Source organism: Micrasema longulum, unplaced genomic scaffold, assembly GCF_059751315.1.
Source record: "Micrasema longulum isolate JH-2025_06_02 unplaced genomic scaffold, ASM5975131v1 h1tg000180l, whole genome shotgun sequence".
NCBI lineage: Eukaryota > Metazoa > Arthropoda > Insecta > Trichoptera > Brachycentridae > Micrasema > Micrasema longulum.
The window spans coordinates 402,174-690,531 of NW_028277385.1; the positions used below are offsets into that span (position 1 = coordinate 402,174).

Sequence of the window (288,358 nt, forward strand, 5' to 3'; positions counted from 1 at the left end):
TAAAAGTCACAATGTGTTTTTTTAAAAGGAACAAAATATAAGCGTATTAAATGTACAGAGCGAGAAAAAAAAGCATCATAAAAGTTAAATTACATTAAATTACCATCTAATAAAGTGTACACGAAAATACACAATAATATATGTTACAAAAAGGTATACAAAAGTAAAAACATAGAAAGCACAATAATCTAACTAATGAAAATTACCATTCATCATCTTTTAAATGTTGAAATATAGTTGATTTATAGTTATTGGGGTATATAACTAGAGTAAGCATGAGCGTATGAAATACGTTTGAAATTGGCATATCTTTGATAGAACGGACTTTAGTCTGTCGCGAACGTTCACCGACTCCTTCTCTCCTCGCAATTACTAAAATACCTATATGTACGCCAAGATACTGCACAAATCGATCTGGTAAAGCGATTAATCAATACTTGTTTAAAATAGTTATTTTAATGTTAAAAAACGTTTTATTTATATATTACCAGTCGGAAGCTATCTCCTGTCTCTGTCCTGTTCAGTTAAGCGGGCGTATAGTGAAACGATAAACAAAGATGACGCGTATGCGGAAGGGAGTGACATACTCAATAGAAATTAGAGTAGACCGATATAAACAGTCCGTGCTTTTTACTGTGTTACTTGTTTCGCTTGTCAAAGTAGACGTGAAATGAAGTGATAATACTTGCTCCCTGCGCTGGTCAGTCCTTTCCTTTGGGGACGACTTTTTAGCTCCGATTTGTATGGAGTGTTATCTCATATATAATATCTCAATGTTTATAGTACATAAACTAGAACTTTAGAATTCCCGAATACATGAAGTCGATTCAGAATTGCAATATAAGAGAGTACTGTTCGCGAATTGTTGCAACTAAACGGAGGTACTTGACGAGTCATTCGTCAAAGCACCTTGAAGTTAACGAGTGTTAACAGTTTTATAGAATTTTTACGAATTATCATTAGTATCGAATAGTCTCGAAGTCTCGAAAAGTCTAGAAATATCGAGACTTGGTCTTCAAGTCTCGTCTCATTCTTGAAACTCCAACTTGTGTCGAAACTGGAAGCCCTAATTAAAACCTAATGAATAACCATTAGTAATTAGAAAACTTAACCAAATTCACCTGAAGTTACTTTTTCCGAATTAGCTAATGTGGGAATCTGAAATAAATTCAAGTTAATATACATAGTTAGTTAAGATTAAGCTCTTATCGACTCCGAGTGGGTTATTGAACTTCGGACAAAGCGATAAAATTATGCAGTTTGTGCAATAATTGTTTACTATCACACGACAGCTGGTGTAAATGACCACGTTTTCATAGAATACTACGCATGGTAATTAATGATGCCAACGAACTCAGACATTACAAACTTCACAACCGAGAAGGACACCATGATTCGGGTAAGCGTTTCGAAATTGACAGGCATCTCATCAGTGATGGAGAACTACTGGTTATTAATTATTATTGAACCGACAACCTGTCATCGGACAGTTTAAGTTTAATGGTTATTGCCAGATATCTTTAAGCAGGGATCGTTTGGCGCCAGTTGTGTCAGGTCTTTTAGGATAATCCAGGGATATCATCGAGGATTGCCCAGCAAGACGCTACCATGGTGATCCAGCGGACTTCCTGTCTGCGGTTCTTGAATCGATCGAATATCTGACTGGTCTGGATATGGACCTCAAAATTGGGGTTTGTTTTTTTCTCATTTTCATGTTTTTATTTCCTCAAAATTGTTTCCTGTTATAGCTAAATAAATAATGTGTAAACAATTCAGGTAGTTGTAAAAAATAATCATTTTAACAACAAGTGATCCTTTAACGTCTACTTATTTTACACAATAATGATTTCCTAAAATCATTTGTTGTTAATTTAGGCTCTTTTTGGTGACACTCTACTTACCTTTAAGGATTATTGTTTTCAACAAAAACCATCGCAAGTGAACTTAATTGAGTAATATTTTGAGTATTTATAAAGTATTAAAATTATATTAAGTTTAAATGTGCAAGCATTATCTTCCTATTAGAAAACCGCTGTTATTTTTAATTTATTAGTTTTTTTCACATATCGCTAGCCCAAAGCAAAATTGAGATAAACCCGAAATTTCTAATATTGAGATACGCATGCAGATATGTTAATAAATTAATGTTTTTAAATAATAAAATATTGAAGTTAAATAGTGAACCTATGTGACAGGAAGTATTCATAATCGACTTCACATAATTTAATTCAGTCAGACCCCTTGCACACCTCAAAGTCCGATTATCTCATGACATGTTTTTCAGAGATATCTCATTGTTGCTTTGGGCTAGCGATATGTATCTTTTGAGACAGATTATGTTTTTTTTTAGTAAAAACTTTTGACTAACTCTCCTTTTGACCAGTCTGTTTTTTGGTTGGCCGAAAGATATTGCTTTTAGCAATAAGTCCGCCAAGAACTTTTTTGAAAAAAATTGTTAACAAAACAAGTACAAAATTACAAATGTTTTGTGCATACGTAATTGATAATTACGTTTCTATCACTCTACTTTTTTACTCTCTTAAACAGATTCCTTAAAATTAGATAAGATACACAATTTTCTTCTGTATGGAGTTCAGGATAGCCTGAGTATCATGTGTTTTTTACTTAGATTTCATGTGTAAAGGGTTTCACCGAAATTTTCATACCCACTTCTCTATCGACCGACCAAAACATGCGAATACCTACAACCTACACGTGTGGATGCCAGACGCACCATAAGCGTCAGAGGCAGTGATTAGGTTTTTGTGTCTTTCCCTTTGATTTCACAAAATATTTATTTTTTTCATTATTATTATGATTACCGAATGGAGCTTCTCGCTACTATCCGTGGCCCTGTTATAGGTCCGGTCAGATATACAGATCTGGTGGCTTCTAAAAAGAATGTCAAGGCTTTTAAAAAGTTTTGTAATCATTTCGGCGAATTGATCATGTCCAATCAATTTAATCCCAGTCAGTGAAGAATTCACTTCCCTCTCTTCTCAATCCAATGAAGTACATATTATGTACTTCTGGATTACTTTCTTCTAAGGCTACCAGATTTCAGAGAGCTCCTTCGGGCAGCTTTTCTCGTTTGACAACGAGCAAATTTTCCGTGTATGTGGGCACCGCCAAGGAGACTTATGTCCTCAGATGCGGTGTGCGGTATGTGGTGGGTAAGCTATTATTATTTAGAAATTAAATATTTTTTCTCCACATTATCACTCTTTTACCAAACGGCAATATTAATCGTAATTTTTCGTTTTTACGATATTTTTAAATTCAATTCAAGTAGGTTTTTTCTGTGAATACATTTGTTATTTCTTGCTCCTTATATGGGATATCTGGGCGACTCATATGTGTAATACAGACTAAAATTACGAATATTGTTTCTCATGTAGAAATCTAGTAAAACTATATTAATTTATATTTTCTTGGTTGTATCAAGGTTCCAGACTTCTTTTATAACAGAACTTAAAGGTTTGCAAAAGAAAATGGACATTTTGAAAAAAGGGCACAAAATCAAAGGCAAGGAGTGAGTCCACTATAAAGCTTGCCGTCTTTGGTGCTATATTGTGTATTATCCCTAATAATAATAATAATAACCGATAATATCGATTTCGTACGTGATTATTAAACAAAAAAAAATTAAATCCCAGTATGTCATATTAAGAGCATTTTTTTTAAGGTACGTTTTTCCGATTATTTCATTTAACGATAAGTTTAAATTGATGACATTCTCATGTTTTTTTCTATATTTCGAATACATTAGTAACATAACTATGTTTCCAAAGATTGTGCAAATAAGATTTTTTCTCCAAGTTATTCCATATTCGGTACATTTCCACTATGTTCAGCATTTATTGCGTTACCAGAAATCAAAATTTACTATTTATCAAATATTCTAAATGGAACTTAAGTGTTAATGCCCTAATGTCCAGAATGTGTTCAACATCGAGTATTTATTTATTTAAAAAAAAAAGAAATATTTGAGTTCTTATGATTTACCCAAATATTAAATTTTTCGAGGGCCATTTTCAATAAGTTGTAAATAACTTACTATCAGAAAATGGGAATCGAGTTGGGGTAGAGTGGGATTCGAGCCACGGATCTTCGGTCCGTGAGTCGGAGACACTAGCCACAGGACCACAACCCGACTTATAATAATTTTAGTTCTTTGGGACAGATCTTCCTGCTTTTCGTAGATCTCTTCGCCACTAAGACAGTATGGGATGAAGAAGGATTGGCATGGCTCAGCTCGAAGTTTTATATGTAGATCGTGTTTTTTTACTGTATGCCTTTTTTATTGACCTTGTTTATCTCTGCCACACGTATTTTCTATTCTTTTTTTGTATACGTGTTTTTTAACTTAAGTGTTATGATTGGCTTATGCCATAAATGTAATAAAAAAATCAATGGGAATGAGTTTTCATTACCCGGTCAAGGTGATAACTTTACATACTGCGTAAAATTTACCGATCCGCCTGTGTTTCAACATTCACTTTTTCTCCATATGTTTATTTTTGTGAACTGACAAATGCATTTCAGTGGTGCATAGGACACTACTTTTGTTCACCAACCGCAGCTTATCTTGATATTTTATTTTGTTTCATAAAGGTAAGATAATCAGTCTTACACTTCAGGAGCCAGTCCTGAGACTATGAAATATTCTAGTGTGAAAACATCAATTGAAATAAATATTTCATGTCAACCATGTCAGGAATCGAACCTGAGACCTCTTGCACGGTAGGCAAACGCGCTGACCGCGGCATCACGAGGCCGACAAACGAAAAACTTATGCAGCAGCCAAATCAGTATAATTACTGATCTCCTTTATTAAAGTTAAATATCTGTAATGGACTGAATAAAAATATTTTTATTCGTAAGCACAGCGTTAGCTCTGTGACGACCTTCTGACGCGAGAAGTAATAACTAAATAAAAGTTGTTGTAATATTTTCAGTATGTCCAAATGTTTAAAGACAAGTACTGGATTTTCCCCCGAGAGTTTTTTCTTACTTTCTTTTAATACAACAAATACGGAGAACATTTTTGTAAAGATAATTTATTGTATTTGACGAGATAATATTTCAGCCCTTCTTGAAAAAAATCAATGGTAGAATTAAAGCAAAATGCATAGGTAAAATGATCACTAAAACCAGCCAATAACAGATCATATGCTTTGTAAATGCATAGGCGTCTATAGACCCTCCTCAGAAATATTCTCCATCCCTGTTGTAATAATATGAAATATTCCATCATGACTCGGTTAATCAATCCTCGGGTATCGAATTTCCGATTCCATAGCACAACTATTAACAGTGCTATATTTTTTTCATTTTAATCTGAATACTTTAAAATATGGAACAGGTGGGAATATAAATGTAAAAACAGTTTTTTCCAAAATTTTATGATTTATTTTACCATATTATATAATAATATTTGTAATATTTTATAAACAAACTACAATACAAAATGTACACGTTATCGTATAATAATACCTAATAGTTATTTTTTTAATATTTTTTCATATTTATATTTATAAACCATAATAATAATAACAAAAGATAATGGATAATTTTTACAAAGGGCAGCGGATGATTTACAAAAAAAAACAGTTTATTATACAATAACCAGTAATCTTACAATATAATTGTAGTGAAAACTCTTTATACATGTCTTCTCTTTCAACCGATTTTTTTTTCACGTTAATAGGTTTCATATATGCAAAAATATTGCTAATCTTTCGAATACAATAGTAGGTAATTTAATAACATATTTCTATCGACCTAGCTTACTCCTACTTAACGTACGCCCGTATATATATTTCTATAATGTAACGCAATATCGACATTCACATTTTACTGAAAACGGGGAGAAATGTGACAATTGTTTTGATCGTTTGAAATGCATTTTGCGTAATTCTGTAGGTAAATAATTGTAACAGTAAACGACCGCATGTTTTGTTTCTCCATTTTCGTGACTAAAGGAGCCAGTTGGTAAACTGCTAATTATTATACAATTGTGAGCAATCAAAATATCAGTTCTTGTAATCGACATAGTACAAGTGATAAATGTTCTTCGAGTAAACTTAATGTGTTTTAAAAATTACTGAGAATTATGTTTTTCCATTAATTGTTATATTTTATGAGATGACACTTTTTACTGTGTGGTTTTCTCTTCAGAATCTATGACACGACGCCCGTCTTTAATCAGAAATAATATCTGAAAACTACGAAAGTACCACGGGTCTTGCTTGATAATACAGCGGGTAATCTGACCACAGTCAACCATCGAAAAATCGACAATAACATTAAAAAATATCATTTGATCACATGTGAAATGGGTCCTTTTTTCTCGTTTGATTAACAATAAAATGGTTTGATTTTCCACTCATTCCGTTGACTGGCCATTTTGAGTAAATACTGCTAGACGTAGGTAATCCGATGACACTGCGTCAGGTTTCAGAAGATAAGTTTATTACGACGGTTAGCTAATTATTATGTTACACGAGTATAATGTTTATTCATTAAAGGATACGTATTTAACTTAAAAATGATACAGTTTTCCATCCACACATGTAGTCACGCACACTTACATATAATTGGATAAAACATGAATATTTTGTATGCTTATAACCTTATTGCGTATCATTTGAAAACACGTAGATCAACCTCGTTACAAGTAAGTACCTATAATGGATAATTATGTTTTGAATACAAAAATATGCATTATTTTCACTAAATTACGATTTGTGCTGAGTTTCACAATTGCGACAATTGTGTTATTTCGACTATGGCAATTTTTTTATAAAATGATCCGATTGTTAATCAAAAATCCTACTCAAATACCTGTAGTAAATGTCTTTTCAACAAAATCTCAATATAAATTGAAAATTGAAAGCTCCCAGAAGGAGCGTCATCCTAAACTACGTAACCCAATAACAAGATACGACATAAAAACAATATGTATTACTTTGTCCATTAAAATATTCATCAATAAAGAAATATACAAAACATTTAATATACAAATTCCATTCTCGATGAAATGAAAACAATCGTATGTACAAATTTATTAAATAATACAAAAACAAGATTGATTAAAGAAATTCGGAGCGACTACATTTAAGATCGAGGAAACTAAACATTACCACGAATTCTCGATATATATAACAAATGCCACCTTAGTCAATAAAAATTGGTATGTAAGTATATTAAATTTGTTTTGATTGCTGTTGATTGTGCGACTTAGTGATTAAAACATCCATAATACAATATTATACACGGATAGTAGTTCTATGATATATAAGTAACATTGTATTCCAAATCTACAGACGACCATAATAACGAGGGGGGAGTTCGGAGGGCGAACCGAACATCCGACTTCCGCGTCCGGTCCAGTGGCCACCGGTATTGTAAGAATACGTGTACACATCTTTACGAACAACAATTGAACTTTGCAGACTCTCGTACGGTAGTATTATCAAAATATAAATATAGACACCCCTGTTTTACTCGTCCAGCCGTTAGCGCCTGGACACCTATAATATCGAAACAACTTTTCCTTGTAAACATTCCTCGAGAGGATCGTTGTACGGTATGCGAGATCTCGCCCAGCGCCCAGCGGAGCCCGAGGTACTGGAGGATTTACAGCCGAGCCCTAAACGACCACTACCGACGCCGACGCCGACGCCCGCCTACGCTTGCGGAGAGAGATCGCGAGGAAAGCGATGCCGACGGGTTAACATTATGAAAAAACCGAAAATGTTTCATCTTCGTAACAAAAAGCTAAAATTTTTACATCAGTCCCGTGAATATAATTTCACATAACATTTTCTCGATAATAATTTCAAATAGAGTTCTCATATTTCACAATAATGCGTTAAAACAGTGCTACGTCTAACAACATGCGAACCTTTAATATCCCATGTCGCCATTATTTTAGTACTCGTGCAATCTAATTCCAATGGGTGAATCAAATTTATATTACATATTCACGACAACGTTCAAATTTATTAGAATCGAAGTAAGCTAAAGGCAAAAGCGTTCAACACTGGACGCGTTCTATAATTCGGAATAAAGTATCTGCAAATATTAAGTCCAGCACGCGTTATTGGCATACGGACGTTCCTGGTAGTATTTATCGTAACAGCTAAATAGACACATACAAATTCTTTCAAATTTGAAACTAATACACAAATTCCATATTTATACTCGTTAAATTAAATAGACACTACTCGAATATCGAATCAGCATCAGAAGATTTTTGGTCGGTATTTTGATTAAAGGATATATAAGCGAATAATATAATGAGATCAACAATATCCCCGCCGTCTTAAAAAATAAGATAAATCTTCAAAATTCTGATTTTAAATTGCTATTTCCATCCAAATACTGACCGGAAACCTAGTCACATGACAATCGAACGTAACCATTATTCGATGATCTATCTTACTCTTTAGTCTGCAATAATCATAATAAATTACTGCGTTGGAAACGGATAGTCCTACTTTGAAGGATTTAGTTTATTAGTAGTAATTATAAAATATTTCCAACTCTTAACTAACTGGGAAGGTTCAGAAGGCTTACACATTGGGCACACAAAAGCACATTTACGTGAACTAACACTACTGCAATGTTATGATTTGCAATATAAATATAGAGTATATAGATATATATATATTATAATCTTCTAATGGTTTTTTTATTGGAACAACAACTTTACAAACTTTCAGATATAAATAATTAAGGAAAATGCAACCATTTTTGTTTCTCTGACACGTAGATATTCAAAATATGAAGAAGTTTTTATAAGACAATCGACGCTCTGCTAAATAATAATTTTAGTGTTCGATTAACACCACATTACGCTTTGGCAGAAACGACCATCAATATTATCAATGAAATAAGTATGTCAGTTATGAAACAAAAATGGCCATCATTATCTAGGAATAAACAGTGCAAAATATACATTTCCTCACATTGATTAAAAATTTGTTCGCTTTATTTATTTTTTTGTTCAAGAGCATCGGGTTCACAATATTATAACATAAGATTTACTAGTAAGGAATCTGTAATAGAGGAAAACGGAAAAAGCTAACATTCAAATTATTTATATAGGTAGATAAGGCCGTTATTTTGCACACAAATCCACTATTCCAACTCCACGTCAAGCCGATAAAAATATATACTTTGCCATAAATATAATGTTCACACACACTACATTGGTTGCAATCCTTAAAAGTATACATTTAAAAAAGATATTTAGACACATATGATTAATTAGTATTTTCACATGATACGCTAAATCTAATGCTATTGAGAAATGTTCTCGTTACAGTTGTTATTAGTACTTTATAATTTAAATCCCTTGTTATCAGATAATTTATTACAAAACTTCAATGTTCTTTACATTGTTATATTAAATAATCAATACAATACAAAACAAACAATAACTGAAAACCCAGCAAATCACTATTGCAGGATTGTATTAATCAAATTAAGGAGAAATTGCTAATTACTGCTGAATGAAAAATTGAAGTTTTAGATTAATCATGAGCAAAATAGTTTTGAGGATAATTTCAACAGTTGACATATTACAGTAAACGCTTGAAGTAAAAGTTAGTTCGACTAATTTTAAATAAAACACTGTAAAAAAACTAGATGTATATTATTTTAAATAAAGCATGAAGTTTCATATCGTATAGAACGTAAAAAAAGTAATTACAGTACGTAGGTAGTAAGTAAAAAATCTTATGAGATTGAACGTAAATGGTATTTTGAGTGAACAAGAAAAGGGCACTCGTAATGTGGTGGCTGGACTATTAGGGCTAGGGTTCAGTCGGAATCCAGTAGGCCCCGACCACGTGAGATCGGAACACCCGCTCTACTAGTGCAGCCCTCACATTCGCCGCTCCAGTGATATGTCGCATACTTACTTCACTTTCTCAATACCACTTTAAATAGCGCTCTGTACTTGTGTACACATAATATTATTGTAATTCTCAAAAGGTACAGATATATGAATTCTAGTAAAGCGACGCTGCGAACCGCGACATCTACAGCCGCAGCCGGTCGGAGCCGGTCGGAGCCGGTCGGAGCAGTTCCCAGGTGGGCGGACGAAGCCGAGGTATCGTGAGGTAGCCCGAGCCCTGGCCGCGAACCCAACACGACTAACTCAGAGTTAGCCCGAATCTAAGACTACGTTTTCTTTGTACATAACATCCAAATGTTTCGAAATCGAAATGGATCTAGGCACTCTAATGTGGCAAAAAATATATAAACGCGTCTCGCAACAATTGGCGGTGGCGTGGCCATCCGCAGTACAAGAGCGAGATCGTCCTTTTTAAAAATATAGATGCGGACTCACGAAGATCCGGGTAAAGAAACGGCACAATCCACTACGATAGCTCAGGGTAAGGTGAAGCCGACATTGCGGGTCCAGTAGATACAGTCTTCCTGTTCTATTTCTGATAGTATTACGGACACTTCAGGAGGACTGAAAAATTGCAGATGAGATCCAGATCTGGAGTCTACAGATTCCAATCCGTCGATTTCATAGTCCATCTGCTCGAATTCCAAGACATCCGAAAATGTGGCTTCCAATTGGAATTCATCGATGGACTGAGCACCGCTCGCGCTAGAAGTGCCGAGGGATACGTCTCCGATGAGGGTGTTATCCTCGTAAAACGACGCCGACTCGGGTGAATCAGGTGTTTTGCACGAAGGAGAACACGGCACCTTGGCTGCAGCACTCGTGGGATGTGGTATGAATGGTTCGATTGGTGGTAACGGAGTTTCCGTCGTGAAACCCCTATTATTATTAGAATCGTTTCTCTCGCGGATCGGCTTGGGTCGCACAGCTCTTTTAGTTGGAGACACTGTTTTCGTGGCGGGTTTGGCCGTCTTCTTCCTCGGGCGATACTTGTAGTCTGGGTATTCACGCATATGTAGTTGACGCAATCTCTCCGCCTCGTCAATAAAGGGTTGCCTTTCGGAATCATCGAGGGTCCTCCAACGTTTGCCAAGCTGTTTGGAAATTTCCGCATTGTGCATCTCTGGAGTGTGTTCGCAAATTTTCCTGCGTTCGATCTGAGACCAAACCATAAACGCGTTCATCGGCCTCTTGATATGGTTGGGGTTATTCTTCTTCGTCTGTAAAAAAAGAAATAAGAAAATTAATTAAACTGGTAGCTAAAAATCATACTGATTAGATTTTCTTGGAATTTTTATTTCAAGGTTTTTGGAAAAGCAAAAGAATGAAAACTCTAGGAACATTGAACATTTAATCACCCTTTTAAAAGTCTATTTAATCAATTAATAAAAATAAAATAAATAAAAATTAATATTTTCCATATGTTGGTATGATAGATAGTGTTTGTATATTCAAAGTTTTCATCAGAAAATGATGAGTATTTTTTAAAGGGGATTCGCATTGCACTCTTATCTAAATTCAGTAATGTGGTATATAGTTAAAGCAGTTAAATACTACCTACATTAAAATGAGGGAAAAGGTTTTTTCAAACAGTATTATTGGCGTCATACAAAGGAATCTTCTAGTGTAAATATTGTCAGATTGACGTTTAAGGATAAAAAATGTCACACGCTTTTAGAATTAAAAAAAGTTTATAACTTGTGTCTTGTTTACTTAAAGGCAAATTTATGTCATTTTTATACAAAATACAAGCAGAGCAAGTATGGTAAGAAAATTAACTAAGCATGAGTATTATGCGTCACGTTGTGGCGGCTTTATGACTTGTATAATATAGTTTTTCTGTTGCATACTGCTTTATATCTGCCAAGTTTTATCTTGATCATAAAATAAATGGAGGTTAGATTATGAGCCGTGCACTTCAGTCAAGTGCAGGGAACGTAAGATATTGTAATGAGAAGTGATAATTATTACGCGACCTACCAGGAAATCTTGGAATAATAGGTATAATCTGGGCAAATTTGTGCTCCTGCAAAAAATTCCCCAAACCACAATGATATTCTATGCATAAATATTGTCTCTAAAGAATTGAATATATATATACTCGTGTATACGAACATCAAAGCAAAGTAGAACTCAAACGGATCATGTTTTGCGATATCTAGCCTAAGCATGCGGAACTGAAAAGTAGAAAATAATCAACAATAATTATTACACCGCTAGTCCTTCTGTGTGGTGGTTTCTCACCCATCGAACACATCCTTCGCGTGTTAACAGTCCGTAAGGTGGGAGAGATTGATGAACACAAAATACGAAGGTATTAGGCTGGAATAACATGTCAGGAATTCATCGGGCATGTGAGATCAGTGATCACAACCACTGAATACTTTCTTAAATTATTCTTTCAAATGCCACAGAACATTCGAAAAGAAACCCCGAAGTATTTATGACTAAATACCACGTTTTTATAGAATCAACACCGCAAAGCGCGCATCTGACTTAGATTATAAAATAAATTATTCGCGGGGATCCGCCACACCTTCGAACGAGCCGATTGCGAAAGAGAGATCACAAACATTGTTGGACGCTTTTTAAATGACAAACTTGTGCTTGCGACGTTATGGTTGCATTTGAAACAGTATAAATGGAAAACTGCCATTTGAAATAAGGAAGTAAATATCATATTAAAGTAGTACATAAAAGGAGACTATAGCGAAGAATCGCAGGGTATCACCGAAGGATTAAATGTTAAATGGAGTACAAACGCGGCAGAGCATATCGTGATATGTCAAGGACAAATATATGCCACGAGGTGAGAAGGTTATTGGGGAGGCATAGCGCCCCAAAACATCTCGTATACGAATATAATATATTACAGAAAATGTTACAGCAAGATGTCATATTTGATACATTTGAAAGAGCAGGTGACATTTCAAAACCCCTCGGCGAATTGGATATTCGATGATATTTTGTAATATCAACGAAACAGAGCAACTTATCTATCAATAGCGCAAATCTCGAATAATTTTCTTGGCTAAATTTGGATGGGTTTGGATAAAATACAAAATAAAAAATGTATTATTTTTGTTTAAATCCAACAGTTTATATTCTGCCAAAGCCAGCGGTTGCACGCGAAGAGTTACGATAGAACCGAGTCAGGAAATAAAACCAGTTGCCCTTGCTGAATCGCTAATGGCAATTTGTATTATTCTGCGTACGATCTCTGCGTACAAGGCGGGACAAGTATAATGATAAGTGACTATGATGTGTTTTACCGCCGCGCCGTTGTTGCTTCGAAACGAATCCGAGACATGAACTGGTAATCAGTAATCCGTCAATCTATTTTAAATTTCGCAGTCACAGGACCGAAACAAGGCGTAAAAATAATAATACAAGCCTCATTGTTAAGAACCCGGTAGGTACTAGGTACTTATAACGTAATCGGTATAAAAAATGGTTATCGTTAATTATTGCGTCGAGATTTTTTGCTGTAATAATCGAGTTACGTATAAAAAGTAAAAGGATAGATATCAGAACTGAACTACGTTTGAATGTCATTATATTATAGTAGTGCAAAACACAGTCCCGAGTCATGATAATCATTCCACTTATAGCGGGTATAGGCTATGGTACATTAGCAATTCACCGCGGAACTCAAACGTCGCCGATATAAATATTGACAATTTATTTCGCCGTTCCGGATAATTTATTCCCGATACAACTTTCAGGGACGTGGACCTTTTTGGAATTCAATAAAGACTTTAACGCACATAATAATAACGTTCAGTTCTGTTATCAAAATAATGTTACACACAATACATTCATTACGGTTTCATTCTGCATCGTGCGGTCGTGCGTGAATTTTTTATGGAGTCCTCGAGAGAGCACAGCTCGGACGCCATCGGTAATCGGTATCAATATCAATATCAACATTCTGTCCGTATGCAATATGAAGGTGCTGTAGGGAAATACACAGCGCCGAGACGCGAGTTCGCGACGCATGGTACATATCTACTGCAGATGCTTAATTCACTACTTATTAGGGAAAAAATCTTGAAAACCAAGTGCAATATGGCAATAAAGCGATGGCCAACACATGTTTTAATTTAAATTATTATTTATATTTTTTGTTTTTTACTGATTAAATTTTTAAGATCCTCATGACTTTTAAATTTGTTTTAACTATGTATTTTTATTTTTTTATAACATCTTTTACTTTATTTTTTAATATTTTTTCTTCACTTTCTACTCGGTATTTTGCTATGTTTTTTGCTACACATACATTCATTTTTTTCTATGACTTTAAATAAGTTTCCTACAATGTATTCTGTTTTTATTTCGCATTTTACTGAGTTTCAAAATATTTTTATAAACATATTTTTATATTTTAATGGTTTTTACTATGTTTTCACTACATTTATTACTTTTTTTTCATTATGTTTTTGCTACGTTTTTTTTACTACATGTTTACTATGTTTTTACTACATTTTTATTATGATTTTATTACATTTTTACTATGTTTTTACTAAAATTTTACTATGTTTTTACTACATTTTTACCATGTTTTTACTCCATTTTTACTTTGTCTTGTATTTTTATAACTGTTTCCATATATCGATTGCTGTTTTTTATATTTTTTTGACTGTCTTAGAACGGGGTAAATAACCCTAGTCAGGCAGTCAAAGCAACTTTGCATAAATTATAATTTTGTGTATGTAAAAAAAAAAATTTGAAAAAAATACCATTTACCGAACAACCCTATTGTTTGTCCGATGTTCGAGTTCAAACGAAATATAAACACGTAGTTGTGTTTTTAACTTTTTTCAATGCCGAAGTTGAAATTCGTTTTGAAAACATTGAAATTGCGATTGTTTACGAGTTGACGACACGAGGACATGAACTCATTTAAAATAGTTCAACGTATAACAATAGTACTCGATGAATCATTTACTAAGTTTACGAAATCATTTGTCACAGTGAGGGCTAAAAGTTAAATACAGATGGATAGTAAAATGGTGTTTTTCGTGTACTTTAAGTACCCGGGAGAGTGTTCCCGGAAAAAAATGCTATATCGCGTTTTTCGTTGTTGTTCGTTCGTATTTGGGCAGGATGGTCCAGTGAGGATTTATGTGAAATTCCGACATCTCGGGACGCGGGGGTGAGGTACAGTAGGGTTCCACGGGGCTGTGATTTGTAGAACAGGAAACGAAGGACGCGGTCGGAATAATTACGGAGCAGTATAATGCGGGGTGCTATAAGCTAAGAAAATCTCTCGAGATTAAGGGGAGACAATATTCGATTAATGATGCACACACCGCATTTAATCCAAAATGGAGAAGAAGAGGCATAGTTAAAATAACCCGCGTTATCTTTATTGGGAAATCAACCGCGTCTTATTGCAGGCGCGCAGTAAAGCTATCGTATATCACAGAAAAAACATCAATAAATATTATAATAACTGCGCTAGATAGCAGTACTTGTAAAAAATGCCAGTATCGCATGAAAAGATCTCAGGTTTAGGTGGTGCTACGGAGGCGGAAACTCGGTGGTTTTGAAAATTGGTGTAAAGCCAAGTTTTCTCCAGATTCTTATCACTTCCTTCGGTACTCTCAGATCTGAGAAGATTAAGCAATAGAAAGTGAAGAGCTCTATCTAGTACCGAGATGCTCGGCATTTATTACAGTTTCCACCTTTAGCGCATTTTTATTGAGCGGAACAAGTAGCGGATAACTTGACCGAAAATAAGTATCGTTCCATGTGGACTTCGGAGAACAGTCGCATGATGACTGCGTGCACGCACTCAAATGCTTTTCTCAAATTCAAATACACCATTTGATTCAAATGTATTCCTTCGCAACTATAAAGATACTCGGGTGAACATTTACATCGCATATGTTAATGTAGATGTGAATAATTTTTCCATTTAAATACGGAAAAATACTACAGCGTAATCTAGCAAATTTCCATCTTCTAAGAAGAATAATCTTTTAAAGCGATATAATTAATTTATTATGCCTTAAATGACAAGAAAGAACGTTACTTTTTATAAAAAATATTATAAATTATATCGCCTACCATGGGAGTGGTGAATAAAAAAGCGATTATAGTCCGTCCGCCGAGTGATTAGAATATGTGGTTCGCGGCGGTTTCAATGCACTTCCTCTGTACACGTGGAAATGTGCAACAGAGTTGCAACAGCGGCGGCGCAGTGTGTTTACTGTTCTATAGTACTAGATCCAATGTGCGCTAGTCTAGCACTTGGCAAGACCCCCAGCTCGAGCGTTGATGGATCGTACCGATGTCTTCCAAGTTTGATACGCCATCGCCAGTATTATATTATTTACGTGCTACTCGTGCAAGGTTACAAGTGCGAGCAGTTTATGGACCGAGATGTTTATGCCGGCGTTGATTCCGCGATACGTATTCAACGCACCACGCTGCGTCTGATTTCCGCACACCGTATTTTCTTTGAGCGATCATTTGTAATACGCGAGTACACACGCTCATTGTTATAAAAGTACTCGCGAATGGGAAGACTTTGAGAAAAGCTGCATTTTCATGCAAATGCCGTGTTTTACATACTTCCTGGACATGCCGCGTATCTTATTGGATGTGAAAAATATCGCTTATTTGTGTAAAGGAATCGTCCATAGAGAACGATGAAATAACCTTCATTCGCCGGTAGGTAGACGCTGTATCAATCCACGCTGTAACTGGAACTCGGATTCACGTTTAAAACTGTGATTTCCCAATAGGCGTTCATTAATAGAGAGGGATTGATAAAGGGCAAGAAAGTTATAATTTACGTAGAGTACTTTGGGCCACCGGAGATGCAAAGGTTTTGGAATTATTATGTTGGATTATACGGCTTCTCATATCTTTGCTCGGAATACGAATATCGCAACGTGTTCTGTGTTTATTATTCCTTCCACAATCGGCCGATTGCGGAGTTTGTTCGTTCCTTAATTCGATTCAGAAGGTTAACGCTTATGGAGGCGCTGGCTGGCTCTAGGTCTGGCCGTCTGTAGCCGCTGTATGCGGGCGCTGGGTGCAGTAAGAGATAAGGCCCGTGATTTAGGGCGCCATTATGGGGCCCCCCGGCGTCTAGCTGCTCTGGAACTATCCCCCCGACTTCATAATACACACAGCCGCGTCGACTTAATTCAATGAAACTATTTACTCAAAATAGACAAACAGCAAAGCACAGGTACCATCGAGAACATTTTCTACCCCCCTTTTCTATTAATGACACCCGGTCGATGCAGAGAGCGCTGCAATTAAATGCAATAATAACTTATATTTTGAACTCCATCGAACTCCGTCGAGGACCCAGTCGGATAAGAATATTTTTACGCTTTCAATGATATATTATATTCTGCCAATTTTTATAAAAGTAAAATATAAACGTAGACATTATTTACTGTTTAACGATCTAGTAAAAATGCGTGTTTTCTATATTTAGTTTTTATAAATGACTCGAAAACTGCAATTGCAGGAAATAAAGTGCCAAAAGTAATGTTGCTTTAACATTGTGCTACCATTAATCAAATTCTTTCAGTCACAATCAACTAACATGTGGCGTTAATCCATTTCAAAGATCGCTAAAGTAAAGCAATCTATCATCTATTGCCCCCGGCATTATTCTATGACTGTTATGCATTCATTATTGCCGTCCTAATGATATAACGAAATCGCTGATTATATACTTGACCTTTAATGCCGATCGATTATTATTCATCAATTCCTGACCTTCATCTGATTGTAATTTACCTTTCCCTATTCGAGATGAAATCTACAACACAATTGATGATTAATTTATCCAGTAATTAAAATTACAATAATGATTGTTAAATTGATTTAATCGGATGTCATCATACTCGAGGAGTACATATTTCAAAAATATTAACTAACTGTCTATCACGTTTACTTAAGAGCCATCAGAAACGAGAGATCATCGAATGTCGCGCCGACGCCGATAAAAAATAACAAGAAAGCTATTTCTTCAATAGCGATTAAAATTTAATGAAATTATTTTTTAGATACCTGATCCGTATTATGTGTTAGAACACCTTCAAAGTAGAAAAATGGAATATATTAGGTACGTTTGAGTAATTTGAGCGATTCACACTTTTTTTCCAAAATCGCGAATCCAGTTCAAGTACCTATACGTTGTATAAGTTTCACGCTACATAAAATCAGATTGCATTAGAATTTACAAAAGTCGCAAATCCAGTATTTTTATAGCTTTTTTTATTGAATATGCACCAAAGCATTTAAATGCGCATATCTACAGATAGCACATTTGTTAAGCAATTCATAATTACAGAAGCATATAAAAGCTTTATTTACGAGCGCAGAATTACAAAACTATTTTATGTGCGGAATGAGTACTCATTACCGATGTATTTAAAAATGATATTTTTTCGTATGTAATTCAGTTGTTTTACGACTCCCATCAACGCAACATTAATTGCATTCATTATATTAAAGAAGTAAATGAACATCGTAATATTTTAAATAAAATAATCAGAAATGCATGACCCGCACATTAAATTTTATCACACTCGGAGTCTTCCGCTCGAGTTTGGATAATACTTTACCTACATATGTGTTTCGGTGACTACACAGCTTGCATTTCAATCGAAAGACTCGATCTTGTACTTAATCTTTGTCAAAGTATCAACGTACGTGGAATGTGCAGAAAGCGATAATTCCTCTGGCCCGTGGCTGAGAGGGAAGACTACGGCGAGTGTGGTGTTCTGTGCGAAGTGCCACTCCACGGGAGACGGCAGCCATAGCCGACTCAGCACCGAGGCACATATGCTCGGAGTCGGCAGGGCGACCAGCACCCGCAGGAGCGGACCTGAGACAGCGGCTTCCTAATAAACCGCCCGAAGTGAGAGACGAAATCGGAAAGCTTCGCGGGTTATCCATTATAAAGTTTCCTCGCCTTAATGGCGGAGCTTCCTCTGTGTGGGACTTAAGCTAAATTTTCAACTTTGCTTTTCACTTCACGACTTAGCCCACTCGCCTTGACGCTTGTCATTTTTCTCTGGCCGCAAATATTATGACAGATACGGACGGAAAAACTTTTACGGGCTTTAGTGGGGCACTTAGTTAAAAAATGTTTGTTTTCCGACTAATAAATCATCAGTCGCGACTATATATTCTTTGATCTATCTGGACTTGTTACTTCTCGTATTATTGCCGACGGTATATCACCTAAATGGTTTTTAGACGTAAAGTTAAGGCAGCCAAATCGATGTAATATATTTAAAACCGATATAAACAGACCAGTAAAAACCTCGAGATCCTTTATTTCTCTTTACGCATTCTCCATTAAACATAGAAAAAATTGTACAACGATATCAGTCCCCCAATAAACGTCCTTCGGTTTATTGTTCCGCGGTACATGTTTCACAAATATAGCTCCGGCTGACATAAATAAATACAACGAAAGTGTGTCGTATATCAAATGTGTACGAATACCGGTGACATCGAACTAACATTTGAAACGGAAAGTTGATCGACGAATTTTATTTTCATACTAATATGTATGTATAATAAACGCAAGCGAAATTTAATATCGCGACACGCAACAATAGACAAGTTTTAGCTAAATTATAAATAAAGGAACGAAGAATCTCCGGGGTGCCGAGTTCGGTGCAGTGTTTTATGTAATTCGCTATCCCGGAGCTATATATTATCTTCGGTTAAGCTTCGTGTTATCTCTCGCCGAGGCCACGAAGTGACTCGTTATGATAGCGCGGTCTGGCTCGCAGATTGCGACGCGGAAAAGTTCCGCCCGAAGTTTTCGGTTCCCGCGAACCGCCACATTATCATTGCGGATAAACACGGAGAAGGAAAACTACACACTGCAGGAGGCCTTATTGTTTCGGATACCGACGAAACACTTCGCCGTTTAGTTCTCGGTTTGATTTGACACGAGATTAAAGCCGTCGCTAATAAGTCAAAAGTGTTGTAAAAGTACAGCGCTACAATGTTTATTTATTTCTACATTTCCTTTTGCAGCGAGCTTAACGTTCGAGGTAAAACATTGATTTATAAGGGCTATACAAATTCCTCGTTCTACTTTCGACAGAGTGTTAAGCCACGGCGCAAAGTAGACATTCGAATCGCTTCGGAGCGAAGTAATAAAAAAATAAATCAAAGGGCGTGGTATTCGAGATACATCAGTTTCACAGTTCGGAGAATGAACTAATGGGATTCGGAGATTATTCAAATACACGAGAGAACAGCGCTGCACCGAATTGGATATTCTTTTAGATCCGATCGAACCGTCTTTCCAGCGAATCGGTCTATCGCCTGCGCCATTTTAGTTTTCCCGTCGGTGGCCGTGCGGTTATTTATGACAGGTTTTCGGAAGTGAACTGTACCGGCGCGCGGCGCGGTCAGTACCGGTACTAGCACGGGCGGGTACTCCGCGAGGATTACAGCCCGCGGCCATATCGGCCCTGGCCCCGCAGATGGCAAGAGGCGCGGAGCAGCCGAGGGTAGCCCGGACATTAATAAAGCTCAGCCGGCACAGCTCTGCCATATTGACAATATCGTCGAACTCGAGCCATTAAAGTAAGTGGCGAGTGCTTAATACTTCTTATCTGCCCAAATCGCAACATCACGCTATCACGAACCTGGCGCTTTTTAAATTCTCCTCTTTGACCTAGGATACAAACCCGAATGTAAGATAAGTAACTCTATTTGACCCGACATGGGATTAAATGCGAGTGGGCGGTGGTGACTTAGCACCTTTTGCCTAGTCGAGATAGCTTGGGCAATTCGGTAAAATAACGTACTGTACGCTTACACTTAGTTACAACGATAACCTAATGATATATGTTTTTTTTTAAAAAAACGATGCGTCTTTTTTGTGAAGCCGTTTTAAAATAAATATGGTATGTAACATTGTAAGTTATCAGTGATATTAACTGTTCCGCGAAAGGTTTTTCTAATTAAGCTCGCGATTCTTTCCATAGAAAAGCTTCTTATTGTTACAGAAGCGAAACTTTGTTCGGTTTCATAGAAGTCGAGTTCGGTAGGTATTATCGTCGTGACAATGAGAATTCCCTCCCAAATTTGTATCTCTCGTATCACTTTCAATTACCCCACAACACCGCACAGCGAGTCTTTTCGCATTTTCAAATTTTCGTCCCTAATTCAAATTAACGCCAAGTTTCAAAGCGCTTCATTCCTTTCGGCATTTTAAAAAAAAAAGTACAACGGAGCCCTCTCGGGAAGAATTTGAATTTAGAATAGCCAGAGGCATCAGTAGATGAAGGAGAAGCTCGGGGTGACTTATACGAAGGAAAAATATCGCGTCAAAGTTGATGAACCCTACAAGCTACAAGATACTTGCTTAAGGCGAGGAATTGCATTTCTGCTCCTTCACTTTGGAAAAAGCGCTCCTTGAAAATATGCGCTTAATCCGAGATGCCTTGTATTCAATTTTCGAAATACGATGCACTTTACGTTTTCAAAATATGTACACTGAAATCATTAGTTTAAAAACAATTTTCAAAGCTTGTTTCCTCTTAGATAAATTTTAAACTGAAATTTGTCTATCTTTGCATTGACCGTCGTGTTTAAGTGAACTCGGTATGCCTAGAACTTCAGTGAGAAAATAGTCGGCCGATGGTTTAAAAGTTAACAAAACTTTAGTAGAAAAATATTGCTTTGAAGTGGCGCAGTCGGGAAAAGATTCTCGTTAGAATACGTCGTAATTTGAAGTAACGCCAGAGGTTCGTGTCTTTTTGCACTTGAAAAAATGTTTTAACAAGCAACTGACATCCGAATGACCGAGTTGGTTTGGTTCAGCTGGTCTCAGGTAAAGTTCTGAGGTAGTTAAAACTTGGAGCGGTAAACTCCCGAAGACCCGAACGGGTTGTCTCGCATTTATTTCATAACTTTACAGCGTCACTTTGCGAGCAGCCGCATTTAACGGTTTAAGCGTGTGGAAATTATCTAAAGACGGAACTCCGATGCACTAAATCATTTTTTACTTTAACCAGTACTTAAGTTTAAGTGAACCCTATAAATTCCCTTAATTAAGTTTGCGAACAGTAATTAACTTTGGTGAATCAAAAATACCTTATTCTTCTTTAATTCCGAGTTCATTGCTTTTTAACGCGGAAAAAAGAAGATTTCAGAAATTGATTGCTTGTTAAGTTTTATTTAGATTTGTTTGAGTTATAATAAATTTTCCAACACTTTAACATTTTTAAACCAAAAGTATGAGAAATCTAATACAAAATAGCGATACAATTATAAGCCGAAATCGAAATAATTGTTTTTATTAACGTTAATAAATTAGCGTTTGTAACCACAATATTGATTAAGATTTTGTAATGAGTAATACAAAAAAATCTTTTCCAGAAAAATTTCTTTTCCAGATTTTTCCAACGCTGCAGAAAGATACATTTACAAAATAAGGCCCTCAATACGAAGTGATTCCATTACATAAATAAGGAGATTGATCTCCCCAGCACACAATCATCCCTCATCCCCCCAAAACGACGACTAGACGAAGAAGAGGACGATGAGTAGGGGAACTCTGAACAAGTGGCAGAGGGGTAAAGAAACAACATTTAGGTCAATATATTATTCTCTCTAATGTAATATTCTCTCAGAGCGTGTCCAGTATTACCCGACTACCGACATTTGTATACCGAATACTGTAAACTACAGAAAATATTTTGAGCTGAGGTCGAGTTCCAGCTATAGGAGCTCGCATATCATAAATGTGTCTATTACCTTAAACATATTTTTTTTAATGCATGTAATATGTATAAAAATATCATCCTGCAAATATATCACCTTAACTCTTAAAGCCCGCTGGCTCAAAAAAATACGTGCGTGGCGGTGTTGGGTCAAATTAGACCCAGTTCTAAAGATCGCCTTTGAGGCGTTTTTGTGGGTTTTTAAAAATTATTTTTTCATCACAATATGCAAAAACATGTGATAAAATATGTGTACAATTTTTCATGATTTGGTTGAGGAAAATGATGCATAAAGAATACTTTCCACATTATCGATCATTTAAAATCGGTCTAATACATTTCCGGTAGGTATAAGTTAAGGGTCAGTAGCATCGAAAAAAATAAATTATTCGTTGCGTTTTCGTCAAAATGACTAAAACAGATTTTTATGGTTGAAATATCACAATAGATAACATTAACCATCTCGGTTCAAACATTAACCACTATTGATGAAATCCGTAAAATCCAGTAGGTACTTAAACATATAGATTTGGACATATATTTTTTCTTTTTTTTATCAATATTCCTACAGAGATGAGGTAGAATTTTTTCAAATTCAGGATTATCGATATTCGATATATATTTTTTCAATTATTTTTATAATGTTGATTCCAGCGCGTTGCATTTGTAGCTGGATTTTATATGAACGAACGTGTATTTGACTTGGAAAAATTATAAACAGAAAAATACTAACGATAAACTTATAAAGTTATATTAAACATCTTTTCTAAATTATTTTAACAGTAACTGAATAGGAAGATCGGCATATGACATGCGACCATCACATGTCACCCCATAAATATTGTAAATAACGGGGTTCCTACTATATACTTAAGCATTCCACGGGGATATACTACTGTTGATAGGGTGGAGGAACTATTTTCCCTTTCAGCAAAGTCGGTTAATATTTTTAAGTAATAATAAAATTTACCGTTTGCCAAACAGACGAAAACGCATTATGATTTGAATATAAGGGAATGGTGTATAATGCTTCCATTAGCATAAAAAAGTAAAAAAAATTCAATCAAGAATACAAAATAAAACAATGTTATTGTAATTGCATTTTATAGCGTGGTAAAGGAAAAGTGTTATTTATCATACGTAATGCGAAACTGATCTATAAAAACGCGTTTGTTCGTTCCGACTGCTAAATTGAAAACATTTTTTTTAATATTATCTCTGAATACAATTTCCGCAATCTTTTTTCAATAGTCATATCCTGTTTCACTCGCAAAACCAGGAAATAAAACAAGGAGTAATTGAAATTTGTTTTACTCCATATTTATTTTACATAACGGGGCGACTTGCTAAAATTTCTATTCAGTTTTTATCTGGCAAATTTATGGACGCTTCACACACGAGTGCCATATTAATACGGTCGATGGGTAGGGGAGGTGTATTATTTTTGTGATGGGAATGTCTATAATTTTTTACAACCCTTAGCTCGACGGTTACGAAATAATTTATTTTTAAACGATAATTGATAAGTCACGACTGATACGATCGCTGTATTATCGAGTTTCCGTTGCGCTAAAGCTTGAAGGTTTAACTGTGGGTACACTACAAAGTAGATCGAACGTCGATTCTTCTACGAAGTCTGCTTCTAACATTATTCTATATACATTTTCACACTTCGGAATGTGCTAAAATATGCTTTTCGCCCTCGAATATGTTAAAATATGATAATTAACCCGTGTTACACAAAAGTAGAACTTTACGTATCTGTTTCTCGGGAAACACAAAACCTACACTCGAGAGTGGGTCGGAAATTCACCTTTGCAGTGTTCGCGAAAATCAATAAGCTGATATTTTTTCGACTCCTGAGCCGATTTGACGAGTTCAGTAACCAGAGTGGATGCGTCTTTGAAATGTGACCTCTCGCAGTATATCCGTGAACTCGACAGTAAAAACAAAGTGATTCCGTACCGGGAACACAAATAGAATAATATTCTCAATTTTAAATGCCAACGATAGCCGAACGTAATTTTTTATTAATACAATTTAGAGGTTGTCGACCGACAGCCGTTACGGACGACCTCCGATAACAAAATACAGATTTGAATACAAAAAGGATTTGGGCCTAATAAGGTAAATGGAAATAAAACCGGAACAACACCGTGACAAGATACGATCTTCTCCCTTAGCGCGACGCTTGTTGCACTAAACAAACAGCCGAACAACATATTCCGGTCAGACGAACGAATCTAATCCGGAAAATCAACAGGACGAAATATTTCCTCGATAAATAACTCAAGGCGCAAACCCCCCGAAAATAAATATGTTTGCTTTCGAGTGGAAATATCGGGGAGCTATGTAACAATTCAACAAAACATGCCATTCGCGAGCGATGCCTTTGAAGCGCGGACATTTATTAAATTTTAGGAGCTTCTCTAAGAAAACTGCCACTACACAGAAGAGGCATTTTTAGAAACAGAGATATTTAAAATAACTTTAAAAGAAACTTTTTGAAAAGTTAATAAAAAAATAACAACGGTTAGTTAAGAATGTACTCGTAGACCAAGAAGTTAAAACCCCAGTCACATTGGTTTGTGCGAAATGAATTTTAATAAAATATAATTCTAAGCTGGTATTGATGTTACTTATGGGTATTTATGTGCAGGTACACTTAATTTAGTTTAATATTAGGTAGGAAAAAAGTCCAATTTCAATATTTTTAATATTACATGTGTATATTAACTTATATTTACAATTATTTTACTTACTACGAGTGTATACTATTTTTTACAATATTTTATTATAACAGTAAACTATTCTGGAATAAGCTATTTAAAAAGAGAGAATTATTGCATAAAATAAGATAAATCTTTTCGTTCCCATCGTAAAGGGTCGCTCCTGAAGCCAAAAGGATACAGTTTTTTTTATTTATCCCCGACATTTTTTCACCCCTCAGCTGGGTCTAGAGACCGGCTACGACACAGAACATCGTTTTTCACCCAGAAGTTGATAAATATGCGCGTGTTTGATATTATTGTCGGCTGTGCAAATGTTTTATTTTTTATTTAGACCGTAAATCTTCGCCGACATAATCGATGAGCTTCGTTAAGTTGTTTCGTATCACGCTACACCCACCGACAAGCGGGAAATGCGGACTTGGGACTATTTCACGTAGTTATTAATCAGCCAGATCCGAATATGATGCTTTAAACTTAACCATTTACTCAATCAAAGCAATGACATATCAATTAATTTTCGAGTATTCTACGTCTAAAACTCTACTTCCTGTATTCCAGTGATAGCTAGAGCGAAGATAAATAAACCCACCGAGCGGTCAAACACGAGATAAAGAGAATTTTCAAGGTGTTGATGTAACACAAAACGACAAAGCGGGAAAATAGTTTGGGGTGCTCGACTTAGGGTGGCAAACCACTCATTCATTTTCCAAAGATAACGAACACCGGAAAGGACCGACTGGCACGAACCTACCGAGACCATCCAATAAAAAACACAAAGGTCCTACCATTTATCTATTTCATATTCAGATGCTTAAGTTTTTGAGCGAAAGAACTATCATAATATGTTTGTAGTAAGAAAATAAGGGGTTGATTTACAGGGAGATAAACATTTTATATCAATTTTAAGTTTGGGTGCCAAAACCAAGTCGATAGTGTGTATCGAGCGTCCTCAAACATGGTATTCTACTTTAAGAAAAATCTCGAAATAATATTACGTTATTTTCGAGACGTTCGGTGTCAAAATAAAACGTGAGTATCGTTTTTCGGATATCGAAAAGTGCTAATATTTATAAGTATTTTAGATTAAAGATAATTAAATGCATTAAGTCTCATCGTTCCGGCAGTACAGTACTAGGGCGTATTTTATGAGGACATTTCTAAATTCGTGAGGCGTGAAAATTAGGCGCTGGGCGTTTTCCCGCTCGACCGTACAAACCGACCCTTATGCTCTCTAGGTGGCCAGCAGGGGTCGGTGGGGGAGAGTGGGAGAGGGGGCTTGCCTGACGCGGGGTAATTTGTCTTGTAGCCGCCGCGAAACCGCTCCTGTTAATTCACAATTAATATATACACTTAGAACGCCGAAATACACGAATGTTCACGAAGCGAGAGAATTACGAGTGGCCGAACGAGGCACACGTGTTTATACCTTGTGAAACGGCGCTGCATTTTCTTGCATGTGGGAAAAATACCCTTATGGGTAAATTTAGAAGCTTAATTTCGCTTGAGCACCAGTTTTCACGACTCTTTAACAATCGAGAGATATTTTGTTAAAATTTACACCAAATTTTGTGAGTGAACGTCGCGTCGACTAGATTTTAAAGTAATCATAGACTCGATAGATAGTTAGATCTAGTATTTATACACAAACAATTATGCAATATCAAAATATTGTTTATCATTATAAAAATCTTTAAAAACCATAATATATACAATGTGATAAATACAAAAATAAATCAATATATATTATTAAATAAAAAAACAAAGGTATACACAGTTAAATAGCAAACTTATTGCCACTAGCAATTTATTACAGTCTGACCAAAAAAACAAACAAAAGAATACAGTTATGAAAAAAAAGTAGAAAAAAAAAGAATTAAAAAAAAAACAAAAATGAAAGTGAATAAGTAAGAAGTTGAGAAAACACAGTAAAAAAAAATGTATTTCAGTAACGGTGTCTATTGCCTTCGTTATTTACATTTTGTAAATTTTAATTCATTCAATTACATCTAACAAAAATTCATTTATACTGTAGAACCATTTATTTATTAGAAACACTTGTAACACTTAAAAAAAAAAAAACAATAAGACTAAGTTCCATTGTATAAATACCAGTCACTGTTAATAAATTTAATCTAATTAAAATTGGTCTCCATGTTGCCAGGTAATCGGCATTTACCATTTTTCTAACACGTCGTTTTTTCATTAAAAAAACATCCTGTACATTAGTAGAGTTACCCCAAAATATAATACCATATTTCATTACAAATATATATGCATATTTAACATATAAGCTAAAAATGCTTAACTGATTTCAACTTATAGGGAATCACAGAGCTGAAATGAGTTCGGAATACATACTCGTTGATTCGAGACGTAAAAAGGAAACATTTTTTCCATTATGACTTGTGACGCCACGCCACATCTTGAAAAGAGTTTGTTTTTTGCACATACATGAACATACAGACTGAGTGATTTAGTAAACTTTTTCGTTAAGTGCAGATTTCTTGACGGAGCCATGTACCTGTTGGAATGGGAGTGTATAATGTTGGGGGATTTTAGTTTTTAAACTGAAAGTTTGTTGCTTCGCGAATCGCTGCCATAGTTTGTAATCCGAAGGGATTTGAACTCGAATCGGAAATAGCAGCAGGCGAATTCAAAAAGCTAATTTAAAAAATAAATTTAACAGTTTAAAAGTTTCGCGATTCTTTCCACGGCGTAAATAATATTGTAGGCTCGAACAAAATTGAATTTAGATAAAGTAAATGAAATAAAAAAAACAATACAACGTAAACTAATTTTACAGAAATAATGAGAAAGATACTTTATGAAGCAAAACATTAGACCGACCATTTCCTGCTTTTACACCAACGTATCATAAATTGTTTTTAAAAATAATTACATATTTGAATAATAGAAAGAATGAAATTTAAATGATATGTTTATTTTTGCAAAAGCTACCTATTATTTTTCGAGAATCTTTTTTTCAGGAAATGGATGCAAAACGATGATTTATTATAAGCTCTGGCTCAATATGAGTAAGTGCTTTAACTTGGCTCCAGTTTTATGATGAGAGTTTCAGTCTTTTATTTGCAAAAAATATTGCCTACGTACCACATCTGGTTCACCAAAGGCAGGCTAAAACGCAATGGAATATACAGGTTAACAAAAATAACCCTTCAACATATTAAGTTTATCGATACTTTGATTACAACCTACAAAGATCTCGAGGTCATGATACATAACTGCTTAACTGCAGTGTTTTTTTAAAGCGAAATAACATATTTATGATATAATCAGTAAGCAAATAATATGTAAATGAGGTGATTTAGGTTATTTATTGTCTCGGAGGTAAATATATTAAGAAAAAAGTATGCCATGAACACTTCGAGAGTATTTAAAAGGCGTCGCTGACAGTTCAAATAAAAATGTTTGAGTTATATGCATGCGTTTTCAAAAACGAGGGCATTGCATGACGTCGCATAAAATATGCATAATTGACTTAAATAAATAATTCTCAAGCTGCAAATGAGAAATGTATTAAAATACCGCGTCTGTCCAATGCTTTCTCGCCTGCGTAACTTATAAATCGCATGACTTTTTTCGGGTCTCGATTGTTTTCCGTTCATCTGTTTTTCGGGCAGACGTTACTAGGGTCAAAGAACCGGCAAAGGTCGCGTTTCGTGCTAGTAGATGTCGCGGTCGCTGCGAGGAATCATTGAACCGATCTGGATTATGTAAAAATGTCCGATTTCCTTTCATGCCTTATGCATGAGCGGGAAGCGCAGGTTAGGCGGAAGACTCGTGATATTGACCGCAGCGGGGTGTAATCGGTAATCGGCGATTGTTGTACCTACTCGGCGCGGCGCTCGAAATACGCCCCGAAAATTATGTCTCGCTTGCAGCGGCTTCGAGGGAATCGCCTAAATGAACTTTTAATAAAGTTCTAATCATTATCGCTGCTTAACTTCAACGGCATTTTAATTTCATGTAAAACGGTTTTAAATAGCACTTAGTTGATTTGTTTACATCAATCAATGGGTTTATTCATGTTTTATATTTTTATTTATTTATATTTGGATAATTTATACAGCGCCGTTTTTGTGAAAATCACCTCAAGGGCGCTGTACAATAAATAAATATCCCACTACGTCTTGCAGCTACAGAGCACATGAACGGTTGGGATTCTTGTTCCTCGTCTCCAATTATGATATACAGGAGCTAGATTACAGCACGTCTTGAAGCTACAGAGCGCATAGACAATAAGAAATCCAGCCCCTTTTAACATTTTTTATTTGACAATGAAATTTAGAGATTTAGTGATATTTAAAAAAAATAAATAATAAAAAACCAATTTATAAAAATAGAAGTTAAATTACAAGTCTTGCAGCTACTGAGCGCATGAACGGTTGGAATTCTAGACCTCATTTACTAAATTAGAATATTTGATAGTTGATAACATTTACCTATTGAAGCTAGATTACTAATCGTCTTGCAGCTACAAAGTGCATGGACGAGTGAAATTCTGGCCACTTAAAATTATCAATAAATTTACAAAAACAAACATTGAGCATAATAGTAAATTTGTCAAGTGTTCGTGTTAAAAAGTAAACAATAAAAAACTAAACAGATAAAGCACTTCAACACTATGGATAAAATAACAGATAAAAATATCCGAAGGGTAACTTTCGTAAATTTCGTAAATTTCGTAAAATTTTGGGTAGTCACTAGTCACTGTCGCACAAGTGCAAACACGTGTTGTTTGTTTAATTCCTAGAGGATGGTCCGGTCCACGTGTAGTTGCGGTTTTAACAGGCATCGTCGGAAAAGTTAAAATTACACGGTAAAGATATGCATTTCCATGTAAGTATTGTAAATAATACGTAAAATATTGTATCAATCAGAACGTCATTTATTTTTTTAAATTTTGGTTTAGAATCAAGTAAAAATCTCATCATGACAGTTCTCTTATTCAAAATAAGTTTAATAGAAATAGACAATACAAGGTTTCGCACCAATGATTCGCTTATAAAGCATCTATCTACTGATTCATTCGATTGTGTAATTTACATGAAAAAAATATATGTCAATTTAGGCAGTAGGAAGGGTATTAAATGGTCAACGACATCAGTAACTGAATAAATGTGTATTTACTGTGAATGTGAATTAAGTTCCGTTAAGGACCAAGAAGTTTACAATCGTTTTTAAAGCGGGTTATTTATTCACCGATTCGACAATGTAGCGGAAATTTATTGTATGCAATTATTCATTTATAAATTATGTAAATTTCCGTCATTTTTCTTTGACACCTGTTGTTTAAAACTGGTATTTTCGGGCAGAAAAAAGTCGCTGAAGAGTTTAAAAACCTTAACGAAAAAGACAGCTAATAAGCTTACAAATTTTGTAGTATCTTTTGCCAAAGTAGTCTATAAAAATACGATCAAATAACAATTTCGCTGCAAATTTCGTAATAAAATATCGATAAACTCCGTTGATTGGGGTTGGAATGAATACAAATTCATTCTCAATATTGAAGCGGTGTCTTCGGTTTTCGGTATGACCCAAAAACGTGAAATTCAACGAACGTTTTGGCGAATTTGGTAAGGGTTTAAATAAATTACTTTAATGAAAAGAGTTTCGTAAATGTGAATTTTACAAAACCTATTCAAATAATCAAAATGATCTCTGTCTTTTTTCTGTTTGAAATTTATTGTTGAAATTTAAGTACATATTTACAAAATTCTACTTGTTGCAATATTTCTAGGAGTATGGTATATTCTTTCAATTTATTTCACATAAAAAATGCTTTTCTTTATATAATAGGCAGTACAATTTACAAACTGTAATGTTATGTAATTATTTTAGATAGTTGCACAAATAAAGTTTGAATACCTGGTTATACCTTAACTATTAAACAATATATACACAAAAAGAATTTCAAAAACAAAACATTGTTATAAAATCCAGACGTTTTCCGATGACACTCTATCTACCTATATGGATGTTTGTTTTTAATCACACGAAACGATGCGATAGACCCAGCATCCCTAATCTCTTTGCGATAGAATAAGCAATGTTACGGAAAATTGGATATAAAGTATTTTTCCTACACGCGTTAAAAATCAGAGCATTTAATTGTACGGCGAAGTTCCTCGAAAATGTATGAAAAAAAATAATAAAAATGAACTGTTTAGAACTACGTCACAAGTTCTTGCTAGTCAACCAACCTACTACAGCGTTGGACAGATTTCCGGTTTCCGAGAAGCCAACTCACCAGCCAGGACAACTCACCGACGATAACTAGTCGCGTCACGGGCGGAGAAATTACAAAACGTTACAAAATCAAAGCGATGATAATACGATACATAAAAATATAGTTAGTTTGATGGCAAAAAAGCACCGAACTTCCTCATTGGACACTTATGCCAAGACCTCTTCACTACAATAAAGAAATATAAATTACAAAATCAGCAATTGGGTCAAGGATATTTGGCGAAACTAAATTGATGAAAAGGTTACTGAATTCATTATTGAAATCAGAACTTGCGAATCAATCGATGGAAACAAATTTTAAAATTATGTAAATTGGACGACAATGCTACAGAATTGGTAACATGATCCGTTTGTTATGAAACGGTAACTCAACAGTGCACTCATCAGAGAATTTGTTTATAGAAAACACGAAAACAAAATTACCGATTTGTAAAAAAAAGCAATTTTTTTACTCGCTTAATATTTTATCGATAATTTAATTCGCAATTAAAACCATACAGAGTAATAAAATAATAATGATCGTATCTTCTGGCGCCATATTTGTATCGACTTGTGAAATAAAAATAAGATGTTGTCAAATTAAAATAATAAATTTAAAAGCAGAGGGTTTTTAATGATCCATCGCTGAGCATTTGCGTTCAATGCTGTTCGTGTCAACGTTATAGGAATGCAGCGTGTTCAATGAACCATAAAATTACTGAAAATCGATGTGCGGTGATGGTTACATTTGTTTACCACTCTATAAAACACCTCTTACCCGAAATCTTCACGTAATTAATAATTATATATGTAAAATATATAGGCTCTTATAAATTCGAAAAACGGGTAATTTTCAGGGCCGACCGGTGGCGCTACGAGTTAGCCCGTCGCTCGGATACGTCGTATACGATAAGTCCGTACCCCGGGGCTACATTGAAGACTGCTGAATGTACAACGAGCAGAAAGCAAAGCATTCGATAAGTTTATTTCCAAACTGACACGATTTTCCGTTCTCTCACTATTCTATACTGACATATCCTTCTGATACGCACGTACCTACTTTGATTAATCGTGTCACCAGTTTGATTTAAGATCCTGCTTATTCAATGGATTAAGAATAATTAGATTCCGTTTGTCGAAATGGCGGAATGGATTGTTCACATGTATATTGATCATGGTGTACCGTGGGTGAGTATAATACGCAATCAACAATAAATTTGATCAAAGTCTCGAAGGCTTCGTACACCATCATCTGTAATTCATCCGAGTTAATCAAATATATACATAAATATAATCATTACTCAGCCTACATTAGGTATCTGAATACGCTTTCGATCGCCGTCAAATAATTCTGATAAAGTGAATTCGTCTTCTAATATGCAAAGCGAAACCCGATTAGAATAAATAAGCAATTTCAAACTAAAATTTAGCTTTAAATTTACATACACGAATCTGGAAAACAAAATACAGCTTTACTCAGACAAATCAGCACGAAATGATTCATTGTTGTTATAAATATTAATAATTGTGTTTCGTCGTTTCCAACATTAATATGTATTTTACGGCCTAACCAATATTGGAGAACATTAATCTCACTTTCGGCTTACTTAAACTTTGCAACTCGGCAATGCATCACAAATGTAGGAGTGGATTTCGAGCAGACAAATATTAATGGAACGTCAAATTTGAGGATGCATCAATCACCTTAACTTACAAAAATATTTGGATGTACCTAGTCAAAAGAGAAAAATTAATGTGTACGTACACGTGTATATTGTAGGATGGCTGTAGGTATAATTAATGGCCGGTATCTATTGGTCAGTATCAAAAGCATTGAAATATATTAATCTACATTTTATAAAGGTAACGAATGGAGTTATTCACATAAACAAATGTGATGTAATTTCAGTACTAACAGCACAATGGCTCTATCAGATGTGAATCAGATATTTATCGTGGTTTCATTGTAATACTAGGTAGGTACTAAGCGAGTATAAAAAAGCGGTATTGTCGTTTAAACTACATACTTTTTCAATGCCATTTAATCCAACGCCAACGTGGTGATTCGTAACTAACTCGCGCTCTTTGGTAAAGAACATAAAGATTTTGGCAACATATTGCGCGAGGAACATTAAGAAATTACAAGCAGAAGCGATTAACTCCCTTCTTCGCAACGCAACGTCTGATAAAGTTTCCTAATAAATGAAGTTATCTCGGATCAAAGTTTTTGCGAGTGAATTCTCAAATCTTAAATTCAGATCGAGAAGTAACTTGAATTTCAATTAAAATAAAATGAATAAACACCGTGAAGTCGATTAATTGGTTTGTAGTTCGCTTATTTTAACTAAAACAGGGAACGTTTTAGGATGGAATAAACAATTGAAAGCAATTAAAGCTAAGGGCCTTTAGCATAAGTACTCGGATTGGCCAACGCTTTATCCATCTTCCGATAGTATGTATCCCACTATTCCTCGTTTTCCTTCCCAGATGAGATAGAAAATATTATATTTAGATCGTAATGTGTGTCTACCAGCTAAGAAAGAAGGATAATCAATGAGTATTACGCATTTCACAAGTCCTTGTCTCGGGTCGTTTAATTCGGGAGTCGCTAGGCCCTCTTTCAGTACCGAACACGTGGGCTACTAACGAACCATTGTATGCAGAACAGTGTAATAAAATACGGAGAGAATTTCATTGTTATTTGCCTTCAACGACTAATTGAATTTCGATAAGAGTTTATCAAATGCATCTGTCTACAGCTACTTACATTATACTTCCATGTAGAATTGCCCGAGTACATAACTACCGAGTACTGAGCCCCGTCGAATTATGCAAACGGGTCAAGTTCAAACCCAGTGAAATGAAAAGGGGATATAATATTTTCGATTTAACGTATTAGAATATTCACATTCGTGATGTAATCTTACAATTAAAATCGCAAGTAGTTAGGTACGTTTCGTATTTACTCAATATATTATTTTGTTCTTGAATACATGACCTACTGGCGACTGTTTGCTAACATGTCAAGATATACTCGAGTGCTTATAAGTGTGTATTAGATTATGCGTAGGAAGAAATCTGGTGTTGTAACAAGGAGTGATCACTATGTAAATTTATAAACGAACTACGCTACAAATACTGTTTTCATTATAAATCATAAGCATTATATAACCACGTAAGTAAGTATAAATCGCCAAATAAATAACTTAAAATGTTGAAGGATTAGCTGTTATTTAATTACTCAAACGTTTTAATGAAATGAAATTAAATTACTTTAATAATAAATATATGAGCATTTTAGCATTACTATTAGGTATTAATCATCTTTATTTTGCAAAAAATATATATACAGAGGTAAAAACATAGGTAACCAGTACCTACTGTACCAAGTCACATACTCGTATGCAATAAAATTTCATCAAATGTAAACAGACTCGGCATGTCGGCCTCGGAGTGTAGTGGTCAGCGCGTTTGCCTACCATGCAAGAGGTCTCGGGTTTGATTCCCGAGAGGGTTGAAATAAAATATTTATTTAAAAATATGTTTTTACACTAGAATATTTCATAGTACCTGGACTGGTACCTGAAGCGTAAGACCGATCATCTTACCTTCATGTAAAAATAAAAAAATATATATTTGAAAAATAAAATAAATAATAAAGATACACTGCGATTGGTGTACCAATGCGGTGCCCTATGCACCATAAGGCGCGGAAAGAGAATAATGATGATGTGAACAGAACTCAAATCTAGGAACTATGTATCGATTTGTTCATCTAAAATAATTTGAAAACAAAATGATAGTGCTTTTTTTGTTGATTAATAAAGAATGAATTCATAAAAAAAACAATACAAAAAAAAAAAAAAAAGTCGTAACTGCTCTAACGGAACAAAAACTCATATTTAGAAAGGGGCATGTTATGAGAATGTACCTTATAGTACCAGGTAAGTTGCTGTAATTGCCTTTTTTTAACATAAAACAGTTGAATTCCACTTCATAATGAAGATAAAGTACCTACCTTTGATGTGATATAATAAAGCTGTATCTGTATGCATGGCTCTAAGCGCTTGATCTCATCGTGCGTATTGCCCAACAGCCTAACCTTATAGCGTGGCGCCTAAAAGTTAATTTATATGACCTATCCGTACGCAACGCGGCGGGGTCGACACCTAGCCGCACGCATACTCCGCACACTCGCACATCGCACATCGCACATACCACTGCTCGCACTCGTGCTAAGTGAGGTAATTAACCCAGCCACCGAAAACCAACAGTCTCGCATATAAAGGTGCTAATCCAATACTTGCGTAAGTCCTATAGACTACAGACGCTCTACGTTTGTTCGCGAGTCGCGAGACGATATCATGGCTGGTATTCCGAACGCGTTTACAGCGCGCTATAATGCGTATTTAGTACGTAAAAACGCGCTATAATTTCGTTTGGAATACCAGCCCAGACAGTCAAACACATACTAAAGAAAACTTTAAATAATTTCACCCCTACGAGAAATTGGATATAAAAAATGTATTCTTTCGCGCGGTGAAAATTAGAGCATTCAATTGTACGGCGAAGTTTCTTGAGTGAAAAAAATTTTTTTTTAATAAAAACGAAATACTTTGCATGACGTCACTAGTTTTTACGAATCAATAAATGATACATTTCCGGTTTACGGAAAGCCGACTGACGAAAAATTAAACAAAGCCAATTTGAAATTAAAAACAATTACAATATTTGAGTTTGTCCAAATGTTTGTAGACAAAAGACTGTCTTAAAATCAAACAAACTAAAATCAAACTAAAATCAACAAATCGAAGAAATATGGATGTTCAAACATAGGCAAAATGGTGAATGTTACACAGTGTGTAAAGCGGCCACTTAAACCAGCCATAGACAGGTCAAAAGCCCTGTAAATGCCTAGACTTCCATATTTCCTTCTTTAAGGTATTCTCATTCCCTGTTGTAATTTGTTGAAAACAATTGTTTAGTTTAATAGCATATTCATCATCATTCCCTTTCCGTACCTAATGGTGCATAGGGCACTGCATTGGTCCACCAATCACAGCGTACCTTGATCATTTTTGTTACAAGAAGGTAAGGTGATCAGTCTTACGCTTCAGGTACCAGTCCAGGGACTATGAAATATTCTAGTGTAAAAACACCTTTTTAAATAATATTTCATATCAACCATGTCGGGAATCGAGCCCGAGACTTTTTGCATGGTGGGCAAATGCGCTGACCACCGCGAGGCCGACGCATAATAGCATATTAACAATTTATTTTCAACAAAATACGCGATTGGACTTTACTTCATTCAAACGGATTCTCGTATTTTCTCCCTGAATTATGGCACTAGAGTGGTGATTTTCTTACCATCTTCTTCTTAACATCTACCATCCAAAAACCCTTAAAAGTGCCTAGTTGAATCTGCCCGGATGTACGATATACAAATATGATAAAAAAATTCTTAAAAAGGCAAAATGTGCTGACATTCGAATTTTATTTCTGATATTCTTTCTTTAAAAAAATCAAAATCGATTTAGTTTTGGGGTGCGAAAAACGGAACAAAGTCAAAGTCATTAAGATCTATGGCGTAACAACAAATAAATAGGTAAGCAACATTTGCTTCTAGGATTTTAAAGATAAAAAATTGAATAGTAAAATAAGTAATCTTACTTTTTGGGGATTTTGCATGCTCGTCTTGTTATATAAAACAAGGTACAAAAGAACAATTAAAAAAAGTAAGACCAATTACAGATTTCACACTAATTTATTTTGAATGCAGGAGAGGGGAAAAATAATTGAATTCTAAAAAAGGAAAAATAAAAATATTACATGAAAAGTACATAAAAAGGAGAAGACATTGTATAGTTCTCTACTTTCCTCCCTCTCTCTCTGCTTCCATGAACATTTAAATTTATTTGTAAAAAATCACAACCAACAATAAATTATTAGATGCAGGTAGTAGATGTAAGTAAGTATAAATTAAGAGTTGAAATCAAAAGTTAAAATTAAAATCAAAAGTAAAAGTTAAAATTAAAATCAAAAGTTTAAATTTAAACTAAGTTAAAAGTTAAAATTAAGAATCAAAATTAAATCCCGCTTTTAACACAAAAATCGCTTCCAACTAAACGAAAAAAAAACATTAGCACTAATGTTTGACAGAAGAACTTAAATAACATTGAAAATTAGCGGATTATGTTTTTAAAACGAAAATTCTCGGAAATACAAAAACTGACGTTCACGAAAATTATATTTTATTCGACAAACTTTTACGTCCCTTGGAATGAAAATACCATAGCGAGATAAATATCTGATCCCGATTCTATCAATCGTATTACCTACACACGAGAAACAATAAAGGTCGGAACTAATATGACCGTCGAATAAGAAAGTTTACGAGGTTTCCTCCTTTTTGGAAAGTGTTTTGGAAATTCGCAGGTGAGGGATCCTTATTTGAGAACATTCACCCCAACAACAATGGACTCGCGAGATATTAATTTGAATTTCGCAAAGCGCGTTACCCGCAAAAAGCGATATTACTGTTTGGGTCTGTTTTTTTGAGTTGGACAATTTTATTTTAGACCATATATTATTCGAAATATCTTATTTTTATACCACAGAGAAACACAGGGCAAGAAACATTGTAAATCATTTTTAGACAACGCTATTTCGTTTATTATCTTTGGTGAATATACCTTTAATGATAAAAGAGCAAAAGGAAACTGATTTGTTGTAATGCGTTGAAAATTTATATTTCGTAAAAGAACATATAAAATTGGAGAGAAACAGTTGAATTTTGAAATAAAACATGGGTTTATAATGTGGTACAAACGCAAAACAGAAAAGTAACGTATATTTACGTATCTTATTTTAATTTAATTTTCTGGCATATCGATATAAAATAAATAATACGTTTACAGTATAAGTTAAGTCTAACATGTTTGCCAGTACAGAAAAGTGACCTTTAACATTTACCAGATCGACATATTACCCGACTAGAGGCGATAACGGTATTAGAATCTGTTTTCCATTCAACAGGAGGTCTTCTAAGCTAAGTCAGTGCTTTAGGGCATCTAGGCCTAACATTTAAATACACTTATTTCCATACAACTGTGTCAGGGGTCAACAGAGTCAGGTCGCGGAGCAGTTCTGGTAAAAAAAATACGGATATACGAAATTGTCGATCATTATATTCTAGATATGTAATTTGCTTTAGAACCTGTACAAAACACACTACAACGGGAACATAACGATACAAATTGATGTTTGTTTGATCTAAAACAAATCTATGTTGATGTTCATCTAATATGATAGCTGTATTTTTATCACGAGGGTTTTTTATAAATATTGTTACAATAACTACTTTTTTCTCTTTGCATTTTAACGTTTCGTACTCAGTGCGGGCGCTCGTTTTACTAAAAGGTTGACCAAACAAGTCCAATACGATTGTAACTTTCTATCCATTAATAACTGCCACGAAGTATGCTGTGATACGATTGCATTAAAGGGGCCTTCTACTGTTTCAGACAGATAATGCAAGGGCCCATAAGTACACATTAACGAATGAGGCTAAACTGGATTACTGGGTCTTGGATATTATAAAATAATATCGACTGAAATTTTACGACAACGTCGAAAGAGTATGCTAGACACCGAGACCCTTGACTTTATTACCTTTAATAAATTACTATAGCTTCACACTATTGCACATATAAAAAAGTTTACAGCGCTTAATTAGGTATAAAACTTCGTGAGAGTTCTCAGACAAGATACAAGGGATATATTTTAACACCGATTTTGGGAGAAAAAAAACTTTTGACAACTTGAACAATATTTTAGACCGAACAAAAACATATCGAAACAAATTATGACGAATTGTTTTTTATTAAATTTGGCTACCAGAAATAAATATCGTGATTTAGCCATTTAAAAAAAACGGTTGTTCCATCTAGCGCTGTGAATAAATTACACAATAAGAAATTTATTACAATGACCTGCGATTCGATTGAAAAAAGGTAGTTGTGATAAATGATCCATAGCAAGTATGGTTACGGATCTTAGCTTATCGCTCTGTAATTAGAATACGAAATATATAGTATGGGTTTGCTTAACTTTAGTAATATAATGATTATTAGTTTTAAAAACCAACGAATAGGTCAAGCATTGGGATAATATGCAATTAACAATAATGATTTGAGAACAAACCATTATTAAAAAGGTCACCTACTCAAATGAGGAATGAATAATTAGAAAACAATATTCTTAATTGTTTAAAATTGATTAGGTTGTCATCTTAAAATATTGTTTTCGGAAAACAAATTCCAACCACGAACTGAAAGTACATCGATACCCTGCATATTAGGAAGATTTTTGGTCGAGTGATAAAGAGACGTGAATAATTAGATTATTTTGAACCCACATCACGCATTAAGAATACTGAAGACTGGCATTATAAAAGGATAGAATAATTTAGCAAAACACCACCATATAAAAGTGCGGAGTTAGGTAGCGTGATAAGCGCAGATTAAGTCAACGTATAAAGAGAAATGTCTTCATAATTTTGGCGAACTAAACGTTTTGCCCAAATTTGCAAAAACACTAAAATGTAATTGGCAAGATTCCATTTCAGATATTTTTCTCACTCCACGGAGCAGTATTATTACTGTGGCCGGACTAATGTTTTAATATTACACTTATATACTGAATCCATTTGCTTTCAGCGTTATTGCCTCTTAAAAGCGATGTTATTTTTAGTAAATATGTGATTTTCATTCGGAACACATTGACGCGAAAATAAATTTGATATTATTATAGCGGTATATTATTTTACATTCGGATATTTCACTGACATATAATCGATACGAATGCTGGTAAGAACGAGTCTATGATTCAACGTAATATAAATCACGTCGAATGATTGCGTAGCTTTGAAATATATCATAATAATTAAGATTTTTACAAGGTAGTATAAATACCGTATAAATATCTCACAGTTGCGACAGAATTAAGCTTTTGAAATTAGACATGCGAGCTTCTGCTACTCAGGAATTCCATTACAAAATATAGGTACAAAGAAAGAGAAACTTAAGAAAAAACCAGAGAAACAAAGGAAATATTTTCACCAGATGGATATGCCAGGGTGGAGAAAAATTATCGCAGCGTCATTCAACCGTCCCAGGAGGCAGCCGAGAAAGTACTCTAAAAGGAAGAAAAGAGTCTCGAAAAACTCGGAATCCTTTTCCACGGCAAATACCAGGGGGTCTACTGAATGAATGCACTACCATTTTTCACCCCTTAAATAAAATATAAATAGGCATTCCACTGGCCACGATAAGACCCATAATCTCCGACATTAAACCCCGTTCATGTTTTACGGGGAAATATATGCGCAAATAATTAAAGCCATTTGTTTAAACGCGTTTTATGTATCTATTTTGTAGCCGTGAAATTACTTAACAACCTCAAATGGCGAAACTAAATCAATAATAGTGAGTTGTCTAAAAAATGTTTGTCACTAACATTTGTGTATTAATAAACCAAGATATTTTTCACCGCTGACTGATATTCATTTGGACTTGACGCGATAAAGCGTTCGGCGTAAATATAATGAGAATTTATTATCTTACTGCAAATAGATATATTCCGTGTAGTTACAATTAGATATAATATAACAAGGTGTTTTGATAAACTTTCTCGGTAGTTGAAAAGAAAGGTCTACTGTAAGCGTCACTTGGGCACCCCGAGTCATCTTTTAACCGCGGCTAGATTGAATATAGTCATCTTTTCAAATACTAATAAAGTGCGTTCAATAAAAAGGACTGCTATAAATATTTTATGAGAATAAATAATACAAGCTGTCCGATACACTGGTAAAATTTTCATATCTGGCGTCCGATGCGAGGCTCCTTTATATGGGAGTCCGTATTACACGAGCAAAAGATAAGAAATAACGGTTTATTGATTTACTCGTATCTACGTCATGTTTCACTGTCATCGCGAAACGGTAGATTTCCCTTTTTAATATATGGACCTGGAAAACGTTGTATCATCGCACTTCTGGATAAGATATTGGGGCTATATGTAAACGTATCCAGATAATCCACGCCGGATATTGATTTGATCAGTAAGTTTATCGCACATTTATTATGTGCTATTTTTAACCGCTTTCAAATAAATGGTTATGAATTCACGACACTATCACGGGACCACGAACCGGTCTGCTTTGATTTTACTCGAGCCTTTGTCCTCGTACTGTGATTCACTATTATAAGTGTTTTTGAGTGGTTGTGCTCTCAAAATATTAATTTTCAAAACCATAAAACAAAACGGAAAGTTGAGGATAAAGTTATTATAAGGCAGTATAAAGTTTTCATAACTGTTAGGTATTTCTGTCGGTTTTCAAATATATCTCGCTGCATTAACCTGACAAATGTGTCAGAAATTAACAATGACCGTAAAAAAGACCCCCACTTCCTGTCACGTTTAAATTTTCCCGCTTTGCGAAAACTGATTTTAATTTTATTCCATATTAGAAAAAATAGCGTTTGTTTTCATTCGCTCGAATAATTACAGTCAGCGTGATACTTTCGCCACCACTAAAAGGGAAATCGTGTAAGCCATTAAAAGTTTCTGATTTTCCTACTGTCGTAATTGGAATTGGGTGGAATCATAAAAGAGAGCCCTGTTTAGCGAGAACCTACTTCCTACCCACACACCATCCTCGGCTAAGCAAACAAGTTATGCCCTTATCCAATGTCTTAAAAAGAACAAAAATTGACAGGGAAACGTCGAAATTCCAAGGTACATGAACTATTCCCAAAGCTGAAATTGACGAATGTATTCCTTTTAAAAAATAAAACGAAGAGCGTATTGTAAAGATCACATCCAATGAACTTATTGCAAGGGCACTGAAAATAATGACTTTTTCTCAATTATCCATAATGACTGTTGGATAATTTGCCACTCCTCGTATTGTACGTTTGTACATAGCGCATTTATAATGCTCGCCTTTGATGCCGCGACGAGTGAAGTTGGAAGTGCTATAGCTTCAATTATGTGTTTTATAAAATAAAATAATAATATGCTTCTTATATCGCGGAAGACGTCATTGCAGACATAGCTTCCATTACTTTGTCGTACGCGTCAAAACCCTGCACTGCGCTAGAGCTATCGCGATTCGTTTGCGACATAATTAGGGAATTTGTCGGATTAATTATACCACATTACCAGGGAACGCTTAAAGCAGAACTGCATTGCTGATCATCACCTACCTGAAACAAAGAAAATAATCACAATTAGTTTTCCGCTAAGCAAAATTATAAGGTATAAATACAAAATCAGTCATTTAAATTATAAACAAGGCATATATTAAAAAGTACATGTGAAGCTAATATGTTCCGGGATCTGATTCGCCATATTACATCCTAGGTCCGGTTAAACCATTTGCCTATTCCCAAAGCGCCTCTTAAACTATAGTTAAGCCCGTTATCCATCGACGGTAATTACACATTATTCCCGGACCCTAAATTAAACACACTTTTTTACAGGCTTGCTTACCTCTGTAATACGGGCCCGGCGCAATTTAGTTGCTGCAGAATCTTTCCCGATTACTTTATAGCTATTTATTATCGCAAATATTGACGTGAGATTACGAAGAACGAACAAATATTTACGAAGGATTACGATCCACTGAAGTGCTCAGTCAATTTCCTCGGCAGAAGTAGAGATGGAGAGATGGAGGATGGAGCATGAATGAAATCAGCAAATAATATTGTACCTACGTAAACTCGTATAGGAATAACCGAGACTAATTTTATCGAGAATCCATAATAAGAAAATACTCGTATAAGGTAACATACAGCTGAAATGAAAAAAACTTTTCCAATAACTTTACTTATGACAACTCTCAACTTCATTCAAACACGAGTACCTTATAAATTCGGAACAGTTAATAGAAGCATCTTATTCCGAATTCGAGGCAAAGAAAAATTCACGCAGACCTTTCGTTTACGGTTTCTCAGATATGGTTGGACGACATTCAATTAAAACAAATTACCTCCGTAGAAACTAAATATGAAATTTGTCATAAATTTGATTATATTTTAATCTAGCTGATTAGTCTCCATCTTGTCGAAATACTCAGATATTAATGGTGTCGTTAAATGGAGAAACATTTTTATCGATATAACAGTTCCCTATCCGACAACGCCATAAAGTTTGATGTGCCTTTTTTATGATAAGATACAATTTTACACAAAACAATAATAAACGGGTTTAAAAACAAATTCGCCGTAACATATGAAAAAAATTCGTTGATCACGCAGCATAGTTCATTAGCACAATGGAGGCTATTCGTAATAATCATTAATAAAATCTAGATTTTGTTCCCTCCCACATGAAGAGGACCCGCAATCGATAGATCTCTCCAGGTAGAATCTCAGGCTGGTATGAATTTATCAGCCGAATGTTAGATTTAAGGTGGACCACTTCAGGTACCAGAAAGTTCAATAACTCTCAGCGAGCGTAGCCAAATATGAACATATGCACACATATAGGTAACTAGCCATAGATGAATTAGTCATAGAAACTGGTTTAGAAGTGTCGTGGATACATATGTAAATTACAACAGCCATGTGTTCTGATAAAGAAAATTAATGTCCATTCTGAATCTTACATTAGTCTTTACGAATTTGAGAGAGAGACACCAATAAATCACACAAAACACATTAATTTATTACGTAATGTCAATATTAATATCGGTTCAATACGCTTTATTGTATCAATAGCAGTAAATTAAAATCGAACCTCCTATGTGTGTTCGCATTTGAATATTCCAACAGTTAGTTTAATAAATTACATATAAATAATTAATTTACCCTAGGATTAAAACTTTTATTCCAATTGGTTAGAAGATTCTTAATTCCTAATCACGGAAGGTTCACGTGCGAGAAGGTACTCGTATATAAATAATATTTAATACTGAATTAAATCAGAAAAAAATATTAAAATATTGTGGATATTTGTTCGATAACTTCTTGAATTATATACACGTTTGATTACAAATCAAAAGTCAGTATTTTATTTTTAAAAAGGCATAAACTTAAAAGCAGTGAGCAGCTTTACAAACGGGTTTAAACAATACCCGACTTATTGACGTAGAACGTAATGTTAGTCACTGTCCTCACACCAGGTTACTTGTTACCGGTTACCGGTTACCGGCTGTTAGTTACCGGTTAGTGTGTCGCTAATCTAAGTAAGATTTGAACCAAGATAATACAGAGTTAGGAGTCGACTTAGCAAAGCTTAGCGCAGTGAGAAAGGCGGACACGCACGGAAAACAAGGCGAAGAAACGATTTCACACCAATTTACTAGACTATCAGAGAAATATGCACCTTGCGTATAATATTTGGTACGGCATTTAACTTGGAGATTTTGAGCAGAATGAGAATCTTTTACGCGTTACCAGGTGGTGCTTCAAATACTGTTGTATCCTGCGATAAATTTGGCACAGATTGGAGCACTAAGTATAGGTTCACACGCTGCATATTATAAATATTCGATGCAGTGCGACGATAATAATAGTGCAAGTTCACACGAATCAACGACCGGTTTATTTCGGCCGACCCTGAGGAGAAACCACGAAAGCATGCCGAACATCGTAATTAACGCGAGCGGCGGATATGTCCCGAGACTTGTAGCGCGATTACCGCGTACGGTTTTGATTCTGGTTTAGAAATTCGACCGGAGAGTCAACAAGATCACGGGGAGACACGAAATAGCCCGAGGATATTTTGTATGGAGAACGCTTCCTGCACAGAGCAGAGAGCAGAGAGCGGAGTGGCTACACTATGACTCATGCAGGTAAGCGAGTGTACATATTAGCTAGACGGCGATGTGTTGGGACGTGAAAACAAGTAGGTGATGGTATCTACGTGCATTAATATTGATTAAAAAACGTTACGTTTTTAATAACGCCATGACTAAGTTGGAGCAGTTGAACTTAAACTGAGTTTTACGGTCGCGAAGCTCAGCCGACGCGATGACATTCGAATAAAATAATACTAATAAATAACGCATATTTATTCTCGCTGTGTGGTCATTTTCCTACACGCCAAATTATTGACATTGAAATAACTAGTGATTACCACAAAAATCCACACTTATTTGTACTTTGTACGACACACCGTAAATGTATTAAAAATCGAGTTAATTCGTTGATTAAATAAACGACTGAGAAGAGATTTCCTATGTAAACGGGAATGGCGTTTTTGTTGTTGGCACTGTATGCTATCGAATTGATATAAATAGAGAACAAATACAAATACGACACGTGTATGTAGACGTATTCAGTTTTGATTGATCGATAAATGGTGATAATATTACATGTATTGGGAAACTCTCTTACAAATTGTGTGGAACTTCATTAATATCGTGATTCAATATTGTACTCGTATTTGATTTCTCAAAAGACACGGAATAAAAGTAAATTCTTTGTTTATATCGATATAAATCAATTGCTGCGTAATGGGGAATCAAAGATTATTCGATCGATAAAATGTTAATATTGCCAGTTTAATTTGTCATTAAATGGAAAATTAGATTCATGACGACAAACCACCTAGGATTTGAGATCGTCGATGATACTAGATGGTTTTTGTACAAATGACATGTGTACTAAATGCAAAAAATGCTTACAATGAAATTAATTAAGTTCCTAATTCAATAAAATAGGCACAAAAAAATTACGCAATGTTTATAAACCGGTAAGAAATACATCCAGTTTAAGGATCAAATTCAATCTATACCCAAATGTAATGTTACCTCAGATACTTTTTACACCAGTAAGACAATGAGTGCTATTGGTTTGCGTAAATCAAGGAAATACGGCAGTTTCATTGAAGATCAGTAATCTGTACATGTCACTTTGTATGGCCTTACTACTTATTACTTATTACACTTAACTGAACCTCATTACATACGTCTGCACACCAAACTCCTCGCGTATTGAAGAACGCCTAAAGACTCGAAGTCAACTTAAGCGAAGTTTGTATAGACCCGAAGCCGATTGACAGGCATCAAAGCGGCACAAAGGCGCGTATTCAAATTATTATTTTCCGTTCAATGGATAAGCGCAACATCGCATTTTAGGTGTGTAGGAACATGAAACACTTTCGTATTATTTTGTGTTCACAAAAAACGGGCACGTAAAGTTCATTATGAAACGCTCATAAAATATGTACACAAAGAATGAATTAAGGTATACAAGCCGGAGATTAAATTTTACCTTTCAAGTCAGGATACACGCGTGTGATATAACTCGATTCAATACAGACGTGATTTGACTAAAATTGCACGCGCGTACATAACGAAGGCGTGTTTCCGAGTATAAGAACCACAGACAAGATTCTAATTAAACGTTAATCTAAATGTAGTCTAATAAGGGCACTAAAGGTAATATATTACGGTTATAGTTCCCATTTGTCGCGGTAGATGGCCGAGAAATGATGTATCGTGCACTTGCTCGGGGAAGATTTGCCGACAGATTCCTCGGGCCGAGGCAGGTGGAACACGCTGCTATAATAATTAACTTTTATTGAGGATACGACGCACTGTTAAGTTTAGGAATTCGGACTTTTCGTGGTGCGTTCATAAAATCTCGGACGTTTTAACGAATACTTCATGCAGCGGGTACCTTGTATTAACAACGATTTAATCATCGTGTCGGCCATCACGCCTGGGTCGCGTTCTGTTGTTGTAAGTCTTCCATTTGTCACAATAATGTTGCGTCTCTATTAGTTTACTACAGAAGCGTTTAATATTAATTGAAATATTCGAATCAGCGACCGACTCGACGCGGCTATAGTGCGTGAAAAATGTATGAAGTGTCGGATTGCGAGCGGGAAATGCTGACAACGACAAACATTCGTTCCACATTATTAAATGGGCGATCGTTTGGATCGCTACTTCTGCCGTGCGTTAAATTTGAGTTGCAACGTCGCTCCGGGCTCGAGGCTCTGAGCTCTAGGATCGGAATCGCATGCATCGCCACCTTCGGATCCGTTTGTTTATATTTCGTATTCCATCAGTCGGTGAATTTCCACTTTAATTATTATTTTCAAGGTGCGATTGCCTTACAAGGAAGTCGTTCATATAAAGCAAATACGATAATCGCGACTCTTGGCACCATTTACATATCTATCGCCCGAGTCAAGGAGATATGGAAGGATAACGAGTGCGTGGGTCGCTGTTATGGAGACTTTATTTTTCTCGGTGAGTTTTTGCGAATAATATCCAAATAAGATTTTTTGTGGATCTGAAATGAAATATGCATTCACACCCCGCGCGGTGAATTCTTCGCTGCGGATATCGCGTGGGTGAGCACAGTATTAGGAGTAGCCGATATATACCTAGATTATAGGCCACCGTGTGTTCAGAAGCGATAAAATATTCAGGCTAGGAGCATTAAAGCGTAAAGTCTATCGCTGGATGGGTCCCACTAGCGTTAATCTGCCTATATTATCGCGAAACTTTTCCCTTGTTATATATTTTAAACCTAAAATGCCCGAGGAACGAGCGGCCCAAATCAGACCTTCATTATAAAGTTTGAATCGATTTTGGTAAATGTATTCAGCGAACGACGCATTTTTCCACGGCGATAAAATGTCAATCAAAAACTTTGCGAGTTATGATGGAATTTACTTTTCAATTAGACAATTTCTTGCGGCGAAGCCGTTAAATCTCGCGCATATTACAATCAATGACTTAATCGTTTACAATTGAGATTTTTATTTCAGAGATTATTAGACAAACCTTATATCAATCACGAGAGAGATCAATACTAATCAATACAATAATGTATGTTTATATATAGTTTGGCAAACGAGTATAAATGCCAAATAGGAAACACAATTGAATAAAATAATCAAGGGTGAGCGAGCTACGCACATTCTTCGTTATTTTCCCATAATTGTTTATGGCGAGACGAGACTATAAAGAATTGTGAGACTGATAATAATTAGATTATTTGCAATCCAATTGATACATTTCCCCTTTATAAAATAATTAACGGCAATTCCGCTTGCCATTGAGAATTCATTTTTTCTACAAAACTGACACTGTAAGATCGTTAGTTAAAACATAATCGCTTTTGTAAACGAAGTATGTAGATACCTACTTTTGACTTAATGATTGTGTAAATGAGTCGCTCACACTTTACTACCTAGTAATTAGAGTAAGATGTAATCCAACTCATAGAAATAAGAAAACGATCAAACGACTTCGCTAAATAATGATTTATCGCCATAAAATAATTTCTTCGTTTCTTATTGGAATAATAAAACAAAAAAAAGGAAATGAATCACTCGAAACCTTAAATCAAAACGAGAAAGTAGGTGCAATATGAATATATCACTTAAGTCGAGATAAAATAAAGAGGGGTGTTTTATCAAATAATAAATTATCGAATTTCTTTTCGAAAGCTTTTAAGCGCCTGCTTCTCAATGACAAAATTATAAGCGTATAGGAAATTGTAATTAAAACTGACTTAAATTTATCTTCCATTCTCCATAAATCATTTCCACTCTGCCATCTTACGAAATGTCAAATCGTTATAAAGTGTTCGCCATTTTGTTTCGTCACGCTAAAAGGTCTATAGATGTATCCGTAATACTGAAAATCATAATACCATTGGGTTATTTACGGTCGGTAGGTACTCGGAAAGTTCATTTTAAAAAGTACAGAGGTACCTAACTCGAATCTGGGTTCGAAGTTTTTTTTAATTTTATTATTTATATTGCACTCCTAACTTACAATATACTTTCCAATGTAGAACGCTAGAAGAGAATTAAAAATGACAAGTCATTACATGTTGCTCAGCCGGTATTACAGGTTTCATCAGTAGATACTACTAGTGTGCAACTAGGAAGAGATCACATCGGTACAAAATAGATATAAATACATACAGAAGTAACTATATGGCTACTACATGAGTTACTCGATGTGAATATAGAGCACAGAAGAATCAACAAGAAGCACAATCGAACACTATGAGATGCAAGAAGGACATTGAACAATATAACCAGAACATTACATCTGCTCGTTTTTCCACAATAAAACCTCATTTTGATTTCATTTGCATACCAATAAACTACATACGACGAGTCAAAATTCTAAATAAAGCTGCGATAAAGTATCTAGGTTCTCCTTTCAAACAAAGTGGTTATATTTTAGTACCTATAAGATTTATAGTTACCAACGTGTAAATGTCAGAATTGTACTTAAGGAAAAGTTACCATGTTACCAAAGTAGAATCAAATTGAATATAGATTGAGAAATATTTCAATAATATTTTGTGAGCTGATTAATATCGATATTGATTTAATAAAGTACCCGTAGAAGTTTTATCTGCGATCTAAATTGTAACAATTCTGACAGTTTTATTTGATACCGAGAGTAGAGAATAGGCGCCTCGATTAATTAAAAATAAATGACATTGGATTTTATGGTTCTGTGGTATAAAAGTGATCTATGCTAATTGCCAAAAAAATACAACTCGAATGAACCTTGCTGTTGGTTTTTACGAATTTTCATAATAATATAATAAATTATGAGATTTGTCAGGAAACGTATGACCTAATCACCCAGTTGTCATTGATACCTCGCGAGGTAGATCCGAGAGATTTTATCAATATGGCACTAATTAATGATATTCAAAACGCAATCTTACATGTTTTACGAAGGTTTTTACAGGTATATAAATGTACATTTAAATATGTCCGTAATAAAGCGTCACCTCAACACAACTATACAACTAGGTTAAGTACTAGATACCTATTTATTTATTTTTATTTTAATACTTGAAATAGCGCACTCATAAACATATTCTTGTGTGTGCTCTAATAATAATAATTTATTTTATTTTTTTGCACCACAACAGGCCAGGAGGCCCGGCCCAATTACAGAAGTGAATTACATCACAGAACACCTAGGCTGAAGAAAAATTTAATTTTTAATTTTTGTGTTCTCACCGGGAATCGAGCCAGGAACCTTCCGTGCGTGAGTCAAGCGTCTTGACCACTACACCACGGAGGCCGCCAATGTACATATATTTCATTTAAAAGCTATTTAAAACATTTTTCTTAACCTTCTGCTTGAACTGAGATATTGTAAAAGAGATTTGCCAACTGCAAAATAATGTATCCATTTTAAAAATACTTTATTTGGTGTATGGGAAACAAAAGATTTAACACGAAAACTAAAAAGGTATAAATGGTAACAAAAAAAAAATCAAATGAACAATATTTCCTATGGTCGACACTTGCCCAGTTTAAGAAATAAAAATATAAATCATCGAATTTCAACCTCCTTTATCCCTCACCTCAGACCTTCACAAAAACAAAATACTATGTGACAAGACTTGACTTATTATCTCAATATGAATAGAATTAAAATAGTCCAGAAACCGTGTACGGACATGAAACTGAAGCCGACAAAACTACTCATAAATGAATAGTTTTACATTTTTGCCATAAGTTACTCGGTAGACGTCGCTTAGTACGCAACTGCCGATTTAAATTCAACTACGTGGTGTTGTGTCGTTTTTCAGTGACAACATACTGCGATGAATAGGGTGGAATCACATTTCATGTGTGAGTAGCGAATTCACAAATAGTATTATTTAACAATTCGATTATTTTACCGTCTGTCAGATTGTTAAGTAAAACAAGGCGGACATTTGTTAGTATTGCCGGGGTAAAATAATTTTTTATCCGGCTTTCTATTTATAAGTCTTAGTTTTATGTTAAACTGTATTAATTTTACTTTATTACTAAACAATTATTACATGTTTTTTACGTTTGCCTAGTAAAAGTACCAACCTGTTTCTTTTTATAACCCAGTCAGTAAAATATTTTTTGTGGTAAAACATAACGTAATATAATACAAAATCATCTTATATTTGTTGTTGTTGGTATATTGTTCCCGGTTTGGCAACATTACGCGGCCGATTCACGCATGCGCGCAGGTGTCGTGCAGGGGGGGAGGCGGCATTTAGAAAAATTTCTGACACAGTGCGTTGTATTCAAAATTTGATTATACGAGCCTTTTGGTATTTTATAATTCTATGTCAATATGATTAAACTTAATATTTAGTATGCATTTTTAAAATTCAAATATAGAATAATATTAATTACCTTATATTACCTTGTTGTAATTAAAAACTATGAAGATTTATTTAATGTATATTTATTAAATTGGCTTAAAAGCGTAAGGCTAATCATCTTACCTCCACGTAACAAAAATGGTCATGATACGCTTCAATTGGAGTACCAATGCAGTGCCCTATGCAGCATTAGGTGCGGAAAGGGAATTATGATGATGATGATGAGTTTAAAACAGTTGTTTAATTTTAATTATAATTAAAATTTCAGGGACAATGAAATTTGTTTAGCGCAAATTTGTACAGGACAATGAAATTACTTGAGCGCAAAACCACCTTTGAAAACATGATTTCCCGGGCCAACCACTAGTATACTACAAGGCGGACGTTTCTCCACTCGGTGTCCGGTCGAATAAAGAATACAGTTCAGTGTGTTGAATTTAATCCTGGACGAGTGTTTTTGACTCGATGCCTGCTCTCAGGTAAACATGTTATTGTAACCTATCAGATGAATCCTTCCGCAATCGTAGACTATTCCATTAACGACTATAATGTGATCACAGTTCGAAATTCGGTAAAAACACGCCAACCCGCATGAAAGCAAAGATATCGTAACTAAATTACCAATTCAAGGCTAGCACACTATGCGTGCGACTTAAAACTATAAAACTAAATGAAAAAACCGCGTTTTGGTAACGAATAATGCAAAATAATATTTTTGTTTTATTACTTTAGTATAAAAACACTGCAAGGCTTAAGTACTTTAAAAAAAATTCTACAAATAATTTTATACTACCACTCACCGACTTTTCTATGTCTACCGGTTTCGAGATGTGCCCGTCTCTTTGTCAGACACTAATTACACCAACATAAACATTATTAATTAATTAATTAATTACACCCAGTATATACCTGCACCATAGTGGTAGTTTTACAAAAATATAAAACCAACGTGCTGATAGGATACATGTTGTGGCTACTATGATAAAGGTGTATGCTGGGATTTTCATGTTAGTATAATTAATGTCCCGATGAAGACACGGGTACATCCCGAAACTAGTAGACATAGAAAAGTCGGTAAGTGGTTACACACAGTTGAAGAGATGAATGGAAAAAGGCGTTACGTCACAAATTTTCAAAAAAATATTTTTTTACATAGATGACGATTTTATGCACAGCCTTTTCATATAAAACCATCTACACCATAAAAAAGTAGCAGAAAACTAATATTGTGAGCGAATGAAGGTGTTATATTATCAATAATTGAATCTGTGTTTAAAACTTTAACCCCAGATTTGTCTGCTTTTTGTTTTTGTCACATAACACATTTATCCACTCGTGTCTTCAATTCGAGATCCGTGAACTGTGTAAGGCTGAGACAAGCATTATCGACAGAATCAAGAAAGGGGTGCTGCGTTGGTTTGGACCTGTAGCGCGAATGGACTGCGAAAAAACGGCTAAAAAGATCTACGATGCGAATGTTGATGGATGCAGAAAACGAGGAAGACCGAGAAAGACATGGCACGATCAAGTCAGTCAAATACTTGAATATGGACATGTCAAAAGTAGGAATAATCGGCGTGCGTGCATGAAAAGATGTATGAATGTATAGGAAGCGAGGTCTGTTTGCAAAGACAGAGTGATGTAAGAAATCCTCTCTGCTTACCCGGAAACGGCGTGATGGTTTGTTTGTTTGTCTTCGATTATTTACTAACATCTGGAAGTTTTACCACAATGTTAATACTTCAAATATTTTTATTAAATTTTTTTTATTTTTTATATTAGCGTTCTTATAATTTTGTTTACCCAAATATTTCAGGGTGTGTGAGGTGGCCAGTTTCAACGATTTGTAAATAACTCACTATTAGTAAATGGAAATCAAGTTGGGGTACAGTGGGGTTCGAACCTCGGACTTCTGATCCGTGAGTCCGCAACACTAGCCACGGGACCACTTATTAATAATATGTGATTTTTTATCGCGGTTAATTGCGGTTGAGATCACCATTCAAGTTGAGGCCGGTAGTGGCCAAAACACACAAATTATTAACTTATAAAAGATTAAAGCCATTAACGAAAGCCGAAAAAATATCGAGAGGCGAGCCTTGAATATGAAAAAACATTTTTATAGTAACATATAAACTCGTGTCCAAGGCGATTAACATACTACGCAACTTTTTGTAGGCATGAAAGTTTAAATAAGAATCATAATATAAAGGGACGATTTCCTCGGGTCGAGTATTTTTTCCATACATTGTTTATTGAAGTACCTACGAGTAATGTAAACGTTCGTATTTTTTGAGCCAAGGCTAGGCAATAATTCAACGAATTCGGGAAACACGTGTAAGTAAATTGTTAATTACGCGGTACTCGGAGGTTATGATAATCTCTTTACGTACGGAATACTTATCATGGGGGTTTGTAGGCGAAATGTACCCTCATTTGCGAGTTACAACATTTGCACGTGCTCTTTTTTCATGCACAGCATCAGATTTCCGTTAATTCAAACTTAAGGGGCAGATGTGTTTAATTGTTTTTAATCCGGAGAATCCGCAGGATAAATAGATAGGGAAATAAAAAAATATGGGTAAAAGCACAAAATTAAAATTTCAAAAAAATATGCATAATATGATGAATATGTGATTTCAATACAAATAAACCCTTGTACAAGCATTACAACTACCCATTCTGATGTCTCCATGACTGATTTGAGCTATGAGCAACTAGATAAACTTGAACGACTTCAGAATACATGCATAAGGTATATTTTTGGTCTTAGAAAATATGATCACATTTCTGATTATCGTAAGCAACTGAAATGGCTGAAAATTAGACAGCGGAGAAACTATCACTCCCTCTGACTTCTGTTCAATGTACTTAATAGTCCTAACGCTCCTAAACCTGCGTGAAAATTTTCAACGCTTATCAGTTCATAGTTTACCTATTCGTTCTAATTCTCAAGGCACTCTCTTAATACCCATCCACAATTCCTCTTTCTTCTCAAACTCATATATTGTCCATGCGGCTCGACTGTGGAATCATCTCCCATCCACCATCAAAGATGTTACTACATAATCTCTGTTGAAATCACGTCTGAAGAAACATCTCCTTTCTCTTCCCTAATCTCTCCTCCTTTCCTTTTTCCTCTTTTTTTATTTTTCCCATTGAGTAATAGTTTTGATTTAAGGTAATTTATAAACAAATACGTTTATTTCTATTTTTATATATCTTTAGCTTTTTAATCGTTTTTTCTATTGAATATGTTCTGTAACTTAAATTATAAAAATAGAACATTTATTTAATTGGTTGGTTGGAAGAAATTGCCATTTGGCATTAAGCCCGCCAATGTAAAAATAACATTATGTACAAAAAGTTAAATAAACACAAAATTTCTGCTCTATCGGATAAATGAACTATTAAAAAAGTCAACTTTTAGACGTTGATCCTTTACGTGAAAATTCTAAAATATTTATATTTTACTACTACATAAACTAATCTAATCTAAGTACTCCTTGCAATCTTTTTTCTATTTCCATTTTACATTCTTCCCTTTTCTCATCAAAACTATAGGTAGAAAAGAATCCGAGGGTTCTTATGTGTAATAAGGTATCCAAAATAAAATACTTTTATTTGATTTAATTCTACTTTTACGAGAAAGATGTTAGTTTTAGTTTTAGTAGTAGTTAGTTTGATAATGTCCTAACAAGATGAAACGCGTCACATTATACACTATTGTTTATTTTAAAAATAAAAGTAGAATTAAATCCAATAAAAAAAATATTTTGGATACCTAAACAAATTTTAAAATGGAATTCTACCAATTATCTGCATACACAACAAATAGGTTCTTATGTTTACTTAATTCAATAAATATAGTGTTAACTGCACTCGATTTGCTTTCGAAGGATCACTAGTTCAATGTCTCGCAAAGCAATCCATCCCGCGTCTGGCAGCCGATAGTAAAAATCATCAACGACAAACCACGAACATATTCCAAGCTCGCTCCGAGATTGTCAGTCATTAAAAATAAGCGCAATGAATCAAGACACTTGAACCGTCTCAGACACTTCGACACTTATTTTTATCAATATTTCAGGTTTATGGACTTTTCTAAGTCTATTACCATTAAGCTCCCTAATTATGGAAAGAGTAATAGAAATCCTGCTTCATGGTGAAGTAGTCTGGATACCATGAAAGGTATTAAATTTGATTCCAATTAGATACCGACATTTATGTAATTTACAATAAAACATCTCTTTATAGTACCAGCTCAGTTTTTAAAGGGTCTGAAAGTCAAAATGCATTTAAATTTTGAATCGGGTTATGATCCAGTGGCGGAGTGTTGCGGACTCAGAGGTCAGAGTCACGGATCAGAGGTCCGAGGTTCGAACCTCACTCTACCCCAACTTGATGCCCATTTTCAAATGGTGATAAACAGATACAAAATATTATTATTATTAGTGATTAATAAATTAAAAAAATATTGTAAATTTACAACTGTTTGAAAATGGCCCTAAAATAAAAATGTTTGGGTTAATCATAAGAACGAAAATATTTTATTTTTTATTTATTTTAAAGAAACAAACAGTCGACAATGATATAAAAACATTTTTTTTAAATACAGTTCAAAGACAGACCAGCAAAGTTTCTAAATAAAAATGATACATATTATTAAATTCGGTAGTCAGATGGCAGAAGGGACCATCTGTATTTTTTTCTGTGTTTTAGTTTTCAAAAGTTTTAATAAATATTTCGGAAAATACACATAGAAAAAAAAAAAAAAAAACACTATTATTTATAATAGTAATTTTTTTTAATAAAAATAACACTAAAACATTTTAGTTTGTGGATTGTCTTGAAATTTAGTCTTATTTCAGCTCTCCTGAACATTTTTGAAAATTACAGATGGTCCCTTCTGCCATCTGACTACCGAATTGTGTTACAACAAAAGGATGTGTTTATGTGTATTTGTATGAGAGTAAATGTAGATGTGTGTTTATGTGTATTAGTGTGAGAGTAAGTGTTCAGGAGTGTGCATCATTAAATAGTAAGTGGGATCGTATCGCTGCCAGAAATAATAAGTCATAATTTATTTTAAATAAATTAAGGGGTATGTAAAATATATCAATAGATAAAAAAAAAAACATTATAGTAAGAGCAAGAACGATAGAGGAAAGAGGGTTGTGCATAGTTAGTGCTACAGACTGGCAGATGGAATAAATACTTATTTTTTGTCACGCGAAAGGGGACATTGAGATTAATTTTGGAGAGTAGGTTAAAAGAGTCTATTTTGTTATTTAATAATTTATGTAAATAGCATAATTCAGATACAGTGCGTCTATTTTCAAGGGTAAAAAAACCAGATGTTAGGCAGATTGGCTGTAAGTACCATTCGTTTTAATGTTTTTATAATCTAGGTATTTAAAAATTTTTCGTTGAACATTTTCAATCCTTTCTATGTTTGTTATGTATTGTGGGCTCCACACAACGAATGCAAATTCCAAATAACTGCGTACAAAAGTGTTGTATAAAGTTTTTTATGTATTTGGTTTTTTAAAAGGTTTGGAAATTCTAATGAAGCCCAGCATTTGGTAAGCTTTTTCAACAATAGAATTTATACGAGACCCGAACAGCAATATTTTATCAAAAATAACTTCTAAGTCTCTAATCTAATTTCTGAAAATAATATATGACTGAATGCCACTCACGTGCTCTATGTACTTACTACTCGTAAGGCAAGTGAGATAAATGATTGAATAATACAAAATCTCTATTTTGAGGCCATTTTTAAATGTTGATGTAGAATGAAGGATGTTCCACAAGTTTTACGAAAATATCTTCATAACATGAATATTTTGTTAAGAGTTGAGATTTATGTTTTATTTACGTCGATCAAAAACACAACGGATCAAAAAATCGCAGTTAGATACAGCTAAAGCCAAACTCTTAAGACATTCAAGAAGCATTATATCGAAAGGTCGGTATAAGATGGTACATTTTCGAAAATATTCATAGTTATCGTATAATTTATCACCATTCAAGTTAATTGTATTTTTATCTCGGTGTGAGATCATTAACGGTTGTTCTAACGAGGTTTCCTGTTAACTCAATAATAAATAAAATAAATACAATAATAATAAATCAGCAGAGAAAACGAAATGTGAGGAACACAAAAATAGTAGCGATAACTGCTGAAGCGTTTCAGCGTAGTGTATGAATTACGATAAATATTAACACGTACTATAAATCAACGTTGTCTTATAGAAGCATTACGTACGGAGCTTTAAATCTTCATTTGTTTTCAAGTTCAAATCATAAATTTCTCGAGATTTATTCTCCCCTTCGTGGGATACCTTAACGATGAGTAAGGGTTACAAACTTCAAAAGAATTCAGTCTAAAGTGAAAAGTTTAATTTCCCCATAAAAAATAAATACCTCGATGTAAGTATTCCGCCCCCCTTTTAATTACAGTTTACTGAAGGAAGCGTAGTTAAAGGGTTCAAATGTCCTCACAGGGATAACCCATTAACGGGGATTAATTTTATTAAAATTCGGATAGGACATTCGCAAAAATGTTTGAATAATATATGAGAGATTAAGGAGGCCTTCGTTAATTTGAATGCCTCACAAACAACATTAATCGTGCTAATATTATGTTTTCACGCAATAGCAATGAGGAAAACAACAGAATGGGTTTTGTTACCGACTCGGCAAGTAGGTGCTTTTATTATCTAACCGTGATTTTGAGGTTGAGTTTTTTTTATAGTTGTGCCTCGTGGATTAGTTTAAGTAATGATCAAACATTAAATTGTTATGATGCTATGTAATAGTAATAAACGTTCGAAGCTTATATCTACATCTACATATTATTTACCAGGAAATAGATAAAGGATAACGCTGGTATTGACGATTCGAGAATAACACGTTATGCGTTCTCTTGTTTCGTTAAAATTTTAGAGATGTGTACAAAAATAGGCAGGAATATAGAGGAAACTTTAAGAGATTAAAGAGTTTATTGGAGCTTTTCGCTTTGTACGGCGCTAAGGGACGTCCCAAAAGGTTGAATATTGCCGGTACAATGGTGGAATTAAAAATAAAAGCACTAAGCGGGAAAACAATGCCAGGCGCCGTGAAAGTTCCATAGTCATAAAAGGGGGCGTGAAAGGGTTATTAGAGGAAAATAATTGCCAGGGGCTAAAGGGTTTCGGCTTATAGGTCGTTGCTCATTTTGATTTATACGCGTTATTTATTCCAAAGTCGGTTTAGTTGCTAAACCACCTTCTTGCCTATTATGTTATGCTCGGAACAATTATCTTACAATTTGATTCGGTAAGCACCCTTAAATGAATACATCGAACTTAATGAAAGGGTCGGTCGAGTAATAACTAAATCAAATATACATTTTTTAGGCACAATAATTTAGAGTTTGAGTTCAGACCGCCCTAAACCGACCATAATGGGCAGTTCAGAAATGTATGTAGGAACGCATGACCACATTACAAGGCTGGACTCGCATACGCGAATGTAAAGGCATTTCGTAAACAGCGTTAAATGTTATTTCCATAACTTACATTGTATCATTTCACATAGATACGAAGATTTCTATAGTTTTATAAATAACTAAATTACCACAAAACTCGCTAAGTTGCTATCTCAAATGTTTTACAGTCTGAAATTTTATGTGTGTGTACGTGTGTAGGATATATAAGGTGTGGCGATGTAATACACTAGCATAAAACAAATTTAAATAAAATACTGGTCTTATGCTGTTGCCTAATTTCATCTTTAAACAATGGATTTAAATGTTTACGTAATAGCGCTAAGATTTGCTAGAATTTTCCGAAAATCAATAGCGGAACGACCTTCGTCTCTAACTAACATCGCCTTTCGGAAGTCACTCAGCTATCTTGCTAAATCCTAGCCTGAGTATATGCATATAAGGCGATGCGATATCTCAAGTTACACAAGAAACCGCGGTAAGTTAGGCTACTCAATTTAAAAGAAATAATATCCAATAAAAGAATCCGGAGCGAAGCGTCCGGGAAGCAAAAAAATGAGATTAACAAGAAAATTTAGTGTCAAAGTTTTTCAGGTCCTCCCTGAAAGATATCGTTTCGGCCGAATTTCTCCGCGTTGGGAATCCAGTTGTCTCGAATACCCGAATGAAGATTTCTGACGCCTTTCAATGCCAAAATGGTCATTCGGACGCATTTATTGCACGGCCATTGGCGCGGCATCTTTTCTTGGCGTTCAAATAGGCGATTTTGTTTTTTGTCACGTATTCATCGCGTTGTTTGATTTCTAATTGAAGACGAAGAATAAAACCTAACTCTAATTGAACGACATTGATAACATCTTATTATTGACAGATTTTTAAATTCCTTTGTCTATTCAAAATAGTCGTTCAAGTAGGATTTTTAGTTTATTTTTTATAGTCTCAAGCGCAAGATTGAAAGTTAATTTATTGATAATAAACCACAATCATATTATTCGTTACGCTAAATTACTATTTATTCAAGTCATTATGATTAAAAAGTTTGTGGAAAAATTAAATCACTGACGACAATGCGGTGGAAAAATGAGTCCTACCATTGACTTTGTATTTTTATTTCACTAACAATGATTAATAGTTATGGTCACGCGACAATGTTTTTTGCACTATTATTTTATAGTTAGGAATGACAGGGTGATAACAACTATTTCAAAACGTAACGAAGGAGATCGAAGGATAAGGACAATGCGTAATATTTGAAAATTTCGAAGTATCACGACATATGCATATTTGACTATCAGAAGTAACAACCTTCGGAGACTTGCTAAATCGGGATTGTCGTTTGTTTTTTAGATTGAATGTTATATTAGTTCGAGTCAGTAGTTGTTCTAGTCACCGCCGGCGCCGCGTCCTCGGCTGTCCTTGCGGTCGCCAACCACAGAAGGCCATCTCACATTTTATTGGGAAACGAGACAGCGGTGACATCTGCGCAAGCGGGACGAGACTTCTCGCTTAGGGAGTAAAGGAGTTCTATCCAAATCGTGTCTGGAATTCTGAACACTGAACATTGTAGCGACAAAACAAGTAAGAACAGCGGAATGCGTAAAAAGCTGGGATCAATTTCAAAAATGGTTTTTAAATTTTTGATTGAGATTAGGGGATTTGTGATACTATCAGATTCACTAGCGATATTGACGCCAGCACCGTTCGTCATTTGATGTCGCCTGGATTCGGTGGTGCATGAATCCTGCGCGTAATTCGCCCGATTGATCAATTTCACCGTTCTGACCGCACTGAGCAGTGAGCACCGGTCAGGGTATTGCGGAGTATCGCGGTCACTGGCTGTGGAACAGCCTGCGGAAGTGATTATTTAACAATCCGACTAGAACCCGATAGAGATTCGCGACATTCGATGACATTTAGCCCAAATGACCTTATCGCTGGAATTGGAGGAAAAGTTTCTTAATACATTTCAAAACTTCAACCGTCAATCCGTACAGTGAGTTAAGAGGAAATAAAAAATGAAGAAAGCGATCGATGGAGTAATTAAAAGGAGAATAAAATGTTTGCGGGACGAAGTTTGTAATCGTAAGATGCTCTGTTTATCTGGATCTCAACAATAATAGCAGTAATGAACCGTGGAAGTATAAAGCGCCTGATTAGCTTTCGGCCATTAAATATGTACTTTACTGACGATTAATTTGGAATCGCTCTGTGCTGTTAAATGATACTTTAAACGGGAGTCAATGTTAAGTCTCATCACCGATCTAAAACATGGGAATGGAGTAATAAAGTTTGGTATTAACCTGAATAATGACGGTGCGACCATCCCGGCGGGGCACATTAAAATAATTTCTTCGTAATAATTTTGTAGGCTTAATTTTATGACGAACACGTTGGATGTGGAAGTCGATTTTATGGTATCTTCTTTTTAAACAACTTCGGAGTAAGCGTGGAACAATTCAGAGCCATAAAATTTCAAGGTATCCATCTATCTAACTCGTATACCTAATTGAAATTATGGGAATGTTTTTATCAAATGTAAGTACCACTTTTGAGAGATAGTAAAGCACGTTTTACGCTCAATATACAAACCGGAAACTGATTATGTATATATTTTAATAATCAACTATATCGCTTCATTACGTAAAAGTGAAATAGGTCTTGGTTTTCATTTAAATATTGTTTATTATATTTAATCAAACCTGTATGTTGTGAATGTGTACTGAGTTACCCAGTTAGTACCTACCTATTTTTATTAGCTTAAATAATTTATCCATAAATAAAATGTTTTTTGTGTATAGTTACCATTGTTGTAAAAGCTTTAGAATGTCACCAAAACCAACCTGTAACAAAATTATAAAAAAAGAATTAGATTAAACCTTAATTCAGTTCATATTTAAAAGAAAAGTAAACCACAAAAAAATATTTAGCCTTGAAACACCGCGCACAGCGCACCGCGCGCCGGCTGAGAACTCTAACGTAGAAATAAATAGTTCTCTCAAATGGAAATAATGTACTGTGGGTTAGGTACCCGGGAAAATAATAATTTTGTGACATAGTAACCAAGTTGTATAGCAGCTAAGTGAAATTGTAATCATGATTTCAAATTAAGATTAATCGTGACGGAGAAATATGATGTAGCTAGACAGTATTCGTTCCACGTGGAGTCACGGTTGACAGTCAAAAAAATATTTTCCATGAAAGAGATTGTACCCGCATTATAAAGAATGCTGGGTATCCAAAATGTCAAGCAGGAGAACCGTGAAAGCTGGGTGCAAAAACAGAATAATTCATTTTATGTACAAATTTTAATTGAAATTGGAGATTGGATAAGAGATCCCTTGTACGAGTACTAAAAATTATATTATGACGAAATTGATTCGCCACTTGTTTTGTGTGTTTTTAACACTGTTATTGCAGAGGTTAAACAAAACATGTATCCCGTACAAAATAAATTTAATTAACAACTGAATCACTGTCATAAAACAATGGTTTGTTTTCTGTTTAGATTTTATTAATATTCTCCGACAAGCTACCGATCTGACTCTAGCCTGCGCAGCGCCAGCACTAGCGCGGCAGGCGCGAGTGAACCGCATCTGAGCAGTGACGCGGTGTGAATTTTAACAGTGCGAACAGAATGCGTACATAACAATTAAAACAAAACAATGCGTCAATTTTGTAATCACTTTAGCAACAAGTTAAGAGTCCGTAACCTAAATGTACTCTTCACACTGAATAAACTTTTCTGTTTATGAGTTCAAATCTTCAACTCTTAACCTCGCTCACCTAATACTATCTCACTCCATTGAATTGGGAGCATTTACAGCGTTGAAAGATTTGCAATTTTAAATTCAACTAACTCAATAAGCACCGCATAAAATTGGAAAATTAAAAAGGACTATTGCGAAGCACAAGAATTTCAATACAAAAATGATTTAATTATTAAAAATATTTATTTTGTATTTAGGAAATCTTGTTGCATGTAGATAGTGGATGGCCAAAAAGTGTAAAATACAATTTTTATTACTTTTTGTCTTGATTGCGTAGATTTTCAATTTGATATCAAATGTTTTTAAACGAACGTCATTGAAAAGGCTGTAAAACAGGGTGTTTTTACTCGGGGTTCAGAACGCAGAACCCAGGGTAGGTTCCACAGTCAGGGGAGAGTGCGTGACACATGTGAAATGGTACAAACAAAATGGCGGATTCAAAAATTAAAACCGAAAGAATGGTACGTATTTCGAAGCTTCTAGAAATTTCCAGCCCGCGCGGTAGGAAGTTTTCAAAACAACATTTAAGTCGTGTGTACCCTTTAGAAATTCGTTATTCAATGGCTAAAAATTCACGGCTTAAACTATTTAAATTGGCATTAGATCAAACAAATCAATACCGCACGATTAAATGTTTTAAGATACTGTTCGTTCGTAAAATCGTTCCTTTATTTATTATTTATGCTTTATTTAGTTAGTTCATAACATCTTCAGAACTAATATGTATATTTTTTTTTAACATTACTATTTTTTTCAAAATATCTCAAGAACATATTTTATCAAATTAATTTGAAATAATTAAATTCCTTCTATTTCTTTTATCTCTCTCCTTTCATATATCCTTCAGTCCCGAAATGCAGAGCTATCGATTTTTCCTTCTAAACACAACCGATAGTTTCCCTACTTACTGAATATTTTATTATCAGATATACGCGTAACACATACATTAAAACAACACTCGGAGGACAGCGGCATGTGCGCTAAAGTGGCGAGTTTCTCATACCAAACGTTCTTACAATTGCCTTCCAGCGCCACACTATGCATGAGCTATAATAATATAGGCCTTATTTATTTTAGTAAGTGATTTCTATAATATGGACATCACATAAACACACATTTCACAAAGAACATTAAAATAGTTACGTTTCAGCCTTTTATGAAAGCAAAATGTAATTGGAAGTAAAAAATGATTGATTACAGCGTGTTCAGAATTTCCACTAGACGTTACACTACGTCAAAGCACCATTCCTCATTATACGTTTTTACTTTACAAGTTTTTGTTTAGAATAGGTGCATGTTTTATTGAAGCTTCGTCAATTAAAATATAATTTAAGCACTAGCACGACTCTTTAATTACATAAAAAATGAGTCATTATAGAAAACAGTTTCAGCCGAGCTGTTTCGGCATATCGGTGAGCACGGGTACACTTTTCACACAAGCTGTTAAAGTTATAAAAACTACAAAAGAACGCTTTGAATGGATAATATTAAGAGTTTTAATTTAAATAATTGTACGTACTCGAAGAGCGAAAAAACAGATATTGAAAATGCTCTTAGAATTATTAATACAAATATTTCAATGGTCGATTTGATCGATTATCTTACGCCGATCGAGTATATATTGTATATACCACACAAAAAACAATAGATAGCTTATTTTACTTTCTTGTATTTCCTACTTCACGTCATTTTTCTACCGCGTTTTGTTTTTTTAAGCATGATTTCTGACTCATCTGTGATATCAAATAATGTATCCCAAAACGAGTTATAAAAAGAATATCCGTATTCATGAACGATACGGATAATTCAAAAAGGCTTTTGGTGCTCCAATCGACTTGGCATCTTGCGTTTCCGTGTTCTCTTTGAAATAATATAATTTATGAAGTTCTCGAACAGGAACGACAGCCTAAAATTTCACGGTCACAATTACTCCGTTTGGTCGCCGTTTCGGTCCATGGACTCTGGAGTTGTCACTGACACCACGCTTGCGACTGCAATATGAGGACAAACATAATGAGACTAAATCACTTATTTTCGTTGATCGCTGAAAATGCACGATGATTCCGAATTATGGACCATGTTTTAAAAATGATTTTTGCAATTTAAACAGCCATTAAAAACTGCATAAACGTGTAAGCCGCAAATCCAAATTAGAATTATTTAGTGGATGAATCACATAATTATGAGATTTTACATATATCCTAGTGCTGCTTCATACGACAGTTCGTAATATAATATATTGTGCTAATGGAAGAATGTTGCATTGGAAGTTCGCATGTCAGAGCTTCGAGAGAAGTTGATATTAGTATTCGAATCCAGAAACATCCAGAACATAATTTGATCTTCGGTAGAATCCAGTAACTAATCTAATTTTCAAGATATCACGTATTAAATTTGTTAAACTATGTTATTCAGGCGTACGTCTACCTTGAGATCATACATTTAATCCATTCTCGTATGAATCAACATTGGGAACAATTTCCTCTACTGGTTATATTGACATTATTGTCAAGGAGCTGTTAAGATCTGCTACGGTGAAATTCTATTTCAAATCCAAATTACTCGCCTAATTCACCGCTCACACAAGAGTGACACATGTCTGGAAGGGAAATATTCAAATATTAAATTATAGCGTGACACGACTAGATTTGTCGAATCAGTGGACTTTTTTCCCTTACGAATTGATAAAAAATATTATTAATCGTTTGATTCAACCGAATTTAAGTGTTTCAAAAATATTTATAGAACCTTATAAACCCGCAATTATTAGAAAAGAGCATTCAATTTATTCTCGCACCGCCCTCGGCTATGATAGATATACAATGCCCGGTACATTTTTATTGTTACTCGATCGATATAGCTGAATAAACTATGGAGATCTCATTTTTCTCATGGCAACAAAAACATGCATTACTTATTCATCACACTTTTCCTCCTCCCGTATCCAACTCAGCGCAAACTAGATTATGGAGGGAAAAAACGAAGGAGCGTTATATAAAATAGCTGCCCAGTTAAGTAGGAGAGAAATACGATTCCCTCTTAATTCGTGCATATAAATATATATATTTATATGTTTACTTAATCTATTAGAAACTGCAAGCAGATAGTGACCAGTCTATTTAAAGAGTTCTCACATCCCGCGTTATATACTCGTAAATATAAGTAAATCAATGCATTTCGCTAGATCGCATCTATATATTTATCTACTACCGGTAGGCTATGGATGTGAACTCGGGTTCAATCAACAGATTGATGATCGAGATGATTGATAAGACTCAATAATTTATTTCAAACGATAAAAAGTTTAGATTGATCGTTTGAAAGGACGCGGACTCGTACAAATACAGACGGTAGACGGCAATATCGATCCCGTTCTTGGATACACGAGCAAGCAGCTAATGCGATGTGATGTTCCTCGCATGACCGAGCTATCGCCTACTTTGATGATTAAAGCCACAGAGTTAATGACTGTACTGGCCGGACACCTCCGACCCGACGTTTTATAGCAGAATAAAATATCGATATGCTATAGCCGATAGCCTCCGTACGATGATACTATAAAGGCTGTAATCAATTAGTGGGTAGTAAATAAACAAATGTTCTGAAGGGATAGAACACACAATAATCGTGCACTTGGGAAGCTGGTCAAATCGCTGTGCAAGCTTTAAACTCAAATCGTGAAATACAAAGGTTATTAATTTGTTATAATAACCATCAGTTAATTGAAGTATACCAGAAAATATTGAATCTACAATATCCAATCAACTTTCAAAAGTGTGATAGTCAGGTCATATGTAGAGGATCACCCTTTTATGTATGCAATTTTATAATTTTTTGCTCTTTCTCCTAGTGTAAGTCGTATTTACCTTTTGATCAAAATACGGTCTAACTGTCCGCAGGACTCTAAGTTGGCCAGATTCGCGTTGACCCGTGTACATAATTTAATATATTCCATTCGGTCACCGCTCCGCTGCCGCTGGGCGAATCGAAGTAGAAGCCCGCGGATCGCGAGAGTATCGTTTGATCAAATGGCATCCCGCACGACTCGTTTGTTTGTCCATTATCCGTGGTAAATGTCCGTGGATTGTTCTGGAAGCACGTAGGGGCGGCGGGGAAGAAACAATGGTGTAGGAAGTACGCATCTCCGAGCTTATTTGTCATGGAGAACCGTGGCGAGTCGGTCACTCGAGTTTCTCCCGCTACACCTCAAACTCCGTGGATAATCGTGTACCTATGTAAGTGTTACCGGACAATCCGACGTGAAAGAAATGGAGATGGAAGTTCAGCCGTGATACTCTAGTGATCGAGAGGACATTCCGGTTGTCTCGTCAGAAATCCTCTTTCCCGAGAAGCGCTCGCATCCTTCGACCGGACAATCTGTAAGTCACGACAATCTACAGTTGATATTATTAGGCTCGAATATAATGTGCACACAGACTGCGATCATCGATACTTTATAACATACTGTAGAATATTTCACTGTTTATATGTAAGTCGGTTGTTTGTTGAAACTGAAGGAATAAATTGATACCATGGGCGTCGTCGTGTACGATACACGTATATGTAATATAATTTACAATATGTAGGTACATTTATAAATGTTGGCGAGCGCTTTAAATGTGAAGTAAAGCGAACTGACACGTGTTTCTGATGGTAGTAATATCTGCAATGTAAACACATTCGGCAACTACTTACCCGTACTTCGACAGTTTCCAACAATAAACTACTGGACACTCACACTGCATATTACACTGGAACTTGACTACTAACACGAGAACCATAGGAGGAATGATATGCGGAATAAGGGTGCAGTCATCATTTTATAAGAATCATTTCATTTCATTCATTAAATTTTTTTAACAGAATACCAATTTCATAACGGTTTAATTGAATACCGATTTTTGAGCGATTACTTTTCTTCCTACAAACGTATTCGGCACTAGAGCGGGGAATTTTTATACAATATAGATATTTACCATTGGTGTGTCTCTATCGTTTTGCTTTTATGAAAAATTGTTGCTTATGGGAGCTGAGACCAACTAAAAACCAAAAAAAGCGCGCAGTTTTTTTTGCCGTCTTCAAACGTATATAAATATGATGAATAATTTTGAATAACGAAAAATTTACAACACAAAAAATTCCATTCTGATCTCTTTCTAAAAAAAATCGATTCAGTTTTGAGGTGCGGAAAATGGTACAGCGAAACCTCAATTTTGTTGATTTTAGTTAAGCAAAATCAGTCCGGAGAGAGGGATCTGCGAGAGAGTGACAGAAAACTATGTTCAACAACATTTATAAACCATATTATAATACAAAGAATAATAGCTTCATAAGAATTACATTCCTAGTAGTTACCACAACTCAATGCATGACTTAAATAACATTATTTTTTAAAAGCACATAATATCAAGAACAACAAAGAAATAAAACAAGTTTAATATCTCTTAAATGCAAAAAAATATCTGCGCGCATTGTTACGTGTACTTACGTATAATTTTTGCCAAATCTAAAAATACCACAAATAAAATATTATGATAAATTTTGCATCCGGATTTTCAGCATTGATTTAATTTTTTGTACTTTGAACTTCACGAAACACTAATAAATGGCTGGATTAAATCTAATCCAAATACAATATTATTTTAAGAGGCTTAGTTCTTAATTCTCGTATATACCAAATAATGGCATTGAATACTACTTTTGATTTCATTTAAACCACAAATTGTACATTTTTTTACCTTAGCTTAGAAAAAGCTGTTAATTATTATAGGAAACAGAAGCAAAAAGTAAATCCACGCAATCTAAATGTAAATTCAACGGCAGAGTGAGTCACTTTGAAGCAGCAAAAAACTGCATCAGATCATTGAAAGCCGGTAGAAAAATGAGAGGCTTTATATTTTCAGATGTTTTATTTTGACAGTAAAAAGATGCAGTTTGAAGCAATGATTTACAACACAGTATTTACAATTACTGGAAACTTTTATTACATCATGTCAAAAACTACGGACTAGACAAACTGTATTTTTTTTCAAATGTATAAGTAATATACACGCATATAAATGGTGGATACATTCATTTTATATTTGGATAAAAACCAGTTTACTAACAATTATTCGAAAAAAAAATCGAACTCCTAAACAGAATGATTGATGGGTCTCAATATATATGATACATGCAGATATTATGTTATGACAATAAAAGCGTGTACACATCAACTAGGCTATTTTAAAACAGTAGGTACAATAATTCACATTGTTAAAGCACCACGATCGCAGCATAAAGCATAATAAAATATATCAATTTCTTAAGTAAAGATCTTATTGTAGTAAAATAACATAAACGCGCTAACAAACTATCACTTTACGATACAATTTTCTCACGTCTATCTCAAACACCTTTGTTTATTTATTATTTTAGGTTTAATGCTGCCCATTCTGTAAACACGCGGCACCGATACTCTAAATATTTATTTCCCGAACGGGACGTTGAAAATATACGAGTGCATGTATTTATTTTGTATGCACCATATTGCATTATTTTTATGCCGAGCAATGAGAACTCGGAGGAGAATGTATTAGAATATTCTAGCAATAATTTAAACCGTTTTCGTACACACGAATTTTAGCGCGAGACGAAGTCGTATATCAGAAGGGTAATGTTCTTCAATAAATAATTAAAAATACATCAAGCTCTTGGCGAATAATAAATTAACGAGATTCTACGCTCACAGCAGATTTATAGTCGTAGTATTTCCATAATATTAACTTGAAGGATTTGGTATAGGTTCGTACAATATTACGGGCTTCTAATTTTAGATAGTCTGCTTTTTTGCATATTGTACTTAGTTGGTGTAAAATATAATTGATTGTATTAGCTCATGTTCTTGAGTTACTTTTTACTGGGCTGATATAGATTTGTAAGGCTCCGACACTTATTATTAATAAACAATTATAAGGATGAGACTAAAAAGAAGAAGGAAGTTTGACTCGATCCATCAATTAGACAGTAATTAATTAACGCCCAGGAAGGCCGCTTAGAGCAATAGAAACAACTATTGTCCGAAATTAAAACAGCGAAGCTTAGGGGATTTAGGGAAAGCTCAGATAAACACTTGTGAGATTTCTAATAATCGTAATGATCTCTGTTCCTTCTTACACGAAGATTAATTACTTTAACACATTATTCACCGAACTGTCTGGGGAGTAAAGAGGAACTTTATATGTGACTGTATTATTTAACTGAAAGTTTTTGTTAGAAAAATAAAAACGAATAATATTATTTATAAATACTATATTCAAGTGCTGTGCTGAGCGTTGTGGAGTAAGACGTACAACATAGAAGCTACATATTTTAAATCCTCGGATGCCGCAAGACTTTATATCTTAATTCCAGCCTCTTACAACTAGAGGCTCGAGGCTTCTACACAATATTACCACGTCTGGTACAGACGAGACCGACCAACCTAACCTAGGGAGTAGGGAGAATGCCTTTCCGCGACGCTATACTTTGCATCGCTTCTGTGCGAAGTAACCAGAAAGAAAACCATCGGGAGCGTCTCAGTCGTACTCAACCATAGATGAAATCTAATTAGATAACAGAAGTAACTTTAAATATTGTGTTCAAGTAGCAGTTTCAAGAAGCAGAAACATTGATATTTTAAGGCAGGCGCCGTGGCGCAGTTGGTACGACGTCCAACTTTGAAACTGGTGTCGCGGGTTCGATTCCCGCCAGTTGCAAGAGAAAAATCCAAGAAAGATTTTTTTCTCAATTGGTCTGGGTATTGTGGTGTATTTTTCATTGCCTCCTTTCATATCCCCTCTATCCCACCTGCTGACAAGCCTCTAAATAGAGGCTTAGCGGGTTATTCCTTCAAAAAAAAAAGGCAAACTACTTTGAACCACGTACGAAAACTTGTACAATAACAACTTGTTTAGTTGATTATTATGAGATCATTGTAATTGAGAATGATGCCGATGTATCACGTTTACTGTGGTAAATAATTCATTTATCATACGATAATTTACTATCTACGTACCTACTTGCTGGAAACCTGTTATCCATTAATATAAAATCAAGATATAAAACTAAGATTCGGTTCCCTCTCACGTTTTGAAATAAGTTTTATTTTAATTGGTATATTTCGTTGGATACCTCTGAATTTACAGAACGGTTGACAAAGGGTAGAACGTGGGGTGGCATAATTTATTTTATTTAGTGGGCATTTAAAAGAAGCGCTCTTTTCAAGAGAAAAGCTGTTTATTTAACAACGAAGAAAGAACTCCACTTGATGCCATTGTGGAAATACTCTATTATCGGCTGACGTGGTACTAAAATAGCTTCATTTTACAACATTTAGATCTTAAACTCAACAACAGAATCTGAACAGATGCGTTTATTTATTAAAGGTACTCGTAGAGGATTCTTAAAAATGTAATTTAATAACTACATAAATAAATTTTCGCAAACCTATAAATCGTGTGCGATTTTAATCCTATTACTATAAATCACATTTTAAAAAAAAAACTTCGTAATATTGTAATAAAATAAAAGAAGAGAAGGCGGTGGGTAAGACGATCTCTTTAATCTATTCACTGCGAGTGCTTTGAAAAAAAAACACGTTTTCTTTCGATTTGCCGAAGGATGTGATTTGAGATTTAATTTGATAAATAAGTATTCGAGTTTTCTTGAAAAAGAAGCAAAATTGAAGACGCCGCAAAACAAATATATTCCATGACAAACAGAAACTCCAGCAAACGTGAGGGAAATATTTTGTTCTGAAATATTCATAAACATATTTTGTTTCCCTTCATTCTCATAAAACAGCTTCAAAGCCAAAAAAATCAGATATAATTCAATACGTTTCTGGCATTTAATAAAACATGCATTTACTATAAAACCCCATACGTTCAATTCTTAGGGTAGGTTTGTATCTGTAGTTTGTATGATTTGGTGAGATCTTGAAAAATGAATAGTTTGTTTAGAAGATATTTTGTAAGGTATGTATATTTACAAGTGCAAATTGTTAGATATAGTATTTGTGTTAATACCGGATTTAGATAAACAAGATAATCTTCAATACTTTTCTCAAGTTGACACATTCTTAGATAAACGTTGATAACAGTATTTTCATTTCATATCTTCAAGTGCTCACTTATGTCACCGCTAAGTGTTTCTCCTTGTGTTTTTTCTCTCGTAATGTTATTCTCTCAAACATACCCATGCCGGGTCGCTTACGCCGAACTGCCATAATACTAATCATAGAAAATACTCGGATAGAATCAGAACAGATTTTAATTCAACTACGAGATATTAGAGATAAGTATGTAAGCGGTAGCTGCATACAATAGAAAATAAATTATCGCGGGTGTAAAACACGAATGTATTATCTATTCAAGAGGGAGAATATTTCTAATGTGCTCTTCTGTATATATGAGCATAGGAGAATATTTGTATGTACACCGCACAGTCGATAACGTACACAACGCGGGCCTTATGTTAGCGGCTAGATTGTGAACACAAACTGTTATCACAACCTAAATACTTAAATATATAATGTATATGCACCGTGCACAAGAAGGCAATAGCCGTTAATAACATCTCCCCGACTATTCGAACGAACAAAAAAATAATCAATTTTATAATAAACCTCACAACAATGTAGTATTTATTCATCATATCTCCAAGGTAGATACAGTAATGGAGAGACCCGTAATATAATATCTTCCGAATTCCGTCATCTCATTAGGCATTTTCCGAATGATATAAAGTTACGTCGAGGCAAGTTTGCCCTCTCCCTGGGTGTTCGTAGTTCATACCTGAGAAGTCTAGTATTAGGTTTACCTACGGTGGCAGCCTACATAATACAGGTAAATTTGAATTTGAACAATGCGGATACACTAAGTAGGAAAGTTTAATGCAAAAGCGCGGTGTAGTGATCCGGGATCGCGATCTGGATTGTCGCAAGATTAGAGTCGACATGTTCCGCGCTAAGGAGACTAGTCTAGTAAGGAAATTATCTAGCGCCTTCGGGAGATTTGGCAGAAAGCTAACTACCAGAAGGTTCGGGAAATAACGTTACGCGGATAGAGGAGCGTTCGTTTCACCCGAAGCGAAGAATTAGGCAATATCAAAATGTCGATAGTTCTACGGGCATAATACCAGGTGGTAGGTGGGATAAATCATCCATCGGCATCGAGATCGATTCGATCTGAGAAAATATTATACAACTACGTAAAAACTTCCGTCGACCCGTAGAATGCGTGGTTGCTGGTCGCCGATAGTGGAAGTTTTAGTTTTATGGCAAGTATCGTTACCTATAGCTTTAAATCAATTACGATTTTGTACGTGGAATTAGAAAGGTAGAAATAATGGGAGTGGAACATGCCGCGTGTTACGTAAGTGCCCTTCCAATTCAAAAGCTAAATAAAACGTACTAAAATAATTGTTCGGACAAAAAACGTGACAGTGAATACTAAACATACAAAACATTTTTTAGTGAGGAAAAATGTGTTAAATTAATTAATCCCGGAATTAAATTAAAGCATCGCGGGAAATAATTCAGGTGCTTGTGACAGTGCAGTGATGAATTATTAGATAGTGGGAAGTGAGCGGAGGTAGAAAGGGACTTTGTCCTGTAGGTACACTACGCACAGACAGCTGTAATACATGTCAGCTGGCCAAACGGCTAGAATAAATAACTCGGGGCACAAAAAGCCCGAAACGGTGCGGTGCTGGAATTATAAAAATGTGATTAAATTATAGCGGGAGGGGGCTGATGGCTGATACATAGACTAGAGTACAAATAGCAGAGTAGAGGCCTTGTTAATCTGCTTGTAGAATGTAGCCTCATTGTTTAACGTGAGAAATAATTTTCGGACAAGAACGAAATTCCACAGTAAAAACGATTTGATAGTATATTACGTAGAGGATAATGGAGGCGCAATTTGTTTCCGAAATGTACTCTTATTGTCTACTGGAAACGAAATAAGGCTGTCCGAGTCAGTTGGAAAATTATAAATTAACCACTCGTGGCAAATGTATTATTTTTCAAAGATATTTAATTAATGAGTATCAGTGTCCGGGCGGATGGAAAATGCTCAGAACCAGCACGTGTTAAATGGAAACAGAACTCTGAAGCTATCATAGGTAAAAATCCTGAAAAGGAAGTCGAGTAGAGGTCCTGTGTTCGATTTCTAGCAAGGTTATAATTATAGAGTGTTAAAGGTTGTTTTACTATAAAATATTTCACTCTCCCCAGACTGACGCTGCATCCGGTGCACCAATACGGTTCCCTTTATGCACCAGCGGGTGCAGATAGGGGTAAGATGATAAAGAAAATTCAATTGCTTCGAGGTGAGTATCGTATTTATTGGCTACACAACTCGTTTAGTAATCAAACCGAAGAATTATGAGACGTTGAAAAATTGAAAATGATTAAGATTGTCTATCTTCCCGTGGAAATAATCGCAGTCCTAGTCGAGCGCCTCCTTTCGCATTTCGCATTTCGCAACCAACGTTTGCGCAGTAAAACGACTCACTGCACTTTCAAGTGCAGACTGGCATACAACGTGCAAAATAATGATATGCGAATCTCTTCACAAAGCCGCAGCCATCGCGATCATGATCGATACCCGGCTATTGAATTACATAGAGTCAAGCAGTCTGTCGGGATTGTTTGTGATGAACTACAAACACACTCAATCGCGCTGAAAGATATCGCTGTAGCAACGAAACAATATCATAATACCATTGTAAGTAATAAGTGTGTATTAATCGCCATATTTCTCTTCACTTGTGTGCGTTTCCCAGTATTGCCACGATACAGACACAGGCGTCGAATTGGACAAAAACAAGCGATATTGTGATTGATAGCCTCTACATATGTGTTGGCAAATACGAAATGTGATTATGTGTTAAAGACCAGATGATCAAGAATAGAGATCTAATTACGTTAATTTGTTACGGCATTGAAATGGTAACGCTACTGCGTCGACCCGAAACATTTGTAAGCCGCTTATAGGCTTGGTGAATAGCATCAGAAAACTATATATTATCCAGAAACAGGTCTCGAAATATATCAATCCATATCACTGATATGTATCACAATTTATGTACATCACGAAATCATGATATTTACTGCTGATTTAATATTCAGTAGGTCCGTTTGTTTTTACGAGGCATTCTGCGTTTCTTCGTGTTTGACTTTACTAAGATTCCCCGGGCACCATAAAGTCGCGTTCGCTGCATGTTGTGGATCGTAATGATACCGTTCATTCTTTGGTTTGGTTCTATTCAAACACAGAAATAGGCTGGGTAATGAGGCCGCAAAAGTGGTATTCCTCTGTAAATGTTTTAACCTTTAACACCCCGAAGCCAGACATATTGATTTGAATTGGGCTCGGGAAGCCATGGTCGCAGATGCTGATGAGATTCCTCCTCGTCTGATAATATCCCGATAGTTAACTTGATAAGAGATTGGTTTATGTTTTATCGTTTGTAATTTTCCTTGCTAAATAAATATTACATATATAATTACTACTCGGTCAAACTGAATTTTTAAAGTCTATTTCCATAAAGTAGTTCATACAAAACGTAGTTTACAGGCGAGTCGGTGAATCTGATATAGTTATTATGGTAACACAAAACACACACACTTGCACCGCCATAAAATAGATAGCGAGGTAAACCCTGATTGCATATCTTCCGTTGTGTGGATTTTTCCATTATTTAATCATAAAATAAGATAACAGTTTTAGGTCGATCAATCGATAAATACGATACCTAACTATAGCGGAACAGCTGACTGTGGCATTACAAGAAAAAATATAAAAGTACGCTTATGTCAATTTACCAATAAAGTGGTGGAGAATTTCGGGTAATAACAGCCCATGGTTCTGTAATTGCGAAGGCATAATATCCGTATAAAAATTTACCGTGTCTGATTGTCCCTTAGAAAGGCTAGATTAGCGGTGCATTAACTTGAATTACACAGTTATTATACACGATTCGAGAAACGAATAAAATTTTAGTCCACGGCAAATCCGCTTCGAGTTTTGTACGCCGACTTTGTTTTATGATTCATTTTTCCTCGGCAGAAATCAGAATAAGTGGTTATTTTGTCCTCGCGGGGTTAAAGAGCACTAGTTTTGTAATATATATTTCCAGTCCATTTTGTAACGGTAAAATGGAGATGCGATTCTAGTCCGACGATTTGTATGGTGTATCGCATTCGCTTAATATAATGGGAACATTAAGGCAGTGTCACTTGCCACTGATGACACCTAATGACACATCGACTACAAAATAGCCACTTAAGATTGAAAACTGTCAAAAGGTCGTTTCGCGCTGAGCGAGGAAACGATAAATAATACACGTTACCTATCAACGGAACTTTTATTTTTTATTGTTTTAATGGCAATCATCCGCTTAAGCTGGATTCCCGGGTACTTTTTAGCTAAGTAATGACTTAAACGTACACCTTATCGATTAACTCGCAAAGAAAACAAATATAATAAAACTGCGAATAATCGTATCATAACTTTTGTAGAGTTGAGGCGAAATTTAACTCGGCCGTGTAAAACCTTGACTTTACTTTGATTGAGATTTAAACCGCAAAACAGCACTCCTAATAAACTCTGCATTGGATCGTGAAAAAGACTAGTAAAAAACGGTCGTAACGAATTGAATTTTATTTTGAAAACGGTTCTACCAGCCGCCTACGAACGGCCAATATTATACCTGCAAAAAATCTCTCTCGGCAAACGCCTATCAAAATAATAATAGACGATGTATAGCATAAAAACAGCTTAGCAACAGCCTATATACACACACAGACGAGAGATACATATACAATAAGTCAGTTATCTGCCAATACACGCATAGAGCGTTCTCGTTGAGTAATCTCTATATAAAAGGAAGGGAATGTGCACCGGTTACAGACACGTGTAATATGTTTCGAATAATTGATTTGTGGGGGCGAGTGCGGCCTCAAGATTGGATTGCCAATCAAAATTAAGTTCTCAAGCATAATATTACGATTGACGTTGAATTGTGTAAACAAACATCAACGCAACAAAGTATCCTTTTTCAACGGCGAAGGTTGACAGAAATCATATTACATTGAATAATAAATGAGTTATAAATACAAATTTATTAAGGCGTGTTATGGATTGAAAAAGTAATGTGCATTAAAATAGTCAGTTCGCTGTCAGCGAGGTGCCAAGAAATATAAAAAATATTGAAAGAGTGACGAGTTTATAAAACTGTCTTTATTTCGAGCACTCGACCTATTACGTAATCCCAGATGGAGGGCAAAAAAGATGCCACGGAAACTTAACGTTGAAATCAGTGGAATAAAAAAGTTACCACAATGCCTCGCTGTCTGACAGAACTGTCAACTGTCAACAGACCAAACAGAGATCAGCAGGCACGAAGCACAAGGCACAACTTACTGCTGATTTATAGTGGTCTTATTCACGACAAAATGAACACGTGGAAATTAATTAAAAACAAAAGGCGGATAATCATTTATTAAAATTAAACGAATTACGCACACATAACGAAATATGCACACCTATACATCATTACAGGAATACATGTGCGTGTGTGTTATTTAACGAGCGAGCGTTTCGATTTAACATAAAGCGATAATAAATTTTGATTAGGTCGATTAAAGAGTCAAAAATGTTTTTGATTTAATTTACTCTTCTTTAAACACCATATTTGTAAATTTTACGAACGCTAATCAAAAACGTAATGCTAATAATAAATTTTCCAAACTGCAAATACTATCATATTAACTAAATAGACGATAATTATATATCGTTGGTCTGTTATTTCAGTTTTACTATCGTGGCTCACATCCTTAAGCGATCGGTCGGCTGCGATTATTTTTTTTATATTTCTTGTTTTATGATACCTACGCTTATGTATAATGAATAGAGCCGGGTAAAAAAAATCCCGGCAACAAAAATGATCTTGACCCACGGCTGTCTACAGTGTCTAGTGACGGCAAGCATTGGGTTGAAACGGTCAGCCAACTTGACTACTTGACACACCATTCATTAACCATTAGATGGACCGTGTTATGCTGAAATCATCCAACCCACACATCGGGAAACTGAGATAATTGTATTTGACTGTTTTCGGAATTCAAAAAAATATTACGTTGCCGTGTTAAATGATAGAAGTTAGGTTCTTTTAAAAATTACAATAAAGAAGCCCTTTTTATAGTGAATCATATTCAACATTATTATTGTTTTGACCTAAACATTATTATATCTAGTATTTATTATGTTGGTTCTTGTCTACAAAAATGTTGACAAACTGAAAATAACGTTGATAAGCTTTATTCATTTAAACAAATATATATGTAAGTGTGAATATGTAAGTAACTATGCAAGAAAGTAATGGCAAAAGACAATTAAATACATGGAATTTTATTGATTTCTTTTCATTTCTGTTTATGTTTCATTATTATTATACGCAAGAAATATAAAAACATAATAAATTTATACAATGAATATCACCATAATATTTTTATTTGGGGTTGGATTGTTTCTGAATATTTTTAAGTACGAAAATAATTTTCTTACACTAAAAAAATGCTGAAAGCGTCAATTCACATGGATGTATCTAACAGAATTAAAAAATATTTCTATTTTGGTTGTTTGTCATAAATATTGTTAATGTATTTATTTATACAAATACACGGCACGCAGTGCCTTTTACTATACAAAAAAAAAACATAGTGTGTAGAAATAAACACTTCAAATAATATACAGTAGATAAACGAAATAAAAAATTAAAGCATAAAAAGTATACATGTAGGTACATATTATACACATGTTTTCATACAATGATCACGCTAGTGTAAAAAATAAATCATTAAAGCGTAAATATAATTAAAAACTTTAAATAAAAAAAAGGACAGGTAGGCATGTCTTAAAGTATAGGTAGGTACATTGAATAAAATGTTGATTTATTGGTTAAATGTCTTCAGCAAATTAAAAATTCAGTATTGGTGATGTAGCATTCATCAAAAAGTCAAATTTCGCAAATTGTGTGTTGAATGGTTTCTGCGTAACATGGTCCATATTATTATTATGTATCCACATGTTTTCAATCAATATAAATAGTAAATTGGATGTCAACTCGACTGAAATATATTGAATAATAGAGTCAAAATGTTAGTGCCTTAAGAGCCGGATGCATTTCGGAACCTGTAGATATTAAATAGTCGGAATTATGCGTTGAATATTATATTGATTTACTGACAACCTTTATTCGAACCATTAAACAATCTATCTACCGAAGAAAACCGTATTAATTTATCCAGTCCATTAAATTTATTATTGCATCGCCTTTTTTACATTTTACCGCGATTTAAAGAGTTTATCCATATACTGTGTACATTCGACGTCTAAGGCTGTTATAGCCGGTACTCTAACAAGGGTCAGACCATAACCTTACTACAAAATAAACATAATATAAACTATGGTGTCAGATATAAACTTTACGACTTTCTCTGACATAATAAACATGATATGATTCGTTTTCAACGTTGACTCTAGTATCATTTTATTCCGCAAGAAAAACGAGAAAAGTTAAGGAAACTTTACGCTATGACTGTACACACATTTAATTTAATATCACCGTGTGAATTTGGGATAATAGTTTCAGGTTTTTACTCGGTCTATAGTGACATTAGAGATGAAATTCTGAGAACTGCCAGCTCTTATTATGCCTTCAAATTGCCCAATTTATAACCGAGACGGTGATGACAATATGAAAAAAAATTCAGCTTTAATGGCAACAGGCAGAAACATGTCTCGGAGCGCGAGCGGAAATGATGTATCTCAGAAACAACTATTACAGGTAAATAAATTGATAGAAAACAGCTTAAATATAGCCTACAGTTCTAACAGTTATACGTTTCGTATTGATAGCAATAAAAACATAGATTTTAAACATTAATTATCCAAAAAAGTTCGAGTTGAATTCGCGTTTATTTCATTGTTCGGAACTCTAGATGCCGGAAGATTAATGGAGACTATCAAACAGTCAGTATTGGAGATAGAAATAAAACCAATTTAATGGAAAGCGCACTTCACCGGTGACGTAACCCTTTTACACGTAATAATTAATCAGACCTGTCAATCAAGCATATTAAAAACATTTTTACTCATGCGGGGTAGATAAATGCCAAGTGTTAAACGAATATTACAGTATTACTTGTGTACAATAATAATGACATTATTCACGAAGAGAATCATAACATATGGTATAATAGGGTGGGGAGGAGTCTTGGACGTGCATAGTCGCTCAATAGAAATTGCACAGAAAAATATAATTAAAATAATTTACAAAAAACATAGACTATTTCCTAGCAATAAATTATACGTAGAGAGTGGAATACTTAGTTTTAGAAAATTATATTTATTTCAGTGCCTGAAATATGTTTACTTAAATAGGGAATTGTTTAGTAATAATTTAAATCGTATTAGTAATAGATCTGATAGTGTACTGTCAGTTCCAGGATGCAGAACTAAGTTCGCACAGAGGCACTCCTTACACGTTGGTCCGAGATCCTTCAATCTTCTAACTAAGGAACTAATCACTGGTACAGTTTAAAGTAGGTTTGAGGTCTTAGATAAGGATGGAGGGAACAGATAGACACATTCTTCAAAAAAAAAAAAATAATGCACACTGCAAATAAATAATGTTTTCGTAATATCAGCATATGTTAGTTTGGTTTTTCTTTTTGTTTTGTTTTCTTTTCGTGGTCATGTCATACCATATTTATGCGCTACAAACTTTTTAATAATTAAAAAAGGAATGGCCCACGCTCAGACGCTGAAGTCTTTGTAGGCATTTTTTCCAATTTATGTTTTAGCTTAATTTTAAGGTGCATTTTTCATAAGTGTATTTTTGTTATTATATTTCTGAGTAAATAAAAAAATGTGTGTAAAAAAAAAAAAAATTTTTTTAAAAATCAACATGACTCATTTTATGTTTAGTAGCACATGTGCACACACGACAGTCCGCTTACAACACTTCATCCGAAATAACCTTTTCAGTCAAGTTCAAATAACTTCTTATTTGAAGAACGAAATAAATATTGACTTTTTGATAACAAACTATCAAAATATTTGCATGATTAATCTTGCAAGATAACCGACTCCGTGTAATGTTCGTGAAGTGACAGGGAGAGTTATTAATATCTAACCTTTCAATAGCAGAAATTATTGATATGGATAATAATGAGAACCAAATAACCACGTAGAAGTACGATTTTCAGTAGAAATCACTACACTTATTTAAATGCCAAAGATTTCCGAAATTAAGACCGAAGTAAATTAAATTTCGTTATACATACACCGCAGTGAATTTTCCGCAGCGAAATGTAAAATATTTCTGAATGCGGTTTCCTCCGAGATTGATGCATAATTTTAAATATTCAACGAAGCAGTGGTTTCTCTTGCCCCGCAATATTTTCGGTAAAAAATATCGGATTTTCCGAGGGACCATCTTGCGTATCAGCCGAATATTATTTCGAGAGAACTGCCTCGGGTGTTTGAAAATTCCGCAGACCAAGTAAAATTCTGAAACATGATTGAATTTGATTTTCGGTGAAGTCAATTACGGAGACAACATAAAAACAATTTGTCCGTAGAATATTCAAGGATTGGTTGGATGCGGTGTTACATTTTTCGGAGGCATAATTTACCGACGTAAAATGAAATAGCGAATGAACGCATGTGTTTCGAATGGAATTAACGACCCAAGGTTATGTAAGAGGCGTAGGTAAGTTGGTTGGCAACAACAACATAACTGCAATATCTGGATAGCATGCGCGGTCCGTTCATAGAACGCATGAAACCATTTCTTCCCCAAAATTTAGACAAATAATATTTATAAAATATCACGCGCCGCGCGGCACAGATGCGATTTTGGTATTTTGGCACTAATCATTATATTATAATCATTATTAGGTGATAAAGTAGAAATAAAAAATAAAACGTAGAATTTAATTCAAACATTACATTTAAATTAATGTTTGTTTGCTATTAGAAAAAAGTTTATAATCTACTATATTGATTTTTCGCGTTAAAATAATGACTTAATTCTTTTTCGTTGAATCGTCATGCTTTTTAACAATAAAATATCTATTTCGGATTCATTGCATTTTAGTCAAATAAAATATTACGCCACAAAATACTTGTCAGTTATTTATTATAGTAGGTAGTATATAGTGAAGTTGGTTGATTTGTTATTACAATTTATTACTCGATATGTAAAATTATTGTTATTATTTCTGATCATATGTATTTAGTATTTAGATGTCTTTAATTTCTTAAGGGCAGTGTATATTATTATGTACCAATTGCCTATATAATAATCGCTTCCCTAATCAAACCCTACGTGTCCTGACAAGCTCATTCCACGGCAGTCTCTCCTAGAGTCACCAGTTCACAACACAAGTATATCGAATCCGGGGTTTTCACTTCTAAGCTACGAGCATCAAAGTACCCTACCTCGCCAGGTCCCTTTCACGGGAGATAAAATTTGTAGGATCTGATTTGGACGTACCCCGGAATAGGGTCGGAGATTGTTAGAAGGTATTCCGACATAGGGTTCTTGCATCAATATTCATACAAAGCTTCAGATCCTTTTTCTCGGGAGATTGAAGGTAGAGGGTACACAGTACACAGTACATAGCACCAAGTACCGAGATACGGGATTACGAAGCGTCTTACGGAGAAACCTAATTTGTTTCAGCCCTCAAATATTAAGCGGGCTTCCATATTAACGGCCGCTTTTGTCGACTTCGCGGTGACCGCAAAATAATATTTTTACGGACGGACGAGATATATTCTGCGGATACGTTTCGTCCTCGGTGGTCCTCCGAGACTCCGGACTCATTTATTTGCATGGGTTCTGTCCTGGGACGTGTTCTTACAACTTCGTAAAATAGCGTAAATAAAATCTACGAGATTAACTCTGCCCGCAATAATTTTCATAAAATATTTAAGGTACATAAAATACACACAACAAATATGTTTCCGCGCGTAATTTTTTGCTCGTTTTCTTTTACGTTTGATCGTTTGTAGAATATTTCGTTCAAACTATTTACAGTTACAGCAATTCGGAAAAGAAAAAATATTCACACGAGTTTAAAAAAACACCGTTGTCAAAAGGTTCGAATAATTTCTCTTTCAACTTACCTACTAGTACCGTTTGTCGCTTTTTTCGTGATTTAGAAACATGACAGATGATAACCTCAATAGCGCACGAATAATAATAGATTAATATTTACACGAAAAACTTGATCGAAATTATAGTTTTAAAACATTCAACACCTCGATAGTAAACCCACACCGACTATTATCAAAGTTTATAATAAATATGTCGGAAATGGAAACATCGCATTACCGAACTGTATTCGATGAGAGGTGATCTTCGACATTCGTGCGCTGCCATAATTAATAAATAGCTAAGCTCTCGAAGAATGACATAATAATATTAATGATTTAATCACCGGTTTAAGTTTCTACGTTGATGAATGGTTCATCTTAATGCGTCAGTATAAAGTCGGCATACAAATCGGGCGCAGTTTAATCTCAATTCCCGAGACGGCAGAGTTAAGGAAACAATTTCGGTGGTTAGGTTAATGGTATACATTAGTGGCACAAGTCCGTCGAATCATTAATGAGGATAATTCATAACGCTTTACATTTTCGACTTTTTCCGTTCGGAGATTCAAAATTATCATAAAGTTGCCAAGGCGAACGCTAGCCCTGTATTCGGCCCGGAATTAAAACGCCGGATAAGTAATACGCATCGCTATAGTACAGCGCTATCTGATAGAAAAAATAAATAAATCTGAGAAAGATGGAGTACTCAAAGGAGCATTAAGCCTCGTTCAAAGTGTAATTTGTTATTTAAATCACGTGTTGCAGTTATTTCGTTTGAGAAACAGGAAACAAGCTGAAAGGCTGTGTACTCGTATCTGCGTAAACAAAAATGTCTTAGATTTTAAAGAAACCCGCGGATCAGAAATTTGTCATAATTTGAAATCAATAAATATTCCAGAAATAATAACAAGGCAAGAATTTAAATATGAATGTTGTATACATGTTAAATACCAAATATGAATTCAATCTACTAACGCGGGTAAGTCTTACCTTCCGATATTCTAAAAATATAACATTCTCACCATGATGTAATGTAGAAATGAAATATCGATTTGAGGTCAACACGGATAAACTTTGCTCGTTTTTATTGGATTTAGATTGGTAGAGATGTATTTCATTCTAATTTGATTTTAATATGACTAACGGTTTCCTAAGCCTGGCGTAAGGGGGCGTAAGCGACTCCAACGGTCCCCTCCCATTTAGCCGGATTCAACCGCTTAAAACGAAATAATATAAGAAGAAAAAATGATTTCAAAAAAGCATAAATATGCAAATTAGAAGAGTGGTGTCCATCCAAGCATGAGGGGAAACAACACGTCAAAAAAACCAACAAAACGAGATGCGGAGCCGGCCGATCCTTGGGGGAAAATTGGAAAAGAAAAAATGGAGAAATAACAACACTTTTATCAAGAAAAATTCAATTGAGTTCGAAATTTATTTCATTAGTCAGCGCGATTCTCTGTGCTAAATTAAGCTTCTTTAAATCATATGGTAAAATAGTAAAAACACAAGTGTATTATTTGTGATACGTATAATAAAAATTATATAAGTATACAGATTTAATAGATTACATAAGTACACAAGTCGTCTCAATTAGCCGATATGACACAAGCCTCTCACGGAGTAACAAAACCAAAGAAGAAAAGTTTTGGAAAGGAAATGGCGGAAGTCTTTTACAGACCAAGTAGCGATCTGGCGACAAGTTTACCAGAATGTAGTACAAGTTGTAAGGATCCCGGAGAGTTTCGAGACCGCACCAGAGTCAAATGCGCGAAACAAAAGACACAAGCGAGCGTCTATCGCGAGAAAACCGAACTTGTATCGAATGGAAACTATCCGATCAGTCGGAAACTTTTCTCGGGCTTAGATGACACGACTCCCGGGATTATATGACACGGAGGAATTTTCGTCAATGCTCCATTCCTCTCGGGTTGTCTGCTTTGAATGCTAAAAGGGAGTTCCTTCTAGAGGTGCGCGAGTACGAGAAAGCTCGTACATTATATCTTACATCCAGGGGAATGTCGGCTTCGAAAGGATCGAGGATGCAAAACGGCTTTAAATAAATCCGATACTATCAGCGACGGGAACGCCTCGAAATGTACAAAATTCTGTTTCAATACGCTCAATAGGTACTTCGCTTATGGAGTAACACTCGAATTACCTTAGCGTAAAATAAAAATAAAACATGATTATTTTAATTATTTATTTATTGTGTTAACATTGAATTGAAATCATTACTGTTAAGTAATGATTTCAATTCTATCCGAGTTAAATTGATTTCCATAAGTTGGCAACACCGTAAAACCATAAAACACGGCTTTCATTTGATAACTTGTAGAATGGAGTCAAGCGTTCATTCAGAGAGCTATCAGAAGTTCGATAGAAGTTTTCAGAATTATCGCAAAAGCCAGCACTCCGGGTCTAGCCGTGGCGACCGCTTTCTGCCGAACGTCCCACTTAGACATACTCCTCAATAATCTAGAGTTCCGCCTTTAATCCGCAGACATTCTACAAGTTCGGTGTTTGCGGAAGGAATCTCCGAGTCACGTCCCACCGAACTAGAGCCGGCTGAGCCAACTACCCGACTACAAACAGGGGTCCGGTGGCTGTAACAATTTTTCAATATTTGGAGAAGCTTAATCAAACCGAACGGCGCGGGCGTGCGAGGGGTGGACACAGACAGAATTTCGAGAGCAATTTCAAATTGGTTTCGGACATTGGACAGTGTTTTGTACATACATATTAAAAACATTATACATACATATTAAAAACATTATACATTGTAAAATAATAACATATTTTTAAAAAAGTTCGAACTCAACCATATCATACAGTACCTGTAGTTTTTCTTGACCAAAGTGATAAATTTTGCTGTCTCGCATTTAAGTGTTAAGGAGTGTCGCCTTGCAATTCTTTCTAAGAGGGGAATTTTCTCTTGTTATTCTTCTAAGTTCCTCGTTTCTTCAGGGTTGCATTTTTCTCTTTCTCTCTGGAGTGCTTCGAGCCGGATTTATAGCTGGGGTCCACTTTTATGGGAATATAGTGTGAAAAAATCCTATGTAAACATTTAAAGGTTGCGGATAAATAACGATTTGCGATTTATTTATAGAAAGTTTTTAGTTTTTAAAAAATTAATGTTTTATTTCAGAATGTTTAGTAAAGGTATATTTGAAACAAACGAGAAAAAAATCTAAAGTATGTTTTTAAGTGTTCTCGGCACATTGTTACCCCGGTAAGGATGCATTCATTTTTTTCCTTTAAACAAACAAAAACGTGAATTCTTTGGAAAATGCACTTCTATTACTTAAACTTCCAATTATTGATAAGAAAAATGTAAAGATATTGGGTATCTTTTAAGATTGTTTAGAATTTCCTGTTTTATTTTCGATAAGAATTATGCAAGTAAACTTCAAAACATATCTACTTCATCCGTTTTCTTGAACTCAACGCTTTAACTTTTTGTATCATGTAAACCAGATATTTCCTCGAAGTAAAAGATGAATTCGATTGTTGCCCAAACACTATATTCCTTTGATGCCGCGTGTCGGGAGAAGATTTAGGAAACATCATCCGACAGATGCTAAACATCACGGTTGTCCACGAGTTTCGTGGTATGCCGTTCGTTATTAATAAAGCGATCGACGGGTTAAAATGAGAAAATAAGTCGTAAAACCGAATTATAAACTAAGCCCGCTGTGGTCGTTAAATCGGAAGAACGTTAAAGCTGGAAGCAAACGGGTCGAATACCTAATTCTGACTTACCATGCCGTGAGTTGCCACTGCGCCGGCTGACGAATCCCCTTTCATCAGATTTGACATTTTGTAGGATTATCTCGAAACGGCTATTTTACATGCCTACGTTGTCTTGTCCAGTCGCATAAACGGTCCGCTTAGAGTTGTACAGCTTAAAAACATGCGAAGGGTTCACTGAAATGATGACGAATGTCCGAAATATGTCCAATTTAAACTAAGAATGCAATTCGATTGTTTTATGCACGTACTAACTTTTCACAATTTAAAGACAGCAAAATCGTAGTCAGTTTCGCGATAACTCATTTAAAAAATACGGCTACACGACTAGAATGCTTAGTGTCGCTAACATTCGCAGCAATTATTGACAGTAATGATGAATGTCCATAGACAAAAACGACCACCACTTGTATCATTTCTGCCAGTTAAGCTCTTTATTTTTTTTTTTTTTTTTTAAATTATTAATAAAAAATTTAATACAAAAATAACATATTATACTCCCAGGAGTTATTAGAAACTCATTTGGGACCGTACATAAGAAAAATCATTTTTTTGACAATACATAATATCATACAAATTAATACATCCAAAATAAAAAGAAAACATTATTGTTAACATTATTAACATTAAAGAGACATAAAAAACCATATTTAGGCCGGAGTTTCGCATCAACCGTTTGAAACTTTTAAAAGCAAATATCTCAAAACTGCATTGACACGACTTTTATCATTATTGCAGTAGACCTTTTATATGTAAAAAGCATTGATAAAATGTGTTATATTTAACATACATACTAAGCCAAACTAATTCGAAAGTAGGTTGTAGCGTTCTAACGGCGTAAAAGGTAACCCCTGTACCGGGAATCTGTATTTCTAGGCGCGCAATGAACAGCGAGGAAACCGTTAAAACTAGACGGAAAAGTCAATTAAAGGAACTATGATTCGTATCTACGAATAAAAGGAAAGGAAGTAGAACCTGCGCAGCGCCAGCGCTAAGTTTCCACGGTCATTGTTTAGGAGGAGACGGGGGCCCGTTGTACCGGGGGGTAATAAAAAAGTATTTTATGATCCGGCTTGTATTTGTTGCCCTTATTTTTCTTTCCTCCGCTTGAACTTTATCGGTTTCGTATTATTTCCCAGGCCCGCGGTTGGAAGTTGGAGGATAAGGGTGGAATAGCCATGGCGATGCCAATAAAGTGGACAGTAACTCATCTCTATTAAGGCCGGCACTGTTAGACGCCACGCCGCGCCGCGCGCCGCTGAGTGTAGGGGCATATTTTTGGAGCCTTCGTTAAATGAAAACTATAAACAACGTAAATGTGTCAACACTGAAGAGCTTTATTTTATTTGATGTGAAATGTGTCGTATTGAGATATTTAACGACGCTTTTAACACGTGCGCTCACCTTAGCGAAAATATATTTCATAAATTATAGGGTATCAAATACGACGACTACGTACACCATTATTCGAGACACTATTTATCAAATTATGCCAAATGTGTTTGCCAAGCTGTAACAGCGGGAACGATAATAAATGTCTGTCTCCAACAGCGCAGCTACCGAATGTAACCAAAAACTGCAACAAATCAATAGAAGTTGAATTCAAGAAACCACAGAACCAATTCACCAGGGGAGGTTATAAAATCTCTCGTTGCTAAAAACGTTGAAATTGCCACTTAAGACTTGGGCAGTTACGAACCCAGTCCATGAAAGTGCAGAGTCTTCTCGAACTATCCACTTTCTATTTAAAGCGCTAGTTAAGTATTACGTATTACATTGTTATAAGACATTGAATACACTGAAAGCTCTAGGCGGTAAGTTCTAGTCTAATATTGAAGTTTAAGATATAGTTGTATTCTGCAATTTCTGCATAAAGAACGCGGCAAGTATTCAATCGCAAAAGCTGGCCACTAAACGAGTACTTTTTATGTCGTGTATATCGACGTTCATATGAAACTAAAATGTATCTTAGAAACGTCACGATATTAAGCCCAAATAGATTCAAATATTATACATTTGAATGTGCCAAAAGCAGTTTCAACCGTATTTTTATATACAGGGTGTTAGAAAGAGATACAAAGATGTTTCCGTGCGGTTATGGCAGGTATCGTCTAAATATTTCTTTTGATACAGTCGTTTCAAATTTGAATATCCGCTAGATCCGCAAACGACTTTCCTCAAAGCGCTCGCTCATAAGTTCCCACACCCTCAGGTAGGGGAGGGCATTACCCGCGGGGGGCGGGACTTGCAGCCGTCACCACCCCGAAAGTTAGCGTGGAATGCCAGCGATGTAATATATGGTAGTCTTGATTCTTCCTTAAGTCTGGAGATTCAATTTATTAATAAGACTTGGCTTGGACACGCTCGTATTGTACGGGTAATGTGACTGGTGGTAGAGCGCCCTCCCCGTGCCAGCGATGATTGTCAGGAGCCAAATTCCTGTATTCAAATTTAACGACATCGTGTGGCAAATCGTAAACATAGTTACCAGTTCTCGTGTTCATCCACGCAAATTGATTTCTCTCGTGGGCGGAGTGAGAATTTACATTTGGCAATATGTAAGCGGAACAAATATCCGCGTTAATGTCAATAAATGGAAGAATCAACTTAGTTTTGCAATTGCCCATTTTACATATCACTATCACTCCGCGGTATCTACATTTGCGCAAATCACCGGTGAAATCAAACTTCAGCCGTATGCAGTTAGACAGAAATCTGGCGTTGCCTCACTTACTATAATATTGCGATACGGTGAGCGTTATGCTCGCACTTACGAGGGTATGGCTAGTAGCTAGTGGCTATACTCATACTGTGGGTACAGGCTATGGGTATATGACCGTGTGCGAATGGGTACTGGATTACATTCAACATGCTGATTGCAATTTATGCAACTATGACTTTACTTTAGACCGAATCCGCGGGATAATCGCGATAAATAATTGTACGTGCAAAAAAGTCTTGAACTTGCGTTAAATTTATTCCAACCTTCGCAGCAGTATGATAAACTGACACGGCAATATGGGGGAATGAATGTCAAACGCAATCGAGCACTTTGAAAAATTGAGGTCATTAAATGAGTTATCGTTGAAATTCCTATAAAAAAGCAAATATGTGTAACATTTACAAGCGGAGAAGGAGCACTTTCACGGCCACCAGTATCTCTTCCGGGCTAGTGCTTCCGGGACACCGCTCTACACCTGGACTGGGTCGCAGTCACATGGCTGATGTTTCGTCGAGTCGATATCCTCATCTGAAACTCCGACTAAGGCGCTTGCTTAATAATACATTCTACAGAAACAAATACGTACGTAATATCCGAAGGGAACGAATACCACCGTTTTGTATTCATGCTTTCGAGAACGTAGCACGCCGGCTTGTTTGTGTGAATGTCTTCCGATAAACTTTTCCTAGAAGACTCGCTCGTGTTCAAACTTGGATACTCAAAATATAAAGCCGATGTTTCTTACAACATCTCGGTTTAATGGGGAAAATTCGTTCGTAGCTAACTTACTTGAAAAATAGTCCGAATAATTGGTATTTACTCAAGCCGTTTGTATCTAGAATATCTTAAACTCCGCGTATTCATCATCGTAAATTGAAGAGCTATTTTACACTTTACAAATTAAAGTCAACACTTAATTTAATAAACTTTATCATTGATTTAACCGGTTCCACGCAACGTCAAACTGAAGTCAATTCAAACGCCATAACGGGTTGTCATTGAGCCACAAAAAGGTAAGTGTGCAGGTAGACAGAACATTACTTAGACTAATCAAACGTTAATGTTACATAGAAACTTGTTTCATTTGTTGCGTTTATCTAGGATCATGCGATGAATCGAACGCTTTAAGTCCATTGATGAGTTATTCTATCCAATTACTGGAGCGTTTGAACAGACGAGAAATCGATTAATACAAACGAAATAAGACTACCGACTTAATATCAACACATTAATCAACTTTCAGGCTGTTGATTTCTTTCTACTATTTCTTAGCTGCTAAATTAATTTACCGCTGTATGCAGTTAATAAAACTATTCATTAACTCCTTCAAGTGCCGCTTTAGTACGCTATACTGAGTACAACTTGGTACACATTGAATTAAGTCCTAAATAATTAGTAATTAGAGAACATCCTTCTTTAAACTTGCATTTATCTGCATACATTTATAGTCTGGCGTTTAAAAATGTAGCGTATTTGAAGAATAACTAATTAGAGACTTGAACTCGCCTGTTTGAACTTCATTATTTCTGTGCTCTATGAATACTCCTTATACCTGTATATGTATATAGGTATCTCAATTAGTACAAAATCAAACGACCTAAGCAAAGATCTATTTGGGTTTGCGTTAGTGCGCTGCGTGAATTTAAAGTTAAACTGCATATATTTTGGTTAATCTTTCTCCACATTATAATCAAAAACATTTTTTATTCATAATGAATCAATTTACCGGGCGTAAACACACGAAATTTGCCGGCGGTTCCGGGCATCAATTAGAAATGTTAATTGGCAGGTTTTAAATGTTTGAGGCTCGTTAATATTAATTAAGGAGATTTAAAAATAAATAAAAAAAATCTAAATAATTGTGATGCTAGCTTTAGGAAGTAATCAAACACCCATCTTCTTCAATATATTACAGGTCTGTAATAAAATAAATTAGTTATGGAAAAAAAATACAGTAAAAAGATACAGTTCTATACATTTTACAGGAACAGTTCCAAAGGTGGTTGAAACTAGTGTACTCAGTAATAAGGTACGTATTCGATACTGTTTTTTTGTTTTCAAAGTTTTAGTAGTTCGTGGGCTAAAGAAACTTTAGCCAGGGGAGAAGCGGAATCGATTAAAAACAATTTTATTCGTTTTAAGTTAGAATGTTTCGAAGCCCCTGCTCGTCGCGATCGGAGTGAGAATTATTTAAACAAGGGGATCCGAATATCGAAAAAAATGTATATAGTTTAATTTGTTTTTTATTGTTTTCTTTGCCATTCAGTTATATACCATCTTCGATACTTATAATTTGAGGAAACGAATAATAATGGGGTACGTTCAATTTATATGTCGAGAAAATGGCTGAATATAAAAGGGTGAAATTCATATTCCCCTCTCATGCAAAGTCGGGGACAACTGATTTCCGAGTAGCGATGTAAGCTAACAGCGCAAAAGGAGGAGAGAGGGAGATGGTGTAGGGCGTAGGGTTTAACAGAAAAAATAAAAGAAGATATATTATTGAGAAAGTGCGGGAAAGGATTTTTTGCGCCGAATTCGTACAAAGAAAGCCACCAATCCGAAGGTTATTGGACATCATTCTCTTTTTTCCTCTATAAGAAAACGTTTACTCTCGGAGATATAGAAAGCAGCATATAAACAAGATGGAGCGCGGAAAACGCGATATATTAATTCGAATAAATAAATCAACGCAATGGGGTTCGCTATTAGCATAATATATATGAATAACATACCAAACTTGGTCAAACTTAAAATTTGTCGTATATTTTGGTTCGATATGTACAGCCTTCTCCAGTCGGGGAACTCCCTCGGAGCTACGCAGACCATTAAGGCTGTGAGTTATAGTACCATTATTGTACGAAAAAAATCATAAATTTAATAGGTGTTTTTTAATGAACCCATAAAACTTGGTTATGGAGATAAGCCCGATTTTATTTTTGTATTATACTTGTAAATAGTCCTATTTTATTAAGTCTATCAACCATGTGTTTGAATTTAAGCGTGGAAATGCCTCATTTTATACGCGATGAAAGGTTACATAACGTTTTTCTAATGAATGCGATTATTTTTATAGGGAATTTTCTGATTACGCGGAATAGACAAATTAATCGAGTCCGCTCGAAGGGCCGTTTACCGAGTCGAGTAGAGAGAATAAAACGTTTCAAGGTGTGCGATAAGGTAAACCCGCGGTACTAATCTCTAATTCCTCCTCCAATCAATGCACCTTTAATTCTCCGCGGTAGTTGCTTGAATTATGAATAAAAAACTCATTTTCCGAACCGTTCATAACGCCGGGCCGATGTGAGCTGTGTGAGAGGCAAAGTGAATTAATTCGAGCACTAATGACAATTAAATTGCTTCGCGCGCCGTGTATCAAACAATGCCAAGGAATAGACTAGTCACCACCCCCGCTCTCCGCCCCGCTTGCGTCATACCCGCCCGGGGAAGGAGATGTATGATCGTTTGAACCGAGTTTACCTAGTGAAGTAATCTTAAACGGCAGCCGGTAACTTGCGTAAGCAATAATACTATTTCGTGCAATAGAACGTGAGATTGCGATCGCCATTCGCGCTCTACGAGACAAAAGGTGAGTTGCTAAATTAAGATTTTTATCAATCAATAAAACGGTTCATATATATTCAAGAACCGATGCAACAAATAATAGGACAACATAGCGCCAGCAGCGGTTCAAAACTGTTCTCCGAAGTCACTTTTATTACATTCTGAAAATGAAATTAAATGAAAAAATCGATTAAAAAAACTGTTATTTGTATTTGTTAGCAACAACTTCAGAATATCTAAAAAACAAAGTTAATTGAACGTTTTAAGCGATCATCCGAGATGACTTTATTTTGTTGAAAGTTGGGAAACTCGTGGACAATTTGCGTACTGTAACGCTCGTCAATAATGTATATTAAATGTTACGACTAAATTGGAGGACACAAGTAACGGGAACAATTGAGGAATACATTTATTAATCACTATTACCGAGAAATTGTATGGAACATCGAAACGAGGGCGGTAAGCTAAGCTAGAAATGATTATTTTAATTAATAGGTCCACTGACTGAAACGGTTCAATGTCACGACCGAAGCAAATCCAAAGTTAAACACTGTCAAACAGTTTGGAGCGAAGTAAACAATATTGAAATGGTTTCGTCACGAAAGAATTCAAAATGTCTCGGCGAAGGGCAGCCGTGGCCCGGGTGTGTGATAGGAAAATGCGCAGAAATAGCAGAAATAGCAGAAATATGGCTTCCGAGCGCAAACACCAACCCTTTATTTTTACGAAGGAGATTAATTCCCGGCGGGCGAGTCTAAGGAATGCGAGACATTCGGCAAACCAAATCCTCGCTCTAGACTTACACAGGGTTACTAATATAAATCTAGTAATATATCACTTTACGCAAGAATCCAGCACTCTGTGTCTTAATGTTTCCAAAGCCCTGACAAATGGTTAAGATGTTGAAATTGAAACACTATTCGCAGTACTGGACCCGAGTATTTGCGGACGAAGATCATTCTCTACGGGAATATAGATGGCTTATTTTAACGGCGTTCAATGTATAGATCAAGATGTGTAAACGTCACGACAAATTTTAAAACAATTTGACTTCAAGTTTAATCTACTCTGAATAACATATCAGATGGAGAATAACTTACAGAGGGAGTACCGTTGTGTTGTAACTAGGAGTTGGTAATAGTTAAAAGTGCATGCATAAATCGCCCGATAAGTGGCTTAGTACGCTGGATTAGAGACTAAAACAATGTAAACATTTACTAAGTCGACATTTAATGAAAAGGATGCCGTCTCATTCGTTTATCCGATAAGAATCGTTAATACTTAATGTGTGATATATCTCTCTAGCAGGAAACATAACGGCTGGTTTATTCGCCCATTTTTAGTGGACGGAAAAGGGAAAGTTACATGATAACGCTACCCTTGTAAACAAGCGGATTAATGTCGTAAATATTCATCAAGTAATGGAATATTCGTGTGCTTAACGTATATTAAATACAGTGGTTAATTTCGCCTCATCGCTAACAGGCAATTAACTGTGTGTGATGGATGAAATGATTAGAAATAAAACGTGTTGGCGTTATAATATGTGCGAGTAGGAACGTATTTGCAGTACAGCGCAGTATTTTACTGGGTTATATTATAATATTATACGTCTGTGACCGAGAGCCTACGAACAGTGTGCAGCGGCATCTGTAAGCTGTATCCATTGTTGATTCGAAGATACCATTCTACGCAGTACAGCAAACGGCAGCCACGCCTCAATATCAAGTCGCGCTTCTTTAAGCACACACGTGTAATAAATAATAACAGAGTAATAATGAATTTAATAAATAAATTACACGCTGTTATAACATTTCACGCCATCGAAAGACGGTCCTACCTTTTAGAGTAACCCACGGGCATAACAGGTCTACTATTAATTTGATATTAATACATATTTTACTCGCGTAGATAAATGTAGGCATGTTAAGTAATTTGGGGATTATCATTAGCTTTAAATAAATGGGTATGATTCCACAAATAAATGCATCTCGCGCGTTAGAATAATAGGTTTGATAGAGTATGAAAAATATCGCGTTATAATATCCATTAGCTCTCTGTCGGCCTCTGAAGTCGTAGATAAGAGAATGGTATATTATATGATATTTTAGTAGCTAATACGTTAGGGAATAAGCGTGTTCAGTTTACAGTTCACTACAGAATACGCGAGCGTCGTTAAACTAGCGACATCTGGCGTCTCCCTTACTACCACAGTTTACACACTGTCAAGACAAATTTGTGATGTTGCCAATTTGGCAACTATCGGAACTGAAAAAAATGGCACTTAAAATAAAATAAAACACGAATGCATACATCCGACGTTTATCTACGCAGGCTTACGGAAATGTATAGGTATTATTAAACAAACTACGTCAGACATTACACTACAGGGGGAGAGTGGAATATTTTGTATTTTAGGCGAACTGCCTCGTGTAGATTAGGCAGTGAGAGGTGACTGAGGGGATTGAAAGCAAACAATGTCTTCAGAGACGAGTCGATCGGGAATCGCGACGGCAAGCGCTCACTCCTCGATCTGGATCATCCGTCCCTGCCTCTCGCCGCTCTCGGGGAGAGGTAGTTTCGCTTTCTCCGAGAGCACCCGCGAGTAGAGAGAGCGATAGCCAGGGGCCGATGAGCAGTTCGCGGACGACCGCGAAGGGCGGGCAGCGGATAGCGGACACGTCCAGACGGGCGCGCCGTAAGACAGATGCGGGAGGCGAACGGCGACGACGGTACGTTATGAAGATTTCACGACAGATAAGCTCGTTTAGCGGGATGCGAGATGTCTCCGCTCGATTCGCGCTCGGTCGCGTGTCCGCGCACGCGTCACACGACACAGCTCGTATTCGGACGGATGATTTACAAGCTGCAGCCACTACGGGCCGCAGGTACAGCGACGAGCGACCAGAAACGAGACATACGCAGAGACAGAGAGAGACCGGTGCGATAACCAATTAAGTAAATAAATTTCCGTTCGCATGTATTGTATAGAGCGTGTCAGTCACTCCGGTACGGCCAATGACATTCGCTTCTCGAGTGTATGAAGTTTGACATTGACTAAATTCGAAACCGCGCAGCTGTGCGCTGCGCTATCCACCGCGGAGCGAAATCATCGCGCGCAGCCTTTTCCGAACAATTTTATCTTTTTGCCTACAACGGTGTCATCTTTTCAGGCGGCAGGTGTAACGACCGTGACTCCCGGGATTCATATTTTACGATGACACTTCGGTTTTTGTTTCACGGTTATAGTCGAGCTCGACGCTCCGTTCAGTATCCAGCAACTCGACCATCGGAGTCGGTTCATTCGCGACTTTTTGTCTTTTACGAGGGAAAAATACACCTAGCCATTCTACGGTTTTTTGGTAATTGACGAATCAATATTTGCAATGGTCGTTACTTCTAGTAACGTTTTAAATTAAGCAACATCTATTATACATTATTGCATGTCGTATAAACGAAATGAATCAAATTGCATCCGCGTATTGCTACTTTCTGCGATGAGATGAGATGAGGAACGTCGTGTGTCGTGTGTCGTGTGACGGTCGCCGACTGCATTTTCGGGCCGCGTCTACCGCTGCGCCGCGCTGCGTCCGCAGGTACGAATGGCTCCAGCGCCGACTCCCAGAGCGTTATCAGAACAGCTAACAGTACTACAGCCCGCAGTATGCAGTATCAACTAATTAGGAACGGTCCACAGTGGCTAATGCCCGAACACTATTAATGCGTGTTCCTTATCTTTACAAGTAATGTTTGAGTAATGGAGGGCGATACCGTAGTATATTTGGCATTTTAATACGACTATTTCGAGTGAGTGAAACAGATCAGCCGTCGCATCGCGGGTCAATGACTTCAGTTTTTATTCTCTGATCCGCGATGTATTATGTCGAGTAAAAAATATGTTTATTTCACCGGAATTATTCAGAATTCCTTATTGCGATACTGATCTCGATGGAATCGATATTTTTTGCGATGTGCGTTTTTATCATAAATATGTTTATTTGTACGAAGCAGTAAAACATTTGTAAATAAGGTCGCCATTTTACGATCTAGGCTGAGAAAGCAAATAAAAAGCGTAACATTGAAACAATGCTGAAAATCCACTATTATTTCGTGTACTTTTATTATTTTATAGGTTTCATATTTAATAACAGAAACTTGTTGACTGGATAGTAAATAACTTTTAAGCTACATATTCACCGAATGAATTTATCACTTTTAATTTCAACTGAATATTATCACTGCTATTTCCAGATTATTGTGTTCCGAAGATTGAATAAAACAACCCATAAAACGCTAGTCTACCGAGGTATAACATAAGTATACATTACGTGAAAAATTAAAATTTTATTGATCGTAAACGAGAGACGTAATATGAATTATGTATGGATAATATTTATACGTAAAAAAAGAGGATTGAGAATACCGGAGAATAAATATCTTTTAAGAGATGTGCCTTGTAAATTCAAAGAATACATGATTTTACCCAATTAAAATAAACATTTAAGAGGCGTAATAAAATATAGGCAAGTACTCCGTCTAAATTGATATACTTTTTACGAGTAATTTTGAATTTACTTCGAATCAGGGGGTTCCGTTGTTATAAATTTGCATTTTACAAATGAACTATTAAACCCATGAGAACTTCACAATCGACATTAAAAAACTATCATTAGTTTATCACAATTAATACAAGCAATGATACAATGGAGATAGAATAAAATTAAGTGCATATTTTTTATTGAAATAGTAAATAAAATATTGGTTGCTTGCATCGGATTTGAATTTCTCTGCTACAATATTAATTTATTATTTTCATAAATTCAAAAATACAAAACAATCGACGCTTTTGTGTAAATCCACGTATAATTTATCATTTACAAGCAGTTTGAATTTTACTTTGGTTTTTTGTTTGTCGCAGGAGGTAAAACTAGCAGTTCACAGTTGAGTTCTAGTGCCAACCCTAATGTATGGGACTAGAAAAATAATGATGAAATTAGGTTGAAAGCCGTCAAAATGCGATCTCTCAGGTGAATGTGTGGTAAAACGATGTATGCTATGTGCACAAATGTCGAGAGCAAGAGGTGCTGCGTTAGTTTGGACAGAGAAAGAACAGTTAGAAGGATCTGCGATGCGAATGCTGATGGATTAAAAAAAACGAGGAAGACCGAGAAAAACATGGCACGATCAAGTCTATAAAATACTTGAAGATGGACATGTCAAGAGTAGGAATAATCGGCGTGCGTGCAGAAGATGTATGAACGTAGAGTAAGTATGCAAAGACAGAGTGATGTGGCGCGCTATCCTCTCTGCCTACCCCTACGACTACGGGGAAACGGCGTGATGGTTTGTTTTGTTTTGTTTGTAATTTTGTTTTGGTCGTATTATTTTATTGTTTTTTATTACGAATACAAACAGATGTGCGGCTTACAGTTCTTGTACATAACGAGATTACATAACGAGGCCTGCATCCAGTTAGGTGTATTCGGTTAAATTTAAAAAATAAGGCAATGGTTTAAACAATATAAAAAATAAAATTACAAGAAATTAAAACAATACTCTGGGTGACAAATAAAAAGAAAAGAAATACCGACAGAACGAGGAGCAGGTGGGAGAGGAAAATAAGGAAAGTGACAAGGGGGGGATGGAAGATGGGGAAGGAAGGTGGGAGCGGAAAATTGCATTTTACCAAGGAAAATAGTGAAAATAATTTATTTATTTATTTATTTAACTTTTTGTACATAATGTTATTTGTACATTGGCGGGCTTATTGCCAAATGGCAATTTCTTCCAACCAACCAATAAAATAAAAGTTTTATTTTTATAATTCAAGTTACAGAACATATTCAATAGAAAAAAAAGATTAAAAAGTGAAAAATATATAAAAATAGAAATAAACGTATTTGTTTATATTATATAAAATAGTGAAAATAATTATGACCAGTTAAGAAATAAAGAACAAAAGAAAACAAAATGTCGATTCTGTTATACTGAATCAAGTTTGTTAGATCTTTTCTGTGCCTACTATACGGAGTGTTAAATACATCTAGACTCCAGACTATTGAAATTCTTGATAAATGTTTCGCAAATAAGAGGGACGGTATAATATTTCCGGTGATTAGTTTTAATGTTTGGAATATAGAAAAGATCAGACGGTCAGTTATTCCGGGCATTAATTAAGGAATCTTTTTTTTTAATTTGAAAATTTATTACATTCGTTTTACAAAAAATAATATAAACATTTTTCATTCATACTCTGTTGTTCAAAATAATATTTTTTACATCTTTTGAAAAGTTTGTCCGAGTCTTTTGTTTAGTTTTTTCTGGTAGTTCATGTATAATTTCAGTCCCTGGTTCATTAGTCTTGATTGTCCTTGTCTTGTTTTAGGAAGTTGTATACGGTATTTGTCTGATATTCTCGTATTATGTCCATGTTGACTACAATTTTTAGTTTTAGTTCTTCGTCTATGTACAATTACATTAGTGGCTAAATTATGCATAAATTTTAATGATTCTAGTTGAAAGAAAAATTCATTCCGGCGAATCGATCTTATTTTAATTCAAATACTAATAAAATAAATTTGCCACTTTTCTGACACCGCGTCGCATTGCTCAAATGACAGAATATAAATCAATCTTAAGAGGCGTAAGTAAAATGCACGATTATTCAACAATCTTGAAATAAATTAACTTATGACGTTTTTCCCTAAATTCGAATGACTAATCGGGCCTTAGATTTTCCGAAAGCTGTTTTTCCTAAGTTATTTTGGAATGGAAACGTGTCTGAGCACAGTGGAGTATCGGTATGGGTTTCACGTGTTGGCTAGTTCCCAGTGCACATGTGCAACTCGAACGTGCACCGCCAAATTTATGCATTCTAGGCTTGCGGCTCGGTTATTAGAATATTCGAGAGAGCTAGCGCCGCACGTTCCTATGAATTGGAATTGAACCAATTCAATCTAACTACAGCCAGTGTCTACTCGTAGTTTTACCATTATACGAATGAACAAATGAAGTAAAGTATAAATAAAGGAATACTGTGGAACTTTAGACCGGACTACACTAGACTCTCCTGATTGGATTTTTGGTGATAAAATTAAGTCACAATATTTATAAAAACAAATAAAAATATAAAAACGTATTTTGTCTTGGTACTATCACATATTTCTAAAAATAATGATAAAAAAAGCAATATCCACCGATTCTTACTTATAAGGCATTTAGGTACATTAAATATTTATTATCAGAAACAATTTCGGGCACTGATTATAATAGTAAATAATTTTATTTTTTGTTATAAATTATGGCTAAAATCATCATCAAATCACTGCCACTATTTTTGATATATTTTTTTTGTTTGAAAATACTACTAAACGAAATTTTGTAAACAATACTGAAAATATTGTTTAAAAAAAAAACAATTTTGTCAAAACATTTATTTCACTTAGAAATGTTTATTTTAAATACAAATTTTGATCGTTATATTCATTATTAATATTCTACTTGGATTCCGACCAAGTATAAAATGAACATGAAAATATTTTATCATTTAACTTTTGGTTTATGAATTATATTTCACTCAAAGAATATTTAAGTTTATAAAAAACTTGAAGACGTGATTCGGGAAAACAAATTTTAGGATAATTTTATTTTTAAACAGAAACCAATTAGAAATAGTCCGAAATTTATTTAAATTATGTTTGCTTTTGTTTTTTAAATTCTGCCATACGGTCTTGAGTGATTCTCTTTAATCAAGTTGCAACAATTTTCGCAATTCAAACACGGTTAGTGAGTTTTTATTTTAAGTGTTTTTGACCTATAAAAAAATGTAAAAGGATTATTGTAAGTGTATTATGTAAAAAAAGTAATAAATAGATTTCTACCAGAATTAAACAAAACAAAATAAAAAACGAAAAATGTGTACTATTTTACTTTTGGTTTTACGAAAACATTTTTTACAATCCTGAAATTAACGTTTTATTGGATCTATTAATTCATATTCAAGTTAAGAAAAAAAATCGTACTTTAAACACAGTTCACGAGTTTTTATTTTACATTTTTTATTAAGCTTTTTTGACTTTTAAAAAAATGTAAAAGGATTGATTTCAATGTTTTTTTTTTATTAGATTCGGAAACTTGCGTTGGAAATCGTTAGACCGTACAAAAAATTAACTCATAGATTCCTACCAGAATTTAACCAAAATTATTTAAATTATAAATCAAAAAATGTGCACGTATTTTACTTTTGGTTTTGTGGAAACATTTTTTACAATCCTGAAATGAAAGTCTTAGAAGATCCTTTTATTTTTATTTAAGGTTAAGCAAAAAAAATGCGTAGTTAAAACACAGTTCCCGTGTTTTTACTTTGCATTTTTTACTAAGGTTTTTTGACTTTTAAAACATATAAAAGGACAGTTTTCGATGGTTATATTTTATTATTTTAGATTCGGAAACTTGCGTTGGAAATTGTAAAACAGAACAAAAAAATTAACACATAGATTCCTACCAGAATTTAACCAGAATATTTAAATTATAAATCGAAAAATTTGCACGTACTTTACTTTTGGTTTTATGGAAACATTTTTTACAATCCTAAAATTAACGTGTTAGTAGATTTTTTTATTTTTATTTAAGGTTAAGCAAAAAATATCGTCGTTTAAACACAGTTCACGAGTTTTTACTTTGCATTTTTTACTAAGCTTTTTTGACTTTTAAAAAAATATGAAGGGACAGTTTTCGACGGCTATATTTTATTATTTTAGATTCGGAAATTTGCGTTGGAAATGTTTTTTTTTTTCAACAAAACATTTTTCAATAACCTGAAATTAGCTTCTTGTTGGGTTTCTTCTATTTTTATTTAAGGATTAGTAAAAAAACATCGGAATTCAAACACTATTCACAAGCTTATATTTTGCAAATTTACAAAGATTTTTAAAATTAAAAATATATAAAAAGTTTTATTTGAGATTCGGAAACTTGCATACGAAATAATAGAACAGTATGTAATAAAAAGTGATACTTAGATTCCAGATAGAATTTAATTTAAATCATTTTAGAGTTATATCGTAAGAATCTAGTTGGGGAATACACATTGAACGAGATTTTATTTTTATAGAAGTTTATAAATCGTAATGAAATCGGTTTTAATTTATTATTTTTATTAAACTTGCAAATTTAACGCTGTACCCGGGAATTTATTTTCGCTTATATTTTATTGACCCTTTACACATTTTCGAAATTTTTATTTTAAAAAAATACGCGTGATTTTTATCGATTTTTAATGCACTTTAAAACAATCGAGGAGAGCTCACCTGAGTGGCATCAGTGTAAGGCGTTGATGAGTTTTTGTCCACCATTTGTGATCCGAACACCGGCCTATTGGATGAAGATGGGCTGGCTGACATACCGTCAGCTATTTGTTGCGGAACCATTTTCACTCTGTTTATTTTTCCAAATCCGCGAAAAAGACCAGAGTCAATTTCATAAACCACCGCAATTTTTAATTACACAGTATTCTATTTTTTAAAATAGAAATATTTTAACACACACAAAAATTTAATAAGAATATATTTTTTTTGTATAAATTGTCAATTCAGTCACTTTTGGGGGCTATTCGGTTAAAAAAAATAGTGTTGTTTTTCAATTTTTAAAAATCACTTGATTCAACCGAAAACTCCTCGGGATGAGATCTAGATTTTAATTTTTTGGAAATTTTCCAAAGTCAATTTTTAGTGTTGTAAATCAAAAACGTTAAGCACCATCACTTGCGACCTCTCGCTTCAAGTTCCAGACGTTTCGGAGCGATTTTTAAAAAGTTCACTAAATATTCTAAGTCCAAGTTATTCAAAAAGTTCACTAGAAATTCTAAGTCCAAGTTATATCCTAAACATCAAAAAACGAATCGTCGGGCGCGTTTCTAAATTGTCCTCGTGATCGATCATGTTTAATCCACCTCACTCCGTAGAAATAATTCGATAGTAGCCTCATTACAGGGAAGAAAATCCCTCGGCGCGTCTTTATAATTCGGCGTTGTCGCTGGCTTAACGAAAAAAAACTTCGCGTCAGAGTTTTCAATTTCAGTTTGTCGCGCTACACTCCCTTCTTCCTTGGCTTCGGAAACCCGACTGACAGCAACGTGGGTCGCTCTGTCAATATACAAGAAGCTCTCAGCTGTTACCCCCTCCACGGGACTCGGGCCAATCAGCGCGCGTTTCTCGAGCCGCGCCGGCGCACGAGCAACTCCGCGCAACACCGCCGCTAGTAACAATCTGACACTTGGGAAGGTAAACACAACCGTCAAATACACCGTCCGTCAAATTCACACAAGTCACTTTTAAGAAAAATAATCGATTATCAAAAAGTCGAACAATTTTTTGTTGTTACCAAGATTAAATACTCGATATTTTTTTAAAAATCGAGTTTCAAATTTTTTGGTAAAATTTTACTTTTTGCGCAGATATTGTATTTTCTTAAACGCACGATTTTCAATATTTCACTGTTCGCGAATTGTTAAAACACCAAATTTTCCTTGCGTGACATCCTTCTCGCTCGGCTTCTCCGGCCGTACTAAGCGGCCAACTGGTCGCTGTACGGAAATGACGAAACTGCGGCCGTTCGCCGCGTGGTGGCAGCACCTCCCGGTAAAAGATTCAAACTTAGTATTTTTTCGGACGTTTTTCCAACTGGACTGGCGAGCGTTATTGTAACCGGTTTCCTGAAAACAAAATAATTTTCATTAAATTACTGAATTACTGATATTCGCCGAAAGCACAGGAAAAACTTAAAACCTGATTATTTTGGTCAGCGTACTGAATTAAATCATTAGAAAATAACATAGCGGACCTAAATATTATTAATAAAATTTTTAAAATGTTATGAAATGCCAATATGTATTATTAGTATAACGGATATTTTATTCATTTTCCTTATCACATTTTTTTTCTCAGAGCCACATTATAATTTTTTTAAACTCGAATAAATCATATTTTTTATTTTTAGTCCCAGAGATGGGATTTTAGACATCATTTTACTATGAGGATTTTACACTTCTGACTCACGGCAACTTAAATCCAATTTTTATATAAAAAAACAAAAAATTATGTTTCCAGCTTCAACTGATAAATATGCAATCTCTGCATACCTAAAAAATCGTTTCCTTAAAAAAAATCATCAGGAACTGAAGCGACGTAGAAGTCAAATAAATTTACACAGAACTATTGTAAGTATTCTTAAAGTATCTGTTCTATTTTAAATAACAAAAGAAATCAATAGTATAACTACAAATCATAAAAAAAAGATAAATATCGTACCGCAAGGCAGGTAATTTCTTTAAAAGTATAAGTTTATGGGTGTGTTGGTAGTTAGTAAATATATTATTATGACGAAAAAGACCGATAAATATTGTCATATATTACGTGTACTTTGTCGCGGTGTCTGTAGAGGAATAATTATTGTATGTATATTCGTGTATATATATATAGTAATAATTGCATAGCAACAAGGATTGCTCAATATGGGGCAGTGTTTCATTTTCTCCGCACGTTCTAACTTGCGTGTATGCCATACTAAAAAATAATGGTACCATAACGAAAACAATATTGTTTTTACAGTTTACTGTAATAGAACCACACGCAAAACGTCTTACAAACGAAAAAAACAGCGTGTCTATATTTGAAACTTATGATCTCCCCACAGAACTTGGAATTAAAAATAAATAATGTGCAATTTCGTTTAAAAATATGCGTATTAGGTACCTCACTTGATGACGACATTTATTTCTTAATCTATTATACATCATCATCATTCCCTTTCCTCACATTATGGTGCATAGGGCACTAAATTGGCACACCAATCGCAGCGTATCTTGATCATTTTTGTTACGTAAAGGTAAGGTGACCAGTCTTACGCTTCAGGTACCAGTCTAGGGACTAGAAAATATTCTAGCGTAAAAACACAATTTCAAATAAAATTTCATATCAACCATGTCGGGAATCGAACCCGAGACCTCTTGCGTTGTAGGCAAACGCGCTGACCATTACACCACGAGGCAGACTTCTATTTTACACGGTAGCATAAAAATGAATATCTATACAAAGTTCACCTACAAAAATTATAGTTAATAAAGTTTGCGTTTTCGTTAAAATGGGCAAAACGGTTTATTTAATCTTACTTTTTCCATGCAATTATTTTGGTCTACTTAGAAGTTATTTAACTTAAAACTTTTTAACGTAACTGCTTTTGGTGCAACTGGGCATTAATTAAAAACTACAGCAAACATGGCACTACTTAAATTCAGTAATTTTTAATTCATTTTTATATCACAGTTTAGAAGTTAAACAAGTTCTGTTTAATTAAAATCAGTATTGAGCATTGAAAAGAAAGTCTTTCTTTTTTGACGTAAATATTTTGTCCGTTTTTAATATACATAGGTAAATATTAAACTTATTTTATCTCAGACCACTTAGGTTTTTTTTTTTACTGGTTGAGGAGAGCAATAAACAATATTTGAATGTAGAAAGATACATTGTTTTGATATAAAATTTATATAAAAACGAATTTACTTTGTTATTTTTTGTTAGCGCAAAAACTTTTTTCAATTTTATTTTTATTGATTAATATAATAACAAAAAACTTGTGTACATTTTCACATTTCAATATATTTATACCACGGATTTTTTTATTTTAGTCAACCGGTTTACCGACAAATCATATAATCGTGCATGGAACAAATAGGAACTGATTTTGATTCAAAATTACATTTTTTTTATGATTACATGAATAAAACTTTGTATTTAATGATTTTAAAAAAACCTAGGGCCAGATGCAGCAGAATAAGTTAAGGGTTAAGTCTATCAATTTTTTTGTAAACAAGATCTTGATTCAACCCCCTTGATGCCTTGACTTCTATATTTCCTTCTATGTAGTGTTATTAATTTCTGTTGTTGGTAATACATTAATTAATAAGAACAAATTAAGTTGATGACATATTTGTGGGGTTTTCGTCAAATGGAGAAAAATAGTTATTTCGTCTTGTTCTTTTACTGCAACCCATTTTGAGCGTTTTCAACTTTTCTTTTTCAAGGCAACGTTGTCATTTAATTTAATTCGTTGTAATTTAATTCTTACTATTCTGATTGGCACTATTGATTTATATAAGTCAAAAACATACAAATAAAAAGTTGTGATTTCAGATTATTTTCAAATATTTTTATTTTTGTATGATTCTTTTTTTTGTTTTTATCGAAATCTGTAATCCTATATTTTTTTTAGATAAAAATTTCAACATCAGTACATAAATTGAATACAGGTTCGTTGAGTTTTAGATTAGATTGAATTCGTGTTTAAACATGTAAGATTTGCAAGCTTATTGCGTAATAATTAAAATATTTTTACGAACAATTTTTGCTTACTATTAGAATATTTAATTGATTAAATTAAAGATGAAAATAATAATCTCCGAACTGTTTTTTTACATAAAAAAACGTATATTTGCAACATAAATACAAAAAAAATATATTACGCAACATGTTGTAATATTGTAATATTTGTCGAAAAATAATATTTTATATGAATAAGTGGATCTGCTTTTGTTAGAAGCAAAAAATAAATAAATTAGAAGCAAACTTAAATATATCAATTGAAAGAGTTTATGAGATATTTGCGAAAAACTTTGAAAAAATAATTGTGAGATTTCTAACTATGCTTCATTAGCTTAATGAAGAATGCTTAGTTTGCGGTGTGAAGTAGTATAATTAAAATTTGTTGTTGCAAGATTTAGAGACGGTTTTGAATTACGCTATAATTTAGGTAGGTAGGTTTTTATGCATAGTTTATTTTGCCATAAAAAAATAATTTTGCGTTTTTGGTGGAGATTTCTAAGTTGGATTTCTAAGTTCTATTACCCTCATATTAAGTTTTCGAAAACAAAAGCTGTCTTCGGGAAGTCAAAACTAGATTTTATCTAGGGGAAGAGACTATCGGACACTGCTCGGGGATATTGCATAAATTAGTTAAATTTCAATCATATAAAATACACTAGCCCTGCTAATTGCTGTTAATGTTATAATTTTTATTTTTGTATATTTAAATACTTCCAAGTTTTTATTTGGTTGCATTCCAACTCAGCGCAAGGCTTTTGGTGTCATCGGAGTTGGGAAAATGTTATCATGGAAAATATCGTGTAGTTGAGATGAATATGAAGATTTATGAACGTAAATAAAAAAATGCGTATTTCAGTTTACATAATTTAAAATATTAATATATTTTACACATCATTACGTGAAATTATTTTGAATAGGTACTAATTTGTTATAATAAAGTAGCATAAAAAGACGATAAAATGGCAAAAAAAAAAAGATTTTTGCTTCAGCCGTTTTATGACGAAAACAATACATTCTCGTATTTGCTGTGCATAAGATAGCATATATTAGATATTACTCGCGAATTTTACTCACAAACGAAATTTTTTTTCTTTGCATTTGAAATCTGAAAATTCTTCAGTTTTTTTTAAATGTTAAAAAAATTGAAAACATAGTTTACATAATTTCATGTAATATTCCCAAGGAGTTTTTGTTTAGGGACATGCAAATAACAGTATTTATTTACAGACGTATTTATATTTTAAACTATAACATTATTTACAAAAGCAGAATATAAATTATCAAACACTTCGAATTAAAAGAGTTTGAATTTTTTTTTAAATTACAAAATGAACACAATACTAATATGGAAATTACGAGTGTCTTCACACTGAGCAAAAATATATTTATGAATGGAAGTGAAACATGGAACTGGCATAGGAAAGATAAAAGCCGAGTAAACCCGGTCGAAATGCGATCTCTTAGTCGAATGTGTGGGAAATCAATGTATGACAGGGTTACAAATGATGAAATCAGGAAAGAGTGCAAATCTGAGTCAAGTATAATTGATATGATTAAGACAGGGTATCTGAGATGGTTTGGTCATGTAGAACGAATGGATGACGAAAGAATGGTAAAACGAGCATATTTGGCGAAAATAAACGGTAACGTGAGACGAGGACGACCAAGGAAGACGCGGCATGATCAGATAAACCAAAATCTTAAACTCTCTGCCTACCCCTACGCGGAAATGGCGTGATGGTAGTAGTAGTATAACACGTTAGCCACTGAACTTTTCACTGCTAAGTATAAATGTGTGTACTTAATTATCAGGAAATAGTGTTTTCTCCAATTCATCAATATAAATCACTTAGGTACTTTTCGATAAAAGTGTTAAATGGACTTTAAGAGCCAATAATTTGCAAAAAGTAATTAACAAATCAATTATTATAACATAATTGCGAACATAAAATAAATTAATTTTACAACAAACACACGTAACGTTACAAAAATCACAATTGACGAATTTTTTTATATTAATAATTAATCCCGCAATAATAATAATAAATTTTGTAAGATTTCAAGGTGAAAAATAAAAAACACAATTAATGAAGAACTAAATAAGAATCAAATACACGGAAGGATTAATTTTTGCAGGTGGTATGTATAATAACACGACACGTTTTTAATTGCAGATGATAAATACAACCATAGAAATATTGAAACATTTTTTCAGTTGTGGCTAAGTTGACGTCGTAAATTTACACTTTAATCCTTAGATACAATAATAAAACATCCGTTTTCCAATTAAAATAATAATTGAATAAATGTATCAAGATTGAAGTCGCATACAAGTTCTCATAAACTAAAAAAACTAAATTGAACGAGCATTTTTTTAACTTGTGAATCCCACGTCTAATGTTTAACGAATCGATGGCCAGCCTCTGCCGGAAATTCACGCAGATTTAATATCTACTGATTTTTTATCAATAAAAAACGAAAGATTTATCTAAAGCTAATGAAAAAAATCCAGTCGGACATTAAGCTAAATTTACGTCTAAAAAACCGGTCTAGAACCTACAAAATGATAAATTCGATGGATTTGACGAGACGTATCATTATTTTTACTTTAGGGACGCTCGGCTACATAAAAACTAAATTAGGTACAGCAAATAACGTAGAAATATTTCACCTTCCCGTCGAATATAAATCGACATTTAATAGCGCACCTTGTAAATATTTAATATTAAAAATGTACGCAATCTAAAATTAATTCTCGATTCCGAGCAACAGAGCTCCCCGAAACGTTTTAATATTCATAAGAAGAAAATTGCTAACGAAAAGTTGGGAAAACTTTAAACGAACTTCGTTTCACTGCTATGCTATCACTTAAAAATTTGAACAATTTCCTATTTTTGTCGGCTCCGTGGATTAATTATTACTTTTCTTTCAAATCTCAATTACGGGCCATTAATTAAGACGTGAAAGCTTGAATCGACAACTCGCAGATCGAAGTAATTTCACTTTGCACTTCTCAACAATCGAGGGCTAATGCGATTATTCGCTCTCCGAAGACATTTTAACATAACACGGTGAATTAAAGATACACCGATATATACTGCTGCGTTTCATTAAAAGTTTTAATAGTTTTTTTTAACTGCCATAATTTTCCAGATAGATATTATGAAAAGATGTAGTTAGTAATAGGAAAATGTTGATAAATATTTAATAACATGTTTGATTTTAATGAGTTGTTTTGGTAAAGAAACAACGAAATATTTTTTTTTAAATCTAAAGTTGTTTTTTTGCACGGTCATAGTAAAACGGGAGGATTGAACAAGTAATAAGGTCAGCACGTGCTAAAACCCAAATCGATAAAAAACTATTGATTTGCACAAAAATTCCTACAAATAAAAAATTACAGTTTTAAATCATTCGTAAAATAAATACATAATTTAATTTGTTAAAGTCCGTTTAAAAATTAGAATTCCGATATCGATCTTAAAAATAAAATTCAGTAAGTTTGTGAAAACTAGAATCGATGCATTTTTTAAAACTATACTTTTAATAAAACAAAACATTGATTTAATTACGGCTAAAAAACTGTTTCCTTTAATAGTATTTTTTTTTCGGAATTTCCAAATATTGAAAATCGCACATTTCAAAACGTATTTTATAAGTGTAGGGATGATTTTTTTTTTTTTTTAACACTATAAACTTTTTTACGCAAACATTAGCACAGGACGTTGTAGAAAGCACAAATTTTCTATATTGAAAAACGCAACTTACAATATGTTTGTAAAATAAATGCTATGTCACTGTTTCACAGCACACAACTTGTACATCACGTCGATCATCGAAATGTCTAAGTCCACACGAAACGACGATTCCCGAAAGTTTTAAAATGCTAATCGCAGACTCGCTCGACACGGAGGGACGCGCGCGTGTGACGGTTCTACGCCGACTGACGATTGAGGATAGAGGATAGCAATTGCACGACTCGGGATCTAACCAGCGCCTAACCCCCTCTCCATTTCTCCGGCCAATGGGAGCTTTGGGGCACGCCGCGCATGCACTCGCGCGTCGTGGCGCGGCAATCTTTTTTCAAAGTTTGAAATTGTTCCAAAGTGACGAAAACAACTTTTTGGTTCAATCGGACCGTAAATACAACTTTAGAGGCGTATAAAAAACAAAGAAAAAAAAATATTCTCACCAACATCAATAAAGATTTTGGTTCATTTACTTTTAGGAGTCGAAATTGTTAAGTAGAATATTATAACAGAGACGGAGAACATTTTAGAGAAAAACATGGATGTCTAGGCATCAACAGATAGAAGAATTAGGAAGGCTAGTTGTTTATTTGTAATTTTTACTTGTTACTATCACACTAATTTAAATTATAATATATGTATCGTATTAGGAACCAGCGCCAGCGCGGTGATTTTTATGTTGCAATTATTATTCCACCTGTAACAACAAGTTCTCTACGGTGAGTTAAATATTTAAAAATCGTTAATCCATGAATTGACTTCTCGAAAACCTGAAATCTATCACAACACTCAACATTGGTTGATTCACAAGAACTTGTGTCATCATTCAAAGTAGTCCTTTTAATAAATTTTTTCACGCATTTTTGAGAAACTTCTCCAAGCTATTAAATCCTTTCATTTTTACCGAAAGTTAGAAATCATTTTTTGTATCCAATTTCCGCAGCACTGAATTTCCATACGGAAAAAATAAGATGGTCAAATAAAGGCAAACTGGTAAATGTTACACAATGTGTAAAGTGACCACAAAAACAAGCCAACAACACTTCATAAGCTCTGTAAATGCCTAGACCTACATATTTTCTTCTCTAAAATGTTCTTAATCTCTGATGTAAAATTTCAACCTTAATAACTCTCTAAGGAGTAAAATCCAGACCGCGTCTACAAACATTTGGACAAAATCAAAATTTTGTAGATTTTTAAATACTTTTAGACGTTTTCTAGTTGATAAAATAGTAGTAAGTAAAATAAATAAAATATTTGTTCGTGTCCGGGTGGATGAAGAATACCGTTCTGTGTGTATGTGTGTGAATTAGAACCAAAATTCTGGACGCGCGATTTGAGAGTTTTCAGGTTAAAATCCTGAACAAGGAATCTGAGTAAAGAAAAGTTTGTCTAGTAGTGTAGTTATTGGAGCGTACACCTACCATGCTTGAGGTCCCGGGTTCAATTCCTGGCACGATCACGGAAATTAGTTTAAAAGGTGATTTCTAACTGCAATTTTTTTGCTTAATTTGTTGCAACAGAGGGAAAACATTTTTGAGAAGTGAATATGGAAGTCTAGGCATTTACAGGGCTTATGGCCTGTAATTATCTGGTTTAAGTAGCCACTTCACACACTGTAACATTCACCATTTTTACTATGTTTAAATATCCATATTTCTTTAACTCTTCCATCTGTTGACTTTTGTGAAGTAAAAGAGCTCAGACCTTTATCATGTGAAAACAATTTTCAAATTTTCATACTTATTTTTTACTACCCAGTTGATTCAACAATGTTTGAAGTATGTCCAAATGTTTGCAGACTGGCTGGGTTTCCTCCCTAGGTAGTTATTCAATCTAAATTTAGATCTGGATAACGTCCTAGGGAGGAAACCCAGCCATAAATATTTAATTTTCCCGGACCTGGTACCTAATCTTCGTGTAAAAATATCAAAATACACTGCATTTAGTGTAGCAATGCAGTGCCCTATGCACCATTGGGTGCGAATAGAGATATGTAATAGTGAAATCGTTTTGTGATATTTCGTTTCTATTAATAAAAGATTCAGCTCTTTTATTTTACTAAATTAATAGCTAAATTGCTTTTATTTTGAAACCGATAATGTACTTAATCAATAGCTAACACCACTGTGGAAAATTTTATAGACTGTTTTCACAATTTTCGTTTATATATATTCTTATTTTCTGTATACATTATATGTAAAAACAGTTGTTTTTTTCCCAAATAAAAATAAATAAATAAATTGAACAGATTATTAAGCGGGAAAAATAAAGACACACATGCAAAATGAGCGACCCTTACTTAACCAACCAATGACAAATCATTCGTTATTATCAATATTTCCCTTCTCCCTTGCAATAGCAATAAATTGTTTGCGTTTATTGCGCAATAGTTGTATTATGTTACATATATTTTATAAACTTTCACTTTTCATTTGTATAGGTAGGTCCAAGAATGGAACGATATTTTTTTACAGATTTTCTTGATACATTAAATACATATTACACTATATCGTCACCCTACAGGCAAAAGCCACTAACTGAAAAAAAAACCATTTGGAGAAATCGCAATTTTAAAGTTTGCAGACCAAGGAAAAAACAGTTTTTTTTTTGTTATAGATGTTTTATATAGGTAAACAACACAATTCCTTCGTGTAATTTTAATAAATTCCATTAATAACCTTTTTTTCAGATACATTTTCAAATATCTGGAAGGTTTTTAATGTAGCAAAGTGGCTAAAATTGAATTAAGTGACTTTTAAATGTTTTCAATCTAACAATGTTTATGTATGTTCAAATGCTCGCAGACTGGCTGGATTTCCTCCCTAGGGAGTTATTCATATTAAAATTTATTTCAACAGAGAGGGAAAACATTTTTAAAAAGGGAATGTGGAAGTCTAGGCATTTACAGGACTTATGGCTTATATTGGTTGGTTTAAGTGCCCACTTTACACACTGTGTAACATACACCATTCTGCCCATGTTTGAACATCCACATTTCCTCAACTCTTCCATTATTTTTTTATAATTGCAAAAGTTATTGTTAAAGTAAAATTGAATGTAATTTATTTGTTAATTATTATTTAAAAAGAAGGTTGAGTAGTTTTAAAACCGGACGACAGAAAATATAAAAAAAGTGGTTAAAAACAAATTATTATTATTATTATGGATAACTTATACAGCATTTTCGTAATAAAATACCTCAAGGGCGCTTTACATGGTGATTCTATTGTTTAATTAATTTAATTGAAGCTTTTAAATTTGTAATTTAATTAAAACAATTTATTTTGTCGTCACGTGCTACGGATTTATTGAAATGATTTAGAGAACAAGTGGGTTTTAAGTTTTTTTCCGAAACATCACTTCACATTCACAGACTCGCACCGCTGGAAGAGCATTCCATGCCATAGGGCCTGCGACCGCAAATGCGCGTTCACTAAATTTAGTGCACTGTTTGCGTAGAGGTATAATAACTTTTCCTCTCGCCGTAGACGTAGCTGATCTAAGCGTAAGACGCCTGTCAGCTAGTTCATCTGGAATGCATAGTTCCCTTAGATATTACGGAGCAGAGTTGCGCAGTGACTTATACATAAGCCAACAGAGTTTGTATTCGACCCTCTGTGGAAAACGTAGCCAGTGTAGTTCCCGAAGTAGTGGAGTGATATGACTGAACTTCGAGATTCCGAAAATAAGTCTCGCTGCGGCATTCAATACAGATTGTAGGCGAGTCATTTTGTTTGCTTTGTCTCTGCTTTGTCTCTGGCGCTCTGTAGCGGCCTGACGTATTTTTACTACAAAACAAAGTTTTATATTTATTTGAAATTATAATAAAGAACTAATAAAGACCTTTGATTGTAAATTTAATTGATACTTCACCAGAATACATTGCATGTGTAATTGAATAAACAATGTAATCTTTACTGGGAAAACCGTGCCTAGGAAGATGTTTTATAATTTTTGTTTAGTTTGGATTTATTTATTTTATACACAAAGAATAGTTTTAGAATAATTCAATACCCAGATGCGGGATAACAAGGTAAAACCCCGCCAAAAATATTAATGAAGTGATGAATTTTAAAAACTAAAATATGTAGGTAATCAAATTTGAGTTAGCAAATATATTCAAAATAGTTGCGAGTCTCAGAGGAGTTTAACAATAAAGCTACAGGCAAGTTTATTAATTTTTAACTAAAAACTGCCAAGGAAACTTCATTGTTTTGAAAAAAAAAACGATTTTACTTCGGATATTTACTTGTCAAGTAAAACATTTCCATTCTTTCCTCACCCCCATTGAACTGCCGCTGAGGGTAACTAAAAAAACTTAAAGTTTCAAACTCGTCTAAGGAAGGCGCTTGTTCATTGTTTTCCCTTGGGCCATGAAATATAAACAGATTTTTTTAAGCGAACGAGTTGATGTTATCAACTTACGAAATATTTATATTTTTAATATTCTTATCGGAGTGTAATTTATAAACAAGGTGTGCTTTCATTTTGTTTAGTTTCATGTCGAGAGCTTTACGTCATGAAATGAATTTGTATTTAAGTACTTTAGATTCAAACTCTTGTCAAGTGCAAATGAGGGTACTACTCGCAAACCCGGCCAAATCCAAAATATAAAAATAGTGAGATATTAATTGAAACTCATTCTGAATTCGATTTTTAACAATAATTATAACATTGTCAATTAAACATATGGCTTTATTTGTAAGAACTTGACTTTTAAATTTTCGGGTTTGTTTCAAACATGGCAACCTCTACTTGAGTATTGTAAAGTTGGAATGTAAAAAAAATAAATTTATTATTTCAATAATGTTTCTTGACATAATCATGCGTATGTCATCACTGCGTAAACAAACAAACAAACCATTACGCCGTTTCCCCGTAAGGGTAGGCAGAGAGAATAGAACGCCACAACACTCTTTTTTTACATACAGATCTTTGCATACAAATCTCGCTTCCTCTACATTCATACATCTTCTCATGCACGCGCGCCGATTATTCCGACTTTTGACATGTCCATCTTTAAGTATTTGTTGGATTTGGTCATGCCATGTCTTTTTCGGTCTTCCTCTATTTCTGCATCCATCAACATTCGCATTGTAAATATTCTTAGCCGTTCTTTCGCTGTCCATTCGTTCTACATGTCCAAACCAGCGCCGAGCTCCTTTCTTGATTTTGTCGATAATGCTCGTCTTAGCCTTACATGATGTACGGATCTCAACATTTGTGCATCTATCGTACATAGTTTTACCACGCATTCGCCTGAGAGATCGCATTTCGACAGCATTCAGCCTACTTTCATCCCTGTTTTTCCAAGTCCATACTTCGCTCCCATACATCAGGGACGGGACCAGGACTCCGTTGTGAACTGCGAATTCTGCCTCTCGTGACAAACATTTATTTGCCAAAGTCGATTTAAGTGCATCGTTTACTCTGTTCCCGGCACTCACCCTCCTTTCAATATCTTTCTCAGTCATTCCATCCCTAGTGAACATACTTCCCAGATACACAAATTCCTCTACTTGTTTTAGGATAACTCCATTCACAGTGATTTCACATTTAGTCATACTTTCATTTCTTTCAAAAACCATCACATTTGATTTATCGACATTCATCAGCAAATCGCTTCTCTTGCATACATCGTAGACCTTTGTTATCAAGAATTGCAGTTCCTCTTTGTTGTTAGCAAGAAGTACAGCATTGTCAGCAGTCAGCATACAAAAGACAATTGACATTTAAATCACCCATTTTTGCTCCCATTCTTAAGCCTTTCAGTTCTTTCATGTCGTTATCGATATACACGTTGAACAGCCATGGTGACATCACACATTTCTGCTTCACTCCTTTATGAATGTCAAACCACTATGTGAATGATCCGTTTACCCTAACACATGCTGTGCTGTCTTTATACAGAGAAGCAATAGCACGTGTTAGATTTCCGCTCACTCCGTACTCCGATAACACCTTCCATATTTTTTCTCTGTCAACTCTATCAAACGCTTTTTGCAGATCGACAAATGCACAGAAAAGCTTTTGGTTGCACAAAATATTTACTGATTATAATAAAAAAAATAAATTTAAAAAAAAGTTGAAGTTAATTATTGTACCAGTTTTTTGTAATTTACTCAAAATAAAGAAAGATGGATGGATTTTGCCGGATTTGCAAAAAGTACCCTCAAATGAGGTTATTGGAAGGTTATAGACATTATTTTACAGAAGCCGCGCCACGCCGCAGTTTGTCAGGCGGTCAACTGTGAAACTGGCGTCGATTCCCGCCAATTGCAAGATTTTTTTTGCAAGAAAATCAAGAATGTTTTTTTCTCACATCACTGAAACTATATTTTAGAGGCAAATACTCTTGTTATTGTAGATTATTATACCTCAAGGCTTCCTGGTATGATATGTTTATAACATATAGATATACTTAAAATATTGTAGACGAAATTGTTCTTCCCCCGTTTCCTCATAATGCTATCAATATTATTATTCCTTTAATCAGAGGCCATTTTTTGTATGATTTCTTCCAGTATCTTCCAGCTTTTTTTATTCATTTGCCGATTAATGGCCATATTGTTATCTTTATAATTGAACCCCGTTATATATAACGGGGTTTTATATATAAAACAGTATATATTAATAAAACACAATAAGTGAAAAATGTGAAAGTCCATACCATTTTCTTTCGAAATGTGTTGATCCTTTTTACACGGACGTGTTAATTTGAATGTTTAGAATAAAATAATAATTTTCTCTCTATATTTGTATTGATATTTAACTCTTACTTTATTTTAAAAAAATATATATTTTAGTCGTAATGATAAGCTAATATATATAAGAAAAAAATTAAAATCAATATTTGCGTTATACCCAAATATTCTATTTTGAGAGCCATTTTCAACGAGTTGTAGATAACTCACTATAAGAAAATGAGAATCAAGTTGAGGCAGAGTGGGAGGGCTAGCAAAATCTCGATCCACACGCTGGAACTTTTGAACGTTTTTCAACGCTTGGCAAGCATATAACGCCACCAAAATCGTTGCACATTAATTTGCTTTTTTAATTGTGAAATGGTGCAAATTATTGCAACATGTCATAAAATATATTTTCTATTTATTCAGTCGCAAATACACTTTGTACCAAGTGACTGCCACGTCAAATATTATTATCGTATTATTTTCGTATCTTTATCGTGTTTGTCCTAAATAAGTTGATCAATCAGCTTTGATATGATGATAAAAGCCAATTGAATGTCCGATAAACTTGGGATCAGTTATGCAAAGCAAGGATTACCTTTGGATTTGAAATTGCAAAAGATAGTCGTAGGAGCGCATATATCTCTTATTACACATACGCATAAAAAAGATTTCATAACTAATAATTACTCATACCTTCTCATAAAGTCATTACTCATAAAATTCTATTTGATTTTGATACTGCATAATATTTCATTAAAATTAATAGTTCACAAAGGAGTCATGGAGCCGACCCAGATACATGGGAGCGAAGTATGACATTTGAAAAACAAGGAGGAAAGTAGGCTGAATGCTGTAGTAATGCGATCTCTCAGGCGAATGCGTGGTAAAACTGTGCACGACAGGTGCACCAATGTCGAGATCCGTACATTATGTAAGGCTGAGATCAGCATTATCAACAAAATCAAGAAAGGAGTTCTGCGTGGGTTTGGACGTGTAGAACGAATGGACAGCGAAAGAGCGGCTAAAGAGATTTACAACGCGAATGTTGATGGATGCAGAAATCAAAGAAGACCGATAAAGACATGGCACGACCGAATCCGACAAATACCTAAAGTTAGACAAAAAAATCGAGGTATGTATGCAAACACAGATATTGCGTTCTATCCTCTCTGCCTACCCCTACGAGGAAAAGGCGTGATGGTTTGTCTGTTTGTTCATAACCTCTCATTGGCTAGTTGAAGAGATCACTTCAAACATTGCCTAATTAAATTTATTTTACTGTTTTGGTTGTTATTATTTATAACATTAAGCTTGTGAGCGTTGTAAATGTCAAATAAACATAAACCATCACACCGTTTCCAGGGCTGCTATTCTGAATCTTCTCTAACCCCCAAAGAGTAGGTAATTTGAGGATTTTTATTTTTAGCATGTGACTACACGGTTTCTTCACATATGGCCACTACTATGATTAAACGTCAAATGATATACAAAAAAAAGGGTAATGATTAAGGTCGCAATGCAACAAATGAAAATTATCATGTTTGGTTTCACGAGTTCGAATTCATTTAACGTATAGTTATTAGAGTGACCATATATGAAGCAAAGTTTAGTCGCATGCAAAAAAAAACAAATCCGCAAATTAACCACTCTCTGGGGAATATTCAGAAAAGCAGCCCAGATAGGGTAGAACTCCATAACATAAAGTAATATTAAACTTTCTTTTTCTACAGTCTAAATTTAATCAAATTAAAAATATTATGCTTACGCACACCTGCAGATTTGTTCGATATTTGACATGCACTATGTACATACGGTGGGCCGATAATTTTTTTTTCTGAATTTTGAAATAAAGGGGTCTAAAAAGTTACCTTTTGGATTACTCAGAATGCATTTTTTTTTTTTAATATTTGATTCTATATTTGGCCCTCAACCAGAGCTTGAAGTTTTCGAAAAAGTCAATTTTTTGCGCTAAACCTGCTGTCATTTCGTATTTAAGTAAGAAAATCTGTCCAATTAAATTTTATAATGTGCATTAAATATTATTAAATAAGCATCTTAGGGCGTGAGTTGCACTTTGTTTTGTAATAAATGGGTAGCATTGTTTTAATGAGCCATTGTTTTCGTCAATATTAGCCAGGTGCTCAACGGAATCAGTTCGGCGGAGTGTAAACTTTTTGCATTTCGGTAGTTTTAAAACGTGTTTGAATTTGCAATGTGATTAAATTATATTTTCACTAACAAATAAATAATTTTATCAATATTGATAATTAACAAAATGTTCAGACCTTCAGACAGTTATAAACTTCAAACCTCGGTTAAGGGCCAAAAGTAATATATGTGATCCAAAATGCAACTTTTTGAACCCCTTCCTCTTTGATGTCAAAAATAAAAACTACATACATCATCGGCTCCCTCTAATGTACATGTCTTCAAGTTTCGTTGAATTTGCTGATAAGATTTTTTTTTTACAAATATTTTAATAGACCATAAAAATAATCACTTAGATAATAAAAAATATTGTCATCATAATTTAAAAATAAGTAAATTGCGCTTCTATAATTTACGTAAACATTTCGATTTTAAAACAATGTTACATTATAAAATACCATGTTTGAAAATACGAATCAGATTGTCATGGAATGGGAGATGAAACTCAAGTGTTTTATTCGCAAGTCCGAGACATTACCACAGCACCAAACCGATTTATCAGAATGAATTCAAGTAACAATATATTATGTCAACTAAATTAATTACGTACAAATATTCAAAAAAATTTTTTAGGAGAATAATAATAATAATAATAATGTTTGGATAATTTATATAGCGCCATTTTTGTGAAAATCACCTATGGTCCAGCCAAAGCTTATGACCTCTCATTTAAAGGTTTCAGCTCTTTTACTTCACAAAAGTCGACGGACGAGTGAAGGAAATGTGGATGTTTAAATCAAGTCAGAATGGTGAAATAGTGTGTAAAGTGGTCAATTAAACCAGCCAATGACGACGTATGTTATGCAGATGCTAATTCTGAATTGCTCGATAAATTGGAACGATTGCAGAACGTTAGTACTCGTATACGTTTTATTTTTAATCTTCGCTAATTCGATCACATAACCGAATATCGCACGCAACTACATTGGCTCAGTATCAGGCATCGAAGAAACATTAACATTCCATCACTTTTTCACAATATTTTAAATAATCCCACTTTGCCTGTTTATCTGAGAGAGCTCTTCCAACCTCTATCACAGCATGGGCTAACTCTTCATTCCAGTAACGAGAGAACCCTTTCAATACCCATTCACCCATTTTATTTTTTGCCTCCTCTTTTTCCGTAGTAGCTGCTCGTTTGTGGAATAATCTACCCACTAATGTCAGAGACACCCCTTCTTTATTTACATTAACATCACGAATGAAATGTCACTTGCAGAATATTATACTTTTTAATTTTTCCTCCCTCTTTCCTTCCCTTTTTATCCCCTTCTCTCTTCATAGTAAAGTGAAGATATTTGGTCAATTTTTACATCTTCCATAAAAAAATATTTTCTTTAATATTTTGTTCCATAAAGAAATTATTAATAACCCAACAAAATGTTTATTTACCACTGATTTTCTCAAACTAAACGGTTTATGTAGGTAGGAATAAATTGCTTTAAGGCAATATGCCCGCCCTTATGCATATGTATGTAAACTGTATAATATGTTTATAAAGTGTTTAAATAAATGACAGATCACTAACTCGGTAAATGCCTATACTTCTATATTACCATATTTTTCTTATGTGTTGTAATAAATTTAGATCTTAAGAAGAAACGCAGTACCGCTTTTCTGCACGCAACGTATTCCCGTATTTTCTCCCTTTATAAGCTTTAGACTTATGATTTTTTAAAACACAATAGCTATTTATCGAAATAGTTTAAATAAAAAGCTGCCGACACAGCAAATTTTGTTTTTAATATATTTAAAAAAATAAACAAGCCGGTTCAGTTTTGGGGTATGAAAAACGGTACAGCGGAACGTCAATTTTAATTGGCCAAAATTAGTCAGACATGCAGTTATCTTTTTCGCATAGTATCAGGGAGACATTTGCAAGAGACTGACAGAAAACAATGTTCAAACACCTTTTCATCAAAATTGTCCGATATGGCGAGTCCTGTTAATAACCCCTAGGGAGTGAAATCCAGCCTGTCTACAAACATTTGGACATGCTGAAAACATTGTTGATGCACATATTTATCTACACTGATAATATGGCAGCATTAGTAAATCAGGTTATACAAACATTATTGTTTTGCATTGGAATTATTATTACATGTATAATTCTATATTTATTTTATATGGTTGCGTAATTGATAATATTCGCTGCTATGTTTTGACCTCCAAGCGACGATAAAGTATTCATACCGAGTGATTTTTTCTCCGATTTGAACTAGTAACTGGTAACTGCTAACTGGTCACTGGTTATCCTAAGTGGACTGAAATAATGATGATTTAATAGCGAAATCTTCGACTCATATTAACCACATGGCTTTTTTGGCTCCCGACTGTCTACAATTTTATTTCTTAATACGCTGGTTCTAAAACTGTTATTTTACATTTTTATTAAATCTTAAACAGAAAAGAAATATTTGCGTTCTTACGATTTGCCAAAAATATTTCAATTTTAAAAGATTTTTTTCCGTTGTAAATATAGGTTTGTAAATGGAAAACAGATCGAGAGTTTCAAATACCTGAGCGTATATGTTACAAAAATTGGCAGCTTTAAAAAAGGACTGGGAGTGCGGCTAGGTGTAACAGGTGCCACATTCAGCAGCATGAAGGCTGTCTGAAGATCAGATATTTACTCAGTAAAAACTAAATGCCGAACTATATAATGCCTGCATAGTGCTTAACACTTTTTTTCCTCTACGGATGCGAATCGTGGTACCTCACCAGGGCCCAAAACAGCAAAATACTGAGTTTTGAGAATAGGTGTCTCAGAGGAATCTTGGGTGCGGTTTGACTTTGTGAGGAATGAAGTAATAAGAGAACGGACGCAACAAACTCTGGTGACAACTGTCATCAAGCGGAGGCGATTTGGTTGGCTGGGCCATATACTGCGGATGCCTCCTGAGAGCCTTAAACACGCTTGTCTACTTTTCAAGGCATCAAGTTCTCGACGTTCTAGACGTCCACTGTTGACTGTTCGTCGGCAGTTAACGTCAGAACTACGGGACGTGAACCTGATTTGGGAGGACGCACAGGATCTGGCAGCCGATAGAGATGCGCGGAGAATTTTACGACACTACTTACGGGATCACTACCCGTCTCATTATGTTTGGATACGGCAATTTTTTTTTTGATTAATGAAATCCTGAATCATTATTAATTAAATTTGATTACTTTATATACTTATATTAGAATGTAATTATTTAATAATTAACCTTATTAACATTGAAAAATGCACATAGACTTTTTTTTAACGGTATGGTGGCCTCCGTGGTGTGGTGGTGAAGACTCACAAACGGAAGGTTTCGGGTTAGAATCCTGCAAGAGCACAAAAACATATGTGGTTTTTCTCAAACCCGGGTGTTCTGCACTGTAATTTACCACTGTAATTTGGCCTCCTGGCCTGTTGTGGTAAAAAAAAATAATTGGAAAATTTATTTATAAATTTGTCGAAAATATGTATTTTATTAAAATTCTGTTTTCATTTTATGTAAAAAATAATGTTTTTCACAAAACATATTAAGTTTGTGTGTGAAAATTTTAAATAAAGTTTATTGTAATTTGTTAAATATTTTAAATAAAAGACGAATAATGCTCAAATCCAGGAATTCGGAATAACCAGTGTCCGGTTTCATCACTTTTTCAACATCTTCAGACCTGCCTGAAAATATCGCTATAGTTATAAAACCGGTTATTAGTATCATATTAAGCGAATAAATGTGTCAACCTGTTTTTTTTAATCTTTATAATATTAAGATTATACAAAATTCTACTAAGAAATTTTGATTACTCATTTGAATATATACATATACAAAACATATATTTTATTTTTTTACAAGGTAAGAAAACGGCATACGTTTGTACATTTTTTGTGTTATTAGTGGGGGGCCATCTATGCATACACCAAAAAAATGTTTTAACTTAAGATATAATATTTGTTCGGACCAACGCTCAACCTAATCTATACTTACCTACCCGTCCTTCCTATTTCCTAGCGCACTCCACGTAACAATAATTCTACGTGTGAGTGCCGGTAACAACATTAAAAATTTATTACTAATCTAACATCAACGAAGTGAAATGCTAAACAAATCATTCATCACGCGAGCTGTGCCAGCTTGCATTTAAACCGCCAGCTCCATTCAAACTGTGCCAGGTCTCATGACCGCCAGCTTCACCAGACAGGTTCCAGCACGTCACGCCTCATCATCAGCAGGTTAATGGAGTTGCGCAACCTTCCTTTCCTAAAAATACAGTATACAGTCCTCTATCTAAATTTTCTCCCTCATAGGACAGGTATTATTCACACTTCGTTCACTCCTCAACAATATTTACTCATTAAATACTGTGGTTAATAATTCCTTTCCGCGCGCGGTGATGTGACATTGTGTTACCACAAGCAAAAAACTGAATATTTTAAACCTCAGACATTTAAAAAAAAAACATGAAGACATACAGTTTGATAATTACTTGTCCATAATTTATAAAAGTAAACATATAATTTTGCCCTGTTGGAGCAACAAAAAAACATTTATTTGCCGCTCATAATTCACGCGTGCGTTCCCCATCAATGTCAACAACCGACTGAATTTGTTTCACACGACACCGGATACGGCGGCTACAGAACAGCGTCTCTATCTTCCATATTATATAAATTTATCTTTCTAAATCCGGTGTGAAAATGTCCATTTGAAGATAACAAAAAATACAACATCATCATTTTAAAAAATAAGAGAGATATATCAAGTCTTGTATCGTATGTCGACTAGTGTGACATTACAGACACACAAGAGTTAATACTCGTAAAACAAATAAAGAGATAAAAAAAAACATTAAATAAGAATGTGTTCCTCTCAATATTTTTATGACTTGTGACTTGATTTTATGTTTAAATTAGTTGCAACAGAGAGGGAAAACATTGTTGATTTTATGTTCATTGACATGAAAAATTTCGAGTATTGCGGATTGTTTTACAAACTTTGTTAATATATCTGTGTAAAAAGGGAGATTTTGTCTTGTCGGTCTAGATGTCACACGAAATGGTAGTCTTTCGAGATCAGAAGAATTAGTTTTATTGTTTCTCTATTTATACAAAAAATATTCACTAAAGTTTGAAGATCACTCATATTTTTTAATGATCAACAATTGATATGACCCGTACAGTTGATCAATTTAACAACAACGGTCATATATTATATCTCTAAGATATCACCAATAATAACATTTTAAGTATTAAAGTAGCATATGGATTTTGATAATAGTTTAATGCGCTGTTGAAAAATACTGTGTTTTTGTCAAATATATTGCAGTTTATTGTTTGGATATATAATTGAGCATTTTCGTAATTACTGATACGTAAATGATCAACATATTATATGAAAAGCGATTAATGGTTTAAGTAGCTACTTTATTATTATTCCCAATATTTGAGGTTAGAATAACACATAATGTCAAATGGTGGTGTTACTTAGATCTTAGATCGTATCAGTAAGTACGATATAAAAACTGAGTCTATAAATAATCATTATTTGATGTTAGACCTTGGAAAAGTGCTAAGAAAGTCAACTGGTAATGTAACAATTCTAGAATTATTATTAATCATACTCGTACCTTAAATATCTACCCATAAACGTTATATTAGTAGTAAAAAAAAATGCAGAAAGAGGGGTCAATATTTGCTACCTTACCTTCATTGTTTTGTTTTTTTTTTTTTTTTTTTATACTAATTTTATTTTTTAATAAAATAGCACAGTGACATTTAGGGGATTCAAATAGTGGGGACAACAACGTGTCGGGGTGTTTTTTTTTTACAACAACACTATAAATAAAACATTTTAAAAAAAGGTAATAAAGTTTAAAGAATAATAAGTTGAGATAAACAATATCAAACTTAATAAATAAAATTAAAATAATGATGAATAGTACATTCGAATCGGGTTGTAGTCCCGTGGCCTGTGTTGCAGACTCACGGATCAGCGGTTCGAGATTCGAACCCCGCTCTACCCCAACTTGATTTCCATTTTCTAATAGTGAGTTATTTACGACTTGTTGAAAATGGCCAGCAAAATTAAAATATTTGGGTAAATTATAAGACCGCAAATATATATTTTTTTTTAAATTGCCAACTAACAATCTCGATTCCAATCACTCAATTTTCGTTTAAACGAGATTAATTACAGATTATAAAAATAGGAAAAAATATATTTATTTAAAATAAACGTTGATTCCTGAAGGCAATATTAAATTCTTATTCCTAGGACCTCTTCCAGCTAATTTCATTTTATTCCGAGGAGCCACTCTGTTATGTTTATTTTTGGAAGAGTTAGCAATTTTTTGAGGTAGCTTATTGTATCATCAAAGTCCTATAAAGCTTGAGTGCTTTTGGGAAAATATTGTCTTCATTTGAGAAGCCGCAAGACTACCTTTGGTTATGGCTCTGGTTCTTTTGGAGAGTATTTTAACTAGATGAGGTTTCTTATCATGGATATCATTTAACAGGGTCATTATAAATAAGTGTCTCACATTCAAAACTTTTAATTTCTTAATTGGTGGTTCTGAATTACAATGGAGAACAGGAAATCAAAATGATTTAAACAGACCACAAAGACAGCAAAATAAAATATTAAAGTTAGTATATTACCTACCCTATCTAACAGCAACTAAAGAACTTTTTAAATAAACTAAACAATGAAATGTAACTGAATTCCTTTAACTAGAATCCTTAAAATTTATTCATAAATTAGCTACTGATGTAATTGTAGACGAAGAATTAAAACATGAAAAAAACTGTAGTAAACATGAACACAATAAGAGAATATCAGAAAAATATCATAGACAACCTTTTAAAACGAGAAAAGGACAATCGAAACTAATAAACCATGGACTGAAATTATAAAATAAACTACCAGACAAAACTAAACAAAAGACTCAGACTACCTTTACAAAAGATGCTAAAAATATTATTATTAACAGTAGAATGTGAATTTTAAAAGTAAAAATTGTTCTTAAATGTATGTAATCCGTAAGGGTCTCAATGAAAATTAAAAAAAAAAAAGAAATAAAAAACTATGTTAAAAATGTGTAATTGCTTTTTTGTCATTACAAGTGATATAATAGAATTATTTGATATGTTATTCAAATGCTTAGTCGCGAAATCAAATTAGATGTAATATTATTTCAATGAAATTAATAATGAGGTATATGACCATGAGTAAAAACATGAGCGTTTAAAATATATTTCCTTAACCTGCGGCCAATTGGCATATGTTTGATAGAACGGACTTTAGTCGGCTGCGAGCATTCACCCGCTACTTTTCTCCTCACAATTAGAGAAATGTATACATTATGTACGTTAAGATACTGGACAAATCGGTCTGAAAAAGATAGAAAAAGCGATGGTATAATCTTTCACCGGTAAGTGATGTTTTTATTTTATTCAATTGTAAATTAAATATGGGATTGCCCTGAACTATTATCTCTTATCAACTTCAGGGTGCCTGGAAGAATGACTAGACAGGTGCCACCGTTTTGTAGCAACAATTCACGGACAGTGTATACTTGTAATGCCGTATTAAACAGACTTCATGAACTCGGCAATAGTTATTTCTACGTATCTGATATATTTAGTGTAGGGTATTGTTCCTATAGAACAAACCTTTTGAACTTTTTCAAAGATGGTGAACGGTATTTATATTTATTTATTCATGCATTTCATAATATATACGGTTTTTTGTTCACTTTGCCCAGCTGTATAAAACAGTACTTATAATTTTCTTGTTGTATTACTGTAGAATGTTTTATTATTTAATTTTGTTTTTTACATTTATTCCTGAATTGTTTAAACTTTATACTGAATATGCCATATAACTTTAAGGTTAATTTTTAAATATAAATCTTGTATAATTTTTAGGTTTATTTTTTTTTATAAATCTTGGGTATAAGGAAATTTATGTTTAAAAAAAAAAAAAAGTATTAAGCCAAATATGTTAGTATTATTTTTTTTTTTAAAAGGCAGATTTGCCGTTTATGTTAATAAAATAAAATAAATAAAAATAAACACTTGTTTAAAATAGCTATTACAATGTTAAAAATCGTTTTACTAATATGTTACTAGTCGTAAGCTATATCTTGTCTCTGTTAGTCGGGCTCATAGTGAAACGTGTGGTGAAACGATAAACACAGGTGACTCGTATGCGGAAGGGAGCGACACACTGAATAGAACTTACAGTAGACCGATGTAAAAAGTCCATGATTTTTACTGTACTGCTTGTTTTTCTTGTCAAAGTTGACGTTATATGACGTGACGATACTTGCTACCTCCGTTGGTCGTTCGGACGACTTTTTAACTCGGATTTGTAAGGAGTGTTATCTCCATATATTACATCTTAACGATTTTTCAGTCGTTTATTTGTATGGCCTCACTAGAGTAAAACAATCATAAAATTCAAAATTGAATGCGCAAAATAATAGCGAATAAATATGGCTATCTTCTTAAAATATCAGTTTACGTGATAGAAATTCTAAACTGATAAAATTCATTGTTATTCATCGCATAGCAATCGTATTCGATAAAATATATATCTCAGTCATTTCTGCTTTATATAAATACTTTATGTATTATCACTATAATATGTAGCACTCACTAAACACGATACAATTACATATTATAAAAGGGGTTTTATTTTGTCATCAACGATTTAAAAGTTTTATGTTAACGCTTGGGTTCTTTATCTCGGTGGCTTGTTATGACTTGCACTTGTTTCTTGTTTTTCCTAGTTATCTTGCGCCTTAAAGTCTGCCAGTCCTGACATGTTGTGGGTGATGTCATCCATCAGATAAAAAATATATTATGAGCGTTGAATATCTTTCTATACCTACTTGGAGCGTTTTTGTTTATCGTCATATCTGCCATTATCTCTCAAATGAACCTACGTACCTACAGCGAAGAAAAATAATACTTGATAGGTATGCACAAACTGCTTAAAAATAAAAACACAATTGCCAGAAACGTCATATCCGTAGTTTTATTTATACTTTATTATTATTCTCTACAAAATTGTTAATAACCTAATTGATAGCCCAGAAATTGTTAGAGGCATTTTATATCGAGTCCCTGTACTATCTGTACTCTTCGACATTCCTAACTCAATGACTAATTATTTGAAAAATAGCACTCTTCAAAGAATACAGATTACCTATAATGACAGTTTTAGTGACATCGATATATTACATTGTAAATACCATATTTTTATCAGATCTGTTAAAGACATTTTAAATTTATCTCCTGCTTGACTTTTCACTTTTGACTTTTAATTTTATCTTTCAATTTCAATTTTAACCTTTTAATTTTGATTATTAGTTTAAACTTTTAATTTGGACTTTTAACTTTAATTTTAATTTAAACTTTTAATTTAAATTTAAATTTTAACTTTCACTTTTGATTTTAATTTTAAATTTTGATTTCAACTCTTAATTTATACCTATTCATATGTACATCTACTACCTGCATCTAATGAATTATTGTTGGTTGTGAATTTTTACAAAGAAATATAAATGTTCATGGAAGCAGAGAGAGAGGGAAGAAAGTAGAGTTGGAGCTATACAATGTCTTCTCCTTTTTATGTATTTTTTATTTAATATTCATTTTTTTACTTTTTTAGAATTCAATTATTTTTCCCCTCTCCTCCTGCATTTATAATAAATTAGTGTGAAATCTGTAATTGGTCTTACTTTTTTTTTATTGTTCTTTTGTACCTTGTTTTCTATAAAGACTGTGATTTCCTTAATAAATAAATAAATATTTTATTGGAAGGACCGCTTATAATAGAACATAAAATCAAAATAATTACTTTTAATATAGCCAGATAAAATGCATTAGAATTCATTACATAAATATGAAAGCCAAAATATAGGTATGTAGACTAGATTAATATAAATAAATCTGTATTTTTGTGAAAGTGCTTGTAAAATGGTGTGTCCGTAAGTGTGTAGATGAGTAATAACACAGAAGGGGCGGGATGAAAAGAAAAACATTCAATTTAATTAGAATAAGGAATTTTATTATGTGGATATAATAGTCCAGAAACCGCGTACGCGCATCAAACTGAAGCCGACTAAACTACTCATAAATGAGTAGTTTGACGTTTTGGCCATTAGTTACTCTGTAGACTTCGCTAAATACCTACGGAACTGCGGATTTGAATTCAATTATGTGCTGCGTCGTTTGTCAAAATACTGTGTAATACAAAATAAGAGTCAAAATACTGCTTCAATGGAAATAGGGTGTGATCACATTTTATGTGTAAGCGAATTAGGTTATTTTACCTTCTGTCAGATTGTGAAATAAAAAAAGATGGACATTTTGTTGGTATTGCCAGGGTAGTCGAATTTTTTACCCGGTTTTCTATTAATAAGCCTTATACCCGTATGCAGAGATAATACTTAAGGTGAGGAAAGTACATTCTATTGTCGGGCGGGCGTTGTAGTGCAACAAAAACACTCCCTTTGTCAACATTTCCCTCCGTTTGTTTTGAATTGCTTTTTTGAGCTTTTGTAGGGTCTCACAGTATCGTTCTGCAGTAATTGTCTCCCCCTGAGGTAAAAAATCAATCAAAATTTTCCTCTTTCGGTCCCAAAACACGGATGCCATGACTTTTTTGGCCGAAATTGAGGTTTTGAATTTTTCGGCAGATGGGAAACCAGTGTGCCGCCACTGTGACGTCTGACTTTTTTTCTCAGGGGTGTAATGAGCCACCCGTGTTTTATCACCATTCACAACGAAGAGTCACATAAAAAGTGTCTATCCGTGCAAAAAATTTAGTGGACGTGATGGCAGAAGGAACCTTATGACAGCGCGCACCTCGCACTTGGCGGGATTTCTGATTGACATCTTACACAGAAACGAACACTACGAGGCAAGTTTTGGTACCAACGAGTGTCGCCGGTGCTCGTTGTGTTCAAGAGACCCCCCACTACCAATCAATGTTGCCAACTTTTGGGAAAAAAAATCTCACAGCACGAGAGCCAATTAACTATGCGTTATTCTGTATCTGGCCCTGACAACCTTATTACTCGTATAAAGGAACTTAATATGATATAATGTTTCTTTCATTACTCTAATAATTAATTAACTAAATATTTACTGTTAATAACTAAGATTATTTGTTATTAACAACACTATGTTTCATGTTTCTATATGTATGTTAATGGTTTCTTTGTCATATAATATGTTTATCAATTATACGTTAACAATTTGTTTGAAAAGCACGCTCACACAAACATACGTTCTCTCGATTTTGTCTCGATTTTACATACTTAAATTTTCTTAAAGCGAACACAAAGTGCAACTTGAATCCGTTAAAATAAGTTTTGTTCTGTAATATTCCATTATTATGAACAGTACTTAAACAAAGTGTAAAAATACTTTGGTGTAACTTTGGATTATCGGCTGACAGTTACTCGTATCTCCGCCATTAATTTATCGTAGTTGCTGAGTGGTCCGTTTCTGTAGCGGTGCCTAGTGTCGTCATTTTCTCGCTGCCCCATTGGTGCCTGCGTTCATCGCCCGGTGTCATCATTCAACCACCGGCCAATTAGTGCGTAGGCTGCTTACTTGCACCACTGGTGTTGTCATTTTCCTACTGACGCATTGCTCTAAACTCTAAACTATATTGGATACTTCAGTCCGTTTCGTGCAGCGCCAATCCGCCCGGCCCGGTAACTTAAACCGGTAAAGAAATATTATTATACAAAATCGCACCTCTACCTACGCTATCAATATCAACAGCCCAGAGACATGAAGCCCTTTGCACAAGTTAATATTTTTACAGCAGAAGTCATCATCTCCTATTTTCTTTTCCGGTTTATAAACTCGATCTCATATTTTCTAATAAACATAATTTTACCTTAACAAATTAAAACAGGGATGGAGAATACCTTGAATAAGGGAATATGGAAGTCTAGGCATTTACAGGGCTTATGACCTGTCACTGGCTGGTTTAACATTTACCATTTTGCCTATATTTGAACACCCATATTTCTTCAATTCTTCCATTAGTTGATTTTGTAAATGCCTAGACTTCCATATTCCCTTATTCAAGGTATTCATCCCTGTTGTAATTTGTTAATCTTAACGTCTCCCGAGGGGATAAAATCCAGTCTTTTGTCTACGAACATTTGGACAAACTCAAATATCGTAATAATTTTACCTGTCTTTACTTTGAGCTCCCGCTTAAATTTTTTTTTTCGTACGTACTAATCGTCTATATTATAGAACTTTATCACAGTCCTACGTACTTGCATGTTTTAGTCATAAATTTTTTTAAATACCAATATTGTTATCGTCTGGTGTACTGACGGTATTTCCCTAATTGTCTCCGTTTATAAAATTATTTTTCATTCTCTTACAGAATTTAATCACACATGTAATATACGCATTATATCTGTGTCAAATACTTCCATTTTAGATTTAAATGGACAGGCGCCGTGGCGCAGTTGGTTGGACGGCTAACTGTGAGACTGGCGTCGCGGGTTCGATTCCCGCCAGTTGCAAGAAACAAATCCAAGAAAGATTTTTTTCTCAATTGGTCTGGGTGTTGTGGTGTATTTTTCATTGCTTCCATCCATATCCTCTCTTTCCTACCTGCTGACAAGCCTTTGAAACAAAGGCTTAGCGGGTTATTCCTTTTAAAAAAATAAATATATATATATTATATTTAGATTGAGAGATTGTTTATTTTACTGTACCTATCAATACATTACTGATCCACGTTGTTACTTACGGTCTACTATCACACCTCTCGGACTCCTCTCGACTCGTGAATTTCTATACAACGTTTAATCAACAATTTTAATATTATTCTTATAACAGAAAACAGAAACGTGGTTGGTCGAACGAATTGCTGACGAAGAGCTATTCGACCCCGTTACCATGTACATTTATAGAACTGATCCTGAGTACCTACAATAAGGAGGTGGAGCATTAATTGGAATCCTTAAAAATCTCATGTCCAATCACATTCGTCGTGAAAATTGGATGCAGAGGATGTATGAATTTCTATAACATTGAAAACCCAACCAGTCCAACTTTCTATTGAATTTGTGTTGTCTTCTTACCAGGTACGGGCCCTAAACTATCAGTCTCTGAAAGGTTTGCAATATTTTTAAGCCATATGAACCGACTTTGCAAATCACCTCTAGATTACAAAACGATTCGTTCCGTGTCCCTTACAGACCAAATCACACGATTGCACTGTTCGTACGTGTATGTTTGTATTTTGTAAATGTATTGTAGTATCTTTCCAATCAACATACTTAAATTCACTTAATTATCATAACGTAATTGATTTAATTTGAATTTGTTTATTTCCATAATTATATAAAATCATAATTGACAACCCCTACTTCCACATATGTATAACCATTATCATTATTTCTCTATCTGACCCAGTGGCGCATGAAGAACTGCATTAGTGTTCCAATTGCACATTTTTACATCATTTTTGTTATTATCTTTATAAATATAATTCCTTTGTACGTGTGATGTCACCGTACTCCTCCTAAACGGCTCAACCGATTTACGTGCGGTTTTCAGAGAAATATAGATCTTTGCGCTGTGCGTGTTCGTAGATATTAAAATCTTCAATCGAATATGTAAAGCAAGGAACATAAATGTTTTATTCATAGATCTACCAGGGTTGCAGCCGAGGAGAACGCATTTACAAAAAATGGAAAGAAGTTAGTTTTTTGTGAATAAAAAAGTTTGTTTTTGAATCTCTAGCTGCATTCGCCCTTAGATGAAAATATGGACAGTTCATCAACAAATGAGTGATATCTCGGGGTGTCTAATCATCACATGGACAGCTATTTATTTCCGAAAGCTTAAAACGACGAAGATAGCTCAGAAAACCACTGTGGCCGGTGAGGATTTGAGTCAAAGGCAAACGCAATGTTCAACGAAATTTTTTAAAATACCTAGATTATAAAAAACAATAAAACGTTTAGCACTTGCAGCCAATCGCCAAACAAAATGGATTTTTTACCCTTGAAAATAGACGCACTGTATCTGAATTAAGCTATTTACATAAATTATTAAATAATAAAGTAGACTTTTTTAACCAACTCTCCAAAATTAATCTCAATGTCCCCTTTCGCGTGACAAGAAACAAGTATTTGTTCAATCTGCCAGTCTGTTGCAATAACTATGCACAACACTCTTTCCTCTATCTCTTTTTTTTCATCTATATATATATTTTAAATGCCCCTTAATTTATTTTGAAATAAATTAAGACTCCTTATTTCTGGCTGCGAGACTATCCCACTTACTATTTAATGGTGCTCACACTTACACACCTGAACATTTACTCCTACACTAATACACATAAACACACATCTACACTTACTCTCATACGAATACACATAAACACACCCTTTGTTGTAACACAATTTAATAATATGTATTTATTTATTTATTTATTTTGTTCATTAACGTCCAAAAGGCATTTACAAAAAATAAAAATGAAATACATGCTAACATACTAAATAATAAACAGAATATACAGAAAAAAATTGTGAAATTAGTTAAAAAGGATATGATAAAAAGTTTTACAAAGTAAAAAAAAAAACAATAAAAACAAAGGTATGCAAGAAAAAACAGTAACAGCTTATGACATAAATTCTGTAAAGCAAACAATGAATAAAGTGTTGCGGTAAGCAAGAAAGACATTTTAAAGTTAAATTAATAAACAAGCAAGCATATATTATCACGAAAAAATAAGAAATAAAAATATGTATCTATGAAATGCGTATTTGCTAATACTTCAATGCAATTTGATATAAAGTAAAAAATAAAAAAAACGAGTATAAGGTAATAAAAATAAACAAGTATTTTTTTTAAATTTATGAAATTAAATTGTCAATAATAGTTTGACGAGCAGCTACAAATAAACTTGATATTGTGGACTTATAAGATGGTAAAGAATTGGACAGAATGTCTGCAGCCGTTCCATAAGTGTTACCTAACCTATGTATGATTCTTATTCAGGAACTTTGCTGGTCTGTCTTTACACTGTATTTTTTTTAATGTTGCTATATCATTTGTCGACTGTTTGTTTCTTTAAAATAAATAAAGGCAAAATCAAAGGCATGAAAGATTGTTGGAAAAAATATTTTATTTACCTGTCCGGCAGTTTAATTTAAATACCGGTAATCTCAGAGTTTAAGAGTTCTACTTCTCATTTTCTTAAACATTGATTTTAATTATCTTTTTGTAAAGCTGTCTCAAGCCGTTTTACTTTTTTAAAGAATTTTTAAACCTAAGCTGTCAAATAAATAAACATCAACAGATGAAAAAATTGAAGGAATATAGACGCTCAAATATGTCAGAATGGTGAATGTTACACAGTGTGTAAAGTGGCCACTTAAACCAGCCGGTCAAATGACAGGTCGTAAGCCCTGTAGATGCCTAAACTTCTATATCACCTTCTCTTAAATGTTCTTCATCTCTGTTGTAGTATGTTAAAAATATAATCATTATTATTAAATATAAAATACATTTACCGTGTTTGAAATGTTAATATATGACACGTCTATTTTCAAAACCTGCTATATCCCTATGCCGGCCATAGGGAGATAGATAGCTTAGAAATAGATTATTTATTTTCTTCTTCTTCTTCTTTTCCACACCCGCTCCTAAGTGGAGCATGTGGCCATCACCAGTTGCCTCCTGGGCCTCAATTATGATGGAAAGATAAAGACATCATACCTTCACCTTGATGGTATAGTTAAAGAAAAATTCCCTCTAGCGATTATAAAGATGTTTTGGGTAGGTACATCGATATGAATCAAGGGGAAGCGTACGTCACGGTACACATATCTACACCGACTACAAATGTATAGTATCGTTACCCCCCACTATCAAGTTTTGATGTAAGTACATCATTTTATACCGACGAGTCTATAACCCCTCGATACGATTATCTACGCATTAAAAGTGTCAAAAATTTTGTTCCACCGAGCAATTTTTCCTTTAATTATGATTAATTAAAATTTTTAATCGTTTTGAGGTTGGCACTTTTTTTCTTAAAAGCCTGAGAAAATATGAGAGAGAAATACGTAAGTTTTGAAGTCGAATTAAATTCTGACATATCATATTAACAAATAAGAGTATCTAGGCGTCAGACACAGATTATATGCGTCAGGAAGTTACCACTCTAAAAAAATAATTTAGTTATTATATTTTTTCCATCTGTTTTACTATCTTTCCGAGTGTATGTATCGAGACGTAATAGGAGCCGGCTTTGTAGTCGATCGGTATAGATCGGTAGATACATACAGACGATCGTTAAGTGTACCGTATGTGTGATTTCCAAAAGTCTTGCAAAATTCGTGTTCAAGCGAGCATTTTTTGCTTGAATTGGGATTTATTGGAATTTAAAATCGCTTTGAAGTGAGCTCTTTTTATTACAGAAGCCTATTTAAAATAAAAATGAAAACTATTTTAAATGTTAATGACGTAAGATACAGATAGTACAGAAGTTAAGTATACCGTCTCGATATATACAGATGAAGATAGCGTTTATAATCGAGGCACTGGATACCCTATCGCCAGCCAGCACTCTCGCTTCCTCCCATGACAATCCAGCGCCCCTTAGTTCCGCCGAATAAAGTCGAAAAATCGTCATCCATGGCCTTCCAGGACGGCGCGGCGCTTTATTTTATATAACTAATATCCCAAATAAACTTGGATCATTGTTTGTCGACTAGAAAATGCGTTACCTTTGACAGCTGCTATTGCGTAATTTTCTTAGTAGAAATGTTTTTAGAAATGCGACTCCCTGTCTCTTAATCAACTTATCATATACGTAAAGAAGTTGGTGAACTGAACAGTTGCTTGATTCTGACGAATGTTGATAAGAATTTTTTGATATTGCGATGTTACTAATTACTCCGATTAAAATACGTATTTCGTAATCAATAAATTGTTGATAAGTACATCAAAGATATAAAAAACCTTCACATTCCATTTATTCCAAAATTTTCACCTGCGAGTAGAAAAAAAATAAAAAATAAATAAATAAAAACAGATTGGCACGATACATGTGAAATGGGCCTCAGTCGGAAAATAAGGCGAGGCAATGCTATGTGCACATGATGCTTATGCTTGAATACCCCCGGAACGTTATAGTTAATAGACCCCCAATAGAAACACTAATTCAACATTTAAATTTACAAAAAAGATTTGAATATGTTTACGGCTGCCTTTTTGGAATTAATAATTACTCACGGTCCGGTGGACGTTCAAACGATGTTACTGATATATTTTATTAGTATCCCATACTAACACCGTACTTTTAAAAGGTTCTAAGCGATAACAAAAAAAAAGTTATATGTTATAAAACGGAATGATCATTATTTTTCCAATCCACCCCCAGTGGTGTTTAGGACACTGCATGGTGTTCCAATTGCAAAGTTTCTAGATATTTTTTGCATTTAGGGTAAGATGATCAGCCTTGATCTTTAGGTGCCGTTTTAGGAATAATGAATCACCACCTTCAAAATCAATATTTCATGCCAGGAATCAAATCCAGGATCGCAAGCATAGTAGACAGACGCGTCAACCACTACACTACGAGCGAACTTATCTGATCTCTATTTAGTTTTTACGGATTTTTACTATGGATCTGCTCATCTTTCACCCACAGAATTTTATTCTTCATTCGCTCAAAGACAGACAAAAATACTGTTATAAATTTTCCGTGTCTGGGCGAAATTAAGAATACAGTTCTCAGTGTGGAAAAAAATCAGAATCCGGGTCAAGCGTTTTCGACTCGATACCTACATGCAGCTGGCCCTAGTAAGTCGAATTCTTCTTTCTGGTCAGTCTTCCATGACTGAGAATCGTGACCATCATGTCGTATAAAATATCTTGGAGTTACATTCGACAAAAAACTCACCTGGCGCAAACACATTAGACTGGTCATTCTCGAAACCACCTCCTCCAGAGCATCATTTGACCCCCTCATATACAATAACAGCACATCAAACGTTGAAACAAAACTACTCCCATACACAGCACTTCTTTGTTCTATCGTCACCTTTGCCTGAACCATCTGGAGTACCGCCAATCACATCCACAAACTAGTCTTTCCAAAACAAAACCCTCCGCATCATTCTACAAGCCCCGTCATTTGTCAGAAACACAATCTCACACCAGGACACGAACACTCAAACACTCGACACTGACATAAAAAAAACTAGCGACAAAGTTTTTCCAATCTCTATACCGAAATTCCAACCCTTCAATCGCAGGTCTCGGCTTGCTAGATCCTATAACTGACCCCTTTTTATTTCCAACCTGTATCCATCATCTACTCTACCCCTCCCGTTCTCTGATGCACGGGAGAAAAGAAGTAAAAAAAAATTGCAAATCAAACAAAAAAATACTTCTTTTTATAATACTTTTTGACATTAACCAAACTAGTATATAAAGTCACCCCGTATATCGGGGACAATGCAGCCCATCCCAAAGCCAAGACTCACCATAAACCATGGAGGTGAGAGGGCAACCCTCGAAACTCCATTACTATACTCCATACTCTACCGGATTACTCTGCCACTTTGTCTTCAGATCTACACGGCAACTTTCCTGGACTTAGCCGAATTCAGAAGCGGATTTACAACCCGCTAGTCGCCATTATCAGCGGACAATATTTTGAAGAATTATTCATACTAACGGGCCACCAGTTTCTATCACACCTCGCGGTAGAATTTCAGCGCTTTGCCAAAATTACAGTCAAATAATTTTTAATATGAGGCAAGAGTATGGCCTTGGCTTTGACGAAATTCTGTGGGTGGTGGAGAAATTCCGAATACATCCCTGAAAACATGATAAAAAAAACTCCATTAAGTGCACCCATTGGTACTCGTGAGGCAAAAATCATGTTGACTAGTGTTATAAACCACCCGAAATCAGCCGATTAAACTTAGAAAATTATGATTTCGGAACTGCGACCGCAACTTGTCTTCGTTTGAAACTAGCCGAAACCAAAACTTCGGTCTATCACTAATTATGAAATTCACTTTAACGCTGGGAAATGCAACCTTATGAAAGCAAGGTATTGATGTGTATAAAGGTGGCTCAACACACTGGCCAATACGTTAGCCAGTACGCTGCCGCGCGCATTGGCAACGAAATCATATGGTTAAAATGCAGTCATCAATAGACTTCACTCTCTAGGCAATGAGTACCAGGACGTTGGTGACTCATTTCACATGAAGCTTAGTACATATAGAACGGCTCTTCTCCTGTATTTCATGGGTAATAGTTCTAGGTAACTATTTATTTCTATTGTTAAAAATTGTTTAAACTTCTTTATAAGTGTTTTTTTTTTTTTTCGTAGTTCAAAATATTTCTCTTCATCATTTTTTAAAAATCATTAAATATTTTTATACATAAATATATATATATATATTTTTCGTTAAATGTTTTTCAAAATTGTTTTCTTAGTTTTTTTTTAAACTGGTTCAAAGTATTTCTAATACCAAATTATCTTTTTTATCGGTAATTCTAAAACTGGTAATATTTTATTATTTTATATAGTTTTTCTTTTTAAGACTTTCTTAATTTGTTAATTAATAATATTGTTTTTTTTTTTTAAAAGGAAATATTTGCGTTCTTATTATTATCCCAAATATTTCCACTTCGGGCCATTTTGAACTAGTTGTAAATAACTCACTATTAAAAAATGGAAATCAATTGGAGGAAAAGTGGGGTTTGAGCCTCGGACCTCTGATTCGTGAGTCCGCAACACTAGCCACTGGACCACAACCCGATTTTTAAATGCTCTGTATTACTTTTAATTATGCTTACATGTATGTTTATTTAATTGTATTTGTAACTAATATGCAAAAGACACTAAGTGCCGTTTATTTCAATAAAAAAAAAATTAAAAATCGCTACTGTCCACACGTAAGCGAGTCGTTCAGTATCTGTCAGTGCGGGCTAATGTGCGGACGTCAAAAGCGTACACAAAATCGCATACCCTCTCTCCGATACTGAAGTACTAGCGTACTGAAAGCTGGGCCAACGCGTGGATGCGATGACCAGCGTATGTTCCAGCGCGCGTGCCAGCTCTGCCAGCCTTAAATAGCCCCCTCTCCGCGCTTGCCGGCGTATTGGCCAGCGCGTAGAGCCGCCTAATATTATTTTCGTATTATGAAGTTTAAAACAAACATTGTTCCCCGCATGTCTCGATCGCCGTGGCGATAACTGTTCGCGTTGTCGGATTTAAATTTTATTTTTATTGTGGCGTAAAATTATCAAGATTATGCAAATCGCAAACGGCCGGGAAAAATGTTAAATCATTTCTCGTAATGGTTTGCTTGACCTAAAACGATTTATCATTCTATAAACGGGTATTCGTTCTGACTAGTGTCGTCTTAGCTTTAGCGATCAATAATCCTAATAACCTTGTTAAAAAAGTTCTCCATATCTGTTGAAAAATCTGTCAAATTAACGACATCATCATGATCATTCCACGTCCGCTCCGTAGTTAGAGCGTATAGTGACCACAAAGTATAATATTTATAGTTATAGCATAATTTTTGAATTGTATACTATATAAGAAATTTAAAAAGTATTTTTAAAGAAATAAAAAGAAACTAATGTAATTCTATCTATTTTGTGCTACTACTACTACTATCACGCCGTTTTCCCGTAGAGGTAGGCAGAGAGAATGGACCGCCACACACGTCTATCCTGGCATACATTCCTAGCTTCTTCCACATTCATACATCTTGTCATACATGCCCTTCGCTTCTGTCTGCTTTTGACATGACCAGACTTAAGATTTTAGTTTATCTGATCATGCCACGTCTTCCTTGGTCGTCCTCGTCTCACGTTTCCGTTCATTTTCGCCATATATACTTGTTTTACCATTCTTTCGTCGTCCATTCGTTCTACGTGACCAAACCATCTCAGAGACCCTTTCTTAATCTTATCAATTAAATATAAATATTAAATACATTTTTATTATTTATATTTTTCTATTATTATTTTGTGTATTTTTCTATTATTATTTTGTATATTTTTCTATTATTATTTTGTATGTTGTTTTGATTATTTTGCATATTGTTTTGATTACCTGTATATTGTTTTAATATGTAAATAAATATTTTTGATTTATATATCGAAGAGTCCCGACCTAACACGGAATTTTCTAACAAGTCGGGACATAAAAAACATATAATTGTGTCTGTGTAAAATTGTGTATTTTATGCATTAAATAAAAATTATACATGACTCAGATTTACACTCTCGCCTGATTTCATCATTCGCAATCCTGTCATACATTGATTTCCCACACATTCGTCTAAGAGATCGCATTTCAATCGCGTTCACTCGGCTTTCATCCTTCCTCTGCCAGTTCCATGTTTCACTTCCATGCATAAGTGTTGGGACTAAAACTCCGTTGCACACTGCCAGTTAAGCTATCTATTTTGTGTAATTCTATAATTGAAGATATACATATGCATGTAAAATTTTATAGACTAATACCTTCAAATTGTATGTTTTCATGTATGTATCTTTGTCCAATTACCTTATAAAATGAATAAATAATTAAAATATGCTTTTATTTCTTTTAATTTACTTTTTTTCATGCAACTTATTATTACTCTTAATATACAGGGATACAGCTTATAAAGCCATAATAAGTTCATGGATAAATGTAAAATGTTGCTTTATTTTAAAGGTAATAAGAGAACGGACGCAGCAAGCTCCGGTGACAACTGTCATCAAGCGAAGGCGATACGGTTGGCTTGGCCATGTGCGGCGGATAGTGCGGATGCCTCCTGAGAGCCTTAACCACGGTTGCCTACTTTACAAGGCATCAGGTTCTCGACGTCCTGGACGTCCACTGCTGACTTTTTGTCGGCAGTTCGTGTCAGAACTACGGGACGCGAACCTTATTTGGGAGGATGCATAGGAGCTGGCAGCCGACAGAGATGCTTGGAGTCTCTTTATTTCATTTATTTATTTATTCTTTAAGATTGATCATCATCATTTCATGTTGGCTCTCTAGTTAGAGCATATGGGGTCCACAAAGATCAAAGAAGAAAAGAAAAGATGTAAAGGTATAGAAGAAACATTCAGATTCTATCACTTCTTCACAATATTTGAAATAATCTCACCTCGCCTGTTTATCTAAGAGAGCTTTTTCAACTTCTATCACAACACGGACTATCTCCTCGTTCTAGTTACGAGAGAACCCTTTTAATTTTCTTTCATCGCTTTAATTTTCTTGCCTCCTCTTTCAAAGTAGTAGCTGCTTGACTGTGGAATAATCTACCCACTAATGTTAGAGACGCCCCTTCTTTATTTACATTTAAGTCAAGATTGAAATGTCACTATCTAAATATTTAAGTAGTTCCTTTATCCTTCTTTTCTTCCCATCCCCTCTCCTCTCTTCATAGTATTGTGTTAATTTTTTTATGTACACATTTTTATTTTCTTAATCTTTGTCTAAAATTGTAAGGTTCCATATGTCCATGTGCTTGTAATTTTCTCAAACTGAACGGTTTGGGTAAGTAGGAAGAAATTACCTTAAGGCAATCTGCCCGCCCTTATATGTATATAAACTGTATATGTATATAAAGTGTTAAAATAAAATAAATAATAATAAAGAAAGCAACCATGGTGAAGGCTCACAGGAGGCATCCGTAGTACATATGTGCAAACCGTATTGCCTTCGCTTGATAACACTTGCCACAGGAACTTGCCGCGTCCATTCCCTTATTTCTTCCTTCCTCGTAAAGTCAAACCGCCACGCACCCAAGATTCTTCTTTTACCAAAATTTACATCAACGCTGCCAGTAATCGAACCAAGGACCTCAAGATTGGTAGGCAAACGCGCCAACCACTACACAACGAGGTGGCCTTATCTCCATTTTCAGTTTCTGTGCTGCAGAGCGGCGTTTATTTTATAATTGAAAAATACATATAAGAATTTGTTACCCACTAAGTCCAAAGACTTTTTGGTGGGACACATTTTTTTTTCTTATGACAGGTTTATATTACATTTATTTTATTTATATTTTACAGATTTATTTATAAACAGGCACTATAAAGTATCTAGAAGACATTTCTTCAGTTCTTTATTTTTCATTTGAAGATTTTTCATGTTAATGATGGTTTGTGGGAGATCATTGAACAATCTTGGAACAACGCAATTTAATGTTCGCTCTCCGAAGTTATTTGTAATCCGGGGAACAGACAGGGAGCCCTTAGTTTTTAATCTAGTGTTGTGAGTGTAGGAAACTCTTTTTTTATATTCCGGATCAACAAAGTGATCTACAATCATTTTGTTGTCACAAAGTTGTTTTACCGGCAGTTTTCTTTTCCTTGGTTTTTATCTTAGAGCAGCCATCGAGTCGAAAACACTTCTCCAGGTTTCTGGTTCTATTTAACGCAGGTATTCTTCATACGCGCGGACACAGAAATTGATAAATTTAATTCACACAAATGTGTGTTTAGTCAAGTCGTATTATTGACCTATTTTTTGTTTCATCTTCATCATTCAGTTTTCATAAATAACTCTATCTTTTTTATTCATTTTTTAAGTTTGAATTATTAATTGTTTGTGCCTGATAAATATTATGATAATTATTCTTAGAAGAGGATGTTTTGCCGATCGTGACGTTCATGACAAGCAAATTAAACCAACTATTTTGAATTTCAAATGAAGAAATTTAATGTGTTATCGAAAAAATCATATATGGCATTTTAATTTTATATCTTAAGGTGCGTACAAAGACAATCGATATTTGTCGCGGACCCTTGATGAATTAATTTCGAGCGAAACTTGTGGCTATCTATGTGTCGAGTAAAAATGGCGATCGTTAACAATCAAGCACATTTAACGACCTTGCGTGATCTATTTTTTTTACATAATATACCATTTAATTTATTTAACACTTTATAAACTTATGCAATTTAAATAAATATAAGGGCGGGCATATTGCCTTAACGCAATTTCTTCCTACCTACCCAAACCATTCAGTTTGAGAAAATTACAAGTACGTGGACCCATTGAATCTTACAATTTTATACAAAAATTAAAAACAAAGATCAACAAAATGAAAATATATAAACAAATTATCACTATACTATGAATATAAAACATTTATACTAAACTATAAAGAGAGGAGAGGAGATGGGAAGAAAAGAAGAAGGATAACGGAACAAATTAAATATTTAGATAGTGACATTTCAATCTTGACTTTAATTTAAATAAAGAAGGGCGTCTCTAACATTAGTGAGTAAATTTTATTTAAAATAAAACACTTTGTAAATTTACCACACAAGAGTTTAATACATTAAAACACGACTAGTTTTGGGTAATCAGTTTTACCCATCCTCAGGTGTAAATATAAACTTTTAAGTTTATAAAGTTTATAAAACACGACTAGTTTTGGGCAATCAGTATTACCCATCCTCAGGTGTAAATATAATCTTTTAAGCTTATAAAAGTTATATTTACACCTGAGGATGGGTAATACTGATTACCCGAAACAAGTCGTGTTTTAAATTATTAAACTCTTGTGTGTTAAATTTACAAAGTGTTTTATTTAAAATAAATTTAAAATGTTTTTCTCCAAAGTAAATGCTAAAACAATTTATAATATAGTGGGTTGATTATTCCACAATCGAGCAGCTACTACGGTGAAAGAGGAGGCAAGAAAATTAGAGTGGTAAAAGGATTTTAAAAGGGTTCTCTCGTTACTAGAACGAAAAGATATATTTGAGATATATACCTACTATTTGTAAAAAAAAAATATGCCATCGTTGATGTACAAGATAGTCAATATCGTTGAAAAACATTGAAGTGTGTAGAGTGGCCACTTAAACCAGCCAATGACAGGTCATAAGCTCTGTAAATGCCTAGACTTCCATATTCCCTTATTTAAGGTATTCTCCATCCCAGTTGTAATTTGTTAATCTTAATGACTCCCGAGGGGGTGAAATCCAGTCTTTTGTCTACGAACATTTGGACAAACTCAAACATTGCACTAACTTTGTGGTTATTCATTATAATAAAATAAATAAAACAACTTTGTTTTTGACAACTAATTTTTATTTTCCACCGACCGGTTTCAAAGCAAACAAGCTTCTTCGTCAAGGTTGACGTAACTAATGAATTGATTCCTATTTTTTTTGGTCGTTAAATACTTCACGTGGACCCAATAAATCAAGTCGTTTTTTCTTTACACGGGTGGTAATTTGATATCATAATTTTCGAAGCTAGACAGGAGAGGACTAAAAGAAATATTGTTTATTTGGTTATTAATTATTGTTTTCTTATTATGAATCGCTTTTTTAATTTCTAAGATTTCTAAGTTGTCTAATTTTAATTTCAACATGAAGTACTTTTAATCCAGTGTCTTGATTAAAGTTATGATTATTTTCTATCAGATGATTTGCGAATTTAGAAAAATGATTATTATTTAAGCATATTATGGGTTCTTTTACTCTAATATTAAAGTTTCGTTTAGTTTTTCCAATGTAGATTGAATCGCAATCATTACAATTTAATTAGTATATCCCAGATTTATTATATTTATGGACTTTGTCTTTGTGATTTTTTAACAATGTTCCTATATTATTAGTTGTGTAGAAAGCCGGTTTAATGTTTGGTGGTAGGGAATTAGATAATTGTTTAGAAAAAATGTCATTTATAAAAAGAATCCGCCTACATTGTTTAGGTGGGTTTGCTTTATTTACTGTGGGAGTCGAATATAAATATTTAACAAAGTTGTTTTATTTATTTTATTTTATTATAGTTAACTTAATTTGTTGCAACAGAGCGGTAAAACATTTTTGAGAAAGAAATATGAAAGTATACGCATTCACAGGGTTTATGACCTGTAATTCCCTGGTTTAAGTGTCCACTTTACACACCGTTCTGCTCATGTTTAAACATCCATATTTTCTCAATTCTTCCATCTTTTTTATTTATTTAAAACTTCAAATATAAAGAATACGTACTTTGGCGGACTTGCTGCTAAAAGCAATATCCTCCAGCCAACCAAAAAACAGACTGGGAGATAAGGCTTGCACATATTAACTTAAAATATTAAAGGATGAGGAATAGGGAATCAGATAATGAGTTTAGAAGGAGAAAAAAAGAGGAACCAAGGAAAGAAAAGGGATAAAAATATATGTTTAAAAAAATAATAAAATTAGAGTTCAGGATTCGGAGGATATATAGTAATGTTTTAGGCGTTTTCTGGAATTGGCTGAAGAAGGTGCATTTTTTGTATGAAAGGGTAGCTCATTCCAAAGTCTAGCACCTTGTTGACTTTTAGATCTAAATAACTCCCTTGGGAGAAAATCAAGCCTGTCTACAAACATTTAGACAAAATCAAAACATCGTAGATTACAATAATTACGCTATAATTCGATTGAAATTATAATATTTATTGACAAATCTTTATGGAATTCTATTGTAATAAGACTTTTGTGGAACAGATCAAAAAACTATGTTGTGTTGGGTTTACCAACATAGTGCTCTATGCACCACAGGATGCGGAAAGGCGGACGATGAAGATAAATAAAATAAACTGGAGGGTGTTAAGTTCAGTTCTGTATTTGATAGAGAACCAGAACCGAGGAAAAGTGTTTTCAACTTGATAGCAACTCTCAGATAAAGATCTTGGAATGAAGGAATCACGTGTGAGTAAATCAGCCTTATAGTGTAGTGGTTGGCGTATTCATCTCCCATGCCTTAGGTCCCAGGTTCGATTTCTGGAAAGGTAAAAATAAAAACAAATGTATTGGTTTAAAAAGGATGATTTACTATCCAATATCATAATGTTCCTGTACAAGAATGATCACCTTTCCTTCGTGTTATAGATGATCTATATACACTGTATTTGGTTTGCCGATGTAGTGCCCCAAGCACCACTGGGTGTGGAAAATTAAATTATTAGAGTATTTTAGACACGACGGACTTCAATTTATTTTATAAAAATTTTTGATGAAATTTTTTGATCATCATCTTCGTTTCCTTCCTTCTTTACTCTTTTATTTATATAACCAATAAAATTTCCTTTTTTTAAAAAATATATTCCTCTTTATTTTATTCCAAAAATTTCATTGTTTTTCTTTTAAAGAAAATTAAATTCTTTTATACAATAATGTCGACACTGGAAAAGAAAAAGTAACCATACGAAATGTATCAACTTTACGGAAGAGTAGGTTAATTTTTTATTTTTTTAAATTACTTAAGAATCTCTTATTTTACATTTTTATATGAATTACTAGTATGTAGGAATCACGCCAAAACAATACGAATGCGTAAGATTTCTTTTTTTAAATTGAAGAAAAAAAAAACGAAAATCTTCAATTGGGTCTTTTGTAAAGTTGTTACATGTTGCTTGGTATTTTATTCATTTCCATCGTCGATATTTTCATAAATAAATAAAGTGTAAAAGTGGACAAAAACGTAAAACCTTTTCGTTTTTATAAAAAAAAATTGTTGTTGTAAATAATTAACTATTAGAAAATGGGAATCAAGGTGTGGTAGAGCGGGTTTCTAACCTTGGACCTCTGATCTGTGAGTCTGCGACACTATTCACTATTATTAAAATTGTAAGATTCAATATGTCCATGTATTTATAATTTTCTCAAACTGAACGGTTTGGGTAGGTAGGAAGAAATTGCCTTAAGGCAATATGCCCGCCCTTATATGTATATTTATTGTATATGTATATAAAGTGTCAATAAATAAATAAATAAATATTCACAGGACCGCTACCCGTTTTTTAATCTTAACTTTAAAAAAAATAACATTTGACTCCCTTTTTTGTTTTTTTATTTTGAGAGTAACCAAATTCGTCCAATTTATTGTTTTTGATTTTCACCATACTGCATTTTTTATTCCGCTCGGACACAGAAAATAATTAAATAATGATATACGTACGCATTAATTTCGGCTCATTTACAAAAGCAGATATCTCTAATTAGAAACACTTACAAATTTTAACACTTTAGAACGAAAAAATATATAATAGGGAGAATACATTAGTGTAGTTACCTAATTTATAGCTTACGCTACATTTATGCATACTTTACTATTGTATTATTGTACATTTAAATAATTATTTCAGGATGTTAAAATTAATGAGATATGTTACTGAAGCGTTTTATATACAATAAAGAGGTTCAGTGATTTTCTATTTTTTATTCATTAAAAGAGACTGTCAAATTCAGCCAAAATATACATATATATTTATGTGGTAATAAATAAACGGGAATTTATAATTTGAAATGCCGTGCTGCACCGGTAGGTTTTTTCATAGTATATTGTATGTTACTACGTTAACAGTACTGTTTTTGACAATCTGTCAAAGTTTGACGGCGATCCGATGCTCAATATTCTACCAGCGTCTGTTTGAGTGAGTCGTAAAATTGCTGTGTGGTGATTTTAAAAATGGATAAAAAATTGGCACAACGACCGTGCCTCAAATTTTGTGTTACTAATAAAATTTCGCACGCCGAATCATTAAAAATGTTGTATAAAGTCTTTGGAGAATCGTGTATGCCAAAAACACAGACATACAAATGGTATAAGAGGTTTAAAGACGTTCGTGAATGCTTAGATGATGATAAACATACTGGACGTCCAGCAACGTCAACTACCAAGGAAAACATTGAATCGGCAAAACAAATCGTTTAAAAAATTGATGTGTATCAATCCGAAAGCTTGCTGTGTTATTGAGCATCTCATCATTGAGATAGTTTGTGAATAAAACGCGCCACTGCCCCCCTCTTTTCAAAAACACTGAAGAAATGAGGAAGGACAATTCGTGGATTTAACACCACGATAAAACGCCGTCTCATACAGCGATGATTGTTTAGGAGTTTTTGGCCAAACATTCGACTTATCTCATCAGTCAAGCACCTTATTCTCCAGACCAGGCTCCGTCTGATTTTTTATTTTCCCAATACTAAAATTGTCACTTAGAGGAACGCGATTATGAACTATTGGATTAAGCGTTGGCATCAATGTACCGTCGCAAATGGCGAGTATTTTAAAGGGAATAATAAAAAAAAAGAAAAAATTTTTTTGCGTTTTTTTGCCAAATTCCCGTTTATTTTTAATCACAAGGTATTTGTCGTATTATTTGCGATTTAATTTTTGATTTTTTTTAAAAATTACTCCGCCTGTGACGTCACAAGTTCTTTTCGATGAGTTCTGCTACCCGTAAACCGGAAATCTATCACAACACTATATCATTGTTTGATTCGAAAAAGCCTGTGACGTAGTTCATTTTTATTTTTATTTTCACACATTCTCGAGAAACATTGCCGTAGGTACAATTAAATGCTCTTTTTTTACCGCGTGTAAGAAAACACTTTTTATATTCAATTTTCCGTAATGCTGAACTTCCTCGTTGAAGACCTTGGTTTGAAAACAGCAAATGCCAATTTAATCCTATTTTGATTTTATTACTTTGATCTTAGGAGTTTTTAAAATGGTATTACTCTATAATATTTCACTGACCCTGAACCGGCTCCTAAAGCTATGACTGATTACCTTACTTTCATTAAACAGAAGATCGAGGCTCACCGCGTAAAGCGTACCAAAGGTGTACTAAAATCGGAAAAGAAATTACTCCTGGTCCTGGGTTTTCCTGGTATTGCAGACGTCAACTATCGTATTTTAAGTTTTTTAACTACCCCTAACTTATTGTTGCAGGACTGGTTCCATTTACACTATGTGCAGTTTACCAATGCAGAGACCCATGCGCCAGTGGGTGGGAAAAGAGGGATAATGATGAAAGATATAGTTTTGTGGCGTTATATCCTTCTTGCTTACGAGCGGCGTGATAGTTTTTTTAGTTTCGCTTCAAAAACGTTTAATTCAATAAATTCTAGCACATCTACGATAGCAAATGTATGGCTATAATCTTCCGAGAACGATTTGTTATATTTTATGTTAGAACAAGGCTTGTAAGTGATTCAAGCCTAAATAACGAGTTCCGGCTTTTTAAATCTAGAAATATTCATTAAATATTTAAATTGCCTCCCCACTGAGTGTTCCAAGTTGTCAGTTTGTTTCCTGTGTCAGTAGATTGAATAATTAACTGGAAAAAAACATGGTGATGTGACCTTCTTGAGCCATGGAAATCCTTATGGAAAAAATGTTATATCTAGAGACACCTGCTTAGTTTTAGTTAATTTGCCGTATTTTAATGTTGTTCGTTTATTTATTTATTCAAATTGGACGTACTTTCCTATTACCGCGCGTACGGCAACATACCTAAGTGCATTGGAAACAAGGATATATTGTTTTCATACGAGGTTTGTCGGTGCTTAAAAGGCTAGATGACAGTTGCCCTATAAAGTGAATTTTTATTTTATTTTATTATTTATATATATTTATTATAAGTATCTTATTTATTTTGGTTTTTACAAATGGTGTAAACTAACAAATTAGGTACAATAAATATTACACAGAAAATGAAACAAATTCATATGGAGATATTAAAATCAAAATAGAAAATGAATATTAAGATAAGATATAATATACACTCGTGTATCAGGAGATAAACATGGAGATAAACATTCTAAATATAATTAAGGTAAAAAAATGAGAAGGGACCGCTGTGCACGTGCAAACCACGAGCCCATTGCGTGACATCGCATGATTGGCCCATTTCACACCACAGTAAAAATTTGTCAATCACGACATGATAAAATACAATACGGTGGATCGATATTTATTGTTTTTCAGTTATTTACTTATTTAATGCCTGGCACACGCAATAAAAAGTACACCATGAGATCGACCAATCTTCAGTCGATTTACTATAGCAGGGTTTTTACCTAAAAGTACTCGTTAAATTTAAATAATTAATTTGATAAAATTGTTATTAATATCTTTTTTATAATAATAAAAATACTTTATAGTTTTATTCCATTTTTATTTATAAATTTTATTATAATTTTTTTACCAGTGACCGGGTTTCGTCGTGACCGACATCGTCAGACTGGTTATTATCTGGTTGTATCTTATCTTAATATTCACCAGTCTGACGATGTCGGTCACGACAAAACCCGGTCACTGGTAATTTTTTATAAAAAAAATATTTAAATAAAAGTGGAATAAAACTATAAAGTATTTTTATTATTATAATTAAAATGCAGTTCCACCAACTAATGTCAGTAGAAAAACTCAAAATCTTTTTTGTTAAGTTTGACTTTATTATTTGTATTGGGTTGTGGTCCCGCGGCTAGTGGTGCAGACTCGCAGATCAGAGGTCCGAGGTACGAACCCCACTCTATCCTAACTGAATTTCCATTTTCTAATAGTGAGTTATGTACAACTCGTTGGAAATGGTCACCAAAATTAAAATACTTAGTTAAATTATAAGAACGGTAATATTTCTTTTTAAAAAAAAAAAAATAACTGAGGCTTTTATTGATATTTTTGTTAAAGTCATTAACTATGGAGTTTTATAAAAAAAAAACGAAAAATATATATATTTTTAAATTTAAATAGGTACTAACGAATCTAATAAATGTCGATTCAATTTAATTTTACCGCGCCGTTTAGATTAAGATGATATGTGTGAAATAGGCTTTTTCTCGTCGGGTATCATGCGGCTGGTTTGTTTATATGGAAATTCTTGTAATAATGAACAGACTTTATACATTTTCTGATTTGTGAATTACTCGTCTTAAAAATATTAACAATATTCGCAAATATTAATAACGTTATTGTAATAATTAACGTTGGTTGGGCAGTTTTCTCCAAGAAATACCCTTTGTTGCCTGGTACGTCTTTGAGGTAGGTATGTGAAATCGTATTTATTGTACAATTAATTTGCCTTTTTATGTTGCAGATGAGTGAATAAAAAAAACGTACCAAATTGTTTATTCATTGAATCATCATTCCCTTCGCAATACCATGATCTACTCTAGACAGTCTAGACTCAGACCTATGTCGTGTTTCTAGAACAAGTTGGTAAATACAAATTGTCTAAAAATGAGATATCTTCATAACTGGCATCAAACAATCTTTGTTCAAAAAGTAAATGAAAGTATGTGATTTGAGTAGAGTAATATCGAAAATGGACATCTATCATTTAGAAGATTTTTAGCTACTCTCACTTTTTAACCCTGATAGATCTATTGATAGACTATTTTTGTTTTCTAACCCAATACCTATTATAGACCTTTTAAATTTTTTCAAAATTGTAAATTCAAATGGGATTGCCCTGAACTATTATCTCTCATCAACTTCAGGGTGCCTGGAAGAATGACTAGACAGGTGCCACTGTTTTGTAGCAACAATTCACGGACAGTGTATACTTGTAATGCCGTATTAAATAGACTTCATGAACTCGGCAATAGTTATTCCCACGTATCTGATATATTTAATGTAGGGTATTGTTCCCATAGAACAAATCTTTTGAACTTTTTGAAAGATGGTGAACGGTAATTATATTTATTTATTCATGCATTTCATATACATTTTTTTTGTTCACTTTGCCTAGCTGTGTGAAACAGTACTTATGATTTTCTTGTTGTTTTATTGTAGACGGTTTTATTATTTTAACTTTCTACTAAATGGGCTGTATAATTTTTAGGTCATTTTTTTGTTATATATCTTGGGTATACCCAATATAAGGAAATTCATGTTTTAAAAAAAATAAAAAAATATTAACACAAATATGTTAATATTATAAATGTTTATAAAGGCAGATTAGCCGTTTATGTTTATTAAATAAAAAAATAAAAAATGAAATACTTTAATTGTATATATCAAAACACATATTTCGAGTTAAAAAATATCAAAATTTCATTACTAGTTGCTGAAATATATCTGTAAAAAATCAATTGACCGCTTTTGATTAAAAAACTTGTAGATGTTCGCCTTTGACACAAACTTAGTCGCATTATGTCCGTTGTTGATCCAACTATTCTAATTCATTGTCAGGTGCGGATTCGGTAATGTGGTAGTGTTTTTTAAAAAATAATAAATCACAGCAAAATTGTACTCAGAAAACCTTTAATTTTATCGTATCACAACGAACAACTGACGGCAACACATTATCCGCCATGACAGTTTACTAATCACGTTACCCAAATACCGGCTTCTGTTTGGTTGGTTGTACAGGTGGTGATCATTTTGGAACTAAACTAGTATGTAGGAGTCCGATTTTGAAACAAACACCGATTTTTGATAGCATTTTTCTTTACTTTCTATCTGCTTTTGTAACGCATAGATAGTGCCATTCAAAAGTATGAGTCAAAATCTATCAGAATCAGTTATCTAAATTTCCACCAGAATGACAAATGCCCGTCTTTAAAACTACACTACTCCTATTTTATTTTTAAAAATAAGGTTCGATATCCTTTAGTGATGTCCCATCTCTGTTGCAATCAATTTCTTTTCATGTTCCCAACCGTGTCACCAGAAGTCAAAATCTGCTGTTTATAAAATCTTCTAAGAGCAACTTTGGTTTTTACGCCTCAATGTCCAGAATGTGTAGATTAGTTAATTCATCACACGACTTGGAATTCTTTGGGATAGATCTTCCGGCTTTTTGTAGATCTCTTCGCAACTAAACAGTGTGGGATGGAGTTGGATTGACATGGTTTAGCTCAAAGTTTTAGGTCTTTTGTTTTTTTAAATATATTGTATACAATTATTGTTTTGCCCTTGTTTGTCTTTGCTAAATAGTTTTATGTTCCTTTTGTTCAGTTTCTTGCATTTATGTTTCTTCATGTAACTGTTGTAATTGTAATAAATAAAATATTTGGCTGGTGGTTTTATTTCAATTGTTGATATGGAAAAAGCTTTTAACTTTAAAAGTGCGATATCTCACAACTAGTAAAATGTTTGTTACCGACTTGTTCAGAAACCCAACGATGTGTTGGGATATGCCAACACCATTTATCATTCGTTTCTACCACAATTTTTTTCAACATGTATCGTCTTTTTTGGCTGATTGCAGGTTGGATTTGGCTTCTGTCGCGGGAGCCATCTTCAGGGTAGACTAAAATGTTCACCCTGAAAAGTCAAGGTCAGTCGACCAATACTCTACTAGGCTTAGTTACGACAGGCGCACGCGCCGTGAAATGCACCTAGTGCATTTAACATATTAGTTGCGAATACAATAATAAACATACGTCTAAGTAGAGTTAAGTTATACCATTATAAGTAATATATAGCATTTAAAACAAATTGAAAAGATAAATAGTTGTATAACTAATAAATAAAATAAAATAAGTAAACCAACTTTGTTTTTAACCACTAATAGTTTAAAAATACTGATAAGACAATATTGGTGAAATATTTTGAATCTGTAAAAAAAATCAAGAAAGAAATAATCAAATAAACAATAATAATTATTTTAATAATAATTAATAATAATAATTTTAGTTTATTAACAAAAACAACAATTTCTTTATCTACTCCATACACACTTAGGTAATATATTTCTCTGGATCATGTCTAGTCTGCCTAACTAGATACAACCTGTTTTAAGGCAGACATTTTTATGCATAATAAACAATAACAATAGTACCTACTAGTTAATTTATTACACAGTTATACGATATTAATTTATACCATTCATTATTTAGGAATATTTTTGAGTAAATTTTTCGATTTTTCTCTACCTAAACCCATACTAATACATATTAAATACAAACGTTATATTTTTTTATAGATATAAAATTATTTAGAACTACTTCGTAGGTTAAGTGTACATACAAAAATATATACATTATAATTATATTGATTGAAAAATTGATAAAGATAAATATTTTTTACCAATAAATCAAATTTAGAAGAAAAAAAAACGTTGATAAAGAAATTAAAATAATTTTAAATAATACCAAATGAAAAAGAAAAAAAACTGTGTATTGTCCATTCTACCATCGGGTTTGGATAGGGACATTGTGATGATGAAAATATCGTTCCTGTCAACTCTTGAATCTTCGAAATATATTTTAACAAAAGGACAGTGAATTGGTGACTTGATGCATTTTTGCGGTAGGAGACGTAACCGCCATCTTGTGTTCAGTCCAGTTTCGACGCCTTTAACCCACTACGAGGTTAAACCGAAGGAAGGTCAACCTTAATAAGTTCGAGGAATGAAGTTAATGATCCATTTGCTATAAAAACTCTACACATATTAAATATTGTTGCTAACTGTAAGAAAACGTTTTTGCCGCGTTATTTAATAACGAGGTACCTCTTCTTACTGGTGCTAACATGTAATGGACGTTTTTATACGAACAACCTTGAATAAATAGCATAAATTAGACCATTGTACAACTGATGAATGCAACTGTGCCATAAAAAAATCGTTAAATGCTTTTGTTTTAATTAATTTGTTTTTTTCATATTTTTTTAATTTAATATTTCTTATTAATAATAACATTTTTAAAATATTATGATTTATAATTACATCCTTGAGTTACATTTACTTACTGTGGGACCTATCCTAACAAAATAAACATATTACACACTCATTAATACATTTTTGAAAACCGTCCACAATGGTACATCCTGGTCCTTAAATTCGTAAAAATCCTGTAACTTATATATGTTGAAAGCAAGTAAACCATTTTTTTTCATTCAGAAAAAAATGTTGTTATATAAATAAATAATGTTGTAATGTAAGTAAATAAATATAAATGTGTAATTATTTTAATAATAAATTTACATTAACGTTTACCATCATATAAAACTAAAAACAATTCGTGTTTATTTTATCTTTTCGTGGATATTTAGTACGACATATAAATTACAACAAAATAATATATAAGTAAACCGTGTAAAAATAATTATGAAAAGGTACAACTTTTTACTTCTTTAAAAAAAAAATTTTTTTCCCACATAAACAATGATTAATTATAAAAATAATGTAATCTCATTGGGGTACATATATATGATGTATTCCTGACTGCACTATTTAATTCCTTTGTTAATTCATGAAACAAAAATTTTAATCATATATTGCGTTGTTTAGCAAAGAGGTAATAAGTTAAAAATACCTAGTAAGTTTTTATAATGCAATGTTTCGATCTGCCGAGAATTGTAGTAATAAAATTAATTTGTGTATGAACATATGTTGTATTTCAAAATCAAGTTCTTCAAAATTAAAGACGTTTTATAAATATAATAAAATAAACATGTATTTATAAAAAATAAGAACATGTACAAACATTTCTATTTTGGGGCCATTTTCAGAGTTGTAAATTACTCACTACTAGAAAATGGGAATCAAGTTGAGATAGAGTGGGGTTCGAACCTCAGACCTCTGATCCATAGGTCCAAAACCCTAGCCACTGGACCACAACCCTTAGATTTCATTTCCGTATCATATATATATTTTCAAACATTTAAATTTTGTTAAACATGTTTTTTAAATTTTAAAATACAATATAAAACGTTTTGACGAAAACAGTTATTGAGAAAAACTAAACATTATGTTTCTGTTAGCAAAAAAAGCAAATTTGAAAAGAAGTAAAGTAGCATGAAAACATATCACACAATTAAGATAACACATTTTATCATCATCATTCCATGTCCGTTCCTTCGTTAGAGCATATGGAGTTCACAAAGAGCCTTCAGGTATTTCGATCAGCTGCTAGCTCCGATGTCCTCCCAAGTCAAGTTAATATCCTGTAATTCTGACATGAACTGCTAACAAACAGTAAGCAGCGGACGTCCAAAAAGTCGAGAACCTGAGGCCTTGTACAGTAAGCAAACGTGGCACAGTCTCTCGCCCCTATCTGAATTAATTTTATTGTGAACCCACCGCATTATTTGTTTGTTATATTCATTGTGTAATTTGTTATTAATAATATTTCGTGTTATTGTATTAACTTTTTACATGTTCCGAAACATTTATATTACAGTCTAAGGTTAGAGCCTTAGTTAGAGCCACTTGTAAAGGTTTGCTTTCGACCTAATACAACTTAGCCGAAGCGAAGTAAGGGGTTATCCATATCTTAACCACGCTTGCCTGCTTTACAAGGCATCAGGTTCTCAACGACCTGGACGTCCGCTGCTGATTATTCGTCGGCAGCTCATGTCAGAACTAAGGGACGCGAACCTGACTTGGGAGCTGTCGAAGAGTGAACATGAAGACGCTGAATTTGAAAAATGCTAAGGACAGTAATTTAAGATAGATATTAGATAATTTAAATGACGATTTTTGATCTAGTGCCTAGTAGGAAACAGTTGGCATGACTCAGTGTTAAGTTTAATCGTTAAATTTGTCCTGATGACGGAGGTCACGGGTGACTTAACTAGGATTTAGTAATGATCCAACTAAGATTGATGAGCGCACTCAATTAATTTAAGGGACTCGGGACAAGAGGAGTTGATTTACGATATTCGGCACAAAAACAAGCGCGCTGTGGAAGCTTGCCAATTTTTGATACACCGTTCTTTATCGACTTTACATGTACGGACACCGGATTAAGAATTTAATTTAAAATCTACAGATGAAGAAAAAAGAAAATAGTGAGATTTGATTTATAGCTAATATATCCAGAGTTAAGAACTCGCATTGCTAGAAAATTAAAAATAAACTGAATTTATGGCTCTGTCGTTTTTCCAAGAGGTTTTTCTATTATGATTCAAATCTATAAATTTTAGACAAATTTATGAAAATAAGTATGTTCCTATTATTTTCTTCTAATGTCAAAGATTGACTATCCATTGTTGTAGTTCTTTAATTGAGGTACCAATTTTTACATAAAAATTGTATGTATTTCATGTATCCTTGTTGAACTTCCAAATAAAACAAAATAAAAATAAAATCTCCTTCACTTAGAAATTTATCTAGTATGGGCAGATATTGTGTATCGTGCCCTTATTACAATTTATTTAGGGTGGATGAGAGTAAAAAGAAAAAAAGCAAATATCTTTATATATATATATATACATAATAATAATAATAACAAAACCTCGCTAGGCAGACTACACATATCCAGAGATATCTATTACCATAAAAAATGAAGTTGATTAAGATACTGTTATTTTGTTAATATATTATTATTATTATTAATTGATGCTTAAAAATTGTTATTTTATTAATTCTTGAATGAGAATGTTAAGTGCTACGGGGTATAGGTCTATTTGCAAAATTAATATAAGACCATTCTATGATTTTATGTTTTTACTAGTTAATTAAAAATGCTGATTTTTAAAACAACCTAGTTCTAGTAATTACCCCACGATATTATTGTTGCACTATACTATTTTATTTTATTATTTGTGAAGCTAAAAAACAAACATAGCCATCTTCAAAAACCATCATTTTTAAGATTTTTGTTTGGAGGTTTCATAGTGAGTATTTAATCCATTTTAGCAGATAGCGTCGAAGTATAAACATGTTGAATAGTTGGTATAATGCAAAAAACACATTTAGTACAAAATGCTGTTTTATCTTAAAATAAGTGAATATCAAAATGTATGTCCTGAGTAAAACATATATTTTGGAATACTACAGAATACCTATAAACTATTTGGATGCGTTTAGGAATAATAAATTACTTCAGACTAAAAGACCTAAAAAAAAAAAACATTTATCGCCTTTTTAGAAACCGGTCACAAGATCTTCGAATGAAAAATCATTCTTTGGCAAAAATACACAGAGAGTTGCTTGGTCTTTTTATAAAAATATTACTTTATATATTTATTTTATTTTATTCAGAAAACATACGGTCATTCATAATAAGTATAAAAACAAAGATTTTCGAGTGTAAAAAGACCAATTTAGTTTTCACAAATAAAGTAAAAGATGTAATCATTAAATGTGACAAAAAATAAATAAATTAAATAAACAAGTGAGAAAAGAATCGTCGTTAACATTTACGTTTTCCATGGTTTCCATTATTGGTAATAAATAAAAATACTGAATGCACACACCGAGTCATCCATGCACACATATTATATGAACGCATTCATATACGCACATCTACAAGCATACGGAAAGCACACACAAACACACACATTACATGCGGTATCACAAATAATCAACTCCAACTGTAAATGTTTTAAATACTAATTTTCATTCCCTTTCCGTACCGAATGGTGCATAGGACACTGCATTGCCATATCGAATTCAGCGCATCTTGATCATCTTTGTTACATGAATATAAGACGATCAGTCTTAAACTTCAGGTGCCAGACTATGAAATAATTTAGTGAATAAACGGGTTTTTAAATAAATAATATTTGAAGTTGATGTTGGGATCTGAACATGAGACCTTTTGGATGGTAGGCAAACGCGCTACCCACTTGACTAGTAACTCAAAAATAAATAAGCAAAAAAATGTCGTTGAACCAACATTTGATTTGAATTTGATTGACATTCTTACTACTTTTATGAAATTTTATCATATCAATAAACTTTTTTACAAACTGTTTTTTTTTTGCTTACTCAGTTTCCGCAGAATACCAACGAAATTATTAATTAAGGACCTAAAAATTAACCCTTTGGGAGATTACATTAAGGATTTTAAAGTGTATGGATACTGGATACTAATTCAATTAAGGAAACGAGATATTATGCTAATAAGCCCGAAGATTAATAAACATTACCTACTTTAAAATTCTTTAAACGATACGCTCAGCGAGTTATCAAGTTACTTCCATAAACAAATATTAGTTCGAAGTCAAACTCACGCGTTATCTCAAGTTGTTTAGTTAACTTATAAATAAATAATTAGAATAATAATATGTATAACCTACTGATAATTCTATCCCTCTAAAATAATTTTAAAAAAAAATAAAGTTAATATGTTTGATGGATTATTCAAAAATTAAAACTGATAGATTTTTTAAAAAATGCCTTAACAAGGTGAAAAGTTGTCATTATAAAACCACTATCCGCACCCCGTGGTGCATAGGGTGTTGCATTGGTTAGTCAAATGCAGCGTATTTCGATCATCTGTTACAGGAAGGTAAAGTGAGCAGTATGGTATGGTATGATACAATACTCAAGATGTCCCTCTTTTTCAGTTTTCAGAGACTACAGCTGGAGGCGCCATGCAAAAGTCTGTGTGAAGACTTAAGCGACGTCAGATCGGTGATACTTCATAAATGACTCATACGAGAAGTGGTATCTTACATGGTCAAGTTAGTACAGCACATCGGTAAAATAAATCAAAGTAGGACTCAAAATGCCGAACACTCTTCTAGTTGATTAATTTTGTAAAACGGAAACGGTACCGTCACAGATTATCGTCTGATTTTCGTAGGCAACTGAAATGGCTCAAAATTAGACAGCGAGAGACTATCACCCCCTCTCACTTCTGTTCAATGTACTTCATAGTCCTAACGCTCCTATATACCTAGGTGAAAAATTTCTACGTTTATCAGTTCATGGTTTACCTCATCGTTCTAATTATCGAGGCAATTTATTAATACCCATCCACAATTCCTCTTTCTTCTCTAACTCATATAGTGTCCATGCGGCTCGATTGTGGAATCATCTCCCATCCACCATCAAAGATGTTACTACATTATCTCTGTTTAAATCAAATCTGAAGAAACATCTGCTTTCTCTTCCTTAGTCTCTCCTCTTTTCCTCTTTCCTCTTTTTCCCTTTTTCCCATTGAGTAATAGTTTTGATTTAAGGTAATTTATTACGTTTATCTTTATTTTTATATATATTTAGCTTTTTAATCTTTTTTTTTCTGTAAATTAAATTATAAAAATAAAACTTTTATTTTATTGGTTGGTTGGAAGAAATTTCCATTTGGCAATAAGCCCGTCAATGTACAAATAACATTATGTACAAAAAGTTAAATAAAATTTAAATAAATAAAAATATCATTCTCTTTCCAAAAAAACAAACATAAAACACGAGAGTTTGTCAATTTTATTTATGAAAAAATCAGTTTGTCGTGCGGTCGTCTTTTTTGCCCCGTATCGGGCTTGCCTTTGCAAGAGAGTGACAGAAAAACAATGTTCAAATTCCTTGTTGTAAATACAGACTCGGGCAGACACTCATTTTTCATGTATCAAAAACAGTTCAATGCATTTCATAAAGATCAATTAATTGAATTTGTTTTGATTAAAATTTTTGTTGAAATTATGGATAAAAAAAAGGGATTTAAATAGCTTTTTTTTTAATTAATGGAATATACTTTTCTGATATTTTTAGTGACAAAAAAAATGTGTTTTAATATTGGCACTTATTTTTTTATTTTTTGATATCTATCATATTCTTTCAGTAGCCTGTTTTTCAATTTAAAATACGATGTATTCCCACACACAGGCCATGCCTTTGTGAGTTTTGTTTTTTTGTGTTTATAAGCTGTTTTTTTTGTATTTGTAACTCATGTATACCTATTGTAAAATGCATAGAAAAAAAAATAAAATAATACCTGTTCGTCAAAATTCCTACCTACCGCATTTCCTGTTAACATAGTTCCGTGTATTTTTTTAAAATGGTGTCTTTTAACTAATAATATTCCAGGCTTTTTTCATTTTGTAGTTAATGGTGGCCTCGTGTAAAGGCACGCCAGCTCCACATAATAAGTGGAAGTGCATTTTTCCATTAGTAATTATTGTGAATAACGGATGTCCTCACTTCACAGATGGCTGAAACAAAGAGACTTTATTTGAATATTATGTAACCGAAACGAGGGGTGCGAACGGGTCAACTTGTTACGCGCCTGAGCCAATTAATTACAAAACCATTTTTGAAAAAACATGTTAATTTGTCTTGCCGAAGAATAAATTAAACACAAGTTTATTTTAGTTGTTTTAATCAGGTGTTTATTTCGGTATTTTTAATTGAATCATTACTACTTTGACTAGTATCGACCGCGACTCTCACCAAAGATTCTTTACCTTTTCTTCCATGTACCGATGCAGTACCCTATGCGCCACTGAGTGCAGATAGGTAAATGATGATGGTCATAGCTTAATAAATCAAGACGTGTAAGGCTAGGCAAATTAGATTATAAAATATTGACTGTACATCGCCCTTGAGGTGATTTTTACAAAAATGGCACCAAATAAATTATTTATAGTAATATTAATTCGGGCTCTACCTTCACATTTACCTACATAAAGATTGAAAAGATATTAAGCCTTACTAACAACCTGCTATAAAGTTACGCCTAGGGATAGTGGTAGAATATGGATGGGAACACCGTCATTATTAAAGTGACAGAATTAGTATGGTATTCCCATCATTCCCATGGCGTAACTTTAAAGCAGGTTTAAAGGCTTTATAGGCAGCTTTCGTGGTGTAGTGGTTAAGACGCTTGACTGACAAGCGGAAGATTCCGGGTTCGATTCCCGGTGAGAACACAAAAAAATAATCTGATTTTTCTCAAGCCTGGGTGTTCTGTGCTGTAATTCACCACTATTATGAAGCTCAAATTTTACGTACAATGTACATTTTGAACATCCAAAAAAATTACAATATTATTTGTTTTTAAATAATTTAATTTGTAATCTTTTCGTCAAGACACTAATTACACTTACATGCAAATTCCGAGGCAGGTACGTCTTGACACCGGTAGATACATAGAAAAGTCGATTAATGGTTATTTACAATTATTTACAAACATTTAAGAAAATTTTAATATCAATTGAAGTTAACAAATCAACCCATTAACACCGTATGTATGTTCAAACGCACACTTACTTTGCGATTTATTTTTTTCCATAATAAATCAAATAATAAAGTCAAGTTCACGTTTTTTAATTCCTGGCAATCTTTTCCATGGCGTCTATTTTGTCCCTTAGGTTGAAATGCGTAATCCCGCCTAAAATTGCATCTGATTCCTTCTATTTGTCCTTCCATTGCATTATTTAAAGCTAAATGACAACTTACCTCTTACCTAAGATGTTATGTAGTTTTTATAAATATCTTTATTTTAATCGTTATTTTAAATTAATAAAATTGATTTCAGCAACTGCTGTTAATTTCCCGTTCTAATTAAAACACATCATTTGAAACCGTATGTACATTCAAACAAACATATTTACAATTTCTAAACTATATTAAAAATAAATAATAAAAATGACGAAAATTTTCAAATAATTATCATATGTCAAATGTTTTTTAAAAATGCCAGATTGAATTCAGATTTCAGAGAGATAACTAGTATTTCAATATATATTTAAGGGGCGAACATTAAAAAAGTGATTGGTCAAAATTTGAAAAAAATATTTTGGCAATTTTTTGTTAATATGTAAATCTATTAGAAAAAAACATGATATTCGTTCAAAACGCGTTTTTTTGTATTGAAAATATGTCGTATACATTCAAAAAATATTTTTATTTGCAAAAATTTGAGAATGGTATATTATTATTATGTTCTTCTGAATCGACTCCATGTACTCGACAAAATTGTTGCTAATATTTTAAACATAAAGTATGGTTTATATTAATCAACTCTCTTCAATTACATATTTCAAAGATGGTGCATGATTTATTAAGCTTAAGTATATATTTTATTTACCTATTCTCCATTTTTTTTTAAAAAATTTTAAAAAGAAATCATTGCGTTCCCAAACATTTTAATTTTTGGTGGCCATTTTCAACGAGTTGTAAATAACTCACTATTAGAAAATGGAAATTAAGTTGTGGTAGAGTGGGGTGCGATCCTCGGATCTTGGATCCATGAATCCACGACACTGGCCACGGGACCACAACCCGATTTTACAGTATAAATTTTTTTAATTTTACTTTACTTTTATTCACTTTTTTTTCTACTTTTTGTTTAAATTTGTAGGTCAAATGTTTTTTGGACTGTTTTAAATAATTAAAAAAATGTATTTTCTCTTCAACTTGGTATAACATATTTTGTATTTTTTTTTGTTCAATGTATCTATGATAAAATATTTACCTACCAGTCCCTCTTTTCAAAACATTTTTGTCACTTTTTATGTTTACATACCTTCTAATAATTATTTTTTGCACAATATGTTAGCGTGTTCATTGTACGAAACCGCTGTGCTCTTATATGTAAATTTGAACATATTATGTTTTTTTTTGTTTATCTACTGTTTGTTATTTAAAATATTTATTTTTACCCACTACGTATTCTTTGTATAGTAAAAGGCACTGCGTGCTGTGTATATTAATGAATAAATAGTGTTGTTAAAAACAAGTTTAACTTCATTTTTCAAGCAATATTAAAATATTTGCTGCTCACTTATAGACGGTGTATTAAAATAAATTGAATTACCTGGTTCTTGTACTTACTAGGAGTTTTTTGTAGGAAAAAAATAACATGGACCTTACAGGTATCATTAGCCCGGTACAAGAATTTTCACTTCTGTCATCCATTGTTTTGTAAAGTGACGACATGACATGCACATTTCCACTACATTATAGGTAATGGGCAATGTTTTGACTGCAAACATCCATAATATATATAGTGCTGGGGCTGTTTCACACGAATGTCTATACCAGAGATCGGCAACGCGGTGCTCGCGGACAGCAGGGGCCTAGTTAAACTAAAGTTAAAATGTTGATTTGTTGCAATAGAGAGGAAAAACATTTGAGCAGGGAATATGGAAGTCCAGGCAATTACATGGGTTATTTATTTTGACATAAGCGGCATTAATTGCCTTTAACAACAATATTTTGGGTTTGTCCAAATTTTTGTAGACAAGACCTGGATTCGTCTCCCTGGGGAGGTGTTTATATTAACAAATTACAACAGAGATGGAAGAGTATTTTTATTTTTTTTTTATTTATTTATTCGGAAGTTCAACAAGAATACATTAAATACATACATTTTTTAAGTTAGCATTACTAACGTTCTTTATATATATTCTCAATTGTAGAACTCCACCATCTTTCATAAATTATATAAAATAAGTGTGTAAAATCAATTTAAGTAATAATAAAGATTAAGTTTAGTGAAAGATAGGAATAAAGATTGAGTTAAAGAAATAAAATTAAGTTAAACATAAGAAACTACTTTTTTTTTAAAGAAAATAAAAGAGAAATTAAAAACATATAAGATTTAATAAAATATACTAAAATTTATTTACAGACACAATAATAAGGATTAGCATTTAAGAGATTATTATATTTTACCTTCTATATTACCTTCTCTTAAATGTTCTTCATCTCTGTTGTAATATTTTAAAGTAAAATTTTAGTTATAAATGTGACTTCTTTAAAAGATGATGAATGTTTATTTACTTAAAATACTTATATACGTGCATTACAGCAAACCTGCCTGTTCCGGATGCGCCGGGTGTTTAAAGAAATAAATTTTTATTATTACTTGTGTTTTGGCAATGGGCATTTTCAATTTCCAATTGGCAATTTCCCGTAGGGCTGAATTTCCTCATTGGTGAACGAAATGCAACGTATTTTGATCATCTTTTACAGGAAGGTTAAGCGATCAGTCTCAGTCCAGGGACAGTAAAATATTGCAGTATATCAACCTTTAGATATTTCATGGTTGAATTTTATTTTGGGAAATTTTTTAGAATATTGGGTTGGAAACCAAAAGAAACAAAACCAAACTCATGATTATTGCTATAAATAATCTTCTACAATAAAATTTTCGAACTGGTTGCAATATTTGAAAATTGCGCTAGATTCTATATTTAGTACTTAGATTTTTTAATCAGTGCAGAGGGTGGATGTGAGACGGAAATAAAAAGCGAATTGCACTCGCAAAAAGCGCAATCACTCAACTAAACAAAATATGAGAAGATAAGAAAATCTTCAATGTCGTCAAAATAAAACTCATTTGCACTTTGATATTTTCTATGTTTATCTACGACGCGGCTGCTTAAACCTGGACAGTAAAATCCTGCGACCATGCAAGATTTTGAAATGTAGTGTAGGCGTCATATGTCAAGAATTCCATGGACTCCGAGAAGGAAAAACTATTTAATTTTCAAAGAATCTAATAGTTTTGAATGATAATATATGGTATGTAGTCAGCGGGTTTTAAGTTACTTTGATCATATTGCAGAACGAGAGCTGTGTAACCTGGAAAAAAATCATTATAACAGGAAATGTTCCAGGCAAAAAAAAAACAGGGAAGATCGCCTGCTCGTTGGTGTAACCAAGTTAGGGATATGACTGGGGGAGACCTTTATAGAGATTAGTGACGTTTTGTGTTAAGCATTGATCCCACCATAGATCAAAGCCCTCAGCATTGAGGAAATGAAATAGAAAAAGTTGTTTTATATTTATTATTAAACTGCCTTTTATAAATATCTTTAATTAAACTGCCTCTGTTTAAAATATAAATATATATCGGTGGCGAATGGTGATTTTATTTACAGGTAAGCTATAAAAAAAACCATATATTTGTACCTACATAGGAGGTACATAATATAATGTAAGTAATATTTACTATAAATTGATATTTTTCTGTTGTTCTGTGTGATACAACAACTCTCATCCATGAAATCAACTCAAACGATGTGACTTTGTGATATGTCATATAATATTGATATATTATACATTACTTTAATATGTAATTCATTCAAAAATAAATAAAAAATACCATTTTGAATTCAGTCGATATTATGTATTCAATTTAAATGTCAACTGGCCGCATTGTTTTAGTAATTACTAGTGCTAAAAAGTCCTGCAATATGACGCATGAAAGTAATTATAGTCTTATGTCAAAAGTACTATCTTAAAGAAAAATTGTCCTTAAGAAACAATGTTTGAAATACTATTTTTCAAATCAAGAATCTTCAAATAATTTGTGTAATCTGCAAGTTTAATCTAGGAGAAAAAACCTTATTTGTATGAAAAAATAAGCTGGAACAATCGGCTAGTTTCTTGGCTCACCGCAGGCGCTAGGCGCGTTTTATTAAAATTTATATTTATGTTAGGATAAAAATATAAACGCTGGAAATGATTTAAAATAAATGGTAATTATTTATTTGTTTTTCTGTAAATAGAGTTTCAATAAAACATTATTATGGTTAGTCAAATATAATGGTAAGCTGTGCATAATCGCTTCTTTACACGGTTCGCCCCTGATAAATATACATTTCTACATCATTAGCATGCCGTTCAGAGTGCCCGTTTTCAAAAAAGGTTGCCCACCCTTACTCTATAACTCTATACTCTACAAACGCTTTGGTTTTTACACGATAATGCTTTAACTGTGGCAACTAAGGTACGAAACTAACAAAATTAATATTTTTCGTGATTCTGTGCACGTTTTGACAACTGTTATTTACATTTTATTTGAAATCATTAACATATAAAGATATAGCTCACACTTTTCACTAGAACCAAAAAAGCACATGATCTTTCCTCTATTCGTGCTATTTGTGCATAGAAAATGTATAAGTTTTATAAATAATAATACTCATAATAATAATAATATCAATAATGTTAAATATTTCTATTCTACAAAAACGTAGAACTAATATTGACTCCATATATTTGTTCGGCATACAAAATGGTATACTCGATGTTCCATCATTACTGGGACAAGTAAAATTAAATGTTCCGACTCGTCAATTGAGAAACAATGAAGTACTGTTCATCGATCAGCATAGAACAAATTATGGCCTTAATTCTCCAATGACCCGTCTTTGTCGTATTGTTAATTCAAGACAAGATCTGGACTTTTTTGGTTTAAGTTTACAACGATTTAAACGAGCACTAAATAAATAGTCCAGATCTTGTCTCGATGTCCCTTTTTTTTGTCAATGCTTCTTTTTCTTTTCTTTTCTTTTTTTAAAAATGTTTTGAACTATTATATTATTGTAATATTTAAACCTTATAAATTGTAAACATGGACAATGTCCGTTAATAAATAAAAAAATAAATAATAATAATAATAATGCACTGTTTAAAATTAATTATTAATGTCGTAATAAAACTTTATTTTTCATACAATTTTTTTCTCGGTTTTTGATATGTATTATTATTTATTATTATCTTTTTCTGAAATTAATGTATCAAATATTTTTGTGTACCAGGTATATCTTATATATACTTACTGTTAACTAATTTGTATTATTTGTTTTTAACAATAATTTGTTAATACCATTTTTTTATACGTATAAGTACATGTAAATATTTGTATTTTTTTGTTTAAATTCTTTACAATTTGCTTTTTAATTCAATTACTTTTCTTATATCCATTTTTTTTTCTTTTTTACTACATAAAGTTTCACTTTTTATTTTGCATGGCAGTATGCTTTTTATTGTTTCTACATGTATACAAAAAAGCGTTGTTTATCTTTTAAATTATTACTTACTATGTTTGTACTTACCTGTATATTTTTTGTAAATGCCTCTTGGGCGTATTGTAAAATTAAATAAATAAAAATAAATAAATAATCATGATTTTTTAACAAAAATTACAATTTCTTTATCTACTACATACATACATGTAAATGCAGCTTGCATTGATCATTTACAATAATTTTAATCGTCTTGATATATTTAACACTCCATTTAATATATACAGAAGAGAACTAACAAGCTTGATTCAGAATAACAGAGAACAGACGTTTTGTCTTTTTGCTTTTTATTTATCGTCACCAAATCAACTGCAATTTTCCACTCCTACTTTCTTTCATTCATCCTCCACCACTTTTCATCACTTTCCTTCTTTTTCCTTCCTAATATCTCCTTCTTTTGTCCTCATTTCTTTTATTATAATTGATATGAATAAATTTTTTTAAACTACTTATTATTTTTTTAACTTCATAATTTTTTAAGATTCCTGACATTTAATATTTTGTAGTCCCTGAACTAACACCTGAAGGGGTAGACTGATCATCTTATCTTCATGTAACAAAAATGATCAAGATACGTTGCGATTAGTGTACCAATTCAGCGCCCTTTGCAACATTGGGTGCGGAAAGGAAATGATTATGATAATGAAATGATAAAGTTCTCATTTGGGTTAATATATTTTTTTTATGGAATTAATTTATTACTTAAATAAATTAATTAAAAAAATAGAATTGAAGAAGTTTCGTGACGGAATGTAAAGATCATGATGAGCTATTATCATTGTAAATTTGTGTAATTCAATACGTAAACTTGACCCCATTTACGTGTGTTTTGTTCTGTAATCATTATAATTATTTATTACTGACTGCTCTATAAACAGTTTGAATTAATTTGTAATTACCAAGTTATTTATTATTGTCAATTAGTAATCAATTAAGGAATAAAATTTGTAAGTTTTTTTTAATGATCGTTTTCACAAAAACGTTTCCTTAAAGGCCGTTTACACGTGGACAATACAATATTGTTTTGTTCCAGGACCCGACCGTTGTTTACGTGTAAACAGCAATTTGTAGGTCATAAGATAGTTACGAGACATTGTCACGAAGACGGGAAGACTATATCCGCGGAACAATGATTACCCCCACCACTGCACTGCGCTTGGGCGTTCCCGCTCCCGCGTATTTTTTCTGCCGAAAATGGAGGCAAAAAACCCATTTTATTATTTATTTATTTATTTTTATTTGGGAAAAAAACAACAGTTTTTACATATCTTGTACACAGAAAATAAGAATATATATATATAAACGAAAATTGTAAAAAGTCAATAAAAAATTTCCACAGTGGTGTAAGTTATTGATTAAGTATGTTATCGGTAACAAAATAAAAGCAATTAACAATTGTTAGGCACTTAGAAGTTGCAAATAAAATAAAAATACATATATTTATATACAGCCATAAAAATAAAGTAAAAAGAAACACAATAGGTTTAAATTTATTTATTTTATTATTAAATTTGGAGAATAATTTAAGAAAAAAATAATGTAAAAGGTACAAAAATATAATAATGAACATACGAGTATTAATAATTAACAAAATATTATTAGTTGGTTCATTAACAATTTCAATACGTCTTGGTAAAAAATTTTTTTTCGCGAACTCGCTCGTAATAAACGCCGTCGTGTTTTCATTTTTGCAGCGCTCACGTGTGAACTGCGGCCAAATTTTCGTGTTTTCCCAGCGCAGTGTTCTGTCCTGTGCGATCGAGGCTGTTCGCGGAGCTCGGACAAGACAATATTGTAAAATATATTGTATTGTCCATGACTTAACGATTCTTAACTCCGCTATGTATATATATAATATGCTTATAAGAAAAAGTTGTATTTTTAAATAATGTTGTCGTTTCGCTCGTTTTCAATTAGCTTGAAAATATTTAGGTACCTACACAATCTGTTAAATTTAATAATTTTTATTTCCTTTTAGTAGGGTTAATATTATATTTGCATATCGACTCATATTAACAATTATTTTCATTAGGTACCATAAGCCTATTGATCTATAAATCTACTTTATTACAGTTAAAAAAACGTATTTTTATTAAATCCGCCAGTTTTTATTCATTCTTTGTACTTTCATGAATCTCATCGTACAATATTAACCTTACATGCATTCAGTTATTTTGCGATTGTGTTGTTTTCTTAAGTGGTAGCCTTATTTTATTTCTGTTTTTAGTTTTTAAGTGACGTACATTTCTATTTACATTTATTTATTTACTTAAAAGTAGTTTGTTACACATTTTTAAAGACAAAGGTCCCAACTTCATGGGACTAAAAGTTTAATGTAATACAATATCACGTATAATTTATTGATATATTTATATCATATATATTATGTAACCGTTCAAATGTGTAAAATTCTAAATAATTACTTCGGTTCATGCCCAAGAAAATAATTAATAATACAATTTTCGGTAAATTTTTTCGTGGTATTAAGTCCCGGAATTGATTTGCAAGAATCTTATGCATCTTCTCTCTTATTGATTATTGTTTATATCTTATATCTGTCTTATTCTTTCTATCCTCAATGGTTTATTTTAACTGATTGTATGATATCGTCGTGATCGTAAAACAACTACGACCTTACTTTTTGTTTTTTTTTTTGTTAATTTTTCACGCTCATAAGGCTTTTCCATACATAAAAGTTATATAAAACATGAGTTTATACACAATATAAAATTTAAAAAATGCAATATAAAGCAATAAAAGATAGAACAATGTTTAGAAGTAAAGTTGGTATAAAAAAGAAAATGAGTATATAAACAACATAAAATTTAAAAAATACAACATAAAGAAATAAATGATAGGAACAATGTTAAGAAGTACAGTTGGTATAAAAATAAAAAGATAAGTGTAAAAACAACATAAATTTAAAAAAACATAATACAAGGAAATAAAATATGGAACTGTGTTTATAAGTTAAGTTGGTTTTAAATTTATAACAATTATAATAATTATTTTTTTTAAAAATATAAGCTAAAGAAATGTAGTTAAAGGTTTAAAGCAGCTAGGTACATAATGTTAAAAATACAATTTAAACAGATTATTAATTTTTATTTGAAATAGAACACATACATTGATATTTAAAATTTACAAGACTCACGTAAAAGACATCTATGCTGTTAGCATATTGGTTCGCAAGTACATGCATCCGTATTACTGGTGAATTCGCGCTGTAATTTGTCGATGATGACCGCAGTAGAACAGAGTATTACATCGGGTAACTCGACCAGGCACTTTTTTGAATTTGATCTTGAAAAGGTAATATATATAAAGGCTTTTAATTCCAAGTTTGAAAAATATATTAAATATTTAAAACTTACTCAAGTATTAAAGGATATACTTTTGTACTTACCAAGTGGTGACATAAAGTGTCAAAAAAATAAACCTCTCTCCAGTAAATTTGAAGAAAATCACATGCGTCGGTGTTCCACGATCATTGCGATGATTGTAGAACAACTTTTTAAAACAATTTTTCATTTATATCTCCTTTGTTGTTCACAGTTCACAGTGCATTCGGAGTTGTCTCCTTATAGAGGAAAGTACACATATTTCGAATACAATTCTGTTTTCTTTATGTAATATTAGTAAGTACTCAAAGGTTATCGGTTACATTCATGTATATTTGAATCATATTGTGGACCCGAAAAGCCCCAATATTGAAAAACGAGTATTTTAACGACGAATATTTTATTTACAAATAACCAACCATCACGCCGTTTCCTCGCATGTGTTGGCAGAGATGATAGAACGCCATACCACTATTTGAATACAGATCTCGCTTCCTCTAAATGTATACGTCTTCTCATCACGTGCCCCGATTATTCTGACTTTCGACATGTTCATCTTCAAGTATATGTTGGATTCGGTCTTGCCATGTCTTTCTCGGTCTTCTTTGATTCCTGCGCCTATAAACATTCACGTAGTAATTCCTTTGGCCGTTCTTTCACTGTTGATTCGCTTTACACACCCAAACCTGACGCTGAATTCCTTTCTTGATTTTGTCGATAATGGATCACCCGGATCTCGACATTAGTGCACTTATAAAATAAATAAACAAAATTTTTTTGTATTATTAGGTTTTAGTTCAGGAACAGCAAAATATATCACAATATATATATTTTAAATAAAAAAAAATTAAAAAAATTCACCAAGTACATATATGCGAACACCAATAATGACGAAACAAAAAATTAAAACCTTTAACGCACTAAAATTTTATTAATATTCTTTGTATAGGATTCAATGAATCTCTTATAATCGTCAATAAATAAATTAAAACTATTTCATATAGATTAATAAAATATAAATCAATAATTAGTAAATTAAACCTATCAAACGAATTTAAATCAAAAAGTAAAATCAAATAATTAAAATACACAATCGCGAATCTAATGCCAAGCTGTTTTGTCCTGCAAATATTCATCGACTCTGAAGAAGCTCTTTCCAAACAGGCTGTGCTTGACAAAATCGTTAATTTTTTTTTGTTCGCAAAGCCCGAATTGTAAGAATTACCTTATTGTAGAGTCGAATGCAGTTCGAGGCAAAAGAATTATTAATTTTTTGCAGTCCAGTGGTGGGCACAACTAGCAAATTTTTATTTCGAGTGTTGAACCTATGGAAATTTCTGTTTCTTCTAAAATCAACTATATTTATATTTTCATCGGTACATTAAATTTTCGTAAATATATTGACACGTGAAAGTCAATATATTGATTTTTTAAACATATCTCTAAGCGATTTTCGGGGACTCATATTGTAAATTGCTTAAACAGCTCACTTCTGCAGCACAAAAACAGAATCAACATCTACAGCACTTCCCCACAGCAGTATACCGTAAGACATAATATAATTTATACAATTTAGAAGAATTTAAATGAAATATCAATAATTTTTATACGGTCTCATAATCAGAATAAGTTATTTTTGTCTATGCCAATAATCACAAAAAAAATAGTTTTTATTAAATAAAAAACAACATTGAATAATAAACATTTAATGAATAAAGGTATTGAATAATTCAAAATAACCGGACTGTGGTACCGTGGTAGTATTATGGATTCACGGACCAAAGGTCCCAGGTTTAAATCCCTCTCTACCACAACTCGGTTGCCATTTTCCCACGACGACTTTAAGGAAATGGTTAGAAAATTTAAAAATTTGAGTAATTAATCAGAACTCAAGTATTTATCTTTTATTTTACTAAAAAAAATGCAAAAAACATATTAGATGTGTGATTTGATTTTTTAGACAAAGAATTTTTATATTATACCTACATAATATACATTATTACTAAATATACACTTATATACGAATCACAAAGTGGCCTTTACGTAATATTCATCTTCGTAAAAGGCACAATACTAAAGGCAATGTGTGGGTGATCTGCCCACATCCAAAAAGCAGTTCTACGTTATGATTGTACTTATAAATCTATGCACATTACAAAGATAAGAATCATTTTAAAATGATGCTATTAAAATAACATTAGCTAAGTTGCCGTGTTATTAATATCTTTTAATTTATTTGAAATCAAGTGATTGCGTGAAATTAAAAAAATATAATGAAAAACAAATTTTAATCAAACAAGGAAATCGTATAAACATTTAATTGATCGTTAATTAATTGATTAATATTTATGAAAACATAAAAGTAAGTCAATAAAATTTAAACGAGTTTGATTTTATTATTTTAATGTCTGAGAATTTTTGTGTTATAAACGGCCTTAAATTCACTTTATGTTTCAAGTTAGCACTATTAGATACTTTATTTATATATTTAATTATTTGTTTAATTAAATTTATACATTGGGGCTCATTGCTAAATTCCAACACAGAATTTGTTATTTAGATTAAAATAAAACAAGCAATAACTATAATAAATAAATCAATTAAAATCGATGCGTGAGTCGCAGGTAAAAAAACTAGTTCGTTAAACTTTCATATGGTTTTTGATTTTAGATAACTCTATTTGAAATTCGAAATTGGTATAATCGGCTTGCGTGAATTTGGATACTTGAATAAACAAAAGGCGAGAATGATTGTTTGTACTCAGAACAGTACTATAAAAACAAAAGTGGAATTGTATTTTCTCTGTCTACCCTCTCAGAAAACGAATTAATTGAAATGTAATACTATTTTAATGTAATTAAAATAATTATCCGGTTCAGTTTAGGTATAAATATACAATGGATTGTGGTCAAGTAAAGGTATTGGGAACTCCAGATCAAGTGTTCCGAAGTTTGAACCTCACTCTAACACAACTTGTTTCTTGTTTTCAAATACAGTCATTTAAGACTATAAATTGTTTGAATTTAATTACAAATTGAACAGCTTCAATAAAATTTATTTTTCCATAGAATCACTTTTTATCATTTTTATATTTAGAATCATAAATTATCCATAATAATACCAAGACAAATATTTTTGATCAATTCACTAATGCGAATATTTATTTTCTTAAAAGAAAATAAATTATTCACTCATTTTACTTACTTAAAGAAAATCAACAGTTTGATCATATATAAACAATTTGATCATTTACAAATTTATAAACATATAAGTGTAATTTGATCATACTTTAAACCGACCAGTTATATCTAAATTTGTTGCAACAGAGAAAAAAAATATTTTTGAGAAGGGAATATAGAAGTCCTGGCGTTTATAGGACCTGTCATTGGACGGTTTAAGTGGCCAGGATCTTCTGTCCTGGGTTGTCACAATGGGAACATTATGTGCCGCCAACTACACAATAGTAAACCAGCATGTGGCTGGAAGTCTGCCTGTACCTCTAGTTTTAACTGGCACGTTGAGTGCTCTTCTGCTAAATGCTCCTCATCTACGCATGACGTGATCATACCACCTCATTCTGATTTTTGTTATTGAATATTGCAGTAAAAAAATATTCAGTTTGTTTTTAGATATCTTTGTAAATAGTTATGGTCCCGATGTATAGATCTTCAGATCAGGAGGTTCCTGATTTGAGCCTCGCTCTAACACAATATATTTCCCATTTTCTAACACAGTTAAATGTGATATTAAAAAAATCACACCCAAAATTGTACAGTATTGGGGTATATAACATAAAATATATTTTTTTAAATCTAGAAAAAATTGCACTGAAAAACATACAAGACGATGATATAACACTAAGCAAATATGTTTTTTTAAAAAGGGATTAACGTTGAAAATATACGAAATATTTTAATCGGATTTTTCCGTTTCTTATTATTGACCTATTGATACACATAAACACACCCTGAACCCTCAAAAATAATGACACCTAACTGATGTATTTAGTCATATTTAGTGTTAAGAATCGAAACCAAAATGCCTGCTTATGTTGTGATAGCGTATAAAAACCGGTATAATTTTTCATTGGAAAGTATTTTATATGCGATAAACAAACCTTAAAATTATTAATATGCAAATATAACTTCCTATTATTTATTTTAAATGATAAACTTTGCCTGGCGGCACAACAGGGAAATGTCACTTTTTTAAAAACATTTGTAAAGTAATAAAGGTCTATAAAATATTCTCCAGTAAAAAAAAATATTGCTAATGATTCGGAAGAAGCATGATTTTTTTTTTTAAATTTGTAATTTTGAATTCCCGCAAAAACGGTAATTCCATTAGCCAAGCCCCTGATACGTCACGATTCGTGTTTATTCCTTTCTTTTCTTTCTCCACAATATCCATATTGATTTTGAAAATATAAGTATTTATTCTAAATACATTTCACATATTTTTATCGGTATTCGTAGAGTGTGATATTTCCATTTTGCGTAGCTCGTTTTACTGGCAGGGCACTACAGGAATACTTTTTAGAAAATATAATAAATTTGACATAGTATTATTTTTTGCATTCCCAAAATCTAGTAAAAATAAATAAATGGGTCGAAATTATAAGGAATTTAAGGAAAACAACGGATTTAATACGAATATTGTTATTAACATAAAAACATTTTTTATATGCCCTCACATTTTGGTAGTTTGTACAATCTCATCAAACGCATCCCTGGTATTTTATTTTATTTAGGAAATCAACAGCTCTACATACATATTTAAAGTAAACAAACAGATATAGCGTATAAACTCAGGACTAATAACATATTTCCACAAAGTATACAAAGTTGGTAAAGAAAATATATTACATATTAAATAAATACAAGTTATGCGTATAAAAATGTTATTTTCATGTACACGTAAATATTTTTCAATAATCAAAGATTTTTTAAATATTTTTTTAAGAACAGTAAGTTATTGTAAATTGGGCGGGATTAGGACTAGGATTGAAGAGAGGATAAGGAGGGGAAGGGAGATGTACATATTTATTATTATAATGCCTACAACAGTACATAATGCATTTTTAGTGTAAATTTTAAATCTGACAGAGTGATGTTTGTGTAATATATATCTTTAAATTTTGTATGGTACACTGAAAAAGTCCTACGAAAAAAAGCATTTATAACATACGATGTTTTACTTATTGGTACATGAAACAGGTGGAACCGTCTACAAATCCTGGCTGGCACATGTATTGTTATTTAACTAAGTAGTTCTGTACAGTCAAGTATTTCTTTCATAATTTTGTAAAGCAGTAGTTGGTCCGCACACACTCTGCGGTATTGTAGAAAAGTGATTCCATGGAAGGTGGAGGCAGTGAGAGTTGATACATAAGAAATACCGGTTTTGTATTTAATTTATTGTTTTGAATATTTTCTATTATTGTTATATATATGGCATACTGGGGATTTCAATAAACAAATACATAAACAAACTCGGTAACTATAGGTTCGTTTTTTTGTCACTACTTTTCTATATAGGGCGTGTCTATGTGTATTAATGCGCTTAAACAAACATTGCGTACATGCAAGTGTGGCACAGTGACGTAATATATACCATTTGCTCGTACCCAATACCCATAGGGCGTAAAACGTTTTGCTCTTAGCCAAAACAAAATCTGCGTTTTGTAAACCGTCGAAGAAAATGTATCCAACGCGACGTGACGCGAAAAAAATAAATAAAACCATTTTTATCGTAATTGTTTGCTTATAAAAAAAATACATAAAAAGTCGCTAGGTTAAAAAAATACATGCTTTTTGATATTTTGAACTTAAAATCTGATGTAAAAATTAAAAATTGTCAAACTAACTGCACAGTTTTCATAAGTCTTATGGCTCTATTGAATAATTTAATTGAAACAACTTAACAGCGGAATATAATAACCCGGAGTAATTACGACAACTACGCAACTTTAAAATCGCCATTTTTAATATCTTCTTTCGAGAACGCTACAAATAAATAGGTCGTGATGTATTCAAATCATATTAGGACGATTTTAATGCACCACTATTTGTGGCATTCATGGAGGAAGAAACGAACATATGTTTTTAGTGGTCAACTCAAAAATGTTGATTTTGAAATTACCAGTTGAAGGAATCACCCCACGATGTTATATATTGAGAGTCAAAATCACTCCCGAAAGAGTGGAGGCGTATAAAAAAAATTATACAAAAATATATGATATTTTATAGCCTCAAGCCATTAAAAAATATTCAATATTACAAAGCGATTTTATTTTTCTAAATATTGACAGTCGACAATCCTGTTGCTTGTAGTTCAGTATAATATCACTTGTAATTTTCAGAATACATAAATAATTATGATGATGTATCGGAGAGCAATTATTATTATCATAGTTTTACATAATGAAGAAGGAATTAATATCTCATAGGCATGGTATCAAGGTTATACACTTTCATTTTATTGTATAAGTTGTAAGCTGTTGTGAAGCTTATTATGCTGTCAGTTTCTTCGGTTCAAAAATCTTGCAACAAAAAATACAGTAGATTTAGAAGTACAATAAAAACCCGGGAAATTAAAATTATGATTGCTTTGTCATCTAATTTATGTACATTTTTTAAATTTAGCTAAATTGCAAGAATCCGAAAGATTAGCATTTAATATGCTAAGCTCAAAGTAACAAGCTAATAAGTAGTTATCAAACGACGTCAATGACGAGCTAGGGAGTAAATCCAGCCTGTCTACCAACATTTGGACATATACAAAAGATTTTTGATTGATCTCTTTTATGACATCGGTTGTAGGAAGTCAGAGAGGTTGATGCTTACCGCAGATTGGAGATTCTTACTGGATGTTAAAAACAAAATGTAAAAATAAAGAATAATGAAAAAAATACAAAAGGCAATCATGATGCTTCGCATATGTTAATAAAATTTTGTATGTTTTATGTAGGTATGTATGTGTATGCGTATGAGTATATGTATGTGTGTATGTGTATGTGTATGTATGTGTGTATATATATTTATACATATGTCTGTGTGTGCGTGTATGTATATGTATATATATGTGTGTATCCATATATATATCCCAGAAAGTATATCTTTTATTTGTCTTTTCATTATTTTAATTTGTAAATAATTGTTATGTATTAAAATGTAATTGCCTGGCTTGAAACGGAGTATGTACCCTTGTTAGCTGGGCGAAGTGTATAAAAAAAAGTATTTAATATGTGTGTAAATAAATAAACTAACTGGTATTAGAATAAAAAGCATTTATGCTTTTGAGTGCTAATGAAATTAAATTTAAAAAAGATGTATTTATTTAAACACAGTATACAGTTTATATCGCCTCGTCGTGTAATGGTCAGCGCGTTTACCTACGGTGAAGAGGACTCGGGCTCGATTCCCGACATGGTTTATATGAACTATTTATTTAAAATGGGTGTTTTTGTAGAACACTTCAACTAGAATCTTTCATAGTCCCTAGACTAATACCTGATGACTTATCAAAAAGAAAAATACTTAAGTTATTACTTTGTACTGTTCTTTTTAATTTTCAGACCATTTTTAAAAAGTCGTAAATCACTTTTGCTGGAAAAATGGAAATCAAGTTGTAATAGAGTGAGACAACCACAAACCTTTGGCCCGCGAGTCCACACAACTACCGCAGGACCACAATTCGATTTTAACTTACCTCGTCTTACCTTCACGTAACAAAAATGATAAAGATACGCTGCAATTGGTGTACCAATGCAGTGTCCTTTACACCATTAGGCGCGGAAAAGGAATGGTGACGATTATGATACAGTTTATTCACATATAAGAACGGTTTTATAATATATGTACAACTTAAATTATGTACAAAAAGTAAAAAAAATATATTACTTTAAGGTAATTTCTTCCTAACTACCCAAACATATTGATTTACAGAAAATAAATGGCATATCGTCAGTGATACGGCAATACTCCGAAACTATTATTAGTTTTTTTTGGCAGGGCATCCTAAAAAGCATTCTGTTAATACATTACTTATGATTTTAATCAATCAAAAATATCGCTGGAGTATTAGAAAAACAAAAATTATATTTCAACGCTTATCAGTTCATGGTTTACCTCTTCGTTCTAATTCTCAAGGCACTCTCTTAATACCCACCCACAATTCCTCTTTCTTCTTGAACTCATCTAGTGTTCATGCGGCTCGACTGTGGAATCTTCTCCCATCCTCCATCGAAGATGTTACTACCGCGTCCCTATTTAAATCACGTCTGAAGAAACATCTCATTTCTCTTCCTTAATCTCTCTTTCTTTCCTCTTTCCTCTTTTTTCCCTTTTCCCATCGAGTTGTACTTTTGATTTAAGGTTATTTATAAACAAATAGGTTTATTTATATTTTTATATAGCTTTTTAATCTTTATTTTCTATAGAATATGTTCTGTAACTTGAATTTTAAAAATAAAACTATTATTTTATTGGTTAGTTAGAAGAAATTGCCATTTGGCAATAAGCCCGCATGTACAAATAACATTATGTACAAAAAGTTAAATTGATAAATAATTGTTTTGATTAAAAATAGCAATAATTTAAAACAAACGGCTCTTAGTCCCTGCAACGAATTTATTTCAGTTAAACATTTTCTTAAAATAAAAAGTTACATGCTATGATGCTATGCAGTATCACCGTTCTACGACTGATGAGATTTATATATTTTTCATTTCAATTTGGAGCTGATCGGTGTGCAGGTGCCAAAGAGCCTAGACGCGACGGTGGCATGCTTCTCGGCTCAATGTCTGCACAGTACTGTCAAGTTCTGGAGCAGCATAGTTCAGATGGGCAGCATATATTTATGTGTGCATACGCATATATTACTACAGATACCAACTATTGTAACTTGAATATAAAATAACAATAATGTAAATGATTGCCTCGGCACGGATAGTTGCCAGGTGAGGTGTTATTTATTAATTTATTTTATTGGGTAAACAAAACGGTTGTTTAAAATATATTGTCGATTTCTTTGTATGTAAACAACAACAACAAACCATCACGCCGTTTCCCCGTAAGGGTAGGCAGAGAGGAAAGAACACCACATCTCTCTATTTTTGCACACAGATCTCGCTTCTTCTACTTTCATACATCTTCTCATACACGCGCGCCGATTATTCCGAATTTTGACATGTCCATCTTCAAGTATTTGTTGGATTTGGTCATGCCAATAAATATTCTTAGCCGTTCTTTCGCTGTCCATTCGTTCTACATGTCCAAACCAGCGCAGAGCTCCTTTCTTGATTTTGTCTCAGTCTTACATACGGTACGGATCTCAACATTTGTGCATCTATCGTACATAGTTTTACCACACATTCGCCTGAGAGATCGCATTTCGACAGCATTCAGCCTACTTTCATCCCTGTTTTTCCAAGTCCACACTATGCTCCCATACATCAGGGTCGGGACCAGGACTCCGTTGTGAACTGCTAATTTTGCCTCTTGCGACAAACATTTATTTGCCGAAGTTGATTTATGTAAGTGTAAGATATCCAGGCACACACCAAAAAAAATGTTTAAACTGAAGACAATAATTCATATTTTTAATATTTTCTGCAGTAACTTTGTGTATCATTTGTAATTAAATTTGGAGTAATAAAACTTTTACTTTGTTTTTTGATACACTCACTTTATTTTTACCAACTAGTTTCGGTAACCAACTGCTACCTTCTTCAGGGTATTTTTATAACTAAACATACACAAAAGAAACAGTTAACAAATTGAAATTTAAACGAGAGTGTTTAATATTTTGAAAGAGCGTATTAAGCTCTTAAAGACAAAAACTATTTTCAAGAAAGTAGTTGAGGACTGGATTTTCCTTAGTGGGAGGAATTTGAGTAGGAAACTCCTTGATGATTTTCCGAATGTTTGAGTTTACTGCTTACTATATTGATGTGCCATGTATATATATATATTTAGAAAAATTAATAATAATAATGTTTTTGATCCTATATTTGTGGTGATATATTCATGTGTCTGTGTCAACTAATTGTTAGTCCCATCTCAACACACGACTTTTAGTCCCATGGAGTTGGCACTTATGTCTCAAATAATGTACAATAAATTTATGTATCTAAATAAATGAATAAATAAAATAAATGATTTTCGAAAAACTTACCCATCCGCTGACCACACCCTGCAGTTATTTTTAAATAATTTTATTTAACAACTGTTTGATGTCCTGTTATTATTATTTTCAGAACTGACTTGCGCCATATTTCCCCTCAAGTCTATAATTAAAAGAGGCTGGGTTCAGATACGAGGTCTAATTATTAGATTGTTTATTCTCCGTCATAAATTGAATAGATTCTGAGATAGCGTAATGAAAACATGAACCATTTTAGATCCAAATCTTCGTGAGATATTAAAATGAAGCGTTCATCGGCGAACCACGCCTAGCGTCTTCGGAATATTACGTTTGAGAGGAAGATTTGTAAACCAGTAGTATCGTACTATAAAATGCTCTATGAGGTATGAAAATACATAGGTACTAACTACGGGTACCAATAAACAACTAACAATAAACTTTGCCATTGGTGGGATTCAATTCTTAGTTCTTATTAATTTTTAGTATTTTTTTTTGTTTTTTTGTTTTATTTTTTTATATTTAGTTAAGTGAAATAAGATATAATTCTGAATGATATTTCTTGTGAAAAAAATGCTTTTTAAGCGTGTATTTAATAAGTAAATACGCGTCAAAAATGCGTTTACTACGCGTGCTTTTGGGTTAAAATACCACCCCTGATCTTTTTTTGCTAATTGTATGTTTGTTTTTTATTAATGTATTACAACAGAGATGGAAAACATTTCGGAGAAGAACATTTTGAAGTCTAGGCATTTACAGAGCGTACAACCTGTCATTGGCTCATTTAAGTGGCCACTTGACACACTGTATAACATTCACCTTTTGTTCATGTTTGACAATCTCCTGATTTTAGTGATGTTTAAATAGCTAAAACATCTATTGTTGTGAATTGACTCAGATTTATTTACATGTTTTTAATTTTCGTTAAAAGCACTTTAATTATTTGTGCATTCATTTTTTTAAATCACCACTGAAACTTGGTATATGTGACGTCACCATTTCTGCATTATAATATTATATTATTTATCTAATTGACCTAAACATTGTGAAATATTATTACTAATATGAATAACAGTAATTTTGAATTCAGTAAAACGGGTGAATATTGCACACTATGCACAGCCATGCTTATCATATAACACAGATAACCATATTTTTTAAAACTGTAAGAAAATAAAATAAAAACAATCCTTGAAACAAAAACCTAAAAAAATTTTTTAAAAAAACAAAAAAAATTATCAGAAAATAAAAAATATAATGATTTATTAAAGGAGGCAAATAAAAAAAAAGTATCATAATACGAATGCCTTCATAGCGGTCTTAGCATTTCTAGCCACTGTTTGAACATTGGTAAATGGATCTGCCCTGCATAGACTTCGAGAGATATTTAAATAAAATTGTGAATTAAATAATTAAATTAATAAACTGAAACGTTCGTTAACGAGACCATTTCAATTGAATTCGGAGCACTTTTACATGCGTAGTTTCAAAAAGCACAGATCTTTGTCAATAACTACTCATATGTAGATTGAAAAATCTGTGCTTTCCGAAACTATACATATAATAGTGCGAACAAACTAATCCAAGTGGTTTCTAACAAAGTGTTTTATTCGATAAATATATTCACAATTTCTTCTTCAATTTCAAAATAAATAAATGCGAGGCCATCCACAAGTGAAATTTCGTTTACAAATCAGTCGATAGGAAAATTATTGGCGTAGTTGTTTAATGCGTTGCGAATTTCATCCATTTGACGCGTGATAATAAAATCTGATTGAGAAACATTTAAACTTGAAATGTCGAATAAAAGCGTTGCGTTACGGGCACTTATGATTAACTGAACAAAACTAATTAGAAGAAACTGACAAAAAATATTTGAGATATATGAACCAAAAACTTATTTTGTTTATTAAAAAAAAAAAACAATTTATGCTGACGAAGTAAAATACATGATCTACCTATGTGTACATTATAATATTTATGTAAGATTTACAAATTTAATACGTATCTTTTATTTTTTTACTTTTGGAAGGATGTTTCAATGTTTTATAACAAATCTAATAATCTTTATATTTACTATTCTCTGCCTTTATTATTTTCAACCACGTACGAGCTCTATTAAAAAAAGGAAATCTTTGCGTTTTTATGAATTACTCACATATTAAACATTTTGAGGCCATTTTCAACGATTTGTAAATAACTTACTATTAGGAAATGGGAATCAAGTTGGGGTATAGTGGGGTTCGAGTTTCGAACCGACCTCTGATCCGTAACGCTTGCCACGGGACCAGATCCCGGTTCAATGTTATATACACACTTTGCTTCAATCGAACGTAGTTTTGCAGACAGCAGCTAGTCCCCAATTTTTAAAAAAAGGAGATATTGGTGTTATCGGGTGCACTAAGGTGGTCAATTCTATGATCTGCTAAAAACAGCCAGACTTTAAACAAAAAACTTTAATAATCACCTTTCGAATACAGTGTCGATCATAAAAACAGCATTTCAAAAATCTTACGGAACTTTAAAAATCGTTAATACAGGTCAAACACACGATTAGATATCTGTTTGTCCTGTTAAAAAAAACGATATTATTCATTGTTTACCATTTCTCAAAGTCAAAAACATTCCAACTGTTGTGTGGATTTGATTATTCACTCTTTTCATAAAAAGAGCTATTATCCCAGTTTCATTTTTCTATGGCTGACTGCTTTCTGCAGCACTACGTTCAATTATGCTTCAATTAACTATGATTCAATATGTATATTTAATTGGCTTTTATTTGACTATATTCTACAGTATCTTTTAGCTGTGTTTATATTTTGCAAAAATTGGCCAAGGCCGTGAATAAATAAATAAATATGCTCGATTGAGGTAAAATTAAAAATAGGGTTAATTTTAAAGTGGTTCTGTTCCATTTTGTAAATTATTCACTGCACATAAAAAAATTGATGGCGCCGAAATGTTCGTATCATTCTATTTCTGGAACACTTTGATAATATAGTAAACAGATCCTTAAAAATTTTAGGCTTTATTAATAGAACTACGTCTGATTTCCAAAGTATGCTTACACTTAAAACACTTTATTGCTCTTTAGTTCGCCCTATTCTTGAATATGCATCTGTAATCTGGTCCCCTCATTATGCTGTTCATATCAAGCGCCTTGAATCAGTTCAACATCGTTTTATAAGAAAAATTGCATGGAAGATGGGATTGGAAAGAGGAGACTATTCATATTCTGATATGGAGAGGTTTTTAAGCATATCAAGTCTTGAAAAACGCAGATGCATTGCAGATATAATCTGCATGTATAAAATTATGAACTGTCTCATTGATGCCCCTGAAATTTTGCAAAAGATTCTTTTTAACGTTCCCACCCGTAGACTAAGAAATAATGAAATGCTTTTCCTCGGTCACTACAGGACCAATTATGGTGCACAGTCGCCTTTGCCCAGAATGATCAGGCGGGTGAACGATCATCAAGATCTTGATTATTATGGTGTAAGGATGTCTTTCTTTACAAATCAGCTAAAGAATCTGTATAGTTAGCCTATGCTTTTTACTTAATCTAAAAAATCTATCATCTGTCTTTGCTGCTTATTTCTGTTCCTTATATTTTTTATTCCTTTGTAAAAATTTCTTTTAATTGTAATGTTTATAATGGACTTTGTCCGTAAATAAATAAATAAATAAATAAATTTCCAATCTACGAAATACCAATTACCTTAATACTTTTAGTGAGTCAAGCTAATCGATTTAATAACATTATTTTGAGTTTGTTCAAACTTTTGTAGACAAGTACTGGATTGAACTCCCTGGGGAGCTGTTTATATTTACATATTACAACTTCTCTTAAATGTTCTTCATCTCTGTTGTAATATGTTAAAATGAACAGTTCCCCAGGGAGGCGAATCCAGTCCTTGTTTACAAAAAAATGGACAAACTCAAAAGGACTGGATTCAACTCCCTGGGGAGCTGTTAATATTTACATATTACAACTTCTCTTAAATGTTCTTCATCTCTGTTGCAATATGTTAAAATAAACAATTCCCCGGGGAGGCGAATCCAGTCCTGGTCTACAAAAATTTTGATAAACTCGAAATATTGTTGATAAATCCACCTGGTCCATAAAGAAGTATAGAAATTGAAAAAATAACATTTTCAGGCGTTGCCTAGTATGTAGGTGAAATAATTCAATTAGATGAATCTCACCCGCATAAAAAAAGGTTTCAGCTCTTTAACTTCACAAACATCAACAGATGAAAGAAGTGAGCGAATATAAATGTTCAAAAATGGGCAGAATGGTGAATATTACATTGTGTGTAAAGTGGCCATTGACAGGTCATAAGCCCTGTAGATGCCTAGACTTCTATATTACCTTCTCTTAAATGTTCTTCATCTCTGTTGTAATATGTTAATACTCGATTTAAATTTTTAAAATTAAAAAATATATTTATTGTGCAATTTCGTGTCGATCTTGTCAGGATCAAGGATCGAGCACATCTGCATGGTATCCAAGTTATTATCCCCTTCGCCACGACGCGTGCATATTTAAAAAACAAAAACTTTTGCTAATTGCTGTTACATTGACTGGTTTGAAATACGGTAGCATTTTATATTTCACTCGTATATATTATTTCATAGCGAAAGAACGGGCCATATTCAGTTAGACAAGATAGGTTTTGATCAAATTTAAGATAGCAGTGACAAGATTTATGTTCTCAACTTGTTCCATACACAATGGACCGGTATTGGCTCGGTTCACATGAGATGTGTGATCTTTAATTAATCGATAATGCCACTCAAAGTGTGAACTATTGGCATTTACTGCAAATTCATTCTGGGAGAATATCTTTAAACTGAAGTAATTTATGCAATTCGATCAACGGAGCCTTTATTGTTAAAAAAAACGTTAGTTGCTTCGAAGCTTTTTGCATACGAATACATATTAAATCACTTGGTCGCGTAACAAGTCATAACTCGTGAAAATGTAAATTGTACAATATAAAATATTTTAATAAGAAACTTTTCGGTGGGACATAATTTTTTAACAGCTTTATTTTACACACATTCATTTATGTATGTACAATTATGTATGACAGGCGCCGTGGCGTAGTTGGTTAAACGGCCAACTGTGAAACTGGCGTCACGGGTTCGATTCCCGCCAGCTGCAAGAAAAAATCCAAGAAAGATTTTATTCTCAATTGGTCTAGGTGTTGTGGTGTATATTTCATTACCTCCTTTCATATCCTCTCTATCCCTCTTGCTGACATGCCTCAAAATAGAGGCTTAGCGGGTTCTTCCTTTAAAAAAAAATATATATATTTTTTTTTTCAAGGTACTAAGTAGGTATTTTTTAAATTTATTTGAAGATCTCCATTGTTAATAATGGTGCTCTATGGAGAGATGTACAAAATTAGAATAACGGGTGGTAGAAAATTTTTTTTTTTACTCTGCAATATACATATCATAGTCCCAAGACTGGCGCCTGAAGACTGATGGTATGACCTTCATTTAACAAAAATGATCATGACACGCTGCTGTTTGTGTAGTAATATAGTTCCCTATACTTCATAAAAACGAAAATTATCATGATTCGTATTTAAAAATAAATTTTACATTTAATAATCAACAAAAAAACCCGTCACGTAATTTTATAGGCAGAGAGGATAGAACGCAATCTTACTACTTATGACCTGCAATTGGCTTGTTTAAGTGGCGAATTTACCAAATGTGTAGCATTCACCATTCTGCCATTCTCTAAAAAAAATCATTTGTGTTGTAACACATTTAGATCTTAACAACTCTCTAGGGAGGAAATCCAGTCTGTCTACAAAGATTTGGACATACTCAAAACATTGCTGAAAAACGTTGAGTTTTATTTTACTCTATAAAAAAGACAACTCTCTCTTTGACTGCCCAGGAATTGTACAATTAATAAGGTTTCATGTACCACAAACACGTACCAGGCAACAAATATTATTTATGGAAGAATTCTACAGAACCAGCGTCAATTACAATAACGTTATTAATAGGTTCGTAATTATTGCTTATAAATTTGGGAATATTATTGATATTTTTGACACGAGTGAAAAAAAATAATGACTAGTATTTCACTTTTAACTTCTAATTTACGTCAATTATATTCAATTGTTTCTTAATATACAAATGTATTTTGTATCTTATCTTTATTTTGGTTTTCCTTTTAATTTTTTTTCTCCAATTGTATTTAGTTTATATAATGTATAATTTTAAATATAATTAGTTTTATTTTAATTTTAGCATCACGTGTACCAATGTAGTAGGTTTGTTTAATTTTGTATAACTGTTTACAAGAAAATGCGGTAAGCTATGTAAAAAAAAAAATATTTTTTATATTTTTGAAATAAATCATTTAAAATACGAAATTAATTAAAAAATAATATCAAATAAATATGTAACTTTGCTATGGTAAAAATACAATTAATATGCGCTGTTTTGTTTACAATATAACGTAATAATATTAATCATTCAAGTTCATATAATATTCATACTTCTCTATTATATCAAATAGATCTTAGTAGTCAATCCAAAAAAAGGTAACCGGTTTCCTGACTTTAAATAGGGCAATTAGCTGTTTGGCCATGAAATGAATTATAAACATTATGTAAGTGTATTATGTGTCTACATATCTGGACATATACATCACTATTGTTTATCTAAATGTGATAATAAAATGATAGTAATAATATTGTGCTGTTCCTTGATCAGCGCAGCACAAACAATGGTTGGCATGCACTAATGTTCCGATTATGTCGCATTGTAAATTCGAAACAAGATTTGGACTTTTTCGGTGGGAGTCCTTCTAGGTTAAAAATCACTAAGATAGACTGGATCTTGTCTTGAGGTAGTAATTTTTTTTTTGTCCTAGTCTTAATTTTCTTTACTTGTATTTTATTTCAATTTTACAAGTAGGTATATATTATGAAGAGTTTTTTTTATGCATTTAAATGGACTTCATAAGAGCGTAAAAAAAAGTTTACTAAATACTAACAATTATTGTTATACCTCGAACTCAATGGTGTATACGCCAAATAGAGCACTAAAATAGGAAAATATAACTTTTTTCAAACACTTTTAAAGTTCTATGAAATACTGTTCAGTTAAAAAAATATTTTTTGCTACTAATTAGTAGCAAATATATATTTTTCTAATTTGCGATTTTGAATTCCCGCAAAAAAAGTCACGATTCATGTTCATTTTCGACTTTGTTCCAAACCATTTAAATTTTTATAAAACATCGTCACGAATCTTGACGTCACAACTATCAATGCCAAACATATCGCGTATTTTTGGTGACATATTTAAAAAAAAAGTTATGTGTTCGACATTTCAACATTTCGCCACAATATCCGAATCGATTTCGAAAATGTAATATATATTTTTATCGGTAATCAGAGTACATCATATTTCCCTATTGAATCAAGTTATGCAGAAAGCATTCGCCACCCATAGAAAAGTGAAACTGAGATAATAGAACTTTTGTGATAAGAGTGAATAATCAAATCTACATAACAAATGGAATGTTTTTTAATTTAACAAATAATACAAAATACATCAATTAGTTTTTTCTTAATACAAAAAATTAATCGGTAATGTATTTGATCAGTTTTAATGATTTTTAAAGTCTGGCAGACTAAGAAGCGCATTTTGCAGAAAACCGCCAGCCCTAATAAAACTCTAATTTATGTTGTGTCATTATGTATTTAACTTGTTACTTTATATTTATATTAGGCCATTTAATTAAAAGAAAACACTAATTAATTTGTTGTAACAACTTTATTAATAATTCAGTTATCTGTGAAAGTAATTTTGGTGATTTTTTAAAGTCTTGCTGGCCACACAATCTAAAGTACGCATTTTGAAGACAAACATTTTAATAAATGTTATTAAATATTTGTACATAACCACTTACCGACTTTTCTATGTCTACCGGTTTCGAGACGTACCCGTCCCTTCGTCAGGACATCAAATAAACTAACATGCAAACTAATATGCAAAACCCACTATACACCTTCTCCCAAGTTGTTGCACAAATATATTAAACCAACACAACATGCATTTTAATAAGCATATACACTGATTAGGACAAACATGCACTGATTAAATTATGAAAATATTATGTTGTTTGAGAATTAATGAAAAATGTAGAGGGGATGGAGGAAGGGGGTGAGCTTAATAGGTTTAATATAAGTTGGCTTCGTGAGTCCTGTAAAAAAAAATGTTTTGGAAAATATTAAAACTGTAATATTGTATGTTAATAATACATAAATACAAATAATTTTAAAAATCAGATCATTGAGCTTACCAGATAAATTTTTCTTATACCTGTAAATGCATTTCAATTTATTATTATTTGAGAAAAAAAACAATGTTAGGTGTTTATATAACGAATCGTAGGTCAATATACGGTTTAAATATAAGTCGAATAGAAAATATGAGTTCTTTATGAACTGTCGACAAAAATACGCAACCAATAAAAACACAAAATTCTATTTCAATCATTCGTTTTGAATAATTATAATTATATTCATGGTTATGTGTACCTTGTCTAAGAATAGATTAAATCTCCGTATATTATTTGCGAAAGAATTACATAATAATTATCAATTCAAATTGGTTGTGGGTTGAAAAACAATCAATCTAAAATGGTTAACATTGACCCAACTTACATTGACATTGTATTGTGCCTTTATTATTTAAATGAAAGAGCGAAACTCATTAACACATATTGTTGAACTTAATATTTATTACGATAAACGCACCAACAAAGCTATACCGAGTAAAAAAATCGTTAAAGGATTCATTTTGCATTTTTAAATATTGTTTAACACAATGTATCGAACATCAATGTTGCCTTTGAATCGTAAAAATGATGTATGCGATACCTCGTGATATAATAATCAGCGCGTTTGCTTACCATACAAAAGGTCTCGGGTTCGATTTCTTATATAGTTCTATATAGTCCTATATAGTATATTAAAAAAAAGTATAAATTATAATTCAATAGTCCCCTGACTGCCAACTTAACCGTAAGACTGATCATCTTACCCTGTATTATTTATACACAAGTTGTGTCCGTTTTTTCCTAATTAAAAAATAAGCAAAAATAAGCAAAAAATACCAAAAACACAACAAAAAAAATGTAAAGGTTCATACGTCATTCAAAAGAAGATTTTCTGCTCTACAATATATTGATATGTTGCAAGTTTCATTCATAAAATAATTAAGGGGCTAAATAAAATTATATATGTAAGAAACTAGGGATAAAAAAAACAACATCACTCACTGAGCGAGGGTTTAAAATTGTATAATTATTTACTTATGTTTACGAGGAATGGAATGACTGAGAGAGATATTAAAACGATGGTCAGTGCCGGGAAGACAGTGAATGGTGCACTTAAATCAGCTTTGACAATTTAATGTGTCTCTCAGGATGCAAAATTAGCTGCCCACAATGGAATCCTCTCGCCGACACTTATGTATGCGAAGTAAGGAGTTGGAAAACAAGGATAAAAGTAGGGTGAATGCTGTCGAAATGTGATCTTTTAGGCGAATGTGTAGCAAAACTATGCACGATAGGTGCACATATGTCGAGATTCACACATAACCTAATGCTGGTAAGGTAAGCATTATCGTCAAAATCAAGAAAGGAGTTCTGCGTTGGTTTGTACATGTTGATCGAATAGACAGCGAACGGCTAAAAATATTACCGATGCGAATATTGACGGATTCAGAAAACGAGGAAGACCGAGAAAGACATGGCATGACCAAATCTAACAAAAACTTTAAGGTGGACCTGTCAAAAGTCGGAAACATCGGCGGGCGTGCATGAAATGTATGAATATACAAAAAGCGAGATCTGTATGCAAAGACAGAGTGATATGGTGTTCTATTCTCTCTGCCTGATCGGCGTGATCGTTTGTTTGTTTGAAAAAATGTTTTTAATCAATTACTGTTACAAAGTTTATATTTGTTCTTTAGATTTTTTTTATTTTTATTTATTTTTTTATTTAATAATAACAAATTAAAATACAATATTACAACTAAATACATTTTTTTACATTAACCAAATACATATATTTACATTAACGTTTCTTATTACGTAAAAGAAATAAACAATTCTTGTGTACATAATGGGGAGTGACGTCTTACAATAGATTATTTTATTTCAATCAATAATATTTTTAGAATAACGTAAATAAATTACAAAATAGATATTAACGATGTTTTCAATCAGTGTTTCATAAAGAAGAATTATAAATGTAATTGTTTACTTCTTTCTTAAATATATTGTATTCCTGACTGTACTTTTTATTATCTTTGTTCATTTCATTAAAGAAAAATATTCTTTTGTAAGCATAATGATGTTGTGCAGTGTGCAGTAGTTGTTTTTAATTTAGGAATTAAGATATAACCACCTGTTCTAGGTCGCGTACTGACGTTTTGAGACCCAGAAATACATATACATATATAAAACCTTATTTTTTTAAATAATTGAACAGTGGGAAAAGTAGACGGTTTTTAAAAAATAACTTTTATAATTGATTTTTGTATTTTTTCAACTGGTAAAATATTGGTTTTAAAAGCACCACCCCATCCGATTATTCCGTACTGTATTACGGATTGGGCGAATGCAAAGTAAATTGATTTTAATTTTTCGATGGTTAATATTCTCAATCTTTTTTCTTATCTTTCACTAAACTTAATCTTTATTATTACTTAAATTGATTTTACACTCTTATTTTATATAATTTAGGAAAGATGGTGGAGTTCTATAATTGAGAATATATATAAAGAACGTCAGTTATGCTTACTTAGAAAATGTATGTATTTTATGTATTCTTGTTGAACTTCCAAATAAAAAAAAAATATTAAAAAATATATATAAATTCCTTAATCTAATAAATACACTTATAAGTTTTCTCACCCTATTTACAATATTATTTATTTGCCCCTTCCGTTTTATATTTTTATCAATTATAATGCCTAAATATTCAATGCCATTTTTTTCAGTGATTTGAAGGCAATTATCATTATGAAACTGATATCCTTCATTGCATTTTCTTGTGTGTATACAAATATTTATAGGAGGTATAATTTGTTCTTTCAATGTAAAAGTTATGTAATATGTTTTTTCAGTATTCAGAGACAAAGTATTGTCATCAAACCATTCTTTTAATTTATTAATATCTATATTTGATTTTAAATTTACTTCGTCCTAGATGTTATGATGTTATGAAATAACTAAATAAAATATAAATAAAAAACATGTACCTCAAAACATGACTCGCGACTAATAGCTCCTTGCTTGGGCGTGGGCTGGAAAAAATACATAATATCTCTGTATTTATAAATAAGTTGATAGCAAATTTACTATTGGACGTATCATTTATAAACAATAAGGTATAGTAATAGAGTAATATAATATAATACACCCGTTGAAACTGATATCTTTGTAATATAATTATCAGTTTCTAATTAGCAATTTAATTATGCGTATAATTGAACAATAGATTGCACAAGGTGAGTCTGTAATGTAACACGTGCGATATAAAGATAAAATTAAAATAAAAAAACAAAGCATAAAAGTCGCATACTGATATCTTTACGGCACAAACGTGGCGACAATTATTCTGACTTCTAATTATTACGTGATTCCACTTATCATTCTGTGGAGAGATACAGGCATAAATAGTGCTAGCACACTTTTACACTTATGGGGGCCTATTCTGTAATACTGGTTTAACACTCTTGTGTCTATGGTAAAACACGAGTCTACATAGAAAACGAGACATAATGTCTCTCTCTTATTTATTTAAATTATGAAGTTGTATTTTTGTAATCTTTGAATATAAACTTCCAAATCGTTTCGAATCGAATTTTAATACTTTTTTTTTTATCTTCACTATCAAAGAATAATCATCCGAATGAAAGTGATACCAATACAAAAATACATATGTTTTATTGTTTAAAAAAGAGCACGATAATAGAACTTATAACAAGGAAGACAGAGACGCTGTTCTGTGGCCGGTGTTTGTGTGAATGAGAAAAAAAAGAAAGAAGAAATTCGTTCGATCAGTCGGTTCTTTTATTTATTTATTTATTCATATTTTTCGCTTCCAAACTATAATTCATAATAAAAATAATGTGACCTCACAATAATGTGGTTTCCCGTGCCGATGACACTTAACAATATACTTTTTCGAAACTACATTTGAGAATAAACAAAGAAGACTAACTTAAAAAACAAACATAATTAACAAATATTCAGAGAGTTTTAAAAACAAGGTATTTATGTATATTTGTATTATTTTTATTACGAAACACACAATGAAAAGAACAAAAACCTAACATAAGCTAACATATACACTTGTGGAGCAGTTGATTCAATATTGGTATGGGCGAATGAGACAATCCATTTTACTTCTACCTAGCTCCACTATCCATTTTTTTATGGCCATTTTAAACATTTTCTCGTAACTAATTGTTTTAATAGATAGTGTAAGTCGGTTATAGATTTTAATTGAATAATACCCAAAATACCTTTGTCCGAAAGTGGTGTTAGTTTGTATTGGTTTAAGTTGTCTATGTGTTGAGGATCTAGTGATTATATTATTTGTATGTGATGTATTGTGGGGGTCATGTCTTTTATTTGAGTAAGAGTAGTTTTTGAATCTTTGTCCGAAAGTGGTGTTAGTTTGTATTGGTTTAAGTTGTCTATGTGTTGAGGATCTAGTGATTATATTATTTGTATGTGATGTATTGTGGGGGTCATGTCTTTTATTTGAGTAAGAGTAGTTTTTGAATCTATAAGTGAGTATTGTTTTAGCGTATCATTGTTTTGGTGTCATAAGTTGTGATTTATGGGCAGTAAGCAGAAGTGTACGCAAGTTATATGGTTATATTTGTGATTTAGAATTTCTTTTTCTATAACAGGCCTTAACTATTGTGTGACTGTGATGTCACACTAGTCGACCTAGGACACAATACTTGATATGACTCTTTCTTTTTTTTTTAATGGTGAACTCGTTTTTTTTTTAAATCTTCAAATAGACAATATCACACCGGATTTGGAAAGTAAAATTTGTATAACTATGCTGGATGTTAATACAAAAAATATTCATCCTTGCCGAGTGAAAAATTAATGTCCGCAAATTCAGCGACACATCTGTATAAGAGAGAACACGAAGATATAACTCATAACAAGGAAAACAGAGACGCTGTTTTGCAGTGAGTGTTGTGTAAAACAGATTCAAGATTCAGTCTTCAGTCGGTTAATGACAGTGATGGGGGATGCACGCGCGTAATATGAGCGGCGTATTCATGATTTTAATTTATTTTGCTCTAACAGGGCTGAACTATTTGTTTATTTTCATAAATTATGGAAAAGGAATTATCAAACAGTATTTCTACGTTTTTTTTTTAAATGTCCGAACTTTAGAATATTCCGTCTTTTACTAGTGGTATCACGATGTTACATCACCGCGCGCAAAGGGATTATTTACCACAGTCTTTTTAAGAGTTAATAATATTAAAATTTTTATAAATTATGGAAAAGGAGTTTTTTCGTGATGAACTATTATCACAAATAAAATTTAGAATACCCAGGTTCAATTAATAGTAGACAAAATCATATTTGTTCAACATCTCTTCCACAATCGAATCTGGGTAAAAATGAATACATTCATCGAGTGTGCTCGCCGTACGATAAAAATTTTAGCACGATAGATCTTTTCAACGAAAGAAAATACTGTTTTAAAAAACGTATCAAAATTGCGACACAGACGTCACAAGAGCAACATTTTTGTTACTATTTTTTTATCGTTTTATTTATTAGTTTTTATTATTTCATTATTAATATTAATATATGTACGCGTATGTATATGCATGTGTGTATGCGTATATGTTCATGTGTGTATGTGTGTGTGTATATATATATATATATATGCATCTTCATGTGTGTATAGTGTATATGTATCTATGTGTATGTATGTATGTATATATATCTGGATGTAAATGTACATGTTTGTATGTTGTATGTGTACATTTTTATTCATCTTTATGCCTTTTTCCATTTTTTTTTAATTACTTACTATTTAAACTTATAATTAGAAATCAAACACTGATTTGAGTCTACCGAACACTTTATTTTATTATTACAAATATAAACATATAAAAATAAAAACTTCGTGACAATTGTTTCGCCTTATTAGGGCATTTTCAAACGAATGTGAAGATTATTTGGATTGAATGTCCTTATATAGTTATATAATTCTTACTTATAATACTTACTTTGTTATATTTTCCCCGAAATTCAAATATAAATACCTGAATTCCCCATTACCTATTAAACACTTAGCCTCACCCTTAACCATTTTCCCTCAATTATGATTAATGTACAGGCTATAGTTGATAAGATTATTTTTATTTTCTACTTAAGTACCTTGAATTATATAACTATATATTTTACGTCCACCCTGCTAAGCATCGAACTCAGAACCTCAAGAATGGCAGACGAACGTGCCAATTGCTACACAACGAGGCAGATTTTTCTCCATTCGATTTCTTTATACAGATTTTTTATCTGAATACAGCCGTCGAAAACCTCAGCCGCGAGTAATTCTATATTTGAATTAGTTCTGTCATTTACTTAAACATGATTTATTTTATTTTATTTTGCTGTGCGTTTTTCATATACATTTGTATGGAGTGAACCGAGTGAATAATTATTTTCTGTCGAACACAAACTTAGTCAACCAATATTCAGTATTGTATTTTCAACATTGGCGCCGGACGGACATCGCGTCGCTTGAGGTGTTTTTGACGCATATAAAACACCTTACTCACGAGTGCTCGTTATCCTTCTGCCTCTCCTTAAGTTTGTTCCTGTTAAAAGTAGACGCAATTAAAGCATGTATCAGAAGATGTATGAAATTGAAAGAATGAAGAATGAAGAATGATGGAAGTATGTGGTGTACCTTCATCATTGCTTCTCATTCACAATGTATCCCGTATTGAGATACATTGTGAATGAGAAGTATTAAGTAGCATGTCAGTTTGTATTGCAATATCTGCAACTTGTACTAAAATATGTCCAAGCAAGGTATTTTAGCTTTCAAAGGAAAAACCTCATTGTGAAATTTGTAGAATATTCTAAACATATGACAACTTGTAATCCTAAAATATGCGTTTCGGAATAGGTTTTTGGGATTTTATTACAACTGTTTTATGATGTCGTCTGCATAACACTTCAGTTACTAGAAAAATCTTTAGTACAATGATGTATGTACACATAATCTAAGATTGATAAACAAAACGAACGGTTTATTGTACATTGTCAAACCGATTTTAAGCTGTGTTCGCGTCTCGCTCATGCTTTTAGAAAGCTACGTGAGCGTGAACAAGATGGAGATATTTGAAAAATTATAGTCGCGCGCACGTCCGATCAGGAACAATAACCGATCGTGACATGGAACAACAATGGACACGAACAGTACGTGAAGAATTAAGACGTTGATTGATAGAATAACTGATTGTGATTCGATTCTTTGGTGTGTTACGATTTTTCCACGAGTTAATCTCGTCTAACTCCTGATTCGTATAACTCACGTAGGGAACGTTAATATGTTTGTGATATCTGAAACGCCCCGATACTTACTAACCGGATTGCTGATTTTCATAATAGAAACTGTGGGCAAGCTTTCTTTCTTGAGGAAAAAAAAAACAGAATTCGACATCGCAACTTTGGGACGAAAATGACTCAACTCAAAAAATTCACTTTTTGGGATATTGCAAAAGAAGAATGTGAAATGAACGTAGTTATGCAGAAAGCAGCCAGTCCACAATTTTGAAAAATGGGATATTGATGTTACCGGGTGCAGGAAGGTCAATTCTATGTTCTGCTAAAAACAGCCAGACCGCTGTCGTACAAAAAACTGTATTAATCACACTCTGAAAATGGTATTATGTACATTACGTGCATTATGTAAGGCTGAGACAAGCGTTGTCGACAAAATCAAGAAAGGAGCTCTGCGCTGGTTTGGACGTGTAGAACGAATGGACAGCGAGAGAACGGCTAAGAATATTTACAATGCGAATGTTGATGGATGCAGAAATAGAGGAAGACCGAGAAAGACATGGCATGACCAAATCCAACAAATACTTAAAGATGGACATGTCAAAAGTCGGAATAATCGACGCGCGTGCATGAGAAGATGTATGAATGTAGAGGAAGCGAGATCTGTATGCAAAGATAGAGTGTTGTGGCGTTCTATCCTCTCTGCCTACCCTTACGGGGAAACGGCGTGATGGTTTGTTTGTTTGTTTGTGAAAATGGTATTAATCACAAATTTCTCAATTTGCAGAAAACACCCACATCTCTAGAAAAATCTTATGGTTTTTTAAAAATCATTGAAACTGGTCAAATACATAATTAGATTCTTGTTTGTAATACATAAAAAAACGTATGTATTCACTGTTTATCAATTGTTAAAGTCAAAAACATTTCAACTGTTGTGTAGATTTGATAATTCACTAATTTCACAAGTGCTATTATCTCAATTTCATTTTTATATGGCTGGCTGCTTTCTGCATAACTACGTTCATAATGTGACACCTTTTTATTATGTCGTCGATTGTTTCGTTTTTTTCGAAGTCAGCACCAAATTTTGAGTTAAAAAGTATAAGGCTTTCAGCTATGAATCCATGAAAAAAAAGCATAATAAAAATAAATTATTATAAGTTTAAACAAGACATTTATAAAATGAATCACTATTAGATTGAAAAAAAACAAAAGCACTTAGATAAATAAGATAATGACATAATTTTTATTAGGTCAGATAAGGTCACCAAACACACGGTTTTATTTATACACGAAATGACATAAATTTAAATAAGTCTCTATGATTATCGATAATTGAAATAATAAAATGACACTAAAATCACGTATATTATCGGTAAGACGGAACAAAACAATCACAAAGCTGAATTAGTCGTTTTAATATTAAAACAATAAAGTAAACATTCTATTTGTATCGGAATAAAATTGACTCAACCGGCTATATTCAATGGTTACACAGTGTAAAGTGGCCACTTAAACCAGCCAATGACAGGTCAGCCCTGTAAATGCCTAGACTTCCATATCCATTTTCTAAGGTATTCTCCATCCCTGTTGTAATTTGTGAATCTTAATGACTCCCGAGGGGGTGAAATCCAGTTTTTTGTCTACAAAAACTTAAACAAACTCAAATATCGCATGTATTATTTTTTTCACTTATATTAGGTATTAACTAATGAGTATTTGTCGAAATGCCCTATGTCGAAATTAGAGCAGAATGCAAGGCTGAGTTAAGCATTATCGACAAAATTAAGAAAGGTCTTTTGCGATGGTTCGGTCATGTGGAGCGAATGAATGATGAAAGAACGGCTAAAAAGATTTATGATGCGAATGTTTCTGGTTGTAGAAGTCGAGGAAGGCCGAGAAAGACATGGCATGATCAAGTACAACAAATTCTTGAAAGTGGTCATGTGAAAAGTCTGAGAGAGAGAGTTATCTGAGAGAGCTCATCCAACCTCTTTCACAACACGGACTATCTCTTCGTTCTAGTAACGAGAGAACCCTTTTAATACCCTGTCATCGCTCTAATTTTTTTGCCTCCTCTTTCACAGTAGTAGCCGCTCGATTGTGGAATAATCTACCAACTAATGTTAGAGACGCCCCTTCTTTATTTACATTTAAGTCGAGATTGAAATGTCACTATCTAAATATTTGAATTGTTCCTTTATCCTTCTTCTTTCCTTCCCATCCCCTCTCCTCTCTTCATAGTAAAGTGTTATTTTTTTTTTTTTTATACATATATTTATTTTTGTTAATCTTTGCTTTTAATTTTTGTATAAAATTGTAAGATTCAATATGTCCATGTATTTATAATTTTCTCAAACTGAACGGTTTGGGTAGGTAGGAAGAAATTGCCTTAAGGCAATATGCCCGCCCTTATATGTATATTTATTGTATATGTATATAAAGTGTCAATAAATAAATAAATAAAAGTCGGAATAATCGACGTGCGTGCATGAGAAGATGTATGAATGTGAAGGAAGCAAAGGAAGTGTGCCAGGACAGAGTGGTGTGGCGTTCTATCCTCTCTGCCTACCCCTCCGGGGAAATGGCGTGATGGTTAGTTAGTTAGTATTTAATGCCTTATTAATCATATTACTGTAAAACTTAAATTACCCGGATTAATGGCTGCCATGTTTCATTGCATTTGAAATTATACAGCGAATTACATTAAAAACTTACTTAAAAATTATCAGCACGTTAATAGCACAATGAAATTGGACTTAAAAACTTCTCTTTCATTTTTATTTCCTGAAACGATCTAGATATTTGGCAATCCGGATGACTGGAGTTCAGAGAGAGAGAGAGAAAGAGTATGGTTGAAAATTATTTTTTAGCTTTTCTTACTAGGTTTATTGATAAATCCAAATGTTTTACAAAATTTATTTATATCATGTCATCATTATGTTATGTGTAGAAATATGTATTTTAATGTACCAAATGCTATATTTTTTTTCTAACTTTATATTTTTTCTCTATGTAAGATACTTGTATAAGCCCTCCGGGCGTTTATGTTGATCAAATAAAACTAAAATAAAATAAATAAAAATAATATGTAGCGTAAGTACTCAATTTTTGTCCAACATTTTTTTTTTATGTAACGTAAAATTTATACATACGTATTATATGAAATGTAATTTATACCTCATGTTTCTTTACATAACTTCTTATTTTATAAAAAAACTTTGGTTCAAAAAATTATTTGAGGCTTCTTTGATACATAATAATAATAATATTAATCATCCTTTATTAACAAAATAACAATTAATTTATCTACTACATACACACTTAGGTAATAGATTTCTCTGGATCATGTCTAGTCTGCCTAACTAGGTACAACGTGTTTTAAGGCAGACATTTTTATGCAAAAATAAACAATAACATTACTACCTATTAGTTAATTTACTATACAGTTGTACAATATCAATTAATACAATTTATTATTTAAGAATGTATTTTGAGTCAATTTTCCAATTTTTCTAGACCTAAACCCAGTAACCGATTTTTTACAAATTGAATCCGGGTCATGATTTTACAAAGTTTGGGTAATATATTAAATATTTTGGGGCCCAGAAACCTAAAATTTCTTAGCCCGAATTCATAGTTTGTGATTAGACCCCATGACCCAACCTCTATTTTGACTTCTGGTAGTGTGGGAGTGTTCCTTTTGGGATTTTGTAGAATAATTTGCTTTCGCAAACATATTATTCTAAAAATATATAATTGCCTTATATCTAAGGTCACGAATTCTTTAAATAACTTGATGCTGAGGTACCTTTTGAGGGCTTTTTAAAAATTATTTTAACTAATGATTTTTCAACAGATTCGAGAGGTTTAAATACTGATTTATTAGTGCCTCCCCATCCTATTCTGCCATAAGTTACAATACTTTTCGTTATTATATTTTGAGGTATTATGGCCGAAATTTTATATTAATATTAATAACCTTACCATTGATTTTTATTAATTGTATCATTGACCTTAAATTAAATTAGGAATTCAATAAATTATTTAGTTTAGTCATCATTTTGATTACGTTTAAGTTACCAATACATGCAAAAATTTGATTAATTAAATCTGGCGTAAAATAATTTAAAAAGATATAGCAAAAAAAAGTAATAAATTTAAACAGGTTTACAATATGAATGATCTACACCTACAAAAAGTGGTGGGATTTTCGAAGCTATCGATATGATTTGTAAGTCACGTTTGCCCGGCATGTTGATAATTGCCAACAATAGCCTCGGAGAGCTCATTATAAACAAAATATATACTGAGTCTCGGTGAACAAGTGTCAAATTTCCATCAAAGCTTGTCATAATAATACAGCCAGCATATTGTGATGTAAAAAGCTTATCAACAAAAGAGCCTTGGTGTAAATAACACCGACGCTAAAACAAAACATTTAACAATAACAAAATGAACACAAGATGCAACAATGTACAGTAAAGTAGATTAAATTAATATTAACACATAAATTTTGTATGGGACAGATATTTGCGTTTTTAAAATTTACCTAAATATTTCAATTTTGGAATCATCGATATTCCTCATTCCGTGCCCAGAGGAGGATAGGGCACTGCATTTACAAATCAAATGAATGTATTTCGATCATTTGTTACATGAAGGCAAGGTGATCAATACTGCGCTTCAGACGCCAGTCTAGGAATAATGAAATATTGCAGTTTGAAATTCAACCTCTTATATAAACAATTTCTAATGAAACCTTTCTGTGCTACTATAGAGTAGAATCAATATTTTATGTTAGTACTAAAAGTTTTATATCAATACCTACCGTTTTTTACAGAACATATTTTCTTTTGTGTTATCCATTACAATAATATTACTGATACTTAAGTGTAATCGTATTATTTTTTTTTGTTCAGTTCTCTTTTCTCTTTCTTTTTTATAAAAGTTGTTTTGTGATTTTAGGTTTATTTAAAATTTTGTAAATTTGTGTATTTTCTAATTGTGTGTTTTAAATTTTTCTCGGATATATTATTAATGTGCGAAATACCATATTATGCACAAAAAAATATGTGTAAAAAGTACTTGTATCATAAACTTGGGAAAAAATACAAATAAAATAAAATAAACAACCTTTAAAATTCATATTTCACTTCTACCCTGCCAGGAAGGAAACCCAGAACCTCAATAATGCGAGTCATTTTTTAACGAGTTTGAATTAACTCAATCATGAAAATGGGAATTGAAATGTGGTTAGGGTTAGAATCTGAGTTATGACCGGATTTTAAGAGTTTAGACCAGAGTCCGCCCGCATTTTATTTGATACCGGTTTTTTGCCATGCCTACTAAAAACTTTCTTCAACCGATGCAAACTCACGTTTACGAAAAACTAGCTGAAAAGCACTCAATTTTCCGAATTGCTGGAGATTTGTGAGTACTTTTTTGCATTATGCCATACAACGACACAGAAATGCGAAATTTTTTTTTTCACTAATGACCTCTTAGTGGATTTCAATTGAGCTATATACATACCTCATTTATTGCTTTATATAATATATGTTGCTATATTGCTATATATTATGTATTGCATTTATTGCTATTTGCATATATAATATACCTCAAAACAATTTCAAACACATAATGTATGAAGAACTTTACACCAAAACTTTACACCAAAAAAACAATACGAAAGCTATTTACTGAATGTTGTCATCTAAAGTCCGAATTTTTATTTTATATTTAAGATTTTGAACAACCTGCGACCGGTTTTTCTATTTTAGCTCCTGGTAACCCTCGTTGCGGCAAAGTGAGGTCCGAACATCGAACCTAAAATTTGTAAGTCTGATACCACGGACAACCATCCGGTTCATGTGTAATATTAAACCAGACTCTACACGTGTTTTCGACTCGATGGCTACTCTTTTGTAAAAATCCTGAATAAAGAAATCCAGAAGAGATAAGTCCGCGTCGTAGTGTAATGATTGGCGCGTGACGTGCTTGATTTCCTAGGTCCGATTACTGTCTAGGTGGACGTAAAATATTGGTTTTAAAAGTTGTTCTTTATTGCAATATTAATTGCTCCTGAACGTACCTGAAGTGCAAGACTAAGCACCTTCCTTTTTAGTAAACAACAAATAATCATCTAAGCTGGAATAAGCATACTTATGTATTGACCTATGCACCACTTAGTGCGGATAGGAAAATGACGTTGAGACCCCGATTCAACATTATTTTTATACTTTAATGTTTTATCTTTATCCATAAAACCATAGAATTAAGAATAGTCCAGAAAAAGCGTAGAATCATATTTGAATACATTGGACTGTGTCCAATAATTCCCACACTTAGACACACTTTCGCCGCGCGCATACTTGAAATCACCGAGTAATATTGCTAGATCGCGAAGAATATAATCATAACACAAATGTAAGGTAAAAAAAAACAATTTGTTAATATTTCTAAAATTTTATTGTGCACTCGGAAACATTGATTGACACAACAGAGTAGATAGGTAAAGGGTCATTTAATAAGAGTAATTGAATTAATGAACTTTAAACTTAAAATATAAAACATTTTTTATTTTACATAAAACGGATATTTTTATATCATGTTAAATAATATTTTATGTTTTAAAAATAATGTCGGCAAAATGTCCACCACGGCCTTGTTTAATCCGAGGTTAAATTTTCATTATTTCTCTTATTATATGAGCAAATTAGGGTAAAAAAAGTTACTACTCTGTCCACACTAACGAAATTTTCATTTTGTTTCTTCGACAATCTGACAGATGGAAAAATAATTCAATTTTTAAGTTATTCATTTGTGACAAACACATTCATTTGATAATTACACATGAAATGTGATTGCATCCTGTTTCTTTAAGATCCTAGCAGTATTTCTACACTTTAAATAGACACAACACGGCATGGTTAAATTAGAATCACGAGTTGCGTACTGAGCGACGTCTACAAAAAAACTAATGGGTCAAAACGTAAACCCACTCATTCATGAGTAGTTGAGTCGCCTTCTGTTTGATGTGCGTATGCGGTTTCTGGCCTATTCTTAATTCTATGCAAAAAATATTTAATTGAAAAGGTGAAATAATTATTTATAGAACACTTTAGCGTAAAACTGATCCTCCACATATTTAAGAAGTACGTAGCGATTAAAGCCCCAATGCAGTGCCGTATTCCTATGGTGTTCACCATTGGTGATGAGTGATAAGTAACAAATTAAAATGTCCACAGGAAAACCGTTAAGACTCTCTTAATGACTTTTTGCCATGTTTCGTATATGGCGGCTAACATCAATAGCGACGTTTGAAGGGTTAAGTGACAAAATGTTTGGTATTATAATATGTAGTTCCGTTGTATTTGATTTCAGGCTATAGACGACAGACAATGGCGGCGATTTGTGATTTTTGGCACGCTTACTAAACAAAACCAATTGTTTAATATGCTAATCACCCCACGCTTTTTAATTAAACTTCATTTATATTCCACACGAGACAGTGACTGACAAGCTCTCAATATTTTCTATCAATTGTCACAGTAAAAGAGATAACGTTTACTTTGTATTCAAGTATTCACATTCACAGCAAATAGGTACTATTATTGTACAAAACCAATCTTTTTCTTCATTCCAAAGTTTCTACTATATTTTTTTCAAACTAGTTTCTTATATTGCAAATAAATTAGTTTTGTAGAGACAAATACAAATTAAAATATACTAAAAGATTATTCTATTAGAATTTTTTTATAAAACGTGTAATTTTTAACGTTAAGTTTGTTGAACAATAGACTTTCTTTCTGTTTAACTGCGAAAAAAAAATTTCATAGTTACGCCGACATTTTTTTTATTTTAGAAGATAAACATGTACAAAAAATATAAAAGGAAAAATAATGAAACCCACTAAACTTATTTTTCCTTTACAAATAAAAACGTTAGAGAAATTGTATAATTTAAAAAATTAATATAAACATTATTAAGTACTCAAAGCAAACGTATTTTTTGCACAAAATTTATTCACAAAAAATTAAATAGATGACTGCTAACATAAAATAATAATCTATATTAAGCCTTGTTACATATTAGCCATTTAATATTTTTTTTCTTAAAAGTTTTGTCAACATTTTTTTTTAAGATCTGCTAAGGAATCTTATTGAAAATTTAAGGAATTGTTCATGTATCTTGAAGTGTTCTCTGGCCATACTTGTTTAGAAACCTCGGTACTGACAATGATTATAATATTGAAACGAAGTATCAATTAGACTTTTTGAATTAATTTTACTAATAATTTGTTGGCAGTCGATTACATTTGCCTTCGCCCAAGCAGATATCTTCAAGAATGTTAATTGTTTATTTACTACACGATTTTTATTTACTTTACTCCTTTGTTTTTTTAACTTTTCATATATAATAAGTTTTCACATAACGTAGCGTGTTCGATTCCTACTAGTTGCAAAAAGGAAATCTAAGAAAAGATTTATATCTGGGTGTTGTGGGCCCCTATTACAATGGAAAGTTAACAGAGTTATCTTCGACTGTCTAAAAAGAAAAACCGATAATTGTGTAAAAAAATGAGTATGTTTGCATGAACACTTAAGGTATCTTCGTCGGTTACTAATAATTCGACATGTTCAGAAGAAAAAAATGTATGTTTATTCTGCTTTTCATACAGAAAACTTAATTTTACCCTGTAGATAAAATTTAAGATAAATAATATCTTCCCATTGTAATCGGGGCCGTGGTGTATTTTTCTTGATTCCTCAACTTTTCTTTTCTTTCTTGTGACACGCCTCTAAAATGGAGACTTAGTGGGTTATTCCATAAAAAAAATACATGTTATTAGGCAATTTATATAGAAAATAATTTATATCATTCGCTCAACAAAATCGTTATTTTCTACACTTTAATCTTAATATTTAAAAGCTTTTAAGTTTTAATAAATCAATCTTAGGAAAAAATAGATACAAACCTCTTATTTTATTGAAAGCGTTAAAAAAACGTTTGTCGTACTTTAAAAGGTCTTAATTAACTGTCAACTCAATATCACTTACAATTCTATCACTACTAAAAAGATAAGCCATGGTTCCATAGGTTGACTTTACGTTCGTAAAGTGGTTCATTAATTAATTTGCAAAACTGTTGTTAATTATCTTCAGAGATGCAAGCGATTGATCTAATAACCGCAAGAGAGAAAAAAAAAAATATTATTCTTACAGTGCCTCTCCACGGTTGAGGTTGGCTATTATCATGGCAATATCAATTTTATCAACAGCTGCTCTGATTAAGGATTAAGAACTAGAGTGGAAACAATCTCTTCGTTTTACGCCAGGAGATACAACTTCTGCACTGCGTTTCCTGTCAACTTTTTTTAGGATATGATCGGACTATACCAAAGTATCAACTACCTAATATTTATAATGCTATTTTTCTGGAAGGTTTTTTTTCAACATCTACAAAACTATAATACGTAGACAAGTATTAGAGAGATAATTTTATTTTTATTTTTTATTTTTTATTTGTTTTTATTTGCTTTTATTTATTTATTTATTGAAATTTACAGTCATATACGATAATAAGTTTATAATATAATAAGTACTTAAAACTAGACTAAAAATGATCTCAAACATATAATTATCAACATACGTAATGTGACAAAAATAAATATATATTACACAAGAATTGAATTTTAAAAACCATAAATAAAATTTTTGTACATATTTACCATTGTAAATTTAAAATAAAATGAAAAAATAATATTGTATTTACTCATCACTACCCACGGTGACAATGCCTGCATGCTGTCGCTGATTTCCCTCTTGATTTTATTATTGTTCAAGTTGAAGATATCACTCGCATTGGCTCCAATAATATTATTGTATAAGTTGCATATTCTATAAATGCACAACTTTTTTGCTGCATTAGTGTTTACATCGGTGCAGTAAAATAATTTGGTGTGACGGGTACGTTTAAGAGGAACATAGAAATTAATTAAACTTAGTAAATTGGGGCAGTCAGTAATACCATTTAAAAGCTTAAATAAAAACATTAAGTCAGTAATCTGTCGTCTATTATCCAAAGAGTTTATTTTTAAATGTACCCTCGCTTTATTATAATTATTAAATTGGTAATTATTTCTGTATGATAGACATTAAATTAATTTATTTTTGACTTTTTTTATTTTATATTTGTGATTTTCATTGTATGGGGACCAAATTAAAGTTGCATGTTCAAGCCGACTTCTGACAAATGCATAATACAAATAATACTAATTTTTAGGGTATTTATATCTTTAAACATTTTAGTGACTCTAGTGACAAAACCTAATAATTTGAATGCATCACCCGTAATATGCCTGACATGTCGAGTTTACTATTTAAAAGAACACGGAGGTCCCGGGTTATTTGAACATTCTTAATAGATTTGGTAATAAGGTTATATTGATGATGAATGATATTAATGTTTCGAGAAAAGGTGATATGAAAGGATTGGAATATTTCATTTTTTTAAATATTTTTTTAATTTTTTTATTTATTTATTTATTATTTATTATCTATATCTATATCTATATCTATATCTATATCTATATCTATATCTATATCTATATCTATATCTATATCTATATCTATATCTATATCTATATCTATATCTATATCTATATCTATATCTATATCTATATCTATATCTATATCTATATCTATATCTATATCTATATCTATATCTATATCTATATCTATATCTATATCTATATCTATATCTATATCTATATCTATATCTATATCTATATCTATATCTATATCTATATCTATATCTATATCTATATCTATATCTATATCTATATCTATATATCATCCTCATCCATATCCATACATATTTATACCCGTACATGCACACATACATATCCATACATACATGTATACACATATATACACATAAATACATACATACATACATATACACACATAAATATCCATGAGAATATTACTTAGTTATAAATTCTATTTTATATATATCTATATTTACAAATATTCAATTTAAATTATTTATTGACAATTCTTGATAGAATTCCATTGTAATGATGTAATAACTAATATTTACACATTAGTTATTAATTTAAAAATACTTAGTACACTTCCACTTATTTATTTTGACCAAATAGCGCTTTCACCCTCTAATGGGGATCTTCAGACTGGTGAATATTATACAGTGTATGGATAATTTATATAAAACTAAATATTATCTTAAGTGTAGGTACATTTAAAAATAAGTTGAAAAAAATACAAAACGCAATATTGCAATGGAACAGAGTGAGACAAATGATCGAAACACGTGTTGGCGGTGTACTTTAAGAGGATATTCTATGTTATGCCAAATATTTATTGTTTTATTACAATGTACAGGGTCTAATATGTTTAAATATAATTTATTACGAGCACAATATAGAGAAAGGCGGTCCAGATCTTCTTGCTGATACAAACAATCGTTTGGTGATTTTATCGGTTTAAATTTATCTGAGAGAGTTCTTCCAACTTCTATCACAACATGGACTTCTCTTCGTTCTAATAACGAGATAAAACTTTCAATACCTATTCATTGCTATGTATTTTTTGGCGTCTCTTTCACAGTAGTTGCTGCTCGATTATGGAATAAACTACCCACCAATGTCAGAAATGCCCCTTATTTATTTACATTCAATTAAATATAAATTGTCATTTCCTGAATATTCTAGTTTATTTTTCTCCTCCCTCTTTCCTTCCCCCTTAATCCCTCTATTCATAGTAAAGCTTAGATATTTAGTTTATTTTTATTTCTTAAAAAAATACTTGTGTCGAGGTTTTGTTTTATGATAGCATATACATATACCTACAATCAAATTCTAAATCTACCATTTATCAAATCTTATAAAAGCAACTTTTTTTTGCCCCAATGTCCAGAATGTGCAGATTGATCAATTCGTCACAGAAATTGGAATTCTTTGGGATAGATCTTCCGGCTTTTTATAGATCTCTTCGCCACTAAAACAGATTGGGATGAGATGGATTGACATGGTTTAGCTCGAAGTCTTATATGTTGATCGTTTGTTCATATAACACTGTTTTTCTCTAATTGAACGGTTTGAGTAGGTAGGAAGAAAATGTTTTTATGCAATATGTCCGTCTTTTTGCGTATGTAAACTGTACATGTATAATAAAGTGTTTAAATAAAATAAATAATTAAAACATTAGAATTAACTCACTTCTTAATATTTGTATTACTATTATTCGATATTCATATGATCCAAATAATCAAACTATCCTACTTTTTTTTGTCTTATTAATCTCTATTATGGGTATGAATGTACATTAATAGGAACTTCCACTTTTTGTTATTTTGTTTTTATCGTTTGCAAGATGTAATTATTATCGCTTGTTTTATTAAGTTCATTCCAGTGAGAAGATTACCTTAATTTGACAGGTCTGCTTGTCTGCTATCAGCCAAACAACTTCTGTTAGCATTACAGTGAACCGTAAATTATTATGAATTAAGTCTATTAAACTTTAGCTCCAGTATATCAACGTTCTTAAGATTTCACCGCAATACAACTGGGGTATCCATATTTTTAGTTTATTAATTTATTTATTTTTCACACCTTAAATTTTCAAAACATGCTAAAATAACTTGTTACTAGTAAGTAAAAGTCGGTTATTGCCTATAGGGTAAAGCAAGCAAAGAGTGCGCACTGTCAAAGAGTATCAACTATCAATCAATGTGTCGTTCACATCACATGTTAGATTTGATTTTTCATTAAAAGCAATTGATATATTTGGTGGTTTTGATCTAATCTTTTACAAGACTACGACTATTATTGCAAGTCTGAGCATGATTTTGTTTTGTTAAATGATCATTTAACGTTTCTTAGACAATTAGTTTTTATCACTGGATGTCATTTTATAAATTATTTTGATAATGTCGACAAATGGATGACAAAGCTAATAGTACGCTTGAATAATAAAAGGTAAATATTAAAATATACAAAAACCAAAGAACAGAAGAAAAAGAACGAAAGGGCAGAAAAGTTACTAGAAAAATCAAAGAAAGCAGGGAAACCAATAAGTTCAGATGATCAAACGAGCCAGCAAGTCCTCCATTGCCTTCTTTGCAAAGAAGTTCACAATTTAAGATATATATTAAGCATGTTGGTACGATGGATGCGTTACTACATTGGTTTTTGGGCATTTCATAAGGATTTGTGTACCAAAAATTAGCATTGTATTTTATGCGTACTCTTACCTTGCACGAAGAAATAGTTTTGATTACTTTTACCTAATAAAGTAGGAAAGAGTACGCCAAAAAATGCTAGTTTTAAGTGTTTATTTTTTTATATTTTTAATGTTGTTCACTTATTTACAATATATTATTTTGTTTCCGAAAATGTTGTATTTTTATATGAAAATAACTGTTTGTGGGATTTTTCCATACAAAATAAATTAGCTTTGTTTGATTTACCCTACTACGTGCATATAATATTAAGCAAATATTGATTTCCCTCAACAATAAAAAAAAATTGTTTGTTAAATCTCGGTACACATGCAGTCATTTATATAAGGGACTAGCGGAGCCGACAGACGTTGTCCCGCCTAAACGTTGGCTTGCCTGCTATCATCTTGGAAAAATACTTTTCATCTAGGTACTTGTTTGTGAATTAGTAAATTCCAAAACTAAAAATTGTTGATATTCAGAAAATATTGAATATAAGTAGGTACTTGTTTATGGTTGAATTCCAAAACATAGAATAAATATTTTTTCAAATATGGTATTCTTTTTGCAAACGTCAAACTCCGGTCGTCTCACCAACAAAGTTGTGTACTTATGTAGGAATACGATTTTTAAAAATGTTTTGAATTTAATATTATTTTAGTGTTACCAAAAATCTAATAAAAAGAAATAAATTGGTAGAAATTAAAAGGAATTTAAGGAAAGAATCTGATTGAGATCCACAAAAAATAAATGCTGTTTGTAAACATTCAAAAACAAACTATTTTGATACACAAAAAAACATCTTTCCATTTTTTTGCGAATGCATTCTCCTCGAATGCAACCCTGGTAGATCGACGAATAAAACCTTAATGCTCCTAACTTTTTTTCTTCGGTTGAAGATTTTAATATCTACAAACACGCACAGCGCAAAGATAAATATTTCTCTAAAAACCGCACGTAAATCGGTTAAGCCGTTTAGGAGGAGTACGGTGACATCACACGTACAGAGGAATTATATATATAAGATATATATCCAAATTTCTTTCATTCGTATTTTAAATTATCAATTAAATTAGCCGACTTCACCCTAAACTACACAGTTTTTAATTTCAGAAGATTTTTATGTTGGGTTATTTTAGTTAGACTATTGTGATCTATTTTTGGTGACACAGAGATAGTTAGAAAGTAGGTTTCGTTTTTTTTAATTTTTAAGTTTCATTTAAAGTATATTATTATGACTGTTCGGACCAAATCTCAACTAAATCTATGTATACCTAATTGTCCTTCTCATTTCCTATCACACTCCACGCAACAATAATTCTAGGTGTGAGTGCCGGTAATAACATTAAAATTGTAGTACTAATCGAACATCAACCAAGTGAAGTGCAAAACAAATATTTCATCAAGCGAGCTGTGCCAGCGTCCATTTAGACCTTCAGCTCCATACAATCTGAGCCAGCGACTCACGATCGGCAGCTTTACCAGCCAGGGTCCAGCACACTTCACGTCTCATTATCAGCAGGTTAGTGGAGTTGCGCAACCTTCCTTCCCCATCCATACAGTCCACTCTTGGTCTCGAGACTCGAATTTGTGTTGAGACTAGAAGTTGTATCTACAACACGTTACTCTACATTTAATAAAAACTTTATAATAAATGTTCGTAGTCAGGGAAAGGAAAACAAACACGAACACGTTTTCATGGACCACGTATCTATATTACGAGTATTATCTCTAAATATTGATAAAGCTGCATAATAATATACTTTAAACACAATAATTTTATTATTATCATAATATTGTATTTTACATAATATGATAACACTACATACATGGTAAAACTATAATTTGTTCTAGCGCAAATGAGAAAAATATTGTTTGTGTCTTCTTATACAATTTATCTATAATCCTGTTTTGGTTTTTCAAGAATGTCCTTATTTTGTAAAAAAATCAACACATTTCGTGAGTTCGTATTTAGAAGTAATTTTCAAACAAATAAATCTTAATGAAATCAACGAAGTTCTTCGATTACATCTTTATTTGTTATTTATTTAACTCCTTATGGGATTATTGCCAAATGGCAATTTTTTCTGACCAAATAATTACCACGGAGGAAAAAAATACTTAATAAATATGATTTAAAACTTGTGTAAAGATGGTTTATGAATAGGTACTAAAAACTTAAAATATAACGTATTATTTTTGTTGTTGTTTTCGTTTTGATGAATTTTTATCTATTTTTTTTATTATTGCTTTGTTGTGAATTAAATGTTTTTTTACCATGCTTTTGAAGAAAACACAGAAATTTTGATACCAGCTTGTTTTATTTTTTTTAAATGTATTTTTACAACAATAATATGATGTTATATTAGGCTCCTCATAGCTGTAAAAATATATCATCTCTAGGGAGTCTATTTTACCATTATACAGAAAACTTCAAATATTTTTAAAAAGGCATTGTGATATTCGAATAATTATATTATGCACTGCTTTACATACGAATATTTATACTCTTGTGGTTCGAAATTTGATATTTATATCCAAGGCTGATAGAATGATGGAATCTCATAAATAAATAAATCTGGAACGGAATTTCATCTGACCTTTTAGGTAACAAATTGAGTTACGTACCGGCAACGTATCAGTCGTCATCACTGCGAGACTATAAATATGATCGTAAATAATGTTTTCCTTCAAATAAATGATGCCACAGTCAAGAGTAACTCATATTGTATCCATTGCTAAATTCCTCTGATCTGCATTTCTTATACATTCCACCAGATTGCAATTATTCCGTACCCTCCACAAAACCACACCCATTGTTCTTCATGATTTATCCTTTTGATGGGCATTCTTTAAGATCTTGTGGTTTTTGATCTTTAAACACGGCAATTTTGTTTTCATCTTTCTGCAGAGATGCATTTAAATTTTTACTTCCATTCAAACTACGTTTACTTACAATGTCGCTGTATTCAAGTTTGCGGCTCGATTGGCGATAAGAATGTACTCTCTCGCAACTGTAAGGCAAAAGAGATGGCCACATGCATGATATTAGCAGACGGGGTTAAACGGACTAGCGTAAAGGGGTTAAATTATAAAGATAGTAATGTGCCCGGAATCAGCAGATGAAAGCTAGATACTGGAAGCAATCATACAAAAAAATAATTTGAATTGATATTTTTTTTAAAGAAACCTAATTTCATAAAAGTATTCTAATTAAGTTAGTTCTCAACAGAGAGGGAAAACATTTTTGGGAAGGGAATTTGCAAGTCTAGGAATTTTTACAGAGCTTATGACTTGTGGTGGTTTAAGTGGCCACTTTACACACAGTGTAACATTTACCATTCTGCCCATGTTTGAACATCCACATTTCCTCAACTCTTCCATCTGTTGACTTTTGTAAAGTCAAAGAGCTGAAACCTATGAATAACTATGAATAATATGAATAATTTCCTAGGGAGGAAATCCAGCCAGTCTGCAAGCATTTGGACATACTCAAGCATTGTTGAAGTGAGTTCTTATTTACGTTTAGGATTGTAGCTTCTTTCGTAAATCATCTAATTATCTACCTTTTAGATTATATGATTTTCAATGTTTCATTAAAATTCCATATGTATATGTATCAAGTCCACAAACAGCCATGGTAGTCAACTCTTGTTCATCCTCAGGTCTGCATTCCTCGGTTCAGATATGAACTTCCGAGAGATTGTCAGCGGTGAATATTCAGAATACGAGAATCTTGAATAGAAGACAAGCAATTGTCTCTGCTTCGACGAAAATCAAATCAATGCAAACATTGTAAGTTGTTGTTTAAAAATTCATTACTTTCATATCATCTACAGGTGCATAAAGCACTGCATCGCTACACCGAATATAGCATATTTTGACCATTTGTAACAAAAAAAAAATGATCAGTCTTACGCTCAGGTACCAGCCCAGGAACAGTGAAAAGTTGCAACGTAAAACCATATTTAAAAAAAATAATCATTTATTGACCTTGCCAAGAATCAAACCTGGAACCTCAAACGTGGTAGACGAGCGTATTGAGTACTGCTCTACGAGGCAGAATCTCTACTCAATTTCCTTTTTCAAGATTTTTTTCCGAGAGCAGCCAGCGAATCAAAAACACTCGTCCGAAATTCTAATTTTATTTATAGTAGTACCCAGAACTGTATTATTTATATATTATTCAAATTTAAAGCATTAACTTTTTTGTCAAAAATTTTACTAATTTTTATTAAATATTTGCATATAACCACTTACCGACTTTTTTATGTCAACCGGTTTCGAGACGTACCCATAACCTGATCAGTGCATGTTAGGGTTGCTTATTTAAATGCATGTGTTGTTGGTTTAATATTTTTGTGCAACAACTGTGGTGAAGGTGGGTTTTACATATTGGTTTAATTGGTGTCTTGACGAAGAAACGGGTACGTCTTGAAACCGGTAGACATAGAAAAGTTGGTAAACGGTTTTTGCAAATAATAATAATATTTAGTAAAATTTTTGACCACAAACTTAAAAAATCCGTACTTAAATTAAATTGAGGTAGTTTAAATTATTGATATTTTTGTGCCAAATCTTAAAGAATATATTCAAAACATTAAACATTGCCTGCGTAACATTGAAAAATATATATTAATACGTTATTCCTCACAGTATCATGAAAATGTGGTCATCTCAACAGCAACCAGTAGTTCTACTACTGAATGATCAATTTAATCTAACAATATAATTATAGGAGAATTATATCGATTACATATCATGACCGTTTAGGTTCGTGCTACATATTAGATGGTTCGTGGTTTCATTAGAATTAAGCACATCGTGCACGAACGTGCCAATTTTTCCCAGGTATTGATCGATGATTCCTGATTCAAACTTACGCTCTATAATAATCATCATTTCCCTATCTGGACTTAGTGGTCCATACGGCACTGCATTAGGAACAGATAAAATAGTAAAATGGTGCAAGGGAAAGTAACAAGACCGTATTGATCTCCTAGCCACCATATTCACCAGACTTGCTCTATTGTAACTTTTTCCTGTTCCCATAGGTGATGAAGACTGTGGAAGAATGACAATCCGCGACCTAAGATTAAAACCAAATCGCTGACGGAACTAAAGGCCGTATCGAAAAGTAAGTTCTAAACATGTTTTAGAAATGTGAAAAAACGGTGACAGAAGTGTATGTACGATTAAGATTCATTTAAAGGGACAATATTTATTTACATTGGAGAATAAATTAAAAATAAATAAATTTACACATTCATCACTGCATTTTGTTGCTCTAAGACGATTAATAATTTAGCTTCAATAGGTATCATATATCTGAATTTAGTAAATGGGGTCTAGAATTCCAACCGTTCATGCGCTCAGTAACTGCAAGACTTGTTGTAATCTAACTTCTATTTTTATGAATTAGTTTTTTATTTCGTTTTTTTTAAATATGTGGCAACACTATAGACGTCACACGTGACGTCGCGCGTTAGGTCCGAGTGACGGACACGGGAGAAGCGTTTTGGCTGTGTTCGATGACACACGTTCTTTAGACAATAACTTGATTTAATTTTAATTGTTACGATTTCATACTTTTTCTTAACTGCTTTATTTTAAGTTTTACAAATTAGATTCCTTGAGTTATTTTTAAGTATTTCCATTCTCTAATATATTAAGTATATATATTGTATCTTTTGTATAAATAAAAGATAATGAAACTGTAAGTACAATCTTTAACTCTATCTGTGCATTACACATACCATGTTAGTCTGAAGATTTGTCCAAAACGAGCGAGAAGTAAAAAACGTTCTCACGAGACGATTTTTACGGAACGATATCGACGCGGATAAATATTTAGCAATTTATGTGGAACCTACTAAGCAATCGACATAACCCGACGTTTAGAAGGTAACAAAAACAACCATGAATTTTACTTAAACTCTAAACTTCATTGTCAAATGTAAATAAGGGCTAGATTTCTTACTATTCATGCGCTCTGTAGCTGCAAGACGTGATGTAGTCTAGCTCCAAAATATAATTATTGTAATATACCATAATTGGAGATGAGGAACTAGAATCCCAACCGTCCATGCGCTCTGTAGCTGAAAGGCGTGCTGGGATATTTATTTACAGTTATTTTCACAAAAATGGCGCTTTATAAATTACCTTAATATGTATATACGCAGCTTGACGCATTAAATAATTCAATGATTTAGTTTTTTTACGAAATAGCGATCTCGATTAATTTTATTTTATCTTTGATGTTCATATTCACATTGATTAATTTAAAAAAAAGTCGTTTAAGGAATATCGGCTTATTATTTTATTTTATTTACTTTATTTTTATTTCATTAACATAAACGGCAAATCTGCCTTTTACAAACATTTATAATACTAACATATTTGGCTTAATATATTTATTAAAAAAAAAAAAAAATACATAAAAATTATACAAGATTTATATATAAAAATTAACCTAAAAATTATACAGCATATTCAAAAGAAAGTTTAAATAATAAAACATTCTACAGTAATACAAGAAAAAAATAAGTACTGTTTCATACAGCTGGGCAAAGTGAAAAAAAAACTGTATATATTATGAAATGCATGAATAAATAATTATAATTACTATTCACCATCTTTAAAAAAGTTCAAAAGGTTTGTTCTATAGGAACAATACCCTACACTAAATATATCAGATACGTGGGAATAACTATTGCCGATTTCATGAAGTCTATTTAATACGGCATTACAAGTATACACTGTCCGTGAATTGTTGCTACAAAAGTCATTCTTCCAGGCACCCTGAAGTTGATGAGAGATAATAGTTCAGGGCAATCCCATATTGAATTTACAATTTTGAATAAATTTAAAAGGTCTATATTTTTTCTTATATTGTTAAGTTTTAACAGACTTAATGTTTTTAGTAAAAAATCGTAATTTAAAAATTCATGACTGATTTTAAATTTTGAATTTATATACCGTAAGATTTTTTTTGGACTCTTTGAGAATTTTGGTGACAGTTGTAGTAAGGAGTCCATATTGTAGAGTTCTACTCTAACTGGCTTCTCACTAATGAAGTATACATCAACTTCAAAGTGCCTATGTTTTTGAATTATAATAAGCAATTATTCATTGAAATTTTCTCCATCTCTCTGGTTATATAAACAGATATACATTAAACATAGTTTTAGGCTCTATGGCACTTGGTTTCATTTATTTAAATGGTACAAGTTCCGAAATGTTTAACTGAGGTTTTCACATAAAATGAACGAAATAAATTATGACAAAATGAAAACTGTCTCATGACAGTATATAAATAACCAAGGATACGAGTTTGGCAAGCTATAATTATTGCAATATTCGCCAAAAGTTTTGTAGTACATTTTTGTACAAAAATAACAATTTTATCAAATCTTTATTCGAGTACATTATATTATAGTGTTGGTTGTCATAAAAAAAAAGATATTTTTATTTATTTTATTTAGTTCTATGATAAACAGAGTTCAATATAATATTTACAACTCTACTTATTTTAGCATTATTTATCACTATTGTAAACTAATTTTATTGGCAATATTGAATTTGATTATTTGATCAGTTGTCATAAAATGAAGAGAAGTTGAATGATTTTAGTTATTCATATGAGTTAATTTATTATGTAGGTAACTCCCGTTGATCGCGGGAGATGCGTTCTGGATATGGCCGCGATAAACGAAATTTTACGATCAACTGGGGATTTAAAAAAACACTTAATTTTTCAAATAAACATTAAAATATTTTTTCGCATTACAAAACAGAATTTAGAATTCAGAATTTACTCTTACTCAAATGAAAGACATAACCCGCACAATACATCACATACAAATAATATAATCACTAGATCCTCAACACATAGACAACTTAAACCAATACAAACTAACACCACGTATTATTCAATTAAAATCTATAACCGACTTACACTATCTATTAAAACAATTAGTAACGAGAAAATGTTTAAAAAGGCTATAAAAAATGGATAGTGGAGCTAGGTAGAAGTAAAATGGATTGTCTCATTTGCCCATACCAATACTGAATCAACTGCTTCACAACTGTATAGCTTATGTTAGGTTTTTGTTATTTTCATTGTGTGTTTTGTAATATAAATAATATAGATGTACATAAATACCTTGTTTTTAAAACTGTCTGAATATTTTTTAATTACGTTTGTTTTATAAGTTAGTCTTCTTTGTTTATTCTCAAATGTAATTTAAAAAAACTAAAGTGTTAAGTGTCCTCGACACGGGAAACCCCAGTGGGGTCATATTATTTTTATTGTTAATTATAGTTTGTAAGCGAGAAATATGAATTAATAAAAATAAAATAAATAGTAAATTAAATTAAGTAAAATTGAATGTACTCATAAGTACGTATATTAAATACTTTTATTCCGTTCTAAGATAAATTATACAAAGATTTTGCATTGAATGAATTTTTCAGCCCAAATAACGTGAAGGGGTTTTTAAATTTGCGGTCAAAGATGATAAAATTATTCTTTTAGATTGTATTCTTTGTGCTTTCATTGTTATTTTAATGAAAATAAAAGACACACATCCATCATATTCGCAAACCCGATTTGTGACATCCCTTTGAGTTGGATTATTGTGATGTAAATTAAGCCGTGAATCGGTCAACTTTGATACGGGTAGGTACAGAAAAAAAGTAGATCAAGATACGCCGAAACACTTAATAAATTTTAGAGATCAAATTAAGGCGCGTCAATTTAAATTCAAATTATAAGAATAGGCATAGCATTAAGAACACACAAGATGAACATTTAATACGTAAATTATATATTTATTTATTTATTTTATTTATTTAATTTTACAATACGCCCAAGGGGCAGTTACAAAAAATATTCAGGTAAGTACAAACATAATAAGTAATAATTCAAAAGGTAAACAACGCTTTTTTGTTTACATGTAGAAACAATAAAAAGCATACAACTATGCAAAATAAAAAGTGAAAGTTTACATAGTAAAAAAGAAGAAAAAAAATATGGATATAAGAAAAGTAATTGAATTAAAAAGCAAATTGTAAATAACTTGTAAAGAATTTAAACAAAATTGTTAACGTGTCACGAAATTTTTGTTTTTATATTTTTTATATTTGTAAAAATAAAATAAAGTGTTCAGTAGACTCAAATCAGTGTTTGATTTCTAATATTATAAGTATAAACTGTATACTCTTCTAACTTAATGTGCACTCTCATTTTTATTATTTTTTTGATTAAAAAGAAATATTAGCGTTCTTATAATTCACCCAAATATTTTAATTTTGGTGGCCATTTTCAACGAGTTGTAAATAACTCACTATTAGAAAATGTAAATCAAGTTGAGCCATAGTGGGGTTTGAACCTCGGACCTTTGATCCGTGAGTGCGCAACACTAGCCACGGGACCACAACCCGATTCAACTTCCATTATCCATAAGGACAATTTCACAATATAAAATTGCTACTAAGAAATGGATAGTGGAGATGGGTTGCGCACGGATCGATGAGTGGATCAAGCTAAATATGTAAAAATTTTAGCACTGTTTATGAAATTTGGTCTACGAGTGAGATAATTTTTTTAATTTTTAAAAAATTTATTTTTCAAAAATATTTACAAAATAGTCTCAAATTAAAGTCCTGCTGAGTTGCATACACACAACTCGTGAGCAGGTTCTTATAAATTACATCGATTATTTACACTTAACCTACATTAACAATAATTTTACTTGAAAAACAATTACATATTACATTATGAAAAATTAAAAACTATCACTAATACAAAAAACTTTAAAAAAAAAATGGAAACAAAATAATAGAATATCACTTAATAATAATAACCATAAGTGAATGAGTGAGAGCATATGTAAAAGGTACTCGCAAAGGTTTGCTTTCGACCTAAAAAAGCTCATACAAAATCAAACGAGAGTTATCATTACAGCCCTTATAGGGCACTGCAGATTGAACAAACACCTTGCTAGAATGAACCACTCCGAAACTTCTAAATGTAGGTTCTGCAGTGCAGATGAGGAAACGCCTATATACATTCTATGTGAGTGTGATGCAAGAGGAGCTTTATCCTCGGAGAACTTTTGGTTAAACCTGAGGAGGTTAAAGAGCTCGCTCCCTGCCTAATAGCCCGATACTACGGATCTGGGCTTAGAGGGGTAGATTTAGCAAAACGTAAACTCTTGCCTCCCACACTATAGCCAGGTTCTTTATAGACCTGGGCTTGTAGGGCGAGAACTATGCATGGGGACCCGTCACAATAAATCTTACAGGTCGCAGTGACGTCAGGAGCTTGCAAAGCAATGACCCCCACCTCGAAAAATACGAATAAGAGCACATTTGTTACGGATTCTGAAACTTGTACAAATATCAATATCGTATCGAATCGAGGATTTAGAAATAGGAATATTGATTTTTTTGTTTTTATTATCATTTTCAATTACCCAACAGAATAAATACAAATATTTACAAATTAAAAAAAAAAACATGTATTTGGGGACGTAGTTACTCCACTAGCCCAGCCCAAAGGGGCGTTTTGGAGTATCAGTACATTATTATTTTTTTAACTTAAGCGACATTAATTACAATTATAGTGTAAAATGCACTATTTCGAAGAAATAAGATTAGAAATACGAGAGAAATAAGATTTTCATCAATACTTCAATATAGATCGTGATAATCTGAAAAGTATCGATTCAGATTGGCAGTAAATTATGGAGCTCAATGCAAGATAAATCTTTTTTCAAATCCGTAATATTAAGCCGATATTTTATCAATTTTTCACCTTGGGGGGAGAAGAGAATCAAAACATACGATGTTCCGATTTAACATGTGTGCCCTAAAGTCATTGAGATATCATAATTTCCAGTTTCAATTCATATCTCAAACCGATTTGTAACACTTTGCTGAATTGAATAACGGACCCCCTCTCCCTTAGCCCATCTCAGCGCCTATTCAAGTAATGAGGAATAACTGGTTTACGCTTTTTGCGATTTCCATATGAATTTTGTTTCAGTCAGTTTATTCAAATCTGAGCCAAAATAGGGGAATCTAGTTTAAAAATTACGCAAGAGCAAAGCTGTGATCATTTTGCTTTTGTGTCAATGATCGCCATAAACTGTAGTCACGGTTTTATGCAAAAGTGGGTGAAATTATCAATAACTACAAGCAAAGTGTTGTCAATAAGCAGTGTTCGCAGTGCATACTAAACCGATTAGCTTTAAAAAAATAACAAAACTTAAACTTATATTAACTATTAGCGTTAACAGAATAATAATAAATTGAAATCTGTTTCATCGCAAACAATTAAACCTTCCAATATTTTAATAATATTCTAAGATTTTTATGAACTTGTGATTGGTTGGTGACAACCAATCCGCTGCATATTACTGTGAAATTAGACTTTGCATATACAGGATGTTCTTTAAACCCTGTCACATCTGAAACCACGATGATCAGTATGAGCAAGAAGACATATTGGCATATTAAAATACATTTTTAGAATGACTAAAACATACAAAAACGAAATATTAAAAAAAACAAATGGTTGCTTACTTCTGCAGGGGAGAAAAGAGGAGGGGGAGTCTAATACACAGTCAACAGCGTGGCCGCGCCACCCTCGCTTTTCCCCTACAGAAGTAAGCAACCATTTGTTTTTTCGAGTAATAGAAAAAAAAAAAATTCTTCGTTTTAAACATTTTTTTAATGTCTTCTTGCCCATACTGATCATAATGGTTTCGAATGGGACGGGGCTTAAAGAACACCCTGTATAATATACGCGTGCAGCGCACTTACGATATAGGTAAAATATATACTTCATACGACAGAAGCGATGAATTCAGGGCTGCTCAACCAATTGTTTATTTATATTATCATATGATTTGAAAATAAAGATGTCCGACGAAACGGTGACGCGCTATATTTCTGAGACAAAAGAAATAATTACGTAGTCGAACATTTTTATAAATTATTGAAATAATAAATTTAACAAAGATTTTGACAAAAATCGCTAAATTGAAGCCGAAGTTTTCGCAAATTATGGGTACAACTAGCCAAATGACAGAGAAAATGGAAAATTTGGAAGGTGAAATAAAAATCTACAAACACATTATAAATAACCAACCTTTACACCCTCAACCACAATCAAACTCGAATGACTTAATTGGGGCATTATCAGAGATCGAGGAAAGAAAAAAAACGTTCAAAAAACGTTATAGTGTGTAACGTTTCGAAGAGCAGTGCAACAGCACGATCTACCCGGTTTTCCGACGGTGAAACTGCTGTCAAAATGATTATTTATGAATTTGAAATTTCCATTAAAAATGATGTGAAAAAAGTGTACAGACTTGGTAAGCCCAGACAGAAGGTAGCCAGACCAATAAAAAATTGAACTTGAAAATCATAACTTATCGAAGTCAATAATTTATAAGCGTCGGCTCATAAAAAAGTAACGTAAGAGCATACCCTGATTCAACTCCATCGCAGTAGAAACAGATCTAAGATCTTAATGAGGAATTTGATCCACGTTAAGAAAACGGGGCAGAAAATTGTACAGTCAAGTATATCAATTCCATGCCTAGAATTGTACAAACCCATCAAAAAACTAACTCAAAACTGAAAACTGCATTATCAAAATGTTAGGGGAGATCTTTATCCAAATTTGTTGCTGAAGCAAAAAAAATGATATCTCCTGATCAACACGGATTTATTCAAAGAAGATAAAATTTAATGAATTTGACAATTTACGAAGAGAAAATTGTAGGTGTTTTTAATAAAAAACAACAGGTGGATACTGTTTATACGGACGTTTATATCAAGTTTAAACTTGCTATTAAAGAAGTAGTTTAGGATTGTGTCTGCTGTTTAAATATTTTTGTTAAATAAATAAATATACGTAAATAAATGTGACTAGATTTATGATTTAAATGTTTTTTTATTTTTTGTACTTCATTTTTTAAAAGAGTTTATTATTTTATTTTTAAACTTGTCAAGATCCCCTGAACTGTGAGCACGAGGCAGTTTGTATCATACCCAGGGCATTCAATATGGATTGCAACAATACCTACAAATCGAGAATTTATGATTTTCTTCATAAAGATAAATAGGAAAAGAGGTATCAAACGAACTCTTAAAAGGGTTGTGCTGAAAAAAATCATTTGCGCGCAGTGATGTAACATCATGTTACCTTAAGCAAAAGACGGAATATTCTGAAGTTCGGTCACTTGAAAAAAAAACAGAGTCATAGTTTTTAATTCATTTCTTTTTCCATTATTTACAAAAATATATGGCCCTGTCATAGCAAAATAAATTAAAAATCATATATACGCCGCGCGCCGGTCATTTTACTTGCGTGCTGGCAATAACCGACGATATCTCTTTCACACAAACACCGGTCACAGAATAGTGTCTCTGTCTTCTTTGTTATGAGTTATGTCTTTTTCTCAGATTTATTGCTGTATTAGCGTCACACTTATTCTTCGCATAGCAAGGATATATATTTTTGTATTAAAATCCTCCATATTTTTACAAGGTCGACCTCGTGGTGTAAAGGTCAGCGCATTTGTCTACCATGCCAGAGGTCTCGGGTTCGATTCCCGACATGGTAGATACGGAATACTTATTGAAAAGGTTGTTTTTACAATAGAATATTTTATAGTCCCTGGACTGGTACCTGAAGCGTAGGACTGATTATCTTACCTTCATGTGACAAAAATGAACATGGTACTCTACATTTGGTGTACCAATGCTAAGTGTCCTATGCACCATCAGGTGCGGAAAGGGAATGATGCTGATATTTATACAAATTTTACTTTCCAAATCCGGTGAAAAAATCAAAATTTGAAGAGTTCAAAAAATACAATTTTATAATTTAAAAAATTAAGAGATATACATTAAGTTTTGTATCCTATGCACATCAGAGAAGGAAATGTAAATACATATATGAATGTATAAAAAAAGTATAGACAAAAAACACTAAAAAAAGTTTTGAATTTTATATTTTTAAAATTTTATATTGTGGAACGGGGCAAACCGTTGCCTTTTTGTTATTCACAAAGTTAGAATTCCGTTAAGTACTCACCTTTTCCATAGCCTCCCGTGTTAGCAAACATACATGGTAAATAAGGTAGATTTATTTAATTTATCCTAATTGAAATTTAATCGATATTTTTAAGCGCGACCGGGTCAAAAATGACTGTACGAAAAACCTGTAAAATCGAAGATATAGTGAGTTGGAGCAGATCCCGTAGAAGATTTTGGAGAGATCAGAAAAACAGAATGAGCGGCGATAGACTGGTAGCAGCAAAAGAATTGCCTTCCGGACGGCGCGGTGCCCACCCGGAAGACCCCCTAAGTGATAAAAGGGTAGTTGGACCTCATCACGTGAGACTGGTGTAAGTAGAAAAGGGCTGGTATTCTGAATGGAATTGCGTGCGAAGAGATCGCTCTATTAGCAGTGGTGTAGTCGGGCCAGAGCGCACTGTAGCGGCGCTTCGGCATTTTTTATCTGAGCAGAGTGGCGCTCCGGCTCTGGTCAGGAACAAATATCACTTTTCAAAAAAATATCTCTTTAAGTCTCTTCCAACAATTGAAAAAACAACAAACGTATTTATTGCCGATAACTGACAAAAGTCTAAACATGTGTCCCCTCCCTCCCACTTCCCTCCCACTTCACCATAGTGGTGGCGGTACGCTCCGGTATTTTTTTTATTTAGGACTACAACCACAGTCTATTACTGTGTATTTAGTACGTAAATACGCGTTAAAATGCGTTTTCTACGCGCGCTTTTGCGTTCAGAATACAACCCCAGGAGGGATATTCCAAACGCTCTTGCGGCCGTAGAAAACGACAAAAAAGTATTTTCTACGGCCGCGAGAGCGGATCAGAATAGCTTCGCAGATTGCCAGATCTACAAGATGACAAAAAAAAAGAAGATTTTTTTAAAATTTCTTTCCACAACCGTAATTAATAATGCGTAATACTGGCTCCGGCCCCGGTAACCTTATAAAATACATTATGATACATTGCCTGCCAATTAAAAAAAATAATTTCTACTGTTCTTTTGTCTTGCATGCTAATTTTATGGGTTAAATGTTTGCCTCTGATTTTTTTTTGTTCATTGTGTTTATAAACACAGGTGTTTTGTATTTTGTTATTATGCATTTGTTTTTTTATACTTTGTTGAAGGCATAAACCGTTGAATAAATACATAAATAAATCTGAAATTATTATTTGTAGGAGCAAGATACTTAAATCGGCAAAATCCAGATAATAACTCGCTTCGGTTGGCTAACTTGCCTTTGCGAGTACAATTTCTGATATCTGACATGTTAGGTGTCACTCTACAATTATTAGCCTCGAGTTAATATAAACCATGCTTACATTTTTATGAATAAACTATGATACGAATATAAACGTTATTATTACTATGAACTTCTGCCACAGGTGTGGGGTAAAACAAGATTCTCAATTTGCCAATTTTATTGATTGAAAATAATCATAAAATTCATATCAAATAATCCAATTCCATTACATGTTGAATAAACCAATTCCATTATATGTTGAAAGCATAGGGCGTAAACTTAATATACTCGAACAATTGGAAATTAATAAATATCTAAATAACCCTAATTTAAAAATAATAAATGAACAAACCAACCTTATATCTTCACCACTATTAAACATATTTAAATAAACTGTTATTCTTCACTTTATTTCTTTATGTACACGCTTACATGACGCGTAATTAAAAGATGAATCATGTAACAATTGCATTTTTATATTTTGATAAAAAAAATAAAAAAATAGAAATATTGTATAGTTTATGTTTATGTTTATATATACATTTATGTTTATATAAATTTCTTTATAATATTTCAATCATGTTTTAAAATTAAAAAGAGCTGCAACCTATTATAATGTTGTTGATATATTTTCTACAACAATTATCAAAAGTTATAAAACTATAAAGCTTCATTAATTATCTCACAATACATACATGTACGTCAATAAATACTTGCTTTGTTTTATTTTTTCCGAAATTCAAATAAAAATACCTAAATTTCCCCATTACTTATTAGACACTTGCCCTTAACTATTGGTTTTTCCCTCAATTATAAATAATGTACATGCTATAGTTCATAAGGTTATTTTTTTTTCTACTTAAGTACCTTGAATTATATAACTAGATAAGGACATTTAATCCAATCCAATCTTCACATCCGTTTGAAAATGCCCTAACAAGGCAAAACAATTGTTACGAAATTTTTATTTTCATATGTTTTATATTTGTACAAATAAAATAAGGTGTTCAGTAGACTCAAATCAGTGTTTGATTTCTAATATTATAAGTGTAAATAGAAGGTAATTTTTTTACATGTAGTATTATTGTGTTTTTAACCAAATAATATTATATAAAAATAACAACAAAAAATCTAGATGTATGGAGATATAATACAAAGTTATGTGGAGTATTATGAAGAACCGCACCTTGCCTTTGTAGAAATGCATCCCCTTGATGAGTTATATGTACCCTATATTGTAGTTATAGATATCGGCCATAACTCAGAAACATTACTAGCTCTGGTCACGTGAGAAGCGTCCAGAAGCTTCCATAACTGGTTCCATCACAATATTATGTTATTTATCGCTGCCCAGCTCTGACGTCATCGGCCTTGTGTTTTTTACCTAACCCTCATTCTGGCTCTGGCTACGGCACTTCACAGGGTTTAGGGTTAAATCATTTGAACTGAATTGAAAAGCTCCCCTTAATTTAACTAATGTTGATTTACACTCGCGGTGATTCCGAAAATAAAAATATTTAAATCATACGGTGAACTCGATTATTATGAAAAATATGTACTTAATATTTCATGACGAAATCATTTTGATCACTCGGCGACTTGTGTTGTATATTGTATATGTACATACTTGCCTTTATAATGCATTTAGAAAATCGTCACCAGGGTTAAATTGTTCGATAAAATTACAAACAATAAGTGAGTTGCACGTGTTCTATCATAGCATATTTTTTTACAGATTTTAAATTATAAACGTTTTGTCAACATTCATTATTAGTTAAAAAGATGTTCATAGAGAACGATATTTCTTGTTTTCTTTTTATTCTTGTTCTTTTTTACCTTTTATGCCCGATAATATTATCCACACACCTAAAAAATATTTAAAAAAAAACTTTTTTTCCTTATCTAACTTAAACTTTGACATTTTTTATTTCCCTACTGAAAACACAAATGTGTATCTTCCTCCATAAATGCCACTAAAAGGCAATTGGTGATAATTTAAAATTACATTATAATGATTTGAATGAATGACTAATCTATTTATAGCATTCACGGAGGAGGCTAAAAAAATGTAAAAAAAATAAGTGATATTTATTGCTGATATTCTCACAACAATAATATTTTGGGGGACATTGATTTTACGAGACATTCACGCGATTTATGCTGTTTGACTTTACTGAGATTCCCGGGGCACCATAAAGTCGCGATTGTTGCGTGTTTTTTTTTTTTAAATAAATATTTACGTTTTTGTAATTAACCTAAATATTTAATTTTTTGGGCCATTTTCAACGAGTTGTAAATAACTCTCTATTAGGAAATGGTAATCAAGTTGGGGTAGAGTGGGATTCGAACCACGAACCTTTGAGCTGTGAGTCCGAGACACTAGCCACGAGACCACAGCCCGATTCCGGTGGACCGGAATAGAGATTAACCCGGAGGAATAATATGCAGCAACAACAGCTTCAGAGAGATGATGATCATCTTTTGGTTTGGTTAAGTCCAAACTTAGAAATTAGCATAAGACAGTTACTCAAGAATATGTTCTTGTCGTTTGATGATATTCCAATAATTGACTTGATAAAAGATAGATTTTTGATTTATTCTCTGTTATTTTCCATGTTTAATAAATATAACGTGCAAACATATTCAGTATCTAATTAAATAGTATTTTTAACGTCTATTTTCTTTTAGTTATATTTACACAAAATGAATACCACCTTTTGATACAATACTATTTTATCGAATATTTTGATATTCATATGAATGTCACGATACTTACGCGTCCTTTAATTTGTATACAGGTACGCGAACCAAGGTATATTTCGCATCCCAGCTTTTATCAGTTTTCTGAATTCGGGAAAAGAAATTTCAGGTTTCTGGGCCCTAAAATATTCAACATGTTACCCAAAGATTGCAAAACCATGACCCGGATTCAATTTAATAAATTTGTAAAAAGTTGTTTACTTGGTTTCGGTCGAGAAAAATAGGAAAATTTACTCAAAATACATTCCTAAATAATATATTAATATTGTATAACTGTATAGTAAAATATCAAGTAGGTAGTAATGTTATTGATTATTTTTTGCATGAACATGTCTGCCTTAAAACAAAATGTACCTTGTTAGGCAGACTAGACATGATCCAGAAAAATCTATTACCTGAGTGTTTATGTAGTAGATAAAGTAATTGTTATTTTTGTTAATAAACTATGATTATTATTATTATTATTATTAGTGCATTAAATTTGAGTAAATACACTGAAACCTTTTTTTAGAAGGGGAATACGTTCCACACACACTACCAAGTAAAAAAAACGTTAAAAAAAATTATACTAAAAAACGAACAATGCTGGATAGGTTTCCTAGCATAAAAAATAAAACGGAATTTAAAAAAAAAAATAAACATTGTTTATTAATTTTTTTCTCAAGTAGGTACAGCATTTTACTTCAAAATACTTTAAAAATCGTAAAAAAGATTATTTATTCTTACTTGCATAATATATTATATATTAAATATTATACGTCAAGCAAAGTAAAAGAGCGATATATATCAATTCCTTTGATAAATAGTAAAATTATATTACTATTACGCATTGTCAAATTAATGTATAATTTTTTTTAAATTTAGTTTTCGGACTGCGTTTTTTCGACACCGTGCTAAAAAAACCCGTGTAAAACGAGGTTCCAGTGTACCATCATCTGTGTCTACCTAAATAGAAAAACAAAATTCAAAAGATCCAATATAATCAGTTATTTTTTAACTAGTCCCGAATACAGCTTACTGAAAGAACCGTCTGGGACCCATATCAATCATGTAACAATACAACATTTTAGGGCGGCGCGGCGAGGAGCCTAGATTAATATATAACTTGATTGATATATATAATATTAGTTTGAATAAAAATGACCTCTAGGATCTAGAAAAATAATATTTAATTTATTTGCACATCATCAGCACCAAACTCTTAAAATCATTTTCAGTATCATTTGTTTTCATTCATTCATATAAGAGACGCATTTACATAAAATTTTAGTGTTTTCTATTTCTTCCTTTTTTCCTTTTCATTTTTCTTTTTATCTTCATAGTGTGGTTAAGATTTTTAGTCAGTTTTTGTTTCCATTAAAAAAAGTGTATTTACATTTATAAAATATATTAAAATAATAACAAAACTGTAAGATTCTATGTGCCAAGAATGTGTCCTTATCCTACTACTTATTTTCATACACTGAACGGTTTGGGTCAGTAGGAAGAAATTACCTTGAGGCAATATACATATACAAAGAGTTCAATAAATAAATTTTCCAAAATTTCAACTTATAAATTTAATGTTGGAATTATTATTCGTCAAATAGTTAAGGAGATAAGTCACATAAACCTATTATAAAATTTAAGCAACAATGCCGTTCATGTGAATATACGAAACTAGAGATTAAAAAATACTAATGAGAGTATCAAAACTCATTGATCAATGGTTCAAACCCGTATAAATCCGACCAGTATATTCATATATGTAAAAACATCACCTATTGCCTCTGCAAAAACGTCGTGAAATAGCGGATATAATTTATTTACTTAAAATTGCCTCTGGTTCAATTGACTGTCCTGAACAACTACTTTGCTATCTTCTATCAATGTTCCTTCCAAAGTTTTAAGAAATAACCCTTTTATTCACATACCTCTTGTTTTATCTAATTATAGGCAAAATTCATATTTATGGCGAAATTTTAATAATTTTATTGTAATAAATTAATCATTTATCATATATTTATTTGCAAATAATCTTAATGACGTACGGCGTTTGCTTTCGAAATAACTCGTAGTATTTTTTCTTTTCTTTTAAATTTACATTTAATTACTATTCATTTTATGTTCGAGAATCTTTTTTAACTTACTGTGATGCTACTTGTGAAAACCTGTAATTGGCTTATTTGTTATTTGTTTTGTTATATAAATATGAGATAATTATAGCTGTTGGTTATCCAAATAAATAAAATAAATAAATAAAAGAAATAAAAAACCATGAAATACAACAATACATTCGTGATCAATTTTGATGTACAATGTAATATTATCAAAAAATTATTATAGATTTAAAGATGTAACGAACTTGTTTAATAAAACATAAATAAATTTTAAAAAAATATCTCTATAAATTTGTTGAGATATGAAAATCACAAACAAAGAATGGGAAATATTACAGTGTGAAAGTTTATAATTTTAAAATTACGAAAATGTAAATAATTAGATACTAAAACACTAGATGCATCCCCAGTGGAGTAATTAATAGTTTATGACCCTCTCCTCGAGTACTTAGTTTCCGAGTTCGATTCCTGATAATAATCTTATTTATTTATTTATTTTATTCACAATATATTTATGTAACATTTATTGAAACACAAATCCCAACTCCATGGAATTAAAGTCCTGTGTTGAGTTGGGATGAATATAACACTTTAATAACAACCATCTCACCATATATATTGTACAGAACAAAAACATCATTAAAAAATACATGACATTCAAAGTACTTGAAAAAATAAAATTGAAATAAACTGACTTCAATATTTGAAAAACCATCCTGGAGTTTCTCACTCGAATCTCTCCATCCAGTTCCAGAATCCAGTCCTGAAACTCTTTTTTATTGAAAAAATATTAAACACTCGTTGCGATGAAGTACTAGAATTTTGGGTCTCTGAGCAAAAGTCGTCCGGGTTTTGGGTTTGACATAATTAATTCCCCGGGAAGACTTCGTACAAACGTTTCGCTCAGACTTCTTCTTGTTGTTCGACCAGAAGTGTTTCAGTGCCTCTTTTAGGTAAAGTTGCCTCACATTCAGTACCCTCGTCCCTCATGCACTGGAACAACTGTTCTGATGGATAAATACTAGTTTACCGACTAATCGGCGACTAGTCGGGAAAGCCAACTATCCGGCCATATTTGTAGTCGGCGGTGACGTCAGTCGGCGACTAGACGGCAAAAAGTGCTGACTTGTTGGCTGTTTACTTTGTTCGTATTTCTATGCTTAAAAATAGGGCGATTGAAATGAAATCGTAACCCATATTGATAGTTTTTTCTATAGATTCAGCTTTACAGTTTTTTAATTTAACCTAAAAAGGCGAACTTTTCCTTTGGTAGTCAATAATTGAACTTACGTAATTACTAGTGTAATTTGAACAAAAAAAATAATTCTAAACGAGAGCTTTTACAACTCTAAATCAAGAACGTACGTAGCCTATTTATTGTTACTGTTAGAATCACAGTTTCGGTTTTGTAACATAAATAAATTCATTCATTCAATTCAAATAAATCATATACTAGTTTCTAACCTACAAATAAAAGTATGTTACACAGTTACGTCACAGTGAGTATCATTTAACAAAAAATGGCAAACAAAATGTGTTAAGATCGTGTTACTCTTGTAAAATTATTTAATTTTTTTTAATTAAAGGCAAATTGTGATGTACAAAAGCTAGTTTCCGCTTTTTCTGGCAGAATCCGATTTCTTTTTGTTTCATATTTATTTCCAGCTTCGGAGAAAAGTCTCTCACGGAGCTGGCTGGACAACAAAGCTACACTTTAGCGAGGTGCGACATTTCGGGGTATCTAGAACTGTTATGGCTCCACCACTCAAATGGGTCATCGTTGAGATTTATCACCGGTAACGCACAGTAAGAGTGCAGTTCATGAGCTGGACTTGACTTATCATCATCATTATCTTCACGAACGAATTAATTTGCCATGAAAATTGCCGATGCCACACGAACTCCACCGAAAGCAATGATCGTCTTGGCCGACTAGTCGGCCTTTTTGCAACCGATTAGTCAGCCAGTCGGTTAGTCGGCCAAAGTCATAGTCAGCCCGGCCCATCTATAATAAATATATAATTTTCAAGTATAAAATACATTTTCAATGTATATTTTTTTATCAAGTATGTGTATGAAGTGCTAAATTACGATAAATGAGCTGCTTGGACTTTGATGGTAAAATAAATATACAAAAAAATTACGGAACAAAATAAAAGCGTGGCTCTTAAATTGAAACAAATGTGTATAAATTCAAGTTTAGTATTGGTCCTAGTACCTACATTTTGAAAGCTCATTTTCCGTCTAAAGTACAGAAAAAACATGAAGCTGTTCGAATATTTACAGTAAAGCTTTTACTTCATCGGTTGGACGAACATCATGTTTACATACTAAAAAGCTTTCGTGTCAGAGTTTTAGTAAGCTACGGATGTCAGTCAATTTTTCAATTGATGAGCAAATTTAACATTGTAGCTTTTACAGAATAAACAACTCGATTCTAAGTGTTCCATCCTAAATGTATTTGAATTAGACTATTAGCCATTATTGGTTTTAAATATATCCATATTTACATATTACAAAAGAGATAAAGAACATTACACATACAACATGGAATTTGGGGGCCTAGGTATGTACAACGCTTTTGACCTGTAATAAATATGCTTTCCGTTTACTATGCTCTACTAGATAAATATTTAAAATTAGATTTATTTATACAAACGTATATATCATACCCAATGTGCTTATATGGACATCATAATATATATTTTATTTTAGTTTTATAAATTTACTGCATATATAAGAAAACAATATATTTTATACCAGGGAATTTATATAAAACTAGTGAATAGAAAATGAATACGGAGACTTTTCTAGTTAGGATAGTCTCCATCTAACATGGCTCAGCCTGTTCTAAAATGGAGATTTATTATGTTTTAAAGAAGTATAATTTGTATGTAAGATTTACAAACTTGATTTGTAGGTATCTTATATTTTATTTATTTTTAATTGTTATACAGATTGTACGCTTCGTTACGGCCGTTAACAAATAAAATAGAAATATATTTTAAATATGTGATAGATTTTGTGCAAATTGGCTATGCCTGTAAATAAATAAACACCAATCTTATCAATGTTTAATTATTAGGTGAAATCCCGCTGTATTTTTGCTTTTATATTTATTTGATTTAATTTTTAAATATTTTTATATTACAAGTTATCATCATCAATCACGGCCAGAACCTTAATCCTGGCAGGTGAACATGCCAGCCACTACAACACAAGGCGGACTATTTTATACTCGATTTCGATTTTCAGGATTTTTAGCTGAGAATAGCCATTGAGTCAAAGGCACTTTTCCGAAATTCTGGTATTCACAGAACCGTATTCTTCATCTGCCTGGATACCGGAGGTAGTAAAAAAATACTTTAGTTTTTTTAAAAACAGTTTTTTTTCTAAAACAACGCTTACAGTCTCATAAAAAAAAACTGAATGAAGCCTTAGTAAAAATAACAAATTATAAGTGCGTGGGCAAAGCTGTAGATAACCTTCCATGAAATTGACCATGAAGTCCATGGAATTGTAAAAAAAAGTGAAATTATTTCTTTAACAGTTTAATTTGTAACTGTTACTGCTACTTATAAATGTAGGAATTAGGTGGTTGAGAGTTGTTGGATTGGCGGCGGCGTAAATGAATCAGCGCAGCGGAGAGAAGCAAGTTTTGTGAAGTTGAGCGTACTTGTTGTGGTTGAGCGAAATCAGTGAAACTAGGCGAGATCTGCAAAAATGAACGTGATCGGCGTAGTTGTGTGAGATTAGCGTGCTGCGTATTATCTTCTGTCGTCCAACTGGATACTCCGTAGATGCTACGTAGAGCGCAGTGTTTCCGAACGCATGGTTTGTAAAAGATCTCTGCAGCAGTTGAACAGAACCCGGTAGAATCGTCGGGGTCACCACTGTTGGAATTATGATGAGGTGGTGATCCTGCCTCGGTTGATGATGGACAGAACAGGCGATGTTGATGTTCCGAGGTGTATTTATTGTATCTGGAATAAGTTACGATACTTTGTTGTGGAGCGCGAGAGTAATGGCGATGCGGGGCTGAACTGTCTGCACTTGGATTACATGCAGTTCGGACTGCCTGTTTGGGCTAACTGGTTAGGCTGACTGGGCATTCCCACGCCCTGTGGTATCTTTATACGCCACGTTCCTTTGTTATTCATTTCTCTATGGGAGGAACGATGTTAATGTACTACGGGACGTTGCTATCGTTGTTATGTGTTAGCCTTGCGAATATGTTGTATCGGATTCAATATAAAATAAAGATTTGCTTTATCGGCAGTCACTCTAGATTTCAGGTGAAATGATTTAGCACGTGCGTGTCATCGATCATAGACTATGAACCCAACATACATAACCGCAACGCCCATATCTATAGGCCACATACGAGTCAATTACTCAAATTGTTTGACACGGGTTTAAAAAAAATACAGTTAGGTAATAATAAAAATATACAAAATAAATCTTCCGATTTGGCCCAATTTTTTTCTCTCTAAGAAATGATTTTTTTTATGTGTTATTTTGCATGTCCATTGTATGCCACGAATATGGTCGTGTGACATGGCTAAATCAAACATTAAATTCGTGTTCGTAATAACCGTAATTATCTTGAAATAATTTATTCGGTAATTAGACCAGTATGGACATAACACAATAGGCCTAGATTTCTCACGGGACCCCGTCAGCCGACGGTAGGCAATTTAACCCAATAAAGTCATTGTCTAGTCATTTCTTCTAGGGTCACTTTGTACCATGTCCATTTCAAGTAATGAGCTACCAAATCTGACTTTTGTAGGTCTATTGTAACGGGACTGGAAATTAAGGAGACACGGCCACCAATTACCTACTTTAGTACAGTACAACTCCATTTTATAAACCTATGTAAGATTTGTACTTGGATTAGAATTCACAGTTAACCCTTTGCCGCGAACCAATCCATTGAGGGTTCGTAAATTTGAGACGTTTTAAAGCAATGACGGTATTCTACACATTTTTTATATTTCGAGTCATATGCATTAACTGTATTTTTAGTGCTTTTCCCAGAGGGCAAAGAATATTTTTTATTTTAGTTATTAATGTATTTTTTGACAGAAATTACTAACTGTCTACATATTATTGCGATGAATTGGTAAATTATTGAGTTGTTTTAAATTATTAAATAGTTTTTTTTGGGTAGCATAAATAAAATGCTCTTGTGGTTGCCGAACTAAATACGTTGAGTAACAAATGTATGAGTGTATTGTTTCTGTTGAATAATTTACAAAGCGCCATTTTCGTGAAAATTGCATCAAGGGCGCTGTACAATAAATAAATATCCCAGAACATCTTGCAGCTTCAGAGCGCATTGATGGTAGGAAAACTAATTTCTTAAAATAGAAGTTAAATTACAACAAGTCTTGCAGCTACTAATGGCATGTTCGGTTGGAATTATAGGCCACATTTACTCAATTTAAATATTTGATAACATTCAGATATTGAAGTCAGATTATCAAGGTTAATCCCCGGAGAACACTCGTTCCTGAGAACGTTAAAGAACTCGCCCTCTACCCAAGAACCCGATACCTTACGAATCTGGGCTTGGAGGGGGAGATTTAGCAAAATTAAAGCTCCCGTTTTCCACACAGTAGCCAGGCTAGGCTGGGAGAGCGAAAACTATTCGGGTACCCGTCACAATAGATCTTCATAGGTTGCACTGACCCCCCTCCCCCCCTGCTTTAAGAATAAAAATAGATTATTAATCGTCTTGCAGCCACAAAGCGCATGGACGAGTTGAATTCTAGCAGCTTAAAATCATTTCAATAAATGTACCAAAAATAAAGATTGAGCTGAATAATAAATTTGCCGAGTCAAGTGTTTATGACTTACTGCTATTGCTAAGATATTGCCATTTAGGCTCCGAAACCTTTACAGTTGTAAATAGAGTTTTTGTTTTTTCCATCCATTGCTGTATCTAACTCGTTTCAGATGTAATGCGCAGTGGTGGAGATTCCAGTTTTTGTTTTCTTCGCCTAATTTAAATATGGCAGACAAACACGTCAACCACTACACAACAAGTAACTTATCTCCATTCGATTTCCTTAGTCGAGATTTTTACCTGAGAGCAGCCATGGAGTCGAAAGAACTCGTCTAGGGTTTGGGTCCCATTTCACACAATGAACTATTCAACCGTCTGGACGCAGAGACTACCATTCATAAAATATAGGGTTTGATGCTAGGTAAGGTGGACGTAAAATTTAAAATTGTAATTTTAAAGATTTTTGGAGCTGTAATATTTCTTTGTTCCTGGATTGGGACTAAAAGTATAAAACTGATCGCCTAACCTTCATGAAATAGATGATTGAACTACGCTGCATTTGGTTTACCAATGCAGTATCTAATGCGCTACTGGGTGCAAAAAGAGGGTTGATGATGATGAAATTTATACATTTATTCCTCTCGTGATGTGGTGATCAGCTCGTTTACCTACCATGTGAAAAATTCCCAACATGGTTGACATAATAGAAATATTGTTGTAAACGTGTTTCTGCACATTTTATATTCCTTGGACTGGCACCTTGCTTAAAATTAATTAATGATCATCTTCATGTAACAAAAAACATTTAAAAACTCTACGATAGGAGTAGGTTCCAATTACAATTACTGACCAAAAACACAATACTATTAAGGCAGAAGTGTGCATATCTGTTTGTGTTTCTTTTATGTTGCAACGAAGCGACAACTTGTTTTTGCATAGGGAAAGCCGGAAAGCTGATAAGTGTCACATGCTTCTTTTCGTCTACAAAAAACATCTCACTCTCTTTGAAAAAAATCTTTGTGGAAAAATGAATTAATATTAATACAGAATAGCGATGCAACGTCACTATGGGTAAACGGATCTTCGTATTTTTCATTCTATCGGTATAATTCTTATTTTTAAACGACAAAATCACTACAAATATCAACTTATTTTTCTCTGGGATATCATAAATTAAAAACTACAAATACTGATTTAGATCAAATTCGTCAAAAAATACTTTGTTTTAATAACCCAGCAAAGCAACGGGTTGGAAAGGTTAAGTGTACTTGGATGCCTTACAATGTATTGAAGTTTCAAGAGAATAAGTTCCTGTTCGTAAATTAAATTTCAAAGAAATTTAATTTACTGAGAGAAATTACTGTTCTTTGATTCATTTTATCTTATAATAATACATTTCAGACGAACAAAATATCTCATGTATTTATTAATAAAATTTTATTAGCAACACGCAACTTGCACCAATCTTGCATAAAAATATTTTTAATATATAAATAGAAATATTGTATAATAATACATTTATGTTTATATAAATTTCTTCCTAATATTTCAAATCATGTTTTAAAATTAAAATGAACAGCAACCTATTATAATATTATTGATATTCTTTCGACAACAATTATCTAATTTTACAAAACTATAAAGCTTCATTAATTATCTCACAATACGTACTTGTATGTCAATAAATACTTACTTTGTTATATTTTCCCCGAAATTCAAATATAAATACCTAAATTCCCCATTACCTATTAAACATTTAGCCTCACCCTTAACCATTGGTTTTTCCCTCAACTATGATTAATGTACATGCTAAAGTTCATAAGATTATTTTTTATTTTCTACTAAAGTACCTTGAATTATATAACTATATAAGGACATTCAATCCAAATACTCTTCACATTCGTTTGAAAATACCCTAATAAGGGGAAACAATTGTCACGAAGTTTTTATTTTTTATGTATATATATTGTACCCATGTATTTTTTTCTTTATATTACAAGCTTAAAGCAACGGCAAGATTAACCCGAAGTTTCCGATTTTGATGTACACATGCAGATATGTTAATAAATGAAATAAACCAACGTATGAATCTAAATTTGTATAATTTTTATTTTAATATATATCGGATTATATTTTTTACATCGTTTTTTTTGAAATTTTATTATCTTTAATTTATACTTTGTTTTTCTGGATTGTTATTCTATTGCATCACATCTCATTATAATTTAATTGAATTAATTTTACTGTATATTTTTATTGTTATTTATTATGGCTTGACACGGGCACATCATAAGAAACTCTATAAGTTCATTGATATTTAAACGAGTGTAATTTTGAATGAATAAATAAATGTTTTTAAATGATAAAATATTGAAGTTAGATAGTCAATCAATGTAAAAATATAATATTCATTATTTACATCAAATAATTTAATTCAGTCAGACCTTTTGCACTTCAAAGTCCGATCATCTCAGAATATGTTCTTCAGGGATATCTCACTGATGCTGTGGGCTAGCGATATTTATGTTCAATATACTCGTATATGCCAAAAGCAATTTATGTCGTTCATGTAAAAATAAATTTATAAATGTGTTTAAGTTTAGTCTAAATTTAAAGATGCGCAATCTGACGATCGAAAAGTAATTATACTTTAGTAATATGAAAGTTTAATTATATTGTATAAACAGAAAAACTTTCGAAAACTATTGTTTTTAGGTAACAACCATTTACTTTATTTTTTTGATGGCGCAATTTTAAAAGAACTGCGTTCTAAAATGATAAAATCGTAGGCTTTCCTTACTTTCCATCAGACTACAGTCTTAAGATAAAATAAAAACAAACGAAGAAAAATGTGTCTTTTTTTAAAAGTTAACTATTTTTATTCATTTGTGTTTTGTATTTCAGTTAATTTTTTTCAGCAAGTTTTTTTAAAAAACAAAATAATTCGTTTATTATAAAATTAATTATGTTTTGGTTTTAGATGGTAGAATTGGCTGTAAACTATTTTGCCATTTTACTAGATTTTTTTTTTATTATGGATAAATATAATTTTTGTTTTGTTTTAGAAATATAAATTGACTAAATATTGACACCTGACAATGAAGGTTTGTATTTAATCCCACATTTTAATATAAAATTAATAATATTATTCATTTTTAAAATTTAAATACCCATGTCCATGTTACGTTTCGTTTTTTTAATCTTAAGTATAATTCCACGGTAGTGTATTGCGTTACATTATTTTCTTAGAACATTTTTCCGTGTTCTCATCGCTTTAACATACAATACCACGATTTGGAGTCCAAATTATATCCAAAATAATTTTCTTAATCACTTCGGGCCATTATTTCGAGTGATGAAATCAGGCTAATAGTATTTAATGACTATCATTTCTGAATATACAGAAGACAGCGTTCTATTTAAGTTCTTTTAATCACAGCCACAAATTGCTCAATTAACAAATTGGGAGCTGTTGCAATGAATACTGTGCGGTAAATTAAATGATGGTCGTTTGAAGAAGAAAATCATTACCATGTCTACATAATGTCTTCATGAGCGAGTGCTCGATATTCACGGGATCAATACTTGACTCATATATTACTCAAAGGGCCAATTTAAAAAACACTTATTAATAACACATCATCATCAATCATTATTTTAACTTGGATTTATCCCAATCCTTTACATTCCTTCAAAAGCAAAATATAGGATTGAAATTATAACAAAGCAAACATTAAAAAGTATAACGTATTTTAAAAAAATAAGGAAAGTTTTTATTTTAACTTTATGTATGTTTTAAAAAAAAAACAATTTTCTAAATATTTATTTTTTCTTATAGTACTCAGCATATAAACATAATATAAAAGAAAATAAAAAAATAAGAAAAAAAATACATAGGCATAACCTGTGCCTACATGATTTTATCAGTTTTACGTTATAGCACGTACACAATAAAAATACACAGTATTAATATTTTAATACAAGAAACCAAAAAGAAACCTAAAATAACAAATGAAAACTCAATGTTTTTCAAAAAAACAGTATCTCTAATAAATTATTGGAATTTGTTTATGAAAACTTTACTATCTAGAGACGGTGAACGATGTATACTAAGGGTTGTTTATATTTTTTAATTTTGGTAAAACTTATTTAAGCGGCTTTTGCTTTATTTTTTGAGAAGAAAAAAAGTGATGTAAACTTTGTTGTATCTATATTTGTTTTTTCTATAGCTTTTCTCATAAGACTTTTCATGAGTATTCCATTATATTTCGCGTAAAAAATAAGGCGCAAGGTCAACTCCCGTAATATTGTGTGGAGTACTCATTTTCCATACAAAAGCCAACTTCATCTTCGCCATTACTGCGTAATATAAATATAAGAAACATTAAATTTTCATTACTGAGACACCGCGTTTGCATGGGGAAACTTCCTACGCGTATTCTATGTAAATTGACATAAACTATTATAGCTAGCTGTCACGCGCTCGGCACACGCCACAATGCCTTGAATTAAATTTTTACAACTTTCGTGCCGCCCCAACGTAAAAAAAGCAAACGTTTGCGCACGTTGATATTGAATGTGTACAGAGCACGCAAAAAATTTTCGTTCGGGGCCTTTTGCTACGTGTATCATTTAACTCGGTGAAGATTTTTCAATAGTTTCAGAGAAATACGGAGCAGAATGTCCGATTTCTTTTACCGAACCGCTGTTTCAGTAGGAAAAATGTTTAGAAATCCTGAACAGTTCTGTTAGTATCGTTTTGTTGTTCGACAAAGTAAGTTTTAAGTATAGTGTGTTGTGCGTAGAAGTCGTATATCAATTACAAAGCAAATTATGAACAAGTATCACGTATCTATTTGCTTCTCACTCGCACTCACCTGCAAGTGATCGCTGAAAGAAAACTGGATCCTTAATCGCTTTCGGAAGTAAAGTAAAGATTTTATTGAATAAAGTCATTAGGTTTCTCTATGTTGTTTACTAGATGAAATTAAAATCAATTATCTGTGCCTATTCCACTGATTGAATTTCTGCATCTTTCTTACAAGCTAAACAAATCAAGGGCTTTTGCGCTAGTACATAATTATTTTCTTCATCGATGCCTTAATTATAAAAATAAAACCTAAATTTTAAACCTAAACATAAATTAACATATTACAACAGACATGAAGAACATTTAAGAGAAGGTAATATAAAAGTCTAGGCATCTACAGGGCTTATGACCTGTCAATGGCTGATTTAAGTGGCCACTTTACACACTGTGTAACATTCACCATTCTGCCCATATTTGAACATCTATATTTCTTCAATTCTTTCATCCGTTGATGTTTGTGAAGTTAAAGAGCTGAAACCTTTATTTATGCGGGTGAGATTCATCTAATTGAATTATTTCACCTACATACTAGGTAACGCCTGAAAATGTTATTTTTTCAATTTCTATACTTCATCATGGACCAGGTGGATTTATCAACAATATTTTGAGTTTGTCCAAATTTTTGTAGACAAGGACTGGATTCGACTCCCTGGGAAGCTGTTTACATTAATATATTACAACAGAGATGAAGAACATTTAAGAGAAGGTAATATAGTTAATGTAAACAGCTCCCCAGGGAGTCGAATCCAGTTCTTGTCTACAAAAATTTGGACAAACTCAAAATATTGTTGCTAAACATAAATCTTAAACATTAAATCTCAACTATTTTGATAACTTACACTTACATGACGCAGAACCTACTGTATTTATTTACCTTATAAACGATATTCTAAAACAAAATACATTCGACCCTTTTAGCCCTTAATTGATTCCTGTAGATAAAAAGTTTTTTTTTTTTTTTGTATTTTTTAAAAACATTTGTTCTTCAGAAATGATTTAACGTCCATTTTCAAAAAATACTTGACTGATAATTAATCGAATAAGTTTATGAAACTAGTTATATTATCTTACAGTTATGTTTATTCAGTCGAATAAGTTTAATTTTGGTGCGAAGGTTTTCACGGTCACTGTTATCAATATGTTTCTTTTTTTGCAAATTAAACTCAGCATGGTTCCTAGTAGTACATACTACAAAAATTAATTGAAATGAATGTAAAAATGAGTAGAAAAAGATTGGCGCCATAGCGCAGTCGGTAAGACGGCCTACTGTGAAACTGGCGTCGCGGGTTCGATTCCCGCCAGTTGAAAGAAAAAAATTCCTAGAAAGATTTTTTTCTCAATTGGTCTGGGGTTTTCCATCTATCCCACCTGCTGACAAGCCTCTAAATAGAGGCTTGGCGAGTTATTCCTTTTATAAAAATGTGTCTACTGCCGATTGCGACACGGTACAAATTACTAGTACTTAAACACATACTTTTTTTCTATAAAACACTCAGCTCACCCCGAAGATGGCTCCTGCAATGGTAGCCAAAACGTTAGAACAAATCCTACACACATGGTATCACCCAAAAAATATAAATATTGAAGTTTAATTTAGTTGAAATACATATTTAAAACGGAATTTCGGTTTAAAAAAACGAACCGGCCAGAAGCCGGCTATCGAACTAATAAACAAACTTTTGTATGCAATGCCGACTACCAACATAAGCATTAATACACTACGGACACAAGTTATTAAAAAAAGAGCTTGCCGCTATCATTCTTGAAGGTACCTACGTTGGTGAATAAAGAAAAGAAAAATGTTATATTTAAAAAAATCTACATAACAAGAAATAAACATACCATTGACTCCAAATAATGTACGACTTGCATTATGAAAAAGAAAATTTAAAAAGAGCTATATTAAATATGAATATTGTTCTAGCATAAAAGTATTGCAAAGCTTTCGAGAGTACTGAATTATAAAGTAAGGTAAAACAAATGAATACCTGTAAAGGTACATAAGTGGGATGTCTTTTTCAAAACAAGGTTGCCTGACGAACGAGAAATACACAAACAAAGAATGAAGTTGGTATAATTAAATAAGAAAATCTGATAAACGGGTAATAAAAAACTTGTATTTTATTTAAATTAAAATTTTATGACCTCAAACTCGTGACATGTCCTTATCAACACGATTCATAATTTTATATCAAGGGAAAATGCAGAGAATTTCCAGTTCTATACGCACATTTCCATTGCCAACAAGGAAATGCCTCTTTTACGGGATCACTATTTTATATTTTGAATTGCTTAACAAGTTTTTTTTCAGCAATTTACGATTATTTTATTGGCTCACAGTACAAAAGGGCCAATTAATCCGGCTCGAAATGCCTGGAAAGGTAATATTTAGCTAGGGTTTTTATTTTTGTTTAATATTTCCCAAAAATTTCGTCTATTTTTTTACATTATAGATAATATACATAAAGATTTAGTATGGCTTTATGTATTTTCGTGTTTTTTAATATATTATAGAACAGTTTTTAGAGATTAGCATGCGTGAGTGAGTGCCGTTCTTGCATCGCAAGTTTTGTTTATGTATCTTTTATGACATGATCACATTTTGCTTTCCGTTTTCTATGGTTTATGGGGCAATTTTTGTCATAATGGTATTTTATGAAATCCTCAAGTTTTTTCCTAACTATGCAAACATTCAGCGAGGAATGTCAAACAATTGGAAGGATTATAAACCGATTTAACTAATATTTATTACTTTTTATGTCTTTTACAATTTATTATTTTCCCGAGTCATAAAAAAGGTGATGTTGTCCCATTATTTTGCCAGTAAAATCAAATCACCATTTCCCCAAAGGAATTCGCTGATATAAGTATATTAAAATTTAATACCTTTTCAGTTTCGCTACCTGCAGTTATAAGTTATTTAAACAATTTTCATATAAGGAGTTCTAATAATTTTGATGTTAGTGATATTTATAATTCGAATCCATTAACTCTGAATGTCTTTTTATAGCAATAAATGATTCTAGATTTTTTTATGAAGTCGATTTAAAGTTAATGATTTTGTAGCAAAGTCACGGGCTTCGATGCTCGGGGTCGTGGTTCAATCTACTACGTTGCCATATCAGATGATTTTAATGTCGGTCGAGCTGGAAATCGTTTTAATGTATTGATATTTTTGATACATGAGAAAGTTCAAACCAAAATATTTAATTTTTTAAAGTTAATTTATAGGTTAAGATTTAAATTTAGTTTCACATATTACAACAGCGATGGATGATATTTTTGAGAAAGGTTACAGGAAATCTAGCCATATACGGGACCTATGACCTGTGTTTGGCTAGTTTAGTGACTACGTAACACGTTCATCACCATCTTGAAATATCCACATTTCTGCAATAAAAAAGTTCATTGCAACGAGAAATTGGTTAAAAAAAATGATTTTTTACACTCGGTAAATCTAAAGCATTTTAATGTTTGGCGAAGTTTCTCGAAAACATATGAAAAAAATAATATAAATGACCTACTTTGAACTTGGTCACAGATTCTTGTGAATCAACCAATCAACCATAGCGTTGTTACATAATATAATAAGTATTGTAGCTTAACGAAATAAATGAATATATAAAATATATTCATTAAGTTCTGAATGTTAATTTTTCTTTCCGGGATGAAGAATTTGGTTATTTGAGTAAAATAGAACCAGAACTCTGGTCGCGTATTTTTGACTCGATAGCTGCTCTTAGGTAAAAACCCAAAAAAGGAAATTTAGAGAAGAAACTTCCGCCTCACATTGTAGTGGTCGGTATGTTTGCCGAGCTACAGAGCGCATGGATGGTTGGGATTCTAGTTCCTCGTCTCCAATTATGATATATTACAATTATGATATATATGAGCTAGATAACATAACGTCTTGCAGCTACAGAGCGCATGGACAATAAGAAATCTAGCCCTTTTTTACATTTTTATTTTTAAATTTTTATCTGATAATGAAGTTTAGAGTTTAAGTGATATTTTAAAAACGAAATAAAAAGCAGATTTATAAAATTAGAATTTAGATAACAACAAGTCTTGCAGCTATTGAGCGCATGGACAGTTGAAATTCTAGACCCCATTTACTAAATTTAGATATTTGATAACATTTACATAATATGATAGCTAACATCACAAAAAGTCTTGCAGCTTCAAAACGCATCGACAAATGGTATTTCAACAACATAAGAATGATTTTAAAAAGTTAATAATAAAAAATAAATTTAAGAAACGCAATAATAATTCATTGAGCAAAGAACTAGTAAGTATGGCAATTAAGTGAACATGTAACAGCATAAAATGTAAAATATTAAAAAGAAAACAAAGATAGCATTCCTTAACTTATTGTTAAGGTTAACAAGGCAATAGACGATACCCAAACTCAAACTCGTCCCTATTTTATTTTCGTATGCAGTAAACAGGATCTAATCTAATACGCTGCACTTGATTTTTAACAATGCAGTACCCTATGCACCATCTGGTGCGGAAAAGGGTTTGATAAGAGAAGTCATCATGACGATTTGAACGGTGATCATGTAATGATTAGTCATGAGGACTTGTCACAAGAGGTAGCATTACACATACTAGACATAATAAAGGCAATAAAAGGTATACATGCTAGCAGGATACTAAATGTCGAACACTCTTCAACTGGATCGGAAGGTCTGTTGACGAATGACAACAGTCAGCTTTCTCTTTACGAGTTTTCTGTGGTTTTCTCGTCACTGGAGCAATTGCGGAGAAGCTCCTTTTAACAAGCCACAGCCGAAACATTCCATCAGATTCTTCCATATAATAAACTTATCAACTAAATAATGTTTTTTATAAAAGTAAATAAAAAAAAACGTTGGTTTTTGAAGTAAACAAATAATTAAGTATCCTTTTGAACTGAAAATAAACCTTGTCATTATATGCAAGGCAAAAAATAGTGCAAGACCCATTAAAAAAAATCACATGGGTAGTGAGTGAATTCTGTTTAGAGTTTAGAATATCACGGCATTCTTTATAATCCACGGTTCATTTCTTCCTATTTTTATGTCGCTAATCAAGCGCTTATTATACCAAGACACAAGACCTTTGATACCACAAAGGGCCTTTGTGACCGGACATTTTCTTGTCTGGAGAACAAATGTCGTAGACTGGCATTCATGGTAAGAGCTTGTTGTCGTTTTGTAGAATCGCCTGATTATCGCTGGAATACCTTTGTTGAACCAACCACTATCTCAGAAATCAGGTAACATAATTGTCAATTAATAAATAACAACTGTCTTCTTAAAGGGTAATTATTTATGAAGATAAAAGTATTCTAAAAAGACAAACCGCATTCGATGACGATAGTTTTTGCGCAGCTTTTCTCACCTTACAATAAAAATATTAATATGCGATAAGTGGTTTTGTTTAATTATTATTATTATGACTTTATGGTATTAAAATAATTTGTATAACGCCATTTTTGTGAAAATCACCTCAAGGGCGCTGTACAGTGAATAAATATCCCAGCACGTCTACGGAGCGCATGGACAGTTGGGATTTCAGTTCCTCGTATCCAATTATATTATAATTCTGATATATAGGAGCTTAAGACAGTAAAAAATCTTGCTCCCATTTAATTTTTATTTTATTTGACAATGATGTTTAGAGTTTTGGTGATATTTTAAAAATGAAAATAAAAAAAGCAAATTGACAAAAATAGTACTTGGTCTTGCAGCTTTTGAGCGCATGGATGGTTGGAATTCTATACCCCATTTACGAAATTGAGGTATTTGAAAGTTGTTAACATTTACCTATTGAACCTAAATTACCAATCGTCTTGCAGCTACAAAGCGCATGGACGAGTGAAGTTCTAGCGACTTAAAATTATCAATAAATTTACAAAAGCGAACATGGAACATAACAGTAAATTTTTCAAGTGTTCATGCTAAAAGGTAAACGATAAAAAAAAAACAGATAAATCACCGTTTCAACATTATGGATAACAAAACAAATAATTTGGGTAGTTACTGTCACACGTGTGGCTAACAGGCTGTTTGCTAATTCCTGGAAAATGGTTGATGCCCAAATGAAGTTATCGAGGGGGGGGGGGGGGATAATGCCTATTGTTCCAATGACTTTGCATCCATTTTGATCAGTGTTATTTCGCTTTACAATGGATACCCAAAATTCACGCTCAATTTTATTTTTTTACATTAATATTAGACAAACGTGTGAATGAGAGTGATTGAAGAATTGACGTTTCATTTTGTATGATATTAAAAAGAATATATTTGATAAATATTATGTATTCGTCAACTTTAAGTAGCACTGTTATCGCGGGAGGTAGTGTTCCAGATAGTTAAATCTTGGTACATTCGCGTCACAAATTAATACATACGTCAATTTAAGAGAAATGCATTCAGTCTTGTAACGAAAGTTAAAATAACACTATTTTTTCAAAAGCAGATTGCACGTTTTTTAAACGTACACATTAATCGAATATTTTATAAACGTATTTGAACGTTTTGGAACGTTTAGAAACGTAACTACATCGGGAGTTTTTCAAAAATAGTTCTTTAAACGCTTTTTAAAGAACGAATAAAAAACGTTAATCGAATGTTAAAAAAAAACCTACATTGAACCTTTCTACATAAGTTAGTCCATACGAGTAAATTGATAGTTTTTCTAAACATACGTATTTTTTTGAGTAAGTACCTATAAATATCAAGACATTATTCGAACGTAGGTTCATCTGTTGTAAATTTAAACAGCTAAAACCTTTATTGATGTGTATGAGATTTTTCTGACTAAATTATTTTACCTACTAAGCAACGCCTGAAAGTTTTTTAAATTACGGTAGCCAATTTTTAAATTGTTTTTTGGCTTATTTGGTTTAATAAACAATGTTTTGAGTTGGTTCTAATTTCTGTAAAAATGACGGGATCTCCTTCTCATAAATGTTCTCCATATCTAATGTAATATGTTAGTGTTGTGTCTACAAATATTTAGACAAACTTATATAAATTAGACATTTAAAGATCAGATGATTATGTGCTTTGCGCTGTGCACCTAATCTTACGAACTCTTGTTAATATAACGTGACCTGTTAGAAACTGAACTGGTGAGATTAATTTGTAAGGTAATAAATGTTGCTACTTACCCGGTAAAAATGAGCCCAGATTGTAGGAAATAGTTTGAGAATTACAAAATAGCTATTAAGTCAACACGGCCGTGGCTGAGTGGTACGAGGAAGCGTTTGCTATAGGCGGGCACGCGAGTCGTGACCTGCAGGGCGACATACACCGTATAGAACAGGGGTGCCATATGAAATATGTACGTACACACAATGTTGCACTCGTGATTAAAATGGCGTCCTAAAAACATTGGAAAGATAAAATGATGTGACATTCAATGAACATCATCACCTCCGTGTTCAAAGACGTGAATTTAATCCAAAGCCAAGGAATTCAACTCTCGTACATATACGAGTGCTAGTACTCCTATTTGTGTAGGCGCGCATCTTGGCACCATAATAAAACTCGGAACACCCTGAGATTTGAGGAGGAAAGGCTCGAGGAGAATATCAGGAATAAGATGGTTCGATTTCATTGCCAACATTTAAGTCTGAGAACGGATGCAGACGCTTCTTATGCTGAGCGTTTTAAGAGTGCGGCAGTGGACCAGAAAAGCCTTTACCTAAGTTAACAATATTTTGAGTTTGTCTAAATTTTTGTAGACAGGGACTGGATTCAACTCCCTGGGGAGCTGTTTATATTAACATATTACAACAAAGATGAAGAACATTTAAGAGAAGGTAATATAGAAGTCCAAGCATCTACAGGGCTTATGACCTGTCAATGGCTGAATGAAATAATTCAATTAGATGAATATCACCCACATAAATAAAGGTTTCAGCTCTTTAACTTCACAAACATCAACAGACGAGAGAATTGAAGGAATATAGATGTTCAAATATAGGCCGAATGGTGAATGTTACACAGTGTGTAAAGTGGCCACTTAAACCAGCCATTGACAGGTCATAAGCCCTGTAGATGCCTGGACTTCTATATTACCTTCTCTTAAATGTTCTTCATCTCTGTTGTAATATGTTTACCTAAGTTGCCTGTGAGGGCTCCCGCCGTCCGGAAGGCCGTCGATGACGACCTTTCGGCTTCATTTGACGAAACCAAGGGATGCGGGATTGACGTCGGAGGAGGTAAGAGGGCTGGCAACTGGGTCTTAGGAGCGGATGTGAGAGAAAGATTATCTTGACAAATCGATGAAACAATGGAAAATGACAAATTTTGACGCTGAAAACTTTTATTTTATTCCTGGTAAAATCGTAAAAATTAAATGTAATTTTACTAAAGCCTGGATATTACGTGATGTAATTCGTTACTGTAATTGAGCCTCCTGGTTTGTTGTGGAACTAAAAAGTCCTTTCTTTGTATGTAATCCAAACTTGCTAAAACACGTTGGTTTAACTTTGGCACATGTTTGACATGTATTTGCTAACGTAATTTATGCCATCCCTGATTTGGCGTATACTACGATGGTTACTAGTTGCTAGTTGCTATACTACCAATAGTGTGGTGGGTGCAATGCGAGGAGACAGGAGTGGGGGGGACGCTATGACCCGAGCAAGTTCAGCGGGCTATTCGAGGCAAACAGAGAAGAATTAGGATATTAAATTTGTTTTATAAATAAATAAAATCATCAAACCCCTTTTCGGCACTCTACGGTGCATAGGGCAATGCATTTTTAAACTATTTAAATCTTTGAAAGTACATTTCTCCTCATACCCGAAACCGCTTTGAAGACCATGGGTATTTGTTTAACTTCTACAAAAAAGCAATGTTTTTTTGTCGAAAAACGACTTTTACATGTAAAATTATATTAATTTAGCTCAACATCACTAATTTTACCGCAATTTTCCTTATTGGTTTGGCAAATTATAAGGAGAGCCTTTATCGGATACTGTCATTTATTTCTTATTTATTATTATTATTTTTTTTTTTTTCACACAACAACAGGCCAGGATACCCAATTACAGTTGTGAATTACATCACAGAACACCCAGGCTTGAGAAAAACCACATGTAATTTTTTGTGTTCTCACCGGGAATCGAACCCGGAACCTTCCGTGTGTGAGTCAAGCGTCTTGACCACTAAACCACGGTGGCCGCCATTCATACTTATTCATGATCATATTGCAACGCAAAAAGTGGATATCCTTGTATCACAATAGCCAATGATCCAGTGGCGTCTTTGATACCAAATTTCTAGTGAAGCTCAGATTTTAAGGATAAATATAATATGCGTAAATATTGCGTAGGTACCTATAGTAAATAAGACAGTACGGGCCATTTCTGTGGGCATCTTTGAGAATTTTTATATTGGTTGCTAGTTTTTTTATTTTCATAATGTGTTGATATAATGCGAATTAAAATACATATTAGGTACTGGTGACTAGCAATGATTTCTTAGTGAGGCTCAGCTTCACTTGCTTCATATGCTTCTTCGTCCCTGCAATGATCATAATAGTAATTTTACGAATGTGAAGCTTATAACGATCACCTTTTACAAAGAGGTAAGATGAGTCCTGATACTCGCGTTTTAAAGATGTAGATGCCAACCACATGTAGGTACACTACGAGGCTAACTTTTCTTCATTCGATTTCATTTTACATGAGAGTAGCCATCGAGTCGAAAACACACGTCCAAGTCAGGTGCGTTCTGCCCATACATACTGTGGATGCGGCGAATCCCTTGAATATTGAAAAATAATAATACGTATTTTTTATTAAAAATTATAAATAAAAATATAAATTTCAAAAATCTATAAACAATCCTAATATTATTGCATTCCTACCTACGTATGCAATGTACGCATATTTCCTATATCAAAGTACTGAATATCATGGCACCTTGGACTTGATAGTATTAGTTAGATACGGTGGAATCTGAATATTACTCTTCATTTTGAGTCGAGTCATATTACAAATGATCAAATCTCCACGCACGCGCATAAGGGTTCATAACGCTGTCATATTGTTCTACGAGACTCGTAGAGATAAGAGCATCCAACTCGTGTAATGCAAAGAAAAATCATCTTTAATAACATATAGCATAAAGATTCAAAAAGCGTATTATTGAAATTTGGCATAAATTTAAGAACATCCTGAGTTTTAAGTGCTTATAAAAACCTTACATAGCATTATATTCGTAATAATATAAACAGTATTACATAATATGTAGAAATACCCTATAAAGTGATTCCACATTGATTTTAGATAGATATTGACTTATTATCATGTTTTCTAAAAGTAAAGACATTATTTTTTTTTGTCAATATCATCCCTACTAATAATATTCACCGCACGCGCCTAGTCCAGGTTTTTTTTTTTTTTTATAACTTAATCCAGCCAATGACAGGTCATTAGTTTTTTAAATGACTCGACTTAAGTATTTTCTTCTCAAAAATGTTTTCCCTCTCTGTTGCAACAAACTTTGATTTGGACATACTTAAAATATTTTTGAGCGCAGGGTTAGTTAAATTCGGGCCTGCAACGGCCCAGTCACGGATAACAGAATCGTGACGTTTCCGATCGCACAGTTCGTGAACTCTACATTTTTTTATTTATTTCTCTTTTTCAATGTTAAACGTAATGGGTACCAGAGTTGATAATATCTGCCTAACCCCTTCACGTTCACGGCATACATAATACCCAGCTAGAATGCGTTGATGCGCGTCAGTGACTTCGTTTGAAGATTGAGGTGATGATTCGCTTGGCGAAACGGCGCAAATATATAAATAATTAGGTTTCGTATTCGACGGTGTTTTTAGTACGTCCAAATGATTCGAGGCAGGCTGGATTTCTTCTCTCGATGTCAGCCAAATGAATGTCAATTTGTCGCAACAGAGAGGGAAAACATTCTGCCTATGTTCAAACATCCACATTTCTTCTTCTCTTCCATTTGCTGACTTCTGTGAATATCCATCCGGCTGATTGCATCAGATGGAAGAGTTGAGGAAGTGTGGATAATAAAACAATAATAATGTGCTGTTCCTTGATCAGTACACCACAAACTATGGCTTTTTTATTTTTTTTATTTATTAAATCATACAATTTTTTTTTGTACTCCCAGGAGTTACAACAAACTCATTTTGGGACAGAAAAATATTTACATATAGGTATGTTAACAACAATAATATAGCAACAAATAGTAATAAAGTAACAAGTAATAATATGTACATAAAAACTGAAATAAGATAGCAAGCAAATATATGATACAAATTATACATCCGCTTGCCATCCTTTAAACAATCCATAATAAAAATTAAAAATAAAATTGTTATATTTACATATTGCAAAAAAGAAATAAGAAAAGAATTAAGAAAAATAAATTATTATCATACTAAATGTCATGATAATATATTATAATGCATGCTTGCATGCACCAATGTTCCGATTGTGTCGTATTGTAAACTTGAGACGAAATCTGCACTTTTTTGGTGTAGGTCATTTAAGATTTATACAGTCACTAAGATATACCAGATCTTGTCTTGATGTTGTAATAATTATTTATTTTTTGTCCTAGTTTTAATTTTTTTAGTAGTATATTATTTCAATTATACTTGTATGCTATTATAAGGAAATGTTTTCGTCATTGTTAACTGGACTGAATAAGTCAGTTAATAATAATGAATAAATAATAAATAAAATAAAAAAATTAGCAAATATTTTTTTTTTTTTAAATATATAAATAATACTGTAAAATGGCAACTTAAACCATGCAATGACAGGTCATAAGCCCTGTAAATGCCTAGAGTTCCATATTCCCTTCACAAAAATGTTAACCCACTCTGTCGCAACAAATTACGGTTTCGTGTTGATTATTGATGCATGAAATGCAGCGTGTTGCGATCATCTGTTAATTGAAGGTACTTTGATTAATCTGACGTTTCAGATACCAGTCAAGGAATAATAGATCCGTGGCTTGGATCTAAAAGGTTCAATGTCGTAAATGCTTATATTACAGTAGAGTAATATCAATAAAAAAACATAACATCATTTTATGTATGTGTATTGTGAATATATAATTTAAATCGACTCTCCACAAAATGTTGGCAAGAAAAGTATTATGCCACTGGAGATCTAAGCCACAGAAATGTTGAAGAGTAAAACCACATTTGTAATAAAAATAATAATTTTACTTAATTATGCACAGCCAAGATCACCATAAAAATATTTAAAAAAAACTTCAATATACGAAATTATTTCCATATACAATACTTCACGATTACAATATAACGGATAAGCATAAAGAAAAAAAGACTCATCAACTTATCTTCCAGGTAAAAAAAAATGTCTATATACAGTACAATTGGTGTTTAGACCTTTTATGTGTGGACCGTGTATGCACCTATTAGAATATTCTGAAAATGTCTTATTGCGTAGGCACGTGGATATTTTTTGTATTATATCATTAATACTGACATATTTTGTATACTTGTATTTTTTATTTAGAAATTTTAAAGATGTACTTTTGTCTCTTATTTTCAGACTGTTGTGTAATGAATAAAATAGCTCTTAAATATTTAGATTTGCTGCGCGGTAATATTTCTCATAAAGGAAACACCTACTTATTTCATGTTTTGGAATTATGTCGTTTGTTTAGGCGACTTTAATTTTAACTGGCGCGTCTTGGCGCCGGTTATTTCCTTTATAATAAAACTAATTGTTTTCCTATATAAAGAAGAACGCTTTGAAATCGGAGTCAGATTGAAGAAACAGTGAAACAGTTGGTTTGAACCGTAAAGAGATCGCGCTGTTCTACGTAGGCGGAGAGGATAGAACGCCGCATTACTCTGTCTGTGCATATGAATCTCGCTTCCTCTACTTTCATAAGCATTATCTTCACAGTCAACATCTACGCCCCGTTTGTTACTGTTGTACTTTAAAATTTGTGAGGGAAATAAAGGAAAATTTAATCAAAAGTTTTTTCTACATTTCGATAAGCAAGACTGCCAAGTTCCAGTATCATTAAGGCGATCCAATTGAAATGTCATTCTAGTGCCCTATGTACAATGGATAGTGAAATTTTGATAATTATGAAGATGATAATTTAAATATTCTAAATAACTAGAGACAAAATAAGAGCAAATGCAGCAAATAAACAAATCGACGGTCCCTCGTATACTTTCGAATCTGTATTTTGCGAGGTTTACAGGAGAGCAAAAATAAAGGTTGTTTTTTTAAAGAAGTTATCAGATACTGTAGAATCGAGAAAGATAAAAATATTTCATACAATAGTATTTCAATGGACATGTGGTTAGAAAAGGAAATAAAATAATTTCGTAAAAAAATAAAAAAACAATGCAAGACACAATGAATTGACAATAATGTTATTAAGATGCGGCGGTCTTAACATTTCTAGCCAATGGGAGAACAAGGGTGAGTGGATCCACCCCGCAGTGGGTTTTAGAAGAGTATTATTGGAGTTTATTTGCTCTTAGGCAAATATGTATATTTTAAGGTTTTATTTTGGGAGCTTGTTGATCCAGGGAGCCCTTACATTAGTGGGAAATGACAGAAGAAAACTATGCTATGATTCGGTGTAATTATAACATGAATTTTGTTACGAAGCGCGAGAGAAAAAGGCGATGAGTGAATGAAACTCATCTGAATTTTTTTACTACTGATGGTACCTAAGGGTTTTACGGCTTTTATTGAAGTTGTTCATGTGTCCATATGGTTTTTTTTACTTCCGGGTAAGGAATTGAGGAATCTTTTCTTATTGTCAGCATTTCGACATCCGTGCTGGATAATCAGTATTTTTGATGTTTTGATTATTTTGTTGTTTACGATCAGAAAATGCATGATTCACCTTCTTGATTGGCTTTAAGACGATAGTAGCTCAAACGCAGTGGGCATTGGTTTACGGGTGAGTCCACATATTTGTTTAAATTTTTCAAGTACATAAATGGTATTTGTTGGTAGCTCGATTCAATTAAATTTTCCATATACAAAACTCGATTATACTTTTTCGGCAATTAAATACAACTCTGTTACACTTCTATTGATATCAGGACCCAGGTTCAAAATATCTACTTTGTAGTTTATTGACAACCTATTACAAAATACGTTATTTGCACGTAAATAATAATTTCATCTTTGTAAACGGATTGTCGAGCGAATTAAAATGTTATTTTGTATCTTATAATATTTGAGTGCAATAACCATAAAACTATTATGTCTGCAAATAGTTAAGTTAAAATTCTTTCCAGTAAAAAAACAAAAAGCATCGTAAAATGATTTTACGATTAATAATTCAGATGCTAACAGTATTTTAAGGGAAATTATTTTTATTTCGTGATAGTGAGCGTGCAACCAAATTATTACAGCGAACTAACTAGAAATATAGAGGTACTAAAAATAAAAATAAACTCTTATTAGACTTGTTAACTTTTAACTAATCATTATCATCGTTCCTTTATCAGAAGCAAATGGCGCATAGGGGACTTTATTTTAACTCAAATCGCTTTTTATCTCGGTTTTTTAATATACTCCTACTAGTACATAAGAGGAAAATTTCAATTGAAATGTTTTTTGATGCTGTAATTCGGTATGTAGTTTTGAAAAAAAAATCCACCCATAACCATATTTTATAAAAAATCTGCTTTGTGAGGTGAGTCCTTTACCTAAATATATGAAACCATTGTACAATTTTGTAAAAAATGTATAAAAAAATAACGCGTTCATTCTAATAAACAATAATTTTGATCAACGACGTTTTAAGTATGTCTCAATGTTTGCAGACAGGCTGAATTTCCTTCCTAGAGAGTTATTTAGATCTTAATTTGTCGCAACAGAGTAGGAAAACATATTAAACATAAGCAAAATCGTGAATGTTTCTCAATGTGCAAAATTAGCCAATGACAGGTCACAAGCCCTGTAAATGCCTAGACTTCGATAGTCACTAGAAGTACGGAGTTGTTTTCAACTACATAACTAACTATGCACGAAACTCTCCGATCCGCGTTTACATTCCTTATCCAACAAATTTATTTGTTATATAGACATTTTTATTACAACAATTATTCATTTTAAAACGTTCTTAAATGCATTGTTTAAAATTAATTATTAAAGTCGTAATAAAACTGTCTGTTTCATGCAATTTTTTCTCTGTTTTTGATGTGTATTATTATTATCTTATCTTTTTCTAAAATTAATTTATCCAATATTTTTGTCTACCATTATTATCTTATATATACTTACTGTAAACTAATTTTTATTATTAAATTTTTACATCAACAAGCATATACCATTTTTTTAATGAATATTCTTTGCAAGTTTTTGCTTTTTAATTCTTAAATTTTTAATCTAGTCATATTTTTTTTCTTCTTTATTATGCAAAGTTTCACCTTTTATTTTTTATACAAAAAATAGTGTTGTTTATTTTTTAAAAAATATCGCTTACTATGTTTGTATACTAGTATAATTTTACCAGTATATTTTTTATAAATGCCTCCTGGGCGTATTGTAAAATTAAATAAATATAAAAATAAAAAAAATCCTTCTTAAAATGTTTTCCCTCTCTGTTGCAATAAATTTGGAATACTATTGATTTTTAGAACAGAGTGAACTTCAAATAAAACTTTACAAAAATAAATAAGGTTTTCGCACTGACGTACGCATAGTTAATAGACACGTTAATTTTAAAGCAAAAAATATTGCGTTGCTCTAAAGAAATAAAAAAAAAAGAGATAAAAAATCAGAATGTGCATGCAAATACTAATACTTTACCTAGCGAGAATAGACAGTCCCTAATATGTTTGCTTATATTTTAATTTTGCTTTTTTGTATATTTTTTACCTTCTTCACTGTTTTGCAAACAGAATATTTTAATACTTTGCTTTACTTATAATAAACGCTGATTTTTGGGACCGAACTGAATTGAAATATTTATGTTTAAAAAAATGCGAATTTCAACTTGTAATGTGTCTATTTAATTTTATGTCACTGAATTTTTTGGCCTCCAATTTCCACTGTAAGAGATACCAGTTTTATTGTGTTCATAAAATGAGAAAAATCATCTGTGCCATTTACTGCATGCATGTAAGTGTAACAAGCACGCCCATTTTGAACTCTTCTCGCTACGTGGCGTGTTTCTTACCGAAACATCATTTCATCACAGGTTTTACAATCTCAATTCAAATATTGTCAAAACCGGTTCGACGTTAGCTGCGAGATAAGTTCTACAATAGACAATGGAAGGGCAACGAAAACGGCCATCAATCACGGAGCATCATTTTGAGAAATATGATTCAAATCTGACGTTTCAAACAAATCCAAATAGAAAGAATAACTTTAATTAATTTGGATGCCCGCTAGGAACGTTTTATATGTATAAGGTTTCTCCCGCTTTCAATCAAGTCTCGGTTCGAAAAGCAAGGCTAAAGTCATTACATACATGATATTTACGTATTATTTGAAATATGATCACAATCTTACCTAATTTGTACGTACCAAAATATGTGCAGAGGCGTGCCGTACCTACGACTCGATTACACAGTACTTCATGACAAATGGAATAATCTGTTATAAATATACGTCCATTATTGCAAATTCCCACAAACCACTATTCACGGTTCACCTAGGTACCATTTAAATGTACGTAATTTGATGAGCATTTTTGCTCACTTTATTTCTGTGCCCGTGCGGATGAAGAATACAGTTCTGTGTGAGAAGTAATATTTATATACCGTACGTCCGAAGACAGTAGATAAAACTAAAAAAGGTTTTCGGATTTCCCACAATACACGATTTATCAAAAAAACAAAACAATAGACATACGCAAATGGTAAATATCAGATCTATAGTGTGTAAATTTAATGCTTTAGTACGTTAATCCAGAAAGAAAATACGGGCATACGTTTGTATGAAGAAAAATAAGACTGCGTTTCCCTCTTAAGGTGAATATTTTTTTTGTATTCATAAATACAATATTATGTTCAGGGTTGGACGGGTGTGCAAAAATATCTCGTCTCGGTGGAGGAAATTTAAAGAGTGGACTGTATTTGAAGGAAAGGTTGCGCAACTCCACTAACCTGCTGATGATGGGACGTAAAGTGTGCTGGAAACTTCGAGTAAACATCTTTAATGTGTAAAAAAATCATTGCTGCTCTAGTGCCATAATCCGGGGGGAAAATATAGGAATACGTTTGTACGAAGAAAAGTGCGTCCGTGTTTCCTCTTCAATAATAAAAATAATCCATTTTAAAAACAATACGAATAGTACGCCTCTGGTAAATATTGCACGAAACATTATATCAACCAGTATAGCATTTAATGACTTGACCACTAAAACATATTTTTTGCTTCTTTTATATAGTTTTACTTATAACTTTAAGACACGCGGACAATCAAAAGAACATTACAATTGAATATAACAAATATAACAAAATACTGGTTCGTGGCCTGATTCGGAAGTTTTTAAATTATTATTTCACACGTGATTATTTGTAATTATTTAGGGAATTTCGAAGTTGGTACTAAATATGGATTTAAGACCTGAATTGGAAATAAAACTGAGTAGGAAAAAAACCACGGTCTAGTTCTCTTAGCAAGCAAATTTTCTTTTTTTGGTGACAATTTGAATTACAGTTATGCCCTTATTTTTGAACTATAAACATGTGATTGAAAATATTATACAGTCACCAAATACCGCATCTCACTTTGATACTTTTTTGACAAATTTAAATTTCCGATTTATTGGTCGAAAATATAATTATTATTATGGAAAACTTATATAGCGCCATTTTCGTAATATAATACCTTAAGAGTGCTTTAAATAGTGATTTTATTGTTAAATAAATTTAATTGAAGCTTTTAAATTTGTAATTTAATTAAAACAATTTATTTTGTTGTCACATGCTACGGATTAATTCACATGATTTAGAGATCAAGTGGGTTTTAAGTTTTTTTCCGAAACAAAGGGCCTGCGACTGCAAATGCGCGTTTACTAAATTTAGTGCGCTGTTTGCGTAGAGGTATAGTAACTTTTCCTCTCACCGTAGACGTAGCTGATCTAAGCGTGAGACGCCTGTCAGTTCATCTGAAATGCATAGTTCCCTTAGATATTCCGGAGCAGAGTTGTGCAGTGACTTATACATAAGCCAACAGAGTGTGTATTCGACCCTCTGTGGAAAACGTAGCCAGTATAGTTCCCAAAGTAGTGGAGTGATATGACTGAACTTAGAGATTCCGAAAATAAGTCTCGCTGCAGCATTCAATACAGATTGTAGGCAAGTCATTTTGTTAATTGGTAGACCTGCATAGATACCATTACAATAATTGACTCTAGACACTACAAACGCATTTATTAATTGACGGGCGGCATCAACCGGCAAATTTTTGCGTATGCATTTAATTTGTCTCGGCTGGTAGAAGCATGAACTTATCGTTCTACTAATTTGAGCGTCAAGAGAAAGGTCAAAATTGAGTAAAACTTCCAGTAGTTTAACGGTGGGTAAAGCGGTACTACATTGGATAGGGCCGTATCCTCGATCAAATTCTGTCGTCTGGCTGAAGCCACCCATAGTCGTTCAGTTTTTAAAGGTTTAAAGTTAGTCTGTTTTCAGCCATCCAGTTTTTTATTTTCTAGATGCATCCATCAATTAAATTGATAAGCACATTTCTCTCGCCTGGTTTGCAATAAAAATAAATCTGTGTATTATCTGCATTGCAGTGAGACCACAATCCACATTCTTTGATAATGTTCTCTAAATCTTTAGTATAAAGGAGATAAAGGAGTGTTCCAAGTACTGACCTTTGAGGCACTCCTGTGGACACCCGAAAGTTGTTTGAGCTTTTACTCTGGAACACAACTGCATAATACGAAAGTATCCTTTTATAATTCGCTTAATCAAAAAATATTTTCAAAAACTATACAAAACTGACAAAAATATATATATAGTACAAAACAAGCTTAGCCATGATTCTTTTTTTCTATTTGAGTCCTAATACCACCCTGGAAATGGACTTGAGTGTATTTAGTAATGCTTTATATTTCTGAATTTACTTTTCCAAAAACAAAATACGAGAGTATTTATAAATCACAATAATCTTTAAACCGTTGTAACTGGAAGCGTTTCTGAACAAGTCCTTTTTTCCCCTAAAGATTTTTGACCTTTGGAGTGTTGTGGACTCCAGATGGAGGTCTTAGTTTCAAGCTTCGCTCTATGACGGCTATATAGAGAGTTTTCAGTTTACTTATATAATTTAAATCTATTTGTTAAAATTGATAAAAGTCAGTTTAGAAGTTACCAATTAAGTCGCTTACTTCAAATGATTTATATTTATTATATTTAGTGGTCGCTGGCATAATACAAATAGGATGAGATTCATCAGTTATATATAAGGAGCTTGCATCGCTTTGAAACCGGTCAGCAGAAGAAAAAATGATTAGAGAGCAAGTTGTTTTATTATTATAATAAACTAGCGCACCCGTCAGATGTTGTCCTGTCCGAACGTTGGCTACCCTGCCATTAGCTTGGAATAAGACTTTTCATTGATAAGTAGGTACCTAACTACTTGTTTGTGATTAAATTCCAAAACATAAAATTGATAATATTAAAATATTTCATTTAAGTAGGTTCCAGGTACTTGTTTATGGTTGAATTCCAAAACATAAAAAAAAACTTTTTTCAAATATGGCATTCTTTTTGCAAACGTTAAACTCCGGTCGTTTCACCAACAAGGGGGTGTACTTATGTAGGAATACGATTTTTAAAAATGTATTGAATTTAATGTTATTTTAGTTTTACCATAATCCAATAAAAAGAAACAAATGGGTAGAAATTATAAAAAATTTAAGTAAAGAATCTGATTGAGATCCACAAAAAACAAATGATGTTTGTAAGCATTCTAAAACAAACATTTTTTATACACCAAAAACATATTTCCATTTTATTTGCAAATGCATTCTCCTCGAATGCAACCTTGGTAGATCGATGAATTAAATATTAATGCTCCTAACTTATTATTTATATATTCGATTGAAGATTTGAATGTCTACGAACACGCACAGCGCAAAGATCTATGTTTCTCTGAAAACCGCCCGTAAATCGGTTAAGCCGTTTAGGAGGAGTACGGTGACATCACACGTACAAAGGAATTATATATATAAAGATTACAACAAAGTTAATGCGTCAAATATAGGTTTTATATAAATATGTTATTTATTTATTTTATTTTATATTGAGAAAACAACAGCATAACAGAAATATTGACATATTATCTAAAAGTTTCATAAGTTATTTAGAGTTTTCTACTTATATTTATACAAACTAGGAATTAGACACTAAAAAAACGAAAATAATAAGTTGGGTTAGCATATTTAGGGTACACATGTTTTAGAGTAAAGTGTTTGTTCGTAAATCATTTATTTAAAACTTCAAGTACAAAGAATAAGTACTTTAGCGCACTTTTTGCTAAAAGAAATATCTTCCAGCCAACCAAAAAACAGATTGGTCAAAGAGAAGAGATTTGTCAAAATTTTGTACTAAAAAAACTTAAATAAATACCAAAAGATAGGTACATACATATTTCAAAAAAAATCTAATTAATTGAAAATAACGGTTGTTTTTTAATTGGGGGATAAGGCTTGCACGTATTTACTTTAATACAATTTCAAAAAAATACATTGTGTTGTACATGTTAAATGATGAAGAATGTGGAATCAGATAGTGTGTTTGGAAGGAAAGAAAAAAAGAGGAACCAAGGAAAGAAAAAAAAGGGATAAAAATACATATTTCAGAAAAAAAAAGCAGTAAAACTCAGGGAATTGAGGATTTTGGGGATATATAATAATGTTTCAGTCCTTTCTTGAAAATTTTTTATATGAAGAGGTAGCCCATTCCAAAGTCTGGCAGCTTGGACGGAAAAGGAATAGCTGAAAAATGATGTGCCATGCCGAGGAATGGAAAGTGTTCTCTTCTGAGAAGAGCGAAGTAGTTACATTTCAACTTCTTTTTAAAATATTTTGTATTCCTGGCTGTACTTTTTATTGCTTTTGTTACAATATTCCACTGTGAGTTTTTTCCTAAGCATCATACATACATTTCGAAATATAGGAACATGATTTTATGAATATGGAAACAAACAATAATATTAGAAATAAAAAATAAACTATCATAATAAGTATTACGATTTTTAAAGTGGATCGGTACACGTTTAACTTTTTCGGGATTGTTTCGTTTTATACCTATTTAACAACCACGACACTCCGACATTACAGCGTTAAATACAATGAAGCCATATAAACGATTGATAACAAATAACTTGAGTAGATCTGCATAGTATGTAAGTATAAAATATATTTGACACTTCTAAGAGAAGTTGTTAGCATATGTGGGCTTAAGGGGAGATCATTGTTTATCCTAGTAGTTAAATATTACCAGAGAATGATTATACAAATCGTGAAACTATCCGAAGTCCGGGAACATCCGACTGAACGCTCACACAGGCAGAAAAATACAATGTCATTTCATATCATTAATCTTTATTCACAAAATGTACGTATAACATACGTAGGCTCATCAGATCAATGTGTTGCCCGCCAGAGCCAGTGGCCAGTTGCGAGACAGTATTATACTAAATACGGCAATTTGTGGATCAAAGAGGCACTAATAAAATATCTACACGCGTAGGTAGTTAGTATCTGATATAAATGTACACAGCGAACTGTTTCCATGCAAAAGTTAGCAAGTCTCTCGTAAGCCAGGAGAGCGCTGAACCTGCAGAGTAAGACTGATTATCTTCTCTTCCTGTAACACATGATCGAGATACACCGCATGCACTTTACAAATACAGTGTCCTTCGCACCATCAGGTTTGATGAGGGTGAATTTTTTGCTACAATATTTCGTAGTTTCTCAGGATCGGCATTTATTTATTTATTCATTCAAAATTACACTAGTTCAAATATTAATGAACCAATTAAGGTTTTTTAGGCTATGTCCGTGTCAAGCCATAATTATTAACAATAAAATGAATATTAAAGCTAATTAGATTGAATTATAATGACATGTGATGCAATAGAATAACAATCTAGGAAAAAAAGGTATAAGTAATTAATAATAAAATTCCAAAGAATAGAATGCAAAAAAGATAATCAGAAATAATATTTAAAATATAAATTATACAAATTTAGATTCACAAATAATCAAATATACAAAATAATGGTCTCATTAAAATCAACAAAACATTAGTAAAACATAGTAGTATAAAAAAAACAAAATAGGAGTATCATTGAAACCAACAGAAAAAGAATTTAAATATAAAAACATAATTGAGATATGTTTTCTTTAAACTCACTCAATACTTGAGTAAGTAAATAACATGCCAAATAATAGTACGTACTAAATTAAATAATACAAAAATACATAATAAATTGAATTGAATAATTGAAAGAAGAAATTTGTATTCATGCAATAAACATGTCAGTAATTAATTAATTTAGTACCTATTCCTTGCGTCATCAGAAGAAGAAGAAGAAAATGTTTATAATCTTATTAGTGGTAGCATAAAAATTTGGACGTGCCTGCTTTTGAAGCGAGTCTGCTAAAAGCGTGGAGTGATTGTGTTGATGGCGGCGCGCGCGGCGCTCAAATAATTATGAACACACGTGTTACATGCACAGCGTAATTTGTAATTTAGCTTCACAATATAAAGTTTCCCGTTTTAAGTTTCGTATTTTACTTTTTTATTAATCTAAGTCTACAAGGTCCGAATCGTATTAACTTTGATGGATACGTGTTGTAACTAATAACGAGCTACGTATATCAAATGTGCTCATATGTAGGTCGACAAACTTCGAAAGGGCTTAAGAGGATATATGCGGGGCAGAGCATTTTGATGAACAGGTAATTAACGTTGTTTTTTGTCACTCTGTCGCAAATAATTTAAAAATAATTTGCGAAAAAGAAAACAGCATTTCGGACTAATAATCCACAAAAGTTGTGATTTTCTCAAAAATGGCGCTATATAAATTATCCATACATTATTATTATTATTTTAAAAGCGGCGTTTTCGCTCTTAAAACTGAAGCAATTTTAGTGCTTTTTTAAGAGTGAAATTTTCTATCGGCGTATTTTTCGTTTTTCATAATATTTATTATATGTATACCGTACGTCCGAAGACGGCTGATGAAACTGGACGATTTTAAGTGTTTTGGATGGCCCTAGTTCCCATAATAAACCATTTATCAAAAAAACAAAACTACGAAGACACGTCAATGGTATATATCTATAGTGCGTAAAAAATCACTGTTCTAGTACCATAATCCAAGGAGAAAATAGGGGACTACTCTTAAGGCCTGTAAACTTAACGTTGTGTTTATAATTGTAAAATGTGAATAATTATGCCTGTATGAGTCTCTTCCGTCGCCGCGCGTTGGCGTCATTACATTATCCCTGAGGAACGCAATCAACCCCAGGTCTGTTAGCAATACGAATTCCTTCAGTTGTCTCTCAACTCGGCTTGGTAGATTGCTGCTGTCACTGAAGAGGTTATCGCAGTCTTCTTCTTTTTTACCTTCTCTTCACGCCACCACCAGCAAAGCTCTCCTAAACTGCCACGCCCCCTTCAACTAGAGGGTCCAAGAAACTGAAGGGCTTTAAATAGACATTAGGAAATCTGTCTTTCGCATATATCTTTTTCAGAATTGAGACGTTTGTATGTCTGTCTTACCTAGAGATTCTTAACTAATATATTTTGTGCTACAAAACCTTGACGTAGGTGACCTGGTACCGGCAGTTTTTTTTTCATATCCCACTCGTATTGTGCTAGGATTCAATTTTCCTAGCTCAATGATTATTTCTAAAATATGTTATTTTTTGTTGATATAATGATTAAATGCTGACAGAATCTTAAGCTCTGCTAATTTCTAAAGTCGTGTAATTTCTTCTTAAAAAATATTTTTCTCTTCAGATAATATCTTACATATATGGTCAAATGCGTCAGCTTAATATGCGTTATGCGCTTCGAACATGGAAGATAAATATGGTGTACATCTAGAATAAAATAATTATCTTTGTCTCTACATGAATTCGTTGATACCAGCATGCTGTTTTGAAAATTTTTTGTTGAAGGTTATCTGGGATACTTGTTTTTTTTGTGTATTTTGGTAATAAACCTATGTTAAAAATGTATGTCTAACATATTAATTGGTGCGAAAAATATAATAAAATAAAATATTGTTCGCTTTTCAAGCAAGCATGCTGTTTTAGTAAGGAAAAAATAGATTCTATGTTTCAGCTTGTTAGATATTTTGTTTTGAATACCAATTGATAAACAAATAATCATACATCACAGAAACAAGTTCCTTTATATCGTTTAATCTTTACGGGTCATGATTTTAAAATTACATTGAAGTTTTCTTCTTGAGCCATGACATCACAAAATTTAACATCGTCGGCTAGACAAAAAGAATTTAGAGTTAAAAAATACTCGAGGAGCCTACATTAATTGACATCGTCATCCATTCGCATTTCAATCGTTTTTGTTTTGATAATTACTAGCTGAAAGAAAACTTGATATTCTGAAGATGTCTTTCAAAAGTTATTTAACCATACAATTATATTTTTGCAAGAGAGTTTTATTATATTTGAGAGAAAATATATAAAAAAAAATCTTGGGCGCAACTTTGAGACACAAGTTAGTTTTTTTTTCTAAGGAGAGGCAGCAGGTTAGTGACCACTCGTGATTTAGGTATTTTATACGATGCACAAAAACACGTTTTCCGTAGGTCGTTATCAACAGTACTTTAAACAATTCGACGACTGTTCGGCTGTTTATCAACTAAAAATTTAAAAACTGAGTTTGCGTTTAAGATGTGACTAATTATTAATTTGGTTCACTCCATACAATTTAGTATGAAAATCGCGCGCTGCAAAATAAATGCAAGAACATTTTTTTTAGTTATATAATATTTTTCTTTATACAGCATATAATAATATTACAGAAAATTTTTGTAGTTTAATTGAATAATTTAAAATGGTTCCTACAGCAAATGTATTTTTCAGCGTTTTTGCCCATTTTTAAGTCTGTCAACAATGTTTTGAGGATGTCCAAATGTTTGCAGACTGGCTGGATTTCCTCCCTAGAGAGTTATTGAGATCAAAATTTCTTGCAATAGAGAGAGAAAAAACTTTTGAGAAGGAATATGGAAGTCTAGGTATTTACTAGGCTTATGACCTGTCATTGGCTGGTTTAAGTGGCCACTTTACCCACTGTATATCATTTACTATTCTGCCCATGTTTAAACATCTTCATACCATGTTTTTTTCCTCTCTGTTGATAGTATTTTAAAGTTAATTATACTTTTATATCTAAATGTATTTTTATATTTAAATCTGTATTCCGGTAGTAACGCCCAAAAGTAACCATGTTTGCTTATTTCTCGCCCAAGGCTCATCATTTATATAATTTCAAACTAACAATTTGCCAAGCTTCTATTTTTTCAGTAGTAGTTTAAAACAAAATAAAGTTACATATAATTTATATAATAAGCAAAACTATCTTCAAATCATACATTTATTTAATTATTAATTCACTTAAAGACAGTTTGAGACATGAAGTCCCAACTCCATGGGACTAAAAATCCTAGGTTGAGTTGGGACGAGCAATTAGTTGACTCAAAAAGATAGGATAAAAAATAATAACAAACAACAATATCAGTAAATTAAACCAAAATGGAATTGCACAACACGAATGGATAAATTCGTTTTCAAATGTTTTTATACAGAAAAAAACATAAATATTTTGTACCAAATAGTAAAATATATCGGTAGTCAGTATAAGGTATTACTGTGATGCTGTCAAAAAAAATCTTCATACTAGATGCCCGATTCATATTTTTGGGCCGTTACCATTGTGATTATCTGATTTTACTATTAATCACTACCTATTTATTATACCGAATAAATATTCGATTGTATTTAATACAACTGACCAAATTAGGAGTGAAGCAACAATATAAAAATGTCGTTTGAGTAATATTAATAAATATACGAATTTAAATTTTTACTCGCAAAAAATATGGTTAACTTTAATAATTGCAATGTCTTACACGGAGTTGAAATATAAAAAAAATATGTAATGTCATCTCTATTTTGAGAAATAACGACATCTTACCAATTTACCTATATTTGGAAGTTGATATTTAAATCAGATAATAAATTATTTTGAGATCATTAATAATATTACAGCGTGTTTTATTAATTGGAATTAAAAAAGGTTAGTATAAAACCGGAAAATAATCTACTTGAAATAAATATTCAGATTCATGAAGTTCTTGATAAATTGATTCGCTTGAAACGATATTTTTTTAAATAAAAATACACGAAATAATTAGCACGTTCTTTCGAAAAATACAGAAATAAAATACATAGGATTTCTGAATACAATGAGGAAGATAAGAGGTTTTTATTTGTTAAACGATATTGATACGATATTTATTTAACGATTTTTTTAATGTTTTGAAATTTATAATTTACTCCGACTGTGACGTCACTAGTTGTCGTGCGTGAGTTGTGAGTTGAGAAAATTAAATCTGTATAACTATGCTGGGTTTCGATACAAAAAATATTTATCCTTGCTACACGAAGAATGAATGTCCTCTAATTCCGCAACACATCTGTTTTAGAGAGAACACGAATATATAACTCATAACAAGGAAGACAGAGACGCTGTTCTGTAGTGAAAGTTGTGTAAAGTAGATTCAGTCGGTTGATGACAGTGATAGGGGACGCACGCGCGTAATATGAGCGGCGTATTTATGATTTTTAATTTATTTTGCTTCAACATGGCTAAATTATATATTTATTTACATAAATTATAGAAATAGAATTATAAAACAGTATGTCTCCGTGTTTTTTTTTCAAATGTCTGAACATTAAAATATTCCGTCTTTGACTAGTGGTAACACGATGTTACATCACCGCGCGTAAAGGAATTATTAACCACAGTCTTTTAAGAGTTAAACTCAACTCGCTGTTTTAAACCTTAGTAAAGTCACCTTATTTGCATTATCATAAGAGGATAGAATAGATGTTTAGCAGGCGTTGTTTAGGCAGCATTTTGTCTTTACAACTAACAAACTAGTGCGAGGAATAAAAGCAATGTAATAAAGAACTAAGAAGAGCAAAAGGCCGTAATCATCAAATTACAAATAAGACGTATCATTAATTTTATACCATAGTAATAAACCATTTCTTCCTATCCTTACAAATAATTTTACGGATTAATCTCTTACGATCTAGAAAAAAAAGGAATACCTTGGTCCGGGTCATAAATACACGGTAAGCGAACTATCGTTGTTTGTCGTTATAGTCAACGAAGAATATCTATCCAAAAAATGATAGATAAAAAATATAAAAATACGACCTTGATACAAAAAATGATGACGCTTAAAGTAAGTTTGCATTTTAAGTCCGCCTGTCCAGCGGACGCCTAAAAGCAGTCTTCTGGCTCTTATTATAGGTGTAAGAGTAGGACAGCACTATTATTAGTTTGCATGTAGACCACAGTATCGACTAATGAGATGGGATTTTTACTGCTACTTTACACGTGCGACCAGCCATGATAATCGCAAAAATTCGCCTGAAGTAAAAAAATATATTTGTATTAGCCACTGATATTGAGTATAAAAATTACAAATTTTTGTTTTTCTTATTTTTATTTTCTGTATGATTTTGGAAAGCTTATTGCTTATGTTTTTTAGTAAAATACAAAAAAAACTCTCAAAAAATGTAAAAGTCAATAACCAATTGATAAAATCATTTTAATTTACAACAAATAATGCAAATAATATTTGGAGAATTTTTATATTTATTTTACGTAAACAGCATAAATATTCTTTACCTTAATGAAATTACCTAACTTTAACAACAATAAAAAAGGAAACACCGCTAAGGTATCATTACGAGGCAGCTGATGAACTGGCGAGGCTTGGAGCTGAGACAGTCCCAATAGGCTCTAAACCCTACTGTGGGTTGCCTAAATGTGCTCCTCGTCATGATCTTAGGTTATGAGCCAGGAAGCAGAGTGTAATGCTCTGGCAAAAAGTACCTGGTCAGCACCATGGGAAAGAACTGATAAAAGGGTACTCGCAAAGTTTTGCTGTTGACCAAATAAAGCTCAGCCGAAATCAAGTGAGGGTCATCACTAGAGCCCGCCCAGGACACTAGAATGAATCTTTTCGAAACTTTTAGACGTAGGTTCTGCAGTGCTGATGAAAAAACACCTATACACATTCTATGTGAATGTAATGTTTTACATCATAAAATGAGTCTCATCCTCAGGAGACCAATGGTTTTTAAAAAAAAACTTTTAAATGAGAGTTGGATTATTTTTTTACCTTGCTTGTAATGTACAAGGTTTATATTTACTTCAAAGGAATAGTTATTTATTTCTTTACTTAAAAAATAAAACAAAAATCTTTTTAATTTACTTCAATGAAAACTTGTTTAGTTATATAATATGTAAGAATCGGGGTGAGATGTTTCGGCTGTGGCCTGTTTTAAGGGCGTCTTTGCATTTGCTCTGGTGACAAAGAAACCATAGAAAACTCGTCAGGAGAAGGCGGACTGTTGTCATTCGTCAACAGACCTTCCGATCCACTTAAAGAGTGGTCGGCATTTGGTGTCCTGCTATCATTGATACCTTTTATTGCCTTTACTGTAATCTATCATGTATAATGTTATCTCTCTTGACAAGCCCACTGGTTAAAGGAACCACTGATTAAGGGGACCACTGGTTAACCCTAAGGATGTTAAAGAGCTCGTCTCCTACCTAATGGCCCAATACTTTACGGATCTGGACTTGGAGGGGGAGACTTAGCAAAATGTTAACTCTCGCATGGGCCTAGACTTGGAGGGCGAGAACTATTCACGGGGACCCGTCACAATAGATCTTCATAGGCCGCAGTGAGCTTGCACACCTCTGGCCCTCACAACTAAGAATAAGGTATAATAAAATAGAGATGACGCTTTATATAACGTGAATTTGAAATCGTGTTCTAAAAATTATTGAACGACATTGTCGCGAAAAGCACAGAAGAGTAAAAAGGAATAAATGTTTATGCCGCTTACTCTGAATTCAAAGCTGTAGGTCGCAACCTTTCGCACTGTTTCATATTTGCTTGGCATATACAAGGAAAAACGCTATTTTCCATCAAATACAAGATAAGCTTCGAATTCTTTATTGAATGGAACACAAGTCAAGCGCTAAGTACCGCGTCTAGTGTATATGCAGGGTAATCTTTAAACCATGTCACATTCGAAACCACGATGATCAGTATAGGCAAGGAGACAAATTGTATGTTTTAAAAAATGTTTAGAACGAAGAAAATAAAAAATAAAAAAATATTTAAAAAAACAAATGGTTGCTTACCTCTGCAGGGGTGAAGCTATGGGTTGACGGTGTATCAGACTCCCTTTCCCCCCGCCTCGTTGCTCCCCTGCAGAAGTAAGCAACCATTTGTTTTTTTTAAATATTTTATTTTTTAAGATTTTAGTCGTTCTAAAATTTTTTTTATATGCCAATATCTCTTCTTGCTCATACTGATCATCGTGGTTTCAGATGTGACAGGGTTTAAAGAACACCCTGTATATCAATGATAAATACACAAGTAATTAAAAGTAATAAAAAAATAAAAAAATAACAAAATAAACAAAAAAACCTTTTTTGAATTCTATCAAACTCGATTTATAAATAGCAAGTCTAAAACCAAATACGTCAGCCCTATATATATGTGAAGTCAATAGAAAGGCGAGTTTATGACTTGCAAAATAAAAATAAGGTCTACGGCGGATAAGTTGACCAGATACACGGATAAATTTTCCAAAACCCTAAAAAATTATAAACAACAATTGTTTTAAAATTATTGGTTTCTTGGCACGCGTCACAGCAGTGAAAGAAAAGAATTATTAAAAAAAAAACTGTTGATAAAAGCAAATGAAAGTATCGTCAAATAATTTTCGTTCTAAAATTCGAGTTAGTTATATCGAAAAACGTCGATAAATTTCTAACCGTCTTTTTGTAATCATAGGTTCAGTTGTGTTTTGTTCTTTACCATTCCAGCAATCGTGAGGTCATGACCCTCCCCTCTCGTATTTCCCCCACCACTCTTTGACCATCGACAATCACCGCGTCATTCATTCGAAAGATGAAAAAAATCTGCCCGAGCCTTACAGGAATTCTAAGGACCAGTTTATCAATCACGTTATACTTAAATCTAATAATATATTTATTATTTCCATATCTACGCAGACATGTCGTAGGTAGGTACCTACTGTGTTTTATAATATAATTCTTTACTCTATTGAGTATTTCGAAAAGCGTTGAAAATATTAATGAAATATTTAGAGCAGATTTTTATGATTTTAATGATATAAAATAAATGTATATAGCTCGAGTTTTCGTTTATAATATTCGGGTTAAAAAATGAGCACATATAAAAGTATAGCACGGTAACGTAATACATGCCGTTTTCCCCATGGGACGCAAAACGTCTTGTTTTTTGGCAATTCAAAATATGCATATTTTAAACCTTTGTAAAAAAAAATAGTAGCGATACTATCGTAGTTTTCACAGTTTCGCACATCTGCTGGGAGAGCATGTATCCCAGAGTCTGCAACCGCAAATCGTTCACCGAATTTAGTGTACTTTCAACCAGTAAAAATAAATCATAATCAGAAAATGGCCATCAAGTCGCGGTAGACCCGGGCTCGAACCATGGAACTCTGATACGTGAGTTGACGATATTAGTTACGGAAGCACTACCTGATTTCCATTTTATATCAGTTTAAATATAATTTCAATGTAGAAATGATCATCATCATTACCTTTTCGCACCTAATGGTGCATAGGGCACTGCACTGGTGCATTAATCGCAGCGTATTTTTTGTTTTTTTTTGTTACATGAAGGCAAGATGATCAGTCTTACGCTTCAGGTACCAGTCCAGGGTACCAGTACTATAAAATATTGTAGTGTAAAAAACCTTTACAATAAATATTTCATGTCAATCGTCGGGACTCGAACCCTATTGCATGGCAGGCAAACGCGTTGACCATTACACCATGAGGTCGACAAAAAATTATCAAATTTATGTATATTGATATAAATGTAGATATAGGTCTACTGAAATCTTGAATTCATTTAATTGTGTTCTATCGTAATAAATTATAGTTATGTATGTACTTCGTGTTTAAAATAAAATATCTTGTTTCACTAAAACTACTCTACAAATGTAACAATTAGATAATTTTACAAAACATGAATGAAGTGAATATCATTATGTTATCTATAAAAGAAACATAATTTGATGTAAAAAGTATTTTATTGCGGGGTACAAAGTGGAGGTAAAATAATCCTAATCAATAATAATCATTTTTTGAGCCATCGCTTCTCAAACTTTTTAATGCAACCAGTGAGTCTAGTAAATAGGGATGTTATTCTCATATTGAAGTCTGTTCATTATTACAAGAATTGCCCAATTAACAAACCAGCCACTTGATACCCGACGGAGAATAGCCTATTTCACACATTTATTTATTTATTTGACGGACTTATGCAGTCCATTCTAACGATGGTAAACACAATTTCTTATAATAAATACAGACACTAATAAAATAAAATACAATTAAATAAAATTAAAGCTAGGACAAAAAAAATAAAAATTACTACCCCAAGACAAGATCCGGTCTATTAAAGTGATTTTTTAAACCTGTAAAGACACCAAAAGAGTCCAGATCTTGTCTCGAGTTTGTAATACAACAATTGAGACATTGGTGCATGCAAGCCATATTTTGTGCTGTGTTGTTTGAGGAACAGCACATCTTAATCTAAACGGCACGGTAAAATTATAGTGGATTGATATATATTAGATTTGTTAGTACCTATTAAACGTACCTCGTAACGAGCTTAGGTCATGGGTCAGGAAGCAGAGTGTAATGCTCAGGCAAAAAGTACTTGGTCAGCACCATGCGAAAGAACTAATAAAAGAGTACTCGCAAAGTTTTGTTTTTGACCTAATAAAACTCTGCCGAAATCAAGTGAGGGTTATCACTAGAGCCCTTCCAGGACACTGCATATTGAACAAACACCTTGCTAGAGTGAACCTTTCCAAAACTTCTAGATGTAAGTTCTGCAGCTAAGATGAAGAAACGCCTATACACATTCTATGTGGGTGTGACGATTTGCATTATAAAAGGAACATCATCCTCGGTAGACTTCTGGTTAACCCTGAGGAGGTCAAAGAGCTCGCTCCCTGCCTAATAGCCCAATACTACGGATCTGGGCTGAGAGGGAGAGATTTAGCAAAACGTAAACTCTTGCCTCCCACACAATAGCCCGGCTCTTTATAGACCTGGGCTTGTATGGCGAGAACTATCCACGGGGACCCGTAACAATAAATCTCACAGGTCGCAGTGACGACAAGAACTTGCATAGCATTGATCCCTACTTCTTAAAATAAGAATAAGAATAGTACCTGTTTAAATTTAATAATATTCCATTGTTAAAGACTTTCATAAAAATATCAATAAAAACCCCTCGGTTAATATATTGTTTGAAAACAATGAAATATTAGTGTTCTTATAATTTACTCAAATATTTCAATTTTGGTAACCATTTTCAACGAGTTGTAAATTGTATGGTTATTACTCACTTTTAGAAAATGGAAATCAAGTTGGGGTAGAGCGAGGTTCGGACTTCAAACCTTTCATCCGTGAGCATGAAACACTTGCCACGGGACCACAACCCGATTTTGTTTTTAAAATAATTTATTTGAAAATATATTTGAAAAATAGTTTTAACAAAATAATTATTTGAATTTTGCGAGTACTCTCAGGTAAAAATCCTGCAAAAAGGAAATCGACTAGAGATAAGTCGGTCTAATGCTGTACTGGTTATTGCGCTTGCCTGGCATCAATTAAATAAGTAGTTGTAAAAAAAATATATCGATTTACAGTATTGTATTTTATCGTGCCGTTTAGATTTTTGCCGTGGTGTAAAATGGGCCAATCACGCGATATCACGCTGTGGGCTCATGGTTTGCACGTGCACAGTGGTCCAGTCTCCGTGAATGTACGGTAGCTACACCTAAGATGTAGCAAATATTGCGATGCGTAACAACATGCGCTTGAGAAAGCAATTTATATCCGGGAGGATTAAGAATACAGTTCTGTGTGTGAAAAAAAACAATCCTGAACGAGTGTTTTTGAATCGATGTCTGCTCTTAGGTAAAAATACTGAATAACGAAACCGAGTGGAGAAAACTTCGGCTTGTAATATAGTGGTTAGCGTGAAATATTCGTTTAAAGGGTGATTTTCCATTTCATTGTCCCATGACTAGCACCTGAATCGTGATCACATTATCTTCCGGTAACAGGTGACCTAGATACGTTTCATTTTTTTGAATAATCCAGTGCTCTATGCACCATTGGATGTAAGCAAAGATGCACCCGAGTTCAGCCAAACGTTACCTAACACACCCGACCGCAGTTTTCGTTGCTCTGCAACAAGTTCATTTATGTCAGTTCAAAAAAGAGATTTATGAAAAACATAAACAAAATATTTTATTTTTATTGAAAAAAACGGCACTTAGTGCCTTTTACATAGATTAAAATAGATTCATTAATTTATGACAAAATGCATTGTTTTACTTTGCATATTAAATAACATTATATATTTTATTTGTACAAAATATTCCCAATCAGCAAAAGTGCTGGTATGATAGGATATAATGTGTTATGACACTATTGAAAGTCGATAAAAATAACATCACATATCAGTCGTCACACGGGCTGAAGGAATAATTTTTTTGGGAGTTTTTTAAGTAGCTAGGTATATGTTTTGTATATCTTTTGAGTCATTACAAAGTGAAAAATTGCTTCTTTTTATATAATAGTTGCAAATACAATAATATACATACGTATTAGTAGAGTTAAGTTATTAGGTTAAAGAAAGCATTTAAAACAAATTAATAGTAACGGTCATTTACAAATTAACACATCTGAAAAGACAAACAGTGTAAAAGTTATATAAACAGTAATAGATATATTTTGAACCTGTATAAAAAACCAAAAAAAAAATGCATATTAATAAATATGTAAATTGAAACAATTTCGAATAACAACTTAACGATAAAAAATTAGCAATATTATTATTTAAAACTACTACTTGGGTAAATAGTACATATAAAAAATATGTAAAAAATTCATGTTCTCGTTTGTTCTTTTTTGTTATTGTAAAAAAATATATCACGCTAATCAAAAAGCCATTTTACGAAACACAGAGTCCCACGAATAAGGTTTTTATTCTGCATTTTGCTCTCCTGTTCAATTCGTTATCTGTTAAGGAGTCTGTTTTTGTCGTGTAGCCTTCGTACGAAATGATAATGATGATTATTTGTAGAGTGATTTATTTTTTATAAAATTAAAAAAAAAACAGTTGGAGAAACGTTGTTCTAAGTTTTAAGGCTCCTCTTATGTATTTCACTGTGTCCAAAATGTGTTAATTTAAATGGGAGATTATATCTCATAATACTAGCCACCAGAATTATGTGAGCCAAAAAAATAACTCGCTCGACTGGTTTTTAAAACAGTGGTTTCAAATTTGCTTTATGTAAAAATAATGTGTGTTAAATATTGCATACCTATATACACACTCATAAATATTAATAGAACGCAAGAGATATTTGTAAGACAAATGAGATGCGTATAGACACAACCGTGTAACTTTGATTTTTTTTTTAATAAAAAAAAATAAAAAAATTTAAACGCATATATTACTCCAGAAACGAATAACCAAAAGATTTTCCACCATTCTGATTTATTTATTTGATTTAAACAGCGTAAATTGCATTGTGCGATTATTTGATTACCAACCGGTTTTGGAGATACATGTGAAGGTATAATTTAGAAATTAATGTAATCTTAAACATTTAAGTTTGTATGTGAAAATTCTTGATAAAAATTCACTGTCATTTATTAAAGAAATAAAAAACGAGTGATGCCATAATCCACAAATTTGGAATATGTAGTAACCGGTTTCATCGCTTTCGCGACATCTTCGAGACTGGTATTTTTATTAAGGAATTCAATGTATTTATCAAAAATTGAATTAAGGATAGAGGATTCAAAATGATAAGAAAGTAAATTAAACTAAATTATTTTATACTTTTTATTGTATAAATAAATCAAGAATTAATTTTGCTTTAGGACAGTTTCATAATGATAAATGTGAATTGAGGCGTTTTAGTACACTTTAAATTTGAAGCGTGAAAAAATCTCTATAGATGGATCTCTACCTTGTTGTGATGAGGAGGCTTGAGTATTTTAATAATTTACCAAACTATGTTGGCGGCAGTAACTACCAAAAGAAACCCCCATACCAGACAGGTTGGTGTTGAAAAATCAGACGAAAAGAGATCAAAAGGTGGCCTATGCCTAAGTGGGTAGGTTAAGCCGACCTCAGGGATCACAAGGCATTTGCCCGCAGACTTCAAGCCTCGGGACCATAGGGCTAATCACCTTACCTTCTTAAAACGTATTGATTACCGAACCTCCACAAAATGCCTCGGACACCGGCATCCCTCATACCCGACCCTGCAACGTAAAAAGGACAATGATTTCGGCGGATGCCTCCTGAGAGTCTTCACCATGCTTGACTACTTTACGAGGCATTAGGTTCTTGACGTCCTGGACGTCCACTTCTGACTGTTTATCAACAGTTCATTTCAGAATTACGGGACGCGAACCTGACTTGAACCTGAGATGCCCGGAGGATCTTCGTGGAAACCATATGCTTTATCTAGGGAGCGAACGTGGAATGATGATGAAAATAGTAAAGTACTAAAGATTTTGATATTTGTGACAGAGGGTATTGTTGCTCTCAGCTTTGGACTTGGGTAGGGTCACTCAACTCGAAAATTGAGTAGGAGGTTCTTTTAATATTTATATTTAAATATTTTCAGTTTCATATACATAATTAATCTGCCTTTACTGATATTACTCAGTGATTAGATTTTCAAGATAAATATAAACATACATATTAAAAACGTAAATATATGTATGGAACAATACCTTATAAGTAAGACTATATTGGCGTATAAAAGTTGGTAATGTACATATTTACATAATATACTGTAATTGTAATAAAATTACCAACTTTAATATATTATTGACTACCCTTATTAATTGTCTTAAGATAAGCGCCCTTGAGGTGATTTTCACAAAAACGGCGCCATATAAATTATCCAAATATAAATAAAATAAATGTTATTTGAAAAGTTTGTGATAAACTGTGTTAAAATTTTCTTCATACAATTCAATAAAGGTAGATTTCGGTTGCAATCCATATTTAAGAACAATAATATATATATAAATATATTTTACCGTATAAGGAAGAGCACGAGAATAGAACGTAAAGCAAGGAAGACAGAGAGGCTCTTCTGTGACCGGTGCTTGTGTGAAAGAGATAAAAACAAAAGAAGAAATTCGTTCAATCAGTCGGTTATTGACAGTTAGCGGGAGTGCACGCTAGTTGTATGACTAGCAAATATGATTTTTAATTTGTTTTGCTATCACAGACCCTTATAATAATATAATTCTTCTAAATTATGGAAAATGAATTATTAAACAGTATGTCTCAATGTTTTTTTTTTCAAATGTCTAAACTTCAGTTTTTCGGCCTCGTGGTGTCATGTTCAGCGCGTTTGTCTACCATGCAAGAGGTCTCGGGTTTGATTCCCGGCACAGTTGATCTGAAATATTTATTTAAATGTCGCACTCTTGGCGCAATGGTCAGCGCATTTGCCTGCCATGCAAAAGGTCTCGGGTTCGATTCCTGATATGGTTGATATGAATTATTGATTAGAAGAGTGTTTTCACATGAGAATATTTCATAGTCCCCGGACTGGCACCTGAAGCGTAAGACTGATTACTTCATGCATCAAAAATGATCAAGATACGCTGCGATCAGTGTACCACTGCGGTGCCTTATGCAGCATTGGGTGCGGAAAGAGGAATGGTAATTTGAACTTTAGAAAATTCTGTCATTTGCCCGAGGTAAAACGATGTTACATCTCCGCGTGTAAAGGAATTTTGTAGCATAGCCTTTCAATAATTTATATATAATTTTTCCAATAAAAAAAATAAGTATTACATTTTTCCAATTGTTCTTCGCATATATTCTAGTTGTTTTTTAAGTGTTCCATTCATTTTTATTCCTATCTATTTTTATCACTTATTTCCTTAATTTCAGCAGGGAGGTTACTGAAGTTTTTATGACAAAATATAATATGTTATCTTGCTAGATATGTTAAGTATGACATTCTGGTAAGTTGAAATTATTTAGAGATCTTTAAGGTTTAATCAGATATGTATATACTCTAAGGGTATAAAAGTGTTAAATTTTGTTCCATTGTTTTCTTTGATCAACTGAATAATCGATTTTCTATTTTAAATATTGTTTACGCAAGCAACTTAGAATAATTACATAGTTTATTGTTTTCGTTGAGAAAATTGATATTTTTGAAGTATGAATAAACACTAGAGCATCAATCAGCATTTTTAACTACGAGGACACTCTTTTTTCTCCTGTGTTTTTTTCCGTAAAAAGAAAAAAAAAGTCGGTTTATTGGATTAACACCATTGAAAAATATGATAACCTAATAGGGAAGTTGGGACAAAAAAAATAATTGAGGTCAAGAGAGTGCAGGACTCAGATATTATAGGCTTTGAAAAATAGTGGCCACCTTAATTTTAAAAAAATACTCTTATTCTTGATTCACTCGAAAGAAAAATACCTAGGCAGATGAAAGAGTCATCAATGTCTCGCAATATGAACTTTGAATATAGTAAAACTTCTTTTGGATTTGTGACTACTCGACCATTTATCGTTGGACCATTGTCCTTTACTTTTAAATTAGACACAAAAAATATAAACAAATTACAACAGGGATGGAGAACATTTAAGAAAAGAGAATATGGAAGTCTATGCATTTAGAGGGTTTATGATCTGTCATTATCTGGTTTAAGTGGCCGCTTTACACAACGTGTAACATAAACATTACATTACATTTATATATTTTTTTATTTTTTTTGTTATTTATTTATTTATTTTTTATTTTTTTCACCGCAACAGGCCAGGAGGCCTGATTACAGTGGTTAATTACATCACAGAGCACCCAGGCTTGAGAAAAATCACTTTTTTTTTTTGTGTTCTCACCGGGAATCGAACCCGGAACCTTCCGTGCGTGAGTCAAGCGTCTTGACAACTACACCACGGAGGCCGTCATTGTGCCTACATTTTAACATGCACATTTCTTCAATTCTTCCATTTGTTAATTTAAGTAAAGTTAGAGATGAAACCTTTAACGCCTAGTATGTGAAAAGAATTTATGGAAAAATTTGCAGAAAGTAAATCATTATATAAAATTAGCAAATTTTTTCTACATCATTATACGTATTTTTTTTTTCATTTATTATTATAATCGAAGAAAAACACTCAAAAACACTTAAATTAATTATTTTACGGTTAAGTGGACAAGTTAGGCTTATCAAATAAGCGATTCAGGTATAGTATTAATTAAAACATATTAAAATTAATTAAAACAAAGCAAAAATAAATAATGATTGCACACTGATGTTTTTACAAATTACAAGAAGCGACGATTTACACGTGTTTAATTAGACGAGGTAATTAATGGAGCATTCAGCAAATTCAGAAAAAACGACGCACTTTATTCAAATAAAAACTCGGAGCGGCAAAATCCACAAAAAATAATTGCGCAATTACTGCTGAAATCACAAAAGTAGTGCAAAAGTGTTTTTATATTCATTTCAAAATATTTATTGTCCAATTTTCGGGATTAATTGCTCCTACGGAGCTTTTTGTAAGTTTGGTAGCTTTTATTCCGCCGCATTAAATAATTTTATACCACGTTGAGCGAGTTAATTATATTATATCGTAGGAAGTTATCTGCCCAGATTACATGCCATGTAATGTAATAAAAACTACAGTCATAATTATTTACGCAAAAATGAGAGAAAATAACCTCACGGTTTCGGTGGTGTCGAAACAAATATCAACGGCTTAAATGATTTTTATTAAATGAAAGACAAAACATATTTTAATGATTCAAGAATATGTTATAATAACGACGATATAAAAAAAAAATAATGCTGTAAGGGGCCAAAATCTGGAAATGGGTTTTAGTGCCATCTAACTCACCCTTTTTTTAAAAATCAGTGGAATCACAAAAATAGTTGTGAACATTTATTTTTCGGGGGATTTTTGACAGAATTTTTTTTGAAGATTTTTGAATGGCTAAAGTGGCGTAAGTAAATTATTTTTAAATGATGTACAAGACAATTATTCTTAAAATATTTAGCCGTAAGTTTCACTGTCAATATGCTATATTTTTTAATTTCCTCTTTCTTATTTTACTATTATTGATTAACACTATTTTTTTAGCATAATAATAAATTCGCAAAAAAAAAGATACTACTTAAAATTTATTTACTTGTGGCATCTATTTTTAAACAGTTGCACTATAATTATGATATAGGTTATTATTATTTTGTTTCTTGATGTTGAGTAAAAAAAAAATATTATTGTAATTTTTTTTTCAAAAAGAATTCTAAATATACAAAACAAATTTATTAAACATTTAAATTACAAAACAAATAACTATTTTCCTTATAATGTAGATATAGCAAAACACTACGGAATAAGTTCTCTTAAATATCAAATCATTGTTTAAAAGCAGGTATATTTATAAAAAATCTTAAAAAACAAAATGAATTGTGCTGAACAATTAGTAACATTCAACAATTTAACTAATAACATTTAGAATACCCGATTACATAGAAGACTAAATAATCCTTTTTCAACATATCTTTAACAATCGAATCTGGATAAAAATGAATACATTCATCGAGTTTGCTCGTCATACAATAAAAACTTTAGCACAATTGATATATTTAACAAATCGAAATATTGTTTTGAAACACATATCGAAATTGTGATAGAGACGTCACAAGAACAACATTTTTAGATTATTATTTTTGCGTATGTATGTGCATTTTTATATGCGTATGATAAACAACGAACAGTTTTTCTATACTTCAAATAAGAATCTTACTATTAATTTGACCCGTTTAAATGATTTTTAAGGTACAGTAAAAATTTTCTAGTGCTGTGAGTGTTTTTTGCAAATTGAGAAATGCAGTTCTTGTGATCGACACAATTTTCAGAAGGTGATTATTACAGTTTTTGTATGAAAACGGTCTGGTTGTTTTTAACAGAAAGTAGAATTTATCATACTGCTAGATAACACCAATGTCCCATTTTTTCTAAATTGTGGACTGGCTGCTTTCTGCATAAATACGATTAATTGTGCTATAATAAATTCGTGTATTGTGTGCGTTAAATTGTGTGCATTAAAAAATAAATTGCTAATAACTATGACTGTATTGGTTTAAAAAAAATATATGTTAATAAAATGAAATTGTTTTTTAAGAATCGATATAATTTTAAGACACCAGGTAGTTTAAAACGCGGTTTAAACATTTTATCAGTAAAAGTTTTAATAGTTAAGTTGCCTTCTCTGTTCTATTGTGTTTGAGTATGCTATTCATGTTGCGGTTAAATTTGACAGGACCCATATTAGGTATCACGAAAAGCATGTGAATTCAACGTTTTACTACAGAAAGGATGTGGTTTGAGTGTCTTTAACCCATAAAGTAAATACACATTAACCTACATACATTGTTTTTGACACGTGCAGTAGATAGAAGATACCTTTCTTTTAACTTGTTTATTATTTACCAAAAAAAATGATTAATTTTCTTTTAAATATTATAATAATTTTTAATAATAATTACAAGTAAACTTCAATTTTATTCTTAAACATTATTGATAAAAGGTTACCGTAATGTGTTGTAACAATAAAATAATAAAATAAACATTTAGAATAACCAGTGACAGGTTTCATTACTTGGCCGGCCATTGTTTCTGTCAGATTTTAGTGTTTAAGTTTCACTCGTTTTTTCTTTTTGTAACAAAATAGCAGGATATCTACTGAAAATTTTGGGGCTTGGATCTAGAAGGGCCACGGTCAGATTTCATATTTTTCTTGCCAATATTTTGTAGGGGGTTGATTTCAATTTAAAAACTTACATATTTGACTACTTTATTTACCATACTCAAATTCGCATATAAAGGAGGTTATTTGCTAATTATTGGACATTACTTTCGTAAACCAAAATTTTATAGTTTGGGAGATATGTAAATTTTTATACTCTATTGAGATTTTTTCAAAATTTAACCTTCAAGTATTTAGGACTATTTTTTTTTATTATTGCATATGTGCACGTGAGACGAAAATGACTAAAGAAGACGTGGCATGATCAGACAAACCAAAATCTTTAGTCTGGTCATGTCAAAAGCAGACAAAACCAAAGGGTATGTATGACAAGATGTATGAATGTAGAAAAAGCTAGAAATTTATGCCAGAATAGACGTGTGTGGCGGTCCATTCTCTCTGCCTACCCCAACGGGGAAATGGCGTGATGGTAGTAGTAGCAGTAGTTATTTTAGTATTTTTTATTATTTTTTGGTAGTCATATACATTTTTGAAAAATGTCGAAGTTACCCTCAAACTAGAGTTAAAAAATAAAATATTACGCTAAAAAAAAGGTGACGGAATAAAATTATTTTCTATCTGTATTTCAAGGAGTATGGATATTACCCGTGGTTTCTCCCGACTGACTTCTTACTAAGAATGCTGGGCTACCGATCATTGTTGGGAAGAAGGAATATTCATTTGGGTGTTCACTTTTTTTAACTCATTGCTGGTCGCATACATAATTCCGATATTCTTAGAGAATTCGGTCTATTTGTCCCCAATAAATATCTTCGACAAAGGCAACACACGTTGTTCTACCTACCACGATGCAGAGCCAACCTGCCAATGGTAATGCAGGTAGGTCAAGCATTTGTGTTATTCAATTATATCGCTTCAGATGTCGATATATTTCATGACAGTGGGATTTCTCTTAGGAAGGTAATTTCCAAATTGTATCGTGTATGTCCATTTTACATGACTTTTTTTTCCCTTTACTATTTAATAAATCGGATGTATACCTATATTTTAAGATGTGTTTTGAGAACAAATTAAATGTTATGATAATGAATTAAATGTTATGTTCTCAGTGTAAATATAAAAATAAAAAAAATTAAAATAAAATCCAAAACAGCGAATATTTTGCGTTACCACGACGTACCGCGTTGTGCTGCTCTAATGCGGTTTGACCTTTTAAATTAAAATAAAACACATGTCAATGGATGTTTACAAAATTGGCTTAATGGCCACGTATTATTTGGGCTAAAATAAAACTTTATAGGTACTTTTCAATCGAGCAAAATGTAGAGTGTCCATTTCAATAGAATTCTAGTCTTTTAGTCAGTTATTTCTCCAAGCTGATGCTACAAAATAACATTGATGTCCGTCTATTGACTGACATGGTCCGTTTTTGATTCACCCTAGTTGAATTGACTACCCTTAGAAGAATAGTTATTTTTATTATTATGACCTGCTATGTGCCGCGCCATGGTCGAAAATCCAATACTAATAAAATGTCGACGTTTCGGTAATGTGTTACGGTTCCATTTGTCGGTTTTATTTGCAATGATAAGTAAATGTGTGACGTTTTAATGACGTCATGCCGTCTATATCCATACTTAGTTATGTATTGAACTAGTCGGTCTACCTTTACCCAGGGCCCCGATTAAAATAGAAAATGCTTTTTTTTGTTATAGATCATACATCAATGAAACTGAAACAATGTTGTCCATAAATCCCAAAAAGTTTTGGAGTTTTGTTTCTAATAAGCGTTTCAATAACGATCTGCCAATAAGTATGTTTCTTAAAGATAAACACGCATCTAATGGTACCGACATAGCTAATCTTTTTGCAACGCATTTTTCTTCAGTATATGTTAATAATTCTTCCAATGTTAATTCCTTATTTAGCTATACTAATACTGTAGACCTGAATAATTGTGAAGTGTCAGCTGAGGATGTCAGAATCGCTCTAAGTAAACTTGGTAATGGTAAATGTATTGGTCCAGATGGTATTCCTGAAATACTACTATCAAATTGTAAATCTAGTCTTGCCAAGCCTCTGTCTTTACTGTTTAATATGTCTTTAACAACGAGTGTATTTCCTGATATTTGGAAAATTTCTATAATAAGACCGATATTCAAATCTGGTGATAAATCTAACGTAACTAACTATAGACCCATTTCAATGATATCTCCTGTACCTAAACTATTCGAATCAATTATTACAAAAAAAATAACACCTATATTTAAAAATGTGCTGATTGAGGAGCAGCATGGATTTAGGACAGCCAAATCAACGACGACCAATTTGCTTTCTTTTACTGATACTATTTTTACAGCGTTCGAGAATAATCTTCAAGCTGATGTACTGTATACAGACTTCTCCAAGGCCTTTGACAAAGTTGATCACAACATTTTATGTGCTAAACTTCGTGCTGTAGGCATTAGAGATCCCTTTTTATCATTTTTAAAATCCTACCTCTCACATAGAAAACAAAGTGTAAAAATCAATAACTTCATATCAAATAGCTTCCTAGTAACTTCTGGTGTACCACAGGGTGCCCACTTGGCCCCTCTTCTATTTAATCTGTTTGTTAATGATGCTGCTAATGTTTTTTCTTTTACAAAATTCTGGCTTTTTGCTGACGATAACAAGATACTTAAGCTAATTAAAAATATTGATGACTGTGTCAGACTCCAAGAAGACATAAATGCATTTCATACTTGGTGCAAAACTAATAACATGGAACTTAACATCGATAAATGCAAAATTATTTCATACCATAAATGTAAACATCCTTTTATTTTTGATTATAAACTTAATGGCCAAGTTCTTTCGATTGTCACCTCTATAAGAGATCTTGGAGTGATCCTAGATAATAAACTAACTTTTCTGGAACACTTTGATAATATAGTAAACAGATCCTTAAAAATTTTAGGCTTTATTAATAGAACTACGTCTGATTTCCAAAGTATGCTTACACTTAAAACACTTTATTGCTCTTTAGTTCGCCCTATTCTTGAATATGCATCTGTAATCTGGTCCCCTCATTATGCTGTTCATATCAAGCGCCTTGAATCAGTTCAACATCGTTTTATAAGAAAAATTGCATGGAAGATGGGATTGGAAAGAGGAGACTATTCATATTCTGATATGGAGAGGTTTTTAAGCATATCAAGTCTTGAAAAACGCAGATGCATTGCAGATATAATCTGCATGTATAAAATTATGAACTGTCTCATTGATGCCCCTGAAATTTTGCAAAAGATTCTTTTTAACGTTCCCACCCGTAGACTAAGAAATAATGAAATGCTTTTCCTCGGTCACTACAGGACCAATTATGGTGCACAGTCGCCTTTGCCCAGAATGATCAGGCGGGTGAACGATCATCAAGATCTTGATTATTATGGTGTAAGGATGTCTTTCTTTACAAATCAGCTAAAGAATCTGTATAGTTAGCCTATGCTTTTTACTTAATCTAAAAAATCTATCATCTGTCTTTGCTGCTTATTTCTGTTCCTTATATTTTTTTATTCCTTTGTAAAAATTTCTTTTAATTGTAATGTTTATAATGGACTTTGTCCGTAAATAAATAAATAAATAAATAAATAAATAAATAAATAAACATGTTAATTTACAATTTAGGACAAGGAACAAGGCAAATTAAAAGTTTTTTTTATAATAAAATAAATATTTCTACTACTACTACCATTACACCATTTTCCCGTAGAGGTAGGCAGAGAGAATGGACCGCCACACGCGTCTTTCCTGGCATACATTCCTAGCTTCTTCCACATTCATACAAATAAAATAAAATAAAATAAAAACCTTGTCGTACATGCCCTTCGGTTCTGTCTGCTTTTTTTATATTTTTATGTTATTTGCGTTCTTATAATTTACTAGAATATTTAATTTTGAGGGCCATTTTCAACTAGTTGTAAATAACTCATTATTAGGAAATGAGAATCAAGATGGGATAGAGTGGGATTCAAACCACGGACCTTTGATCTGTGAGTCCGAGGCACTAGCCACAGAACCACAACATGATTCACATTTAAGTCAAGAAAATTCGGCTTTACTTTAATTGAAGATAACTCTAGTAGTTTCCATTGTAATTGGGGCCTTGGAACTTACACGCTCTTAAGATGATTGTAAACGAAAATACGAAACGTAATAGATTGATATTTTTTTATTGAAAAATGCAATTTTTACGTTTATTTTCAATGGTAATTTTACAGAATTTGGTTTGCGGAAACTATGCATATAATTTAGGTCCTTTTCACAAAATGGTGTACATAACAAAGAACAAGAGAAATATTTTTATTTCATTTATTCATATAAACACACATATTACAAAAAAAAATAACGTATCCCTAACTCAAGGCCATGAGTTGAGTTGGGATAAAATATAAAGTTCAAACATATACGAGTATATTATTAAAGAATACTAGAAATAAAAAATATTTCATAAACATAAATTTCAATTAATATCTGGATAACACGGTTAATAGTACCATATATAAATATATGCAATGTCTCGCAGCAGTCTCCTGCAATGGTCTCGTCCCTTAAACAAAACCCACACTTGTACACATCTCCCGGAAATATGTTTATCCAGGACATCGAACACCACTGGGGCCACTAGACTGTGTTAATTGTACATAATTGTTACTTAATCGCATCGCCTCGAATGTCGACATATTTCACGACAGTGGGCCTTCCCTTAGGAAAGCACTTTCTAACTTTTAATTTTTCTTTTTACATTTTGTTATATTATTTTAATAACATAACTATCTACTGTAATTTGTGATCTATTATTGTATTTATAATGAATTGTGTCTTTTTCTGTAATGTTCTAAATATCTGAATAAATAAATGAAAATGAAAATGAAAAATAATTACTAGATGTTTATTTAATAAAAGTACCTGTTTTTTTTATAGTCAAGTAAGTAAAATATTTTTTGTGGTAAAACATAGCACAAAATTATCTCATATTTGTGTTATGATGTATTGTTGACGGTTTGGCAACATTACGATGCCATTTCACGCATGCTCGCAGGGGAGGGGGACTTTTTGGACACTGCGTGAAGTAAAAAAACTTGATTCTACGCGCCTTATCCTTCTTATCAGCCCGTTTCTGTCCACTGCTGGATATAGGCCTCTTCCAAATTTTTACATGTTTTTCTGTCCTGGGCACTCTGTTTCCATCCATGGCCCACGAGTTCGACGACGTCGTCAGTCTATCTCCTTTGTGGTCTCCCTTCTTTTCTTTTACTTCCGTAGGGTCACCAGTTTAGTATTCTGGGGGTCCACGTATCGACTTCTTGTCTCGCCACAAGACCCGCCCCCTGCCATTTTTGTCTTCCCACTCTTTCTGCGATATCGGTCACCTTTGTACGGCGTCTTATCTCCTCATTCCTTATTTGGTCTTTTAAGGAAACGCCCAACATTTGTTTTTCCGTAGACCGCTGAGTGCATTTAATTTTGTAAACACTTTTAGCAGTGAGTGACATGGTTTTAAGACCGTATGATTATTTAATCACACGCCTTTTGATATATTATAATTCCTTGCCTGTGAACATAGAATTAAGAATAGTCCAGAAACCGCATACGAGCATCAAACAGAAGGCGACTTAACTACTCATAAATGAGAAGTTTTACGTTTTGATCCATTAGTTTCTTTGTAGACGTCGCTCAGTACGCAACTCCCGATTTGAATTCAACTATGCCGTGTTGTGTCCTTTAAAGTGTAGAAATACTGCTAGGATCTTAAAGAAACAGGATGGGATCACATTTCATATGTAATTAGCAAATAAATATGTAAGTAGCAAATACATTATTTATAAATGGAATTATTTTTCCATTTGTCAGATTGTCGAAGAAAACAAAATGGACATTTTGTTATGTTGCTAGGGTAGTATTTTTTTTAACCTTATTTGTTCATCTAATCAGAAAACTAATGAAAACTGGACCTTAAATTAAACAACACCGTGGTGGACATTTGACTGACATTATATTTAAAACATCAAATATTATTTAACATGATCCCGTTTTATGTAAAATAAAATTTGTTTTATATTTTAAGATCAAAGTTCATTAATTCAATTACTGTTATTAAATGATCTAGTACTTTTCTACTCTGTTGTGTCAATCAATGTTTCCGCGTGCACTGTACAATTTTAGAGAAATTAACAAATTCTTTTTTTTACCTTACATTTGCGTTACGATTATATTTTTTCAAATCTGGCAACATTACGCGGTGACTTAACGAATGCGCGGCGAAAGTAATGTGGAGTGGGGGGATTTTCGGACACAGTTCGATGTATTCAAATATGATTCTACTCCTTCTGGACTATGCTTAATTCTATGCCTGAGAAATCGCTTC

The 288,358-nt window shown here is 32.7% G+C and overlaps 1 protein-coding gene across 2 annotated transcripts; it reads right to left on the reverse strand.

The window, feature by feature from the left end:
• Positions 1–8,996: 8,996 nt before the first annotated feature.
• On the reverse strand, positions 8,997–110,604 carry LOC148283893 (uncharacterized). 2 transcript variants are annotated; one of them, XM_088243017.1, is made up of 4 exons: positions 110,434–110,604; positions 102,598–104,000; positions 62,094–62,131; positions 8,997–11,148 (listed from the first exon to the last, which is right to left on the reverse strand). In XM_088243017.1, the coding sequence occupies exons 3-4, from the start codon at positions 62,094–62,096 to the stop codon at positions 10,405–10,407; spliced, it is 747 nt and encodes a 248-aa protein (XP_088099143.1). In that variant the 5' UTR covers positions 62,097–62,131; positions 102,598–104,000; positions 110,434–110,604; the 3' UTR covers positions 8,997–10,404. The 2 variants fall into 2 exon arrangements, with proteins under 2 accessions (XP_088099143.1, XP_088099142.1); XM_088243016.1 differs by lacking the exon at positions 62,094–62,131.
• Between the last annotated feature and the right edge of the window lie 177,754 nt (positions 110,605–288,358).

Excerpts from the sequence above, each read along its gene's own strand:
- LOC148283893 (XM_088243016.1), bottom strand. The coding sequence starts at position 102,717 with ATGGTTCCGCAACAAATAGCTGACGGTATGTCAGCCAGCCCATCTTCA. Across the intron at positions 11,149-102,597 it reads CTTACACTGATGCCACTCAG|ACGAAGAAGAATAACCCCAA; the intron begins GTGAGCTCTCCT and ends CTTTTTTTACAG.